This window comes from Sorex fumeus, unplaced genomic scaffold (genome assembly GCF_029834395.1).
Source record: "Sorex fumeus unplaced genomic scaffold, SorFum_2.1 ptg000044l, whole genome shotgun sequence".
Taxonomy (NCBI): Eukaryota; Metazoa; Chordata; class Mammalia; order Eulipotyphla; family Soricidae; genus Sorex; species Sorex fumeus.
Window position 1 is genome coordinate 40774657 of NW_026606101.1, and position 278320 is coordinate 41052976.

Genomic DNA, 278320 nt, shown 5'->3' on the forward strand with positions numbered 1-278320 from the left:
AAAAATCCTCACCACGAGGGGAGGACAATGAAAAGAGTCCAGAAGCCTTATTAGGTGCTACTCACCTAAGGGACCTCTCTAAGAGAGAATTCAGATATAAAGTAATAAAGATGTTCAATGAACTCAGTGAAACAGTGAGACAGATATCTAGTAAATTAAAGGGGGATATGAGAGAAACAATCGAGAAAAACCAAGAAGAAATGAAAGCAGAAATTGGAAAGCTATGCACAGAAATGTCACGAATAAAAGATTCCGTAGATGAAATAAAAAACTCAGTCTGTGCCCTGTGCCCTCAACAGTAGAATGGCCACAGCTGAAGACAGGATCAGTGAGCTGAAAGATCAGCTGCACGAAGCCTACAGGCAACAACAAACAATGGCAAGAGACCTCAAAATAGCTCTAGAGCGAATCAGAGTCCTAGGAGATGATCCCAAGAGGAAGAACATTGGAATCATTGGAGTACCAGAAGCTCAGGGAAACAATCCCAGTGAAAAAACCACGGGTAAACAAATCATTGCTGAAAAGTTCGAAGAGCCGGACAATACAGGCATTCAGATTCAAGGAGCTGAAGGATGCCAGCTAAAAGAGATCCTAACAAAAACACTCCAAGAAATATGATAGTTAGAATGATGGATGCTGCAGATAGAGACATAATACTGCAAGCTACATGGTGAAAGAAGAAAATTACATACAAAGGAGCACCCCTTAGATTCACAACAGACCTATCAGAGGAAACCCTCCAAGCCCAAAGGCAATGGTGGGATATAGTGAAAAAACTCAATGAAATGAACGCTTCACCAAGAATACTCTATCTGGCTAAACTCTCACTCAAACTCAAAGGAAAGGTACACTATTTTCTAGATAAACAACAGCTCAGGAACTTCATAGACTCAAAGCCAAACCTAGAAGAAGGGCTAAAAGGGATACTATAAGACAAGACAAACCCTACAAGCACAACAAGCCCTTACAGAAAGATGACACAAAACCCCATAACAATAATCTCTCTCAATGTCAACAGTCTAAATTCACCAATTAAGAGACACAGAGTGTCAAAATGGATTCAGAGACAGAACTCAACATTTGGCTGCCTACCAGAAACTCATCTGAATAGTCAGAGCAAACACAGACTAAAAGTTAAAGGATGGAAAACAATCCTGCAAGAAAAGAGCTCACTCAAAAAAGTTGGAGTGGCCATACTAGTATCTGACAACACAAATTTCAGGTTGAAAAAGATTAGAAGGGACAGCAAAGGCCATTTTCTACTTACCAAGGGTTATGTACAGTAGGAAGAAATCACACTCTTAAATGTGTACGCACCAAATGAGGGAACAGCTAAATATTTAAAACAACTGCTAACAGATTTTAGGGGACATTGCTAGCAACACAATACAAGCCGGAGGCTTCAACATCGCCTTATCACCTCTGGATAGATCAAAAAGGACAAAACTCAGCAAGGAAACATTGGCTTTGAAGGAAGAAATAGAAGAGAGCCCTGTATAGGGCTTTACAGGGCTTTACACCCAAAAAAGAAAGAATACACATTCTTTTGCAGTGCACATGGAACATTTTCCAAATAGCCCATGTACTAGGCCACAAAACATACCTCAATAGAATCAGAAAGATAGAAACAGTATCAACAATCATTTCAGACCACGATGCACTGAAGATAGAAGTGAATCACAACAGACATGGAGAACCAAATCAAACACCTGGAAATTAAACAACTCAATGTTGAACAACAAGTGAATCAGGAAGGAAGTCAAGGACGAAATCAAAAGATTTCTAGAAACAAATGAGAAGGAAGACACGAACTACCAGAACCTATGCAATGCAGCTAAAGCCATGTTAAGGGCAAATTTTATACCTCTGCAAGAATTGTTCAGGAAGGAAGAAAGGGCCCACATAAACAACTTGACCTCACAGCTCAAGATCTTAGAAAAGGTCCAACATAGGAGCCCAAACCTAACAGAAGGAAAGAAGTCATAAAAATTAGAGCAAAACACAAAGCATGGAAACCCAGAAAGCAATCCAAAAGATCAATGAAACAAAGAGCTGGTTCTTCGAGACAATAAACAAGATAGATAAACCACTAACAACTCTCACAAAGAAAGAGAGAGAGAACCCTAATAAACTGAATCAGGAATGAGAAGGGGGAAATCTCAACAGAAACCAAAGAAATTCGAAAGATCATCAGAGACTACTTTGAAAGTCTGTATGCCACAGAACAAGAGAACCTAGAAGAAATGGATAAATTCCTGAATTCCTATAATCTCCCACGGCTGAATCAAGATCTAGAATACCTGAATAGTCCTATTAACATCAAGGAAATTGAAACTGTAATCAAAAGTCTTCCAAAAAACAAAAGTCCAGGTCCAGATAGACTCACTAGCAAATTTTTCCAAACATTTAAAAAGGACTAATTGCCAGTTCTTCTCAAGTTTTTCCATAAAATTGAAGAAACAGAAATTCTCCCAAACAGTTTCTATGAAGCCTATATCTTTCTAATGCCAAAAGGAAACAAAGACACCACAAGAAAACTACAGGCCGATATCCCTGATGAACACGAATGCGAAGATTCTCAACAAAATACTAGCAAATAGAATTCAACAACTCATCAAAAAGATCATACACCATGACCAAGTAGGATTCATCCCAGGGATGCAAAGATAGTTTAACATTTGGAAATCAATTAACATAATCCATCATATCAACAAAATAAAAGACAAAAACCATATGATCATATCAATAGATGCAGAGAAAGCATTTGACAAGATTCAGCACCCGTTTATGATGAAAACCGTCACCAAAATAGGTACACAGGGGACTTTTTTCAATATAGTTAAAGCCATCTACCACAAGCCTATGGCAAGCATCATCCTCAATGGGGAAAAACTGAGAGTCTTCCCTCTAGGATCAGGGACGAGAAAGGGATGCCGTCTCTCTCCACAGCTGTTCAATATAGTACTGGAAGTACTTGCAATAGCGATTAGGCAAGAAAAAAATATTAAGGGCATTCAAGTAGGAAAGGAAGAAATCAAGCTGTCACTATTTGCAGATGATATGAAACTATACCTAGAGAACCCTAAAACATCTACCAAGAAACTCCTAGAAACAATAGACTTGTATAGTAAAGTTGCAGGCTATAAATCAATATCCAAAACTCCATGGCTTTCTATACGCAAATAATGAGAGAGAAGAAAGTGACATGAAAAAAACAATCTCGTTCACAATTGTGGCCCAGAAAAATCAAGTACCTAGGAATCAGCTTAACTAAGGACAAAAAAGACTTGAACAAAGAAAACAACAAACTCTACTTCAGGAAAAAAAGAGGACACGAGGAAATGGAAAGATATCCCCTGCTCATGAATCGGGAGAATTAACACTGTCAAAATGACAATATTCCCCAAAGCACTGAACAAATTCAATGTGATCCCTATAAAGATAACCATGACATTCTTCAAAGAAATGGAGCAAACACTCCTGAAATTCATATGGAACAATAAGCCCCCACGAATAGCTAAAGCTATTGGTAAAAAGAAAATGGGAAGAATCAACCTCCCTAACTTCAAACTGTACTACAAAGCAGTAATAATAAAAACAGCATGGTACTGGAACAAAGGCAGAGCTGCAGACCAATGGAACTGGGTTAACATACTGACATCTCCCCCCAAACTTATGATCATCTAATCTTTGATAAGGGAGCAAAAAATGTGAAGTGGAGTAAGGAAAGTCTTTTTAACAAATTTTGCTGGCAAAATTGCACAACTACATGCAAAAAACTGGTCTCAGATCTCTGCCTAACACCATGTACAAACATAAGATCAAAATGAATTAAAGACCTCAACATCAGACCGGAATCCAAAGGTACATTGAAGACAAGGTGGACAAACTTCCACAACACTGAAGCTAATGGTATCTTCAAAGATGACACGACCTAGCCACGCAAGTGAAAACAGAGATAGACAAATGAGACTACCTTAAACTAAGAAGCTTCTGAACCTCGAAAGAAACAGTGACCAAAATACAAAGACAGTCTACAAAATGGGCAAGGATATTCACCCAATACCCACCAACAAGGGGTTGATATCAAGGATATGCAAAGTACTGGTTGAACTCCACAAGACGAAAACATCCAACCCCATCAAAAAATGGGGCGACGAAATGAACAGAAACTTTCTCAAAGAAGAAATCTGAATGGCAAAAAGGCACATGAGAAAATGCTCTACATCACTAATCATCAGGGAGATGCAGATCAAAACAATAATGAGATATCATCTCACACCACAGAGACTAGCCCACATCCAAAAGAACAACAGCAATGAGTGTTGACACAGATGTGGCGAGAAAGTAACACTACTTCACTGCTGGTGGGAATGCCGATTGGTTCAGCCCTTTTGAAAAACATTATGGATGATTATCAAAAAATTAGAAATTGAGCTCCCTTTTGACCCAGCAATACCACTCCTGGGAATATTTCCCAGAGAGGCAAAAAAGTACAGTCGAAATGACATCTGCACTTCTATATTCATTGCTGCACTGTTCACAGTGGCCAGAATCTGGAAAAAACCCGAGTGCCTGAGAACAGATGACTGGTTAAAGAAACTTTGGTACATCTACACAATGGAATTCTATGCAGCTGTTAGAAAAGATGAAGTCATGAAATGTACATACTAGTGATTCTACATGGAAAGTGTCAAGCTAAGTGAAATGATCCAGAAAGACAGGAACAGACATAAAGATTGCACTCATCTGGGGAATATAAAGTGACAGAATGGAAGTCGAACACCAAACTATAATTGAGATAAAGTTCCAGGAGGTCTGCTCCAGGGTTTGGAAGCTGGCCTCGCCTACTGGGGAAAAAGGCAGCTCAGATAGAGAAGGGAACACCAAGTAAAGAATGTTTGGAGGACTCGTTTGGGATGCGAGATGTGTGCTGAAAGTAGACTACAGACCGAACACGATGGCCATTTAAAACCTCTATTGCAAGCTACAACACCGTAAAGGAAAGAGTGATCAAAAGAGAATGCCCTGCCACTGAGGCAGGGTTGGGTTGGGGGATGGGGTGTCAGGGTGGGAGGGTACTGGGATCATTGGTGGTAGAGAATGGGCACTGGTGGAGGAATGGGTACTCGATCATTGTATGACTGAAACCCAAGCATGAAAGTTTGTAAGTCTACAACTGTACCTCATGGCATTTCACTGTCCTCCCATTGTTCATCGATTTGCTTGAGTGGACCCAGTAACATCTGCATTTTGAGACTTGTTGTTACTGTGTTTGGCATATTGAATACATCATGGGTAGCTTGCCAGGCTTTGCCGTGTGGGCGAGATAGTCTCGGTAGCTTGCTGGATTCTCCGAGAGGGGCGGATGAATCGAACCCGGCTCGGCCAGGCTGGCTGCATGCAAGGCAAACGCCTTACCGCTGTGCTATCGCTCCAGCCGGTGTTTCACTAATTAAAAAAAAAAATACAGCAAAAAAAAAAAAACGTAGAAAGGAAACACAAACCAAATTTTCATGTAATATAATAGAGTATGGGGGGGGGGGGGGGGAGTGGAAAGACAAAAAGAAAGAGAGATAAAAAGAAAGATAGAAAAGTAAAAAGAAAAATCAAGAACTCATAAATTACCAAGGTAATTTAAATAAGATTCATCACTTGATATCTCGTTACTCATTGATTTGCTCAAGCAGGCGCCAGTAACGTCTCTATTCATCCCTGTTGCGTGCTAGTATAGCCCAATGGCATCTGCTCATTCTAGGAACATGAAGAGCCTCAAACCAATGGTTCAGGGTCTTGATGAAGAAGTCTGACCATCTTGTTGGTGGGTGGCCACACGATCTTTTAACATCCTGTGGAATCCAGTAGGTAATGGCTTTAGCCCAGCAGTTGTCTCTAAATCTCATTACGTGTCCAGCCCATCTGATTTTCGATGCCTGGGCAAACGAGACAGCATCCCTGATTCTTGAGCATTGACAGAGGTCGAAACTCTGGATTCTTTCTCTCATTTGAGTGAAGCATGATACTCCAAGCGTAGCTCTTTCAATACCTCTTTGGGAGACACGAATAGCATTCTCATCCTGTTTGCGTAGGGCCCAGGTCTCTGAGGCGTATGTTAATGCAGGAAGAACAGTGGAATCAAGAGATGTGCTTGGAGCTGGAGCTGGAGGTTCTTCGTCCTCGTAGTTATTTCTTCAACGCTCTTGAAGGCATTCCAAGCCACTCTCTTCCTCCTGCCCAACTCAGGTGCCAGGTCATTCGTCGTGTTGACTTCTTGACCTAGGTATACATAACTGTTGCATTCGGAGATGGTCGTTCCGTTGAGAGAGAATGGAATGTCAGGAACAAGACTGTTTCTCATGAACATTGTCTTTGTGAGATTCAGCTGCAATCCGACCTTTCCACACTCATGGTCGAAGTCGGTCAGCATTTGTGCTGCTTGGCTGATGTTTGGTGTTATTAGAACGATGTCATCAGCAAAGCGGAGGTGGTTAAATAATTAAATAAGATTAAAAACTTTTAAAAAACCACTTTGACCTTAGTTTTTATTCAAACCAACATTCAAAGAATATTACTTAATGTCTATCTAATTGTGACTTTTTCAACTTAATCCCTGTTATTGATATCTAGTTTCATATTATTCTAATCAGATAGCTGTGCAATTTCAATCTTTTGAAATTTGTCAAACCCTGTTTTATGACTTGACATGGAACCTATCCAGGAGAATATTCTCTGTGAGCTTGAGAAGAACACATATTCTGCTATTGTTTGATGAACTATTCTGCATGTTTGCTCATCCCATTTGGTCCAAAGTATAGGTAAAGGTAAAGGTAAAGGCCCTCCCGTTGATCGTCGATTTGCTCGAGCGGGCCCAGTAACGTCTCCATTGGAGACTTTGTTGTTACTGTGTCTGGCATATCGAATACTCTCGGTAGCTTGCCGGGCTCTCCGGTCCAAAGTATAGTTCAAATCAAATACTTCCTTATTCATTTTTTGCTATGTGAGATATACATTGTTGAAAAGGGAATAAAGTACTAAATTATTTTATTATCATTGTATCCTTGTCTACTACTCTTCTCAAATCTGTTAACATTTTAAGTGCTTAAAATAAACTCTCTAATATTGGATGCATATATATGTACATATGTGATATCCTCCTGATGAACTAACCTTAGTCATTATAAAATGAATGATATTTTGGTCTCATTTTAGCTTTTTTTCTTTTTGAGCCCTTCCGTGCAGGCTTATGGGTCGGGGGCTATTCCCAGGGATACTTAGATACTCAGTAAACCTAGAAATTTATTGTTTGGGTTTAGTAGCTCTAAAGGACTCCGGAGAAACCCCAAAAAGCTCAGGTGTCACCAGGGTCACACCTGACAGTGCTTGGGGTGGGGTGAGATCATGTGGCACCAAGAATTGAAGTCAGGACCTTAAGCATATGAGGCATCTGCCCCACCGCTCTGAATTATCTTTCCAGTACTCTTTCTTAAAAATAGTTTTTAATTTAAATGTTATTTTTTCTTTATAAATATAGCTGGGCTGAAGCGATAGTACTGTGGTAGGGCGTTTGCCTTGCACACAGCCAGCCCAGCCGAGCTAGGTTCGATTACTCTGCCCCTCTTGGAGAGCCTGGCAAGCTACTAAGACATATTCAACATGCCAAAACACAGTAACAACAAGTCTCAAAAATGGAGACATTACTGGGCCCACTCAAGCAAATCAATGAACAACAGGAGGACAGTTTTTTATTTTTAAATATAGCTATCCCTGCCACCTTTTCATTTCTATTTGCGTGGAATACCTTTTTTCATCTCTTCACTTTGAATCTGTGTGTGCCCTTGAAACTGAAACATGTCTTACAGGCAGTATGTAACTTGAATTTGTGGGGAATTTGTTTTCCAAATTCCAGTAGGCGGGGGTCACACCCACCACCTGGCCCCCTGGCGCCGTGTAATCCCATCAGCGGCCAAGACTCAGAGACTACAAAATGCAGCTCCCGGACGAGACCAGTGCAGTCAGTCTCCTGCCCCTGCGCCTGGCTGTTCCTCGCCGGGGTCCCTTGGAGGGGAGCGGGTTGAGCTTTCCTCCCCACCCCGACCAGGGCTCTGGCAGCCGAAGACCTCCAGGACCAGCCACCACCATGCTGAGACCACTCTCCGCACACATGAAGGTACTGGCAGAGGGACAAAGCCACGCGGGTTCCGGGGCCGAGATCTCCAAACCTACTCGAATTGGAGTCGAGCATCCTCCACCCAGATCCTCCAAATTCCAGTAGGCGGGGGTCACACCCACCACCTGGCCCCCTGGCGCCGTGTAATCCCATCAGCGGCCAAGACTCAGAGACTACAAAATGCAGCTCCCGGAACCGCGTATCAGGACATCTTTTTATGACATCTTATTATCTCATTCCTACTTTGGACAAACTTGCAGGCTATGGAATGTAGCCTGCCCACAGGGCAGAGTCTGGCAAACTCCCCGTGGCGCACCAAATATGCCAAATACCAGTAACAATGATGGGTCTCATTCTCCTAAAAAGCCTTGAATATAATCTCAGGGCTAGGTTGAAAGAGACGTTACTGGGGCCTGCTCGAGGCAATCGACGATTAACAGGATGATGAATGAATGAATGAATGAATGGAATACCTTTTTTCATCTCTTCACTTTGAATCTGTGTGTGCCCTTGAAACTGAAACATGTCTTACAGGCAGTATGTAACTTGAATTTGTGGGGATTTTGTTTGTTTGTTTTTTGCTTGTTGAATCACCATTGTTGAATATCAATCCCAAGTGTTTCAGGCTTCATATGTGAATTGCCTCTTTTCCTCCCACCCAGAGAGACTTACAGTGCTCTTGCGAGTACCCCTAGTCCCCTGAGTTTATCTTTAGCCTTTCCTTTGTGCTTTATCTCTCATTGTCAGAATTCCCCAAGTCAGTCTTGGTTGTTTATAAACCAAAACTTAAGTAACTCTGGACTTGGTAGTGAATTATTTACTTTTCTATCTCCCCTATAGCCTATTTATATTTTACTATAAAGCAATGTTCTTTGCTTAAACATAGAAAGACTGTTAATGCTATGCTCCTAATATTTGGGAGCAGATGAACTCTGAAATGTATCTATTCCTGGGCATCTGTCATAATTATTACTCGGGCTTCAGTTGCTGTAGTTCCTAACACCCCAAATGGGAGCTTCCACCAAGGGAATGGGATGGACCCGGGGCAAGTGGTAAAGCTACCCGGGCATCGAAATGGAACAATCTAGAAAGCATAAATGCATGGTTTTGATGCAAACTATTAGGATTTAAGAGTTAAGACCCTCATGGGGAAGGACAAGTTGAAGTGGCCTGAGGACTTAGTCTGGGATTTACAGTAAAAGTCTTGCTTGCTCTCAGAGCCCAGAGAACTATATCTCTTACTGTGTTTATCCAAATAACTGCAAGTATTAATAAGAAGTAAACTTAATTGTTTAGAAGCAAACTTAATATGTACAGCTAAAGGGAAAAAGAAGAGCAATATAGATGCCCCTGGGAGACAGAGCATCTCCTTGAATTAATTCCTTCCCAAAAGAATTGCCTCTACCTAAACGTTTTACCTCTGTAAATGATCAATCACACCTATGTGCAGTCCTATACCTTGAACTCCTTCAGATGTTCTGTAAGTATTCTAACAGCTCTACATTAAATGGGCCAATTTTGGCAGAATCTCCTGCCCCCGCTCCAGGCTGTCTTCACTGGGGCCCCTCTGAAGGGGGCAGGTTGAGTTTCCCTCCCCGCCCCAAACAGAACCCCAGCAACTGAAAACCTCCAGAACTCAGCCCCAGCCAAGCTCAAGGCCACTCTCCACACGCTCAGATGAGCCTCAGGCATGAAGGAACCGGCAGAGGAACCCAGGTATGTCAGACCCATGGCTGAGATCTCCAAGCCTGCTTGGATTGGGACTGGGCCTCCTCCACCCAGATCCTCAGTTTTCCAGTAGCTTGGTAGTTACACCCACAAACTGCCCCTGGCACCACCTAAACTCATCAATGGCCAAGATACAAAGACTATAAAGCAAAGCTCCCGGAAGAGAGCCATGCAGTTTTTCCTGGAGCGCAGGCTGCATTTGTGGCCACGTGACCTTTTATACTCTAGACCACTGATGTACCTAAAGCAGCACACATGTGTTTGGTTTCAACATACTTACTTGTATTCTCTTACATACAGGCTCAAAGGATCCCAGAATGAAAACAACAGTCTTTACACACTTCCTTCTTATTGTGGTTGCAAGATGCTTGCTGGTTGGGTGGGTGTTTGAATATTATCTGTAATGAACTACTGTGAACTACTTTATGAAAATAAAATGTATAAAAATTGCAAAAATAATAATAAATGGGACATTTTTACCATCAGTCCAGGGCCCCCATCTCTTTATTCCTCTGCCAAGAAGCATGGGTACAAGAGTCTCAGTCACTGAACACATACATCACACACACACACACACACACACACACACACACACACTTTGTGAACTCACAGATCATGAGATACACAGTTACAAAGTTGTTAATGATTGGGTTTCAGTTGTACAATGTTCCAACACCCATTCCTTCACCACTTCTCTCTCTCTCTCTCTCTCTCTCTCTCTCTCTCTCTCTCTCTCTCTCTCCTTCTCTCTCTCTCCTTTAAGGCACTGTATGATCAAATCCCCACCCCCTCTCCACCCAGCACCACCAGGAGTAAGCCAGGAGTAAGCCCAATGTGCCCTCCCTCTCCCCGAAAAAAGAAAAATGTGACAGAAAAAGAAAGGGGTTTGTGAAGCTGGTAATATGCCTTAACTGGAGCTCATTACCTGAATGAGTTCTTTTTGCTCAGTGAATCGCAGTATGTACTTATGTATGCTTTATAGTATTTACATTACATTTCTCAGAAAAGTAAAGGGGTTGAGATTTTAGTCTACCATATTTTCCGCAATGACGAGAAAAGATATGAAAATACTGGATCAGAGGCAAAGGGCTTACTACTCACAGGAATCACAAGCTTCATGTTTGCATCACTTCCCTGTGACAGTGCACCCCTCTTATCCCTCATCACCCACCAAGTAGCATAGTGACACTGAGGTAGGTCCATGTGGAAGCACATACAGTAGATTTGTACCCACACTCAGAGAGCCTGGGTCTAGGAAATGGTCTTTGGTGCTCAGGGACTGTGCTGTGCCAGGAATCAAGCCCAGACTTCCACAGGCAAAGCTTGTGCTCCAGCCTTTGAGCAATCTCTCCACCCCAGGTAAGAGTCTTTTTTAAAGGGGCTGCAAGTCAACACTGTCCAGACTTTATACTGGAAGAAGTTATTGTCTTTATTCTGTACAACAAACAAATCTGCAATTGTTTCAAAGTAAAATTCTCTTCTTGTTGCTTTACTTATTTTATATTTTTTGAAATTTTAAAATAAATTGAATACGTTTGATGACAAAAATGTAAAACTTTGGGAATATAGATTCACATTTAAGTATATAAGCCTCACCATAACTGTTATTTTATTTTATTTTTGATTTTAGGACCATGGTTTACAAAGTTACTGTTAGTTGAGTTTTAGGCATACAATAATTCAACACCGACTGAAATCCATTTTTTTACAAAACTGTTCATTGTTTAGTACTTGAAAAAAGAGTCTATATATAATGTTTCCCAAAGTGTATAATACTGCCTCCCCCAATGGTGTGGGGAGAGGGAAAGATTAATAGTCGCCTACTCAGACTCAGTTGGGTGCTTTCTGTTTATTGGCTTAAAGTCTGGACTCTACAAAAAATTCTCAGTTCCTCTGGTTGCAAGACATGCAGAAACATGAGAAAGTTGTATAGAATTGCTTTCCAATGATATTGCAATTAAAATGTACATTTATATGCTAACCTAAAAAATTATCACAAATGAGACTAAAATTAAAGTTCCTTTGACCATTTTTCTGCCCCAGATCCAGAGGTGATTATTTTTTTTTCTTTCTTTCAGCATTCTTTTCTAGACAATTAGCTATGAACATCATAAATCTATTCAACCTAAAGATAAATATTTCAAAAATCCTGGGAACAAGAGTCAGACCAATTTGAAATCAGCACTTATCCATGAACAATTTCCCTTGGATGTGGGTTGGTAGAACCGGCCTTCTCAATTTCATGAATAAAATTAATGCAGATTTATAAGTATATATTTATTTAATCAAAACCCTTCAAAATAATGCTGAACTCTATGTATTTGCATATACACAAAGAGTAAGTGGAAGAAGAGATAGAGAGAAGAGATATAAGTTAAATGTATAATATCACATCCTACATATTCTACAATTTGTTTTCCTGTAATAAGGTCGTGAGAGTTCTTCTTTCCATGTCACTACAAATGCAAATCTTCCTCTTTTATCTAATCTTTATCATAGCAAACCTTAGCTTGAGAATATTTCAATTCAATTAAACATTTCTCTTTTGGATGTGACCAATTTTGTTTAGTTTTGTTGTTGTTGTTGTTCTTTTTCTGTTACCAACAATGCCTCAATGACTATGGCTAAAGAGGTTTGTTTAGTCATTGTATCACATCTTCTAGGGTATATTCCAAGTAGGATTGCTCCACACAAACTATTTCTCTTCAAACATTGGTCCAGCTGTGTCACTACTAGTTGCCCATTTTCCCATAAACTTGCTAATACTGTACATTATTGTTTTTTTCTTTCTTTCCCCCCCCACCCCATGAGGGCCAAAAAAGGTGGTGGGCCAGTCAGAATCTATTTTAGTACACGCTCAGCAGCTGGTATTAAGTGCACAGCTTGCCTTGGGTAATTTCAAAACCTCTGAGTTTTTCCAGTCAGGTATCACAAACTGTCCTAATTCACTGGTGTACTCAGTGGCACCAGGGTTTGAACTCAAGACTTTTTGCTTGCCAGGCACTCTTGAAGGCACTGAACCATTTCATGGACCTCCCGATTTAATTTTGCTCAACTGGAAATAAGAGAAAAATGACATCTTATTGGTGTTTACATTTGTGTCTTTCCAATAGCTAGTAATACTTAGCCTCTTTTCATACCTTAATGTATCTTAACATTTACATGTCAGGTAATACAATATGCACTTTCCATACAACCTTTATTTTATTCTTATAGACCATTCCTGATTTAAAAGGACCTACTACTTCCCCTCCATTTAGCTGATGAGTAAAAAGTAAAGGTAAAGGCCCTCCCGTTGTTCGTCGATTTGCTCGAGCGGGCCCAGTAACGTCTCCATTGGAGACTTTGTTGTTACTGTGTTTGGCATATCGAATATGTCACGGGGAGCTTGCCAGGCTCTGCGGTGCGGGCGAGATACTCTCGGTAGCTTGCTGGGCTCTCTGAGAGGGGCAGAGGAATCGAACTCGGGTCGGCCATGTTGGCTGCGTGCAAGGCAAACGCCCTACCCGCTGTGCTATCGCTCCAGCTGACATAAAGAAATAAGATCTCTAGCTGGGATTCATGAATATAGCATTTCTCCAATTACTTAAATAATATCTATTCTTTTCTCCTTTAGTAAGAAAATCCAGACTATGGAGGAAGAAACAATTTATTCAATTTTAAATATATATTTTGGGGCCAGAGAGATAGTACAGCAGATCAGCCACTTCCTTGCTTATGGCTGATACAGATTCAGTCCCCAACACCATGCGTGATCCTTGAGTGCAGAGCCAAAACCCTGAGCATAGCCGGGTATAGCCAAAAAGAAAAAACAAGTAAATAGAATGTATATTTCACAGCCATCTCTATAGTAGAAAGAGCTATATAAATAAATTCTTACAAATATGCTATGCATGAAAATTGAGCAAAGAGCAACTTCCTGCTCTTTTGCCATAAAATTAGTGTGAAAATAGAGGAGAAAGATAAAACAACATGCAGGTGGTGAAATAGTGACCTGGTGGAAAGCAGAGAGATAGATAGTACCAGAGGAAAGCGCTTATCTCGTATGTGGCACCAGATCAGATCTCCAGCTCTGCACGTGATCCCCAGAGCATCACCAGGGGCCACTCCTCTGCACAGAGCCAAAAATAAACTGCACACCCCAGAGTGGGGCCCAAACACTCCCCCACACCACACATACCATACACACCCTCTATACAGCCCAACCTCTCCCACTCTCCACCCCACTTACAAAACAAAGAACTTGCAGTACTGGACATCAGGAAGTCTGTCTCACAATTGCCTGCCAACTTCTGGATTTACATGAGTTTTGTAAAATGTCTACTCTGCTTTTTTTGTGTCATTGCTGGCATAATAATGGAACCAAGATATGAACCAAAGCTCAGCCCATGTTCTTGACTCTGCTTCTTACCAAAACAACACTCCGCACAAAAGGGATGTTATTTCTCTAGTAGTTACCATTAGTGGCCAGTAAAAACTGGGGAATATTGGCTCTTAGCTATTCTTCCTCAGGACAATTGCAATTGCATGTCCTGCTTCCAAATAAAAACAAATTCATCCTAAGAATAACAGAGAAGAGGTAGTGCTTATAAAAGATGAAAATAGAAATAGCCTAATACTACATAATTATTATATATCTGCAGGACAGAATATTATTTATAGAAAAGAACAACAGGGTATGTGTTTAAGACAGGAAGTTCTGATCCTGGTCTCCCAACTGTATTTGCTATGTGACCTGAGAAAAATGACATTGTTTCTCTTTCCTCCCTTTTCGTACCTCTTAATAAAAAAGATCTTTGTGCCAATGAGCTTGGACTGAGAGTCCAATGAAGAAATACACATAAAAGCTTTTCAAGAAATCAGTGCTTCTCTCTCTGGACACAGGAAAAATCACTATATAAATTTGAGTTCCTGCGTACATGCACTCCACACCATGCATAGCAGACTTGCAGTTATCATTATTGCTTTTGGGTGACCCCAGTCTTCTCCCTTCTTTTTAGCCATTATGTGACTGAAGACCCCATGAGACATAGAAAGAATGTCAGAATGGGATCTGGCATTATCACCGAAAAAAAAGGCAGGTGTGATTGTATGTGCATGGGTTTTTTTGGGGGGGTGGGGTGGGGATTTAACCTTTTTCTCATTGAGTTTCATATATTTTATGCAAAGAATTGCTGAATATTCATTGATCTATCTAGTATCCACAAGTACGCTATTAGAAATGCATTGCTTATCTGTATTTTTGAAATGTTGAAATAATTCAGTGTTGATCCTTTGTAAGATAGGCTTGCTACCTTTAAACTGAAGTGACAATAACACCCCAGTCTCCTGCAGTTTCTCTCAAGTTGTACTGATATCCTTGATGTCTCCAACAAACCAGAGACTGCTGTGAGAATCCTGTATGTCACCATTAAATTGGAAAAGGCCCAAAATATCAAAATCTCACTGTGGCAGTGAAGGAAGTGAGAAAAACGCAAACCAATGGTTATTCATGAATCATTCTGGTCTGCCATGATAAATACCACTGGCTCTTTTCTCCTCTTCTCTAGGCTCATAATTTTCTTCCTGAAACTGTATCATCTACATGGGAAGAACTGGGCTGAAGGGATGTCTAATAAAAATGATTTTTAAAGATTCTTAAAATGACTGTGTGGGGGGGGGTGGTTATGAGCTCTTCTGATATATGTAACACAGGACCCAAGTAACCTCCTCAGAGTGGGGAAAGGAGATTCAAAATAGTTTGTCAGGTTTAGTGGGAATGCTAGTGACAACTTGGTAAGACTAAGAAAAAACAAAATAATCAGACAATGAAAGAACTTTTCTTTGAAAATACTCTGAGCACCTACTTTCAGATCTGGATTACTGCTGAAACAGCAACTATAGAGATTCACTCTGCACATGTAGATCCCGCAAGGAAGATTCCAGAATAGCTATGCACCTTCACATTAGAAACTAGGATGATAGATAATTGGGAATGAAATTCAGCAGTGCAGAGATACAGCAGCACCAAAAGAGCAAGTGAAAGTGTAGCTTTGGGTGTTTTATTGGAGATTTCCAAAAGTGTTTTCATTGTTTCAGCCAGGAGTCGCGGCTCATTGCCATTTATTGCATCGCTGACAGGCAATGCCCTGTGACACATTGGCAAACATTTTTACAGTTTTTCCGGTTCTCCTTATGAATGATATTTATAGGCTAAGAATTGCATTTGGTCCTACTTCCTGACACAGTTCTCTTTGGGGGCGTGGATTAAATGTAGATCTGGGTGTTGAAAGGCATTTACATAAGTGCTGTTTGTGAACAGGGAAGCCAGTTCTTCTATTATCACCAGAACATTTAAATCTTAATGACTGGCATTGTTGTCTAAAAGACGGTGTTTTTCCTGCTGAGAAACTGCATTAGATTCAAGAAACGGAGCTCATTTCCATTCTCTCAGCAGTCTCTCTAGAAATGACATGCAGTGCTTGAAACTGTTTATTTCCAAATTCAGGCCTCCCTCGCATCAGTCATCAGCTTCAATTACCAGTTTTCCGGAGCTGAGCCATCAGACAGTCTGACACCAGGGTCCGGCCTAATTCCCACCTTCTCCAGAGTCAAGAGCATAATGTGCAGATGAAAAGGTGCAAAATAGCCCAGACTTCATTAGCATGCAGGGCCTGGCTGTTCATTTGCTGGCTGCGAATGGAAGTTCTGACACTCGGAGCTGGCTGCAAAATGAGAAAAGTCCTCTTCAGGGGAGATGGGGTCCTCGGTGGTGAGGAAAGGTCATCAAAAAGACAGTCACTGCCCTTGCTCCCTGCTCTCCAGGACTGCTTATTGATTCCAGGGACACCTCATTACACGCTGGATCAACATATTATTGCCATGTTCTGGGACTGAATTGTTTACAAGTGTCTTTATCACTGGCAAAGGCCTGCCCAGCGATGCATGACTACACTCATTTGGCTGTGACCCGCCAATTATGTGTTATCCGATATGTTGCTGGGTATCTTGATCTTTGCCCGGGTGTTCTCCCAGCATCAACACAGTCCCATTTGCTACTTCTTTCTAACCACTCTTTGGGAAAGTAGCCATTAGTCTGTGTGTGTGTGTGTGTGTGTGTGTGTGTGGTGTGTTTGTGTGCGCGCTACCAGAAATCTGAACAGAACATTCTTAGTCTGTTGCTTGCTATGCATTCTTAGTCAGTTGCTTGCTATGCATGACATCCATAATCAGTTGGGAGAAACAAATTCTCTCTCTCTCTCTCTCTCTCTCTCTCTCTCTCTCTCTCTCTCTCTCTCTCTCACACACACACACACACACACACACACACACACACACCATCTACTTTTATGGCTTCAAGGATAACCCACATGATTTGCAATCAGCATGCAGGCAGAGAGCATAATGTGGTTTGTTAGTGATCTCCCTAAGCTTCCACATAGGCCTGCCAAGAAAGGGACCATATTTTACATGGGTATAACTAAAGCAAATATTGCACAGAATCATTTTAATCTTTCATTACAGACACTTCTATGACTCCATAAAATGAAGAGTAGGCTAGCAACTGGATTAAAAATTTGGTCAAGAGTTTGTGTGACACCTCCTTGCTCCCTAAAAATGTCCAAGTTCAGTTTCAAACAGAACACATTCTGCCAAGCAAACATGATCTCTATTTCTCTATTCGCAAGACCTTAATGATATTGTGTATTGAAAACTGGGTTTATATTTTATGAATGTTGCTTAAAGAAGGTTTAATGACTGCTAAACATTTGGGTCATCTCAACTAAATACTATAAGGGGGCCCATTTCATTTTCATCTCAAATGGCTACTAGGAATAGTTCTTTAAGGAGTTTCCGAGAGAGGAAATAGCAAAGCAAATGTCCAGAAATTTGTCTTTGTTCCTCCTGGGAGAACACATCCTTGGAAATGGAAATGGGTGTATACTATAATTAGAGAAATAAAACTCCGGAACCTAACTACCTTCTGGAAGGTGGCACCTTTAAGTACATTCTTTTCTATCAATTACCCGGATTTGTCTGTTATTTATCTTTACTTCCCTCCAGGAATTTCATTTAGTCTCCTCAATTTTGGGAGCTAAGGTTTATAAAGTTAAAGAGTTCTTTGTATTTTTTTCTAAAATCCCTGGTTTCTAGTTTGCTGACAAATGACTAACTAAGAAGGTTAAAGATCCTTCCTCCTCAAGGTACTTCAACTCAATTAAAGCATCAATTGAAAGATGTTTGCTCCAGCAATTGGTTAAGGACACTGCAAATTTTGTAGTGTCATCAACCAACAAATAGCCTTTGGAAGAGAAGATGATGGAAGGATTAACTCTTGATTTATTTTCAGAGACATGATGGCAAGTGGAGAAGTTTGTTCAAGGGATAAAGGTGGGACAAGCAAGACTAGTTACCAAGGCTTTTCTCTAAAAATTCTGGGGCCCGAGAAAGAGCACAGAGGGTAAGGCACTTGCCAAGCCAGATTCAATCCCTGGCGTCCCATATGGTTCCACAAGTCCACCAGGAGCAATTCCTGAGTGTAGAGACAGGAGTGATCCCTGAGCACAGAGCTAGGAGTAAACCTGAGCACAGTTGGGTATGGCCCCCAAAACAAACAAAAAAGCAAGTTTCAATGTGTTGGAATTCACAGAATACCACAGAGGATCACTCTCCATAGCCAGGTTTCATCTAAAAGGAAAGAGGTTTCTTTAATCTTATAAGGATATAACAGTGAAGTAGTGAAATGACCACAAATGGACAGTTTGAGGTTGGATGTTATAGCCATTCAGAGACTTCTGCCAGTTTACAACCAGCAAATCTGTTATTTCAACCATAAAAGAGAATCTCTTTCTATTATGGTTTGAACACCTCATATTCTTTATGAATCCCCCCAAACTGGTACCAGAAGGCTTTCTTTAATTGACCAGATGGCCAGTCATCCTACATCCTCTAGGTTCCTTCTCCATCTTAGGAGTCATCTATCTATATCTTTTTTTTGTAAGTAAATGGAAAGTCATATACAACAACTGCAAGTACAGTGATAAGCTACAATGGTCAGGTGGTAACAAAAAAAGAACTTATTTTTAAAGTAATTGATTGAAGTTAACAATGTGCCAGGTAATGTTATAGATATTTAGCATTCATTCCTTTGTTATTATAACCACCTACTGACATGTATTTTTGGTCACTTTCCAGATGAGAAAATCTGTCCACACATCTAATCAGAGTTTTTTAATGGGCTCAAGTTCATACTGCTAGTAACAGAGGTAGAACTTAAACCCAGATGTGATACATGAAGGAGTCTAATCTCTGTTCTGCCTCTCAATCAACCACCAACACAAATATCCAAGAAACCAATATAGCATGTTTTTGCATGCCAGCCAAAAAACAATGCACAACATGTTGCTAGTAATTCTTGGTGGTACATCATAGCACAGCAGGTAGGGTGTTTGCCTTGCATGCAGCCAACAAGGCCGACCCAAGTTCAATTCCTCCACCCCTCTCGGAGAGCCTGGCAAGATACCAAGAGTATCTTGCCCTCACGGCAGAGCCTGGCAAGCTCCCCATGGAGTATTTGATATGCCAAACACAGTAACAAGTCTCACAATGGAGACGTTACTGGGTCTGCTGGAGCAAATCAATGAACAACAGGAGGACAGGACAGGACAAGACATATCAAACCTATCATCTTTTAAACATCTGCCATCATTGAGCTGGACTGAAAAAAGTCTTCCTTGCGTGGTATCATAAAGTTTTGACATAAAAGCTCAATTCAGATAATTTAATTAAAAAGTGGGGTGGCATCACAAAAGGCCTCTCTGGCTCCTGATCAAGCTGCCATGATCCCAGAGACTCAGAAACAAATCTCAAAACCCAGTGGCTTTTGACAGAAATGCATCCAGACCCCGCAGTAGGCTACTTTTGCTGGGCCACCCCTGGGGTGAAAAGGTGCTGTCCCTCTACCTGCTCTCCCTTGGCGACTAGATGGCTGCCATCCTCCAAAGGCCATTGGACAGTCAGGTTTGGCCCTCAGTGATGAGACAAGTGGGACATTATGGGTTGGGGGTGGAGCCGGCCCTTTCCGCCCAGTCCCAACAAGACCCCGAGTCGCCACCCATAAACGGCCTCTCTGGCTCCTGATCAAGCTGCTTAATGGCCATGATCCTAGAGACTCAGAAACAAATCTCAAAACCCAGCGGCTTTTGGCAGAAATGCGTCCAGCCCTCACAGAAGGTTACTGTCACCAGGCCACCACAGGGGGGAAAGGATGCTGTCCCTCCACCTGCTCCCCCTTGGCAGCTTGGTGGCTACCATCTGCCAGAGGCCATTGGACAGTCAGATTTGGGCCTGCAGTGATGAGTCATGTGGGGCCTCATGGAATGGGGGTGGAGTCAGCCCTTTCCTCCCCGTTCCAATGAGACCCTGAGTTGCCACCCACAAACAGCCTCTCTAGCTCCTGATCAAACTGCTAAATGGCCATGATCCCAGAGACTCAGGAACAAATCTCAGAACCCAGCAGGTTTGGGCAGAAATTCCTCCAGATTTAATCATTAAAATTTTGGAATTCCAAAATCATACGGTCACTGGGGCAGCTGCACAACATCATATATTATTCATAACCAGCAATAGAAAACAAATTATCTACTGTTGCCTTTTTGGCATATTCGAGTGTTGGGGTAAAATCCCAAATAATAATGGTGGGTCTGGTGTCAAAATATTGATTGTAATCAGCGTAGAGAGAGAGTAATGTGGAAATCATCTGCCCCACAGGCAGGGGGAGGGTGTGGGATGGGGGTATACTGGGGTTTTTGGTGATGGAGAATGGGCACTGGTGAAGTTATGGGTGTTTCATTGCATGACCAAGACTTAAACCTGAAAGCTTTGTAGCTGCTCTCACAGTGATTCAATAAATAAAATTATAAAAAATGAAAAAAAAGGTGGAGTTCATACCCAGTTCAATCAGCCTAATCAGTGTCTGAATAAATATCAGTACTTCTACATTAATTTTAAAAAAAAGTGGGGTGGCGGGGGCCAGAGCGATAGCACAGCGGGTAGGACATTTGCCTTGCACAAGGCCAACCTGGGTTCGATCTCCTGCATCCCGTATAGTCCCCGGAGCATCTCCAGGAGTAATTCCAGGAATAACCCCTGAGCATCGCTGGGTGTGACCTAAAAAAAAAAAAGTAAAAAGTGAGGTGGGAGTTGCAGGGAGAACATACCCAAGGACTTAAACAAGTTTCTCTACTAGTCAGTAAAAGAAACATATAGAAGACATCCTGCCAACTTTTGGGCACTTTTACCCATCTCAGTTGTCTGTTGATATCCCTTTGGTGGTTCTACTAAAATATAACAATAAGTAACTCCCTTCTGTGGCAAACACAGGCCAGTTTTTCTACAGATTTAATACTGCCTTTGGAAACTTTAGTGACCACTCACAACATAGGAGATTGGATTCTAGAGACTTTATGGACATTCATCAACTGATTTCAAGTCCACAGAAACAACCCAGCACAGAAATTCTGGAACTTTTCCATGTCTTGTGCTTTTACTTTTCTCTGTAATCTCACTCTCTATTGTCTGATTCCATGATAATGCTAGCCACTTTCTAACGCCCAAGACAATGCATCATTCAGAATGTCTCTGGAAAATTGAGGATGATAGAAAAGAAAAACCTCCTCTTATTAGTTAATCTTCACCAACACATTGGAGATTCAGAATTAAGCTACTTTCTTTCTGCTACCCAGTAGGTAGGGCCAGGCAAGTGGCTCAGTGGTAAAGCATGTCTTCAGTGTGTAGGTCTCTGGGTTCAATACCTTGCAGAAGGAAGTACTTCATCAGGTACTGTTAACATTTTTATTTTGGGGTTGGAGGGGTGCATTTGGGGCCACACCTGGTGGCGTTCAGGGTCTAGTCCTGGCTCTACAATAAGGAGTAACCCCTGGTGGGAATCCGGGGGACTTTTGTGGTACTGGGATCCAACCTAGGTCAGCCACAAGCAAGACAAATGTCTTAACTCCTATCACTCCAGCCCAAGTAGTACAAGTATTTTGAAAAGAGCAATGGGGCTAGAACCATAGTCCACTGGGTAGGGTGTTTTGCCTTACATGCTGCCAAGTGGGTTTGGTCCCTGTAACCCTATGTTTCCCCAAGCTCCACCAAGAGTGGTCTCTAAGTGGAGAGCTAATAGTAAGCCCCAGCTGCATGTGGCCCCAAAATAAAAAAAGAAGCCCCAAACAAAACCAAAATAAAACACAAAGGAACAGTGCATCACAATGAGGGCAGGTGTCTGAAAAAAAAAATGAAGGTAACTTACAGGTGATCTATTTTAGTCAGAGACATGTAGATGTTTGGGGCCATCAAGCTTCACTTAAGACTGCGATTATTTCAGAATTACTCAATTTCGAGAAAAGATTGTTGAGAACTCCAGATAAATATAATTGAAATAACCTCTTCTTACCTAAATCTTAGCCCAAGAACATAGGTATGTGAGTTTGTCCCTTTACCCAGCCCTGTTCCTTTCTTTGTGTTTGCACAGACACTTAGGACTTCTTGTATGCTCTAAAGAATGCAAAGTGTTCTTAGAACTCCCACCTCATTTAAGGGACAATTTTACCCTCAGAGAATCAACAATGTGTCACAAAACAATAAATAAGGAAAAAGCAACAAGTATGCAAAATAATGGGTGGCTTAGGAACTAATCAATATGAAGAGAGGAGACTTTATAAAGCAGGAGTATTTTTTGAGGTATACGAGTAAGTGGAAAGGAGTATCCAGGCTTGAGAAACAGTGTGTGAGTAAGGCCATTTGCAATTACCCCCATTTTTAAAATACACATGCAGCTTCCACTTATCAAGGGGGAAGATCCCATTCCCCCTTCCTTTAAATATGGATAGACCTTATGACCTATTTTAATCATGGAATTAGATGAGAATAACATTTTGAGACTTTTGGATGCACAAGCCTTAAAAGGACTAACATTTACCACTATTTATGGAGCCCAGGTGCCATGATTTAGGAAGGTCCAGACTATGCTACTAAGTGATCAGATACTAAATAAATGCTAAATAAATAAATAAATAGTAAACTAAATCAATACTAAGTAAATTTGCTATTTCCACAAAAATAACTTCAGCTGAATCTTACGGGAAAGTGACCAGCAAGGCCTGCCTGGAAAAATTCCTCCATCATAGACTATGCTGTTTTAAGCCACCACATTTTGGGGTGGTTGGTTACATAGCAAAAGCTAGCAGAAACAATAAGGATGCAGAGGACTGACAAGTGAAGAGCTTATTTTCCACATGAAAAGATGGAAGGAAAAGAAATAAGAATGAATGTTCATGATTTTGAGGAGCCCTAAATTTAGTAAACCAGCTCTGACTAGAGCAGACATCTTCAGATAAACAACTAGAAGGTTTTCTTGCTAAACTGCCTCCAGCTAACTTTAATAAGTTGAGGATATTCAACCTGAGGATCTTCCAGACTACTTATCCAGTGCTCTGTAGAAGATATTGCCAGTGTCCGGTTGGTTATTACCTCCTTGCTTTCATACTTCAGTATTTGATGTCTAACCACCAGCACAGCACCTGTATTTCATTACGTAGGGATTTTGTTTTGGTTAGGATTTTTTTTTTTTTGATCTCTAAAAAAAAAATACACTCTGCCTGTACAATGTACTAAGGAAATAATGCCTGTGAGACTAATCCACAGCTAATGACTATGGTAATTTGTGTATTAACATCCCAGCTCTAGGTAGACTCACTCTTAGGCAGTTTCCCAGAATGAAATCCCAGTTACCCATAATGGCAACTTCTTTTAGAGTAGACTTCAATTCAGTGGCTGTCTAATGCAGACTTGTCTCTCAATCCCACTCATAACTAGTGTTTCTCTCTCTCTCTCTCTCTCTCTCTCTCTCTCTCTCTCTCTCTCTCTCTCTCTTTCTGTAATTGAATCACGATGAGATACACAGTTACAAAGCTTTTCATGATTGGGTTTCAGTCACACAATGTTCTACTGAAATCACCTTCTAATCAACTAAACTGAAGTATTCTCACTTTACAGTTATGAAAAATAAAGCCAGGATGTAGACTACTTTGAGTGAGTGTTACAAAAACTCAAACCAAAATACACAGTTTATCAAGTCAAGGAGATGGGTTGGAGATATATATATATATATATATATATATATATATGTATATATATGTATATGTGTATATATATATATATTATGGTTCTGAGCATCATCGGTGTATACCTGCCCCCAAGAACTAAAGTCAAGAGTAGCCCCTAAACACTGTTTGATGTGTTCCCCCAAAAAACAAAAGAAACACAAAATAATTTTCAAACAAAATAGAAATTAATATATTTCCATAATAGTCCAAGGAGAGAGGACAGATTCTGCTCAAAGAAGTTACCACATAAATCCAGGTCATTGAAGGAGTTTTGTCACAACCTATATGTAGTTTGCTGGAGCGATAGCACAGCGGGTAGGGCGTTCACCTTACACGCGGCCAACATGGCCGACCCGAGTTCGATTCCTCCGCCCCTCTCGGAGAGCCCAGCAAGCTACCGAGAGTATTCGATATGCCAGTCACAGTAACAACAAAGTCTCCAATGGAGATGTTACTGGGCCCGCTCGAGCAAATCGACGATCAACGGGAGGGCCTTTAATTTAATTTTTAAATATGTAGTTTGCATTTGCATTTTTCCCTGACATCAAGAAGGAACAGGAAGGTACAAATATGAAATGATAGTTACGCCAGCATTGCATTTCGCTGGCGAGTACTTAGTTTATTACCCTAACAGCTGCAAGGGAGGTTGAGAAATGGAACTTAGGCCACTAGCCACGTTCCCAGAAAGAGAAATGGGGAAGAAGTGGGAGTAAGAAATGGCTGATAGGAGTTTCTGGCACAGGAGTTTAGACAATTGCTCACCAAGTTCTCTTTTTTTTCTTTTTGGGTCACACCCAGCGATGCTCAGAGGTTACTCCTGGCTCTGCACTCAAGAATTATTCCTGGCAGTGCTTGGGGGATCATATGGGACACCGGGGATCAAACCCAGGTCGGCCGCGTGCAAGGGAAACGCCCTACCTGCTGTACTATCGCTCCAGCCCCAATTGCTCAAGTCCTTGCAGCAAGTCTGTTATCAGCAAGTTAACAACTAAAATTATTAGTCATTTTTTTCTTCATCCTTTCCCTTTAGTCCCCACATTGGTATCAATAAGACTGTGACAGTTCTTAAACATCATTCTTCAAAGTGTCTAATATCAAGAAGCAACCATCTCCTCTCATCACAGAGTAAGCAAAGCAGAACAAAGCTCTTGTTTTGTTGGAAGCTCTTTCAACTTTGGTCAATATGAAATAGCTGAATTGAACCTTCTGGCCAAAGAAAATAGCAGAGCGACTCCGCAGTCTCTATTGGTCATGATCCTCTCTCTATTTTTCTTTCCCTCCCCGCTTGGATATCAGGAATTAAACTCAGGGTCTCTGGTGTGCAAGGCAAGCATTCTAACCACCGATCTACACCTCCAGCTTTGGTACATCCTCTTAAGCCGTGAGCCTGACTCACTGTTTGCCCAGGTTGCCCCTTTGATATAAACAAAAACAAAAACAAAAAAAAAAACAAGTATCCACTTCCTTAAGGAATTTTACTGAGTACACCAGAACCAAAGTATATAAATCAACAATTGTGTGAAGGGCACCTTGAAGGTAAGTGAGGCTCAACCTCAGCAAAAGCCTCAAGGGTCTCTATTTGGGGCCGGGGGTGCTGTTAGTTTGTTAATTTTTAGTTTGGGGGGGCTACAGGCACAGGTGCTCAGGAGCCTGTACAGTGCAGGGGATCTAATTGGGCCTCCTGAATGCAAAGCAAGCTCTCAGTGCTTAGAGCTATCTCTCTGGCCCATAATCAAGTCTTGACCAGGGAAGGGAGAGAAAAGAACCATGGGGCTAGCTGATATCCATGATGATCTAAGATATTAGACAGTAGTCTCTGAGGGACTCGTTTCAGTGGCTTATAATTATCCATTGGCTGACAAATACCTGAGCTCTTTCTTTTTGAATTCAGTATCAGGGATGGAGATGCTCACCCAGAAAAATTCATTTAAGTGTTAAAATAGAGAAAAATGAGAGCCGACAGCTTGATCTAACAGAATCCTCTTTATAACTTTTATATGCCAAGCTATATTTTTCAGATTCAATCTTTTACAATATTTAGGTGTACCATACCATGGCAATATAGAAAATTTTGTCTTGTTTTAAAAGGACGTAGGAAATAAATGAATAGAAAGAAAATCTTATTGCAAAAATTTGCTTAATGGCTCTGAGCTATTCTTTATATCTATTTTTAAAAATCCTTTTATACTCTGAAAAAAATACAACTATATTTGAAAATAGTTTTTTTTCTGTTCAGTTGCCATTGTTTATTGCCAAGATAGCCTATATCTTTTACATTTAGGTTATATGTAACCATGTTTTGTGATATTTAAATACCTAATGGCACTCATTGCCATATTTCCAATATTTTTAGTAAAATAGTAAATAACAGTTACCCTTGATTTGAACTCTGAAAAGTAAGATGGTACTTTGGATCCTATTTTCTCCAACAATTTTCCATTTATGTTCAGTAAACCTCCCTCCAAATGTAAACCTCAGTCTCACTTAAAAGATTGTATTAAAAATATGTTTCTTATCACCAAGAAGCCAAGCGTTTATCAGAATAATTTTTTTCAAACTCATCAACTTTAATGGTATCCAAACCGGTTTTATGGAGAAGGCTCATTTGCTAAAAATTAAAAAAATATTAAAATTTCAATATTTGTGGCTTTGCTTACATACTTAAAAAACAGAATCAGAGTCCCCTGCCTTCCCATCTTCTGCCCATATTCTGCATTAGAAAAATAGTCAAACAAATGTAAAGAAGATAAACAAGATAAACATGAAGCATAAAGGAATTACCCGCCCAATGGGAGTAGGCTGTATGCATAAAAATGAGTAACATCAAAATAGCAGATTAAGAAACTGAATATGTTGGTGTTTAAAATTATACTAGATCCCAGAAGAATTGGAGTGGATCCATTTTTTAAAATGTTTTCAAATGACTCCACTGACTATAAAAATCTAAATTAAAGTTAGAAATTAATTAAAAAAATTTTTTTAACCTGCAGAGACTTCAGCCATAAATAAGAGAGCCTGCAAAGCCACCAGTATCTATAATTTGACAGGAAAAAAACTCTAGTGAAATGCAAGAAAAAAAATGTTTACAATAAAAATGAATGTGTGTGGTACAAATGCTATTGTCAAATTCTTGGGACACAATGACTGATTCCTAGAAAATAATTCATTGAGCCCAGGCAAGCATTATAAAGCTGTATTTTAACCTATAGTCTGAAGGATTCGTCTATACCTAAAACTCAGTGTTACCATGGTTCGTTCAAGTACAAGGGCAGAACTCTATCATAAAACTATTTTGACACTACTCAGAACTTCTGCGGTAGTTTTCAGTGGCTTCAAGTACTTAAGATTATAAGCGGTATAGGGAAAGAAAGCAGAATATTGAATGGATGAGGTATATACACCAAATATATAGGAATGTATGGACAGAGATAAGGATCCTAGTGGAATAGCCCATTAGAGTGAATTCAGTACAGAACAATTCCAAGGTAAACAGAGATTTGTAGTAAGTAGACCTGAAAAACACAGGTTGCAAACATCAGAGCAGTCTGAGTCTCATTCAAGATCAAATAGTTCCTTTCTAGACTCTCAGGAACACAGCACTGCTAGGAGTAACAGAAAGATAAAGGGAAGACACCACAGCCTTCAAGTCTTTAGCCTAGAGATAAGGGTAGATAAATTCAAATCTATCCTGACAGCAGAATGATATCATTCTACTAAAGCTCCCCTCCAAATTTGGGCCACCCTAATGTTTTGGTTACCACACCTAGGCTTTGGGGGGCATTGATCTCAAGATCTGGGAGCACTGACTGGGAAATGTAGAAAGGAGGGAGAGAGCAGGTGAAGAAATGGGGAGAAGTTAGTTAAGGGTTCGATGCAGGCAAAATAATTAACCCCTGCTCTGTAGTAACTCAATTTGTGTTTTGTGTATCAGGTTTTGGAATTAAAAAATAGCTTTGGGTAGGAAGAACATTGAAAGGTGCAAGAAACAGCACAGTGAAAATAGTCTCCTCATCCACCCAGCTGACAGGGCCCTTTCACACAGAAACGTAGTCATTTGATTTGAATCCATAACATTAAGGAAAAGCAACACCCTCCAGCTTTCCCTAACTCATGTTTTTCTTCCTCTTTGAATTCCTGCCTCAGTCTTCCTCCTCAGCCCCCGACAGAGGATCCACCAACGCCCACACAACCCAGGTGTTCTTATTTTATTTAAGGGGCATGGTTATTATTTCATGATAATGACTAATTTTTACACATTGCCCTCTGATGATGTTTAAAAGATAAGAAGACATTTGTCTAGGCCTGAGCTGGGGGCCCTTGGAGGACGCCGAGAGACCCTGCCAAAATGCTTCCAAACTGAATAGTCATTGGGCTGCCAGATAATTCAGAAACTATTTGTTTGAGCTGTTTATCAAATTATTAACCGCACAGATGTTGTTTGGCTGAAGAGCAGCTGAATCCCCTCTCTGGCAGTCGCGGAGACAAAGGTCTCCAGGAATAATTGGAGATGTGCATGGAATATTAAATTAATTTACTGCTCTTAATTCTTATGCAAATTCTGACCTCTGATGGAGCCTATCAATTACCCCCGCGTAGTGAAAAGGAAGGCGACAGTTTCTTTTCTTCTCTTTGCTTAAAAAAAAAAAAAAAAAAAAAAACCTCAAAAAAGGAAATATTTGCAATAAGCAGCCGGTAGGAGCACAGCGTAACTGAAATTATTTAATTGAATCTCCATGTTTTCAGTGATGTCCGTGGAGGATAAAACCCCAAGACTCAATGGGGGTCGGCGGTACAGGATGTCGAGGATGGAGGAATTTGCCGGTTTGGCTGCACACCTGCGGGTCGCGAAGATAATACAGCAAAGAGCAGTTATCCCTGAAGACAAATAAAGCATTGCCTGCAGGCAGATGCAGGCCCTAAAGATCCTTTGAGTTCAGCAATGGTTCCCAGCTTCATTGTGGCTGGCGGTTCGGTATAAGTGCCAGGAGCTTCCGCAGATGGGGGTCGGCCTTTGGATGTCCTCAGCGCAATTTTACTTGACCACTGCCTAAAAGGTTCGTGTATGAGCTGGTTCCGTCCTTTAACTAATCTTTCAAGTGTTTAAACTGTCTTCACAGTGAGAGAAAGAAAAAAAAAATTACCCCACCTCTTCCCACGCTCCGGGTTTGAAAAACCAAACTACGATGTTTCAGCGTTGCACGCGCACGTTCCTACCGAAATTCCGGCTGGGCCGAAATTCGATTTATTGGTCTTCTGCACTGAGAAGTGACAAAGTCCTTTTCTCTGAATCGAGCGGACACCCAGGCTTTGTCTGCGGCGGTTGCTTAAATTCGGTGCGTTTTCTGCGTCCGGAGGTGGGTTGCAAACCCCGGGTCTCCGAGTCTTTCATCGTCTTTGTAATAAGGGAGATCAAACTGGGCGCGCAGCGTCTTGAACCCCGGCTCGACCTCGCCGGGACCTCGGCAGCCCGACGTTGTCGCCCGCGGGCTGCAGCGCAGTCCCGACGCGCCGCCTTTCAGCTCCTCGCGGCCCCACAATAGCCAGACAACAATATCAATTAATCATGCAGCCGGCAAACAAGGAGATTTATCCCGCGACAAACAGCCCCACGGAGAGCGCTGAATGGGCGTGATTAGCATGTGAAAAGGCGAGCAAAACTCCGCGGTTCAACAGCTAAAGAGCAATTTGATGGGGCTGGGATGGGGAAATTACTTGATTAGCGTCCGTCCGAGGAGAGCGCGGTTACAGCCCCTCCGCCGGCAACGCGGCCGGGAACAAACGCGCCGGGGAACGCGCGACGCCGAGCGGCACGGGCGAGGGCGGGAGCGAGGCCCGCACCCCGGCGGGGTGGGCGCACGGGAGGGGAGAGCACCCGGGCAGGGAGGGCGCGGGGAGAGCCCCGGGCGGGGAGAGCACCCCAGGCGCCTGCGGGCCGGCGCCAGCCCACGCGAGTCCCTGGAGCTCGACCCGCAGCGGTGCGCGCGGGGGGTCGGCCACCAGCCTTCTCTGGCGCCAGCTCGGACCCTCGGTCCGGGGTCGGAATCGCGCTGCGGGAGGCGCTGCCGTTCCACCCGGACCCGTGCGCTTCCACTCGCGCGGGCAGAGAGGACTGGACCGGGGCCAAAGGCGCCTGCCTCCTCGAAAGGCTGTATTTGTGGATAGCGTTTGACAAGAAAAACGGTTCTTTGGCTGCACCCCCTCGGGGAGGAGCTGGGAGGAAGCTTCGGGGTGGCAGGAGTTGGAGGCTGGGCGCGACGCGCAGGTCGTTTGGCAACGAGGAGCGGGGGCCCGCGTGCCGTGCCAGGCACCTGGGCTCTCCCTGCGCTCCGGTCAGCTGTCCTGAAGGGCCTCGCAATACGAAATTAGAGGCGTGGGAAGCTGCTTTGGAGGACTCAGTCCCAGAGCTCAGAGCCGAGAAATCTAACAGTCCCTGGGCGGGCCGGAGATGGCCCAGCGGAGGGGGAGCGCGCTCCCAGGCCCACGCGCACCCCGAAGGGAGAAAGGAGGTCTCCTCCTCCCCGCCCGCGGCGCCCCCTCGCACGCGCAGCCCCCTGCTCTCGGGCTCCTCCCTGCGCCCAAGCCGGGCAGGGCTCCCGATAACCCGCACAGACCGGGGGTCTGCCTGCACCGTCGGTCTCGCGACCCACTAGACGGGTAGTTCCAGCTCCAGCCAAATCCCGGTGCCCAGGTGAATGTCACCAGTGCGGCCTTCAGTTGACCTGGGGTCTTGGGCGTCCCGAGGGGAACTCGGCCACCGTGAAATGCGTTCATAACAAATGCCCAGGCCCAGGCCTTCTCCAGTTCTCCTGCGTCTTGGCACAAACGAGCCAAGCACAAAGCTGAACCACCTACAGCTGAGTAGGTGTCAATTAACACAAAGCAGATCTGGGTCGATTTCAAGCAGTTTAACTTTTTTTTTCTTCTTTCTTTCCTCCTCCCACCCCTCTAACCCCCCCCCCCCCCCACCTCACCCGCCAAATAAAATAAAAACAGAAAACAAAACGTGTTTGGCGGGTGTGCCAGGAACTCGAGCTTGCCCCTCGCCTCCCTTTCTCTCCCCGCGCTGAAGCCATCAGGTCTTTCTCTCCCCTGTCCCGCTCCTCGAGGCCCCGGATCGCGCCCGTGCGCCCGGTGCGAGGTCAGACCCAGACGCCGAGGCTGGCAGGCGCACGGAGACACAGGGCACCCAGCCAGAGTCAGGCGAACGGTAGGCGCACCCCAGGGCTGCGGAACCCCAGCCCATGGCGGTCTTCAGTTTTGTAAGGCCTACAGTCGCACAGGAGGCGCCCCCCAAACTGCGCCTTAAGGCCAGAGGGGCTTTCTCGAGGTGACTTAAGGTGGTACTTTCTAATTCCCAAACCAGAGGATAGAACTGTCTGTAAATTGACCGGCAGAGGAGGCGGGGGCAAAAGACCAACGGGGCTGAACAGTTTTGAATCAAGGTGGCAGAGTTGTGACCACCAATTCCGAAGGCTTCGGGCTGGCTTTGAGGTTATTTTTACAAGTTCTGCCGGGTGCCCATCCTATTGCCCTGAAAAGGAAAAAGAGGCCGCTGCAATTTATTCCAATGGGCGGTTTTTAAGAAGCTGGCAATTTGAACCGGCTGGGTGTTATTTAGTGCAATATGAAATCAAATGATCCTATTTCTCAAATAACAGTGTCTGTGAGGAGAAGTGAATCCTCTGAAAGGGTAATTGTCTGCTGATGGTGTTTCCCATTATACCGATCTTGGCCTAAATGCGGTTCGGCTGCAAGGCTGAGAGAGGCGAAATCAATGCGAACTCGCACTCTCCAGGCAGGAATCGGTGGCACCGCTTGCATCTGGCACTTTAAATAAACAATGCCAACCAATGTGCCACTGATTTCAACATCATTTATAGTTGCCCGACGTCATTAGATATGAACGATCTTGTGAGTGAGCAAGTGAAATTAACTCTTCCTTCTTCCGCAACTTTGCAGGTGAATCGCAGACTGCCGCAACCTCCCAGTATCTTGGCGTCGTTTGTCAGACTCAGTTTGATCCTAATCTGGAAAGAAAAAAATAGCAAGAGCCCCTGTTCCCATGCAGGAGCACTGAAAAAATGGGGTCCTTCCTTTCAAGGACACTGCACTTTTATCTAGGATCCTCCCTGACTTTTTCTAGAAACCATGCTTTATTCCCGGGAAAGAGACTGTGTCCAAAGAGGATCTTATCATTGACAGAGTATGTCGCACCTTTTGAAATTAAAAAAAAAAATTGACCCTGAACTTGTGTAATGTATCCGCCTTTGTCAGTCCAACCTCTGTTTTGGATGGAAACCATATAGAGGGATTTAAATTTGGGAGAAGCACAGACAAGGAACAAATATTAAAGAGTGATTTTTAAGAACCAAAACCAACAAACAAAAAAGAGGAAAAAAATCAGCAACAGCTCAGTCTTGGACCTGCGTGTCTAGCTTTTGAGTGTGTCAGTAACCCTGGAGCCCTAGACTTAGTTTGGCAGAGGCCTCCTCCGTCAGCAAACATCACCACCCACCTACCCTTTAAATTTATTAGGAATCTTGAATGGATGCCTTCTCTTTAAAATCTGAGACCCTTGATGGACTGAGCTCAGCTCAAATAAAGCTAGCCCCAAAAGGAGCCTCAAAGGCCACACCCTGGCATCTGAGAATTTCCTGCATGTACCTCTTGTCCGCTTTAAAAGTTTTTTTCTTCAGGAAGATTTTATTATTTTGGAATCACAGGCCCATTCTGTACCCTGTGCTAATTGGGAACATTTCAGGCTGGTGGTCCTAGAACCGAGAATCAAACAGTAGCTTGTTTCTGTCTTCTAAAATTAGGCAGGTTTGTATTTATGGGATAGAGTATCTACTCCAAATGGGAACTCTATTTATAAAGTATTTAATTACACACGAAGGTCCCCCTTCCTTGCATCTACTAAAAAATATCTAGAAAAGCAGGAGGAGGAGTGAAAATTCCTGCATATCCCAGGATCCACGTAAGATATTAAGATCTTTCTCCCAGAGAAGTTCAACCCACGCACCTGGCTGCGGGGACATTTCCGGAACTCTCTGGAGATACTGACCAAAATGAAAAGGGTTTTCTGGACTCGGCCGTCTGGGTCTTTTCCAGGACGTCACTGTCTGGCTGAAATACAGCCAACGCGGCACTCCCAACCCGCGCGTGGTCCCCGGTCGCCCTGACCGCGCGCCTTCTGGGCTCGGAGTCAGCCCGGGTGCAGTTTGCCAGGGTCTCCGGGGTCAGCCTGTCTCTTCGAAACCTGCCTGCGCCCTGCTGCACGCCAAGCCTACGTGACCACGAAGGAAGAGGAGCCGCTCCTCCTGCCCGGGGGCCCCCTCCACTGCGGACCCAGCGCTCAGCTTCGCAGCCGAGGCAGTCCCCACGTCGCTCGGCCTGGCGGAGGGGCCCTGGGCAGTGCTGGCTGCCCCAGACCTGCGTCCACGCGGCGTGGTCGCCGGAGCCTGTCCTCGACGCGCAACGAGAAGAGGGTCCGCGGGGACTCCTCCCAGGGACCAGGCCCGCGCCAAGCCTCCTCTCCGACACATCAGATCGCGGCCGAGGGACCGCGCCCTCTCCTCGCTAGCTTCCTCGGCTTCCTCGGGACCGGGCAGCAGCTTCCTGCTTCCTCTGTCGCCCCCCCCCCCACCCCCACCCCGAGGTTGGCGTAGGGCCCCTGTCCCCTCCTCCCCGCAGGCCGGGGGCTGGGCTGGCATCCGCGGAACCGGGAGGGAAGGGCTTGGGGTCGGCGAGACCCCGGCGCCCCCGTAGGGAAGCCGCTCGGCGTGCGGACGCGGGGCTGGGGGACTCGCGGGGCGGCCGGCCCGCGCCCTTGGCCCGCTTCCCCGAGGCCCTGGGGTCTCTCCCCTGGGGGAAGATGGGCGTCACCGGGGAGATACGCCCTAGTCTGGGGCCATTTCCCCGGCCCCTGGCCCAGTCGAAGCGCTGAGTCCCCGGCCGCCCGGGTCTCCTCTTCCCCAGCCGCTCCCGCCCCGCCGCCCCGCGCCCGCCGCCCCGCGCCCGCGCCCACTGACCTGGCAGAGCGTCGGCGCCGCCTCCCGCCGCACCGGCACTGCGGACGCACGGAGCGCGGCTCGGCGCTCTCGGGGACCGGCGCTCGGCAGCCCGCGGCCCGCGCTCCCCTCCCCCACGCCTTATAATTTAATCACACCCGATATTAAATTATCAAGCCGCTCGTTAATCATCGAGCGAGTTAACTGGGACCGACCGCGCCGCCGCATGTTGGCAGCCCAGACCCGTTCGTGGGGTCGGGGTGTGTCTGGATTTGGGGGGTGGGGTGGGGGGTGGGGGGTCGTGTCGAGACGCCCTTGAGAACAGGGCGAATCCCGTACGGTCTGATGGGGAGGTTTTTGGTTTTGCTCGGAAGAAAAAGATTTGGAAAATCTCAAAACGGACTTCCAAGTTTGTTCGAGGATTTGTAATAAAGGGAAAAAGTCCAGATGCAGCCCTCCTGGTCCCTTTCTTTATTATTTGGATTTTGATCACGAAGATCAAGACTGCCGGTGGAGTATACATCAGCAACATCTTAAATTTTCCGGAGGGTAAATTTGATCCGAATCTGAATCTGGGCATCTTCATTACTTACCGTGCATAGTGAGAAATGACTGACTTGAGTCTTGAAATACACATGAAATCCTATGGTTGAAGTCATTTCAAAGGACAGATTTCCTTCTAATTCCGAGGAGGCTCTTTCACTTTTTGCATAATATACATGCAAACAGAAAAATTAAGATTTTTAAAAATTAAATCCTTGATTTGAAGCGTTTTCTTAAAAATAATCTGTTTTGTTCTAAAGTCTTTAGAAACTACTTTTGTTTTCCAATTCCTTTTCTTTTCTATTTTCTATTAAATGAATGTTTTAAAATGAACCGATTAAATATAAGTTTCTATGATTTGGTTCCAAACAATAGAAGAAATAAGTGTTCATAAAAAGTAGCACGGAGGAGGATAATTAGTTCTCAACATACTGGGTCTAGCACACCAGCAAAACAAGAAACAAAAGAAAGGACCTTCCTCCCACCTCCTTTTGTGGAGGAGGTGGTGGATATTTTTTTAATTATCGGTTTGAAGTAGCCTTTGGAAGAAATTTAATTCCCAAGTCAGTGCTACCTTAGCATTAGCCGAAATTAATGTGCAGCAAAAGATGGACTATTTCAGTAGGAAATAACTGTGATTTTAGTTAAATTAATGAATGAAGTTTTCTAAAAACATTGCAGAACAATTATTAAAAATAAAGCATAAAAACAAATATTGACCTAGGGTATATTAAAAAAATCTTTAGAAGCTAAATTGCGTTTTATTTTTTAAACTAGAAAAATGTGGTCAACTTAGTAAGCAAAAAAACCCAAAAGAGTACATAAATCCTGACATCGTGGTTATGTTTTATCATAGAATATCTTCCATATTACTATATGTGTCCAACACCATTTTCTCTCCTATTTGTTGTCTACATTTTTGTACCCTACTCACCAACACAAAGAGATAGATATCAAAAACTCAATACACATACACACACACTGCAGCATCAAATTCATAAATCCTAAAGAAACTAGGGAAGCAGGAAAAGGAAATCGTAATACATTATACATTTTTTTTAATAAACCAACAGAGAAAAATATTCTGGACTACATCGAAACAATTATGCTTTATATGTTTGCAATGACAGAGACATAGTGTTCAGGATTGGGAGGTTGCTTTCCACCCCAGGAGCATGTTTCTAGTTAAAATGGGCCACCGCCTGCTAAAAATCCTATCTGAAGAAATTGTTTAAAACTGGAGACTTTTAACATAATCCAGATTACCAAGATACTATTAATGTTGGTGGACTGTACAGTTGTCTTCTTTTGAAATGCAGAATGAGGATCAAAACAATGTGAGAAGGGTGTAAATTTAAAACACAATATTGTGTTTAATGTAAAACAAGTCTCACAATGGAGACGTTACTGGGCCCGCTAGAGTAAATCGATGAACAATGGGAGGATAGTGACAGTATTGTGTTTAATGCCCATCAAAATGAGAAGAATCATTCTTTTCATTTGACCTTTTCCTCATGAAACTGCTTTTACAGACACCAACCTATTGGACTCTTGTTTGAATGCTAGCGGTGTAATTGCAGGATAAGAATTTAATCTCTCCTGTGTGCGCCTGAGGAAATGTCATACACGTTTATGATTCACAGAGCAAAAGAGAGAACTCACCTTTTTTACTCCCAGACCAGTGCTCTTTTCCAAATAACATTTGTTAAGATAGCTTTGACTTTTTTGTTTTTGTTATTAGCCCCTCCTCCTCTTGCTCAACGAAGTTACACACTTTAATATTCTGAATCCTCTTCAGAACATAACAGGACTGGAGAGAGAGTATAGCAGGTAGGGCATTTGCTTTGCGCACACCCAACCTGGGTTTGATTCCTAGCATTACTATGGTCCCCCAGACTCCAGAAAGAGTGATCCCTGAGTTCAGAGCCAGGAGTAAGTTCCAAGCACTGCCGGATGTACTCCCCGTCCAGCCCCCCCCCCCCCAAAAAAAAACACAATGTAACAAATAAAGAAAGTACACTTGATTTGGAGTCAATTTAGCAGCTCTAATCTTGGATTCGTCGTTCAAAACTTGAATTGGATTTGATTTGAGGGAAAATAAGTTTTCCAGATGATTGCATGGAGCAACACAGCATGGAGGAGAGGGGAAGGGAGGGGGAACCAAACAAGGAAACAAACAAACAAAAAGCAGGGAAAGAAAGACAGAAACAACAAATTACCAAACCAGTGACTATCACTTGCAACTTAATCCTACTAGAAACTATAAGAGGAAAAGAAATGATAATATGCAATTTTTATTAGTTATTGGTTGAGTATTAAATTTCAATCTCCGGCTACCAAGAAAGTCAAGGTAAAGAAAGAGGGTTTGGTTTGGTAGTTGAAAGACAGGCAAGTGTATGGCACCACTGTAATTTTCCAGATGGTTACAACTGAATTTCTCAGTCCATATGTGCTACATTGTAGCTTTACTACTGTCCATCAAAAGATTGAACTTATTTCTTCCACCACCCTTGAATTAATTCTGTGATGCTTTGATCAAAATAACAGTTAAGGTTTAGCCTTAACTGGCCTAAATCTCTACTTCCTGTTTCTAGAAATTTTGGCTTCTAGGACAATTCCTCTCAGAGCTGAGCCATCATGCTGAGAGAGTCCCAAAACCACACCTAGAGGAACCAAGCTAGTGTACTGCACTGACCACCAGACATAGTAACTGTCATGTTGGACACCAAATCCAGTTGAATTTTCAGAAGATCACGATCACGATCACGACCATTTTGTTGTTCGTCGATTGCCTTGAACAGGCCCCAGTAACGTCTCCTTCATCCTAGCCCTGAGATTTTTTTAAAAGTGCCATATTAAAGGCTCTTTCAGGGTTAGGAGAATGATACCCATCATTGTTACTGGTATTAGGCATATTGGGTACACCATGGGGAGTTTGCCAGACTCTGCTGTGTGGGCAGGTTACATTTGGTAGCCTGCCATTTTGTCCAAAGTAAGAATGAGATAATAAGATGTTGCATGGCCGCAAATGCGGCCGCTTGCTTCTGGGAGCTGGGTTTTATAGTCTCTGGGTCTTGGCCGCTGATGGGATTACACGGCGCCAAGGGGCCAGTTGGTGTGTGTGACCCCTGCCTACTGGAATATGGAGGATCTGGGTGGAGGATGCTCAGCCCTGATCCGAGCAGGCTTGGAGATCTCAGCCCTGGGACCCACATGCCTTTATTCCTCTGCCTGTACCTTCATGCGTATGGAGAGTGGTCTCAGCATGGTGGTGGTTGGTTCTGGAGATCTTCGGCTGCCGGAGCCCTGGTCGGGGCAGGGAGGGAAACTCAACCCGCTCCCCTCTAAGGGGCGAGGACAGCCAGGCACGGGGGCAGGATCCATCAGAAGATAGATCCAATTAATTTCATGCTGTAATCATATGAAAGACCCTATGATGGTTAGTTCATGTGCCAGCTTGACTAAGCTGTAGTGTCCAGCAATTCAAATACTAACTTGAGTTTTGATGTAAGGTATTCAGACCCACAAAAGGCAATAAGCTAGTAAAGCCACAGCTAGAGTTTATTTGGAAATAAAAGAAACAGGCAGACCTAGTGTGTCCATGGCAAAAGCCAAAGACACTTACCATTTCTCTTCTTGGACTCTACACCCATTGGCTCTACAGTACCTACTTTGACACAAGGACAAAAACTGTGGGAGAATTCAAGGTATTATAGGTTCTGTAGTCTTCTAAGCACTTGTAGAACTTTCTACCCTCCCAACCTCATTTAAATAGGGATCTGAGCACAATGTTGACATAGAATCTCTAAAACCAATTGACTTTAAGAAAAAAAGAGACCATCCTTGAGAATATGGTTTATCTCATACTATCATTAAGATATTAAAAGCCAAATCAGATTTTCTGAAGAAGTTTTGCCGTAAGACTATTGTATCCTCACCTATGATCATTAGAGCACTTAGTTCAATAGCCAAGATATGGAAACAAACCAAATGCCCAACTACAGATGAATGGATGAATGGACGGTGAAATTGTGGTAAATATACACAATGAAATACTATGCAGCTCTAAGAAAAAACAACATAATGTAATTTTCTGTGACATGGTTTGAACAAGAGAATGTTGTTGCAACAGTGTTCACTTAATCAATCACTCTAACACAATCTTAAGGCAAAAAAAGCAAATAAATTTTTTATTAGCATCTGAATGAATTGCAGCTAGGCAAACAAGCCTGAAGTTATGTCCCTGAGCAGAAGTATAAGACCCCTTATATAGGAAAATTCCTGGCAACATAGCATACTTATTTTTGGTAAACAGAGAAGAGCAAAAGAATGGAGTTTTTTACTGGTTGCATCACAACTACACAATTAAGGCAAGAGGGCACATCATGAGACTAACAATCACCTTTGTTAGAAATCTTTATGTTTGGTACATTCTGTTTAAGTTTAATATAGTTATCTATCAGTTGCTTCTGTTCCACTCCTTTCCCATGCCTAGGTAACCAGGTCAGTCTGGCTCTTCTGTTCTATTCTGGTCAGCTTTATGATTTAAGACCTATTTCTCTCTCCCCAATTTCTAGAACGGGTAACTCAGAATTTCTGCCATAAACTGCCTGCTTATGTTTCCAATTTCCCACTACAACAATACATCAAGATATGGCATTTCTTAAGCCAAAAGAATTTTACAAGTGCAAGAAAGTTCACAATGAATGCAAAGAGGACATGCAGGGTGCCAGAGCAATAGTACAGTGGGTAGGGCATTTATCTTGCATGCAGTCGACCCTGGTTAAATCACTGGCACCCCATATGGTACCCTGAGCACACCAGGAGTAATTCCTGAGTGCAGAGCCAGGAGTAACCCTAAAGCATTGCCAGGTGTGGCCCAAAAACAAGCAAACAAAAAAGTACATGCATTGCAAAGCACCAATTAAACCCTTTTATATCACAATATCATGTTGAGTGAAGTCACTCATAAGGAAAGGGATAGATACAGCAACAATAACAACAGCAGTAATAATAGCAAGAATAACAAGAAGACTGTTGAATTAATATAGAAGAAATGCTTACCACATTAGGATTGATGGGATCAGGTATGCTAGAGCCCCACACAGGGCAAAAAATATCTTCAGTGCCCTTTGCCTCAGATTCTAAAGAGATTCTATGAAAATTTCTTGCATGTCTTCAGTGTTAAACTCCTTCATGCTCAGAGCAAGTTCTCAAAACCTTAGTTGTTGACTAGTCTGCACTATTTTATAATTTTTTTGTTTTTATTTTTAATTTTTATTTATTTATTTTTTATATTTATTTATTGAATCACTGTGGGAAAAGTTACAAAGCTTTCAGGTTTAAGTCTTGGTCATGCAATGATCAATCACATTTCCCTTCACCAGTACCCCCCCTCCTACCCCTCCCAATGACTGTGAGGCAGATAAATTCTACTTAACACTCTATCTACTTTGATTATATTCATTATTTCAACAAAAGATGCACCATTATTGTTTAGAGTTTCCACCCAACAATCAGAACTGCTGAAAAGGCATTGTGAAATAATTTGTTTTCTATAGCTGGTTATGAGAACCATCTGATGTTGGATTTCTGATATTTTACTTATTAAGCCTGGAGGTATTTCTCCCAAGAGCCAGATAATTACGATATTCATTTCTGTGGCTCTGGAGCCATGGCTGTGCCAGAGAGCTGCTCATGGGGGACAACTCGTGACCTCGGTAGGGCATGAAGTACGAGCTGGGAACACCCCCCTTCCCATGAGGTTGCAGCTGCCCCATCACCGCAGGCTCATACCTGACTTTCCAAAAAGCTCCAAGGAGGCTGCCATCTCGCTGCCCAGAGGGAAAAAAGCGGAAGGGAGCGACACCCCTTCCCTCCCGGCAGGCATGGTTCCGTGGATTAACACATAGTCCATTCACTTTTCTGCCACAAGCTGCTGGGCTCTGCATTAAGTCCTTGTGCTTCTGGAGCCATGGCTGTGCCAGAGAGCCGCTCATGTAGGGCAACTTGTGACCTTGGTAGGGTGTGAAGGATGACCTGGGAACGCCCCCCTTCCCATGAGGTTTCAGTTGCCCCGTCACCACGGGCTTATACCTGGCTTTCCAAAAAGCTCCAAGGAGGCCAGCATCTTGCTGCCCAGGGGGCCTGCACTATTTTTAAACAGCAGATTCTGTTAGAGCACGTTTTAACTGATCCTGGAGGTTACTTTTAATTTTGTTTGTTTTTTTTGGGTGGGGGGGGGTTTGGGGGTCACACCTACCTGTTGTTCCTGACAGACTTGGGGCACCATACCGGGTTCTAGGGGTTGTATCTGGTTTAGCGCATGCAAGGCATATATCTTACCAACTACACTATCTTTCTGGCCCATTCTTTCATAATTTTGTACAGTGAAGGGCATGTTCCCTCTAGACTTTGTTTGAGGATTTTCTGTGGTCTTTGGCCTGCTTAGTTGAGTTCATGAATGATGGCAGTACTAAGGAGTTAATACGAACATGATAGCAAAAAAAAAAAAATCCACCAATAATGGAAGTAAGAAATAAAAACAATTTTCATTCACCAATAAGGTTTATTTTATTCTATTCTACATTATCGCTTTGTATAAACCTTAATTGTTCACAATGGTAACTTGCTCACTAAGTCATCTTATATTTGTTTCTTTCCCTTCTCTGTCTCACATGCCCATTTCTCATCTTCCTAAAATACCTTCCTTCCCCCAAACTGTCTTATTGCTTGATAACTGCTTTTGAGAACTGAACCCCAAAAAGATCATTTGACAAAAGACCAATCTAGTTCATGCAGAACAAGAGATAATTCATATATGTACTGGAAAGCCAAAAAAAATGTGTTACTCCATTTATTGTGGAAGGTCTGAGACCAAGCATACAATATTTCCAAGTAATGCCTGTATATGAATTAAAAACAGCTACAATATGAGACAATTGACTATATAAATTCTATATAGGGTCCATAAAATGAAACATTATATAGCTATTTAAAAAGAATTAGGCAGGATTAGTGCTTGGAAGTTTAGTTTGCATGCATCTCACCAGGGTTCAATCTCTAAAACCAAGGACGGTTCTCTTAGCCAACCAGGAATGATCCTGAGCTCAGAGCCAGGAGTAAGGCCTGAGCACTTCTGGGTGTGGCCCACAAACAAACAAAAATAATTAGCATGACCAGAGAAATAGTACACAGTGGGAAGGGCATTTGCCATGTACACCACTGATCCAGGTTCAATCCCCAGCATCCTATATGGCAAGATGCTTAACTTAGCAGAGAATACAGGAGGTAAGGGACTTGCCTTGTATGCAACCATGCCATGACTCTGTTCAAATCCCAGCATGGCATATGGTTCCTCAAGGGTCACTCCTGCTCAAAGAGACAAGAAGAGCTCCTGAGCACCACCCAGAGTGGTGTCAAAATTTAAAAAGTAACATCAACAAAATAAGATATGTTAAGCAAAAGTACAAGATACAGAAGTGTGTGGAGAAATCTAAATCTATGATTCTTAAAATGATACAATAGCTATAGATAAAGAAATATGTAGATAAACATATAGAAAGAGAGAGACAGATGGGTCAGAGAAATAGTATAGGGGTTAAGGCTCAATCACTGGCATTGCACATGGTCCCTTGAGCATTGACAGGAATGACTCCCAAGCAGAAAGCCAAGAGTAAGCTCTGAGCATAGACAGGTAAGGTTCAAAAACCGAGAAAGAAAGGAAGAAAGAAAGCAGGAGGGAAGAAAGAAAAGAAAAGAAAAGAAAAGAAAAAAGAAAAGAAAAGAAAAGAAAAGAAAAGAAAGAGGGGAAGGGAAGGGAAGGGAAGGGAAGGGAAGGGAAGGGAAGGGAAGGGAAGGGAAGGGAAGGGAAGGGAGGGAAAAAGGCAGTCAGTAAAGGAAGATAAACTGGAGAGAGAGAGAGAGAGAGAGAGAGAGAGAGAGAGAGAGAGAGAGCAGACAGGAGCACATTTCTGCATGCAGGAGCCTGGGTTTGATCCTCGGCATTCTGAGACCCCACAGCCCCAGTGGAAGTGACACTCCTACACTTCGCCTCCTGCCCCAGAACTGTGACAGAAATAGCCCCTAAGCACAGTTGGGTATGCCCCCAAAAGAAAATAATAAAAGAAGAATAGAGAGGAAGTTTGTAATGCCTTTGAAACACACCACAAAAAAATAAGAAAACAAAACTTATTGTATTTGACTGCATAAACACCAAACCTCATTTGAAATAATACAGACACAGTATTTTTAAAAAGTTTTAGGTAATAATCACAAACTCCTTTTTTTAAGTTGGCATAAAATCTGCCATGATTACGAAGTGAAATGCTGTAAATCTTAACTCTGAAATATTTCTACTTCCCAATGGAATGTTCTTTTTGTCTCCTGAAGAAAAAAAATGATGTTAGCTTACATTTATTTTGGCTAGCTCTACCAACACTGTATGGAATGCCACATTTTATCCTCTCAACAAGCCTAAGAGTAGGCACAGCTATCCACTGTCACCATTTTTACAGTCAAGGAATTTGGAGCACAGCAAAGTGATTTGTCCAAGGTCACACAACTTGTAACAGGAGGTGGTGGTTTGCCATGCTGAGGGGTACTTGAGCCAAAATTCTCAACCTCTCATTTCCCTAGGACACAATGGCAAGTGTCTGTTGGAAGAGGGAGGTTTTTCTGTGTTATGGTCACCATTCAGATGCCCCAGGAATGAATGATGCCAACATTTCTACAAGGACATACCATAAATAATTGCAGATGATGAGAAGTGGAGCATTCTCCACCTGATGCCCAGTCACCTTGTGAACATAAAGCTCTCATCATCACATTAAATGGTATTTATTACACAAAATTCTTTGGTCTCAACCTGCCTACGAGCTATAAGAGCAGGTCTCAAGTATCCCTTTGTTTCCAATCCTTGTCATCAGGAGTACCTGTTGAACCCTTATAAGAGGTGCATCCAAGAGTCAATTATAAAGACCATGAACTAATTTTTGAGCAGAATCTCAGTATTCAAAGATTATTCGCTTATGGCATCAGAACCTACAGGCTGCAGAGTTGCTGCTCATGCCTCTAGCTGGAGAACAGTCCCCGCTAGGCAAACCACCATCCTCTCTGGTAGGGAGAGGAGTTTACAGAATTTGGCATTTCAAGTCTTAATTAAGCCTTTGAGGATTCTTTTTTGCCAATAAAGGGATAATCTTGGAGCCCTCATGGAACCACAAACTCAAAGACTTCAGTGGAAATCAGAGGCATTTAAGAGCTCTGAGATGAAGTGAGGCCAAGTTATTTAAGTAGGGAATCTCTAGCTAGAGCCATCCAACTATTCTATTGGTCTCTTCCAGGGCTATTTAACTCTCATAGATCTTACACATTTTAAAGACCAACAAATTAGTAGTTGGTATTAAAAGACAAGATATGAAATAAAGTAAGGACCCTCTGGTTTTATTTTGTCTATGGGAGCTTACACAAAATTTTTGTTTAAATTTATCTATTACATTTTTGTTATTTAAAAAACATTTTGACTAATTTTTAAAAATCGAATCACCATGAGATATACAGTTACAAAGCTACTCATGATTGGGTTTCAGTCATATAATGTTTCAACACCTGTCCCTTCACATTTCCCACCACAAATGTCCTCAGTTACCCTCCTGCCATCCTCGTCCCTCACTCCCCAGCCTGTCCCTGTGGCTGGCAGACACTTTTCTTCTCTCTTTCTCTCTCTCTCTCTCTCTCTCTCTCTCTCTCTCTCTCTCTCTTCTTTCAGGCATTGTGGTTTGCAATACAGGTACTACAAGATTATCGGATATATCCCTTTTCCTACTTTCACCACTTACTCTTGTCCAGAGTGATCATTTCCAACTATTATAATCATAGCCCTTTCTCTATCAGAATGGCCCTCCAACGTCCTCACCACACCCCCATACTTGTGGCAAACTTCCAACCATCGACCAGTCCTCCTGACCCCTGTTTTTTCTTTTCTTGGATACTAGTTTCATACTATGCTTTCCCCCCCTTATATCCCACAATGAGTGAAGTGATTCTATGTCTGTCCCTCTCCTGACTAATTTTACTGAGTACAATACTCTCCACTCATGATTTATTTTTTTCTTGTGGCTGCATAGTATTCCATTGTATAAATGTACTGTAGTTTATTTGTCCAGTCATCTGTTCTCAGGCACTAGGATTGTTGTTTCCAGATTCAGGGATCACTTCTGACAGGCTTGGGGGACCATGTGGAATGCTGGAGATTGAACCTATGTTGGCTGTGTGCAAGGCAAGCAGCCTACCTGGTGTACTATCACTATAGCCCCCCAAATTTAATGTTTAAAGTCAAACAAAATTAAGTTTTCAATTAGTTTCATTAATTATATTTATTGCTCAGTTGCCCCATATGACTATAGTCTACCATATTGGACAGTGTGAGATAAAATAGTGCCATCATTAAACAAAGCCCTTTTGGACAAAATTCCTCACTCTCTCCAATCACTCTCCTCAGAAATTCTTTTTCTCAGAGTTTCAAATTTTCAGTTTTCTTGACCATCTTTATCGGTGACTTTACTCAAGTACTTTATCATCTTTATTCAAGTACTAGTCCATAGATCAGTGCCAGTCCACAGGTATAGAATAGTTGAAAAACACTAATCTGCCACCTTGGTTATAACTTCTAGTCCAAGTATGTTGAACAGGTGTTGGTCCACAGGTATAAAAAAATTGAAGAGTGCTGATATAGATGGTTACATATATCCTCATTGAGAATGTTGTGTAAGGAGATTTTGATGTATCTGGGTAGTTGTTGCAAGACACACTTATTAGTCAGGATAAATAATGACTTTCAGCATCTTAAACTATAACCACAACATTGTTGTCTCAATGTAATAAAGGTTTATTTCTTGTGTAAGGAACAGTCCCATGTTCTTTCCTATCATTCTAGGGCCTTGGACTTTTTCACTATGCCTTCTGTATCTAGCAGGGCAACTGATGAAAAAATGGGTCCAGATCAGGAAATGGTTACTTCACCTCTACTAATATTCTATTGATCAGAATGAGTGATATAGGCCCATGTAATTTCTATGGATGATTTGATAAGTTGGGGGCTCAAGCAATAGCAGGTAGGGCGTTTGTCTTGCACACAGCTGACCTGGTTCAAGCCCAGCATCCCATATGGTCCCCTGAGCCAGGAGTGATTCCTGAGTGCAAAGCTAGAGAAACCCCTTAGCATCGCTGGGTGTGACCCAAAAAGAAAAAAAAATAGGATGATAAGTTGGTCTTTCTAGTGCCAAGGGAGAAAACAAAAAAGTGGCAAATACACAATATATAACACCCTAGAAAAGCATGTAGGAAAAATATGTTCTATGTTAATGAATATTATTTCACAAATAAAAAACCAAATAAATATTAAAACCCTCTGCATCAGTTTATGTGTTACACATATTATACAAGGAAATTGAAATTATCAGTGGCTATCAGATGATGAGTTTCAAGATATAGGAAATGGGTTTTTAAAAAGAATGGACTTTGGGGGCTACGGTGTCACCAGCAGGTCAATCTGTACCTGTGAGGTGAGTGCCTCAGCAGCCTGGTGGCGCCTTCAGACTTCCAGAGACCCCAAAATTGCTGCTGTGCCTTTGGCCAGACCCCAAAAACTTGGGGCAAAGTTTACCAAGAAAGTAAACAGCCAAAAGTTAGGTATGTGGGAAACACACCCACAATCCACCTCCGGCTCAGCTATATAATTGGAGGCATGGCCTCTCTGGTTCCTGATTGAACTGCTTAATGGCCATGATGCCAGAGACTCAGAAACAAATCTCGAAACCCAGTGGCTTTTGGCAGAAATGCGTCCGGTCCCTGCAGTAGGTTACCAGTGCTGGGCCAACCCAAGTGGGAATAGGTTTCGTACCTTGGCCTGTTCTCCCTGGAGACCTGGTGGCTGCCATCCTCCAGAGGCCACTAGACAATCAGGTTTGGGCCCCCAGTGACAAGACACGCAGGTCCTCACGGGATGGGGGTGGAGCCGGTCCTGTCCTTCCCACCCCAACGAGACCCCAAGTCATCGCCCACGAATGGCCTCTCTGGCTCCTGATCAAGCTGCTTGATGGCCATGATCCCAGAGACTCAGAAACAAATCTCGAAACCCAGTGGCTTTTGGCAGAAATGCATCCAGATCCCACAGTAGGTTACTGTCACCAGGCCACCCCAGCGGGGAAAGGGTGTTGTCACTCCGCCTGCTCCCCCTTGGCGGCTTGGTGGCTGTCATCCTCCAGAGGCCATTGGACAGTCAGGCTTGGGCCCGCAGTGACGAGACTTGTTGGGCCTCACGGGATGGGGGTGGAGCCGGTCCTGTCCTCCACACCCCAACAAGCCCCCAAGTCATCGCCCACAAATGGCCTCTCTGGCTCCTGATCAAGCTGCTCAATGGCCATGATCCTAGAGACTCAGGAGCAAATCTCAACACCCAGTGGCTTTTGGCAGAAATTCCTTCAGATTTAAGTGTTAAAATTTCGGAATTTCAAAATCACATGGCCCTACGGCAGCCATGCGACATCATATGTTATTCATAACCAGCAATAGAACACAAATTGTCTATATGTGTTCAGAAACAAATAGACTTTTCAGCAGATCTGAGTGTTGGGGTAAAATCTCAAATAATAACGGTGGATCTGGTGTCAAAATATTGAATGTGATCAAAGTAGAATAAGAGTAATGTGGAAATCATCTGCCCCACAGGTAGGGGGAGGGTTTGGGGATGGGGGTATACCGGGGTTGTTGGGGGTGGAGAATGGGCACTGGTGAAGGTACGGGTGTTTCATTGTATGATAGAGACTTAGACCCAAAAGCTTTGTAACTGCTCTCACGGTGATTCAATAAATAAAATTATAAAAAATGAAAAAAAATAAAAAGAATGAACTTTAAAAAGAATGGAACTATTCACTGGTGAATCATGAACAATACCGTAATGTAATCTTGGAATAGTTTTTTAAACTTGTAGGGCCCTCACAAGAGTGTTGCAGGGTTTAAATGAGGTATAAATGCTTACATTGATGTAAGTACTCAGTGGTAATAGGGTTCACATACACATAAATATATGACAATACCACCTTTCCTCATCTGCTTTTGAGTAATTTCTATTAACAAATCACAGTTTCTAATAGTATGTTACAACATCTAATTTTTCTGTGTAATTATCACAAAATAAAGTGCTTTCCAATTTTCATATGTTAAAGGCTGAACTGTCTGCTAGTGCCATTCCCTCCCTCCTCCCATGCCCCATTCATATATTGAAGTCCTAACTTCCAGCATCTTAAACTATGACCTTATCTGAAAATAAGGTCACTGCATATGTAAATAATTAAGATGAGGGGCTTGGGGTGATAGTACAGTGGTTAGGGTACTTCTTTACATGCAGCTGACCTGGGTTTGATCCCCAGTGCCTCATATGGTCCCCCAAGCACTACCAGGAGTGATCCCTAAGAGCAGTGCCAGGAGTAAGTCCTGAGCACTGTTGAGTGTGGCCATCAAACCAACAATAATAATGATAATAATAATGAAGTCATTTGGAGAGAGGTGGTCCCTAATCCAATATTTCCTTGTAAAGGGGGAAATTTGAGGTTACATGAGAATGCCATGTGAAGACAAAGGCAGATATTGGAGTGATGCATCTGTAAACCAAAAACTGTCAAAGATCACTGCAAATCACCAGAATCCAGGGTAATGGAAGGGAATGGATTCTCCTTCATAGCGTTCTGGAGGAGACTACTGTATCATGTATGCATCGTTTACAGAATTCTGCCCATTAGACCTGTGACAGAAAAAATACACTTCTGTTGATCCAGTCACCCAGGGTGTGGCACTTTAAGATGACAGCCCTGGTAAATATCCAAATACATATTCACCAAGATATACAGGACTTCATTAATAGATCATACAGTGTTTATTTTTTAAAACATAAAATTTTATAACTGGACAAGGAAATGCAATGCAAAGGAAATGCAAGGAAATGCAAGGAAATGCAAAGGGGGTTGCCTAGACCACACTTGGTCTTGGTATTGGGAGAAGAACAGGAAAGGAAAGAAACCAAGCTGGCAGGAGGGAGAATAGATAGACAGGAAGCACTGAGGGGTCGGGGTCAAAGGGATTCAGGTAGATCGGCAGAGCAAAGGATGATCTAGCTAAATATTCAGGCCACAGAGTCAACAACACTGAAATCATAAGACCCAAATTTTAACAACCAAACTTATAAACATGCCTTCAAAATGTAGGCTGAGGATGAGGGATGAGCCCGGGAAACCAGTAGAGGAAAGCCGACACTAATGGTGGGATGGGTACTGGAACACTCTGCCTAAAACTCAACTATGAGTAACTTTTCAACTCATGGTGTTTTTATCTTAAAAAAAATATATCCATAAAATTATAAATTTAGCATATTTCCAATATTAATCTTCCATTTATCAATTTAATTGCTTTTAAGTTAGAAAGAGAACAATTCTATGTGACTCTCCCTAGGATCCATATATTGAGATAAAATGCTTTGTTTGCTTCACATGCTTAGAAACCTATATGTGAATTTAGAATAATTAATATTACATAGATAATCAGTTGTGTGATTTTGGCCAAAAAACAATGGAGTGTGACCAGTTTCCCTCTAATTTCTAGCTAAGACATTTTGTGGTTTTTTAAACAACTCCCTAATTTAGGCACACTGGATACCTGCGATCCAGGTAAGATAAAAGCATAGCTAGTTACAGAACTTACTCTGCTAATATAAATGTATTTAAGAACAATTAAAAAAAGAATTTAGCAAATTAAATATTCAAACAGAAATAACTGTACTTATTAAGTCTTTTACCATTTAGAATGCATAATTTTAGTATAAATAGTCTAGAAATATTCGTTTCATTTGCTACGTTTTATTGTTCATAAAAGGGGTCCTGCATCTAGAGTTGTCACATGTCATTAATAAATCAACCACAGAATGCAAATTATACTTATTTTGAATTACCTAGTCACTGTTAAATAGTTTTTAATTTTAGACTCCCCTTAAAAGGTCTAATAGAAATTTTGTTTTGAAATGACTACCTCGTCTGCTTAGCATGAATATTTGCTGAAAACAAATAATTGCATTAATCATTTGGGTGATTTTATTTCTCTTACAAAGTTAATTGTAAGAATAGAGAAATAGTATAACAGGTAATATGCCTTACATGCAGCTGAGCCAGGTCCAATCCCTGACACAACATATAGGTCCTCGAGTGCTACCAGGAGTGATTCTTGAGCACAGAACCAGGAGTAAGACCAAGTATTGCCTGGTATGGTCCTAAAACAAAAAAAAAACAAATGAATCTGTATAAAGGTAAATAAAATATTCTAAAAACATGCATTATCTTGCTAGGTTCATAGTAAAATGTTTGTGCTCAAATCAATAAGTAAAAATCCTTTTTACTTATTGTGAATAAATGTGGTACAAAAATCCGATGCAACATCTGGCAAAAGTATTATCAGTATTGCCTCTAGACCCTACGCAAGAGGGTTCTTGTCCTGTCCATATTAAAAAGTGATGGGTGAGGTCAGAGAGATGATACAGGTGTTAAGACACTTGCCTATCCCTGTTCTATCCCTGGCATATCCAAAGGATACTGTATGTTACTGTTACATTTTTTATATTTTTATTTTAGGGGCCAGCATTATAGTATAGCAGGTAGGGTGTTTGCCTTGCACATGCTCAACCCAGGTTTGATCCCCAGCATCCCATATGGTCCCCCAGCAGTGCCAGGAGTTATTCCTGAGTGCAGAGCCAGGAGTAACCCCTGAGCATCGCAGGGTAGCACTGTAGCTCTGTCCTCCCATTGTTCATCAATTTTCTCAAGCGGGCACCAGTAATGTCTCCATTGGGAGACTTGTTGTTCCTGTTTTTGGCTATTGAATATGTCACGGGGAGCTTGCCAGGCTTTGCCGAGCAGGCAGAATACTCTCGGTAGCGTGCCGGGCTCTCCAAGAGGGGTGGAGGAATCGAACCCAGGTCAGCCATGTCCAAGGCAAATGCCCTACCTGCCATGCTATCCCTCCGGCCCAAGCATCGCAGGTTATGACCCAAAAAGCCAATAAATAAATAAAAATAAAAATATATTTTGATTTAAAAATTCTAATTAAGTAACGTTTAACAACATTTCCTTTAACTGATCAAGAATTAAAACTTATTCAAGAATTGAAACTTCAGCAAGAATTAAATTTTTAATTGAATGGTGAATTTGGATCCAGAGGCATCTCTGTGGCATGTTACTCTTTTCCTCTTCTGAGGTTTATTTGTGAGTCTCTGGGTCAAGACCACTTTAAATGGCACCAGAGGCAGTTCATGTGCCTGACTGCCAACTATTGGAAGTGCAGAGAGATGGGAAGGTCACCCATTCCTGGCTCCTAGTGAGCCTGGAGATTTCAGTTACAAGTTCCACAGAGCTGGGTTTTTCAGCAGATTCTTTCACAGATGAGGCTCACCCAAACCTGTGGAGATCAGCCATGAGCATGGCAGCAATTGAGTTCTGGAGGTTTTCTGAAGCTGGAGCTTTTTTTGGGGGGTGGGGGGTAGGACCCACCCAACCCTCCAGATTGCCCCGGATGAGACAGTCTGGTGTAGGACCCCATAAGTTTGTACTATTTTTCTACAATAATTTACAATTTTCTATTACTTTGTGATCCATGAGACTTACAGATGATCAATTTAGTAATTTAAGTCACACCTTGTACATAATTAAGCAAAACTAACGATAGAAAACAAATCAAAAGTCATGAAGAATAAGAGACTAAAGAAACTGTAGTTTTGGGGACTAGAGAGATAGTACAGTGGAAAGAGCATTTGCCTTGCATGTATCCAACCCAGGTTCAATTCCCAGCATACTATATGATCCCCAAGTACTTCCAAGGGTAATTCCTCAGTGCAGTCAGGTGAAACCCCTGAATATCACTGGGTGTGATCCCAAAACCAAAGAGAGAGAGAGAGAGAGAGAGAGAGAGAGAGAGAGAGAGAGAGAAACTAGCTTTCTCTCCCCCTAAGTTAGTGAAAGAGGTGGTGATTTAAAATTGGTGCTTGAGGCCAGAGCAATAGTACTGTGGGTAGGGTACTTGCCTTGCATGCAGCTCACCCAGCTTCAATCCCTGGCATCCCATATGGTCTTCTGAGTTTGACAGTACTGACCCCTAAGCACAGAGCCAGGAATAAGTCCTGAGTACCACTGGGTGTGGCCCCCAAACAAAACATACAAAAAAACCCTCAAAAAAACAAATAAACAAAAAAAAAACAGTGCTTGAGGGATTGGAGAGACAGTACAACAGGTTAAGACGTTGACATTTGCCTTGCAAGTGACTGAGATGGGTTCAATTTCTGGCACTACATGTGAAATGTGATTTTCTGAGTAATGCCAGGAGTGATCGCTGAGCATAGAACCAAGAGTAAGCCCTAAGTACTGTTGGGTTTGTTCTCCCCTTTGTTCTCTCCTTTCACCAAAAAAGGAAAAAAAGAAAAAACTCTGGTATTGGGAGACAGGAGATAGACAGATAGATTGCCTGCCTTAAAAGCATGAAGTTGCACTGGTCTGCGTCTCTTTCAGTGCCTGGGAGAATACTGCACAAAGACTCCCCAACCTCCACAAAGATGAAGACAATTATCAGGACCTGCCATCTTGTGATGCCCACAGGTTAAAAACAGCTTGACCCCAGTGTACTGAGAGGAGAAGGATAGAGAAGAACAGAAATTGGGGGACAGGGAGCGGGAGAGAAGAAAAGAATTGTAATTGGGTGAACAGGCATCAGAGTGTCAGTTAAACTGGTGATATGGGTGAGTGGGATAGCCATATATCCAAAATACAGACTTAACAACTGAGAACATGAACAACCTAGGCTGAACCACTGAAACTTTGTAATGTGCCTGTCAAGTTGTCAGGCAGGGATGGGGCAGTGATGGGAGAGAATATGGGAACACTGGTGGTGGAATTGGTGTTAAAATATCATAAGCCCCCAAATCAACTATCAATAACTTTTAAATCACAGTTCTTTAATTTAAAAAATTTTAGGAAGGTAAAAACAAACAAAAAACAGCACAGTTGCTAATACTGCAGTTCATTGTCTCCCTCCTTCATATCCCACGAAGAATATATTGGACTCTTGTCCTGAAACTCACTCTGGAGTGGTTTGGCTGTCCCCAATTACATTTTGCTAACTTAATTCTAACTCCAGGCTGGACTGATAGCACAGCGGTATTTGCCTTGCACGCAGCCAACATGGCCGACCCGAGTTCGATTCCTCGCCCCTCTCGGAGAGCCTGGCAAGCTACCGAGAGTATCTCGCCCGCACGGCAGAGCCTGGCAAGCTCACCGTGATGTACTCGATATGCCAAACACAGTAACAACAAGTTTCATGATAGAGACGTTACTGGGCCCGCTCGAGCAAATCCATGAACAACGGGAGAACTGTGACTGTGACTGTGAATTCTAACTCCAATCATTTATTTCCACAAAAAGGCACAAGTGACCATGGATGTAAGAAATCACAGAATCCTAAACAATAGCCAGAGTAGAGTCAGGGCCAATGACACTGAAACTCATTCTGGAATTCTCACAATGGAACTCTCAACAAGATTTGTTGGTATAGCTTCAATAGGGAAGGAAGAGAGCAACACTCAGCTGGCTCCCCAAAGAGCTCTCTGGTAGTGGGTAAGCAAGTGGTGAATTAGAAGACTCAATCCCATCCTGCAGCAGACAAGTAGACATTGTAGGAAAGGAGCACAGAACATTGACACTACTAGTGAGAGAAGATAGTAGTTCAGAAGATTCAATAGTACTAAAACTAACCTGTTCTATAACTTCTCAGGAAAGGAGTTAGAGATAACATGCTGAGTTTTTTTTTTTTAATTTATTTATTGAATCACCGTGGGACAAGTTACAAAGCGTTCAGATTTAAGTCTCAGTCATACAATGATCAAACACCCCTCCCCTCACCAGTAATTATTTGTCATCACCAAGAACCCAAATATACACCCCCCTCCCACCCCTCTCGATGCCTGTGAGGCAGATGATTTCCACTTAACTCTCTCTCTACTTTGAATACATTCATTATTTCAACAAAAGATGCACCATTATTGTTTGGAATTTCCCCCCAACAATCAGAACTGCTGAAAAGGCATTGTGAAATAATTCGTTTTCTATTGCTGGTTATGAAAATCATGTGATGTCGTACTGCTGTGATAGTGGCCATGTGATTTTGGATTTCTGATACTTTATTAAGTCTGGAGGGATTTCTGCCAAGAGCTAGATAATTATGAGATTGGTTTCTGTGTGTCTGGTGCCATGGCCATGCCGGAGAGCCGCTCATGAGGGGCAACTCATGGCCTTGGTTGGGCGTGAAGGACGAGCCGGTTCCTCCCCTCTTCCCATGAGGCTGCGGCTGCAATTGCCTCATCACTGCTGGCTCATACCTGGCTTTCCAATAAGCTCTGAGGCAGTGGTCAGGGGGCGAGGTGGGGTGGGGTGGGCGGGGGGGGGGGGTGTGTGTGTGTGAGGGGGTGGAGGGGAAGGCGGAAGAGACACCCTCTGGGGGGGGGGGGCATGGCACCAGAGTTTAACGCATAGTCCATTCACATTTCTGCCACAAGCTGCTGGGCTCCGGATTAGTTCCATGTGCCTCTGGTGCCATGGCCGAGCCCGAGAGCCGCTCATGGAGGATTTTTAATGAGCTTAAAGAAACAGTGGTGTAAGCACACAAAAAGCACGAGGCCAGAAATGACAAAACTACAATCAGAAGTGACACAACTGAAAAGTTCAGAAGGTGAACTAAAAACTCAATGGAAAGCCTTGGCAACAGAGTACTAAGAGCTGAGGATAACAACAGTGAGTTTCAAGATGAGATATAAAAAACCTCTAGAAAATAACAGAAGATATAGAAAGTTCTCAAAATAAATGCACAGCAAATGAGAGACTATGGAATGACTTCAAGAGGAAAAAAAGACTTGTCAAAATTCCTGAGGAGTAGGAAAGTAATCCCAATAAAGAATCATTAATTAAAGAAGTCCTGGCAGAGAAGTTTCTAGTGAGTGCGTTCATCCAGACTCTTGAGGTCCAAAGTGTTCCAGCCAAAAGATACCCAAATAAAACTATGCTAAGACACATCATAACCAAAATGATGAAAGCAAAGGAAAGAGAAAATATTGAAAGCAGCAAAATCAAGAAGGAAGTTACATAGTAAGAATCTTCCTTAAGATTCATGGTAGAATTATAAGGGTGGATTTAAAGAGTGTCATGTTGAGTGAAGTTAGTCAGGGGAAGGACAAACCTCCCAACATGTGGCACTGAATACAGCACTCACTAATTGTGCATATGGTTGCCCACTACTAACTAGATTAAGAAAGTGTGTTTACTCCTAGCTTGGTAAGGGATTTTACACTTTTTAATAATGAATTAAAACAACCATTTACTTTGGAGTTTGATCCTCACCACCTTCCACATGCCTGGTACATCCATATATGACTGGCACTTGGGATCCTTTGTGCCACACCAACTGCACATCCCCAAGTGCACACCACCAAACAGTGGTGTGTGTGTGTGTGAGTGTGTGTGTATGTGTGTATATGTGCCCTATAATAGCGTCTCTATTTTTATCAGTGAAGAACATTAGGTTTCAAGGGGATGATTCGCAGATCACACAGCAGGGAGAAGAGGGGAATTTGAGTTCAGGCAATTTCACCCTGAAGTCTCCGCTAAAGGACTCAACAGGGCTTGTGTCTACCAAATTATGCTTGCATAAATGCTCCAGAAGAAACTAGTTTGCAACTTTCCCTTATTCACCAACCAGTAATGCGACCTGCAGCGTTAACTACATCCTTAAGTCAGCGAGAATGTCAAGGGATTTCTCAACTCTCAGAGCACAGTTCAGTTAATTTCAAGTTCGGTCTGTTTTGAGGAGGTGCTTTGCTTTTAAGTGAGGGTAGATAAATAAGCTAAACACGGAAACTGCAGGGAAAAAAAAGAAAGGAGAGGTGGCGGGAGGAGTGGACAGCGTCTGCTTTATAAAAGTAAGCATTTGGAGGCCGAGTCCGACTCAGCCCGGAGGGCGGGGCAGCTCGCCGGTCGCACTGCGGGAGACTCCCCGGGGAGCGAGCGGCAGCACCCGCAGGCTAGGAGCCGGCGGGAGTCGCGTCCCTGGGCACGCCCCCTCCGTGGAGCTCCGCCCCAAGTGCGGCCGCCCGGATTCCGGCCTCCCCATTGGCGGCGCGCCGCTCTGCCCCGCCTCCGCGCGGCCCCGCCCCCGAGCGGCCACCGCGCGGTGTTTACCCGCGGTGCATGGCGGGAAGGGCGCCGGCGCCGGGCGTCCTGGTAGCTGGAGCTGGCGGGCGTCGCGCGGCGGCGGCGGCGGCGGCGGCATGGGCCCGGCCTCGGTGCCGTCCGCGCCCCTGGCGAGCCCCGAGTACTACGAGAAGCTGGGTCGCCTGCAGCACGGGCTGAGGGACAGGTACGGCCCGTCCCGGCGTGGGGGGGCGGGCCGCCTGGCCGGGCCTAAGCCCCTCGCGCCCCCGGCCAGGCTCCCGCAGGCACCGGAGGACTGACCGCTTCTCCCGGGGGTCGCCGCCGATTGGAGATTCGGCTGGGGGATGGGGATGGGGCTGCGTCCCCGAGTCTGCCCAGGAGTCCCAGTGGGCGTTCTCCGCCGGTCACTCGGGAACCGCGGCCCGCGCCCCGCCCCGCCTCTCCTCACGCTGCGGGGCCTGACGGGCTGGGGTGTGAGAGCGCGGGAGCGAGCCCGGGGCCTGACTGGCTGGGGCGTGAGAGCGCGCGGGAGCGCGAGCCCCGGGTCCGACGGGCTGGGGGCGTGCGGGAGCGCGCGGGAGAGCGCCCGGGGTCTGACGGGCTGGGGCGTGAGAGCGCGCGGGAGCGAGCCCCGGTCTGACGGGCTGGGGGCGTGCGGGAGCGCGAGGGCGCGTAGCTCCCCGAACCCAGATTCACGCGGGAGTCTGAGGGGACCCGGTTCTCGGGCGGAGGTGGAGTTGGCAGCTCCCAAAGGACTCGCAGTGCTAGATGAAGATGAGAGCCATGTTTGGAAGCAGCTGTAAGAGCACATAGAGAATCCGACAAAGCAGTTTCCTATGACCACGTAAAAGATTGTCGGAATGTTATTTCGCGAATAAACTGGAGCTGGAAATAGTACTCTTGGACAGAGAACTTGATTTTTTTAATCTCTTGATTCAAAGTCTGTCAGTGTTAAAAGTTACATATAAAGTCTTTTCAGTGGAGAGCTGTGTGACATTCTAAACTATTTAACAACAGTAATTACGGTAAAGGCTGTAGTGGTTTTGAAAAGCAATGATTTTCATAGTAATGTAGATCGCGACATTGAACTCTAGTCAGGTATTTAGAAAGCCTATAAAACTTGCCTAATTGTCCTCATTACATTGCACGAAATCTTTGTTCCTTTTTCATATCTTACTGTCTTTTCACATACTAACTCACTCACCTACCCCAGTGACCTCCTCATCTTAAACAAAGCTCTCGCTTCAGTGCCTTCCCTCCTCCAAATATTTAATAGCCAATTCCCTGATTTATGTAACCGTAGTACTTTTTTTTGGCTCTTCTAGATAGTGGGTTAAATAACTTACTCTCTGCCTTGACTGAGAATTACAATAGGATAGGAACCATATCTCATGGTATCGTTAACTCCTAATCCTTTACCTCACAAGTTTAAAGACTCATGTATGTATGTTGAATGAACAAAAGACATCCCAAGTCAGCCAGCTGGTGTCCAGGAGTTACGAATGTCTGTATAGAAAACACTGTAGACATTCATTGTCACTGAATAATGACCAATTTTCAGTCAACTAGGAAAACTGATTATTTTAAAGAGAAAATTAAATGTCTGCACGTACCTGTTATTAAAAGGCAAGATGCTGCTTTTCACATATTTTGAAGCTTTTGAAAATGAAAGTTTCTTTATCTGTATCTGTTAGCCCATGGTGTAATTCTTTTGTTTTGTTTTATTGTGTTTTGGGAGCCACCCCTGTTGGTGCTTCTGGGCCTGACAGGCCTTGGAGGATTGGCCAAGAATTGAGCTGGGTTGGCCACATGCCAGGCAAGTGCTCTACCCTCTGTACTCTCTCCAGAGCATCTCCTCCCACCATAGTATCAACTTAAAACTGTTAAATGTTTCAAATACTATTCCTTAAGAACTTAAAATCAACAGTCTTGCTTCCTGTACCTGGAACACCTGGCTGTTTATGATAGGTATGCAGTAGTTACTAACTTGCTTTATGCTTAACTCTTAAGGCTTTAACTAGTAAGATAGGAAAGGCTGTTGAAATTATATAAGGATAGTACGGCATTTAGAAGTTTGATTTTTAAGTCAGTAAAAACTTGTAGCTGTGTGTATTCACTTTTCATTTCAAGAGTCTGTAACTTTAATGTGCAGTGACTACAGAGGCAGTTAAGTTTGGATATAGAGAATAGTGTAACAGGAACACAAAAACACAGGTTCCAGCTCAGGAGCAGTTGTGTGACCTTGTATACAGTGTTTAACTTCTCTGAAACCTAGTTCTCCACCAGAAATGAGGGCATTGATTATTTATTATTATTGTTGTTGTTTTGGCTTTGGGGGTCACACCTTCTCAGGGGAACTTATGCAGTGCCAGGGATTGAATTTAGGTTGGCCATATGCCAGGCAAGCGCCTTACGTGCTGTACGACTGTACTACCCCTCTGGTCTAGTATTATGTAAAATGAGGACACAGATTCTCTCCTACAGCCTCCATTCCCCTGCTGCCCCTGTCCCCGGAGCTCAAGGTAAAAAAGTTCAAAGCTGCACTTCTGCAAAGTGACAAATAATGAGTATCTGCATCCTGTTTCAGTGTTTGGATATACTTGTTTTTATGTTTTATTTCTTAACCAATCCCAATGACTGCTAGGTCATTGTTTCCTAATTGTTTCCTAATTGCAGTCTTTTGTGGGGTAGGAAGCAGTCTCTCTAGCAGCACCCAAAGCCATTCCCAGAGATATTTGCGCCTTGCCCAGGACTGCTTCTGCCTAACTGTATTGGGGATCAGTGGGGCCACTGTACTGGTGCTGAGGGACCATAAGAGTGCCAGAAACTGAACTGGGTCTTCGCCTTCCTGGCATGTACTCTAGCTTTTGGAATGATCTCCCAGCCCTTGAAGTAAAAGATTGGTGCCCTGGTAGTACAGTAGATTTACCAGTTCAAAAATTTCCAGGGAGTAGAAGATAAACAAAATACATCTTTTTCAGCCTTCTTAAAGGAGTGTCATTCTAATGATAGTTGAACTAATAATTGTTTACCTTTGTAACTGGTATTTTTCTAATCCAAAATATCTTGGTTGGAGTAGCAGATAGTTGTAATCTCTCTCTCTCTCTCTCTCTCTCTCTCTCTCTCTCTCTCTCTCTCTTAAAAATTTTGGATATACCCAGTGATGCACAGGGATTAGTCCTGGCTCTGCACTTCGGAATTACTGGGGTGGTGCTCAGGAATTACTCCATATAGGATGCCAGGAATTGAACCTGGGTCAGCAGCTTGCAAGGCAGACCCCCCCCCCGCCCCCGCTCTACTATCACTCCAGCCCCAAATGTAATTTTATATTCTAAAATTTTTCTTTTTGTATACAATTTCTTCTCTGCTTTGTGATGAAAGTCACTGAATCTTTTTTTCTTTTTCTTTTTGGATCACACCTGGTGATGCACAGGGGTTACTCCTGGCTCTGCACTCAGGAATTACTCCTGGAGGTGCTCAGGGAACTATATGAGATGCTGGGAATCGAACCTGGGTTGACCGCATGCAGGGCAAACTCCCCACCCGCTGTACTTTGGCTCCAGCCCCAAAGTCACTGAATCTTAAAGAGCCTGATGGAATAACTTGATGTAGTGCGTATTGTATCACAAGCGTAATAGGAAGTTGTAAGTGGTATTGAGTCTTACAGTTATATAAAAATATCTCTTTAAAAAGTTCATTAACAAATCCTAGTTTTTTCCAAGCCAGTGTTGATATTGGGTGAAGTATCATAATAGTGTAGACATTGACACTGAGATTTTAGTTAAGTAAAGCTGAAGATAATATAAAACAAGGGTACTCTCTTCTATGATCACCATAAAAATTCCCAATCAGGGAACCAATGCTGTACACCAAACCATAGACCTCAGTCAAATTTCATCAAATGACTGTTTCACAAACTGTCCTAACACTGTCTTTTTACTTTTATGGTCCAAGATCCCATTTGCGAAGCCCCATTATGCATGGTTGCCATTGTATTCAGTCACAGAGTCTAGAATAGTTCTTCAGTCTTACCTGTCTAATGTTTTTGACTCTTGTTCAAAATGCAGTTTTTATTCCAGTGGGAAATACTCAAGCTGCATTACTTCACATCTGATGTTTTCTCATAATCAGATACTTCCTTAGCCAGAATATCACAAGAAGTGAGTCATGACAGAAGTATAACGTCACTGATACAGTTAAGGGTCTTTCTGCCCTCATAATTTAATGGCAAGTTGCTCATAGAATCCAGTGTTTCTTTCTTCATGAGATAAGTAGAGTTGATCAAGACATTTTATAAGGTAAAAAAGTTACTGAAAAGAATTTTTGACGTGGGAACAATTATACCATATTTCCAAAGGAAGTTCTCTTCTCAGTTTAGTGATACTGATAAAATAAATATCAGTGTGAGCAATCTCCCCTTCCCCAAGTTTAACAAATAAAATAATAAAAATGGGAGCTGAAGCAGTAGCTCAAGGGGATGAAATAATGCGTTGTGTGCAGGAGGCCTGGGTTTGCTTGACACCATATGATCCCACAAAGCAGTTTGTGACCTGTGTGAAGATTTGTGTAAGGCTTCAAGTTTAAAGATTGTGTTTCCATTTTTCCTCCTTTTTAACCTATTTTCTTTTTATATAGGCTATCCAAAATCCTCAATACATTGTGTTTATTGAGAAAAGAATCAGTGTTTGCACTTTGGACCTCATTTTCCCACTTAAGGGATTTTGGTTAAATAGTAGTTTCCATTCTAGGTTATGCTAAGCACAGCATATTAATTTACAGTTTAGTTAACAGGCAGCGTTTTTTTTGTTTGTTTGTTTGTTTTAAGGAAACAAATTTTCTGAAGGGAAACAAAAACTAATGAGTGCCTAACTGTAAGGTCAGCTCAGCCCCTTTTCCTTAGTTGGCCAACCTAAGCTTCCCTCCATGGGACTGCTTATCTGTGATTAAAATTGTTCTGTTTTAGCGTTTCTTTTGGACATTATTTGATTAGTTCTTGGACTTCAGTTAACCTTGGTGAGCAACATTGTTTTGTTAAAAGGGATTGAAACTGGTTCTTTGGTGGTGGTTGAGTAGAGGTCTCTGGTTAAGCCTCCGAGCACATTTTTTTAAAAATTCTTTTTATATTTCCAGTCGTTTATTTTTATGGTCGTTTACAAATGTTACAATCTGTGATGGATTAAGTGAATTTAAAATGAAACAGAGAAAGCTCTCCCAAAGACACTTTGGGCAATGCTGTTTGAGATACTCTTTTTTTTTTTTTTTTCATGGATGAGTTTTTTTTTTTTAAATTTTTATTAGTGAAACACCATGAGGTACAGTTGTAGACTTACAGATTTTTGTGCTTGGGTTTCAGTTATACAATGATCAAGTACCCATCCCTCCACCAGTGCCCATTTTGTACCACCATGGATCCCAGTATCCCTCCCACCCTTCATACCCCCATTCCACCCTGCCTCTGTGGCAGGACATTCCCTTTTGTTCTCTCTCTCCTTTTGGGTGCTGTGGTTTTCAAAAGAGGCATTGAGTGGCAATCATGATCAGTCTATAGTCTACTTTCAGCATGCATCTCCCATCTTGGGAAAATCCTCCCAACACCCTTTATTTGGTGCTCCTTTCTCTATCTGAGCTGTTTTTTCCCCTGGCATGTGTGGCTGGCCTCCAAGCCATGGAGTAAACCTCCTAGTACTTATGAGATACTCTTGTATTCTTTCTTTTTCAGAGAGTTCTCAACATTTTATTTTACTTTATTTGTTTATTGAATCACCATTATATATAGTTACAAAGCTTTCATGATTGAGTTTCAGTCATACATTGATTGAACACTCATCCCTCCACCAGTGTACATTTTCACCACTGATGTCCCCAGTATCTCTCCCACCACCCCCACCCCACCCCAACGCTGCCTCTATGGCAGATAATTTTCTTCTTACTCTCTCTCTACTTTGGGGCATTACGGTTTTCAGTACAGATACTGAGAGACCATGTTTGGTCTTTTATCTACTTTGAGCACACATCTCCCATCCCGAGCAATCCCTCCAATCATCGTTGACTTAGTAAATCCATTCTCTACCCCAGCTGCCTTCTCCCCTGACTTGTGAGGCAGGCTTTTAACTTCCTGGCCCTTGTCTCTACTGCCCTTGAGTGTTAGTCTCATTGTGGTTTTTTTTTTTTATTTCACAAATGGAGTTCTCAGCATTTTAACTTAGGAGTTGAAAGTGGCCTGATGGATCAGAGAGGTGTACAATTGGAATCAGAATAGCCTTGTTGCTTTTTGGTCTCACCATTCCACTGTCTCACCATGTGTGCTTGAACAACCTCTTTTAGGCTAGTTTTATCATCTGTGACATGAAGATTATACTATGGAATTTTTTGTTTTGGTTTGGTTTATTTTTTTGGGGGGTGGTATTTCTGGCTCTGCACTCAGGAATTATTCCTGGTGGTGCTCAGGGGACCATATGGGATGCCAGGGATTGAACTCATGTTGACCATGGTACAGGGAAAATGCCCTACCCTTTGTACTATTGCTCTGGCCCCTATGCCATGGTATTTTTTTTAGGTTCAGTCAAAATAAGGGACCTACTCCAATCTCTGCTAGAATAGATGCGAAAAAGATTTCTTTCCTGTGTTCCCTTTGTAATTGATATGCATCAATATGCATATAATTATATATAGATACCTAAATATTTGCTCTCTTGGTATCTTACAAGATATATGTCCATCCATCCATTCTAGGCTTTTGATGGTTCTTTATCCTTAATAATAATCGTCACATAAAATTTTTTCATTAAGTCTTCATAACTTTTTTAATTTTTAAATTTTATTGTCATAAAGTTATTCATGATAATTGATTACTTTCAATATTTTAACACCAATCCCACCACCCTTACACTTTCCTACCACCATTATTTCAAGTTTTCCCGCCACCACTCAAGCCTGCCTGCTACAGGCAGATGCTAGAAAATTTATTTGTATTATTTGAATAGCATAAGATGTCATGCAACTTTTGTGACTGCACATTCCTAGAATTCTAAAATTTTAAATAATTGGGGTCTGGAGTAAGCAAATTGGTTCGGGTGAGATACTACCAAGAGTATTCCACCCGCACCAATTCAGAGATGTCTGCAGTAAGCGAATTGGTTCCTTGACATTTTTACCTTTGGTTGTTGTAGTTTGAAGCATGTTGTTGACTCTGTGGTTTAGCTGTATAGAAATACCACATCTATGCATCACTGATATGTCTGAGGCCCCTGACATCTGCTTCTGTTACCTCCTGTTCATCTCTTTTTACTTCCCCATTTGATTTCTTTCCTTCCCTCTCTTTTTCTTCCTATATTCTAGAGTCAAGAATGATCTAGGTATCCCCACTTTAATACTTTGCATTCCCTCATCTTATTATTCTATATGCCACAGATAAGTGAGAGCATCCTTTGTCCTTCTTCTGACTTCACATATGTCATCTTACAGTTCCATCCAAGTTGCAGTAATTGTATGATTTTATTTTTCCTAGCAGCTGCATAGTATTCCATTGTGCATGCATGCCACATCTTTATAGCCCACTTATCTGTCACTGGACTCCTAAGTTGAAGTGCTGCAGTGAATAATGCTATGTATCATTTTGAGTAAATGTTTTTGTGCCCTGGAGGTAGATACTCAGAAATGGGATTGCAGGGTCATAGGTCAGTTCAGTTCTAACTTCTGAGAAATATCCATACTGTTTTCCTCAGAGATTGAACCAGATACATTCTCATCAGCTGATGATGAGAGTTTGCCAACACATTGTTCCCAGTTTCTTTTTTTATATGTGTCATTTCCTGGACTCCAGGCCAGGTTGTGGGGTGGGTGAGAGCCCAAGGGACCCAGCCCCCGCAGCCGACCTCCACTACCCAACCACCACCACACTCCAGGCCACTTTCTGGATCGTGTGGCCTTCCTATCCATTTTCCACAATTACTATACCATATCTGATGGGGTTCAGACAGTAGACAACAAATCATAGTGAAAAATATATAAATAAATGCCTCTTGGAGAGCCTGGCAAGCTACCGAGAGTATCCTGCCTGCATGGGCAGAGTCTGGCAAGCTCCCCGTGGCGTATTCGATATGCTAAAACCAGTAACGGCAACAGGTCTCATTCCCCTGGCCCTGAAAGAGCCTCCAATCATTGGGAAAAGATGAGTAAGAAGAGGCTGCTAAAATCTCAGGGCTGGGAGGAATAGAGATGTTACTGGCGTCTGCTCGAGACGATAAACGGAATGACAGTGATGCAGTGATACAGTGATGTGTCATTTCACTGGTGTGAAATGATATTGCCATCTTGATTTGAATTTCTCTGATAATAAGTGATGATGAGCACTTTCGCATGTGACTATTGGCTATCTTTCTGTGTTCAGAGAAGTAGCTGTTCATTTCCCCTCCCATTTTTAATAAGGTTTTAAAATTTATTTTTGTTAATCTTTGTGAGTACTTTATCTTAGCTATAAACCCTTTATCTAATGTGTCGAGTATAAACATTTACTCCCATAAATTTGGTGTTTTTTAGCTTTAGCCCATGTTTCTTTTGCCGTACTGAAACTTTAATTGTGTATCGTTCTGTTTATTTTGCTGCCTTTGCTACTGGAAATACCTTTTAAGTCCAAATCTTAAAGCATTCTGCCTTTATTTTCCTCATTGTATTTTATGGATTCTGGTATGATCTCAAGGTTTTTGATCCACTTGAAATTGTCTTTAGTGTAAAGGGTGAAATACAAACCTAGCTTCATTTTTTTTTTAAACATGTGGTTTTATGGTTTTCCCAGTACAGTTTGTTGAAGAGGCTATCTTTAAACTATCTTTACTCCATTTCATGTACACAGCTCAAAACCTATTTGTTTTTGTCAAAAATTAATTTACCATGGGCTGGAGCGATAGCACAGCAGTAGGGCGTTTGCCTTGCATGCAGCCAACATGGCCGACCCAAGTTCAATTTGTCCGCCCCTCTCGGAGAGCCCAGCAAGCTACCGAGAGTATCTTGCCTGCATGGCAGAGCCTGGTAAGCTACCCGTGATGTATTCGATATGCCAAACACAGTAACAAGTCTCACACTGTTACTGGGCCCGCTCGAGCAAATCGATGAACAACGGGAGGACAGTATGTAAATTATTTACATGTAGGAATTTGTGTGTTGACTTTGTTATTTTTATGTATTGGTTTATTGTTTCTAGGAACTTTATCTTGAACTTTTTAGGGTCTTCTATGTATAATATAGTATAATATAATGTCATCTGAACATAGTGATAATTTGACTTCTTTTCCTATTTGGAGTTTTGGATTTCCTTTTCTTGCCTGATTGCTATAGCTAGGACTTCTAATATTATATTAAATAAAGTAGAGATGGTGGATATCCTTGCCTTATTCCTGATCCCAGAGGAAATGTTTTCAGTCCCTTGTCCTAGCCCTGAGATTTTAAAAAGTGCCATATTCAAGGCTCTTTCAGGGTTAAGAGAGTGAGACCCATCATTGTTACTGGAATTTGGCATATTGGGTATGCCATGGGGAGTTTGCCAGACTCTGCTGTGCAGGCAGGTTACATTCGGTAGCCTGCCAGGTTGTCCAAAGTAAGAATGCGATAATAAGATGTCGCGCGGCCGCAAATGTGGCCGCACGCTTCCGGGAGCTGGGTTTTATATTTGGCAGAGTCTCCTGCCCCTGCACCTGGCTGTCCTCGCCGGGGCCCCTTGGACGGGGGTGGCTTGAGTTTCCCTCCCCACCCCGAGCAGAGCTCCGGCAGCCGAAGACCTCCAGAACCAGCCACAACCATGCTGAGACCACTTTCCACACGCATGAAGGTACTGGCAGAGGAACAAAGGCATGCAGGTCCCAGGGCTGAGATCTCCAAGCCTGCTCGGATCGGTGCTGAGCATCCTCCACCCATATTCTCCATCTTCCCATCTTCCAGTAGGCAGGGGTCAGACCCAACAATGCCCCCCCCCCCCCATCCTGCGCCGTGTAATCCCATCAATAGCCAAGACCCAGAGACTATAAAACCCAGCTCCCAGAAGAGAACAGCGCAGAGTCTCCTGCCCCCGTGCCTGGCTGTCCTTGCCAGAGCCCCTTGGAGGGGGGCGGGTTGAGTTTTCCTCCCCACCCCAAGCAGAGCTCCAGCAGCCAAAGACCTCCAGAACTCACCATAACCATGCTGAGATCTCTGTAGGAAGCTAATACAATTTGAGATTCATTTGTGAATAACTGGATCCAGGCTGGTGGTGCGCTTAATATGGTCCAGATGCAGTTTGTGGGCATGACAGCCAGGACCCTGAAGGGGCGGGTAGGTAGGAAGGGACAAACCATCTCCACCACCCTATGGCCCAGTGTCTTCAGCAGAGCCTGTCCCACATACCTGGGTTTTTCTTCTGAAAGTTTGTGTCCACCGGGGATTCATCTGGTGTATAAACTCCTACTCTTGGGCTGTTTAAGCCCCTCACACGCAGAGCTGTGTAAACTCATTCACTCAGGAATTACACATGAAAAGATGTTCATGAGCTCTCTGGGCGGCTCTCTCTCACTGCCCATGGTTGGTACTCCTGAGTCGCTTCTTGGACGAAGAAGAACGAGGGCCAAGCTGGTTGCTTCTTAGTTGCTGTTTATTCAGTTTCTTGCCTCTCCCAGCTCTCTCCAATCCCCCCCCCCTCCTGTGTCTGTCTCTAACAGCGCCATTTTTTCTTCCTGCTGTATCTGACCTCTCTCTCTCTGATTTTTTAAAATTTTTGCTTTTGCTTTTTGGGTCTCACCTGGCAATGCACAGGGGTTACTCCTGGCTCTTCACTCAGGAATTACTCCTGGCGGTGCTCAGGGAACCATATGGGATGCTGGGAATCGAACCCGGGTCGGCTGCGTGCAAGGCAAACACCCTACCCGCTGATATCCCTCCAGCCCCTCTCTCTGCTGTCTTCTCTTCTCTCCTGTCTCTCTCGATCCCCTCTCTCCTTCAGTCCTCCCTTTTCTCCCCTCAGCCCTGCCACTCCTTTTTATCCTCTCACCATGCCTCCCCAACCACACCTCCCCATGGGAAGTGTGATTGAAAATGTTTTTGCAGTCTTTCCGACCACCTGCAGCCCACAAGGACAAAACAGTCTTTAAGGTGTGTTTCTCCTCTCCTTAGATCTGCAACTTGATTAACAACTTTAATTCTAAATAGACACTTTTAGGCTTATAGGATGACTCTCCTGGTAACATCTCACCACAGACTCAGACTATAGTGCTCAGGCCAGATCAATCATTTCTAACCCCAGCAGGGTCCAAATCTAGTTATTACTTTTTGGATCATGAAGAATTTGTCCATGACCAAGATCTAAACTTATAGTTAAACATTAGGGCACTTTGGCCAGGCCCATTTTGATGCCAGGGTAGGTCAGAACTTACTGCTTGCCCTGGATCCATCCAGTCCCTTGTTAGGACCTGCTTTTGGGGGATCTAGAAAGGCTTAAGTCGAGAGAGCAGATGTCCAGAAGGTAATATTATCTGGAGTCACTCAACTCCCAAGCCACAGGCTTGTCTTTTTAACTGTCTTCCTGTATCCATACAAAAAGCAGTTGCTCTGAAATAACTAACCATGCAAAGGACATTAAGGAGAAGAGAAAGACAATGTTTACAAGTCAGAGACTGATCAGGAGACAAAGGTAATTGACAGGTTGAGGGGCAGTCAACAGACACAAGCTCCCAGCCTCCTGGGAGGAAGGGCAAACCAACATTAGCCTACAATCTGATGTGGGTGGAGAGGGGACACCAACTCCATCTGATGAGCCCTGGTGAAATTGACTCAGCAGGGGGTTATAGAGATCTCCTGGGAACTGCTGTGCCTTTGTTGTTTATTCTTTTAAAGAACCAGTTCCTGGTTTCCAGTGAGTCTTTGTATTGCTCTCTTAATTGATATTATTAATTTCTGCTCCAGTTTTTTTTTAATTATTTTCTTCCTTGTTCCTTTCTAGAATTTTTAAATACGTATTTACTTTGTTTAGTTGAGCTTCTTTTTCTTCTTTTCTAACTTAGGCCTGCCTTTATTGCTTTGAATGTATTCCTTAGTACAGCTTCTGCTGTATCCCATAGATTCTGTTAGCTTGTTTTTTAATTTTCATTAGTTTCAAGGAATCTTTTAATTTTTTTCCCTTGATTTCCTTTTTGATCCAGTTGTTATTTAGCAGTATTTTGATCAGCTTACAAGTGTTGGTTTTCCTCATCTTTTTTTTTTGTGTGTGTGTGGTTAATTTCTACTTTCATGGCATTGTGGGCTAGAGGGTGCTTGTTAGGATATTTGTAAATTTATGTATGTTTGTGCTATGCCCTAGTATGTGATCTGTCCTGGAGAACGTTACATATGCAGTAGAGAAAAACGTATCTTAGATTTTTTTGAGGATAAAGGTCCCTGTATATATCCATTTAGGGCTCTTATACCTTTACTGAGGGCTGGAGCGATAGCACAGCAGGTAGGGCGTTCGCCTTACACGCGGCCAACATGGCCGACCCGAGTTCGATTCCTCCGCCCCTCTCGGAGAGCCCGGCAAGCTACCGAGAGTATTCGATATGCCAGACACAGTAACAACAAAGTCTCCAATGGAGACGTTACTGGGCCCGCTCGAGCAAATCGACGATCAACGGGAGGGCCTTTACCTTTACCTTTACCTATACCTTTACTGATATACTGTCTATTGATCCAAGGAAAAAATGGAATGTGGAATTCTCCCGTAACTATTTTGTTTCTGTTGGTGTGTTTAGATTTGTGAACAAAAGCTTTACAAACTTTGCTGCCCCTTCATTTTGTACATATATGTTGATAAGAGTACTACTTAATTATAATTTCTTGAATTATTGTTCCCATAAAGAGTGTTTATCCCTGTTCCTAATTACATTCTTTAAATTGATTGCTATTCGGTCTGATATAAGTATGACTGTCCCAGCTTTTTTCTAACTACATTGGATTGTATGATTGTTTTCTGTTCTTTCACTCTATATTCATTCTGTGGATCTGGGTGTGTTTTTTATAAGCAACAAACACATGTATTTTGTTTCCTGATTCATTGAAGAACCATTCAGTCCTTTTGATAGGAGAGTTTAGTCCATTAACATTTAGAGAGATTACTTATACAAAAGGCTGTGTTTTCAATTCTTTTTTTGAGTGTGGGTTTTGGGTTTAGTTATTTTTGCAATTCGCCACTTGCTTTTTATGGGTGGCCTTTCATGCAGGGTTGGTTGAAGTGTAACAAATGTTTCCATCACTTGTTTGTCTGAGGAGGTTTTTATCTCTCCTCAAATCTTGATGATAGTTTTATAGGATAGAGTGGACTTCAGGTTGAAAGTATTTTCATTCAGTACTTCAAATAGGTCACTCTACTCTTTTCTTGCTAGTAAGGGAGATCTCTTGTCATTCTTATATTATTTCCCTTGTATTACTTTTTCTCTCTATTGCTGCTTAGTCTGTCTCTTTGATTTTTACCACTTTGATTACTGTGTGTCTTAGTGTTGTTGTGTTTGAGTTGTTGTGTGTTCGATATTCTTTGATCCTCTTGAATCTGTGCAGAGACCTCCCTCCAAAGATCAGGGAAGTTTTCCATTGCTATTTCTTACACCAGCCATTTTTCTCCTTTCCTTTTTACCTCTCCTTCTGGTTTTTCTATCATTTGGAGATTATTTCTCTTGCTGTTATGCATTAAGGATTTTATATTCTCTTTAATGTGACACTTTACTATTTCATTTATCATTTTATCATTTTTCATTTATCATTTCATTATTGTTGCAGGCTTGTATTTGGTCTTTAAGTTTGCTGATACATTCTTTGCATTCAGAATTCTATTTTTTTTCCTTTTCTTTGTTTTTGTTTTTGTGTTTTTTTGTTTGTTTTTGGTGTTTTGGGCCACACCCAGCTGTGCTCAGGGCTATCTCCTGGCCTCTGCTCAGGTTCATTCCTGGATTGGGAGACCAATATGTGGGAATCGAAACTGGGTCGTCTGTGTTCAAGGCAAGTGCCTTGCCTGCTGTTCCAGCCCCAGAATTCTTTTTTTTTTTAATTCCAAGTTTTTTTTTTTTTTAACTTTATTTCTGGCAGAACAATGTTCTTCCACGAATTTTAGAAAAACTGCTCATATGGCATTCAATCTTCCTTTTTAAAAATAATTTTAGGTGCTGTAATTTACAGTATTGATAATGGCAGAGTTTTGTGTTAAACATTCCAACACCATAGGTATATGGATAGTTAATCTTTGACACGGGCAAAATGTGTGAAGCATTGTAAGCAAAGTCTCTTCCACAAATGATGCTGATAAAATTGGCCAGTCACATGTTAAAAAAAAAATGAACTCAGAACCCTTTCAACATCATGTACAAAGATCAAATAAAAATGAATTAAAGACTTTGATATCAGGCCCAAATCCCTAAATTACATTGAGGAAAACATTGGCAGAACCTTCCTGACCTTGAGCCCAGAGTTATCTTCAATGATTCAATACCACTGGCCAAGCAAACAAATGCAAAGATAAACAAATGGGACTGCATCAAACTAAGAAGCTTCTGCACTTATATAAAAAAAATAATGACCAGAAATAAAAAAGAAAAAACACCCCACAGACTAGGAGAAAGTGTTTGTCCACCACTCATCTGACAAAGGATTATAATATCCATGATATATAAGGCACCAGTAGAACTTTACAAGAAAAAACAAAACAAACAGAAACCCCCAAAACAACTGAACCTCATCAGAAAATGGGGGAAAAGTTGAACAGAAACTTCCTCAAAAAAGAGATCAGATGGCCAAAAAGGCGTAAGAAAATCATGATCAGCATTATTCATCATCAGGGAAATGCAAATCAAAACAACAATGAGATATTACACCACAACAGTGATACACATCACAAAGGTTAAAAACAATGTTGGCCAGGGTTTGGGGAAAAAAAGAACCGCTCTTCTACTGCTGGTGGAATGTCTACTGGCCAGCATTTTTGGAAAACAATATGAATACTTCTCAACAAACTAGGAATTGATTTCTTGTATGATCCAACATTAAAAGGATTTTGGTTCACTGGTGTATAACCAAATATATTTGAAGGAATTTACTTCAGAAAGAAATGTGAATAGTGGAAGGGAACCTCATCTTCACTAAGTAAGTGCAAGGCCGGGTCTACCTTTTAGTACCTCATCTTCCCTGCCACTTGGATCTGCCGAGACTTTCTCAGTTGAGAGCAGAGCAAGCCAGCTGAGTTCCATCTAAGATTGTGAAAACATCCTGCCTGGACTTGGTGAAAGCCCTGTTGCCCATGTACCACTATCTCAGAGAAGCCTGGCCACCTTCTGTTTTACATATATTGTTTATTATGTTCTCTTCCTCCTGGAATGGCTTTGCTGAGGGCAGGACCTTTATTAACTTGATTACCAAATTAATCTCCAGGTCTGCAGCAGTACCTGGCTCTGTGGAATTCAAGGAATATATACCAAGGGCCAGGTAGTATAGGGATTAAGGTACTTGCCCATCCCCAGTTCAATTCCCAGCTTTTTGCACAGCTGCCAGGAATAGTCCCTGAGCACCACTGGGTGTGACTCTTCCCTGCCCCGAAAAGAAATATATGCTAAATGAATACATTTGTTTCTCAGCCTTTTCTTTCCATAATTCTCTATTTTCTTTGAAAATCTTTCTTTTTTTCTTCCTGCTGGTGTCCATTCGCCTATTTACACTTCTCTTGTGATGGTTAACTTTTTTTGTCTTTAGTTTAAAACCCCACAGGCATTTTTTATTTCTTTCAGTCCCTGGAAGTAATCTCATAAAGTTATGATCTTAAAGGAGATTTAGTTCTAAATCTGACTTCTTAGTACTTATCACTGCAATTTATTCATAAAATATTTTTCTTTTTATATAGTGAGAAGAAGAGATTGGACCTGGAAAGGAAACTTTATGAATATAATCAGTCTGACACATGTCGGTAAGAGATGACAATATTGACAATTTTTAGACCAGTTTGCTTTTGTTAACCAATAAAAATTTAACCACTATATGTGTTATAATACTTCTAGTACTTTCACTATCTTCAGCTTTTGTTTTATTTTGTTTTGGGTAACACTTGATGGTGCTTGGGGTTACTCCTGGAAATGTCAAGTTTGAATGTGGCTGAACTGGGTCTACAGCCAGCAAAGATGCACTGGAGCCCACTGAGCCCTCCTAGCCCCACCATTCTTTTTTTCTAATGTGGAAGTAAATACTTCAATTAAGTGTAATGATTATAAAATATAAGAATACACTCACTAGGTCAGGGAAAGGGTTCAAAGGTGAGCAAATGCCTTGTGTGCTAAAAGCCTGAGTCTTATTTTATTTAATTTTTATTGAGGTACCATGATTTTCAATACTGTTAGTTATACTTTTCATGCATACATTGTCCCAATATCACACTCATCACTAGAGTACCCACTTCCTCCAGCAGTGTCCCAAGGGTCCCAACCATCCCTTTCCCAACTCCCCCTCCTTGAGGTAAGCTTATTTCTATAGACAAAAATCTCAAGTTCTGATGACTTTGGACATTTGTTGTTTCCTTGTTGTGTTTCTATCCACATACGAGAGAAGTGATGATTCCCTCCACACAGAGATGAATAAAACTAAATTGAAATTCCACAAAATTGTACATCAATGATAAGGTGTGAAGAAAAATTTCAAAACTATATATATATTTATATTTTTATAGGTATATAAATGTGAAAAAATTTAATAGTATGTGTAATTCTATCTCAATACATTTAAACTTTTACATGAGGTATATAAATCCTACAAATTTACAATATAGTGAGAGTGACTAGGGAGTTTTTAAAAATGAGGGTATAATGACCAATAAAAGTTTGCTTTATCCTAAAAAGAATATTGATATGTTAAAAGGCATTATATTATAGGTAATGCTTAGATATCTGTATTAGTAAAATTTTTTTGCTTTTTGGGTCAAACCCGGCGATGCACGGGGGTTACTCCTGGCTCATGCTACTCAGGAATTACTCCTGGCAGTGCTCAGGGGACCATATGGGATGCTGGGAATCTAACCTGGCTTAGCTGCTTGCAAGGCAAACACCCTACCCGCTGTGCTATCGCTCCAGCCCAAAAGAAAAAAAATATTTTAATAGATGTAAAGAAGCCATCTGAGTAGACATAGAAAGAACATTCAGTATAAATGAACCATTAATTCATTGTTGAAAAAGTATAAAACTATTAGCAAGCTAGCAACAGATTAAATCCTTTCTTAATCTAGTAGGGGCAACCATAAGCACCATGAATAAATGCCGTACTAAATGGCAAAGTGCTAGAAATTTTGTCTTGTCTTTAAAAAAACTCCTTTACTGCTTCTTGCAAAACTGGTTTCAAGACAGTGAATTCTGTAAGCTGTTCGGAGACCTATTTTTGATGACCAGCACTGCAGTGATCTCCCAAGTCCCACCAGAACAACCCTCAAGTGCCACTGGTTAAAACCCAAAAAAACCCAAAGGGGAAGGAGAACATACTTAGTTTAACTTAGTATAAAATAAAAAAATTATTTACTCATTGATATTTGTATAATTTCAAAATGTATTTTGATTAAGTGTATAAGGCATAAGATACACTAGAGTTTAACTCTTGGTTTGAATTTAAATACATTATCTTCACATGGTAGCTCATTTGTTCATGGATATGTGACTTAACATTATTATAATCAGGGCTGGAGTGATAGTATAGCAGGTAGGGCATTTGCCTTGCATGTGGCCGACCCGGGTTCGATTCCCAGCATCCCATATGGTCCCCTGAGCACTGCCAGGAGTAATTCCTGAGTGCAAAGCCAGGAGTAACCCCTCTGCATCGCCGGGTGTGACCCAAAACAAACCAAAAAAATTATTACGATCATTAGATAATATATTATTCTTATTTAATATTAAGAACAAACATTAAATATTTTAAAATTTATTTGGGGTGTTTGTGTTTGGGGGCCACAATCAGCTGTGCTTGGGTTTTAACTATTGATTTCATGTTCAGGTATCACTCCTGGCATGTTTGGGGTGGACCATATGCAGATTTGAACAGAGGCCAGATACATATGCAAGACAAGCACATAAACCCCCACCTTTTTTTAAAAAAAAGTTTTAAAAATTGAATCATCATGAGATACAGTTACAAAGCTGTTCATGATTGGGTTTCAGTCCTACAATGTCCCAACAACCATCCCTCCACCAGTGTACATTTCTTTTTCTTTTTCTTTTTTTTCTTTTTCCTTTTTGGGCCACACCTGGGCGATGTTCAGGGTTTATTCCTGGCTCTGCACTCAGAAATTATTCCTGGTGGTACTCGGAGACCATATGGGATGCTGGAGATTGAACTCTGGTTGGCTGCATGCAAGGCAAACACCCTACTCACTGTACTATTACTCTGGCCCCACCAATATACATTTCTCACCTTTACTGTCCCCAGTTTCCCTCTCATCTCCCTTCCCCGCCCCAAAGCCTGATGCAGGCACTTCTCTCTCTCTCTCTCTCTCTCTCTCTCTCTCTCTCTCTCTCTTTCCCTCCCTCCCTCCCTCCCTCCCCTTTTGGGCATTATGGTTCGCAATAAAGGTACTGAGAGGTTATTCAGTATCTTTGTTTGCTCCTTTACCAACTTTCATTATATAGTTATTATCCAGAGTGATAATTTCCAATTATCTTTGTCATAGTGGTACCTTCTTTATCCCAGTTGCCTTCTCCCCCCAGCACTTGAGGTAGACTTCCAACCACGGACCAATCCTGTTTCTTTATATCCCACAAATGAGTGAAATCTTTCTATATTTGTCTCTCTACTCTGACTCATTTCACTCAGAATGATACTTTTCATGTCCATTCATTTCTAAGCAAATTTAATTGACTTCATTTTTCCCGGTGGCTGTGTAGTATTCCATTGGGTAGATGTACTATAGTTTCTTTATCCAGTCATCTATTCTCGGGTACTTGGGTTGTTTTCAGATTCGGGCTATTGTGAACAGTGCTGCAGTGAACATGGAAGTGCAGATGTTTTTTTTACTACAATGTGTTTTTTGCATCCCCAGCGTATATTCCCAGAAGTGGTATTGCTGGGTCATATGGAAGCTCTGTTTCTAGTTTTATGAGAAATGCCCATATTGTTTTTTAAAAAGTCTGTCATTCCCACCAACAATGAATGAGAGTTCCTTCTCCCAGTAGTTCTTTTTTTTTTTTGGGGGGGGGTCACACCCAGCGATGCTCAGGGGTTACTCCTGGCTCACGCACTCAGAAATCACTCCTGGCGGTGCTCGGGGACCATATGGGGTGCTGGGAATCGAACCTGTGTTGGCCATGTTGGCTGCGTGCAAGGCAAATGCCCTACCCGCTGTGCTATTGCTCCAGCCCCTCTCCCAGTAGTTCTTGTTCTTCTTAATGTGCGCCAGTCTCTGTGGTGTGAGATGATATCTCATTGTTCTTTTGATTTGCATCTCCCTGATGATTAATGATGTGGGGCATTTTTTCATGTGACATTTGAATTTCTTCTTCCTCTTTTTTTAATGTAGAAGTACTGCTTTTTATTCAGTCATAAAACTGATTGAAACTGGCATAACCTCCATATTACTTTGTTTTTTAATTGAATCATCCTGAGATACAGTTACAAAACTTTCATGTTTGAAATTCAGCCATACAATGATAAAACATTCATCCCTCCACCAATGCACTTTCCACCACCAATGTCCCCCGTATATACCCCTCCCCGGCCCCTCCCCCATCCCAGTCCTCACCCTACCTCCATGGCAGGCAGTTAGTTTCCTCAATACTCTCTCTCTACTTTGGGCATTATGTTTTGTTCGAATTTTCCCACCACCATTCAAGCCTGCCTGCCAGGGGCAGATGCTTGATCATTTATTGTCAATTGCTCATTTTGAATATCTTGGGTTCTACGGACTTCTGGAATCCTAGATTGTAAATGGTTTGGTTCCAGAGACATTTCTGTAGGGCACTAATCCATTTTGGGATTCAATTGGGCATCTCTGGATTGGGGCTGTTGGTGTGCTAAGATGGTGCCCAGAGGCACATTGTGGGGGTGACAGCCAGGCTGACGAGGGGGCAAGGAGCCAGGGAGGGACAGCCTGGTGCCTCTGCTACCATGTGGCATGGAGATTTAGTCATGGAACCCACATACCTGGGCCTTGTTTGTGAAAGCTCTTGGTCACTGGGATTCTATCTGGAATACGTGTCTATTTGGAGTATATGAGGAGAGTGCACCTGCTCCATCTGGGGTGCCCTGGTGAAATTGGCTCGGTATGGGTCCCCAGAAATCTCTGGCTCTGTGGTGTCTATCAGGACTTGTTGCTGTGTCTCTGGATCAGGGCTGTTGGTGTGCAAAGATGGTGCCCAGAGGCACATTGTGGGGGTGACAGCCAGGCCGATGAGCTGGTGGGGAGCAGGGGAGGGACAGCCCGGCACCTCTGCTGCCCTGCGGCATGAAAATTTACTCCTGGAACCCGCATACCTGGGTCTTACTTGTGGAAGCTCTTGGTCACTGGGATTCCATCTGAGTAGGTGGGGAGAGTGCACCTGCTCTATCTGGGGTGTCCCAGTAAAATTGACTTGGTATGGGGCCCAGAGAGATCTCCAGTTCTGTGGTGTCTTCTAGGACTCGCTGCTGTGTTTCTGGCTTTTGACCTCTTTTGAGATTTATTTATGGGTCTCTGAAGCAAGGCCAGTAATAGAGTTTACAGGGTGGGCTGGAGTTGGTTCTTGGGGGTAACTGCAAGTGCTTCCATCTGTATTGGAAAGTTGGGGGAGGTAACCAGCTCTGTGAAAGCCTGGGGAGTTCAGTCACAAAACCCGCATACCCAGATTTCCAGCAGATTATATCTTGGTGAGATCTGTCCTGAGATGGTGGAGTCAGGCCGGGGGCATAGCCGTGATTTTGGATTGTGGAAGCAAGCAGCTGCTGGAGGCTCTGCTTTGGCAGGCCAGGCCAACCTGACCCCCTCCAATTTCCCCCAGTCTGTTCAGCCATGTGCAGGTCCAAGATTAATTGTGGCTTTTGGTCTCTTGAGATTTATTTATGAGTCTGTGAAATAAGGCCAATAAATGAGCTTGTATAGCTGAGCCAGAGGTGGTTTGTGGGTGTGGCTCCCATATACCTAACTTTTGGCTGTTCAGTTTCTTGGTAAACTTGGTCCCAAGTTGTTGGGCTCTAGCCAGAGGCACAGTAGCAATTTTGGGGTATCAGGAAACCTGAAGGCATCATCTGCTGATGCACTTGCCCTGCTGGTGCGGGTTTGAATTTCTTCTTTGAGGAAGTTTCTGTTCATTTCTTCTCCCCATTTTTTGATAGGATTGGATTTCTTTTTTTTCAGTATTGGGTCAGTAGTGTTTCCCATTCTGTATGCAGTCTTTATATGTTGGTCACTATTTATTTTGAGGTGCAGAAGCTACTTAGTTTAATGTAGTCCCATTTGTTTATGTTTGCTTTCACTTTCTTGGTCAGTGGTGACATCTTTGAAGATACCTTTAGCTTTAAAGTCATGGAGAGTTCTAAAAGCAACTGATGATGGCGCGGATGTGGCGAGAAAGGGACCCTCCTTCACTGCTGGTGGGAATGCCATCTGGTCCAACCCTTTTGGAAAACAGTATGGACGATTCTCAAAAAATTAGAATTTGATCTCCCATTTGACCCAGCAATACCACTCCTGGGAATATATCCCAGAGAGGCAAAAAAAGTATAGTCGAAGTGACATCTGCACTTATTTGTTCATTGCAGCACTCTTTACAATAGCCAGAATCTGGAAAAAACCTGAGTGCCTGAGAACAGATGACTGGTTAAAGAAACTTTGGTGCATTTACACAATGGAGTACTATGTAGCTGTTAGAAAAGATGAAGTCATGAAATTCACATACAAATGGTACCACATGGAAAGTATCATGCTAAGCGAAATGAGTCAGAAAGAGAGGGATAGACACAGAAAGATTGCATTCATCTGGGGAACATAAAGCAACAAAATGGGAGACTAACACCCAGGAGTGGCTGAGATTAGTACCAGGAATTTTACTCCATGACTTGGAGACCAGCCACACGTGCTAGGGGAAAAGGAAGCTCAGATAGAGAAGAGAGCACCAAATAAAGGGTGTTGGGAGGATCCTCCCAGGGTGGGAGAAGCATGCTGAAAGTAGACTATAGACCAAACATGATTGCCACTCAGTGCCTCTCTTGCAAACCACAGGACCCAAAAGGAGAGAGATAGAACAAAAGGGAATACCCTGCCCCAGAGACAGAGTGGGATGGGGGCATGGGGGGTGGGAGGGATGCTGGGACCCGTGGTGGTGGAGGGATGGGTACTTGATCATTGTATAACTGAAACCCAAGCACAAAAATTTGTAAGTCTATAACTGTACCTCATGGTGTTTCACTAATAAAATAAATAAATAAAATAAAAATTAAATGACCAGTCATAAAAAAAAAGTCAGAGGAGTAATATAGATAAAAAATTAAGACAGATTTTTATAGAAATGTGTTTTCAATGAAAACTCAAAATATTATTTTCTCTGATCTTTGTGGAAATAAACCTATATGATGATGTGATATAATTATTTTAATTCAGAAAATTATATGTCAAAAATAAAATTTCAGAAAAAAAGGGAGCTCTTCAAAAAAAAAAGCTTAATTTATGACAGGGAAGATAGGATGATTACTGTGATATGATCCAAGTACAAAATAAAATTTAATACAGTATGTTTCAGATGTTAGAGTTGAAAACTTGGATATTAGATGAGAATAGGTAGTATACTATACTGTATTGAATTATTTAAGTTCTTTATTTACATAGATTAAAATCATATAGCAATAAATCACTACAAATTTAAGTTTGTTCCTTTATTTTCTGATAATTTCACGCTTCACTTCTTTAAGTTTTCTTGAAGCAAGTAATATGAAATAGATTTATTATATTCCTGCCAAGGGGGCATGCTAGGGAGTGCCAGGTAACCTGGGGACACTAGTGGGGGGAAGTGGACATTGGTGGTAGATTGGTGTTAGAACATTGTATGCCTGAAACAACTGTATTATGAATAACTTGGTGAATAACTGTCTTAATTATTTTTTAAAATTAATTAAAAGTAATTTTTTAAATGAAAAAAAAATAAAGTCATGGAGAGTTCTGCCAATGTTGGATTCAGGTCTGTTATTGAGGGGTTTTTTTTTTTTAATCTGCTTTGATTGGACTTTTGTGCCTGGCATCAGAGAGAGATCTGATATCTTTTTTTTTTTAATGTAGCTCCCAGTTTTCCCAGTACCACTTGTTGCTCCATTTCATATTCTTGCTCCTTTATCAAAAATTAAGTGATCTTATATTTGAGGGTTTATGTGAGGATATTCAACTCTATTGTATTGGTCTGCAGGTCTGTCTGTATTCCAATACCATGCTGTTTTAATTGCTATCACTTTGCAGAACAGTTTGAAGTTGGGGAATGTTGTTTCATACGTGTTTCAGAAATGTTTTATTTATTTCTTTGAAAAATGTCATGGGGGTTCTTATAGGGACTGCATTGAATCTGTATAATGCTTGAGGGAGTCCTACCATTTTGACAGTGTTAATCCTCTGGATTCATGAGCAGAGGATGTGCCTCCATGAGCAGCAGATGTGTCCTCTTTTTATTTCTTGAAGTAGTGTTTTGTAGTTTTCTTTGCATAGGTCTTTGACCTTTTAGTTAAGCTGATTCCACAGTACTTGATTGTGAACTTAACTCCCTTGTGCTATTTTTCCAGCTCTTAATTTATTTTTATTGAATCACCATGAGATAGTTACAAGACTTTCATGATTGAATTTCAGTTATATAGTGATCAGATACCCTTCCCTCTACCAGTGTGCATGTTCTACCACCAGTGTCCCCAGTATTCCTTCCATCACCCCCACCCCACCCCCTGCCTCTATGGCAGACAGTTTTCTTCTTACTGTCTTTCTGCTTTTGGGCATTATGGTTTGCAGTACAGATACTGAGGCCATCAAGTTTGGTCCTTTTTCTACTTTCAGCACACATCCCATCCCGAGCGATCCCTCCATTTTTGACTTAGTGATCCCTTCTCTATCCCAGCTGTCTTCTCCCCCAGCTCATGAGGCAGGCTTCCAACTCTGGAGCAATATTCCTGCCCCTTGTCCCTACTGTCCTCGGGTATTAGTCTCAGATTATGTATTTTTTATCCCACAAATGAGTGCAGTTATTCTATGTCTGTTCCTCTTTCTGACTCATTTCGGTTAGGATGATATTCTTTATGTCCATCTGCTTATAAGCAAATTTCATGACTTCATCTTTCCTAACATCCAGCTCTTGGTATTTATTTTATGGTTACAGGATTTTCTTAAGACGAATGATATTAACTCCAATATTAGTCAAAAGAAATATTTCTGGCTATGATAACATTGAATTTGTGCCTTAATATGATAATATGAGCGAGAAATGAAAAATTTTATCCAGAAGCAAGGCTACAAATGTTTTAAAACTGTATCATCTATCATGTCTATTTATTTTTTCATCTTTAAAATTATTTTTTGGTTTTGAGATAGCTCTGGGAATAGGTTCATACAAAACAAGTGGGAGGCCTGGGTGTGATTACTGGTGCCTCGTGGTCTCCCAAGCACCCCCAGTAATGACCCCCCCCACCCTCACTCCCCAGTCATAGAGACCCATGTAACCCCTGGGCTTTGGTGGGTTTGGCACAAAATCCAAAACACAAACTGTAGCACTGTAGCACTGTCCTCCCATTGTTCTTCGATTTGCTCAAGCGGGCCCAGTAATGTCTCCATTGTGAGACTTGTTGTTACTGTGTTTGGCATATCGAATACGTCATAGGAGCTTGCCAGGCTCTGCCATGAGGACAAGATACTCTCGGTAGCTTGCCGGGCGCTCCGACAGGGGTGGAAGAATCGATCCCGGCTTGGCCAGGCCAGCCACACGCAAGGCAAACACCTTACCACTGTGCTATTGCTCCAGCCCTTAAACACAAACAAGAAGCAAAAATTATTTTTTGGTTTTAAGATTTACTGTGCTTCTGAAAGTGCCATTTAAGGTCGATAACTGTATGCCTCCAGTAGCTCAGAAACAATAAGCCTGTCTTTTAGATATAGCAGCATTGAAAGTGCCATGGCCTCTGAAATGGGACCCAGTCTGCAAATACATATGGCAGAAGTCATTTTTTTAGGCTGTGAGTAAAAGGATAGAAAGCAGGATATAGACTATTCCTATTCCTGTGGTGTAGTCTAGGTGACTTGCTTACAAATAATGATGAGAACAGTGAAGGCTAGTCTAGGTGACTTGCTACTTGCTTACAAATAATGATGAGAACAGTGAAGGCGAGAGAGGTGAGGACAGTTTGCTGAGTTTGTTCCCCTCTGCTGATCTTTTGTTTCCTGGAAGACAGATGAGGATTTGTTTTAAAAATAGGCTGTCTCATCCTGGGCAATCCAGAATGGGGCTGGTGGATGGTGGGACCCCCCCAAAAAACCCTGGCCGCTTAAAATCAACAGAACTCAATCACTCCCATGCTCACAGCCGATTTCCACAGGTTTGGAAGGAATAGGAGCTGGTCACTGCTATAGGCACCTTATCCATGAGTGAATCTGCTGAAATACTCAGGTATGTGGGACTTGTGACTGAAATCTCCAGGCTCACCAGGAGCCAGGAATGGATGACTTTCCCCATCTCCTTGCACTTTAAGTAGCTGGCAGTCATGCACATGAACTGCCACTAATGCCATTTAAGCTCATTAGAGGCCTTGATCCAGATACTCACATATAAACCTCAGAAGAGGAAGGGAGCAACATGCCGCAGGGATACCTCTAGACTCCAAAGTCACCATTCATTTAAAATTTAATTTTTGCTATATCACCCTATTTAAAATCTTAGAATTTCTAGAGCATGCGGCCACATAAAATTTCATATTCTATCCAAGGGCTTAATGGCTCCAGGGTGATGCAAAAATCTTCACACACTTTTCTCTAAGGAAACTTTTTTTGGATCATCTTTAGCAGATTATTCATAACTGGCAATACAAAGTAAATTATTGTATTGTACTTTGGGGCAGGCTTTGGGGATCAGGGTGCAATAATTTGAAATGTGGTGGAAAGCTATAATGGTGGTAGGATTGGTGTTGGAATATTGAATGTAATCAACTACTATTGTGAACAACTTCATAAAAATAAAATATAAAAAAATATATATATTTGCTTTAGACTGCCTGTAGGATAAAATCCAAAATGTCCAACATGACTCTCTTTCCATGTTCCCCTTGAGAAGGCAAAATCTGAAACAAGAGTTTATATATGTAGTTAGTAATTAATTATAGGAAGTGATCATGGAACACTAGAACAGGGCTGGGCAGAATGAAGTAGGAGCTGGTCACTGCTATAGGCACCTGGGTCTCCATCCCTCCCAACTCTAAGGAGCTGTATGGACAGTTTCTCTGCTCTTCACAAATATCTATTCAAGGGGTCATGGTCACAGTCCTCCTGTTATTCATCGATTTGCTCGAGCGGGCCCAGAAACATCTCCATCGTGAGACTTGTTGTTACTGTGTTTGGCATATTGAATACGTCATGGGGAGCTTGCCAGGCTTTGCCGTGCGGGCGAGATACTCTCAGTAGCTTGCCGGACTCTCAGAGAGGGGCGGAGGAATCGAACTTGGGTCGGCCATATTGGCCGCTTGCAAGGCAACGCCTTACCCGCTGTGCTATTGCTCCAGCCCATCTATTCACGGGGAGGAGGAATAATCTGTTTATTGGTTCCCAACACCCATAGGGCCATCCCAAAGAAAAGGTATTAACACCTTCGCTTATCCAAGGCTTTTCATTATACAGTATGATACAACTCGGAAAAGCAGGATACTAGCTGCTGTGTAAGTGGGTGCTACCAGTCTACACCACACACAGGGCACACAGGAGCTTGCTGAAGCTGTGGCTTATAGAAGGAAAGGCAGACTGGGAGGATGTGAGATGTCCTGTACCAGACTGTTCATTGTCTGCCTCTGTTTAATTTTCATCCCCATCTCTTGTTGGCCTCCACCTATAATTAAACACCTTCTGTGACTTCATTTTCTGAATCAGATTTTTTTCAGTACAGTCAATATAAGCAAGCAGGCTCTGTTATCTGTCGGCTCTGCCTCCCTTCAGCGTTAAGCCTCACAAGCTCTTAACCAGAGATCCTTGAGGTAATTACTTCAACATTCTGTGTCTCCATTTCTTCATCTGTCAAATGGTGATAACAATGGTTATGAGAACTTAATATAGAGAGAACCTCAAAAGAGTGTCTGACCCAGAATAAGCCAATTATTTATTACTATTTTTCTGTTTTTTTTTCTTTATTGCCTTTGAGCTTTCCAGCATGCTATTTCACTCGCCTGAATATTTTCTCCTATCTTTTTACTCTTTTTTTTCCCCCCCAGTTAGGGGTTAACTCTTACCGTTCTTTTCTGAAAAGTAATTTCTGAAAATCCCCCCCGACCCCTTAAACTTGGGAAAGTTGACTAGTTTTTAGTGCCCCTCGCAGTTTACCTCATAGTAGTGTGTCACATTGCAGTGGTCTTATTGTTTCTTTGCCGTCCTCACCCTAGCTGAGTGGCCTCAGAATGTGGAGTAACATTCACAGAGTGTGGACTGAAAGAATAATTGCGTGGAATAGATGGATGATTTAGGTATGTCGTCTGCTTTAGAAGTTTATATAGGAAGGAATGATACTATAATTTTGATGGAAATTAGTGTATACCTTGCACCTACTCCAAGTATTCACTAACGACCACGAGAAGCTTATCAAGTGCTTGTGTGGGAAAGACAGTCTTCTAAGTTTATTCTCTGCTACTGTTTGTGTCAAAATGATAGACATTAGCAGTGGTAAAACAAGTCTTTTGTATGTTTGTGTGTGAGCATAAGTGTTGTAGTTAAATATTTGTGTTTGTCACAAGATGGAAAGAAAGAAAAATGGCAAAAACACCTTACATTTCCTAGATTCATGTTTTGTGTTTGTTTGTGGAGGTGGGGGGCAGATTTGGGCCATAATCAGTGGTGGGTTTACTCCTGGCTTTGTGCACAGAGATCACTCCTGGCAGTGCTCAGGGTACCATTTGCAGTACTAGGATTTGAATGGAGTCTGCTGCATGTATGGCAAGCACTTTTACCCCTATACTATGTCTCCAGCCCCTCTTAGTTGTATTTTGGGGAATATGTTGAAGGATTGTATTAATACGTTTGAGTACTAGGAAGATTTTTAATTCTGGGGAGGTCACTGTGACATCTTAAATCAGTTAAAAATTTAAGACAATGTCAATCATAGGAAGTGGGTATGTGAATGGAGGTAATTGACAGAATCAGGAGATATAGATAATTTTTATTTATTTTTGTTTGAAACTTTAAACACCATAATTTACAAAGTTTTTTTTTTCATAATACAGTTGTTTCAGGTATTCAATATTCCCATGCCACTCCCACTAGCAGTAAGACCTTCTTCCCTCTGCCAGTATCCTCAGTTTCTCACCCACCATACAAGCTGGACCCCCTTAACAGGCACAAAATGATTTATCTTGTTTGTTTCAGCATATATCTCAACTAGTGTTACTAAAATCATTGTCTAAGGAATTACTAAACTTTTAGGTGTTAGTTGAGCTTTCTCTGTTATTATTTTTGCTTATTGATCTTAGTGGGTTTCTACGCAACTTTCTCATGTAATTTGCTGAGCTTCTAGGTTGTCAATACTCTGAAATTTGTAGATGGTATGCTGCAGTATATGTAGCCACAGCTCTAGGAGCTATAGAACTAGAATGTTTCAGTAGCTTGGTGTCTCTCTGAGATTAGTCATGGAGCTGGGCCTTTTGTATGCAAGAAGTCAGGTGTGGGCGGGGCACTGGGCTTTGCCACTGGACAGAGACCTGTCCCACATATCATAAAAAGGCTCCAAGAGATCTCAGCCAGGAGACTGGGTGTATCTGTGATGACTCAGCCATAGCCTTTCTCTGATTTGTCTTTTTATTATTAGATTTGTCTTTTTAGTATTATTTTTTGTTTGGTTTTGGACCACACCCAATGGTGCTGAGAGTTTTCTCCTGGTTCTGTACTCAGGAATCACTCCAATGGAGCTTACGGGACCATATAAGGTGCAGGGATAGAACCCAGGTTGGATATGTGTAAGGCAAGCATCTTACCTGCTTTACTGTCTCTTCAACCCCTATCTTTCAAATATTCTTGAAAAGACCATACAAATAATAATTATCATTCAGAATATTTTCAAATGATTTGATTATTCACAATATTTTCCACCTGTTTCATAGTGCCTGAAAAAAAGTATGTTTGGCTGGCATAAAGATGATAAACTGTTAGAAAATATAAAACTGAAAGAAATACTTATATTTGTGCTCAACAAATTCAGTCTCTTTTTTTAAAAATTTTTTTACAGTTGTGGGCTGGAGCGATAGCACAGCGGGTAAGGTGTTTGTTTGCCTTGCACGCGGCTGACCCAGGTTTGATTACCAGCATCCCATATGGTCCCCTGAGCACCGCCAGGAATATTTCCTGAGTGCATGAGTCAGGAGTAACCCCTGTGCATTGCCGGGTGTGACCCAAAAAGCAAAAAAAAAAAAAAAAATTTTTTTTTACATTGATAAAATTAAATTCATGTTGAAAATTGAACCTGTGAAGATTTAGAACCTTAGTGTTTTTGTACCATTTCAAAATTCTGCCTTTCTTGGAAATATAGCACAAGTTAGTCATAATGAACTACGTCTTAAAAATACTTATTCCCTTTAGTTACTTATGGTCAAAGTTCTATTTTATAAAGACATTAAAATTCTATTTTTGTAACTTTGAAATGTGTGGAATCTACAAATAATTATGCCATACAAAATGAGCAGTATAGTTATATATTTTTTATACCCAATATCTATATTATTTTGTTAGAAATCATTATTGGGGCCAGAGTGATAATATAGTGATAATAATTGCCTTACACAGGGCCAACCTGGGAGCCTTGCTAGGAATGATCCCTACGAGTACAGTGGGTGTGCCTCCCCTGTGTTTTTTTTTGTTTCTTCTGTTTATTTTATTTTATTATTATTATTATTATTATTATTTGCTTTTTGGGTCTCACCCAGTGATGCTCAGGGGTTACTCCTGGCTCATGCACTCAGGAATTGCTCCTGGCGGTGCTCAGGTGACCATATGGGGTGCTGGGAATCAAACCTGTGTTAGCCATGTTGGCTGCAGTGCAAGGCAAACGCCCTACCCGCTGTGCTATCGCTTCAGCCCCTCTTCTGTTTATTTTTATTGAGGTAGCAATGTTTTTAATGTTTCAGGAGATTGTTTTTTTTTTCCCCTTAGTCTGTTTGAGGATTAATACCTAAAAAAATCATAATGTTACACTAATTTATCAATTTTGAGTCTTTAAAGAAAAATCTCCGAGATCTCCAAGCCTACTCGGATTGGAGTCGAGCATCCTCCACCCAGATCCTCCAAATTCCAGTAGGCAGGGGTCACACCCACCACCTGGCCCCCTGGCGCCATGTAATCCCATCAACGACCAAGACTCAGAGACTATAAAATCCAGCTCCCGTACGAGACCAGTGCAGTCTCCTGCCCCTGTGCCTGGCTGTTCCTCGCCGGGGTCCTTTGGAGGGGAGCGGGTTGAGCTTTCCTCCCCGCCCCGACCAGGGCTCCGGCAGCCGAAGATCTCCAGGACCAGCCACCACCATGCTGAGACCACTCTCCGCACACATGAAGGTACTGGCAGAGGGACAAAGCCACGCGGGTTCCGGGGCCGAGATCTCCAAGCCTACTCGGATTGGAGTCCAGCATCCTCCACCCAGATCCTCCAAATTCCAGTAGGCGGGGGTCACACCCACCACCTGGCCCCCTGGTGCCGTGTAATCCCATCAACGGCCAAGACTCAGAGACTATAAAATCCAGCTCCCGGAACCGCGTATCAGGACATCTTTTTATGACATCTTATTATCTCATTCCTACTTTGGACAAACTTGCAGGCTATGGAATGTAGCCTGCCCACAGGGCAGAGTCTGGCAAACTCCCCATGGCGTACCAAATATGCCAAATACTGGTAACAATGATGGGTCTCATTCTCCTAAAGAGCCTTGAATATAATCTCAGGACTAGGATGAAAGAGACGTTACTGGGGCCTGCTCGAGGCAATCGACGAATAACAGGATGATGAATGAATGAATGAATGAATGAAAGAAAAATAGATGAACTTTGCTTTTTTCTCTCCATGTCTTTTTTTTTTTTTCCTGTCACAGACATAGTCATTTAAGATTAGGTTTTTAGTCCCAAACCTAAATGGTAGAGCCTCTCTGACATAAGAATTCATGGTGAAGTAGAGGCAGCTGGTGATAATCTCTTCTTCCAGTTCCATTTTCTTGATAACTTTTATAATCTTCTCAGTAGTTTTGCATTTATTGTGTGTGAATGTTCTGTGTGACATTGATTAAAGTCTTACTCCCAGGGGCAGGGTTCTGGCTAATGTGGTAGAACATAGACCAGGTATGTGCAAGGCCCTTGTATCTCTGCCTCCTTGAGGACAAAGGCCCCCAAAGTAAAGCCACGTAAATTTTTGTTCCGAAGGATAAATGTGACCCTCCAATCAAGACAAAAATAGAAAATTATTAGCGTAAGAAGAGTTTCTTAAAAAACTAAAAATTATTGGCTTAGGGATAACACTTAAGATGTGTTGTTTATATATTTTTAGCATCTTCAGTACCATTGCAAATTTTTTTTTTTTGCTTTTTGGGTCACATCTAACGTTCCACAGGGGTTACTCCTGGTTCATACACTCAGGAATTATACCTGGCCATGCTCGGGGCACCATATGGGATGCTGGGAAGCTGGGACTCGAACCTGGGTCAGGCCACGTGCAAGGCAAACACCCTACCCGCTGTGCTATCACTCCAGCCCCGCAAATTTTCTTTTGAAAATGCAGTGTTTTTTTTTATTATTTTAAACTTATTTTTGCTTGATGAAATGTTAAATAATCTTCCACCAATAGACTGCATGCCAGGTATTCTTTATAATTTAAGCACTTGTGAAGAAGAAAGCACTAGAATTAGCAGTGTTGGTTCTGTGAACAGAGTGGACTATACAGCATGAGCTACCCCTTGGTCTTTCTATAATAACTTAAGTGAGAGTCTAAAGATTTTCATCACAATTTAAATAGAGGCACACCCCATGTAGTATAATACAATATTATAATAATATGCTGTTTTGTGTCTGAGATTGATTTGGGGTTTAGTGAAAACTTCTTTAGTGTTTTAACTAATTTTTTTGGGGGGGTCACAAATGACAGTGCCCAGGACCTACTCCTGGCTAAGTGCTTGAGGATCACGTATGGCAGGGCTCAGAGGACCATGCAGCACTAGGGATGAAATATGAATCCAGAGCGTACACTCTTTCGATAGTTTATTTTACTCTATTTTATTTTTATTGTTTTTGGGGGGATTCACTAGGCAGTGTGTAAGTACTGTTTTTGCTTCTGTGTTCAGGAGTAACTTCTGGTGTTGTTTGGGCGACCATGTGAAGTGATGGGATCAAACAAGGGTTGGCTGCATGCAAGGCAATTGCCCTATGTACTACCTATGTAACTCTTAGTATTTTAAGTGTTAAAATTTCTTAATATTCATGGATTTTGATTTATGGTTTGATATGTCTTGAACAGGTAGTTTGAAATTGTCTGTCATATAAAAGAATGATAATGGGCTGTTAATATGAACATGGCCACATAGATGCTGCTCTTGAAATCACTTTTAATTTCCAGAAAGAAATCCAGATAAAGGGGGTATGGTGCCGCTAGTAGGTCATTCTGTACTTGTGAGGCGAGTGCATCAGCAGCCTGATGGCACCATCAGACTTTCAGATACCCCAAAATTGCTGCTGTGCCTTTGGCCAGACCCCAAAAACTTGGGGCAAAGTTTACCAAGAAAGTAAATGGCCAGAAGCTAGGTATGTGGGAGACATACCCACAAACCACCTCCGGCTCAGCTATATAATTGGAGGCATGGCCTCTTTGGTTCTTGATCGAACTGCTTAACGGCCATAATCCCAGAGACTCAGAAATGAATCTCAGAACCCAAAGGCTTTTGGCAGAAATGCATCCTGTTCCTGCAGTAGGTTACTGGCACTGGGCCACTCCAGGTGGGAATAGGTTTCATGCCTTGGCCTGTTCCTCATGGCGGCCTGGTGACCACCATCCTCCAGAGGTCACTGGACAGTCAGGTTTGGGCCTGCAGTGATGAGACACGCGGGGTCTCACCAGATGGGGGTGGGGCCAGCCCTTTCCTCCCCATCCCAGCAAGACCCCGAGTCACCTCCTACAAATGGCCTCTCTGGCTCCTGATCAAGCTAATTAACGGCCATGATCCCAGAGACTCAGAAACAAATCTCAAAACTCAGCGGCTTTTGGCAGAAATGCACCTGGACCATATACAAGGTGGCCACCGGCTCAGAGCTTGTTGGAAAGCCAGGTATGAGCCGGCAGTGATGGGGCAGCTGCAGTCTCATGGGAAGGGGGTTGGTACTGACTTGTCCTTCATGCCCTACCAAGGTCATGACTTTCCCCCAACAAGCGGCTCTCTGGCACGGCCGTGGCTCTAGAGGCAAAAGGACTCCAGAGCCCGGCAGCTTGCGGCAAAAAAGTGAATGGACCATGTGTTAAACTTCGGCGCCATGCCTCCCCAAGAGGGAAAGGGTGTTGCTCCCTTCCGCCTTTTCCCCCTCCCGGCAGCAAGGTGGCCGCTGCCTCAGAGCTTATAGGAAAGCCATGTATGAGCCGGCAGTGACGGGGCAACTGCAATCTCTTGGGAAGGGAGGCGGTACCGGCTTGTCCTTCATGCCCCCCACAAGTGGCTCTCTGGCACAGCCATAACACCAGACCCACAGAAACCAATCTCATAATTATCTGGCTCTTTGCAGAAATCCAAAATTGCACGGCCACTATTGCGGCCATGCCAGATTATATGATTCTCATAACCAGTTATAGAAAACAAAGTATTTCACAATGCCTTTTCAGCAATTCTGATTGTTGGGAAGGAAATTCTAAACAATAATGGTGCATCTTATGTCGAAATAATGAATGTAATCAATGTAGAGAAGAGTTAAGTGGAAATCATCTGCCTCACAGGCATTGGGAGGGCTGGGAGGGGGGGTATATTGAGGTTCTTGGTGGTGAAAAATGAGTACTGGTGAAGGGAGAGGTGTTTGATTATTGTGTGACCAAGACTTAAACCTGAAAGCTGAGTAACTTTTTCCACAGTGATTCAATAAATAAATATAAGAAGAAAAAAAATAAATAAAATTCTGAAAGAAAGTAAGGTGGAATTCATGCCCAATTCAATCAGCTAGTCAGTGGCTGAATAAATAGCAGTACTCCTACATAAATAAATAAATAAATAAATAAATAAATAAATAAAATCCAGATAAATCTTTAAAAGGTGAATGTTATACTGTGATCTTTGTGATCTTGTGTACATTTCTCAGGAGACTTGTGCCTAGATATACCTTAGTGATGTTGTATTTATTTCCTTTTAAAATATATATATATATATAAAGATATAGTCCATATATGGGTTGGAGCAATAGCACAGCGGGTAGGGCATTTGCCCTGGCCGACCCAGGTTCTATTGCTCCGCCCCTCTCGGAGCCCAGCAAGCTACTGAGAGTATCTCGCCCCCACAGCAAAGCCTGGCAAGCTACCTGTGACGTATTTGGTATGTCAAACACAGTAACAAGTGCCACAATGGAGACGTTACTGGGCCTGCTTGAGCAAATTGATGAGCAACAGAGGACAGTGACATTTATATATACATATATACATATATATATATATATACATATATATATACATACATATACACACACACATATGTGTGTGTATGTAAAAGATATTGTGTAAAAGATCTTTGTGTAAAAAATCTTAGAATATATAGTCTCAGGAAATATTTCATTATGTTTCCCCGCTCTTTAGATATATTATTACTTGATTACTTGATTACTTAAGTCTACTTTTTCTTTTTAGAGTTAAACTGAAATATGTTAAACTGAAAAAATACCTGAAGGAAATATGTGAATCCGAAAAGAAGGCTCATATTCGAAATCAAGAGTATTTGAGGCATTTGGAACAAGTTGAAGCTCACATTGGAAGATTTACCACAAATGAAGAAAAGCTTCTAAAATTGAAGGTGACATCATTTTTTCTTTTGAGAATATGGTTCAGTGAGAGAACTTGACCTTCATGTATATGAGATGCTGCGTTCAGTCCCTAACACTGCAACAATCTGTGTGTTTTTCAGGCTTTTTTAAAAATTAAAATTGGAAACAGTGAGTTTCAGATCAACGTTGGTCATTAATGTTTAGTTGTTTATAAGATTAACTTACATTTTTCACTGAGAATTATCATACAGCTCAATTTTGACCCAACAACAACAAAATGGAATTTTCTCAGAGTCCTACTTTTTTTTTATTATTTATTTTTTATTAGTGAAACACCATGAGGTGCAGTTGTAGACTTACAAATTTTTGTGCTTGGGTTTCAGTAATACAATGATTGAGTACGCATCCCTCCACCAGTGCCCGTTCCCCACCTCCAATGCTCACTGCATCCCTCCCGCCCCCCAATCCCCCCATCTCACCCCACCCCACCCCTATGGCAGGGCATTCCCTTTGGTTGTCGTTCTCCTTTTGGGTGCTGTGGTTTGCAAAAAAGGCATTGAGTGGCATTCATGTTCAGTCTATAGTCTACTTTCAGCGTGCATCTCTCATCCTGGGAGGATCCTCTCAACACCCTTTACTTGGTGCTCCCCTCTCTATCCTGCCTTCTCCCCCAGCATGTGCGGCAGACCTCCAAGCCATGGAGTGAACCTCCTGGTACTTATCTCGGCTATTCTTGGGTATTAATCTCCCAATTTGTTACTTTATATTCCCCAGATGAATGCAATCTTTCTATGTCTGTCCTTCTCTTTCTGACTCTTTTCGCTTAGTATGATACTTTCCATGTTACTACATTTACTTGTATGTAAATTTCATGACTTCATCAGATTCCTACTTTCATTCATAAATTCGTAGAATATCTATACCTTGGCACACTACACAGAGTATTAGCTTTAACACTCGCCATCACTCGCCAGTACCTGGCTTATCACCTTACTCTTGCAGTTTATTGGCTACATGACTGAATTTGAGCATTAGGACTCCTTATAGTGACTGTTTTCGTCTTTAGAGGATCTTCTTTGTGTGGTCTCAGCTCCTCTGTTCTGCTCAGGCAGAGGCTGAGGAAAGACTGTGAGTATAGAATTGACACTTCAGGACTTTGCTTTTATGGTTCTCAGCAGTGTGGTCCTCTCCCATTCAGGCATCCCATTCCTTCTGCTTCACAGATAATACCTAGTGTACAGGGCCAGGCCTTTCCCCTCACCATTATGCTGTTCAGGGATCAGTTGCACACGGTTATAGAAAGAGTTGGCTCCCTCTCTCCCTTCCTTCTTTCCCTTCCACCCTTTATTGTAAAACTTTCTGCTGTGGTCTGAATGTTTTTCTCCCTCACACCAGGAGTTCATAGTTTGTAATCCCTCAAACATGAAGCTTAGGTGGGGGCCTTTGGCAGGTTATGTCATAAATATGGAATTCTTATAAATAGGACCAGTGTCTTATGAAGGTATAAGCCCTGAGAGCCACTGGGTGTGGCCCCCAAACTACCCAAATCAAAACCAAACAAAAATGAAATAGACCAAGTGAAGACTTAACCCAAATTATTTTTTAGTGTGTGTGTATATGTGTGTGTGTGTGTGTGTGTGTATGTCTTCACTGACACTGAGGATAAAGTCTGCAGAAATAGTAATTTTTAACAAAAAGGAGTCTCCTTCATTATATAACCTTTGGTAGCATCCAAATTGCTTTCAGTAAATTTCAGTAAATGATTTTGTGAGAGTAGACTCACTTTATATTTAAAAAAAAACATTAAAATGAGCTAAAAACATTTTAAGAAACATTTCCCAACTGATCTTATGAATTGTAATACTTTGTTAGGGGACAACAATTTTTTTTTTTTTTTGCTTTTTGGGTCACACCGGCGATGCACAGGGGTTATTCCTCGCTCATGCACTCAGGAATTACTCCTGGCGGTGCTCGGGGGACCATATGGGATGCTGGGAATCGAACCCGGGTTGGCTGCGTGCAAGGCAAACACCCTACCCGCTGTGCCATCGCTCCAGCCCCAGGAACAACAATTTTTAGGACTTAAAGGATATTGATTGACTGGTCAAGTTTTGAAAATATAGCATTGTGGTTATATTGCTTCTCAGTTAGAGGTCAGATGAACTTATCTGAAGAATGTGAATGTCAGTATTAATAGTGCTGTGAATTATAATCCTCTCTCCCTCTAGCTGTCTCTCAATCCCAGTACCACTAAGTTTTGTAGTATGGCCTGGTTAGTCAGTTTTCTTTGGCTACTGCTGTTGTCTCAAGTTGCGTTTTCCTGAAGTGAATTCTGATGCAGGATTCAAATGAAGATATTTTATTTGGGAACTAAGTTACTTCAGTAGACAAGTCGGAAGGTGAGATAGGGAAGGACTGGTAGCCGTAACAAGAGGTATTGTTATACCAGGTATCACAGTCTTAATCCCACAGGGAGACACTGGCAAATGATTCATAGCATTTGGAATAAACAAACACTGACTTCAGTGTGCCACCAATAGGGCTGAGGGCTGGTAGTAGAGTTTCAAATGGCTCTGGGTTTGCTCAGCATCTCAAACCAGTATTCTCCCTGGAACATAGGCATTTGCTTGCTCGCTTTTTATACTCTGGGGAAGCCTGTGTTCTCTCTTGAACATGTAATGCTCTCTTTCTTTCCCTGCAGATTATTCTAAGTATATTTGTTCAAAAAAAAAAACTATCTTGCTTCACTAAAATAATAATCCTGTGAGTGAAACAGCTTTCCCAGGAGCACAGAGAATGGAGTATGGAATTGAGGAGTACCCAGAAAGTTCCAGGCACATATTTGGAACTTTATTTGCCAGTGTCTGTTTTAGTCTCCCATTTCAAGTGCCAAACATGAGACTGGCATGTTAGGATATTCACATACAAGCCCAAGTAGAGGGATTCTCCTCTGATCCTGTCTCTTCTTTTGCCTGAAATCATTGAGTGCTTGCTCAACTTTTTTCAGCATAAAGTCCAGAAGCTGGTTTTTGCCTGCTTATACCTAAAGCTTTATTTATATGGCAACTCTGCGCACATCCATAAATGCACGTGCAGACACACACACACACACACACACACACACACACACACACACACACATCCTTTTTCTCTGCCTCTCACATAAATACACAAACATGTGCACATTTTTTTTTGTTTTGTTTTTCTTTTTGGGTCACACTCAGCGATGCTCAGGGGTTACTCCTGGCTCTGCACTCAGGAATTACTGGTGGTGCTCAGGGGACCATATGGGATGCTGGCATTCGAACCCGGGTTGGCCGCGTGCAAGGCAAACGCCCTATCCGCTGTGCTATCGCTCCAGCCCCATGTGCACATATTTTGTTCCGTGCCTGCCTCCTTTCACCTTTTCCTTCAGTCCCCATATATTTTTCTCTTTCTGCTCTTCCTCTTTCCCCATCCCTACATCCCCTCAACCCATTCCTTTCTGTTCTCTATCGCTATCAATTTATTTACAAAATCTTTATCTCCCATGTATATGCATGCTTTTTACACACAAACACTCATTCATTTACATTCATTCACAGAATCTTGAGTACTTTGTATTTCCTTGAAAGTCCACATTATCTCCACTGTTATTCAACTGGAAGGCCTCTCATCTCTGTTCACCCTATACCTATATCATAATTTTCTTTGTAAGATCTTGATTGATGGACCAGAGAGATAGCTCTTTGGACTGAGCACATGCTTTGCATGTAAGGAAGCCTGGGTTTAATCCCTGAACTATCACGTCCCCCAGGTACCACCAGGAGTTATCCCTGAGTACCAAGATATGAGTAACTCCTGAATATCTGGGTGTTGCCCCAAAAATAAACAAACTTAGTTCATGGGGAAAAATTCTTCTGAACAGTTTCTTGGAGGCCAGCATTATCTTGATATGAAAACTAGGCAGAGACATCATTGGAAAAGAAAATTGTAAACCAGGATTCCTGATGAACATATAAATGCAAAGATCCTCAAAAAAACTTAGCAAAACAAGTTCAGTAATACATTAAAAAGATCATACACTATTATCAAATGGAATTTATTCTAGGGATGAATCATGGTAGGAAAAACACAGGAACAACTGAAAAAAGAAGGGGCTTTATAAGTGATGGAGCAGCTTAAGCTGGGAACCCATGCTCACAACTGCTCTATACACTCTCAAAAAGCCTCACTGTGAGTGAATTTATTCCTGGACCGAGTGGCCATCACAATATCTCATATCTCACACCACTAATATTCCAAGAGTAGAGAACCACATTTGATGGGATTTAGAATAGAAGGCAACCAATCTTAGGGGAAAACATATTTTTACATAAATATATATATATACACATACACAACACACACATAAGCACACAAGGCTCAACCTTTAACAGCATGTTAGTAATCTCTTATAGAAGGGCTTAATGGCTCCTAGGTGAAATACAACAATCTTTACACAATTTCCTCTAAGAAACCTTTTTTGGATCTTTTTCAGTGAGTTATTCATAACAACAATACAAAATATTTCAGTTCTGCTTTGGGGCAGAGATTGGGGTTCGGGATGGAAAACTTTGCGATATGGTGGTGGGAAAGTGTAATGGTGGTGGGATTGGTGTTCTTATGTTAAATGTAATCAAATATTGTGAACTACTTTATAAAAATAAATTTAAAAAATTAAAATATATATTTACTTTAAATATGTTTAAAATGTGCTCCTGGGCTTGCTTTCTTAAGCCCTTGCCCTTCCTGAATATGTATCTTTTCTTGTTTGCTTTTTATATTCATTATTTAAAATAAATTATTAATGTGAACAAAATATTAATGAAATATTAATTTGATTATACTTATTTATAATGTAGATATAACAGTGTTTTAAATTAATTTTAATATCATAGTCACGATCATCCTGTTGTTCGTCACTTTCCTGGAGCAGGCCCCAGTAACGTCTCCTTCTTCCTAGCCCTGAGATTTTAAAAGAGCCATATTTAATGCTCTTTCAGGGCTAGGAGAATGAGACCTATCATTGTTACTGGTATTTGGCATATTGAATACGACATGGGAGGTTTGCCAGACTCTGCCGTGTGGGCAGGATACTTTCGGTAGCCTGCTGGGTTCTCCAAAGTAAAAACGAGATAATAAGATGTTGCGCGACCATAAATGCGCTTCTGGGAGCTGGGTTTTATAGTCTCTGGGTCTTGGCCAATGACGGGACCACCTGGCGCCAGCAGCAGCTGGTGGGTGTAACGCCTACTTACTGGAAGGTGGGGGATCTGGGTGGAGAAGACCCATTCCAATCCAAGCAGGCTTGGATATCTCAGCCCCGGGACCTGCATGCCTGAGTTCCTCTGCCAGTTCCTTCATGCATGAGGCTTGTCTGGATGTGTGGAGAGTGGTCTCAGCATGGCTGTGGCTGGTTCTGGAGGTCTTTGGCTGCTGGGGCTCTGCTCAGGGCGGGGAGGGAAACTCAACCCGCCCTCCTCCAAGGGGCCCCGGTGAGGACAGCCAGGCACTGGGGCAGGATGCTCTGCACTGTTCTCTTCAGGGACCTGGGTTTTATAGTCTCTGGGTCTTGGCCGTTGACAGGACCACCTGGCACCAGCGGCAGCTGGTAGGTGTAATGCCTACCTACTGGAAGATGGGGGGGATCTGGGTGGAGAAGGCCCAGTCTCGATCTGAGCAGGCTTGGAGATCTCAGCCCCGGGACCCGCATGCCTGGGTTCCTCTGCCAGAGCCGACAGAGGAATGTTAATATATTCATTGTAATATTAATAGGTAAGAATTTATATGGTAATAGTATTTGTAAATATAATTATGATTATGCTTAATTTATTAAGTAGCACTGTAGCACTGTTCACTGTCCTCCCATTGTTCATTGATTTGCTTGAGCGGGCACCAGTAACGTCTCCATTATGAGACTTGTTAACTGCTTTTGGCATATTGAATATGTCACAGGTAGTTTGCCAGGCTTTACCATGCAGGCGAGATAGTCTCAGTAGCTTTCCAGGCTCTCTGAGAGGGATGGAGGAATCGAAGCCAAGTTGGCTGTGTGCAAGGCAAATGCCCTACCTGCTGTGCTATTGCTCCAACCCAAGATAAGTAGTTATTAAATATAGTAAGTGTAAAATTAAATATAATTAAATTACATATTTTATACTCATTATGTTTCTATAACTTAATATTATAATCAAATTCTAACAAAAGCAAATGTTAGTCAAAATCAAATAGTCTTCCTATTAAAGACTATTTCTCAGATCTTGTTGCCTTTGGTCACTTGTTATTTTCACAACTTGTTTTATTTGTTCTGGTTCTTTATATCCCAGGTATGAGAGAAATAATTCTGTGTCTGTTCCTGTCTTTCTGATTTACTTCTCTCAGCATGATACTTTCCAGGTCCCTCCACAGAGCAGCAAAATGAATGCCTATGCTACCTAAAGCATGGTAGAGATTCAGTGCAATTCCCCTCAAAATTCCCATGACATTCTTCAAAGATATAGAATATATACTGCTAAAATACTTATGGAGCCAAGCCAGAGCAGTTCAGAGGAAGGTATTGCATTTCCCAACTTTATGCCATAAACTATAGTAACCAAAGAGTTTGGTACTGGAATAAAATCAAACTCAGACTAATGAAATAGATTGTGGTCCCTGGAGTAAATCTTCAGCTATGTGGACAGTTAATCTTGGACAAAGGTGCCTAGAGCATAAAGTGATGGAAGGAAAGCCTCTTCAGCAAGTGGTGGTGGGAAAATTAGTTATATGCAGAGAATAAAACTGGGCCACCCTTACCTCATACATACACAAAAATTCATTCAGAATGCATTAAATGTCTCAGTGTTAGACTTGAACAAATAAAATAGACCTAAAAACAACAGACTGAGATCTTCCTGATGTTGACTTTATTTTTTTACAATTTTTGTATATTTTATATTCATAAAAGTAGTTCACAGTAGTTCATTCCTTATGTTGACTTTTGAGGCATCTTCAATGATACTATTCCATTGACAAAACAAAAGCAAATATATATAAGTGGGATTGCGTCAAACTCAAAAGCTTATAAACTGTGAATGAAAGTTTGACTGCAATAAAGACCCATTGCTGAATGGGAGGGAATGTTTGCACACCTATCTATCTAACATAGGATATATAAAATATTTAAAAACTCGGTAGCAACAACCCCATCAAAATATGGGGATAAGCACAGCAGATACTCAGAAAAGACATACATGGTCATTGTATTTAAGAAAAATTGTCCTCACTGTAATATGATTCAGCAGTGTCACATCTTGGCATCTATTCCAAGAACACAAGATCAGTAATTAAATAAGGCATGTGTACACTTACGTTCCTTGCAACACTGTGTGCCTTGCATGAGAGAGAAAGGATGTTGTTGACCTCAAAATATTGTGTAGTTTTTATTTGCACAATTTAGAAGGTAATTACTACTCATTGAATTCTTCTCATGTGCAGGGAACAACCTAAAATATATTTTTTATTTTACCTTACATGTTTTGCTTCAGCAAAATTAAGTACATAAAACTCTGGTTTCTGTGAGATAATGAAATATGGCTCTTAAACATAGTAAATGGGCTGGAGTGATAGCACAGCAGGGAGGGCGTTTGCCTTGTGTGCAGCCAACATGGCCATCCTGAGTTCAATTCCTCCTCCCCTCTAGGAGAACCCGGCAAGCTACCGAGAATATCTCGCCCACATGGCAAAGCCTGGCAAGCTTCCTCTGACGTATTCGATATGCCAAACACAGTAACAATTGTCACAATGGAGACCTTACTGGGCCCGCTCGAGCAAATCAATGAACAACAGGAGGACAGTGACAGTGACAAACATAGTAAATATGGCTCTTATTGTGATAGTAAAGAAATTATGACCAATGTCCACTGCATGTTTCAAACTGATCGCAAAGAATATGGGAAAGCATTTGCAGCACAAGAACAATATTTTGGGTCCTGTAGAGGTAGTCCAACAGGCTGAGTGCATGCTTTGTGAGCAAGAAGATCCAGTTTTAATCCCAAGCACTACATATTTCCCATCTCAAAGACTGTTTCTTTTATGATGGTCACAAGATGCTTCTGGCAGTGGTATGTGTTGGGGGCCAGAGGGGAGGTGCGGAGGGCAGTAGGGGAACACCATGCAGTACAAGAGATGGAACTTTGACCTTCTGCATGCAAAGCATGTACTTAGTTTGTTGAGCTGTTTGTCTCTCCTAAGAACAAATATATTTTGTTTAACCTCTAATTGTTTCATTTCCATGTTATTCATTTTGCAATCTACCTCTCTTTTTTAATTTCATTAACATTTTTTGTTTATTTGTGGGGGTGGTTGTTTTGGACCACACCTGGGTGGTGCTCAGGAGTATTTCTGGTTCTGTGCTCAGAAGCAGCCCCAGCAGTACTAAGGATTTTGAACTGGGATCAGCCAAATGCAAGGCAAGTTCCCTAACCCCTGTACTATTTTCTCTGCCCCCCCCCCATCCCTTTTTGCATTTTGATTTTTGACTGTGTTCAGGACTTATTCCTGCCTGTGTTCAGGACTTAATTCTAGCTCTGTGCTCAGGGATTACTCCTGGAGGTGCTTGGGTGACTTTATGGGGTGTTGGGGTTCAAACTGAGTGGGCACATTCAAGGCAAGTGTCTTGTCTGCTGTACTCTCCAGTCTGCACCTCTCCTTTAAGAAAATGCTTTTCTTTGGAATGCCTTGTATAAAACTCATTAAAAATTTTAAAATCCCTGAGTTCAAAGAAGAGATGTAGAACAGAGAGATATAAATTATATCTTATTTGCCTTATTTCCTTATCTTCTCTTGTTTCTTTTTATCACTTGTACTTTGTAAAACTTTAACTAGGTATTTATTTAGATTACTACTTCTGTCATGTTAATGGCATCCTTACAGAGGAAAAAAAACAGCTAAATGATTACTAATTTTTTTAAAAAGGTGGCTTTTAATAACTTTTAAATTATTTTCAGGAAACCAAGTCAATTTGGGTTATTGCTGTTTGTTCATTTTTATGTTTCAGAACAAAATTCAGCTTTTTATGTTCAGATCAAGAACTAAGGAAACAATTTTTTAATTTGACAGTGCTTCAGGTGTGTTTCTAATAATAGTATATTACTGCTTAATTTAGCACTTTACTAAATTAAAGTGCTTTTAGTGCCTTGCTTTTGAGAAAAAATTATTTTATGATAGAATCACTTTCATCAGTTATAATGTGATAATGATCCAGACATTTATGTTGGTAATGCCAAAACAAACATGATTCTTATGATATTTGGTTCTTTTGATTATTAATATATATAGTAAATTTTTTATTTACAGAAAATGGAATTAATTTTTAATTGGTAATATAGCAAATAGTGTGCTATGTTACATTGTTTATTATGTTATCCATAACCCTATGTAGAATTGAGACATATAAGAATTCAGTAGTACAGTTTCTTTTCTGTTGTTTAGGACAAAACTTTTCAGAGAAAACATAGTCTTACATGTTACTTTTACAATACAGTGACTGGGTTTTATTATAGCCTCACCTATCAAGGTTTTGTTCCTTAAGTTGCAGAAAGACTAAAATTTAATAAAATTTTCTTTAAAGTTTTCCATTTTATAGAATTCAGCTCTTATATATATTACTTATGAAATTATCTATTTACTAATGTAAGTTGAATTTCTCAGCAGTATCAGCTTTAGTTTTTTTATTTAACTCTTCTTTTTAAGTGTAAAGACTGAAAAATATAGGTAGAAACTAGCTGTAGTAGTATCCTTCACAAAATCAAACTTTGTTTGTATTTAGACTGAATATGAGACTAAAATGAAGAAGATGCAGCTACTCTCACAGGAAAGCCGAGGAATGAAGGTTGAAGTGAAAGATAAAGACAGAAACAAGGTAATGCATTAAAATAAACTTTCTGTTAATAGAATTTCTGGAGTGTTTGTGTTTTAAACAAACATAACATTGTTTTAAATAAAGTCATTTTAGTATGAGCTTACTGATTAAATCTGAAATGATGAAAGGCATTTGTTTACTACGACTTTAATGCCTATTTCAGTTACATTTGTTGAGAAGCAGTCTCTAAGGGTTTGAAAGAGACATACTCCAAGGAATATATATTATTGTTAATAGGTGAAATTACGTTTTTCTGTATAATGCTTTGTGGAACAAATAATGAATTTTCTTAGTTCCACCCATGTTTTCAGTGAAAGTAAGCTCCAAATATATGTTTTGATTCTCTTATTTTTATATGTAATTCTGTACATTTTAGCCTTTTTAACAGAAAAAAGTGGAAAGAAAAGATTGCATATCTAAGCAACAGACAAAAAGACCGGCAAGGAATACTTAAATAAATTCTGCTATGTATCTGCTGTAATGCAGGCTTCTAATCCTCCCGCCTATCTCCATATAAATGATTCTGTTCAAGACCATAGATGTTTTCTTCACTAAAAGCAGTAAAGCTCTTTTAGATGAAATGTCTAAAAACATCTTGTAATAACTTGGAGCATGCTGGCAAGAGTAGTCACTTGTGACTATGTGTGAAACCCCCTCAGCCAGTCGATACTGTAATAAGTAAAAATGGTAGCATCACTCCATTATTCAGAAAAGCCAACAGCGTGCTTGTTCCTTAGGCTGCAGCATTCATTAAGGAAAGCTTACTGGGCTGAAAGCTGGAAACAGATGATAACGGGATATGATTTTCATATTTAATGCTTTCCTTGGAAGAGTATGTGTGCTACAGATTGATAGAAGAATCAACTGCTACTTTACTAAAAGACTTTCAGGTTTGCCCTATAGCTACCGATGGAATCATTCAGCCAAGAAATTAACTTTTTCTCCTTTTACCTGCTTTATATATCTGCTAAGCAGGCTGCCTGGCTGCCAGTAAATGCTATTATGCAGTTAACTGTTTGGTATTTAAGACTCTTATCAGAAAAGAAACAGAGGCCACACTATTTTGTTTTTATAGTAGGAGCAAGGTTTTAGTTTTTCTTTTTTCCGTGCATTAGCGGGTATTAATCTGAGTTTAGAGGAAGTTTTAGTTTTCCTTTCCAAAGATTAAAAAGTTAAAAAACTGTACAATATAAAACACCAACCCCCAGGAACCTTGACCTATTTTTATAGGCCTTTAATGATAATTATTTCATTGCCATTAGTATGTACTTCTAAACCATCCAGCAGTTTTCTGTTTGACATTTGGTCATGAAATAATTTGTGTTTTTAATCTATAAACCATTTTGTTCTTTCTATGCTATCCTTTATGTATTTGTAGTATGACAGTATCCTGTCTCCTGGATTTTCACTACTTATTTTTTACCTTTTGTACAATTATGCATTGTCCTTTTATATCACGTTTAAAATTAGAGCAAGAGACAGAAAACTGACAATCCTTTAAAATGTTATGTAGCATAATTAGGAGAAATGTATTTTCTTTATACTGAAATATATCATCTCCTTTAAAGCCTTAAGTATTGCCTGCTAAATTACAGAATATTTTGGGAAATTTGCATCTTGCATTTTTCAGTTTTCCTTTGATGTACAATCAATTTAAAGACAAAACCTTTATCTTTATTGCATACTAATTCTGAAACAGTTTCTTATTATATGATTTCCAGTCTATTTTTTGGTAGAAATCTGTGCTCTCTTCTTATAGCAGTTTTGTTTAGTTTCTGTGTCTAGAGTGTCTAATATCCATGAACTGGCCAAAGTATAATACATTCCCACTGGTTGAGTTCCATAAATAGCTGTTATCACTGTTTTGTTTGAGAAGCCAAGGGATGGGAAGTGGGATCGATCTACCAATGACTACTACAGTTCTGGTGCTCAAGATGATTCTTTCAAATAATATTTTTTTTCTGGGGCCCAGGATAATGTGTGACAAAGGCCAGCTCCAGGAGAGACAGACATGAACTCTGTTAAGAAAGTGGTATGCTGAAACAAACAACCCAAGGCCTGGTGGAGGAGGAGGAAATTAAGCTGGTATGAAGAGAAGATTGTCAGTGGGAATGTGAGAGACATTCTAGGAGATGTAAGGATCTGAGAAGTAAAGGAATAGAGGAAGGAGTTTGGGTGTATGTCCATTCTTGAAAAGTAACAGACAAGGAGCTTGGAAAGGCACATCATGCTTCTTAGTATTAATCTCAACATATTGAGATGTCCTCCTGGAATGGTGTTGTGTGTGTGTGTGTGTGTGTGTGTGTGTGTGTGTGTTGGAGCAAGTAAAGGAAGCATTTTTGAATAGAGCAGTTACTTCATAGTGCAGCTGTAGAAAGATGAAATTGGCAGTATTGTGCAGGATGATCTGGGGAAGGCACTTATGGAACTGAGAAAATCAGTGTTTATTCAGACAGGAGGAATTAACCAAGGACCTTAACTAGGTATAGCTATCGAAATGGAGAACATAAATGAGAGGTCTATCAAGCTAATAATAATTCTGAATTATAAAAAAGTATCTTAAAATGTGGTTACACATTTTTCAACCAAGGGAGCAATTTGGTTGCTTTAAAAAAAGTTACAAGTAGTGGGGCTGGAGTAATAACACAGCGGGTAGGGCGTTTGCCTTGCACTCGGCCAACCCGGGTTCGATAGCCAGCACCCCGTATGGTCCCCCGAGCACCGCCAGGAGTAATTCCTGAGTGCAGAGCCAGGAGTAACCCCTGAGAATCGCCGGGTATGACCCAAAAAGCAAAAAAAAAAAAAAAAAAAAAGTTATAAGTAGTAGTTCTCACGATAAAACTCTAGCTCAGTTTTTCAGTGTTATATCCAATGTTTTCTTATAGGAAAAAAGCACTCTCTGCTTTCCAATTGTGTGTTGTCATAAGAGAATTAATACTTGGTTTATTTTTCACACAAACTTTTTCTACTATTAGTTTACTGAATAAACTGAATATTCAGTCATACCAGTGCAGCTGAGGTTTGGGGGTGGGGGTTGAGGGACTCAGTACAGGGAGTACTCACTTCGGTGAGTGGACAGATTAGTTCACAGTCCATGATGCTCAGGACTAACCAAGGTCACACCCAGAAGTGCTTGGGGAGCCATTGCATACTACACATACTAGGAGTAGAAAACTCAGGCCCTTTGGGGCTTGAGAGATAGTACAGTGGATAGGATATTTACTTTGCTTGTCACTGACCCAGGTTTGACCCCTGGCATCCCATGTGGTTCCTTGAATTCTGGCAGGATTAATTTCTGAGTGAAGAGGAAGCACTTATTTGGTGCTCCCTTCTCTATCTAAGCTGCCTTCTCCGACCCAGCATGTGCGGCTGGCCTCCAAGCCATGGAGTGAACCTGGTACTTATCTTGGCTATTCTTGGGTGTTAATCTCCCAATTTGTTACTTTATATTCCCCAGATGAATGCAATCTTTCTGTGTCTGTCCCTCTCTTCCTGACTCATTTCACTTAGCATGATACTTTCCATGTAGTACCACTTGTATGTAGATTTCATGACTTCATCTTTTCTAAATTCTGTTTTTCTAAAAAAAAAAATGATCAACAAATGTGATAAACATTTATGGTAAATGTATGTACCAAAGGACTGAAATTTATAGGATTCTTTTGTGTATGATTTCTTTTTTAAAAAATGTTCATCCCCTATGAAAGAAAGAGTAAGTGCTAATCATGAAGAGTCTTGATTCAGTTTTTTTTTATGTTCTTCCCTTAAATTTGGCAATCTACTCTCTGATGGAGTCTTCCAGTGGCATTTATTAAAAGTTATTGCTTTAAAAAAAAAGCTATTGCTTGATTTATCTTAAAAAAAAGAAAAAATTTAAAAACTTGATAAAATAAATCAGTAGATATATTTATGAATATTACAGCTTAGAAAATGGAGGCACAATAAAAATCAAATAACCTGTCCCCACATCACACAATTGATCAGTGACAGAGCTGGAAATCATACTGAATTTCATATTGAAGCATGAAAAAATACAGAGGTGTTGAGTCAGCCATAGTACAGCAGGTAGGGCACTTGCCTTGCATGCAGCTGTCCCAGGTTTGGTACCATGCATCCCATATGGTTCTCTGAATACTGCCAGGAGTGATTTCTGGGTGCAGAGGTAGGAGTAAGCCCTGAGCACTGCCAGGTGGGCCCTCTCCCCCCACAATAAAAAAATACCGGGATGCTGCCTTGATATTTTCATGCAGCAGAACTTGTGAAAAGTCTGCTCTTTATTGCTGTTGTTTTATTTCTGTGCCACATCAGGATGCACTCAGGGCTTGCTCCTGAATCTATCTTCAGGGATCACTCCCAGAGAGGTGCTTATGCAGGAAATTGAACCCCAGTTGTCACATGCAAAACAAATGCCCTACCCACTGTACTATCTCTCTGTCCCCAGAATATGCATTCTTCACTTGGAAGGTATGACTGTCAAGTATTTTGATCAAGGTAGTTGCTTAGGTCTAGGGGTAGTCATAATAGGAGAAGGTTGATGCTGGGAGAAATGGTCAGTGGATATCATTTAGGAATAATGAATATCTCTTGAAGCTTACATTTACTGTTCTCATACTATTACCAGCCACCTTGTATGGGCTTAGTTTTATTTACCAGGTACAAATGCCATTTAGTCTTTTTTTAAGTAGCTCTGACTTTGTAATTGTTGAATTTAGTAAGAAATTGGACTTATATTTAGATTTGTTCTTAGGGATTTTTATCTTGTGGGGTTTTTCTCCCCCTAAAAAGCTGTGGCTCGAGTGTCTGGGTATGTGAATAAGCTTCTGTGTTGCAGGCATGAAGCCATGAATTTGATCCTTGGCACCACACCATACATTAAGGGCAGTCTGGTGGCACTGCCCTCAGTGATGCCCAGTGCTAACACGAGAGTGTATCATCTCCAGCTCATCCCAGTCAGATGTGTGTGAGTTAAACTAAAGCATGCAGGCTCTGCAGTCAAGTATGTGAACATTATGACCAAGAACGTGTGGCCCCCTAGTCATCAAAACAGCCACAACAGCAAAGAGAAGATAAGGAAGAAAAGAAAAAAAATCTGTAGGTCAGTAACACAATTTGCATTTAGTGAGTCAGTTTTGAATGTTATAGCATGAGAAGTGAGCTCTGAGTCTAGATTTCTGGGTTTGTGAGTAAAATGGTCAATCTTGCTAGATAGGTGAGGATAATAGTGGTTTTTCAGAGGAATAAAAAAGATAATAAGTATAAAATTGTATTGCAGTTATCAGTTGCCTAATAAATTTTCACTTATTGCCACTCTCACCACCATCACTATTGTCACCATCTTTGTTTTTCATGAGGGAAGCTGTATTTTGGTTCTGGCTTCTTACCATTTAAATAGTAGAGAAGCCAGCCACCAGTAGAGAAGGAGATGCCACCTATGAGTTAAAGAATAGGAGAGAGACCAAAGAGATAGTACAGGAGTTATGGTGCTTGCCTGGCCTACATCAGTCCCGGTTTGATCCATGGAACTGCCTATAGTTCCCTGGGCAACACCTGGAGTATTCCCTGAGCATAGAGCCAGGAGACTTAGCCATAGAGCCCTGGATGCTTCCTTGTGTAATCCTGTCATTTCCTCCACTCCAAAAAAGAAATGAGAGGTAAAGAAATGGTGATAACTATTAATAACAGATTTATTTTTATAGAAATTTGTCCTGGAAAGTAATTTACATAATCTGCTTTTGAAATATAAGCTTAATTTATTTAAAAATTGTGTAATTTCATCCATATTTGGATTTGGTGACAAAAAAAGAAAACCACCTCTTAGTGGTCTGAATTGTCAAAAATTGCTTATGTTTTTACTGACTCTAATTTATCACAATTGCAAAATGAAAAAAGAGTTAAAATTCACACTGCAAGTTAGGGGTGTAGCTCAGTGACGGAGTGCCTTCATTTGTGAGGGAAGCCCTAGACTCAATTCCCAGCAACACCAAAAAATGTCCAATTGACATGGCCTATTGGCTGGCTCAGGCTACATAACAAAATACTACAGAGTAGGTGACTTACCTTGGAAATTAATTCATCCAAGGTCTAGAGGCTGGCAGTTCAAGTACAAGTTGTCAGGAGGGTTAGTTTTTGGTGAGAACTTTCTCTTGGGTTGACGATTTCTGCCCTCCCTCTGTGTCTTTTTAGGGCCTCCTCACCATGCAGGTGTATGGCAAGAGATGAATCTTTGATGTCTAAGGACACCAGTCACATTGGACTACGGCTCTACCCTTCTCACTTCACTAATTTTAATTTAAGGCCTCCTTAAATTCCTATCTCCAGAAACAAGGGATTAGGTTTCCAGCCTAAGAATTTGAGTGGAGACTCCAACAGCCACACACACACACACACACACACACACACACACACACACACACACAGCCACTGCCATTGTCTCTGATCAGACTCCCATGTCTCATGACTGAGCTCCTCTGAGATGCCAACCTAACAAAAATTCCAGGTAGAGGGCTTTTTGGCAGCTACACTCACGTCCCACCACCATCACCACCACCATATAAGCTTACTGCCCAGTTAAGTATTCTGGATTTTTTGGAGCATGCGACTGCAGTGCAGTCATGCAACATCTCCAAATTCCAAAGACTGACAGCACACCAGATTGAGTGGGAATGTAACACAGAAACCAACTAAGCTGAACTCAAACATTTACACAGAACACTTAACTAGCAACAATAGCGTATAAACTCTCAGACCAGGACTTAATGTTCCCATGGTGAGATAAAAGAATTTTCACAAATTTTCTTTTACTGAAGTATTTTTTATCATTCCATTAACCATTTTGTGCTAACAGTCAATATAAAATAAATTGTGGATCTGCAACGGAGGCGAACTTGAGGGGTGGTTGGGAAAATGGAGACAGTGGTGAAGGGAAGAGGAGAGTGGTATGGGATTGGTGTTGGAACAGTGAATGCTTATCACAGATCATCAGGAACAACTTTGTAAACCAGTGTTTAAATAAAGTGGAAAATAATTTTAAGTAAATCCTAAATAAATAAGTAAATGACAAATAAGAAAATTGAGTGGAGGCTGGGAAGAGTGCAGAGGCTAGGGTACATGCCTTGCATGCACCAAACCCTGTTTTTATTCCTGGAACAAAATGGCCCCTGAGTGTCCCTGGGTGTGGACCAGAAGAGAGGTCCCCAACAGCTTATCACAGACTTGTTACTTATTACAGACTTGTTTACCTGAGAGCTAAGAATGATCATTATGATGTGTGAAGAGCTTAAAATTTTGTCTTAACGTCTTCAATCCCATTCACTATTCACCCCAATACTTTCTAATGTCCTTTTCTGTGGGAGAAGGAAATAATAAGAAAAAATATTAAATATTTTGAAAATATGAAGTATTAACAAATTTTAAAAGTAAATAATGACCATTGTCACCTGCTTGGAAAACTATATTATTTATCAACTTAGACATCATTATAATGATTCTAGACTTGCTGATATCACATTATGCCTCTTCTTTATACTCCAGAAAATATGACTTCCTGATTATCTTCTGTTACCTTCTTCTGTTCACGAATATTTTTAGTCATGTTCATTTGTTTTATTACTTTCTCCCAACTCCCACTATTTTGAGACTGAAAACAGATAATAATGAGTGGAAAAGAAAGAACCGAGACTGTAGATTGTAGATTACCTCAGTCACTCAACAGCAGAACTAAAAGAAGGTATAGGAAAGTTGATTATATCAATTTTACACTAACACAGTATAAGTGAATTATGTCAGTTAATAACATACCTTTTAAAAATAACTTTATTAAGTCATTAGCTTAGTTACAGACCTTCAATATTCCAACACCAATCCCACCACCATTATTTCCAATTTTTCTAACCATCTCTTGAGCCTGTCCCCATAACAGGCCCTCAATAATTTATTTTGCATTGCTTGTTATAAATAGTTTGCTAAAAGTGATCAAAATATGTTTTCTTAGAAGAAAGTTAGTGAAGACTGTCATATCTCACCATGAAACCATTAAGTCTTGCATAATAGATTATTAAGATATTGTTACAGGTGGAGCCTTCCTTCTGTGTTTATATTTTGTTCATTGAAATTGGTTGCTTTCTACATTCCATTCCATCCAATCTGGTGTGCTACTGTTGCTTTATCAGTGTTACAGAGTTTGAGATGTTGCACAGCCAAAGTCGCAGCTGCACACTCCAGGGTGTCCAAAATGTCCAACAGGGTGTTCCAACTGGAGTTAAATTATTAAGTGATTGGCCACTTTGGGGTGTATGCATGACTGCCAGGCTTCTAGAAGTACAGGGAGATGGGGGGAAGTAGCCCAGCCCCTCCCACTGAAAGAGGGAGATTTCCATCACAAAACCAACTTACCTGAGTTTTTTAACAAATTAATTTCTGAATGATCCTCCTCTAATCAGTGTCGTTTGGCCAGAAGCATGGTGTCGAGTGTGGAGTGTGGAGATTTTCAGCTGTGGGGGCTCTGGGTGGGCACAGGGACTCATCCAACCCCCTCTGGGTTGCCCCAGCATGAGTCAGTCTTGTGTGGGATCCAGGAGAAATTTTGCCACTTACAGATCTCTTTCGAGATTTATTTCTGAGTCACTGGGTCATGGCCAGTTAGAGAGCTTACATGGTGCCAGAGGTCGCACACTTTTTGACAGTAAGGTTTTTCTGAAAAACTTTTTAAATTCCTCATATTAGTACAGTATCAGTAATGTGAAAGTCATTCTTTTTTCAACTTCTCTGACCCAGAAACTGCTTTGAGAAAACACATAATAAATTTCAGAATTTTAATATATAAAAATACCCTATTTCCTGCTACTCAGTGAGCAAAATTATACAGTATTTTTTAAAATATAAGAGAAAGGCATATGTTTTAATGCCCCATTTCAGCAAATGGGAAAACTGCCAGCCTGCAGAAGACTTCTTTGTATTTTACCAGAGCCAATATTTTTTGCTTTGCAAATGTGGAGCAAGTTCAAACATAGTACTGCCTTATAGCAAGCTGCAGGTAACTTCTGCAGGTTTCTCACATTTTTTTTTTCATTATAAAGTTCCCATAATTGCTGCTGTGAATGTATCCCAAGTGGTACAGCCTCTTTGGAAAATAGTTTGGCAGTTCCTCAGTATGTCTGACAGTTCCCATCTTATCCAACAGTTCTACCCTAGGTGTATACTGAAGGTCAGTGGAAATCCTTGTCCATACAAAATTTTGTTATGTAGTCGTTAAAGTTTTAAATGCTGCAGTACAGATAGACCTTTAAAACAATGCCAAGTAAAAGTAGCCTTTCAAGAAAAGCCACATTTTGTATAAATTTCACTTGAACGAAATGTCCAGAATAGGTGAGTTTTTAGAAACACAGAGTAGGTCAGTCACTGCCTGTAAGTAGTTGACAGTGCCAGCAATGTTCATGTTTCTGGAACAACGCTATTCAAACACATTTTGGTTCATTTCTTTTTCTTGTGTTTAGATTTATATTTTTATAGGTCTAAGTATGCTGTTTAATTTGGGAATTATTTTACATTTACACTATATAAGTGCTTTGGGAAGCAGAGAGTGGACCACAGCTGGCAGTGCATGGGGACCATATGGTGCCAGGAATTGAACTCTAGGGCTCCTGCATGCAAATCAGGCACTATAGCCCTTTGAGTTACGTCCTCAGTTTGCATTTGCCTCATTTTAAAAAAAGCCATAGTACAGGCTGGAGTGATAGTACAGTGGATAGGGCATTTGCCTTGCATGTGATGGACCCAGGTTGTCTCTGGCATTCTGTATGATCCCCCAAGCACCCCTAAGTTCCTGAGTACAGACCCAGAAGTAATCCCTGAGCATCACTGTGTGTGACCTTTGTCCCCCTCTTCCCCCCCAAAAAAAAAACTATCATAGCCTTGTCCAATTCAACAATCATATAGGTTGCTTGTAACTTTTCAGGGCTATTTAATAGCAGGTAGGGCGTTTGCCTTGCACACGACTGACCCAGGTTCGATTCCTCTGCTCTCTTGGTGAGCCCGGCAAGCTGCTGAGAGTATTCCACCCACACACCAACGCCTGGCAAGCTACACATGACATATATGATATGCCAAAAACAGCAACAAGTCTCACAATTTGTTGTGAGAGGTCACTGGTGCTCGCTCGAGCAAATCGATGAACAACGGGAAGACAGTGCTACGGTGCTACAGGCTAACATTGGTTTGTCCTTTCTGCCTTGCCAGAGGAGCTTAGGTTTATTGGGTTACTCCCATTCCTCTGTGTTTATGTGTAACTTCTTTTATTTATTTATTTATTTATTTATTTATTTATTTATTTATTGAATCACCGTAAGAACAGTTACAAATCTTTCAGGTTTAAGTGTTAGTCATACAATGATCAAACACCCATCCCTTCACCAGTGCATAGTTTCCACCACCAAGAACCCCAATATATCCCCCATTCCAGCCCTCCCCATGCCTGTGAGGCAGATGATTTCCACTTAACTCTCTACTTTGATTACATTCATTATTTCAACAAAAGATACACCGTTATTATTTGGAATTTTACCCCAAGAATCAGCCCTGCTGAAAAGGAATCATGAAATAATTTGTTTTCTATTTCTGGTTATGAAGACCATATGATTTTGGATTTCTGATATTTTACTAATTAAGTCTGGAGGGATTTCTGCCAAAAGGCGCATAGTTCTGAGATTGGTTTGTGTGCCTCTGGGGCCATGGCCATGCTAGAGAGCCACTCGTGGGGGGTCAACTCGTGGTCTCGGCGTGGCAAGAAGGATGTGCCAGTTCCGCACCCCATCCCATGAGGCTGCAGTTGCCCTGTCACCACCGGCTCATACCTGGCTGTCCAATAAGCTCTGAGGTGGTGGCCCACCATGCTGCCAGTGGGGGGGGGGGAGGTGGAAGAGACAGGCACCCTTTCCCTCCCGGAGGGGCACAGCACCATAGCTTAATGCGTAGTCCATTCACATTTTTGCCAAAAGCTACTGGGTTACAAATTTGGTCTGTGTGTCTCTGGGGCCATGGCCATGCTGGAGAGCCGCTCGTGGTGGGGCAACTTGTGGTCTCTATGTGTAACTTCCTTGTGCTTTGCTTTCCCAACTGGTGAAATCACCTTTATATCCTAATCAGACTCTGTTAACTTGTAAATATGCTTTTCTCTTCTCCTTAAGTCCTTTGCATAGTTAACTCAGAGCAATGTCCTTTTTGGTTTTTGTTTGTTTGTTTTTCTTTTGGGGTCACACCCAGCGATGCTCAGGGTTGCTCCTGGCTCTGCACTCAGAAACTACCCCTGAAGGTGCTCAGGGGACCATATGGGATGCTGGGAACCGAACCCGGGTTGGCCGCGTGCAAGGCAAACGCCCTACTTGCTGTACTATCACTCCATCCCCCCCCCACACACACACACACACACAGTGTCCTTTTTGTATGGACACAGGAAGACAGTTAATGCTAAGCTTTTGTAACTTGGGACTTTGTTGACTCTGAATGATATTCACTCCTGGGCATCTATTCTCTCAACTTAAGCCTCAGCTGCCCTTACTTCCTAGATTCCTGAAAGCAGGGTCTCGACGAGGAACTGAATGGACCCAGGGCAAGCTGTGTGCTACCCTGGTATTGAAATGGGCCAGACCAAAGTGCCAAAATACTGAACTATAAGTTAAGAGTATGGTCATGATTGCCATTCAATGCCCCTTTTGCAGACCACAACACCCAAAAGGAGAGAGAAAACAAAAGGGAATGCCCTGCCACAGAGGCAGGGTGGGATGGAGGGGATGGGGGTAGGAGGGATACTGGGATCCATGGTGGTGGAAAATGGGCACTGCTGGAGGGATGGGTATTTGATCATTGTATAATCGAAACCCAAGCACAAAAATTTGTAAGTCTACAACTGTACCTCATGGTGTTTCACTAATAAAAATATAAAAAAATAAAAAAATTTTAAAAAAAAGAGTATGGTCATGGACAAATTCTCTCATGATCCAAAAAGTTAACAGCTGGATTAGGATCCTGCTAGTGTTAGGAAAGATTAATCTGGCCTGAGCACTGTAGTCTAAAATCTATAGCGAGATGGCCCCAGGAGAGCCACCTACTTACTTAAGCTTAATGTATTTCTTACTGTGTCCATACAAAATAACTAATATTAAGTAGAATTAAGATTTTAATTAAGATGTTAATTAAGTGATTGGATTAAGGAGAGGAGAAATACCCCTAGGCGGTGTTCCCCCCTTCCCCCCATTGAGCCTGATCTGTGATCAGGAAGGGCTTTTCATAGGTTGATTGTGTCTATCCCCAATGCGAAAAGTTGGGGAAACATGGGAGAGTGTGAGCAAGAGAGAGCTCAGGCTGCTAGAGGGAGCACAAAGAGATGAGTGGGAGAGATAGAAGGAGATGATGAGAATGAGGAGCAATGTGAAACTAGAAGAGGGGACTTAGTGAGACTGGAACAGGCATGTGGGGAGAATGAAATAAGCAGCAACTGATTACCAACCAGCCTGTCCCTCGTTTCCTCCTTTGTCTGCCCATGGCATTGGCCGTTCCAGGTGGACAAGTGGCCCGAGACCACAGAACTCAGGTGGTGAGGGAGAGCCGCCGGGGGCCCCCTAGCCACTTCGTGATTACACGATTAGTAATGTTTTAAGTTAATTTTTGATTCACACATTTTCTTTTTTTCTTTCATTTTTTAAAAAATAGTATCATGTACAATTACAGAATCAAAAGCAATAGGAAGTTTAGAATTCTAAAAACCAGATTTCCCCCCCTTCCCCCCAAGATAATTCTGCTACCAACAAAGTAAGAGTGTCTGTTGTACCTATCATCAATTCTGGGTTGATTTCTTTTTTCTTTTTTATTGTTTCATTTCATTGGTATTAATGAAGGTGTATTTGTTATTCAAGTTTGTAAATTTAAGATATATAGCATGTGAATTTGATATGCTTATATATGATTGCCATTTAGCAATAATTGATACTTCTATCCCATTACACAACAGTCATTTCTCTTTTTTTTTTAAATGTGTTTATTTGTTTTGGCACCTCCCCATCAATGCTCAGGAGTCCAGGAATCGCTCTTTATGACACTTCACTGGTTAGGTGATACATGCTGCTTGGGCCTGACGGTTCTGGCCGTGAGTGCCATACCCTCAGTGCTGGGATCTGGGCCTTGCAGTGCCAGAAATTAAACTCCGTGCCTCATGTATGCAAGGCTTGTGCTCCAACCCTTTCTGGCCTTCGTCACACTTTGTAGTTGTTGGAATAATCTGTTCACTTATTGTGCTTTAGAGCTCTAAGAATTATTTATTATTTGTTTTAAATTTGTACCCTTAACAACATTTGTCCTACTTTCTTTCCCCTCACTACCGAGGGTGTTGGGTCTTTAAGTAAATTTCTTATTCTAGGACAATTTTAGGTTTAAAGAAAAGTTGCAGATATTGTTCAGGGTACTCTTGATTCCCTCACCCAGTTTTCACCACTGTTAACATCTTACATTATAATTTGACATTTGTCATATCTCAGGAAACCAATATTGGTTTCTGAGATTCCCTACATTGCTATTACCTAAACTCCAGACTTACTTAGTTCTTCCATTAATGTGCAATTTTTCATTTTCAAGACCCCAAATCAGGACTAAATGCTGCATTTGAATTCTTCCCTTTTTTCTATTTTTGGTTTTGGGTCCATACACCACTGAGTATGGGCTTACTGCTGGCTTTGCACTCAGCACCACGCCTGATGGTACTCAGGATACCATATTGGGTGCCAGGGAACAAACCCAGGTTGCTTGTATGCAAGGCAAGTGTTCTACCTACTGTACTGTCTCATCAACCCCTGTGATTATAATTCTTAAAAATGTCATGTAGGAGATAGGACTATTTACTACTTGTCAGTCTTTTTATAGAAAGCAAAGTTTTTCAAGGAAATCATTTTAACAGTGGGAAGAGTGGGAGTTAATTTACTTCTCAATAAGTTCATGAAAGTATTATTTGTATTATTTGAAAACTAGAAACACGACTTACGATGGTGTTTATTTATGCAAACATATATATCCTACATGTAATCAAAAGGAAAGGATCAAACATTCTTTGAGAAATAGTCTAAAAAATAGCCTACCTATTTTCTTAAATAGAGAGAGAGAGAGAGAGAGAGCAAGCAATCCTGTCATAGAGACAGGCTCACCTCATAGGGGTGAGGTGGGAGGTGGAGGAGAGAAACTGGGAACAGTGGTGGTAGGAATGTACACTGGTTGATGGGATGGATGTTGGAACATTGTATTACTGAGACTTGATCAATTATGAACAACTTTGTAATTATATCTCATAGTGATTCAATTAGAATATATTAAAAAATTTTAAATCAAAATATCTCTCTCAAAAATTGATGATGAAATATTTCCTATCTACATAATCATAGTACCCATGCAATCTGGACCACACACAAATTTGTTGATGTGGCAGCAGCACAGGCACATTCAAACCTGTTGCCATAGATTTCCCAATCGCAATGCCGTACTACACAGCACTACCTATGTCTGCTCAATCTTGGCTCTACAGTTGCAGCCAGGGACAGGCAAATGCAAACACCCAGCATCTTGCTGACAACTATTACTGAATACATGTGACCATGTTTCCTCATTACTGCTCAGGTTTGCAGGTTTTGACTTTATAGCGTATGCTGTTAGACACCACCAACTCTGAACCCTAGGACCAAAGTCTAGGACTGTTAGAACTTGGCATTGTATCTGCAATAGGGAATTCATAAGCACAAACCCCAACTGGAAGCAAGACCCACACAAACTCTGTGCTAACAGCACTGACTTGATTTTACAAATGTGAGCCCCTGATCACATTTAGCTCAGACTATCTCATACTGGAATCTTCAGCCCTATCCCTCACAAAACATCAGACATAATGGAGAAATGGAGGAATTCACTCTTTTTTTTTTTTTGGTTACACCCAGTGATGCACAGGGGTTACACCTGACTCTGCACTGAGAAATTACTCCTGGTGGTGCTCAGAGTACCATATGGGATGCTGGGGATCAAACCCAGGTCAGCCACATGCAAGGCAGATACCCTACCCTTTGTACTATTGCTCCAACCCTGAGGAATTCACTTGGTTTTAACCAATAGATGTGGGTAAAAGTCCAGGAAGTTCTTCAAACCCACAAGAACATTGTAAGCTACTGAGAAAAACTTAAATGCATCAACAGTTTTTGTTTGATTTATTTTGGGGGCTATACCTGGCTGAGCTCAGGGCTTACTTCAAAAGCCAATCCTACTGGTGCTAGGGAGACCTCATGCAGTGCCAGAGATTTGAACCAAGACTGCCATGTGCAAGGCAAGCACCTTAACTCCTCTACATTCTCTCTGGCCCCACAGGCAGCAATCTATTAATTTATTTTAATAAAATTAAGTCAGCCAATGAGAGCAACAATAAACTCTGAAAATCTTGAGAATTTATGAAAAAAATCTGAAAAAGAAATGAATGAGATGTAGAGTATGATAGCTGAACTGAAGAAAATCACACTAATAGGACTACAAAGTAGAATGGAAAAAAATAAGAATCAAATAAGTGGTTTCAAAAGGACAAGATGAGAAAACATTTAAAAACTGAGGGAAAAAAATCAGATATTTGTGGGATAGTACTGAGAAGAACAATGTTTTCATTATATGGACTTCAGGAATGTTAAGAAAGTTGAATAATTAATCTGAGACTGACACCCAAGGATAGTAGGGACAAGGGTCAGGAAGCTTGCTCCACGGTTGGAAGCCTGCCTCATGAGCTGGGGGAGAAGGCAGCTGGGATAGAGAACAGATGACTAAGTCAGTGGTGGTTGGAGGGATTGCTCAGGATGGGAGACGTGTGCTGAAAGTAGATAAAGGACCAAATATGATGACCTCTCAGTATCTGTATTGCAAACCATAATGCCTAAAAGTAGAGAGAGAGTAAGAAGGAAGGTGCCTGCCACAGAGCTAGAGGGTGGGGTGGGGTGGTGGGAGGGATACTGGGAACATTGGTGGTGGAACATGCACACTGGTGGAGGGATGGCTGTTCAATCATTGTATAACGGAAATTCAGTCATGAAAGCTTTGTAACTATCTTATGGTAATTCAATAAAGAAAAAAATGAGAGAAAGTTGTTTGTGGAAAAAATAATAAGTGATAATTTCCCCCAATCTGAAGAAGTTTACTTATACTCTGACCTGGAAGCCTAGAGAGTTCCAAACAAAATAAAACCAAGCAGAACACTAAGACTTACTTTTATTAAAATGGCAAGAACCAGAGATACAGAGAAAAAGACACTTGTTGAACTATCAAGAGAAAACCAAAGCCTCATGTCATATTTCTCAAATGAAGCTCTGCACGCCAGTATCCTAGGTTTTGAATGAAAAAAACAAAAAGAACCTTCCAACCAAGATTTCTCTACCATGACAGATTTATCACTCATATTTGAAGGAATGATAAAAAACATTTTAAGGCAAGCAGCTGTTAAAGGCATTTATATCTTCTCTGCAAGAAATACCTAATTGGTCTTTTGTAAAAAGGAAAGAAACATCTACTTGATGAACTTGAAACTTACTTTAAAAATTCAGAAGGGTAAATAAGTTTAGAACTTTATATATGAGGTTATATGATAATCTCAAAGCAAAAGTACTTTGGAGAAAACAAGAAGAGGTGAACAGAAACTGATCACTTCACAAAAGGCCAATAACAGTGCAAGCAAAGAAAGTCAGGAAAAGACTAACTGCAAAAAATATCAGAAAACCTTATAGAAAAAATGTTGAACATTATTGCATGTAATTATTCAATAATTTCTCTAAGTATCAAAAGATAGAATGCCCCAGTTGAAAGGCACAGAATGATTGGGTTGATCAGCAAACAAACAAAAAAACTTTTTTTTTTTGCTTATAAGAGACACACTTTAATTTCCATGATAAGCACAGGCTCAAAGTAAATATAAGTTTAAAAAACAATCATACATACTATGGTCATAATTATATCAGACAAAGTAGATTTCAAACTAAGTATAGTAATAGAGACAGACAATGATTAAGAGATCATTTATGAAGAAAATTTGATTCAGTATATATGTAACAAATTAAGCAGCAAAGTTCTAAAAGCAGCCACTCATAGATCCGAGAAGACATCAACAGCAACATAATAGTAGTAGGAAACTTTTAACACCCCAGTCTCATCATTGGACAGAGCAACCAGACGAAAAATCAATGAGAAAACAGTGAACAGTCTTAAATGAGGATTTGGAAGAACAGGACTTAATAGATATGTACAGGACTGTCCACACTCAAAACGTAGGATACATTTTCTCCAGTGCACATGGAACATTTTCTGGGATATATCACATGCTGTGACACTAAACTGTCCACTGTAGCAGTGTCTTCCCATTGTTCATTGATTTTGCTCGGGTGGGCAGCAGTAATGTCTCCATTGTGAGACTTCTTGTTACTGTTTTTTGGCATATTGAATACATCACGGGTAGCCTGCCAGACACTAAACAATTATCCATAAAGTCATAAATATTAAAAATCATAGTTTCTTTTCAGATCATATTTTTTAAATTAAATCACTGTGAGACATACAGTTACAAAGTTGTTCATGATTGGGTTTCTGTCATACAATGTTCCAACATGCCCCTTCACCAGTTTACATTTCCCATTACCAACAATGGCCCCAGTTTCACTCCTTCCACCCCCACCCCCGATCTCCCTCTATAGTAGGCACCTCTCTCTCTCTCCCCTTCTCTCTCTCTCTCTCTCTCTCTCTCTCTGTGTCTGTCTCTCTCACACTCATTCATTCACTCTCTCTGTCTCTGTCTCTCCCCACCCCCTTCCTCTCTCCCTCCTTCCTTTTGGGCGTTGTGGTTTGCAGTATAGTCACCATAATGTTATGAAGGTAGAAATTCAAAGGAAGATGGGGAAAAACTCAAACCGTTGGCGACTGAACCAGATGTTATGGAAGAATATTTAGGTCAAAGTAGAAATAAAAATATTTCTGGAAATGAACACTAAAAAATAAAGATATAAGCTATTGGAACCAATGCAACACAGCAAAAACAGTTTGTGGGAAGTTTATGACAATTTAGTCTTACATCAGAAATATGAAAGACTCTAATAATCCAGCCTCACCTCTTAAGAAAATACAGAATGAACAACAAATGTAACCTGAAGTGGCTAGAAGAAAATAATAAAAATTTTATTGGAAACCGTGACTACTAAAATATTGATATTTAGCCACTGAAATATCATATTTTAGTATCACTGTAGCACTGTCCTCCCATTGTCCATTGATTTGCTTGAGCGGGCACCAGTAACAACTCCATTGTGAGACTTGTTACTGTTTTTGACATATCAAATATGCCACGGGGAGCTTGCTAGGCTCTGTGCGGGCAGGATACTCTCGGTAGCTTGCCAGCCTCTCTGAGGGTCAGCCGCATGCAAGGCAAAGCCTTACCCACTGTGCTATCGCTCCAGTCCCTGAATTTAAAATACTACAAAATGTCAGTGTAACTGAGCAGATTTTCAAGAGTAAAGAATATTGACAACCTCTTAACTAGACTTGCAAATAAATCAGATAAAAAACTGAAGGGGAGAATTTACAGCAGATACCACAGAAATCATAAGATCAAAAGATAAGAAAATAAACAACTTTATGCCACTAAACTGGACAACCTCAAAGAAATGGTTGTATTTTTTCAATCATACAACCTACCAAGGTTGAATCTGAGAGGGAGTATAAAGCCTGAATATATTAATTGCTGGAAAGGAAACTAAAACAATAAAACTAACTCCAAAGACCTATATTCAGACAGTTTCACTGGTGAGTCCTACCAAGCCTTCAGAGAACACCTGTTGTCTGTCTCTTCTCAAGCTCCTGAAGGATAGGGACAGTTTCCATGATGCCAACACTGCCCTGATACCAGTTAGGGCTACTTCTTTTGACCTTCACTTCCCAGTTGACGTTCTCTTATCTGAGATATAACTTCTTGGATTTGTTTTTAGCTTTAGCAGACCGATACAGAGAGAGATGCTGAGGACTGCTTTGTACCCTCTGCAGTGAAAATAATTAATCTTCATTATATTGTTGTGTTTTTTGGGGGGGGGTCACACCCGGTGATGCTCTCATGCACTCAGTAATTACTCCTGGCGGTGCTGGGGGGGGGGGACCATATGGGATGCTGGGAATCGAACCTGGGTCAGCCACGTGCAGAGCAGATGCCCTACCCGCTGTGAAGCGATAGCACAGCGGGTAGGGCGTTTGCCTTGCACACAGCCAACCCAGGTTCGATTCCTCCATGCCTCTTGGAGAGCCCGGTAAGCTACCGAGAGTATCTCGCCTGCAGGGCAAAGCCTGGCAAGCTACCCATGATGTATTCAATATGCCAAAAACAGTAACAACAAGTCTCACAATTTGTTGTGAGACGTTACTGGTGCCCGCTCGAGCAAATTGATGAACAACGGGAGGACAGTGACAGTGACCGTTGAGCTCTGTTGGTTTATGAAGATCTTAACATTTTTCCCCTGTTGAACAGGAAACATGAAAATAATTCTTTATCATTTATTTTATTTGCCTTGTCTTGAAATTTTATCTTTATCACTAAAATCAGCTTTCAATTATAAAGTTAATGGAAAATACATTGTTCAGTAGCCCCCCCTTATTTGTGGGGGTGCTTTCTGTGATTTCAGTTACCTGTAGCTAACCATCACTTGTATCATTTGTATCATTTGTCATCCCATTGCTCATTGATTTCCTCAAGCGGGTGCCAGTAATGTCTCCATTCTCCCTGTTGTGTGCTAGTATAACCCAGTGGCGTCTGCTTGCTCCAGGAACACGAAGAGCCTCAAACCGATTGTTCAGGGTCTTGATGAAGAAGTCTGACCATCTCATAGGTGGGCGGCCACGCGATCTTTTGACATCCCGTGGAATCCAGTCAGTAACAGCTCTAGTCCAGGGGTCGTCTCCAAATCACATTACGTGTCCAGCCCATCTGATTTTTGACACCTTGGCAAACTGAGACAGCATCCCTGATTCTCGATTGTCGATGGAGGTCGGAACTCCAGATTCCTTCTCTCACTTGAGTAAAATGTGATATTCCAAGCATAGCTCTTTTGATTCCTCCTTGGGAGACCCGTATAGCATTCTCATCCTGTTTTCGTAGGGCTCAGGTCTCTGAAGCATATGTTAGTGTAGGAAGAAAGGTGAAGTCGGAAAGATGTGACTAGAGCCAGATATTCTTCATCTTTTTAACCACTTTTTTGACGCTCTTGAAGGCATTCCATACTGCTCTCTTCCTCCTGCACAGTTCAGGTGCCAGGTCGTTTGTCATGTTGAGTTCTTGACCTAAGTACACATAACTGCTGCATTCAAAGATGTTTGTTTCATTGAGAGCAAATGTAATGTCAGGAACTAGTCTGTTTCTCATGAACATTGTCTTCATGAGATTCAGCTGCAGTCTAGCTTTCCCACACTCACGGTAGAAGTTGGCCAGCATTCGTGCTGCTTGACTGATATGTGGTGTTATTAGAACAGTGTCATCAGTGAAGTGGAGGTGGTGTGGTTGTCTATCCTCACTCCCATTCCTTCTGATTCCAGTCATCACATGACGTTCTCGAGGGTGGCACAGAAGAGTTTCGGTGAATGGTATCACCCTGTCGAACCTCTCTCTTGATGTTCACGATCACTTCCTTGTAGAATGGTGAGTTCCTGGTGGTGAATCTGTAATACACCTCATGGAGGATCCTGATGTACTGAGTTTGAATGTCCTGTTCCTGTTTGGTTAGGGCTTTGATGACCGCTTCAGTCTCAACAGAATTAAATCAATGAACTTTAGATAGAGCAGCATCTTGAACTCTCCCGAAACCTCAGTGAGCTTGGTCAATGTATGGATATGGTTGTCGTACTGAATCCTAACCATCACTTAATCACTTAACTTCCCGTTAGTCGTCAATTTGCTTGAGCGGGCGCCAGTAACGTCTCCATTTGTCCCTGTTGCGTGCTAGTGTAGCCCAATGGCATCTGTTCGCTCCGGGAACATGAAGGGCCTCAAACCGATCGTTCATGATCTTGATGAAGAAGTCTGACCATCTGGTAGGTGGGCGGCCACGTGGTCTCTTGACATCCCGTGGAATCCAATCAGTAACAGCTCTAGTCCAACGGTCGTCTTTAAATCTCATTACGTGACCAGCCCATCTGATTTTCGACACCTTGGCAAACGAGACAGCATCCCTGATCCTTGATCGTCGAAGGATGTTAGAACTCCGGATTCGTTCTCTCATTTGAGTGAAACGTGATATTCCAAGCATAGCTCTTTCTATTCTTCCTTGGGAGACCTGAATAGTGTTCTCATCTTGTTTGCGTAGGGCCCAGGTCTCTGAGGCATACGTTAATGCAGGAAGAACAGTGGAATCAAAGAGATGTGCCCGGAGCCGGAGGTTCTTCGTCCTCTTAGCTATTTCTTCAACGTTCTTGAAGGCGTTCCAAGCCGCTCTCTTCCTCCTGCGCAGCTCGGGTGCCAGGTCATTTGTCATGTTGACCTCTCGATCTAGGTACACATAGCTGTTGCATTCGGAGATGGTCGTTCCATTGAGAGCGAATGGGGCATCAGGAACGAGGCTGTTTCTCATAAACATTGTCTTCATAAGATTCAGCTGTAGTCCTACCTTTCCACACTCACGGTCAAAGTCAGCCAGCATTTGTGCCGCTTGGCTGATGTTTGGTGTTATTAAAACAATGTCATCAGCAAAGCGGAGGTGGTGTAGTTGCCGACCATCTATCTTCACTCCCATTCCTTCCCATTCCAGTCGTCGCATGATGTTCTCGAGGGTGGCACTGAAGAGTTTCGGTGAAATGGTATCACCCTGCCGCACCCCGCTCTTGACATCAATGATCACTTCTTTGTAGAATGGTGAGATCCTGGTAGTGAATCCGCAATACAGCTCCTGGAGGATCCTGATGTATTGGGCTTGAATGCCCTGATTGGCTAGGGCTTCAATGACCGCTTCCGTCTCAACAGAATCAAAGGCCTTCTTTAAATCAATGAACATTAAACAGAGCAGCATCTTGAACTCCCGAGAAACCTCAATGAGCTTGGTTATCATGTGGATATGGTCGATGGTGCTGAATCCTTTGCAGAACCCTGCTTGCTCGCATGGTTGTCCTTCATCTAGTGTTTTGCCAATCCTATTCAGGATGACTCGAGTGAACAACTTGTAGATGACAGACAATAGGCAGATGGGGCGATAGTTGCCAATGTCATGGATGTCTCCCTTCTTGAACAGTAGTACGGTCCTGCTGGTTTTCCATTGGGACGGAACCTTGCATTCAGACAGGTAGCGAGTGAAGAGCCGAGCCAGTGTATTGATGAGTACTGACGGCAGGTTCTTCAGGTGTTCAGGTCTGACCTTGTCTGGGCCGGGTGCTGTTTGTTTCTTTACCGACGAAATGGCTTGTCGAGAGTGGAAGTCTGCCAGTGGGGTATTTATCTGGGTAGGGTGGGTCTCCTGTGCACAATTCGATCCCTGGGTGGTTGATGGAAGCAGACAGGGCAGGGTAGGGTGGGGCTCCTGATTAGAATCCCTTTGTCACCTGTGGTGGTGGGAGCAAGCAGAGAAGCTCTGTCCCTGGGTCCGCTGAGCCTGGAGTCCAAGGTCTCAGAGAGTTCCGCTTACCTTGTTCTATGGGACACTACTTCCACTACCCAGCCGTTGCCACACTCCAGGACGCTTTCCGGACCCGCGCGGCAGCTCCGGTCGAGACCTACGCACAACTGAAGACCCACAGAACAAGAATCCTAACCATAATATGAATATATTGTTTACAATAAGATATTTTGAGTATAATATAATAACTTTTAGTATAGTATAATATGATAGTATATAATTTTTCCTATAACTTTTAACATAGTGTAATGTGTTAATTTTTCATTCTTTTGTTTATTGGTGATCTCTTACCATGCTTCATATGTAAGCTAAACTTTTATCATAGGTGTCATAGGTATGTCTGTACTGGAAAAAAAAGACTGCTTTATACCCTATGCAGTGACAATAATTGATCTTCATTATATTGGTTCACGAAGATCTTAACATTATTCCCATAGTGAACAGGAAACATGAAAATGAGCAGTTCTGTGCCAAGTTTGGGACATTTATTGGAATTCTTGGAGTGTATTCCACACAGTTAAGGGAAAACTTTTATCATAACTACTGTGATGAGTCAGAATGTTGTTAATATAATTTTGCTATTTAAATCATGTGGTACAATGGGGAATTCTTAATAATGACACTAAAGTTCTTCAGACGATAAAATGGCAATATGTTATAAGACAATTTTAATTCAGAATTTCAGTTCTAGAAAGATGCCCCAGTATATTTTTATGTATTTAGATGCATGCACTCAATAACCACTGCAGCATGGCTTGGAGTAATACATGGTGGGAAACAAACTAAAGTCTTTCAAAGTTAAAATGTTCAGTAATGGGGCTGGAGCGTTAGTACAGCCAGTATGGCATTTACCTTGCACACGGCCGCACATAGCCGACCTGGGTTCAATCCCCAGCATCCCATATGGTCTCCCACGCACTGCCAGGAGTAATTCCTGAGCTCAGAGCCAGGAGTAATCCCTGAGCATTGCTGGGTGTGACCCAAACAGAAAAATAAAAAATGTTCAATAAATGATGGTACCTCTGTAGAACAGAATAATATGCGGTTGATAAAGTTACAGTGTAGTCTAGTTTCTTGTTACTTAAAACAACTAAGAAACTTCAAAGTTGCCATTTATCCCAAAAGCTTATTAAACAACAATGACAATCAACTTCTTATCTATCAGAGAATAATTTGTTTTCCTACAGTAGAGAGACTAATTGATGCATATGTACAGCACAACTTGGGAACAGCTAAAATGCCTACAGGTAACCTAAGGCCAGGTAGAAAAATCAAAAGTATAATTGATTCAGTATGGGTAAAAACTGCATGGAAGGCCCCGTGCTATTTTTTGCCACTTCCTAACATATCTTCCTTTATAATCAATTTTGAAGAAAAATTCCCTTGTAATTTATACCCTGAGGGAAATTCCAGAAGATTCACGTGTTCTACAGGGGTGAAGGGACATAAACAATTACAGTTCCTTCTAGCCTTGAATCTAAAACTTTCAGAAATAATTGATTGTGGATAGTTGTATTTTTCTTTTTCATTTTTCCTCCTCCTCCTCCTCCTCCTCCCCCCTCCTCTCTCTGAGTCTCTCTCTCATGCTCTCGCTTTCTCTCGCTTGTTCCTCTTTTCTCTTTCTCTCTCTCCCAGAAATAAAAGCCCATGTTTCTGTATTCTCAATTCTTTAATCTGTATGTCTTTTAATAGTGATGTCTAAAATCACTCCAGTTGTGAACTGGGGTGTTTTAAGTCCTCCAGTTTTGCTCTTCTTTGGAAGATGATTTTGACTATTTGGGACCCATTGTATTTCAATATAAATTTTAGTATCAACTTGCCAATTTTTGAAATAATTCCAGCTGGGATTTTAGTAGATATTGCGTTATATCTGTACTCAGTTTGGTACTGTTTTTAAATATTTAACCTTATATTCCTTGAACACAGAATGTTCTTCCATTTATTTCCATCTTAAATGTATTAATAGATTTGTGTTCTTATGCAGTTTTCACTACACAAATATTAAACTTATTTGTCAAAATTATTAAGTGTTTTCTTTTTGTGTTACGGTAAATGGAATTTTTTCCTGATTTCAATTTCAACTTGTTTATTACTATTAGAAATATGGTTTTCTATTTGTATGTCTATCTTGAATCTTGGACCCTTGCTGAATTTATTAACTCTAATAATAATGTCTTTTTTTTGCAATTTTTATATTTTTTATTTTCATAAGAGTAGTTCACAGTGGGCTGGAGCAATAGTACAGCGGGTAGGGCGTTTGCCTTGCATGTGGCCAACCTAGGCTCGATTCTTCTGTACCTCTCGGAGAGCCAGCAAGCTACCGAGAATATCCCGCCTGCACAGCAAAGTCTGGCAAGCTACACATGACATATTCAATATGCCAAAAATAGTAACAACAAGTCTCACAATGAGGTGTTACTGGCTCCCACTTGATCAGATCGATGAACAATGGGAGGACAGTGCTACAGTGCAGTTCACAGTAATTCATTACAGATAATATTCAAACACCAATCCCACCACCAAGCACCTTCCCACCACAATAAGAAGGAAGTGTGTGAAGGTTGTTGTATTTCATCCTGGAGCCATTTAAGCCTGTATATAAGAGAATACAAGCAAATATGTTAAAACCAAACAGATGTGTGCTACTTTTGGTATGTAAGTGAGCTACTCTCGGCCATGAGCACCAGGAAATTCTGTGGTGCTCTCTTCTGGGAGCTTAAGTTTATAATCTCTGAGTCTTGGCTGTTGATGAGATTACGTGGCGCCAGGGGCAGTTTGTGGGTGTGACTGCCAAGCTACTGGAAAACTGGGGGGCTGGGGGGGGGGGATCAATTCCCTATCTGATCCTAGCAGGCTTGGAGATTTCAGTCATGGGGCCCACTTACCTGGGTTTTTTCTGCTGGTTCCCTCTTAAAAGAGGCTCGTCCAAGCATGTGGAGAGTGACACTGAGCATGGCAGCAGTTGAGTTCTGGAGGCTTTCAACTGCTGGAGTTATTTGGGGTGGGGAGGGAAACTTAACCCACCCCCCTCCGAGGTGCCCCAGTTAAGACGGCCTGGAGTGGGGTCAGACATTCTTCCTAATAATAATTTCTTATGGGCTCCTTAGGTTTTTCTTTACACAAAATGGTGTCACTGGCACATACAGATAACTTCGCTTTCTTTACAGTATAGAAACCCTTTTTGGTCTTGGTCTTGCCTTACCTTCCCTGCTAGCACATACACAACGTTGTTAAATGGAAGTTAATGGTTAGCATAGACATTCTTTTTTAAAGTTTTTTAAAAATTATTGAATCGCCATGAAATACAAAGTGTGATTTCTTATTTTAAAAAGATTTTTAATTAAATATCTGTGGGGCTGGAGTGATAGCACAGTGGTAGGGCGTTTGCCTTGCACACAGCCAGCCTGACCGAGCCAGGTTCGATTCCTCTGCCCCTCTCGGAGAGCCTGGCAAGCTACTGAGAATATCGTGCCCGCACGGCAAAGCCTGGCAAGCTACCCGTGATGTGTTCAATATGCCAAACACAGTAACAACAAGTCTCAATAAAAATGGAGACGTTACTGGGCCCACTCGAGCAAATTGATGAACAACGGGAGGACAGTGCAGTGCAGTGCTGAATAACTGTGATTTACAATATTATTGATAGTTGAATCTTAGGCATATATTTTATGTTAAACTACCCAAAGTTGTGTTTAACATTAAATTTACCATTTTAGCCATGTTTGATTATTCAGTTCAGTAAAAATAGATACCTTCAGACATGTTACTCTCTTTCAAAAAATATAAATTCCATAGTTCCTTGATAGCATTTGCTCTATTACAACAGTGTTATTAAAATTAGATAGTATGGCCTGTACTGATATGTGCTCATTTATTTGGAAACTATATACATTTTATAAAATATGGTAGATATTACTTTTAACTGTTATGTTTATTTTTATTCATTTCTGAAAACAAACTAATGTTCATTTACAGTATGTCTAACATTTCTTTTGCTGCTTCAGATTGCAGTGCAGGAGGGAATTAACTCAGGGTCAGCCATGTCAAGAGGACTGTATCAACCAGCAACAATCTTTATGGGCCGCCAAATGTCAGCCATCTCAAGCATTGGAGATTTTAGTACACAGAAGAAATCTTCCCAACCCACAAAGAACTTTTCAATTCCTGACCCACAGTCACATCGACAGACAGCCCCAAGCAGTAATGTGACAGACAGCTATGTAGTACAAACTCATAGTGACATGCAGTGCTTAAATAAGTCTGACAAAATAGATGGAAAGACATCTCTTCAGATTGGTGAGAAGACGCCAGTCACAGTCAGTGTATTGTCTGAGAAGGAACAGACTCATGGCTTGGTGATAGGAAGCAACACGCGTCATGGCAAGAATAATTTATCTGAAGGCAAAAAATCTCCTGAATTCCATTTCCTGTTACGGGAAAGATTAAGTCCAGAGAACAGAACCACTGATTTAAAGTGTGACAGTTCCAGTAAATCAGAGGAATCGTGCCGAGAAATACTGACGCGGGAGCATATTGAAATCAAGGAAGAAAGAGCTAGACCACCAGTCTCCCTGCTATCAGTCCCAGAATACTACGCCTCTGAAAATAAGTGTTCTCAAGTGAAGCATTCTGCTTGGGGAGGTTTCTCAGGTAGGGAACAGGCTGAGTGCTCACTGATTTTTGCTGGCATATTGTTTTTTGGAGTGGTAGTGAATATATGTCAAAACGTAGTTTCTAAGTTTTTCTAAACCAAGATAGCAAGGTTGGGAGTTTGAGCTCAGTGATTGAGCACATGCCTGCACACGTGGAAGGGCTTGGGTTTGAGCCCTAGTCTGCTGAGTCAAATGAAAAAACAGAGCAAGGTAGTGACTTTGCCAACAATTCCGTTGCATTCTCTAAATTTAAAGCTTATTAGGATTTTTTAAAAGTGTTTTCAAAAGCAATAATTACAGATTTTTTTCTATGTGGTTTTTGGGGTGTTTCTTTTTTTTTTTTTTGGATGAGAAATTTTCTGAGAGCCAGAATGTCACACTGCTTCATCCTGAATTTAGTGATCTGTCATCTATTCATATCCCCTCTTACAGATTATCTCCCTCACGGGGACCCAGAGTCCCAGAAGCCCTTTAAAAAACTGCAGGAAGAGCAGAAGGAGGAAAGTTTGGACAGCAGCAGTGACCTCACAGTCTCCATAAGTGAAGATGATCTGTTTTTAAAGAGTCCAGAACCACAGCCAAATCCGGGTGACAAGATGGAGGGAGAAGATAGAATAGAGGCCTTAAAATTAATCCACTCTGAGCAAGAAAGAGATGCCTTACCCACCGAAAAACATAATTGTATTTTGCAAGCCCTAAGCTCTTCTGATTCAAAAAAGGAATCCTTCGCTAACTCACCAACAAGAGAGTAAGCCATTCAATTTTTTTTGCTGTTCTGTTTTTAATTATAGACATTTTTGACACTTTCCTCTGGAATGTATTATTGAACACTCAGTCATGAATGTATAAGTTCCTTAAGTCTCATAAATAGTTTTTAGACAAGGTATAATTCTCTCTCTCTTTTTTTTTAATGAAATGGCTTCAAAAGTCTGAATATCACTGAATCGTGATGATTGACATTTGATAATTATATTCAAACATTCCCTTGTTAATTCATAGATTATCACCCCTTTCCTGCAGATTTTTAGAAAATAAATCATGAAATTGTGTAACACAAAGGATGGCAAATAGTTAAACTTGCTAGAATTCAACTTTAGAGACTAAGAACTTTGTATCTAAAATGCTTAATTCCTATATTCTGACCTTAATTAAATTTTGTTATGTGATTAATGACATAAGTTCATCCAGGTGTACATCTAGGTCAGTATTATTTTTCTAAATGTAAGCAAGAGAACATTGACGGGACTGGAGAGATAGCACAGCGTGTAGGGCATTTGCCTTGCATGCGGCCGACCCGGGTTCGATTCCTAGCATCCCATATGGTCCCCTGAGCACCGCCAGGAGTAACTCCTGAGTGCAGAGCCAGGAGTAACCCCTGTGCATCACCAGGTGTGGCCCAAAAAGCAAAAAAAAAAAAAAAACAAAACAAGAGAACATTGGGATCATTACTGTTAAATAGTAATATCAGCATTAAATATTTAAAGCATTTACACTTTTCAACTCATAGATGCAATTATTTAGACTTACATATGATTTTTTTAATTTAACTTTTGATTAGAGTTGCTAAGTAGAATTGTACAGAAAACAAGGAAGCTTCTTAGAACCAATTTTGCCTAAAAAAAAAAAAGCACCAATTGGGGTTCAGAAAGATAGTATAGTGGTTAGAGTGCTTGCCTTGCACTTAGCCAACCTGGGTTTGATCCCTAATACACCATATATGGACCTGAGCTTAGAACTAGGAGTCAGCTCTGAGCACAGTTAGAAGTACCAAAAAAATTTTTTTAAATAAGAAGAAAAATATATTAATGGCTTCTTGTCTCTTTTATGAATAGAAAGAACTAGGAAATGCACCTTTTTAACAAGGAAATGTTTAGGGAAGTAGTTCTGTGGTAGAGTATATGTTTTGCATGAATGAGGTCCCATGTCAGTTGCTTGGCATCTCAAGTTTGACTGAATCTTGGGGTTAAATAATTTCCATTTCTTCTATTAAAAAAATGGAGAAACTCATGGGAAGGGGGATGGTACCGGCTCATCCTTCACGCCCTACCGAGGTCATGAGTTGCTCCCCACAAGCGGCTCTCTGGCATGGCCATGGCTCCAGAGGCAAAAGGACTTAGTCCAGAGCCCAGCAGCTTTAGAAGAAAAGTGAATGGACCATGCATTAAACTACGGTGCCATGCCTTCCCAGGAGGGAAAGGGTGTTGCTCCCTTCCGCCTTTTTCCCCCCTGGCAGCAAGGTGACCGCCACCTCAGAGCTTATAGGAAAGCTATGTACGAGCTGGCGGTGATGGGGCAACCACAGTCTCATGGGAAGGGGGGCGGTACGGGCACAGCCATAACACCAGACACACAGAAACCAATCTTGTAATTATCTTGCTCTTTGCAGAAATCCAAAATCATGGCCGCATGACATTATGTGATTCTCATATCCAGCTATAGAAAACAAAATATTTCACAATGCCTTTTCAGCAATTCTGATTGTTTGGGGGGAAATTCTAAACAATAATGTTGCATCTTTTGTCGAAATGATGAATGTAATCAATGTAGAGAAGAGTTAAGTAGAAATCATCTGCTTCACAGGCATTTGGAGGAGTGGGGGGGGGGGTATACTGGGGTTCTTGGTGGTGAAAAATGAGTACTGGTGAAGGGAAAGGTGTTTGATTGTTGTATGACTGAGACTTAAACCTGAAAGCTTAGTAACTTTTCCCACAGTGATTCAATAAATAAATATGTAAAAAGGAAAAAAATAAGTAAAAAAATTAAGGTGGAGTTCATTCCCAATTCAATCAGCTAATCATTGGCTGAATAAATAGCAGTACTCCTACAAAAAAAAAAAAATGGAGAAACTAAAGAAGGCCAGGGACATAATAGTGACTCTCAGTGATTTTGGACCAGAGATATGTATTTTCTTAATAACAATTTATTTGGCAAGTTACTAAACTGGTTTGGAAACGTATATTTTCCACCCTATTTAAAAAAAAGAGTGAATTAAGAATAATATAATGATGAAGGTTGAGATTGTGAGATTAAGAATATTCTATCTAAACCTCTTCTGTTGAATGACTTTTTCCTATGACCTCAAACTGAAATTTGTGGAATTTTAGAATTTGGTATTGGAAATTTATCAGCAGTAAACGAACTATTGTTCCCCATTCTCACCAGCATTTGTTGTTCTAGGTTATAGTTATTCTGAAAGATATACAGTGTTACCTCATTTTAATTTTTTTTTTTTTTTGCTTTTTGGGCCACACCCAGTGATGTACAGGGGTCACTCCTGGCTCTGCACTCAGGAATCACTCCTGGCGGTGCTCAGGGGACCATATGGGATGCTGGTAATCGAACCTGGGTTGGCCGTGTGCAAGGCAAATGCTCTACCCGCTGTGCTAGTGCTCCAGTCCCTTTAATTTGTATTTTTAAAGATCTTTGGGTATCTCCACATATGCATGTTTGCCATCCATTTATCTTTTTTGATGATGTGTTCATTAAAAATCTTTGGTCAGTTTATTAATCAGATTGGTTTTTTTGGTTCTTGTTGAGTTTTATTAATTTTCATACACTTTTAGTTTAGTTTAGTTTTTTTTTTTTTTTTTTTTTTTAGGAGATGGGCCACAGATGCCTGACCTTAGGGCTTACTTTGGGCGCTGAGCTCAGTGATCACTCCCAGCATGCAGTGCATGGGGATATATGTGAAACCAGGCATTCAACTTTGGTCTTCTGCATGCAAGGCAAGTGCTGTATCACCTTTCTAGCCTCTTGTTATTTTTCAGTTTTGCATGTGTGGTGCCAGAGATCAAACTCAGGACCTCACACTTAAAAGACAGGTGTTATATCACTGAGTCATGTCCTGGCCCTCTTTGTACAACTTTTGAACAGCAGTTTTTTTAAAACCAGATATTATTTTGGCAGATATTTTCTGCCAGTTTGTGACTTGTCTTTGTGTATCTTGACACCATTTTTTTTAAAGCATAAGTTTTAAGTTTAATTTAATTTGGGGTGGGAAGAGACAGTTTTAAATGGTGCTTAGGAAGCATCTGCAGGACCTGAAGATGCAGTACTGCAATATCTCTTTTTCTTTGCTTGATTTTGTTCTTTTTTTGGTGTGTGCCTGATTTATTTCATGTAGAATAGTATCTTCAGGATTTATTCATTTTGTGGCCAGCAGTTGATTGCATCTTTTTTTCTGTTCCTCAAAGTGGGCAGTACTTAACCTCCGAGAGCTGATAGAAGCAGTTTCTTTGCTCAAAGAAGGTAGATTTTCAGAGGGAAAGCAGTTTTTATTTTCTTTTTGGGTCACACCCAGGAATGCTCAGGGATTACTCTTGGCTCTGCACTCAGGAATCACTCCTGGCATTGCTCATAAGGGATTCTGGGGATTGAACCCTGGTTGACCACATGCAAGGCAAACGCCCTATCCGCTGAACTGTCATTCCAGCACCTTTTTTTTGTTTTTTTCTGAGAAGAGGACAGTAGGCCAAATAAGTTTGGGGACTTCTGTTTTTGTGGCTGAATAGCATTTTGTTATATGTTAAACACTATGTTTTTCTTATTTATTCATTTATCAGTGAACAGTCAATTTGTTTCCACACCTCTGCTGTTATAAATGATATTGCATTGAACATGGAAAGGCATCTCTCTCTCTCTCTCTTTCTCTCTCTCTCTCTCAGATTCTGATTTCATTTCTTTCAGATAAATACCTAGAAGAGAGATTGTTCGATCGTATGGTAGCTCTATACTTATTTTTGTGTCTCCATCCTGTTTTCCAGACATGCTGCAAGATTTTGCATTCTAATTAGCAATTCCAGGTTTTTTTTGTTTGTTTGTGTTTTTGCTTTTTTGGATCACACCCAGCGATGCACAGGGGTTACTACCCGGGTCGGCCGCGTGCAAGGCAAACGCCCTACCCGCTGTGCTATTGCTCCAGCCCCAGCAATTCCAGTTTTAAGGGTTCCAGTTTCTCCAATATTCTTCCCAGTGCTGTGATTTTCTGGGTTTTGAGGAGAGGGTTTGTTGTTTGTTTTCTTTTGATGATTATCTTAATAGGTATGAAACCCTGTCTTCTCTCCTTTAGTTTTGATTTGCATCTTTCAGATAATAAGTTTAGACAGGGTTGGGAAGGGGTGTGGTTGTTTGTCCCATGGGACTAGTCAACGTGGGTAACAGGGAGAGGGTGCAGGAGTGAAAGAGAATAAAGGAAAGAGACAGACAGCAGGATTATATAGCGAGCAGAAGCTGCTATATTGTAAATTCAACAGCATTTATATATATTGAGCTTAAGCTTTGTCCTTCATAGATTTGGGACAAAGACAGATAAGGGTAGTCATGGGACAGATGGAGGAGATAACAGACTATCAGGGGCTCTTCAGAAGGCTACTCGTTAAATCACAGACTGACATCAAGAATGTCATGTACTTGAGCTGGAGCAATAGCACAGTGGGTAGGGCATTTGCCTTGCATGTGGCCAACCCAAGTTCTATTTCCAGCATCCCATGGTCCCCTGAGCACTGCTAGGAGTAATTCCTGAGTGCAGGGCCAGGAGTAACCCTTGTGCATTGCCAGGTGTGACCCAAAAAGCAAAAAAAAAAAAAAATGTCATGTACTGTTTTTTAGTTCCTGTTGGCCAACCATCCTGTTCTTGTAAAATGCCTTTCTTAACCCTGTAAATATTCTATAGGCAATGTCTTGCGAAAGCTATGCACCCAAGAGCCCGCTCACTACAGTTGTTTGTTTATTTTTTGCAACTGAGTTATAGGAATTCCTCATCTTTATCTATTTTGGACATTAGTATTTTTTATCATACATATGATTCACAAATATTTCTTTTTGTTCCATTTACCTTTTACCCTATTGCTTTCTTTGTTGTGTAGGAACCTTCCTAGTATAATCTAATCCTAGTTGTCTATCCATTTTTCCTTGGGGTGTTGGTGTGCTCACACTGGGCAGTGCTCAGGGATTATTTCTGGTGGCCTCAGGGGACCATTATCAAGTTCAGGGAACCAACTTGGGTCAGCAGCCAAAACTGAGTCAGATGCCAAACCTGGGTTGGATGCATGCAAGGCAAGTGCCTTACCCACAGTACTATCACTCCGGCCCCTGTTTCCTCTGCTTTGTTTTTTTTTTTTTTTTTTTTGGCTTTTTGGGGTCACACCTGGTGCTGCTCAGGGGTTACTCCAGGGTCTGCACTCAGGAATCACTCGTGGTGGTGCTCAGGGATGCCGAGGATCAAACCTGGATTGGCTGCGTGCAAGGCAAACACCCTCCCCACTGGACTATCACGCCACTTCCCTCCCTCTGCTTTTAATATCATATCTAGAAAATCATTGCAAAGACCAAGATCAGATAACTTCTCCCTTTCCCCCCAAAAAAAGTTTATTAGAGCACCATGAATTACAAAGTTAGGTTTTTGACGTTGTTCTGTCTACAATCCCACCACCAGTGCCACTTTCTTCCGCCCATGTTCCCAGATTCCCTCTCCTACCCACCCACCCCAGCCCCAGACTGCCATCTGAACAGGCACCTTTCTAAGTTTGGTTGTTAAAGTTTGGGTCTCTTGATTTCAGTGTAGGACACTTTATGGTTTGGATAAAGAGAGATATAGATATCATTCTTTAACACCACCTTTGTATCTTAATCCCCTGACCTTGCACTTGCTGCTTCTCATCTGCCTCTTCTCCTCCTCCCTTCCACTCTTTCTTTCCTTCTCCTCCTTATACCCTGGGGCCAAGGTTGATCTGTGAATCCCCCTTTCCAACATGTATCCTCTCATCCAGTTATTCTAAATATCACATAAGAGGTATCATTCTGTGTTTATCCTTCTTCTGGCTTACTTCATTTAACATGAAGTCTTCCATTTCCATCCATGTTGCCAATGAATTGCATGATTTCATCATTCCTGACAGCTGTCTAGTATTACGTTGTGTATATATACCACATCCTCATGATCCACTTAACTGTTGTTGGATATCTAAGTTGATTCTAAACCTTAGCTATTGTACTGAGTGCAGTAGTGAATAGCAGTGTCTATTTTTGAATGAATGTTTTTCTGTCCTGGGTGTACAAACCCAAAAATGGAAATTCTGGGTCATAGGGAAGCTCAATTTTATTTTAACTGAGAAATCTCCATACTGTGTTCCATAGCATTTGAACCAGACTACATTCGCACTAAAGATAGCTTCTCCTTTATGTCATCTTCCTGGAGGTTTATAGCTTTCGTCTTAATTTTAAGTCTTAATTCATTTAGAGTTGATTTTTGTGTGTGGGGTAAGAAAAGGGCCCAATCCTATTTCAGAATCTGTGAGAACCTAGGTAATTATTACCAGGTGTTGGAACTTGCAGAGCCTGGCAAGCTACTCGTGATCTATTTGATATGCCAAAAACAGTAACAACAAGTCTCACAGTTTGTTGTGAGACGTTACTGGTGCCCACCGGTGCAAATCGATGAAAAACGGGAGGACAGTGCTGCAGCTGAGACTTGATAGTTAATCATACTCAAATATGGTGGCCCTGTAAGTCAAGATACAGTGTGACATTATATAAGCAGAAATAGGAACAGTCAATTTTTTTCTTTTTTTTAGAGAAAAAGATACTTTTTTTCTTTTGGGAGGGCTTCTGTTTCTACTACTTCTGACCCTTCATAATTTGGTCAACTTAGTTTCAAGCATAAAATATTAAAATAATGATAAATGAACGTTGTACTTTACTTTTTAGCCTTTTCATTAAGAAGACTGGATAATGACTGAAAAGATAGTCTGATGTGAGGCTAGTGCCACAGAATCGGGGGCAGACACCTTGGACAAACTGTCCTTTAGAGAGGCAGTTTGCCACATTCCAACCTGGACCTACTGGGAATTTTAATATGTTCTTAGTTTCATGTCCTGTTGTGGGAACCAAGTACGCACACACACACACACACACACACACACACACGTATGTATGTATATACACACATATGTATATGTATGTGTATATAATGAGCATTATAATACAGCCTGATATGCTGATACATAATGCTAATAGTTTTATCACCTTTGGGTGCTTTCTATGTACCAGATGCTGTGCTGGCCACTTGATACACACTCTCTCATTTATTACAGCAACCTTAGGCAGTAAGGTGTCTTTTCCTGCCCTTAGAGATAGTGCTGTGTTCTGTTGACTCCTATACTACAGGAGGGGCCCCAACTGGTCAGTTTGGGTTTCCGAGTTTCATAGCTCCACAGCGCCCTCTTCTGCTGTTCTCCCAGAATGTTTTTCGAGCATGGCCTCTTACATGTCAGGTTTCTTAGTTCTTGTCCCTTCCTCCACTTTAAGTACAGAGATTCTTATTGTCTCAGTTCAATTTGGAGTTCACTCCCAGAAGTTTCTCACAGAACATACAGAATTTTGTGCTGAAACTACATTTAGACTGCTGAATTGTTTCTTTATTTTAATTTTTGTTTTGGGACCACACCTGGCAGTGCCCAGCGCTTACTTCTGGTTCTGTGCTCAGGGATGGCTCCTGATGGTACTTTAGGGAACCCTATGTGGCATCAATTCTGGGTCAGCCATTTGCTATGTCTCTGGCTGACAGGTGAATTCAAAGAGTTGCAATACCCAGAAGGTTCCTTTAGTCTACTGTAGTCTCTGTTCTAGCCCTTGAAATGGACAACAGACACGCTTCCACATGGACCGATATTCCCATCATGGCCTAACAGACTTTGGAACACCAGTGGATGATTTGAAGGCTCTCACTTTCTAAGGAAGAGCCTTTCTTTTACTGGCATGTCTTTTGTAGCCCTGCCGTCTCCTCTACTATTGCAGATATGATAACAATTTGATTGCTGTCAGTAGTTTGCCCCATTTCATGTTCTTTTGCCTAATTTTGTGATAGATATTATGAGTGTGTTTGGGGGGAGTTCTTGTCATACTTTAACTTTTGAAATAAGGGTATTCAGAGAATTAAAGAAGAGAATCTATATAGACATTGTTTTCCTTGGATTCCTTTTATCACTTAATATTTAAATTATTTTATTTGATTGTTTGGGGGCCACACCTGGTTGTACTCAGGGATTACTCCTGGATCAGTGCTCAGGGATCACTTCTGGTGGCTCCTCAGAGACCCTATGTTGTACAGGGAATAGCACTCATATTGACTACATGCAAGGCAATCACCTTACCCTTTGTACTATCTCTTCAGTCCCAACCACTTAGTATTTAAATAAATTATAACATTTTGAGGGAAAGCACAGTGGATATGTTAAGGTAGCTATACTACTAGCGCTTTGGAAGCCATGTAAGAGATGGAGTGGGAGATGGGGAGAGGACAGTAGGAATTGGGGCTAGGGGGCGAAGACTGGGAGGGGAGGCTAGTCAGAGAATGTGGTATATATGTACCTCTGCTGGGGAAGGAACCAACCACAGGCCACAGTCAGATAACAAGTGTGTGTTGTAGTCACTGGGCCCAGCAGAGCCTGAAGTGGAAATTTCTTCCACTTCCTTCTGCTTCCCAACCCAGATCACAGATGGAAATCTCCAGGAAATTCCAGGCCCCTGTTTTCTAGGTTATCCCTAGATGTTCTGAGGCCCTAGACATGAAACAAAATAAGTCACCACTTGTGAGCCCCGTCCAATTCCTGACCCACAGAAACACTGGACCTAGTAAAGGTGGTTGGTTTTATATCTGTACATGTGGGTTAATAGATAACCAGAATGGCCATGATGTTTGGTTTGTCTGACTGAAGGAGAGTGGCCTTTCCAGACTGTAGTCAGGGGCAGATGAGGACATGCAAAGGCCTGGAAACAAACCTACATGATCCACGTCCAGGGAGTTATTGGGTACTCCGATGGAAAGGGTGATATATGAGGCACAGTACCTCAGCACGGCAGGGCAGTAAGACACGTTCCAGGCTTCCAAGCATCTTTTCCTCATCTCCCCAGTCTCTGCAGTATCTCTGCATCTCTGGTCCTGTCTGTACTGATCTAGGCACACCAACACAAGGATTCTGCTATTACTCATAAAAAGAGGAAGAGGAGATATAATTCAGTAGGGTAATAAGGGGCAGATCATCATTTTCTGCTTTCTTACATTTTTTTCTAATGAAACAGTTGAATTACTAGAAGGCCGTTCATCAGAGTTCATATTTTATTTTTTTCAAATTTAGCTTAATGGTCCTGTTGAACATTCAACTACGAATTATCTTGCTATATCAGGATACTGTTGTCTGCAAATAAAGAGATTGTTTCAAACTTCAAAATAATAAACATTTATTTCTTATTACTGGAAATCCTAGATGAAGAACACTCTGGGGTTTGTTGATACTGCCTGTCATGGTCATCCTTTACATTTCTTGTTCTATTTCATGTCCTAAGACCAGGGACAAGGTGACTATAGCAACGTTACTGTGCAACAGTATACACGGTCATCCTGAGTCCCAGCATGGAAGTGGGTCTGAGGGAGATCATGAGGATACGGCACTCGTACTGGGATTGGTGCATTTACAGTAGTAGACCTCAGAGCCCGTCATCAGTCTCCTTTGTGAGGATACGTGAAGGAGGTAGTTGTTTGAAATTTGGAAAAGAGAGTGCACGTGGCGGGCGGAGGTCCACTCCAGCAATGCACGTGTGTTATGTGGAGACAGATTCATGTAGTGGCACAGCAGAAGTCTAATACTTGAAAAAGTCTAATACTTTCTACATTAGAAAAGATGATTCTACCCTGACAATAACAGATGCAAACGAACCCTTGAGAGTAGAATTTTAAAACTGATTTTCCCGATGTCTATTAAGGAATAAAAAAGTACTTCCTAGTATGTTGGGAAAAATAAATCCCCACAATACAGGGTTTGATTGTATCCTATTTTTTGAAGGATGGTGAAGTTGTCAGATCACAGGGCATCTAGCCTTTCTGTTCTTTCCTGTGGCAGGTACTTAACTCATCTCAAGTGATGTCCCCTTGGATGTGATGTCTCAACAGATCTAGAGCACTGCCAGCATCCTAAGAACTGTGCCCCTCTAGTGACATGTTGTTGCTGGTTTACAAGCAACTCAGGAAGACAAGAGGAAAGTTCCCCCCCCCCCCCCCCCCCCCTTCGTTCTCCCAGCACAGAAGGTCGTAGTTAACCCAGGTTTGTTAAGTTTGGAACCTGGAGTTTTCAGAGAAAAATAGGCAGCGAATATTTATTCATTTCCCACAGCAAGTCTGCAGCTCACTAACGATTCTAGGCTGCTGAAATCTTAATATGGGCTAAGGCTGCCTGGTGATTTCTATTTAAGAGTGGAGGGAAAGAAACACCTATTGTAAATTTTCGTAGGCCTTCCAGCACCTCATTAAGGAACTTTTTAAAAGGTGGGGAGTGTGAGAGAGGGAGTCATTCTGAGAATTAAAATGAAACAGAATGATGAGGTCTGTCTTGAGGCCAGTGAGGGGGAAAAGCCAAGGGTTCTGCTTGTGCAGTCCCTGCTACAATAAAGAGGACCTTAGCACAGGCGGATGGCGGTCCCCTACAAACTGTCGCCCATAATTCAAGCTGTCAACTTAATCCCACTGTTTCCAGGTAAAGAGAAGGGGCCCTTGTTTCCTGGGTGAAGAGAAGGCGCGTTGTTTGCTAACCCCTGGTCCGCAGCCTGCTGCAGACTGCCCCTTTTTGTGCCACTGTTCCCTCCTTTCCTTCTTTTTGGTATTGTGCACCCTTCAAGTGGCCCCCTGGAAGGGACCACCCAGAGAGCTGCACAATGGGCCCCCCGAGGGCGCCACCTAAACATAGGTTTTGTAAGACAGCCTGGTAAAGAAAAATGCTGTTTAGCTATGTATGTGTTTGTCCTTTCTACAGCTATTTTGTGTAGCAGACAAAACCCCATATACCAACTGAACTCGGCCACACAGACAGCTGGGGGTGGGGGGGTGACAGGCTTGAACCCGCCGCTGCCACTTTCTTTTCCCAGGGCACTGATTCTTGAAGTGAATTCTATTCACGTTTGGATTTATGGTCAGGAAATGTGGTACCAAAGCAAACCAATTGCACTGGCTGTAGGAAACTATCTCTAGTCCTGGGAGTTGGTGGTTTAGCAGTGCTCTAGGGTGAAATTTGTCCTTAATGCTGCTTCACAAAAGCCTGTGGCCTGGAATTCTGTTCTCAATGGCCATTTACACCTTTGTAAAAGGATTAGGCAAGCCAATTGTTACACTGTTTAAATCTTAATTTGCATCTTTATGGAGGTAGAGCCTCAACTGATCTCCAGACTGTTTCCTTGTATTTGTGTACCTGTGGGTGGGAGGTCCCTGGCAGGTTTCTCTTATCTGTTAAGGTGCTAACTTACCCCAAGGATGAGCAGTAAGCAACACAAATTGCGTTAGTTTTGAATGACCTCCTTCTGCTTTGGTTTATTAGTTCTATTTTGTAGTGATTGAGAACTTTCTGTGTTGGGTTCTGTTCTGTCTATCCAAATCTAAGAGCGCTCCTGAGTCTTAGGGGGATTTTATGGTTTTTGTTTTTTATTGAGGGACCTGGATTTGACAGTACTGTTAATGACTCTTCTCTTGCATCAGTCATTTCAACACCGCTGAGCCATCACCAGGGAACCTGCCAGTGTCCCTCCCAGAAACCCTCCCTTCCCACCATGTGAGCTCAGTTTTAGATAAAAATCTCTACTGCCAGTAACTTTGGCTGTTTATTTGTTGTTCATTTACTGTGTTTTCATATATCCCAACATATGCGAAGTGGGTTTTTTTTTTCTTTTTTTTTTTGTGGAGGTAGTGATACCTATACACAGATTGATGAATAAAGCTAAACTATTAGGAGAATTTCTAAATCTTGCTCATTGTAATTAACACATTTCCTCAAGAAGTACGTGAGGACCCTGTCCTGTGCAGACAGAGGGACAGACAAGTTAAAACTGAAGTGAAGAAATAGAAGTTTATTGGGGTGCAGTCCCTGATGGACCCCGCACCAGCCACCCCTGGAGAGTCTGGGGTAGAGCCATGCCCAGGAAACGACTAAGTGGGCTTTTAAATTGTCTTGGGTGGGAAAAGGGAACAGCGACTGACTGGTGAGACCCGAGAGCTTGGTGTGACCTTTTGTCACCTGAAGGGAATGGATGTGAGGATGCAATGGAATGCAGCCTGGTGGGCCCTGAGTCCTATACTCTGCACTGGGGGCGGGGTGATCTTTGATTCTAGGAATGTCACTGTTTCATCAACTGGCCATCAAACCGTCCTCAGCAACCTGACAAGAACTAGGACAGAAATAGCCTAGATAAAATGGTAATTTTATTTATTTTTATTTGTTCATTTGGGGCAAGAGGGGGAATTGGGTCACACCCAGCTGTGCTCAGGGCTTACTCCTGGCTCTGCATTCAGGGATCACTACTGGTGGGCTTAGGGAACCCTATGTGGTACTCTATGTGGGGACCAAACCCAAGTCACCTGTGTATAAAGTAAGTGTCCTACCATTGTACTTTAGCTCCAGCCATAAAATTATAATTTTTAAAAAATATATGAAAAACTTAGGTACTGGGGGCGGGGTCTGGAGCACAGAGGGTAGAGCGTTTGCCTTGCACACGGCCAACCAGGGTTCGATTCCTAACATCCCATATGGTACCCCCGAGCACCGCCTGGAGTGATTCCTGAGTGCATGAGCGAGAAATAACCCCTGTGCATTGCCAGGTATGACCCAAAAAGCAAAAAAAAGAAAAAAACTTAGGCACCGGGGGAGTTGGAGATATAGTACAGCGGGTAGGGCAGTTGCCTACATGTGACCAACCTGAGTTTGAGCCCAGAACCCATTCTGGTTGTCAGACCCTGCAAGAGTGATCTCTGAGTGAAGAGGCAGGAATCATACCTGTGCACAGCTGAATGACTTAACTCAACATAATTCAGTCCACATTCATCCATGCCATAGCAAATTGCATGATTTTGTCTTTTCTTATTGGTGAAGAGTATTCTACTGTATATAAACACCCAGTCTTTTATATCCAGATCATGCCTTCTCAACTTATAGCTCAAAGCCTCCTAGATAGTACAATGGGCTTGCCTTTGTACTTGACTGACAGATCGGATCCCCAGCACCCCCAATGATACCCTCAGCGCTGCCAGGAGTGATCCCTGAGCACAGAGCCAGGAGTGAGCCCTATATACTACCAGGTGTGGCCCCAGAGCTAAATAAGACTTTCTAAAGTCTTCCTACGTTTAGGAAAGAAGGTAGTTTTAACCAGTGAGGAAGAAGAAATGGAGTTTCTGGACCAGTGTTTCTAAAATTGGAAAACCAAGGCTATATGCATCTGTCCTTAATCATATGCTCCCAGTTTCATGAACCATCTCCACAAATTGTGCCTTTTTTGTAGTTGCTCACTTTGTACAGTTTTCTTCCCTACAATCTTGTTCTGAGTCTGACCAGTTATAGTGCTTTATGATTCTTTTGTCTCATTAAAAAATGCAATAAATATATTTTAATAACTTTAACAGTAACACTATATAAATTATATGAAAACTTGTTACTATTTATGGTCAGCAGTTAGCACATCATTTTGAATCAATTTTCCCTAGAGAAAGGAAAGCCTGAAAGTAAAACCTATAGTGCAATAACTGAAACATAAATTGCCTAGGGAATAACACCGGAGGATGTGTAAAGGTTATCAAATAGAGTTAAGGAAAACTTTCTTTTCTGTAACCCTTGTGTGGATTATTTTTGTCAAGAAGTAAGTCCCAGTTTGAGATGCTGAAAGAGGCAGAAAACTTTTTCTCTTTTCCTTGATTTAAAAAAAAAAGTACAATGAATGTTTCGTTCAGCCAAGAGTTTTTTTTTCTTTTAAAACATTTACTAAATTCTGTGTAACTAAAAGATGAAATGAGGCTAGAATCCAAATTACTAACAATTTTATTGGAAAAACAAAAGACCTTATTTACTGTATTTACTATATACTTGTCACTAAGTAAAATAAAATTATTTTCAGGCAATGACTTCTCATCCAGCAGGCCTGTCCACCTGTCTGACTTCAGAGAGAATAAACTGGTGTTGGGGCCAGGCCAATGAACAGAGTCCCTGAGAAACAGTAAATATGGGTCTGTCAAACCCTCGCCTCTCCAGCTGAAGTGATTTTAGTAGGGAAAACTGAAGACATGAGAGAAATAGAGGTCTTGAATTCTAGAATTATATTTGTCCAACACACAGTAATCTCTGGATAAACATTAGTTCCATACAGTGTTTATCCATCAGTTCTTTCACAGATATTTTGCAAAATCAAGTCTGGTTTCACTTTGCAAAATAACCCAGAAATATTCAACATAGACCAACTTGCTTTTCAGCTAGAGAAGTTTCTGAGTTAAACTAGAGAAAACCATAAACTCTATGCAGACACTCCTTAAGGTCATTTTACTAATCCCTTGTTGCCAAATCCTGGACAGCCTAAATTGTCTAATAACCTTTTCAAGGCTTACTAGAAAAGTAGGTGTTTTGTGAATTTCTCTAATCTGGGTTTAAATCTAAACTTAACATGTAGTGTTTTTGAGTGTATTTTCAGCATTGTGCAGATTGCTGCATAAAATTGAAAGTAAAATAAGAAAGCAAAAGTGAGCAAAAGTGTAACTACTGTTCTCAAGAAGGTTTTGGCCTTTGTGATGACTGGGCAGACATAATATTACCTACATTGTGCTAAAGGAATTCAGAGAGAAAAAAATCCCTTAGGAATGAGGTCATCAGTGAACTTTGTAGGCAAGTTGGAGACAAACTAGTTCTAAGTAAGCCTGGCATTTGTCCCAACTGGATATTGAGGTGTTCCTTAGCCCTGACACACATAGGGGTGGGGGGACGATGCCAGCCACAAAGGCATTGACTGAGGAGGGTTTATGAACACCTGAAAAATCCACTGAAACTCCTTTTGCTTTACCTTAGCACCATCCACCAAGGGCAACTCTTCTGGTAGCGGGGAGAGGAGGCCGGCTGCTCCCTTCAGGCCTCCCTCCTGCCTACACTGCTCCACTAGCGTTAGGTAGCCGCTGCTTTGTCCCTGGATACTGTTGTTGGAGAGGAGGTTCTGAAGCATCAAGCCAACACCCTTGCTCAGGTTTTATACAAGAGAGAGAATAAAGGCAGACCAAGCCGAAGGCCCCAAGCCAGTAGACAAACTGTATCTGGTGAAGTCTTTAACCTTGGAATTGGTGTCTGTTCTTTTTCTTTTTCCTTTTATTTTAATTTTTTATTAGTGAATCACCATGAAGTACAGTTACAGACTTACAAACTTTCATGTTTGTGTTTCAGTCATACAATGCTTGAGTACCCATCCCTCCACCACTGCCCAACTGCCCATTCTCCATGACCGATGATCCCAGTATCCCTCACATCCCCGCAACCTCATCCCCCTCACCTCCCCTCTGTGGCAGGGCATCCCTTTTTGTTCTCTTTCTCCTTTTGGGTGTTGTGGTTTGCAATAGAGGTATTGAGTGGCCATCCTGTTCAATCTATGGTCTACTTTCAGCACACATCTCCCATCCCAAGTGGGTCTTCCAACCACATTTTACTTGGTGTTCCCTTCTCTATCTGAACTGCCTTTTCCTTCAGCATGTGAGGCCAGCTTCCAAGCCATGGAGCAAACCTCCTGGTACATATCTCTACTATTCTTGGGTGCTAGTCTCCCATTCTGTTACTTTATATTCCACAGATGAGTGCAATCTTTCTATGCTGTCTGTCTTTTTGACTCATTTCACCTGGCATGATACTATCCATGTTGATCCACTTATATGCAAAGTTCATAACTTCATCTTTTCTAACAGCTGCATAGTATTCCATTGTGTAGATGTACTAAAGTTTCTTTAACCAGTCATCTGTTCTTGGGCACTCGGGTTTTTTCCAAATTCTGGCTATTGTAGACAGTGCTGCAATGAACATAAGAGTAGAGATGTAATTTCGACTATACTTTTTTGCCTCTCCGGGATATATTCCCAGGAATGGTATTTCTGGGTCAAATGGGAGCTCAATTTCTAATTTTTTGAGAAGCGTCCATAGTGTTTTCTAAAAGGGCTAAACCAGTTGGCATTCCCACTAGCAGTGTAGGAGGGTCCCTTTCTCCCCACATCCCCACCAACACTGGTTGCTTTTGTTCTTTTGGATGTGTGCCAGTCTCTGTGGTATGAGGTGGGATTGATCTCATAGTTGTTTTGATCTGCATCTCCCTGATGATTAGTGATGAAGAGCATTTTTTCATGTGCCTTTTGGCCATTCATATTTCTTCCTTGAGAAAGTTTCTGTTCATTTCATCGCCCCATTTTCTGATGGGGTTGGAGGTTTTCTTCTTGTAGAGTTCAACCAGTGCCTTATATATCCTTGATATCAACCCCTTATCAGATGGGTATTGGGTGAATATCTTTTCCCATTCTGTAGATTGTCTTTGTATTTTGGTCACTGTATCTTTTGCGGTACAGAAGCTTCTTAGTTTAATATAGTCCCATTTGTTTATCTCTGTTTTCACTTGGTTGGTCAGTGGCATGTCATCTTTGAAGATACCCTTAGCCTCAATATCATGGAGGGTTTTGCCAACCTTGTCTTCAGTGTACCTTACGGATTCTGATCTGATATTGAGATCTTTAATCCATTTTGATCTGACATTTGTGTATGGTTTTAGGTCAAGGTCTAGGTCCATTTTTTTTGCATGTGGTTGTCCAGTTATGCCAGCACCATTTGTTAAAGAAGCTTTCCTTGTTCCACATCACATTTCTTGCTCCCTTATCAAAGATTAGATGTTCATACATTTGGGGTTGTGTGTAGGGATATTCCACCCTGTTTCATTGGTCTGCAGCTCTGCTTTTGTTCCAGTACATACAATAGTAATGATTGTTACCATTTTGTAGTAGAGTTTGAGGTTGGGGAGGGTGGTACCTCCCATCATCTTTTTCCCAATAATTGCTTTAGCTATTCATGGGCATTTGTTGTTCCATATGAATTTCAGGAGTGCTTGATCCATTTCTTTGAAGAATTTCATGGGCATCCTTATAGGGAGCGTATTGAATCTGCATAGTGCTTTGGGGAGTATTGCCATTTTGACAATGTTAATTCTTTCTATCCATGAGCAGGGGATATGGTTCCATTTCCTTGTGCCCTGTTTTATTTCGTGGAGTAGTGTTTTGTAGTTTTCTTTGTAGAGGTCGTTTACCCCCTTAGTTAGGTTGATTTCAGGTACTTGATTCTGGTACTTGATTGTGAACAGTATTGCTTTTTTCATGTCACTTTCCTCTGTCTCATTATTTGCGTGTAGGAGGGCCATGGATTTTTGGGTATTGATTTTATAGCCTGCGACCTTACTATACAAGTCTGTTGTTTCTGGGAGTTTCTTGGTAGAGGCTTTAGGATTTTCTAGATGTAGTATCATATCATCTGCGAATATGAGAGTTTGATTTATTCCATTCCTACCTGAATATCTTTTTCTTGCCTAACCGCTGTTGCAAGTACTTCCAGTACTATGTTGAACAAGTGTTGAGAGTGGGCATCCTTGCCTTGTCCGTGATCTTAGAGGGAAGGCCCTTAGGTTTTCCCCATTGAGAATAATGCTTGCCATGGGTTTGTGGTAGATGGCTTTGACTATCTTGAGGAAAGTTCCTTCTAAACCCATTTTGGTCAGAGTTTTCATCATAAACGGGTATTGGATCTTGTCAAATGTTTTCTCTGTATCTGTTGTATGATCATATGGTTTTTATCTTTACTTTTGTTGATATGATGGATTATGTTGATTGATTTCCGAACATTAAACCATCCTTGAATCCCAGGGATGAATCCCACTTGGTTGTGGTGTATGATCTTTTTGATGAGTTGTTGGATTCTGTTTGCTAATATTTTGTTGAGGATCTCCAGGAGTACTGCTTTGTCACCAGCAGTGCTCAGGGCATTATTGGTGATAGGGACCAACCTGAGCTTCCCACATGTAAAGTCTATACTCTTGCCCTTTGAGCTGTTGCCCTAGCCCCTCTCCCTTTTAGGAGTAAACCTTATCCAGTTATTTAAGTGGTAGCAAGATAAAGCCTTATTTATGAATTAGGACTTAGAATTTGCCTAAAGGGGAAAAAAATGGTTGCGGTCTAGGTGCAAGAATTTGGAAGTGGGCTGGAATGATAGACAGTGGTTAGGGTGTTTGCCTTGCATGCGGCTGACCCGGTTCAATTCCCAGCATACCATATGGTCCTGTGAGCACCGCCAGGAGGAATTCCTGAGTGCACGAGCCAAGAGTAACCCCTGTGCATCGCTGGGTGTGACCCAAAAAGTGGGGAAAAAAGAATTTGGGAGTGAAGAACCCATACAGGGCCTAGTCCTATACTCCCACTGTGACTAAGACCCCAGGCTTAGACAAGAGCATGGTACTTAAGAGGATTTAAGTCCAAGGACTCCTTTATTTTCTGCTAAGAAAGCCTGCTTAAAAGTAGGAATATACCTGTGCCTGAAATTGTCACTCGCCCTCCTAAAAGGGGGACAGAAAGCATCCTCCCCCGTGGGATTGTGGCACAGAGCCATTAAAGAGTTTCAGTAACTGTGCCATAGGACTAATTAAATTATCATTAATACATCACTAATTGGTCACCCTGGTAAATATTATTCTTTTTTCTTTTTTCTTTTTACTGTATGCATTGAATAATCCAGTCATAGTAAGAGATGGAAGCCTTTAGAAATATTTTTTTTGTCCTTGGTATCTTTTCCCATAGCTTTTTAGAATCCAGCTTCCTCTATGACAGACTTAGTTCCAGTGCTCAGGCCCAATAATGCTGGGGATCACAAGGGCAGTGGTTAGAGACCTTGCAGTGTGGAGGAATTGAACTTGGAACCACTTTAGCCTTTAAGCTATTTCCCCAGCCTAATTTAAATGTAGTTACCAACCAGTCTCTTTGAATTCCACTTTACCATGTGATACTTAATCTGAAACAGTGGCTAAAATGTTAGCCTTTACCCAGACCCTCTGTAGCCTACAGTCTAAATCTTTGTTTCCACATCTTGTTCTTACTAAGAATAAAGAAAATTTTATTGTAGTGCAATCCAGGTGGAGAAATAGTAATCATTTTTCTACATTCAGAAATAGAGGACATAACCTATACTTCAGCCAGCAGTTTTCAATTTCTAAGCAGTGACAATTTAAGTAAATTTCATATGAGTTGTAGAGATCTAACTTTGTTATGATTGACAATATGAAATTAGCCTTTTCTGCTGTTAAGATTATCTGGCATTCCTATCAGTCAGGTAGAATGTGGAATGAGATTGTACTGCTATGGATTTGAACATCCTTAAAATTTTCAAAGGGTTAAAAGTTACTTCTTCTGATGGATTTAAAACTGCCACATATATACACAACTTTTCCAAACTGCACATCTTACATCTTTTTCCAAAGAAATCTACTTGCTGCATTTTCATTCTAGATTATATTTCAGATTTCAGTAAACCTTCAAGAACCACTATAGATTCTAGAAACTGTGGTTCAATAGACATCTTTTGCATACCTTTTTATTATTATATTATTATTTTATGGGTGCATCATTCACAGTGACAATCTGAAAAAAACATTGTGAAGAAAACTTTTCATTGCTTCCAGCCCCAAGATTTGTACCTGGGATTGGAAGCAATGAAAAGCAGGTTAAGTATTACTGTTTTGACATTGTCGCTGTTCTTGCCCCCTTCTGCTTCCAAATAAAGAGTTACCAGAGTTGTAAAATATACCAGACCACACAATCAACACTGCAGCAGAAACTGGTCTTCAGTTTAACTTTTTAATAGACTTCACCATCTGACTCTTTGAAAACATGTTTGTTTCTACTTATTGATGAGGTATATTCACTGTATCCTTACTCATAGCAGTGCTCTAAGACCTTTCTTGGTGGGAGCATGGGTAGCCTTTGATAAAATAGCATGCTTTGGAGGGACACACAGGATATAATTCAATATAGCCACCACCTATCTTGAATCTCTGTCAGATCCAAATCTCATATAGGTTCCTTATTTTTCAAGGTCCTGCTAAGTGATACAGGCCTTTAATCTAGAATATTCAGACAAGTATGGTCCTGGACTGATAGTATCCAACAGGGCCTGGGAGCCTGATAGAAACTTGCTTCCAGGTCCTGCTCAGCATGAGGTAGGAATCTAGGGGTGAGACCCAACCTAGGCACTGAGCTCCTTCAAGTTGGAGAGCCCCAACTCTGAAGAATTACCTTAAAGGGTTATGAGAGTAGGACAAGAGAAAGGGCCAACTGTTTGCAATAATTTTGGCACCTATACACCAGGATTTTTTCTAGGTCACCCAAAAACCTACTCCATATCTATCTTTTTGGTGATCTGGGTTTCCTTCCATAGATTCAGCAGCTCTGTGGCATCTGTGCTTCTGAGTTCATGAAATTACAAATGTGTGATATGTGTTGTTAGTTTCTCCAGTGCTGGCACCTTATAAAGGTCAGTCCATGTTACATACATGTTACCAGTGAACTGAATCCTAAGTTTTATTTGGAGAATTGACTGTGTTCTTATAAGAATATTTCCAGGGCTTGAGAAATAGATAAAGTGTTAAGGCACTTACCTTGCATGTGGCCAACTCTTGTTTGATCACTGTTGCCACATGGTTCCTGAGCATTGCCAGTGTTGATTTGTGAGCACAGAGCCAGAAGTAGCCCCTGAGCACTACAAGGTCTGGCACCCAAAACATTTAATAATTAAATGCAACCCCACCTTTACTAGCAGAAAACAAATAATTACTTCAATGTGGTTGTTAGATAAATCTGTAAAAGTCCACCTGCAAGGTCATTATTTGGCTGACTGAAAAAGAGAGGTCTTGAGTCTGATGATCTCTACCCAGCACCCTTTTCTTAACTTTTAATGTGCCACATATACCATTTTATGTCAACAATCTTCATTGAAATTAGAATTTAGAATCCTAAAACTAGAATTCAGCATAAACCAAGTGTGTACTAGATTCCAAGAAAGACCTAAGAATAAGTCAAGATAGTGCTCTCTAGGGTTAGAGAGAGCACAATGTACTCAGTGCATGTTCTGCATAAGGAGGTCTAGGTTCTGTCCCCAGCATCACATGGTTCCTCTATCCCCTGCCCTCAGCCCTCAATCCTCTGATCGCAGGGCTAAGAGTAGAACAGTGGATGTGTATACATTACCACCTATGTCTGCTTTCCCTAAGCTGTGGAAAGTACTGGAAATAACCTTTCTGGTCAGTTGCCTCTCAGTGTAACTCAGTAAAAGGCAGTGCAAGATGCCGCAGAGATGTCTCCGGACCCCAGTTATTTAAAGTTTTAGATATCCAGGAGCACGCAGCTGCAACATCCTACACTATTCATAACAAGCAATACAAAATAAATTATTTAGCATCTTCCTGTGGGGCTGGCTTGAGTGGTGGTGAGAAAATTCGAAATACTGGTGGAAGGAAGGTGTAATGGTGGTGGGATTGGTGTTGAAATATTGAATGTAGTCAATTACTGCGAACAACTTTATGAAAATACAATTGAAAAATAAAAGGCAGTGCAAGAAAATCTATTTCATTTCCTGATTTTTATCATATGAAATAAAAACCCAACAGTCTTAAAATACTCCTCAGCAAGGCAGTAGAAGAAGCTGGTCTGGAAGGAGTATTTCTGATTTGTAAGAAATAAAAATTGTTTGGTGAGTATGTGTTGTAAGGCTTTTTAACCAGGCTCCTATTTCTTCTTTGCTGCCTTTTATATCTGTTGATATACTATTTAGCATAAACCACAGTTGTAGTATGTAGCACGGAAAGCTTATATGCATTAATAATTCTCTGTGCAAACTGATTTCTTACACCAAATGATTCATGGTATGATTTTCTTAACCTTGGCTGCCAAACTGTGATTGTGGTTGAAAAGATATGATATCTACATCTACTAGACTAATGTTCATTATCGTGTCTTAACATGCATAATAGAGCATTGGTTTCCATTATGAAAGGTTGCATTTTATATGACTATTATCTACAGTTATATATAAATCAGGCTTCCATAAGAAATGATCTTTCTTTATGACCAACACAAATTTTAAAATTAATATCTGGAGACTTCAAGACTGTCCTTTTACTATAGTAATTTTTTAAAGCCAGATAAAGAAGTCAGAAATAGTAATGTCAGTGTGCTTTTCTGTTCCATTTTGGTAGATTTGCTATTCCTTGTGTCAGAGTATGCTGTTAAAAGTGCACTGCCATTGGTCCTTCTCTAGCATAGAAAAAAACAACCACAGTTGGAGAGATGGTGCAGTGAGTAAGGCACTTGCCTTTCAACCTCAGTTCAATCCCTGGCACTACTTCTGGTCCTCTGAGTCCCTCCAGGAGTGATTCCTGAGCACAGAGCCAGGAGGGAGCCCTGAGCACCATGGGATGTACACTCTTCTCTTAAAAAGACCAGAAAAAAGTGCCCATGTTTATATGACCTTTAGGGGAAAAATAGCAAGATTTTTTTTTATTAGCCATACCAGAAATGCTCAGGGTTACACCTGTCTGCATGCAGGAATTACTCCTGGAGGTACAAGGACCATATGGATGCCCCGGGTAATACGTGGGTCGGCATGTAAGTTAAGTACCTTCTCCACTGTGGTTAAGGCTATAACAATGAAAAAAATTATAAATTATACCTCGACTATCATCCAACTTCTACCATTGACTTTTTATTTTTACTTATTTATTTTTGGCTTTTTGGGTCACACCCAGCGATGCACAGGGGTTACTCCTGGCTCTGCACTCAGGAATTACTCCTGGCGGTGTTTGGGGGACCATATGGAATGCTGGGGATCAAACCCTGATCAGCCACATGCAAGACAAATGCCCTCCTCGCTGTGCTGTCACTCCAGCCCCCTAACACTGACATTTTAGTGCAGTCTTTTCTGTCTCTCCGTCCTCCCATCTGTCCAGCTCTCTCAATTCTTTGTTAATCCATTTCCAACCTGCAAATATTATCACTACTCTCAAAAAACTTTTTGCATTGAAAATTTTAAAACATTCACAAAGAAGATATAGTATAGGGGCTGCAGCGATAGCACAGTGGGTAGGGCATTTGCCTTGCACGTGGCTGACCTGGGTTCAATTCCCAGCATCCCATATGGTCCCCTGAGCACCGCCAGAAGTAATTCCTGAGTGCATGAGCCAGGAGTAACCCCTGTGCATCACTGGGAGTGACCCCCCCCCCAAAAAAAAGAAGATGTAGTATATAATATAGTATAATGAATTCATGCACGTTCATTCAACAATGCAGGGGCTGGATATAGGGGGAGTACAATGGGGGAGGCGTTTACCTGCTGTGCAGCTGACCTGGGTCCCATCCCCCGGATCCCGTATCCTCCTCAGAGCTCCTCAGGGAGTAATTCTGAGTGCAGAGCAAGGAGTAACCCCTGAGCATCATCTCAGGGGTGCCTTCTCACCCCCCCCCCAAAAGAATCTGATACAATATGGCTGGAGCAAAAGCACAGCGGTAGGGCATTTGCCTTGCACGTGGCTGACCTGGGTTCAATTCCCAGCATCCCATATGGTCCCCTGAGCACCGCCAGGAGTAATTCCTGAGTGCATGAGCCAGGAGTAACCCCTGTGCATCACTGGGAGTGACCCCCCCCCCAAAAAAAAGAAGATGTAGTATATAATATAATGAATTCATGCACGTTCATTCAAGAATGCAGGGGCTGGATATAGGGGGAGTACAATGGGGGAGGCGTTTACCTGCTGTGCAGCTGACCTGGGTCCCATCCCCCGGATCCCGTATTCTCCTCAGAGCTCCTCAGGGAGTAATTCTGAGTGCAGATCAAGGAGTAACCCCTGAGCATCATCTCAGGGGTGCCTTCTCACCCCCCCCAAAAGAATCTGATACAATATGGCTGGAGCAAAAGCACAGCGGTAGGGCATTTGCCTTGCAAGCGACCAACCCAACCAACCCAGGTTCAATTCCTCCACCTCTCTCGGAGAGCCAGGCAAGCTACTGAGAGTATCTTGCCCGCACAGCAAAGCCTGGCAAGCTACCCGTGTCGTGTTCGATATGCCAAACACAATAACAAGTCTCACAATGGAGACGTTACTGGGCCCGCTCGAGCAAATCAATGAACAATGGGAGGACAGTGACAGTGACAGGACCATTAACTACATTTTTTGGCCAATTCTTTGTTCTTGTCAGTTTGCCTTGATTGCCTCAACAGTCTTTTTATATTGTCTTTAAAAATTCAGATGATATTATCTAGAATCTGGTGGCTTGATGTGATTATATTGTAGGCCAGGCATTTGGCAAGATGACATCCCCATGCTTGTATTTCTTCCCTTTTTTTAAAAGGAATAATAAATACCCCCCCCCATTGTTGTGATTTACGATAGTTTCATGCCTACACCATTCCAACCCCATATCCACACCAGAGTGCCTGCTTCCCTCCACCAGTGAGAGTGTGTATTTCTTTTTCCATTGCCTCAGACAGCACATTGTGTCTGTTAATCCTGTGTTTTACAATGATGAAACCGATGTTGCTAATAGAAAATTTACCAATTTGCACAATAAAGGTAAAGGTAAAGGCCCTCCCGTTGATCGTCGATTTGCTCAAGCGGGCCCAGTAACGTCTCCATTGGAGACTTTGTTGTTACTGTGTCTGGCATATCGAATACTCTCGGTAGCTTGCCGGGCTCTCCGAGAGGGGCGGAGGAATCGAACTCGGGTCGGCCATGTTGGCTGCTTGTAAGGCGAACGCCCTACCCGCTGTGCTATCACTCCAGCCCAATATTATGATCAAATATTTCCTTGGTCTTAGGACCTGGTTTCTTTTCTAATTCATGTATTTCTTCTTCATTTATTAGTAAGAAGAACTTTTCCCATCAGTAAGCCTGTATTACTTCTAAACCTATGGTTTTCAGGTATTAAAGCAAACCAGTACTGCCTGAGGCCAACATCTCTTCAGAACTAAAATGTGTTTTTTTTGTGCATGTCCTCAAAGGCAGGATAAATACTTGCTTTCATCCCTTGTTTTTTACTAAGTTTTATAATAATACGTCGTCCTTGTAGTCTCCAAAGATTTCTTTGTCTATATCTTTAATTGTGATTTTTAAATAGGAGCAGAGAGGTAGTATACAGGCTAAGGTGCTTGCTTGATGAAGCAAGACTCCTGTTCCATCTGCAGCATATGGTCCCCCGAGCACCACCAGAAGTGACCCCTGAGCACAAGGTGGGGAGTAGTCCTTGCGTGGGTGTGACCCAAACAATCCTCCTCATCTCAAAAAGCAAATATAAAATTTATACTTATCCATTTTTAGATGCAGTTTTCAATAGTGTTAACTTATTCACACTGTTTGCAAAAGATCTATAGGATGTTTTTCATCTTTTAAAACTGAAAGTCAATAGCCATTAATCAACTGTCCATTTCTCCCTCTCCAGTCCCTGGCAATTCCATTCTCCTTCCTTTTCTGTGAAAGTGGCTGCTCTAGGAGCTTATGTAAGCGGAATCAAAGTAGTTGTGTTTGTGATTGACTTATTTTATTTAGCATAAAGGCCTTAAAATGCCTCCATATTTTAGTATGTAACAGGATGCTCGTATTTTGTCTTTTATTAACTTCAAGATTTATTAAAATTAGTTTTCTAATTTATTCTGGTTTTGGTTTTGGTCTGGGACCATTCCCAGTGATGCTCAGTGTCACTCCTGGCTCTGTGCTCCAGGGTTACTCCTGGTGGAGATTCAGGTACCCTATGTGGTGCCAGAGATCGAACCCAGGTGGGCAGCATGCAAGGCCAGCGTTGTACCTGCTGTATTATCGCTCTAGCCCATGAATTTACTTATTTTTCTTAATCAACTCATAATTTTCTTTTTTTTGTTTTATTTTTGGACACATGTGAAGGTCCTCTGAAGCTGCTCCCAGCTCAGTGCCCCGGGGCCACTCCCACTGCTGCTCAGGCAATCCTGTGGGTTTCCCAGGCCCTGGAGCAAGGATGGGAGGCCATTTTCCCTGGGCCCTCAACTAAGTCCATCTTTATGTTTTCTTTACTTCATTCCCTTGTACTGATTGTTTATTTACTTTTTGTTGTTCAAATTATCCATTTTTGGCTAGTGGGAGCTCTTTCAAAATAAGTTCTGAGACCTTTCCTTTCTTTTTTTATAGTCTTTATAATTTTCTAAATTTCTGATAGGACAAGGTGTCCCAGCGTCATCTTGCATGTTTCCTGCTCCCTACCTTGAACAGTGAATTTCACTTTGAGGCCCTTTTACTATAAATACCATAGTATAGGCTTAATTTTTTTTAGGGGGAGGTGCAGTAGGGCTGTATATACCTTTCAGTGCTCAGTGCTTTCTCTTGTCTCTGCACTCAGAGATCATACCTGGGGTGCTCAGGACCACATGGGGTGCTAGGAGATCAAAACCAGGTCAGCTGCATGCAAGACAAGCATCCTACCGGCTGTTCTATCTCTCTGACTCCAAAGGCTTAGTATTAATACCTTAATTTATCACGGTCACGGTCCTCCCGTTGTTCATTGATTTGCTCGAGCGGGCCCAGTAACGTCTCCATCATGAGACTTGTTGTTACTGTGTTTGGCATATCGAATATGTCACGGGTAGCTTGCCAGGCTCTGCTGTGTGGGCGAGATACTCTCGGTAGCTTGCTGGGGTCTCCGAGAGGGGTGGAGGAATCAAACTCAGGTCGGCCATGTTGGCTGCGTGCAAGGCAAACACCCTACCCGCTGTGCTATCACTCCAGCCCACCTTAATTTATAAAAAGTATAAATAGAACATAGCAATAATATAAGGATAAAATATCATTAAGATGGAAATACCACTAAGGTGGAAATAAGGCATCAACACCATGGTCTCACATCAAAATCTCCCTTTGAGGGGCTGGAGCAATAGCACAGCTGGTAGGGCATTTGCCTTGCACGCGGCCAACCCGGGTTTGATTCCTAGCATTCCATATGGTCCCCTAAGCAGCATCGCCAGGTGTGACCCATAAAGAAAAAAAAAAAATTCTCTTTGAGCCAGAGTAAGGGAATAGATAGTATTGAACAAACTCTTTGTCTTAGATCAAAACTGACTCCAGAGAAATAGTACAGTGGGTAGGGTGCTTGCCTTGCACACATCTGACATGGCTGAACTAACTTTTCATATGATCCCCTAAGCACCTCCAGGAATAATTCCTGAGTGCAGAACCAGGAGTAAGCCCTGAGTATCTCTGGGTATAGCCCAAAAATCAAAAATAACTGGCTAATACACAGTGAGGGGGTTGAGGGTAGGGGTATAAGATCACATCAGAGGTGACGTAAGGTGTGGTAATTTGCAGAAACTTTGTACATCAATACTATACATTTTAACACTATCACCTAAACTGTAAGTTTAAAAAAACAATCATTCTGTGAGACTTAAATATTCACCATGATGGATTGGGGAAGTAGCTCAGAACTAGAGCACATGCCTCACATGTGGTAGGCCCTGGGTTTGATATCATCCTATCCTTGCGCGTGCGTTCACGTGCACACACACACACACACACACAATTTCACAGTGGCTGAGCCACATCATAGACCAAATTTTTCTAGACTCTAGGGTATGCCAAGTGTCAGCTTTTTTTTTTTCAGATCTCAAGTGATTCCAGTTATACATGTAAAATTTAGAATGCTCAGCTAACAGTGAAATCATAACAAAAGTAAAAGTTTAAAATACAAACCTGGGGCTGGAGCAATAGCACAGCTGGTAGGGCGTTTGCCTTCCACACAGCCGACCTGGGTTTGATTCTCAGCATCCCATATGGTCCCCTGAGCACCTCCAGGAGTGATTCCTGAGTGCAGAGCCAGGAATAACCCCTGAGAATCGCCAGGTGTGACCCAAAAAAGCAAAAAAATAAATAAAAATAAAAAACAAACCTGAGCTCTATAAAATCTTTCAGTGCAGAATATATGACACTGCAAACTTTTCTGGATAATCTGTCATTTGGAATCTTTAAAATTGTGGGGCTCACATAAATAAGCCAGTGCTATAAATGTCTAATATATTTGTTTTTATAGATATGAACAAGCTGCAGCCTCAGGCTTACTGGTGGCAGGATTGGGTGTGCATGTTGCCAGCTTGAAAGCGTATGATGCGTCTATCAAAGAAGACAAAGCTAAGTCATCTGGAATTTTCCCAGAAGACAAGGATCAGAAGACAAAGGTTAGTCAATTTCCTTTTTAAATTAAGTTTCAGAAATGTTCAAGTTATTCATTTGGGAATGATTTTCTTAACAATTGATCTACTTGAGACAGTGATAGCTGAGACTTTTGATTTGTTTAGTGTTTTGTGTAAAAATTGTGACTTCTGGGAGGGGGTGGGGGTATCCTGGTGATGGTCTGGTGTTGGAATTCTATGCATGAGAGACCATTATTAATAATATTATAAACCACAGAATCGCAATCATACAAGGCAAGTGCCTTAATCATTGTACTGTCTCCATCACTTCTACTCTATATTTTAAAACTACTGTATAAGAGATGTTGAAGCATATGCTCGGTATGTTGGAGGCCCTGATTTGATACTGGGCATTGTATGATCCCTCAGTAATCACCAAGTATGTTCTTTGAGCACTGCCAAGAACTTCTCAAAAGTTGAAGGGACTGGAGAGATAGTACAATGGGTAAGGCACTTGTCTTGCACACAGCCAACCTGGGTTCAGTTCCCTAGCACCACATTTCTCCAGGCGCTACCAGTGTGGTTCCTGAGTTCAATGATAGGAGCTCTAAATACCAACAGGAAAGAAGGGAGGAAAAAAAGGAGGGAGGGAGGGAGGGAGGGAGGGAGGGAGGGGAGGAGAGGAGGGGAGGGGAGAGGAGAGGAGGGATGAGGGAGGGAGGGAGGAAGAGAAGAAAACCTGAATGGTCATCTATGTCAATTCAATAAATATCTATGGATCTTTTTCTATATACAGACACCAGCCTAGATCCATTGGCTATTGCACTGTAGCACTGTCCTCCCATTTGTTCATCGATTTGCTCGAGCGGGTCCAGTAACATCTCCATCATGAGACTTGTTGTTACTGTGTTTGGAATATTGAATGCATCACGGGTAGCTTGCCAGGCTTCTCCGTGCGGGCGAGATACTCTTGGTAGCTTGCCAGGCTCTCTGAGAGGGGCGGAGGAATCGAACTGGGCTCAGCCAGCTGGCTGCACGCAAGGCAAACGCCCTACTGCTGTGCTATCGCTCTATTGGCTATAAAGAGATAAATAAAATACAGTCCCACCTTCTGGGGAATGGCACAGGAGGGTGCATGTAATAAGAAAATAACAAAGCATGCAGACCTTTGCAAAAGGGAACCAATTTATCTTCATAATCAATGAGATTAAACTTTAGAGAAACCAGAGAGATGGGACAACAGAGAGGAGCTTGCCTCCCCGTCACCTTTCTTTCCTGGAATGTGCTAGTCATTTTACTAGTGTGGTCTCCTCCCCCCATTCTCACTACCCTCTCCTCTCAACCCCCTCCCCCATTTCTCTCTGATTTCTCCTTCTATCTCTTCCTTCACCTAGCCTCCCCTCTTCTTTCTTCCTGTTTTTGAACCACTTTTCTCTCCTTTTGCTTCTTCTGAGATAAATTCCTACAGAGACAGTTTCCTGCTGTCTCTCGTGGACCAGTGCCTCTTCATGAAGAGCCTTGTAGGTATCCTTCCCACACACATTTTTGTTGGACTGCATTATGCAGAACCCAATTAACAACTTTAATTTTTCTTTTCTGTGAAGCATGATAGCATTTGTGTGAATTTCCTTTTCCCCTAAGGCGTGGGGCACCGCAGGACATGCGTGGAGGCTGTTCTTGGCCCCCACAGGGAGGCCTGGCCCCAGCAACTCTGAGCATCCCCAGCTGCTGTGGAAAGAACAGTTTTTCTTAGAAAATCATAAATCTTGGGTTTTTCCCCCCAATTTTTATTGAGTCAGCAAGATCTGCAATACTGTTAGAACCTGTTTTTATGGATACATTCCATATCTGTTCATAAACAGAAGGACTTTGTTTTCAGGTTCTATTGTTTGTGTAATTTGTTCCTATCTTATAATAGCAGCATTTATGTTCTTGTATAATGCAAATACATCGCCTCAGTCATGTTGAGTGAAATACATATTGACTGAGTACCCTTTGGTATTAAATTGACTGTTTTTCAAAAGATGTTTTTTATACTAGAAAAAAGTTCCAGACTATCCATTCACAGTTTTTCTAATAATAACTCCATAAGTAATGGGTTTTCCCAGTTAATAACTTAAGGATCAAGTTATATTATGCCTCTGCTCATAGATGTTTTTGTTCTTTTAAAATTATCATGGGATTGTCTTATTAGCAATTAGAAAAATTACTAATAGTCAAAAATCTATCCTTAAAAATGGGAGTATGCAGTTTCTGAAAAAACAGATTGAAACTCAAGAAATGCAGAGCCCTAAAGGTCAGTATTGCCAAAACAGCATGAGCAGAACGGACCTTGAAAGCCTGAGGACAAAATGCTTTTGTGGGTCCGAGCACTGTTTTGGTTTACACATTATCTTTTAACCATCAGTAAAATAAAGTAGTTTTAAACTGTTTCCCTGTATTGAAAAGGTATCTATGCATAATAAATAGTATGAATATAGATTGAATATGTCTCTGTAGGTAAAAATCTCAAAAGGAAGAGACCTATGAAATTTAAGAAAACTGTACTAGAAATTACTTGATAAGTTGAGTGAAGCTCAGAAGTATTTACTTAGATCTCTTGGGTAAATGTCTAATTAAATAGCCACATGTAAATGATGTTTACCTGTGGGTCCCCTTGCTGTCAGCTGGAGTCAATCCCATCTGTTGAATAAATACATCATTAAAGCCACAGAAACTCAGATTACATCCCCCTGAGACTGATAAGACCCACAGCACCGTATAGTAGAACCTATTAGACAATTACATAATTGAGCTGCATGCTTTTAAATCAGAAAACTTTCTAATTACTGTATGTGAAAAAGAACAAATTGGGTGCTTCATTTAAATACGAAGTGCCTTGATATTATTTTATTCCTAAATGAAATTTGTTTCCATCAGACAAACTTCTCCAAGCAAAGCTGAGTGACTTGTTAGTGTCACTCAGAATAGATTGGTCCCATCCCCCACCACACGTGCTGTGCTGAAGACGTGTCTCAGGTCACGGAAATCCCTCCCTCTCCCCAAAGGAAGAATTGTTTTCTTTTCCTAGCTCTAGAATACTCATTTGCTGGTTCCTACTTTCCCTTTTTTTTTTTTACTACATAAATGAAAAACCTCCTCCTCCCCCTTCCTTGCATCTTCTCCTCTTCCTCCCCTCATCCTCATCTCCTCTCCTTCTTTCTTCTTCCTCTTCCTCCTCTTCCTCCTTTTCCTCCTTTTCCTCATCCTCTACCCCCTTCCCCCTCTTCTTCCTCTTCTTCTTTTTCCCTTTTCTGAACATGAAACTGATTATTTTAAAAGTTATTACTGTAGTTCATCATATTAACAGAATGAATAGACAAAACTATAGCACAGATGCAGGAAAATATTTAAATAAAATACACAACCAGTTCATAATTTAAAACCTCTGAAAATGGATGTGACCCCCGACTACTGGAAGATGGAGGATCTGGGTGGAGGATGCTCAGCCCCAATCCGAGTAGGCTTGAAGATCTCAGCCCCAGGACCCGCTTGCCTTTGTTCCTCTGTCGGTACCTTCAGGTGTGCAGAGAGTGGCTGGTCCTGGAGGTCTTCGGCTGCCGGAGCCCTGGTCGGGGAGGAAAGCTCAACCCGTGGGGGTCACATCTTATTATGACATCTTATTATCTCATTCCTACTTTGGACAAACTGGCAGGTTACCGAATGTAACCTGCCCACACGGCAGAGTCTGGCAAACTCCCCGTGGCGTACCCAATATGCCAAATACCAGTAACAATGATGGGTCTCATTCTCCTAAAGAACCTTGAATATAGCACTTTCTTAGAAATCTCAGGGCTAGAATGAAGGAGACGTTACTGGGGCCTGCTCGAGGCAGTCGACGAATAACAGGATGGTAGTGATTTGTGAAAACGGATGTAACCATAAATATTTATACTGTTACATATGATAAAGGTCTTATCCTCAAAACCTTTGAATAACTCTTAAAATTCAACAATAAGAAGCAAACTCAACATAATATGAAACTGAAAAAAAAATTATCCAAAAGATTATGAAGATGACAAATAAGTGTATTCAAAGGTGTTCATCATTTAGGAAAATGCAGGTGAAAATTACAAAGAAATATCATTACATACATTGGAATTGCTAAAACCTCCCTAGAAAATTCTTGGCAAACGTGTGGGAAATATGATCTCTCATTTATTTTTTATTTTAATGAATCATCATGAGACACATTTACAGACTTCCAGACTTTCATGATTGCATTTCAGTCAAACAACGTTCAAATACCCATCCCTCCACCGGTGCCCATTCTCCACCCCCAGTATTCCCAGTATTCCTCCCCCAGCACCACCCCTTCCCACCTCCTGCCTCTGTGGCAGGCACAACCCCTCTTTCCCTCTTACTCTCTCTGTCCTTTGGGGTGTTATGGTTTGCAATATTTGCAATACAGTTAATAAGCAGTCATCATGTTTGGTGCGTAGTGTACTTTCAATATGCATCTACTATCCCGAGCGATCCCTCCAATCATCATTTATTTAGTGCTCCTCTCTCCATCCCAGCTACCTTTTCCCCCAGCACATGAGATCAGCCATCAAGCCGTGGGGCAATTCTCCTGACCCTTATTTCAACTGTGCTTAGGTGTTAGTCTCCTATTATGTTTATATTCCACAAAAGAGTTCAGTCATTCTATGTCTGTCCCTCTCTTTCTGACTCATTTCAATTAGCATGATACTCTTCATGTTGATCCACTTATATGCAAATTTCATGACTTCATTTTTTTTTACAGCTGCATAGTATTCCATTGTGTAGATATACAAAAGTTTCTTTAACCAGTCATCTGTTCTCGGGCACTCGGGTTTTTTTCCAGATTCTAGCTATTGTAAATAGTGCTGCAATAAACATACAAGTCCATATATCATTTCTACTGTACTTTTTTGCATCTCTGGGATATATTCCCAGAAGTGGTATTGCTGGGTCAAATGGGAGCTCCATTTCTAGTTTTTTGAGAAAATAGTCCATATTGTTTTCCAAAAAGGCTGGGCCATTCGGCATTCCGGAGGGTCCCTTTCTCCCCACATCCACACCAACACTGGTTGGTTTTGGGTTTTTGGATGTGTGCCAGTTTCTGTGGTGTGAGATGATCTCTCATAGTTGTTTTGATCTGCATCTCCCTGATGATTAGTGATGAAGAACATTTTTTCATGTGTCTTGGCCATTCGGATTTCTTCTTCGAGAAAGTTTCTGTTCATTTCATTGCCCCATTTTCTAATGGGATTGGATGTTTTCTTCTTGTAAAGTTCAACCAGTGCCTTGTATATCCTTGATATTAACCCCTTATCAGAGGGGGTAAAGGTAAAGGTAAAGGTAAAGGCCCTCCCGTTGATCGTCAATTTGCTCGAGCGGGCCCAGTAACGTCTCCATTGGAGACTTTGTTGTTACTGTGTCTGGCATATCGAATACTCTCAGTAGCTTCCCGGACTCTTGGGTGAATATCCTTTCCCATTCTGTAGACTGTCTTTGTATTCTAGTCACTGTTTCTTTTGAGATACAGAATCTTCTTAGCTTAAGATAGTCTCATTTATTTATCTCTGTTTCCACTTGTTTGGTCAGTGACATTTCATCTTAGCTTCAATGTCATAGAGGGTTTTACCGACCTTTTCTTCAGTGCACCTTATGGATTCCGGTCAGATGTTGATATCTTTAATCCATTTTTATCTGACTTTGGTGCATGGTGTTAAGTAGAGGTCTGAGCCCATTTTTTTGCATGTAGCTGTCCAGTTTTGCCAGCATCGTTTGACTTTCTTTGTTCCACATTGCCTCTCTTCCTACCTTATCAAAGATTATACGTTCATATATTTGAGGGTTGGCCATGTTGGTTGCGTGCAAGGCAAACGCCCTATAGCACAGCAGTAGGGCGTTTGCCTTGCACGCAGCCAACATGGCCGACCCAAGTTCGATTCCTCCACCCCTCTCGGAGAGCCCGGCAAGCTACCAAGAGTATCTCACCCGCACAGCAGAGCCTGGCAAGCTCCCCGTGATGTATTCGATATGCCAAACACCGTAACAACCAAGTCTCCAATGGAGACGTTACTGGGCCCGCTCGAGCAAATCGATGATCAACGGGAGGTCCTTTACCTTTACCTTTATATTTGAGGGGATGTGTAAGAATGTTCAATCCTATTCCACTGGTCTGCGGGTCTGTTTTTGTTCCAATACCATGCCATTTTAATTATTACTGCTTTGTAGTACTGTTTGGAGTTGGGGAATGTGATGGCCCCCATCTTTTTTTCAATTAAAGCTATTAAAGCTAATTGCTTTAGTTATTTGTGGATCCTTATTTTTCCATATGAATTTTAGGAGTGTTTGATCAATTTCTTTGAAGAATCTCATGGGTATCCTTATAGGGATTGCATTGAATCTGTATAATACTTTGGGGAGTATTCCCATTTTGACAATGTTAATTCTCCCAGTCCATGAGCAGGGGATGTGTTTACATTTCCTCGTGTCCTCTTTTATTTCTTGAAAGCATTTTATAGTTTTCTTTGTACAGGTCCTTTACCTCCTTAGTTAAGCTGATTCCGAGGTACTTGATTTTCTGAGGCATGAGTGTGAATGGGATTGCTTTTTCATGTCATTTTCTTCTCTCTCGTTATTTGTGTATAGGAAAGCCATGGGTATTGATTTTATAGCCTGTGACTTTACTATACAAGTTTACTGTTTCTAGGAGTTTCTTGGTAGAAGCTTTAGGGTTCTCTAAATATATCATGTCATTTGCAAATAGTTTTATTTCTTCCTTTTCTATTTGGATACCCTCAATGTCTTTTTCTTGCCTAACAGCTATGCCAAGTACTTCCAGTATTATATTGAATAGTAGCGGTGAGAGTGGGCATCCTTGTCTTGGGAAGTCTCTTAGTTTTTTCCCATAGGGGATAATGCTTGCTGTAGGCTTGTGGTAGATAGCTTTGACTATATTGGGAAAGTTTCTTCAATTCCCATTTTGGTGATAAACGGGTGCTGTATCTTGTCAAATGCTTTCTCTGTGTCTATTGATATCATCATATGGTTTTTTTCTTTTATTGATATGATGGATGGGCTGGAGCGATAGCACAGTAGGTAGGGCATTTGCCTTGCAAGCAGCCAACATGGCTGACCCCAGTTCGATTCTTCCGCCCCTCTCGGAGAGCTTGGCAAGCTACCGAGAGTATCTCGCCCGCACAGCAAAGCCTGGCAAGCTACCCATGACATATTCGATATACCATACACAGTAACAATTGTCACAATGGAGACGTTACTGGGCCCACTCGAGCAAATCGATAAACAACGGGAAGACAGTGACAGTGATATGATGAATTATGTTAATTGACTTGCAAATGTTAACTATCCTTGCATCCCTGGGATGAATCCCACTTGGTCATGGTGTATGATCTTTTTGATGAGTACCTGGATTCTATTTGCTAATATTTTGTTGAGGATCTTCGCACCCATGTTTATCAGGGATATCGACCTGTAATTTTCTTTTCTGGTGGCGTCTCTGTTTGCTTTTGGTATTAGGGTGATATGTGCCTCATATAAACTGTTTGGGAGAGTTTCTGTTTCTTCAATTTCCTGGAAAAGTTATCTTCTTTTTCTATAAATTTGATAAATATAACTCAACTGATGACACTAGCATTTCTCTTTAAACACTGAAAAATGTCTTCAGGTGTGCCAGAGAAAGGTTCCCAAGGGAGAATGAATTGAGCCTAGGTTATGGGGGTATGGTGCCACCAGCAGGTCAATCTGTACCTGTGAGGCGAGTGCATCAGCAGCCTCATGGAGCCTTCAGACTTCCAGATACCCCAAAATTGCTGCTGTGCCCTTGGCCAGACCCCAAAAACTTGGGGCAAAGTTTACCAAGAAAGTAAACAGCCAAAAGTTAGGTATGTGGGAGACACACCCACAAACCACCTTGGGCTCAGCTATATAAATGGAGGCAAGCCTCTTTGGTTCCTGATTGAACTGCTTAATGGACATGATCCCAGAGACTCAGAAACGAATCTCAGAACCCAGTGGTTTTAGGTAGAAATGCGTCTGGTCTCTGCAGTAGGCTACCAGTGCTGGGCCAACCCAGGTGGGAATAGGTTTCGTGCCTTGGCCTGTTCCCCCTGGTGGCCCAGTGGCCGCCATCCATCTGAGGCCACTGGATAGTCACATTTGGGCCCCCAGTGACGAGACACACAGGTCCTCACGGGATGGGGGTGTAGCCGGGCTTGTCCTCCCCACCCCAACGAGACCCCAAGTCATCGCCCACGAATGGCCTCTCTGGCTCCTGATCAAGCTGCTTAATGGCCATGATCCCAGAGACTCAGAAACAAATCTCAAAACCCAGTGGCTTTTGGCAGAAATGCATCCGGACTCCACAGTACGTTACTGTCGCTGGGCCACCCAGGGAGAAAAGGGTGTTGTCCCTCCGCCTGCTCCCTCTTGGCGACTTGGTGGCTGTCATCCTCCAGAGGCCATTGGACAGTCAGGCTTGGGCCCGCAGTGACAAAACTTGTTGGGTCTCACGGGATGGGAGCGGGGGGTGGAGCCGGGCCTGTCCTCCCCACCCCAACGAGACCCCAAGTCATTGCCCACGAATGGCCTCTCTGGCTCCTCATCAAACTGCTCAGCGGCCTTGATCCCAGAGACTAAGGAACAAATCTCGAAACCCAGCGGCTCTTGGCAGAAATGTGTCTGGACCCCGCAGTAGGTTACTGTCGCTGGGCCACCCCAGGGGGGAATGGGTGCTGTCCCTCTGCCTGCTCCCTCTTTGCGACTTGGTGGCTGTCATCCTCCAGAGGCCATTGGACAGTCAGGCTTGGGCCTGCAGTGACGAAACTTGTTGGGCCTCACGGGATGGGGGGGGAGGGGAGGAGCCGGATCTGTCCTCCCCATCCCAATGAGACCCCAAGTCATTGCCCACAAACGGCCTCTCTGGCTCCTCATCAAGCTGCTCAATGGCCATGATCCCAGAGACTCAGGAGCAGATCTCTAAACCCAGTGGCTTTTGGCAGAAATCCCTCCAGATTTAAGTGTTAAAATTTTGGAATTTCAAAACCACATGGCCCTACTGCAGTCACACGACATCATATGTTATTCATAACCAGCAATAGAACACAAATTGTCTATAGTTGCCTTTTCAGCAGATCTGAGTGTTGGGGTAAAATCTCAAATAATGGTGGGTCTGGTGTCGAAATAGTGAATGTGATCAAAGTAGAGAGAGAGTAATGTGGAAATCATCTGCCCCACAGGCAGGGGGAGGGTGTGGGATGGGGGTATACTGGGATTTTTGGTGGTGGAGAATGGGCACTGGTGAAGGTACGGTTGTTTCATTGTATGACTGAGACTTCGACCCAAAAGCTTTGTAACTGCTCTCACGGTGATTCAATAAATAAAATTGTAAAAAATGGAAAAAAATAAAGTAAGGTGGAGTTCATGCACAATTCAGTCGGCTAATCAGTGGCTGAATAAATAGCAGTACTCCTACAAAAATAAATAAATAAATAAATAAATAAATTGAAACCCATGCTTAATTTATTCATAAGCATCACAAGGCCAAGGTAAAAGTGTTGTCCAGTGAGCAGCATTTTGAAATTGAGAGCTCCAACTGGCAGATCCCATTTGAGCCCAGCAGCTTCTTCACTCTTCTCTGAGCTTGTTACTTTGCAGTTACAGGTTCTCAATCTCAGGTGGCAGGATCTTTTTTTTTTATTTGAGATTTTTTTTTTTATTATTAGTGAAACACCATGAGGTACAGTTGTAGATTTACAATTTTTTGTGCTTGAGTTTCGATTATACAATGATCAGATACCCATCCCTCCACCAGTGCCCATTTTCCACCACCATGGATAATATCCCCCCCACCCCCATCCCCCCCATTCCACCCTGCCTCTGTGGCAGGGCAATCCCTTGTGTTTTCTCTCTTCTTTTGGGTGTTGTGGTCTGCAAAAGAGGCATTGAGTGGCAAACATGTTCAGTCCATAGTCTACTTTCGACATGCATCTCCCCTCCTGGGAGGATCCTCCAAACACCCTTTATTTGGTGTTCCCTTCTCTATCTGAGCTGCCCTTTCCCCTAGAATGCCCGGCTGGCCTCTAAGCTATGGAGTAATCCTCCTGGTGCTGATCTCAGCTATTCTTGGGTATTAATCTCATACTTTGTTACTTTATATCCCCCAGATGAATGCAATCTTTCTATGTCTATCCCTCTCTTTCTGACTCATTTCGCTTAGCATGATACTTTCCATGTTGTACCACTTGTATGTAAATTTCATGACTTCATCTTTTCTAACAGCTACATAGTACTCCATTGTGTAGATGTACCAAAGTTTCTTTAACCAGTCATCTGTTCTTGGGCATTCAGGTTTCTTCCAGTTTCTGGCTATTGTAGAGAGTGCTGCACTGAACAAACAAGTGCAGATGTCACTTCGACTATACATTTTTGCCTCTCTGGGATATACTCCCAGGAGTGGTATTGCTGGGTCAAATGGGAGCTCAATTTCTAATTTTTTGAGAATCGTCCATACTGTTTTCCAGAAGGGCTGAACCAGTCGACATTCCCACCAACAGTGAAGGAGTGTCCCTTTCTCACCACATCCGCGCCAGCATTGGTTGCTTTTGTTCTTTTGAATGTGGGCCAGTCTCTGAGGTGTGAGATGGTATCTCATTGTGGTTTTGATCTGCATCTCCCTGATGATTAATGATGTAGAGCATTTTCTCATGTGCTTTTTTGCCATTCGGATTTCTTCTTTGAGAAAGTTTCAGTTCATTTCATTGCCCCATTTTTGGATGGGGTTGGATGTTTTCTTCTTGTGGAGTTCAACCAGTATTTTGTATATCCTTGATATCAACCCCTTGTCAGATGTGTATTCGGCGAATATCCTTTCCCATTCTGTAGACTGTCTTTGTATTTTGGTCACTGTTTCTTTTGAGGTGCAGAAGCTTCTTAGTTTAAGATAGTCCCATTTATCTTTCTCTGTTTTCACTTGCTCGGCCAGTGGCGTGGCATCTTTGAAGATACCATTAGCTAGGTGGCAAGATCTTTCATACAGGCACCTTTCTTAGAGAAATGCCTTGCTAACAGCACACCTTGAATGTATTGCATCTTTTTTTCCTGACTGCAGAAGTAGTTTTTTCTCCTTCCATTCCCTTTGTGGTGGTGGTTGTGAAGATGGCTGATGTTACACATATGCTCGCTTGTGATTCTCACACATATTCCAATTGTAGTACTTGTCAGGTCTCTCTGGTGCTCATACAAATGCTTGTCAGGGACACACACTTGATTGTGTGCTCACACACTTTTTATTTGTGATGCTTGCTGGGGGTCACAGCTTTATTTTAGTGGTCACCTGGCCCCTTAGCATATCCAGAGATATAGTGGGGTCAAGGGTCCCAGACAGCAGAGACAAAGAGACTGTGCTCATCTCATGAATCACCTTTATTTTGTTTTTTAGGCCACACTAGTGGTACTCAGGTGTCACTCCTGGCTCTGCACTTGGGAATCACTCCTGGTGGGCTTGGTGGACCATATTGGAGACTAGGGATCAAACCCAGGTTGACTGCATTCAAGGCAAGCTCCCTATCTGCTGTACTATCACTCCAGCCCCATGTGTTCACCTCATGGATATAGCTCTGGGTGTGACAGCTACAGCCTTAAAGCAAGGCAGGTGCTTTACCCACTGAGCAGTCCCTTGGGACCCCTCTTGATGTTGATTTTTTTATTAGAAATCTCTGCATTCTTTGAGGTTATGTTTCTTTGCTGCTTATCATTTCTGGGAAGTGATCACTCTGGACAAGAATGAATGCTGAAAAGTAGCAAAGTGACATGCATGACACCTTTTCAGTGACAGTATTGCAAACCCCAGTGCCTAAAGGAAAAAAAGAAAAAGTGTCTGCCATAGAGCTAGACTGGGGAAGGAGGGAAATTGACAACGTTGGTTGGGGGAAGTGGACACTGGTGAAGGGATGGGTGCTCAAACATTGTCCAACTAAAACTCAATCATGAGCAAGTCTATAACTGTGTATTTCACAGTGATTCAAAGAACAATTTTTTTTGATAATTGAGTTTTATTCATATAATATTCCAATACCAATCCGACCACTAATGTCATTGTTGAGTTTGTGTTTTGGATATATGGCTATACAACTCATCAGTTTAATTGAAACCCTAGTGCCTATTCACCCATTACTTCGCTTTCTCTTTGATTTCTTTCCTTCTCTGTTCTTCTCTTTAAACACAGGGGTCAAGTGTGATCTAGTCATCACTTTCAATACCCTTTGACTACAGTACATTTTCTTATCCAGTATTCTATGTACCAAAGATAAGTGAAATCATCCTGTGTTTTTTTCCTTCTGGCTTACTTCGCTCAACATGGTATCTTTCAGTTCCAACCACATTGCAGCAATTTGCATGATTTCATAATTCCTTGCAGCTGCATAATATTCCATTGTGTAATATACCATCTATTCATAATCCATTCGTCTGTTGTTGAACATCTAGGTTGATTCCTTATCTTAGCTATTGTTCTGGGTACAGCAATAAATAATGATGTGCATATTTCCTTTTGAGGAACATGCGATAAAAGAGGTGTTGGAGGCGTTGGTGTCCTTGTCAACACAAACTTGGCCAAGAGCATTGATTCATTCGAATGCCTAACAACCCGAATCGGACGTTTACATTTGAATAGATGTGGCTCACTGCCTGCAGTTTCTATCTTCGTTGTCTACGCACCAACATCTCATTATGATGAAAGAGAAATCGAGAAGTTCTACATGGAGCTAGAGAAGTTCTATAAAGAAGACCACACCTTCTACAAGATCATTGTGGGTGATTTTAATGCCAAGATAGGACCGAGAAGATCAGCTGAAGAACTTCACATCGGGACCCATGGCCTAGAATGGAACGAACAGGGTGAGAGACTGTCTGAGTTCATCATGTCGACCAAGACCATTCATGGTAACTCACAGTTCCAGAAGGCAGAATCTAAACGATGGACATGGGAGTCTCCCGGTGGACGATTCCACAATGAAATAGACCACATCATATTCAATCGACGGTTTTGCCTGACTGATGTCGCTGTTGTCCCAAAATTTCGAACGGGATCGGACCACCGTCTCCTTCGTGCAGAATTCTACTTCACAGAGCGGGGAGAAAGGGCTGCAAAGTTCAAAAAGAGAACTCCCAGAATGACCGCCAACTGGGAACTCTTTGGTACTATTGCGGCAACATGGGAAGATGCCATTGTTGACAACATTGACGAGGAATACGATCGACTGGTTCAGCACCTCCATGAATGTGCGAGGAACGCCAAGAGAGAGATAGCCACAAAAAGTCGCCTATCTTCGAAAACTCTTGAGCTAATTCGCCAGCGTGGTTTGGCGCATGCCTCAGGCAACCGCAAGCTAACGTCCGAGCTTGCAAAGCAGTGCAGAGATGCGATCAAGGAAGACCTCAAAGAGAGAAGAGCAGAAGTACTGGTAGATGCGGCAGAAGCCGGGAAAAGTATTCGTAACGCCCGCCTGTCCTTCGCCAACTATAAGACCAAGATGACTGCCCTCCGACATCCTGATGGATCCATCACATCCTCCAGAACGGCAATGGAGAAGATTATCCATGACTTCTACTCAAATCTCTTCGATAGCCATGTCCACTTGCCGACATACCAAATTCCACAGGATGGGTATGTCGTTCCTAACGTTCTCCCTTCCGAAATCCGACACGCCATTTCGTTGGTAAAGAAGCAAACAGCACCCGGCCCAGACAAGGTCAGACCTGAACACCTGAAGAACCTGCCGTCAGTACTCATCAATACACTGGCTCGGCTCTTCACTCGCTACCTGTCTGAATGCAAGGTTCCGTCCCAATGGAAAACCAGCAGGACCGTACTACTGTTCAAGAAGGGAGACATCCATGACATTGGCAACTATCGCCCGATCTGCCTATTGTCTGTCATCTACAAGCTGTTCACTCGAGTCATCCTGAATAGGATTGGCAGAACACTAGATGAAGGACAACCATGCGAGCAAGCAGGGTTCCGCAAAGGATTCAGCACCATCGACCATATCCACACGGTAACCAAGCTCATTGAGGTTTCTCGGGAGTTCAAGATGCCGCTCTGCTTAACGTTCATTGATTTAAAGAAGGCCTTTGATTCTGTTGAGACGGAAGCGGTCATTGAAGCCCTAGCCAATCAGGGCATTCAAGCCCAATACATCAGGATCCTCCGTGAGCTGTATTGCAGATTCACTACCAGGATCTCACCATTCTACAAAGAAGTGATCGTTGATGTCAAGAGAGGGGTGCGGCAGGGTGATACCATTTCACCGAAACTCTTCAGTGCCACCCTCGAGAACATCATGCGACGACTGGAATGGGAAGGAATGGGAGTGAAGATAGATGGTCGGCAACTACACCACCTCCGCTTTGCTGATGACATTGTTTTAATAACACCAAACATCAGCCAAGTGGCACAAATGCTGGCCAACTTCGACTGTGAGTGTGGAAAGGTAGGACTACAGCTGAATGTTATGAAGACAATGTTTATGAGAAACAGCCTTGTTCCTGACGCCCCATTCGCTCTCAATGGAACGACCATCTCCGAATGCAACAGCTATGTGTACCTAGGTCGAGAGGTCAACATGACAAATGACCTGGCACCCGAGCTGCGCAGGAGGAAGAGAGCGGCTTGGAACGCCTTCAAGAACGTCGAAGAAATAGCTAAGAGGATGAAGAACCTCCGGCTCTGGGCACATCTCTTTGATTCCACTGTTCTTCCTGCATTAACATATGCCTCAGAGACCTGGGCCCTACGCAAACAAGATGAGAACGCCATTCAGGTCTCCCAAAGAAGAATAGAAAGAGCTATGCTTGGAATATCACGTTTCACTCAAATGAGAGAACGAATCCAGAGTTCTGACATCCGTCGACGATCAAGGATCAGGGACGCTGTCTCATATGCCAAGGTGTCGAAAATCAGATGGGCTGGTCACGTAATGAGATTTAAAGACGACCGTTGGACTAGAGCTGTTACTGATTGGATTCCACGGGATGTCAAGAGACCGCGTGGCCGCCCACCTACCAGATGGTCAGACTTCTTTGTCAAGATCATGAACGATCGGTTTGAGGCCCTCCATGTTCCCGGAGCGAAGAGATGCCATTGGGCTACACTAGCACGCGACAGGGACAAATGGAGACGTTACTGGCGCCCGCTCGAGCAAATCGACGACTAACGGGAAGTTAAGTGATTAAGTGATTTCCTTTTGAGAGACTGTTTTTATGTTTTGAGGGTAGATGCCCAAAAAGCAGAATTGCTGGTCAAATGGCAGTTCAGTTCTAAGTTTACTGGGAACTTTCCATACTGTTTTCAATACAAATTATTTTTTAAAAACAATTTATATTATACATTCCTTTTAAATTACCTATGGGACAGATATACTTCACTCCCTCTCTCTCCCTCTCTCCCTCTCTCCCTCTCTGCTTCATGATCCAATAATCAAGTCACTGATTCTCGTGTTATAAATCCATTTATATTATCCATGAAAATCTTTACAGATATAAACTATTATTCTTTGAGACTTATCTATAAAGTGATCTTAAAGTTGAATGCTTTTACAAATGTCTCAATCAAAAAAGAATATCCTAAAGATAGGATTATTGATTAATGAAGATAAGTGAGATTAAGCTTATAAAATGAATAAAACCTGCAGTATTCCCATCACATTACTTCATTGTGCTATAAGAAGAGAGCTCAGAGAGATGCCTCCAGACACTGCACCAGGCTGAGTCTCGTCCCAGGCACCCTAGAGAGGAACAGGTAAGTCCCTTCACCCGCCTCAGGAGAGCCCCGGCAGCCAAAAACCTTCAGAATCTAATTGTTGTCATGCTCATGGCCAATCTCCATATGCTTGAGACAAGCCTCATCCTTGAGAATGAATCTTAGGCAACCTGTCCCCATCTTCCTGTTCTTCCTGGAGCCTGGCAGTCGCACCCACAAACTGCCTCTCGTGCCATATAAGCTCACTAATGGCCATGATCCAGAGACTCGGATATAAATCGCAGAAGAGAGCAACATGCTACAGAGATGCCTCTGGACCCCAAAGGTCACCACCTAGTTGAAAATTTAACTCCAGCTGTATCACCTTGTTTAAAATTTTAGAATTCCTGAAAGAACATCTCATATTCTACTCCACTGATGTACCAAGAGTAGTGCACCACAGTTGGTGGGGTGTAAAGTAGAAGGCAATAGATATTGATCAAAAAAATTAGCACACAGGGCTGGAGCGATAGCACAGCTGGTAGGGCGTTTGCTTTGCATGCCGCCAACCTGGGTTTGATTCCCAGCATCCCATATGGTCTCCCAAGCACCGCCAGGAGTAATTCCTGAGTGCAGAGCCAGGAGTAACCCCTGTGCATTGCCAGGTGTGACCCAAAAAGAAAAAAAAATTAGCACACGAGGTTCAACCTGTAACAACATGTTAGTAATCTCTTATACAAGGGCTTAATGGCTCCAGGGTGAGATACATCAATCTTCACACACTTCCTCCTCTAAGGATACTTTTTTGGATCATTATTAGTGGATTATTCATAACAAGCATACAAAATAAATTATTTAGGACCTGCTCTGCAGGCAGGTGTGGGTGAGAAAATTTGAAATAACTGGTGGGAAGGTGTAATGGTGGTGAGATTTGTGTTGAAATATTGAATGTAACAAATTGTTTCAAACAACTTTATAAAAATAAAGTAAAAAAGGACAGAGCTCAGTGTAGAACAGGTGACAGTGGCGGTGTTCTTATAAGCATACAAGGACTTATTAGGAAAACATATGCAGAATTACTGCAGCACTCCTTCAAGCCCAATTGGAACCCAATTAAAAAAAAGAAGTTCTCATTTGAAAGGGAAGCACACAGTGTGAAAGTTGTGTTGTCACCGAGAGACAAGAGATGTTTTCTGAGTCATGAGAAGCCCAGAGTTTCCTTTGTCTAAAGTCCTGAAGTACCAGGACTGGAAATGTTTCTAATACCCACCCTACCACCAGTGTACATTCTTAATCTGCAGGTGAGTTCAAGAAATCTCAGCTGCCACCCTGTCTGCTTTTCAGAGGTACTGAATTGTCCTACCCATATCATCCTAGGTTTATTGAGCAGGTAAGTGGGTCAGATTTTAATCATAACCAACTAGAAAGGCAGAGAAAAAGTGGCAACTATCAGGACATGTTTCTACCATCTCTTCATTTACAGGTCAGCATCATCCCCCAGATACTGAAAACATACTAGTAATAAGAGTAAAACCAAGGGTGACATTCTCCTGCTGCCAGAGCAGTTTGCTTTCTCACTTCCTTCTTGCCCTTGGTTTTCTTGGAGTCAGAGAGATAATACAACCAATTAGGGTGCTTTCCTTATACACAGCCAACCTTTAGGGTGCTTTCATTATACACAGCCAACTGAAAATTCTATCACCAGCACCACATATGGTGCCCCCCAATTCCTGCCAGAAGAGATCCTTGAGCACAGAGCCAGGAGTAAGTCCTGAACACCACTGGGTGTGGCCCCAAACCCAAAATTTTATATATATATTATTATATATGTATTATTTATATATATATATAAAGATTGGTTCTCTTTTTGCATAATATATCTTCTTCAGCTACCAAGCTTTTCTGAAATCATAACACTTAACCGGCCTTTTTTTTTTCTTTGAAATATAGAGGGCACTTCTAGAAGGATGGGAATCTAAGATCACATATTTTGCAGATCTCTTTCATGACCTAAACCAACACTGTAGTCCATGCATGAATAAAATTATTTACACAGTAAAAGTAGAACTCATGGATAAAGGAGCCTAGATTAACAGAGATAGTCATATCTCCTATACAAGTAGAAAAGCACTTTAGTTTTGTCAAGATACAGTCCTTAAAAAATGTATGATTGTGAATGTAGGTTGTTGTAAAAAAAATTGAATCATGCTGGAAAAATAATCTGATGTTGTTTTATGTTGAAGACATTTTAATTTCAGTTAAATGTCAGGAAGTGAATTAAATCCTAAGTAAAGCTTAACCTAAAATTATATTTGAAGAATGGGTCTTTGAAACCTAGGGAAATGTGGCTATAGTTTGTTTTTATTTCTTTGTGCTTTCTTTTAAACACTGTAGGCAACAGCTTTATTGAAAGAAGCCCTTACAGAAGAGTGTGATGCTAGGTCAGCTATTCACAGTAATGAGTCATCTTGCAGCTTGCCATCTATTCTGAATGACAATAGTGGAATCAAAGAAGCAGAACCCGCTCTGTGGCTTGGGGGTGTCCTTACAAGGAAACAAGGTAACTATTGTTAAGGACTCTGTCCCCTGCAATCTACATGACATCCTCTTTCTCAAGGTATGCCTGTAAAGTAACTAGAAAAACACCCCTGAGTTCTTCTGTGTAGCATATTACTTGTTTTATATCACCTTCCATTAAATAGTCACGTTTGTTTGGTCTCTTGGAAATAGGATATCTAATGTAAGTTAGTAATTCTAAATTCCCAGTACAATAAGCATTTGTCAGTTGTGAATGTTTAATCAAATAAATCTTGGCAGTAGATGATTTTCATCAGTCCACAAAGATAAAGATGATTCCATTGTAATTATTCCATAAAGCACTGTAAAGAGTTTGCTAACACTTCGCTGGACTCTTTTTATAATTTCTAAATATTCTTTTTGTTTACATAAAAACATAAAGAAGTCTAAATAGATGATGATTTTTAAAAATCAGTGAATTTATGTCCTCTCAAATTTAATAACCCAGTTTAATATCCAGAAATTATGACTATTTTAGCAATACAATGTTATTTATACCAATAAGCCACCATAATGGTATTTCTATCCAAGGCAGCAATGAATTGCTCAGGATGCATTTAAAAGTTGATGTACATGCACAGAATTTGAAGTTAAGCCCCAAATGAGATAGATCATCTTTTATGCTAGGTTATTTTGCATAAAAGAATATATCTTAGTTTTACCATAGGTTTTCTTTTTAGAAACAGTACTGTTTCAGACAAAAAATTAGTCCCCAAAAGGAGGTGAAGAAGCAGGGGGAGAGAGTCAAGGGCATAACAGCCACATCCCAGAAATATAACCTTGAAATGTATTTTGTTGTAATATGTTTGGTTTTCAGAAGTTTCAAGTAGCTGCAGAGAGGAGAGCAAGAAAGAAAACCCATCAGCAAAGATTCCAGTCACAGGTAAAGTTCTGGTTGCTGACATTCCAAACCCAGGATTCAACCTTACTATAAAATCAGAATATCCTAGGCTAGTGGTCTGTGAACTCTGCTAAAAGCAAGTATTTTCAGCTGCTAGATATTGAAGGAGGAGATCAAATATAAGAGCATAACATGTGAGCTTACATTAATAAATAACCGAAGGTGGAAAATGATCGTGTCTATTGAATTCTCCACAATCATGTTATACATTCACACATGTGAATATCCCCCGCCCCTCTCACATAGCCTTTTAGCACCTGCGTCTGTGTGAAAAGGTCAGTCTCCATGGGGAATACCCAGTCATTCTATGTCAAACTACAGATGTTTCAGATTTTACTCTTTTCTTTCCTGTGATAATTGAATGTGTATCATTAAAAGAAAAGCAGGGTAGGGTTGGGGGCGGGGAGTCTCAGGAAGGAAGGAAGCTTGTTTGTGTTTCAGTTACAAAGCTGGTCAGATAATTCAAAATTTTTAGTCCTAAGGTTTCATCAAAACTGTTCCTGTTTTGGTACATGCATTAGGCTTGTTTAGATAGAATCTATCATTACTTCTCTTTTTTGGCTTTAAAATATCCACAGCAGCAATTAGTATTCTGAGCAGACTTCTATTTGTCATACATCTAAATTTACTAGTACCTTGTTTTGTAAAGTGGTGTACTACTTCATTATAAATTCAAAGGTCTGAGTTTAAATATTTATACAAGTAAATACACCATTGCATTGAGGCATAGAGGCATGCATCTGCATATGTGGTAGTTTTGTTGTTTATAAGCAGAAAAGAATGGCTTTCTTTTATGACAATATAATTCATGGCCTGATGATTAATTTTTTAAACCCATGTTTCTATGATGAACTCTGGTTTTGAAAAAAAGAGTTTATAGTGGAGCAATTATTGTATATATCCTGCATCAGATAATATTTCACTGTCTCCAGAGATTTTTTTCTTTTAGGCGTTTTCCCAGTGATGTAATTGTTTATTACATATTTATTCTCTTGAGGGGTGGCCACACCTGGTAATACTTAGGGGTTATTCCTGACTCTGCTCTCAAGAATTACTCCTGGTACTACTGGGGAGATCACATGGGGTGCTGGGATGGAACCCAGCCATCAGTGTGCAACGCAAGCACCTTACCCACAGTACTATCACTCCAATCCAGTATATTTATTCTTAAATTTGAACAATGACAAAAACTGTTGTAGAGTCCCCTCTTTATTAATATATTTTTATTGATAGAAGTATAAATGGTTCCAACCTGGAAAAAAAATATAATGGTCATTCAAATGCTATCCTCTTAATTCACTTTTGAGTATAGAAGTATCAAAGGACCTCTGAATTTATCTCAGTTAAAATGATAGAGTCTAGGGGCAAAGGACAGTGATATCGTACAGGGTTGCATTACATATGTCCAAACTGGTTTGATCCTTGTCTTCACACGTGGTCCCTCAGGCACAGCTGGAATGATCCCTGTGCATGCAGCTGAGCACCAGAAGGTGCGACCCGAAATTCCCTTCCCAAATTATAGAGGCTCTTTGATGAGAACTAGTAAACGAATACTTGCCCTTTTGTTTGTTTACAATACTATTAATAATGGTTTCTCGTGGCCAAATTCCAGCACAGTTGCCCATTCTTCTGTGCCCTCTCACTTCCTTGGCTTAGATGATGGACAGTGGGCAAAAGGCACATGCTTGGTTGTAGTTCGCACACTTGTGGTGTGGTCCTTGCTAGGTGGCCGTACTCGGTACTCGCTGGGCTCAAACACTTTAGTGCAGTGCTGGTACACAGGCTTGCCAGGGCTTACGCCGTTTCACCTGGTGTTTGCCCCGTTCTGACCAAGTGCTCATGCTTTGACTGTAGTTCTCACCACCTTGCACGGCTGGACTCCTGGGCAGCAGAGATGCAGGGACTGAGCTTAGCACATGTGGGTGGCCCTGGAGCTTTTACTTTCAGCCTTGGCTCATGGTTCAGGTCCCTTTTGTGCTGAGCCATCCTTAGACCCCCTCTGCTCTTTTCACTTGCCTCTAAATTAATGCAGATGTTTTCCTTCCTGACTGGAGCTGTAGGGCGTTTGCCTTGCATGTGGCCCACATGGTCGACCTGAGTTTGATTCCTCCGCCCCTCTCAGAGAGCCCAGCAAGCTACCGAGAGTATCTCGCCCCCATGGCAAAGCCTGGCAAGCTTCCCATAACATATTCTATATGCCAAACACAGTAGTAACAAGTCTCACAATGTTACTGGGCCCGCTTGAACAACGGAGGACAGTGACAGTGAAGGAAAGAGTTCTGAGCTGCAGTTTCAAGTCTGTCATATTGTCACAAGCAGAGGTCTGATGTAGAAATTATAGTGTCTGTTTGTCATCATAACTATTAATGATACTGTTGTTTCAGCCGCCCACCAGATATCTGTTACCATAAGTTTCAGAAAATGCTTCACATGTTGAGGTTAGATCTCAAGTAATCAAGTGCCTGCCTTGCATGTGTGGGGCCCTGGGATCATCCTCAGCACCACATGGGTGTACACCCGAGCACTTCTGAGTGAAGGACCTGACCTGGAGTATTGCCCACTGTGCCCCTCCAGTTCCCCGCCCCCCCCCCCAAACACTGCAACCAGATTGCAACTGCAGAAGGTTTTGTGCTGGATAAATGATTTTGGAAACTTTTTGCTGTTTTCTTTAAAGAGGGGGTGTTGGGGGGGGGGGAATTCCCAGTGGTACTCAGGGGTCACTCTTACCTCTTCACTGAAGGATCACTAGTGGTGGGACTCAGTGGATCATATGGGGCACTAGTGAGTGAATCTGGGTCAGCCACATGCAGGGCAAGCACCTTACCCTCTGTACTATCTCTCCAGTCCCTTGTTGGTTTTAGAACTTAACTTTGAAAACCATTGAGTTTATTCCAGCTTAGCTGTTTTGTTCTTACCAGTCTTTTTGCTTCACTGTCCCACTCATAAACCATAAATCCTATTCTCACATCTGTCATCAGAGGCTCTTTTCTCTCTTAAGTGTTTTGTTATTTTTTTTAATGTTTGATCTTGAAGGGTGTTTCATTATTTTTAATTAGTTTTGGTTAGTTGTGTAAGCCATTCCTGGCAGTGGACCAGGTGGTACCAGAGATTAAATCTAGAGCTTCACCAATACAAATTGTATGCTTTAACTTCTTGAACTGCAACCCCAGCCCTCGTCATTTAAGTTCTTGACTATATCCTCTTTATTAAATTTTTTATCATTTGGCTTAATAATTTGGAGATTTAGCTTTTGATAGAACAAAGCTATTTTATAGCTCAAATTTAAGTAGTTCTACTTCCCTTTTGGAATAGTTCTATTGAGATTTTCATATTTATAATGGACTGCACTTCTAGAATATTCCAAACAGAAAGACTGTTTCAAAGACTAGCCTGTAGAGCAGTGATCTTCAACTGCTGGCCCATGGACTGGAGCTGGTCCACAGGTATGGAAAAGTTGAAAACCAGTGGTCTACTGCAGTGGTTCTAACTTCTGCTTGGTGAACTGGTGTTCAGGATAGGTGCCAGTGCTCAGGTATAAGAAGACTGCTCTGGGTGTTAGACAGCTATCGTGGTGGAGCCTGAACCTTGGCCAGCAGTATTATGTCTTTGCTCCTCGCTCCAGATTTCCATATCTCTGCATCTGTTGGGAAAACAGACACACTGTCTGGCAAGATAGTGTTAAAGCTGAAACGAGATCATGTGAGAGTGCCAAGCTTATATTGGACACAATATTTATTACTCGCAACTTACTAGAATAAAATGCATGTGAATCCACAATCCTCAATATATTTGAACTACTGCTACCTAGTTAAGAGGACTTCACAATACCAACTCAGAGGGGAAGAAGCGAGCAGAGGGTTGGAGGCAGTGCTAGAGAGAGTGATCAGGGGCTGTGTCTGGGAAGGACACCTGGACCCTGACTTCCCTGAGGTACATAGCCACTTGAGACTAAGGCACACCCACGTCCTGTGCTACCCTCATTCCTCCTAGATAGTGTTTCCTGATAGTAGCACGAAATTTGTCTGCAAATGGGGGTTGGAGAGATGGTACAGCAGGCACTTGCCTTGAATGTGGCTTACCCAGGTTCAGACCCTTGCATCTCACATGGTCTCCCAAGCATCACCAGAGTAATTCCTGAGTGTAGAGCCAGGGGTAAACACTGAACACCACAAGTGTGGTCCATAAAGGAACGGGGGGGGGGGGGGGGGGGGGGATTCATCTGATTATCTGAACCATTGAAAAGTATGCATATAGAGTTTCAAAGAATTTATTTTTTATTTGAAAATGAAATCCTTGTAGGGGATATGGTGCCGCCAGCAGGTCAATCTGTACCTGTGAGGCGAGTGCATCAGCAGCCTGATGGCACCTTCAGACTTCCAGGTACCCCCAAATTGCTGCTGTACCTTTGGCCAGACCCCAAAAACTTGGGGCAAAGTTTACCAAGAAAGTAAACGGCCAAAAGTTAGGTATGTGGGAGACACCCACAAACCACTTCCGGCTCAGCTATATACTTGGAGGCATGGCCTCTCTTGTTCCTGATCAAACTGCTTAACAGCCATGATCCCAAAGACTCAGAAACAAATCTCGAAACCCAGTGGCTTTTGGCAGAAATGTGTCCAGTCCCTACAGTAGGTTACTGGCGCTGGGCCACCCCAGGTGGGAATAGGTTTCGTGCCTTGGCCTGTTCCCCCTAGCGGCTTGGTGCCGCCATCCTTGAGAGGCCACTGGATGGTCAGGTTTGGGCCCACAGTGGGGCCTCATGGGATGGGGGTGGAGCCGGCCCTTTTCTCCCCGTCCCAATGAGACCTCAAGTCGTCACCCACGAACAACCTCTCTGGCTCCTGATCAAATTGCTTAATGACCATGATCTCAGAGACTCAGAAACAAATCTCAAAACCCAGCGACTTTTGGCAGAAATGTGTCAGGACTGCACAGGAGGTTACTGTCACCAGGAGACCCCAGGGGGGAAAGGGTGCTGTCCCTCCGCCTGCTCCCCCTTGGCGGCTTGGTGGCCACCATCCGCTAGAGGCCATTGGACAGTCAGGTTTGGGCCCTCAGTGATGATACACGGGGAGCCTCACGGGATGGGGGTGGAGCCGGCCCTTTCCTCCCCGTGCCAACAAGATCCCGAGTTGCCGCCCACAAACATCCTTTCTGGCTCCTGATCAAGCTGCTTAACGGCCATGATCTAAGAGACTCAGGAACAAATCTTGGAGCCCAGCAGGTTTTGGCAGAAGTCCCTCCAGATATAAATGTTAAAATTTCAGAATTTCAAAAATCACGCGGCCACTACTGCAGCTGCACGACATCATATGTTATTCATAACCAGCAATAGAAAACAAATTGTCTACTCTTGCTTTTTCAGCATATCTGAATGTTGGGGTAAAATCCCAAATAATGATGGTGGGTCTGGTGTCAAAATATTGAATGTAATCAAAGTAGAGAGAGAGTAATGTGGAAATCATCTGCCCCACAGGTAGAGGGACGGTGTGGGATGGGGGTATACTGGGGTTTTGGGTGTGGAGAATGGGTACTGGTGAAGGTACGGGTGTTTCATTTTATGACCGAGACTTAAGCCCGGAAGCTTTGATACTGCTCTCATGGTGATTCAATAAATAAAATTATAAAAAATGAAAAAAAAATAAGGTGGAGTTCATGCCCAATTCAATCAGCTAATCAGTGGCTAAATAGCAGTACCCCTGGGGCTGGAGTGATAGTACAGCGGGTAGGGCGTTTGCCTTGCACGCGACCCACCTGGGTTCGATTTCCAGCATCCCATATGGTCCCCTGAGCACTGCCAGGAGTGATTCCTGAGTGCAGAGCCAGGAGTAACCCCTGTGCATCGCTGGGTGTGACCCCCCCAAAAAAAAGCAAAAATAAATAAATAGCAGTACTCCTACATTAAAAAAAAAAAGAAAAGAAAAGAAAATGAATTCCTTCTATAAGCAAATCAACAACAGAACTCACATTGTTTAGCACACACCTTGGAAAATAGCACACATAGAACAGCTTTTTAATTTTTTTAATGTAGCATTAATGTGATTCACCCATTGGAATTTTTTTTAAGCCTTAAGTATAATGAGGGCACTGATTTTTTTGAGGCACTAAAATTGATGTCATGGGGCCAGAGAGATAATACAGTGGGTAAGGTTGTTTACCTTGCATGTGAACGACCCAGGTTTGATTCCTGAAGCCAAATATGGTTCCCTTATCCCAACAGGAATAATGCTTGAGCACAGAGCCAGGAATAACCCTGACCATTGCAGGGTGTGGTCCCCAGAAGCAAAATAAAATTAGTGTCCATCTTTTCCTATGGTTCCCATTTGTGGGACATTCCTTTGTGAATAACATTGTGTTGTGCTGAGACTTTGGGCTTCTTGAGCATAACTGAACCCAATGGTAATGGGAAGTCACTGCTCTCTGAACAGAAAGCCAGCAGCTTACAGCTGGGTTCTCCCGAACGCTTCCTCCTGAGCTCTTTTATTTTACAGCTTTACAGCCTTTTCATAAAAGATGGAGTAAAGAGGCACGGGGAAAATACCACACAGATCCAGTAGACTGAGTTGAGTAGACCTTTGAAGTTCTACCAATTTCAGAATAATGAGGGGCCTGGGAAAATCTCACCTGAGAAGGACATAGAAGCTTTCCATATTCGCAGGGCTGCCACATACAAGGCAGCACATTCCACAGCATATTTATAGACTACATTCAGGGGATCCTGTTTGTGAGGGCTGTAACGAAGGGGTACACAGCTCAGAACTGTAGCTAGCTAATTCATTTGCGCAAAACGAAAGCCAAGTGTCTTCAGGCTGCCAGAGTCTGGGCTGGTAGTGGAGCTCTGGCAGGATAGCACTGGGATGTCTGTATCAGTTAAACGTTAGTATATTTTAGAACAAAGGTAAGCTCTACAAGGATTTTCTGAGAACAGAGATGGACAGAGCCAGACCTTGCCTTTCCATTTCCTCCCCTGTGGTACACAAGCAGAGCCTTGGAGGATTTCCTTTTTTTTTTTTTTTATTGAGCCACCATGAAATACAGTCACAGAGCTTTCTGTTTAAGATTCATCCATACAATGATCGAATACCCATCACTCCACCAATGCATGCTTTCCACCCCCAATGTCCCCATTATTCCCCCCCACCCCCATCCCAGTCCTCACCCTGCCTCTATGGCAGACAATTGCTCAGCTACTCTCTCTCTCTTTTGGGGCATTATATTTTGCTTGAATTTTCCCACCACCATTCAAGCCTGCCTTCCAGGGGCAGACACTAGATCATTTCTTTTTCATTGCTCATTTTGCATATCATGAGAAGTTGCATGGCTGCTTATGCAGCTGCGGGCTTATGAAATTCTAAGATTATAAATGGTTGGGTTCCAGAGACATCTCTGTAGGGAGCTATTCCATTTTGGGATTCAATTTGGAGTTTCTGGGCTTGGGATGTTGGTGCGCCAAGATGGCGCCTGGAAGTGGGTTGTGGGCATGACTTCCGGCATCAAGAGTAGATGGGAAGCCTGGGTGAGACTGGCCGTCTCCTCTGCCGCCATGTGTTTTGGAGACTTAATCCTGGAACCCGCAAACCTGGGCCTTGTTTGTGGAAACTCTTGATCACTGGAATTCCATCTGGAGAAGGTGGGGAGACTGCACTTGCTCCATCTGGGGTGCCCCGGTGAAATCAGCTCGGTGTGGGGCCCAGAGAAATCTCCAGTTCTGTGGGTCCCTCTGGGACTCGCTGCTGCTGTGTTGCGTTGGAGGATTTCATAGTGTGACTTCCACCAGAAGGTGTCCCTTCATAAAGTGAGGCAGTCCTGAATATTTGTGGGCTGTTTCCCTGAAACCCGTAGGCCAGGATTAGAGTGGAACTTCTCTCAATTAGAGAACAGGGTCACCCTCTAATCTTGTTAGGTCCCCAAAATGAAATTTCACACATTGGCAATTTCATTTGTATTCACACTAAATTTACCTTTGAGAGTGATGTGAGTTTTAATTTTAGTAGATGATGAGGTATTTGCTAAAAACCCTTGTCATTAAAACCCATCACCTAACACGGTTTCTGGCACATAGTGGGCATTCATTTTGTCAAACGAATGAATAAAAATGAGAGTATTAAGAAGTTTCCGTAAATGCTTGTTGATTAAAGCCAGAATACTATCTCTTTCAGTCATTCACTCCACCAACACTTTTCCCACCCCACGTGCCCATCCTGGCAAAACTCATCTCCTTAAGCTGCATGTGAAAAGGGCTCTCAGCTTTTATCTCAAGAGGATTAAGCCTCTAAGAATGTCCATTCAGCCTCTCATTCTTTTGACACCAATTCTCTTGGTCAAGCTGTGTTGAAAGTGGTTGCCTGACTGCCATTTCTCACTGATATTCTTTGGCAAGCTGAAATATTCAAGGCCACCCTAAGGTGTGTCCATTTAGAAGCTTTGTGGGAGGTCAGCAAAGATTTGAAGAGTGTTCCTTGGGATTCTGAACAAAGCCTTCCAAAATACTATCACTTGAGTTTTACCTCAAATTGGAGAAGGTACCATTGTCGTTAACATTGGAGGTAACATTGGAAATGAAAACGTTAAAGGGACTAGGTTATCATTGTTGACTGGTTTGATCCTAGCAGAAAAGACTACAGTAACAAGTTTGGATTAACTTAAATACTGTAACACTGTAGTATTGTCCTCCCGATGTTCATGGATGTGCTCAAGTGGACCCAGTAACCGTCTTCATTGTGAGAATCGTAACAGTGTTTGGCATATCGAATACACCATGGGTAGCTTGCCAGGCTTTGCTGTGTGAGATACTCTCAGTAGCTTGCTGGGCTCTCCAAGAGGGGTGGTGGAATTGAACTCGGGTCGGTCAGGTCAGCCACTTGCAAGGCAAATGACCTACCTGCTGTGCTATCATTCCAGCCCAACTTAAATACAATAATAGTTAGTACTATTAACTGTTATCACTTCCACTCACCTCCACTGCTGAATCTGCATCGGCAGTCCTTCTGAGGCATGCACAAGAATCAGTATTTGAAAAGAAAAAAAGTTGCTTCCTGTCTATGCTTCCTGGAATAGGAGCACCCGACTCCAAGGCATCATTATGTGTTCCTGAGTTGGCCACTGTTCACGTGGCCCCTCTCTGAGCCAGGAATTAGGTCACCCATGGGTTTTGCCTACTGCTTCCTGACCAAGACATTGCAAGACTGAGCTATAAGCCCAACATAGTCATAGAAGAACAAAAGGCACCTTTCTGATTGGAAAGCTGCTCAGTACTCTTGAGTCAGTGCTCCTACTTTCAAGGAAGTATGCTTCTGAGTGCCTGGAGAAACATAGCAGAATCTTGGTTGGAGTTCCAAAACATACCCTTGATTCGGCCCCACCGGTTTTATGTTTTGTTTCGTTTTTTGGTGAAGTGGGGTAGTGGGGTCTAGACCACACCCAGCAATGCTTAGGACTTATTCTGGCTCTGTGCTCAGGCATCACTCCTGACATAGAGGACCATACAGGATGCTGGTAATTGAACCCAGTCAGCCACTTGCAAGGCAAACCCCATACCCACTTTATTATCACTCTGGCCCTTCCACCCCATCCTAAGTTTTGAGAACTAGAGCTTTCCAAGATGACAATACCTTGTAGGTCAAGTTGTTAAACCCCCATTTGCAAAAGTGACTTGAGTGGAGAAAGAATAGGCTGGACTTTAAATATTTTAATGAAACCAGGGAATGTGTTCTTTTCTTTAACACAAAGTGCCACAAACTCAAAGCAACAGAAATGTATTTTGCTCAAAGTTCTGGATGCTGAAAGTGTAAAATCAGAGAGTGGGTATCCTGTAGGCTCTGGGCAAGGGTGGGGGCTGGGGGTCCATGGGAGGGACTACCGTGCCTATCCCAACTGTCCTGGCTCCCAGTGTGGGGCCCAAGAACTCCTCTCCCACTGACTTCTCATTGCCTTTTCTGCTTCCCGTCAGCACATCAGTCTCTAATGTAGAATCTCTGGTGCATCCAGGATGACTTTATCTTGAGATTCTTAACTAATTGTACTGCAACAATGCTATTTCCAAGTAAGGGTTACATTCAGAGATTCTAGATAGACGTGAATTTTCAGGGAGATACTATTCAACTCATTACAGAGGGAAAAGGGGAATTCTTCTTGATTATTTTTGAATTTCCAGGATCCAGAAATAAAATAGTCATATAATAGATAAATTATATATAAAATGTAACATGAATAATATACTAGAGATTATTACAAATTGTACATGTTCTGGTATATTATAATAGGTAATATATGTATTTTAATCGTGTATAATACTTATAATCATGTATAATAATGTTGCTGATAATGTTTATGCTTCCAATTTTATAATTATAAAATAATGACAGGTGCATATTACTTTATCACTGTATCCTTATAAAATAATCATTATATGCAAATTATTAAAACTTTTCCCAAAAGATTCATGCCATAAAATTTAGCTGCCCAGTCAAGATTACTCAATCTATCAACTTAAAGATTCCATTTCCTCTTGGGGGTGACCAGGAGGGGGGGAGGGGGGCCACACTAGCTATGCTCAGGGTTTACTCCTGACATGATTCAGGGAACCAGATAGGGTGCCAGGGATTGAACCCAGTTTGACTGTGTAAAAGGCAAGCATCTCACCGACTACTATCTCTCCAGGCCCCAAGATGCCATGACTTTTGTTAGCTCAGAATTCACCTTCCCTGATTGAACAGTGTTCTGTGGCAAACACCATGGTTATAAATTTATGTATGCGTCAGTTCCAGCAGAATTGTCTCACTTTTATTTTGGAACATTTATTAAAGGTCAGTTCCAAGCCTGTCATTTATTTTCAGGTGTAGTTGTGAATGTTCCACAGAAATTAAGAATGTGATGTAAACACCTATTTTCTGAAAGCAGTTCCAGGCAATTGCTATAAATTAGAAGTTTCTCCTTTTTATGCATCAGCCTTCTCCACGGGAATACAGAGAAATCTAGGCAGTAGATTTACAAGCCCAGAATCACTGCTGGTGGAGAGTTTATTACATAAAGTTTGGACATGAAAAGTGATTCTGGTTCTGTATCTCATGTTTACATAAGACTGACCTTTAAAAAGAATCCTAAATATAGATTCCTTTTCTATATTTTCAGAATAATGAAATTACTCTGATTTTTCTTTTCATTTGAGCATTGGATAAATTATTTCTGAATTTTAAGTGAAAATCTCTTTAGGATCAATGTCACTATTTGTAAAAACAACTAGATTTGCTGCTTGCTAATAACATCTAATGTAGTATGGGGTGGGGTGAGGGATATCTGGGTGTAGAAATGCAAGAAAAATAACAGCACTAGGAAATTCAATGAACAGAAAAATATTTTTTAATTTAATTTTTTTAATTTCTATATACTTCATAAGGGAATGATAATTATCCTTCCTTACTCATACCAGCCCAATTCTTTGTCAGTTCAAGGTCGTTTTGTGCTAGCTGTGGTGGTAGTATTGTTTGCATCTCCCTTTGTTATTCCTTTCTAGGCCCAACTCTTCTTTTTTTTTTTTTCCATAGGGATTTCTGCAAAAGCCAGAGGCAGATTCTTTGCTTTGGAGACACCCCTTACACCCCTTAGAGGGTGGTAAACCAGCGTTTATCTGGCTCTTGTAATGGGTTGTTAAAAGCACTTGTTCATCAGATATTTTTTTTCTCTTTTTATTTGTAGATTTAGAAGTATTTTAGCAGGTGTACATTTGCATATAAAAGAAAATAAAAGATAAGAAGTTGAGGCTTTTTATTTCTCTTCTCCATCATCTCCTACCTCCCTTTATTCAGCATGTTTTCACTTCATTTTTCTGTTTCTGTTTTCTAGACACAAAATACATATATAAAAAAAATCATCTCAGCAACCTTTCACTGCTTTGCCAGAAGTTCATGTCAGAAGTAGGGGGGATCTGTCTCATTGTGTCATCAGTCTGGAATTGATTAACGAGGATAGATTTTAAGCCCCAGACCTCTTGTCTTTATTTTATGTTTTAAACTATAGTCTTTTCTGTTTTTTTAATTTCAGTCTTGACACAGAATTCAGCATATAACAAAGGCATTAAAACTGCAGGCTTCTGCAAACATGTACATTTGTTTATGTCTGAAACATTCTAATAGAAACTTATTATGTTCTTTGATAAAATACTTGCTTTTTCTAAGTATTTTCACTCCAAGAGTTGGACGTTACTTGTTTGGAGACTGTTTTCCTGGTTTTAGTTCTAAGGATAGCAAGTAAAGGCTTTAGGAACCGTTTACTCCCAGGCTTTTCTTGCAGTGCCTCTAATGTCATTACAGCAGATGTGTGTGTTCTATCTGTAAATCTTTGCGTTGGCCCCACCTTGGTCTTGGCAGGCTCTCTTGTTTAAACCTCAAGAGCTGTTCCTTTAGCTCCTTTGTTCATTCACTCATTTAATTACTGTAATTGCAGCTTGTTGCCCCTAAGATTCTTGTTTAGCCTTCTTCAGAAACCCTGGGCCTGAGATGCAAACTTCATGTGTGTGACTTTGCCTTTTTGCTTCCCAAGTTGGTATTTCAGCCAGACCTTTTAGACTATTTGAGGGGGGTTAGGGGAATTGTCTGAACATCTCTAGCAAAAAGTATACTCTTGTCTCTAAAGAGTCTGAGACCTGGTCCATCTGATAAAAACAGCTACTTAAAAATCTCCATACAGCTGAGGCAGCGTCTTTTGATAATACATTCCAGGGCCTCTCAACTCTTCCAGCTAAGGAAAGCTTTCTCTGCAACTTGCCTGTATTCTTTGGTTTCCATTTTTCATTGAGTGTTCTCGTGTCCACTCTCAGATTGCTCACCACCATCTAACTGCAGTGTTGAAAGCACATTCATTTGGCCCGTGCTGTATCTGTTTTCTTTAAGACAGAAGTCTGGCAAAGCTAGAACCAGTTCCTTACCTGGCAGCATCTGGAAACAGCTGTCCCTTCTGGTCAGGACACTTGCGCTCCAGCCTGCCACCCCGCCACAGCATCACCCCCTTCCTCCGCTCCCCCATCCCCCCATTGCCTCCCAATTTGCTATTCCTTTTTGTGCAGAACTTGCTTGATCCAAGAAGGTATCTGTGTTTGCAGTCACACTGCACAGGCTGGAGAGCTGCCACCTCTCCCCATTTAAAAGAACTTTGTTACTGTTTGGAGGCTATGGCAGGGGTGCTTGGGGGTGACTTCTGGCCTGGTGCTCAAGGCACCAGGCAGGGCCAGAGTTCCAGAACTGAAGCTGGAGCCTCAACAAGCAAAGCATGTACTTGGGCCTTTTAAAGTAAATTTCTCAACCCTCTCCTCATTTAAAAAAAAAAAAACTGACTTTTATTTTGTTTTTCATTTTTGGCTCCTCCCTTTAGTCTTCATAAGATGTTTCTTGCTCTTCAGAAACTGGAAGAAACCTGAATGCCCAAGAACAGATGACTGGTTAAAGAAACTTTGGTACATCTACACAATGGAGTACTATGTAGCTGTTAGAAAAGATGAAGTCATGAAATTTACATACTAGTGGTACAACATGGAAAGTATCATGCTAAGCGAAATGACTCAGAAAGAGAGGGATAGACATAGAAAGATTGCATTCATCTAGGGGATATAAAGTCACAAAATATGAGATTAATACCCAAGAATAGTTGAGATCAGCACCAGGAAGATTACTCCATAGCTTAGTGGCCAGTCGGGCATTCTAGAGGAAAGGGCAGCTCAGATAGAGAAGGGAGCACCAAATAAAGGGTGTTTGGAGGATCCTCCCAGGAGGGGAGATGCATGTCGAAAGTAGACTATGGACTGAACATGTTTGCCACTCAATGCCTCTTTTGCAGACCACAACACCCAAAAGGAGATAGAGAACACAAGGGATTGCCCTGCCACAGAGGCAGGGGGGGATGGGGGGATGGGGGTGGGGGGGATATTATCCATGGTGGTGGAAAATGGGCACTGGTGGAGGGATGGGTATCTGATCATTGTATAATCGAAACCCAAGCACAAAAAATTGTAAATCTACAACTGTACCTCATGGTGTTTCACTAAAAAATAAATAAATAAATAAATAAAATAATTGGTATGTTTGCCCATGCGTGAGATGGAAAACAAATTTTATCTCATTGTGAAAAAAAAAAAAAGATGTTTCTTGCTCTTTTGAAAACTCATCAGGGTGTGACTCGTGCCCTGGAAGACATTCTCAACTTTGAGGGTCAGAGAGGCCCTGAACCCAGAACTCCTCTTGTTAGGCTCAGCACCCACCATCTATATTAGCTCATCTTCTGATTTTACCTTTTTAAATTGTCTTTGCCCATAAGCCACTGAGGGCAAGCCTTGTTGAAAGTCTTAGTCTAGATTCTGCCAGTTCTTTAGTACTCAGCGCGGCCATGTCCCCCATGAAGGTTATCCAGGTAGGTTTCAGTGATTCTTCTCTCTAAGAACTGAGTCCCACTGAGAAGCCGTGGGTGGGAAACGGGGGTGGTCTCTGGTTGAACTGACTGGAGAAACCCCAAAAAAGAGATCTCCCCAGCTGTTACACAGATGAGACTCAGATAAGCTTGAAGGGAAACCCACTGCCCACTTAGAGTCCAGTTCCTCCAGGAGGAAGAGGGGGGAACCAGAGTGGGAATGTGTGGGGCATGGAATGGATTCTCTCTTCCCAGATGGTCAGATGGCACCTTGAACTCATTTCTCTGGCCTGTGCTTCTAGACTCTGAGAACACTCTTGTATTTGGACAGAATACCTAATTTCTCCAAGTCTGAATTACTTCACAACTTGCTAAATATTTTTTTTCAAAAATCCTCCCCTGAAAATAATTAGTACATGTTTTCCTTATTTCTGAGAAGCAGGAAAGCCAGATCACTGAAATCAAGTGATTTACCAATCACAGCTCTAGCTTCCGGCCAGCAGGGCCTCTGCTCTTTTTCCCTTTTTCTTTTTAATTAAAAATATTTCTATATGTCCTCTCTTTTACTTGGCGAATTCAGAAATTGTACATGGTTATTATGATTTGGACTATAACTTTGAAAAACTTTCTGGTTGACCTTTATTAAAAATGAAACAGGATACTTTTACCTCCTTTGAAGTAACTTTTTAGCTTTTTAGATTTCATGAGGCAATCTTTGATTTTATTAATATCTCCCTTCTCCCTAAATTATCATACCACAAATCACTAGAATTATTTGAAAAATGTTACTGTGCCAGCCAATCATGTGCTAGAGCATTGGGACCAACCTACAGCAAGAAATACTTTGTAATCCAAGCCAGCAAGTAGATCACACACATACACACACACACACACACACACACACACACGCGTGCACACACACATGCAACACATTCTAGAAAGTAATAGAAAATAATACTTGCCCCTCCGCATGCACTGCAACTGTTTCCTATTTTATAAAGTTTTTAAATATTAGTTCCAATGCCCCAAACTTAATTTCATAATAGCAATCTTAAAATGTTCATATTAGCTTAGTATTTTTAATTTTTTTAATTTTTTATTGCATATCTGTGAAATAGACCATTACAAAGCTGTTCATGATTGAGTTTCAGTCATAGAAATATCTAACACCCATCAGTGTACATTTCCCACCCCAATGTCCCTCGTTTCCCTCCCACCATTTCAGCATCCCCCCCCCCGCACCCCCACCCCAGCCTGCCTCTGTGGCAGGCACTTGTCTTCTTTCTCTCTCTCCTTTTGTGCTTTATGGTTTGCAATACAAGTACTAAAAGGTCATCGTGTTTGTTCAGGGTGTTCAGTATTTTTGTGGGGAAGATAAAGCTGGAACAGCTTTTTTAACTGGGTGGCAGCTTAAGGTTGTGGACATGAATGCCAAGGCTTCCAGAGATACAGAAAGTAGGGGGGAGGGACCCCATCCCAACCCCAAGAAAGCCTGGACAGTTCAGTCACAAAACCTGCATACCTGAATTTTCAGTAGATTATGTCACTGTGAGGTCTGTCCTGAGACAGTGGAGTCCAGCCTGGGCCATGGCAGTGATTTTGGACTGTGGAAGGAAGCAGCAGTTGCTTGCTTCCTACTTGCCAGGCACCAGACTGACCTGCCTCCTCCAATTTACCCTGGTTGTTCAACCTTGCGTGGGTCCGAGATTAACTATGGTTTTTGATTCTTTTTGAGATTTATCTATGGGTCTCTGAAGCAAGACTAATAAATGAGCTTGTATAGCTGATCCAGAGGTGGTTTGTGAGTATGTCTCCCACATACCTAACTTTGGGCCATTTAATTTCTCAGGAAACTTGGTCCTGAGTTGTTGGGGTCCAGCCAGAGGCACAGCGGCAATTTGGGGGTATCAGGAAGCCTGAATGCACCATGGGGCTGTTGATGCATTCGCCCCATGAGTACAGGGTGAACTGCTGGCAGCACTGCACCCACAACCTTAACTTTTTTTTGAGTTCCTCATTTGGGGGCAGAGAGCAGGCCACAGACCAGAGTATGTGCTTTGCATGCAAATGACCTGGGTTTGATCCCCAGCACGTTGAGGTCCCCCAAGAGCCAACAGAAGCAACCCTCACGCACCAGTCAGGAGGAGTTCCCTTACCCCAGTACCTTGGATACGGCCTAAACACCTGAAAAAATCAGTTCCTGATCCTTACGTATTTCTTTTGTATAAAATTTATTTTTTTCATTCTGAATTTTGTTTTATTGTCATAAAGTTGTTCACAATAAATTATTATATTCAGTATTCCAACAATAATCCCACCACCATTATTTTGAATTTTCCTACCACGCAAGCCTGCCCCAAAAGCAGGTCCTAAATAATTTATTTTGTATTACTTGTTATGAATAATCCACTACAAATGATCCAAAAAAGTTTCCATAGAGGAAAGTTTGAGAAGATTGTTGTATCTCACCCTGGAGCCATTAAGCCCTTATGTAAGAGATCACTAACATGTTGTTATAGGTTGAGCCATATATATATATATATATATATACACACATATATATATACACACACACATATATATATATTATCAATAAGAGGTTGCTTCTACTTTACACCCCTTCCAATGTGACCTGTTACTCTTGGTACACCAGTGGTGTAGAGTATGAGATATTGCACAGTCGTGAGTGAGCATGCTCTGGGAATTCTAAATTTTTAAATAGGGTGATATGGGTAGAGTTAATTTTTTTTCTTTTTTTTTGCTTTTTGGGTCCCACCTGGCAATGCACAGGGGTTACTCCTGGCTCTGCACTCAGGAGTTACTCTTGGCAGTGCTTAGGGGACCATATGGGATGCTGGGAATCGAACCCAGGTCGGCCGCATGCAGGGCAAACACCCTACCTGCTGTGCTATCTCTCCAGCCCCTAGTAGAGTTAAATTTTTAACTGGATGGTGACTTTGGGGTCCTGAGGCATCTCTGCAGCTTGTTGCTCTCTTTCTAGTGTTGTATAAGATTTAATACTGTAAGAAATAATGCTCATTTTGTCTTCTGTCACAGGAGACCCTTCATATGCGGCTATCATGATCCCTGAGACACATGTGATCAAGCTTAGGACCTCACATGTCTTATAATCCTTTATTTTTAATGGGGAGAGATGGGAGGGGAGGTTTTGGGCCTCACCCAGCAGTGCTCAGGGTCTCTTGGTGGCTCTGTGCTCAGGAGTGACCTGTGGCAGGAATTGGGACTGGTTCTGCTGCATGCGAGGCAAGCTCCTTGCTGCCTTTGGTGCCTTCCCATCTCTGCCCTTACAGCTGTTTTCTGATGGAGATTCCTCATAGCCAGGGCATGTAGACTTGCCTCAGGGTTTTTGGCTGCCCACTGTGTTTGGTTTTGTTGTTTGTTTGTTTTTTCCTTTTTGGGTCACACCTGGAGATGCACAGGGGTTACTCCTGGCTTTGCATTCAGGAATTACTCCTGGCATGTGGGGTGCTGGGAATCGAACCTGGGTCGGCTGCATGCAAGAAAAACGCCCTACCCATTGTGCTAGCACTCCAGCCCTGCCATCTGTGTTTGAACTAGAGGCCTTGTGCATAAAACAAGTGCTGGAAGCTATCTTCTGAGCTCCATAAAGATCATTTAAAAAATCATCTTTAATTTTGGCTTTTGTCCCACACCTGATGGTGCTGGGGGCTACCCCCAGCCTTGTGTTCATAAGTGCTCTCCTGCTAGTGCTCAGGGCACCATAGCATGCTGGGAACAAAGCCGTACCTCCTGCATGCAAAGCATTCACTGAGCCTGCTGGGCTCTCTCTGGCCCTGATGTTCATTTTAAATATTTTTTTTAACTTTAATTACTTCTCCATATGGAGAAGATAAATAACCGTTTCTATATGATGATAATTTCATTCCAGTAATAAAAGTTTTGGTTAAGTTTTTCAGTTAAGCCAGGAAGCCCATCTTTGCCTGCCCTGGTGCTGATGGCGAGAATCCTAGTTGTGGCCATGTAGAAGTTGTAGTCCTGAATTCTTCTTTGATGTGATTGCTAACACTCAAATTTTGTAGCTATTAATCCGGTACCTTCTAGGCTTGAGTTAATGGGAAAGGTTGTGACACGTGGACATATTATATGACCTTTATTTCTTGTTTTTCCCAACAAACTCCATGACTTTAACTTAGGGAAGACAGTTAGGAACCTGGAAGCGCAGGCCTTACTCTGATTCCAGTCAGGTCCAGGCCAGTCTTCTGGGGCACTTGTCTTTGCTTCTTGCAAATAAATGTTCTCTTCGTCCCCAAAAGCCAGGAGTTCCTCAGCTGTGGTCCTGAGTCCCAGAACTCAGGTGTCAGAGGTCTTCCTGCTGCTGCTTCTGATCCTTTCTGACCCACCCACCACTCACCCACCCTGCTCTCCTATACTCAGCCAGGGCAAAGTGCTCTGGACCCACCAAGGAGTCAGCCCTGTCTCTGGAATGGAGAGAACAAGCTGTCCAAGGTGTTGTCCTGATCTGCTGTCCCTCAGAATAATGACTGGAATTTAGCCACCTCAGTTAAAACACCCAACTTGTCTTTGACTCTTTAAATATTTTATTCAAAACTTACCTTCCATTGGGTGTATTTCTAGAATTTATGAAAACAATTTGCATCTATGTGGAAAATGTTAATATCCTAGAAAGAATTTAAGAGACTTTTCTCCCTAGGGAGTAGAAAATTCATTATTTCTATCAATTTTTTTAATCCCTAAAGTTATCTCAGTATTATCAAATATTCAGTCAGTGTTCAATATTTTTACAGTTCATTTCTTTTTTTATTTTTAAATTTTATTTTCATAAGGTTGTTCACGTTAATTGATTACATACAATCTTTTTCACCTTTTATTGATTCACCATGAGATACAGTTATAAACTCATATTTGAGTTTCAGCCATGCAATGATTAATCACCCATCCCTTCATCAGTGCACATTTTCCACCACCAAAATCCCCAGTATCTCCCCACCCGCATTCCAGCCCTTCCCCTGCCTGTGTGGCAGACATTTTCCACAGTACTCTCTCTCTCTACTATGATTACATTTAATGTTTTGACACCAGTCCCACCACCACTCAAACCTGCCGAAAAGGCAATGCTAGACAATTTGTTTTGTATTGCTTGTTATGGAGAGCATATAATGTCGCTGCTGACTCTAGGAATTCTAAAATTTTAATAATTAGGGTCTGGAGAGATCTTTACAGTGAGCTGCTCGGTTCCAAGATTTCTGTGTGTGTCTCTGAATCATGACCGTGTAGGAGCTTAATAAGTAGTGGGGGGGGGGGGGGGCATTTGTGGGCCTCACCTCAGAGTCCCATGGGGCCAGGGGAAAGAGAAGGACTGGCTCCTCCCCTGTCCCGTGAGGCCTGGCGTTTGCTGCTTCTGCTCCCATGTACCTGGACTTTTTTGGGGTTCTGGAAGATGGCGGCCACCGGGATTCCTAGGGAGCAGATGGAAGTATGGCACCTACTTCTGTCTGGAGTGGCTGGGTGAAAGTTGCCTGTTGCAGAGTCTGGAGGCATCTCTGCAGCAGGCTGCTCGGTTCCAAAATTTGTGTGTGTGTCTCTCTACATTCAATATTTCAACACCAGTCCCACCACCATTACATCAAATTTTCCCACCACCGTTCATGCCTGCCTGCCACAGCAGATTCTAGATAATTTATTTTCTATTGCTTATTATGAATATCATGAGAGGCTGTGCACTCCTGGAATTCTAAATCTGTAAATGATTGGGCTCCCTCTGGAGACATCTCTGTAGGAAGTAATCTATCTTGAGATTCATTTGTGAGTTTCTGGATCAAGAAACTCTGCTTGAATGCACTTAAATATGGCCTGGAGGCAGTTCGTGGGAGTGACAGTCAGGACCCTGAAGGGGTGGGTAGGTTTGTAGGGGCGAACCCTCTCTGCCGTCATGTGACCTGGCATCTTCAGACCCTGTTCTGTGGACGTGGGTTTTTCTTCTGAAAGTTTGTGGCCAGTAGGGGTTCATCTGGAGTGGGCAGAGCTGGGACCACCCGCTCCCTCTGAGAGTCCTGGTGGAATTGACCTGGCAGAGGGTCCGGAGAGATCTCCAGCGGCAAGCTGCTGCTTGGGGAACTCACTGCTGCGTCTTACAGTTCATTTCTTTGGTATCAGTTGCCAGACTATGCCATTGCAATACATTACATTTGGTTCATTTTTCTTTCTAGTACAACCATACACTTCATTGTCTAATTTAGGAAATTTTTTATTATTAAAAGAAGATTCTATTAACAATTATTCTGGGGCAGCAGGCATAAATCTGAATTGTAATAGACAAATTGGGATGCCTGGAGACTTTTTTTTTAAGTTTTGGTTAAAAAAATACATTAAATTCATTATCAACTTCTTTTTTAAAGATTCTTTTTCTGTTGAATCACTGAGATCCACAGTTACAAAGTTGTTCTTGATTGAGTTTCAGTCATATGATGTTCAAACACCCATCCTTTACCAGTATATGTTTCCCCTCTACCAGTGCCCCCAGTTTCCCTCCCCTTTCCCTACCCTCACCCCTGCCTCTATGGCAGACACTGCTCTTCCACTCCCCCCGACCCCGATTTCCTTTTAGGCACGGTGTTTTGCAATACTGTTAGTGAAAGCGTATCATGCATGTCACTTTACGTTTTTTTCAGCAATGAGTTCTTGTCCAGAGTGTCAAGCATACATTTCCATAGTGGCACATGTATTTATTTGTTTTGTAGTAGGTCTATAGAGCTTTTTCAGCTTGTAGTACTGAGACACTATAACAGCTCTACAATATTATTTCTTCCTTCTTCCCAGCCCTTGATCATCGCCTTTCCAACTTTCTGTTTTCATAATGACTATTTTTGATCCTACCCTATTTGTAGTTTGTAGTTTATTTCTCTAGCACAATGTCCTCAGAGTTCATGCTGTAAGTATGCCAGGATTTCCTTCTTTTTTAAGAGTACATTTTTTTTCCTTCCCTAATGATGCCAGGGGTCAAACCCAGGACCTCATACTTGTGAGGTACATGCTTCACCAATGAGCCACATCCCTGGCCCCAAGGCCAATAATTTCATTGTGTGCATATGCCACCTTTTTCTTTACTGATTAAACTATTGACAAATAATCTTGGCTGCTTTTATTCTTGGCTCTTATGAAAAATGCTGTGATGAAAACAAGTATGCCTTTCTTTTTTTCAAATATATCCAGAATTCTGTTGGACTTCCGTGCTTGAGAAACCATTATTAAACAGTAGTGTAAACCACAGAGTCACAATCAGTAAAACGATTTTTTTGAAATTATATACAGGATTTGGATCATATATTAATCCTATTATTAGTTCGGTATGGTATCATAAGTATAGAGAAAGGTCCCTGTATTTTTTTATAATGGCTGCATCATTTTATATTCTCAGTAGTGAACCAGGATTCTAATTTACCCATATCCTTGCTAATACTTAATCTCTCCTCTCTCCTCTCTCTCTTCTGGGCACCCCATATGGTCTTGTGAACCATTAGGAGTGATTCCTGAATGCAGAGCCAGATTAAGCCCTGAGCACTGCCAGGTGTAATTTCCCCACCCCCTCCACCCCCCCAAAAAAAACACTATTGCATCACCAGGCTCTGGTGCTAAAGACAGCTTGATTGGCTGAGAATGGCAGGTGGGGCCCCTGGACCTGGTGCGCACAGCCGGGAACCACTCCCCTAAAAAAAATTAAAATTAAAGTCTTTTTTTTATTATTTTTTTATTTTATTTTATTTTTTTGGCTATACCCAGTAGTGCTTGGGGCCCATTCCTGGTACTCTGCTCAGGGAGCACTTCTGCCGGGTTCAGGGAACCATATGGAGTGCCTGGAAGGCAAGCGCCCTACCTGCTCTACTGTCTTGGTAGCCCCATCGTCTTCCTTACCATTGTTGTGCTGTTGAAGCCGTATCGGGTGGCATGCAGCAGGAGAGTGTGTGGAGGTAGGGCTGGCACCTTCTCTGCTACCATGTCCTTGGCCCTTAGTGGTCACTTTGACATGCAAACGTGGTTGGTTGGTTGGTTGGTTGGTTGGTTGGTTGGTTGGTCGGTTGGTTGGTTGGTTGCATTTGGTGAAGAGGAGGACATGTCCACACCCAGCTGTGCACACTCCTGGGGGTTCTAGTTGGGGTAAGGGAGGACAGGTACCATATGTAATTCCAGGGATGAAACCATGGTCATCCCTGTTCAAGGGAAGCACTTTAATCCCATACTATTTTTCCTGCCCTGTATGCAGAAATTATAGGTTTTTATAGTTCCTTTTGTCTTCTTTTGTTGTTGATTGTGCCTCTGGTTTTGTAAGTAAGCAGTCATTGCCAAACTCACTGCCCTGAGGCTTTTCTCCTGTGCTTTCTTACATTTTGTTTTTTATTTTTCATTTTATTCTGGTCTCACATTTTAAATCTTTAATCTGACTTGAGTGAATTCTTACGTGGTTTAAGGTAAGGACCCAACTTTAATTTTTTGTGTGGCTAACCAGTTATCTGTGCTTTTTTAAAAAAATCTTTAGAGACAAAAGCCTACCAGTTGCTGAAGCAATCTACTCTTCAGGAGAACAGAAAGAGAATTGAAGATAGACTGCAAGAGGACGGTGCTTCTGCGTCCCAGCTACCAGGTCAGCATGGGCTGAGTTGGCACACAGAGGCAGCATCTAGGGTGCCTGGGTGGTAGCAGGCATTGTGTGCAAGAAAAGGTGGTCATTTTCTGATACTTCTGAAGTTTGCTGTGTAATAAGCTGTCACATCAACTCGTGTCAGCTAAAATAAATCTGTGTTTTTTTCAGTCCTATGTGAACAAGTGTGGAAAAGACTTCTTTGCTCCCTACCCCATAGGTAATCAGACAGATTCTAAGAATGAGTAAGTTTGATATGCATAAGTTTTAGTGCTTTGTATTTGTTACATAATTGTGGTTCTGTTAATATGCTAGTGGTTCATGTGTGTAGCCAAACACCCTTAGACTTCCTTCCTTCCACATTTATAATGCTGCTGTGTGCCTTGCGGCATCTTCCAGCCTGGGCGAGGTCTGATGGTGTTGACTGTCACAGTGTCTAGCCCTCAACCCAGGAACTTCTCCAAATTCCAGAGGAAATCCAGAAAACTGGCTGGGAGGGCAGAGAAATAGCTGTGTCCCCAGGCTATACTCAATGGCCTTGTTACCCGGTGTGAAATGTGGAGCAGGGAATGGCCTGCAATCCTACCCCTGAAGCGGCAGCACGGGCTGTCCCTCTCTGCATCATACCTGCGTAAGACAGCTGCTGACATCTTGTGCCTTTGTTTTTCTGTCTGGAGACCTCTTCCTGGAGCCGTGGACACCCTCTTTGGATTGATCACAGCCACACAGTTATTGCTTTACTGCACAGATGATGTGCTAGACTTAGAAACTCAGCACGGAATCCGTGTCTCCAGTCACTGCCAGTGGAGAGTCATACTTGCCAGCTGGACACAGCTCAGGGGACTGAGCACCGCTCAGCATGTGTCAGCTGAGTTCCACCCATTCCACCCCTGTTACCTCTGATCTCCTGGGCATAACAGGGAGCCACTCTGAGCACTGAGTCAGGAGTAGTCTCTGAGCACCACTTGGTACTCAAACAAACAGGAAAGAATTAGGCTTGTATCAAAATATTTGAGGTTGCTGGATGGCAGAGATCAGGGTGCCCTGCAAACTGCAGAGCATGAAACGGGGCGGGGGGGGGGGGGGGAGGTGGACAGTGGGGACAGACCTGGTCTCTGGTTCCAGCAAAGAAGTGGCTTGTGTCTCTTCCCCAAAACAGTGTGTTCGTCACTATTACCAAAGGCCTACAGTCATTTCTAGACCTGGTTTCCACTCTCCCTTATCTGGTGAGCCACTTCTGCCCATCTACTGTAATAAAGAGAATCAGCCCGTGCTTGGTGCCTGGGAAGAGACCAGGCCTCACAAATGCCTCTCGGTTATTTAAAATAGATCTCTTCTGACAATTCATTCTTTAGTGTGGTGGCTTCTACTTTAGTACACTGGGAGTCTGCCCTCCCCACCTTCCACTTCTTTCTGGTGTTCTGCCTTCATGTTGGGCCTTCCCTCAGCGGCTCCCTTGCCTTCAGCAGCTAGAACTGCTCCTTCCTCTGTGGATGTTGTTTTACACAGTTCCTGGGAGGCAGCTTCCTCTCAGTGAATGTGTGGCTGCACGGCCGCTAATGCGCACTCTTGGTGTTTGTGCTTATCACAGGTTTGAATGTTGGCAGCAGCACAGACAAGACAAAGACAACTAAAAAAAATGCTTCGGAAGCTAGTTTTTCATCTAGCGAAGGAAGTCCTTTGTCAAGGTAAAGTCTGAAAGCCTTTCTGCATTGCGAGGACAAGATGAGAAATGTCACTGCGCACTGAATTCAACTGCAGATGATTTTGTTGTGTGACTTGATGGAAGGTTATGGTCTGGGTTTTTGTTTATCCAAAATAACAGTCAAAACTTTAGTCTGTCTTTGAAAATATTTGCACCAGAGCCAAGTATTGTTTTGCAGCTGTTGTTTCCTTGGTTTAAGACTCAATTGACACCTCAGTGAACCACAAATTAGCGTCTACAGCTGCTCTCAGTAGGGCCGCTTGGAGACTACACAATAAAAGTGTCAGGAAAGGGCAGCGCAGAACGCAGAATGGCAGGCCTCAGAGAGAGAAAGTGGCCTGTCCCTTCTTTCCGAAATGACTGATACACATACACACATACAGAAAGATTGCTAGTGTCTATGTATATGTGTATGTGGGTATATACATATATAAAAGCAATTGCTTTTGATTTCCTTTTTTTCTCTTTAATCAATTTATTTGGGCTAGATTATTTTTATCTTAGGCTTTCTCACTTATTTTCCATAAAGAACACGACTTGTCTTTTTACATTTCTAAAAATGTAGCACTTCTTGTAAGTTTTTCCAGGGAATGTGAAGTGAGTTTTATGCTGGATTGTCATCTATATGAAATATTAATCATGAATTGCCATCAAATCACTTAGAAAAAAATTATAAATGAAAACAAAAGTAATCATCTGGTGAAAGACCATTTGATCGGGACCTTTGAAAGATCAGGATCTTTGAAAACAGCATAATAAGTTATTTCTTTTTTTTAAATAACATTTCTCATTAAAAGATGTACTTTTTAATTGCATTATATTTGGATTCATTGCTTATCCCAGATAAAATTTCAAAACATATAATGTCCTATAAAAAAATCAAGATCTGTTCTAGAAACATAGTATTTTTCAGTAAGAAAAATCACATTATAATTTGTTTTAAAAACACTATATTTCAGAGCTTTGAATATACTATATTAAAATGAGAATTTATAAAATGAAATTTTTAGAAATCTGACAAGTTCCATTTTAGGAAATACTCATTTAATTGTCTGAAATTAATTTCATTAATTTTCTTGTATGTTTTTGAAGAAGTGGGAGATAATGAATATGGGATAGGTGGAATATAACAGTATTATTTTTTGGAGGGTGTGTTTGTATTCGAGCCACACCCAACTGTGCTCAAGGCTTGATTCTACATTCAAGAATTACTCCTGGCAGTGCTCACGATACGGGCAGCAAAACTGGGTCAGCCAAGTGCAGAGCACTCCCTGTACTGTCACTCCAGTCTCCAAATTTTTATAATTAACTATAAATTGAAGTTTTGGGTCTTCTAAGAAGAAATTTTCAAAGACAATAAGTCAAGGGGCCACAACTATAGTTCTTCAAGTAAGTGTTTGCCGTGTGTACATCCAGCCAGGATCTGATTCCCCATACGGTCCCCTCAGACCCGCCAGGTGTGGTCCCCTGAACACAGAGCTAGGAGGAACCCTGATACGACCCCCAAACAACAAAAATACATTATTTCTTACAGGTAGTTTTCAGGGACTAAGGTTAACTGCTGCTCTTAATGATGTTTCCCCTTTAGTTTTTAGACATGCAAGAGTTCTTTCCAATATTTCAGGGACATTTAAAAAAATTGGGGTTGGGGGAGGTGGTGGAGACAGACAGTACAGCATGTGAGAGCTTGCTTTTCGTGTTCTGACCTGGGCCACCCCTGGTACCACATACAGTATTCTAGGTCCTACCAGAAGTGATCCCTGAGCACAGCCAGGAGTAAGTTCTCAGCACAGCTGGGGCATTCACTTCTCTCATGCCCCCAACCCCCCTCCAGTAATTCTTCTGCAGCTTTTCTTTACATTCCATGTTTTTTTCACCTACCGCCTATATATCTATATATAAATACATTTTCTCAGCGTGATAATGTCATTTCATCTCTGTTTCACTAAACTGAAAATTAAAAAGTTTTCCCCTTTGAGGTGAGTCTTTTGTTAATACTGATGTTTCTGCATGAAATTAATGACCAAAAAAATTCACAAGTAATCTCATCATCACCCTTTAAAAAGGAAAAAATATATAAACAGGTCTTAAGGAGCCCTTGGTTCCAGACACTTGATAATAATCTAGTGATGCAAAGGTCTGGGCTTTGAGCGTGTAAGGTTCTGCTGGCTGGCACGGTTTGGTTCTTGTGTGGGCTTGGTGTTGTGAATACACCACCCTGGGTTTGAAGAGCTCTGCTTTTGCCGTTTGTGCCTGGATTCACTGAAATTTCTTAGAAGCTTACATTTAAGGATCCCACTTACTGCAGTCACTCCTCGTGCTTTATTGCTTTTACAAGTGGTCTCAAAACCCAGTACTTGAGAGTAAACATAACAGTGCAGTGCTGCTGTAGCACTTTTAAAAATTCTTCTTTACTCTAGTTTGTCAGTGAGCTGATGAGCAACCTCAAAAAAAAGAAGGGGGGAAAAAAAGACCCGCTGGACCTTAAAAAAAAAAAATGGCTTCCTCTGATGTCCTAGAGACAATAATTGTGATGTGCTAGTTAAGCCCAAACTACAGCTGAGGGATTTTACTTTAAAGCAGTGGCTTGGGCACAAAAATGCATTTATAGCTCTTTGTCTGCACCTCATTATGTGTGGGTCTGATTCATTAAGTAATTGGTTTGCAGTTGTTTACATGAGTATTAAGGCCTTCTTTTCAGCCGCCTTTGAGAGATACATTGTGCAAATGTTGCCTGTGATGAATGCAGAATGAGGGCCAGAGGGTCCGTCCTATTGGCTAAACAGTGCACTCTGTTGAAAAGCCCGAGAAAGGGATTGGGTGCTGCTTTGCATAGCAATGACTTTCTTAATAAGCGTTACAGATTAATACACATAAGCTATAAAAGATGCAAAGAGATACTCTTAGCACATTTATACATGCTCATTTCATTGTGATGGTGGTGGGGTTCGGGCGCTTTCATATTCCGTTTCTCAGAGCAGCGCTTCAGTGCATGAGCCGTAATAGAATCTGATGTTTATTGTATTATAAATCACGGGCAAGTAGGCAGATCGGCAACAGTTTATTATTAAAGATTCTTTCAGTGTAAATCTTTTTCTACCATTGTATTTGCTTCAGCAAAATCATTTTGTGGTTGAGTGGGGATGAAAGGCATAATGCACGAAGGAGTGAGTCCTAATGGGGCGCCGTTCTCCGAGTAAAGACCACTTGTTCCCTTTTGTTCAGGGTGCATGCCAGAGCTTCCTCTCCTTTGCAAACGTCTCTTGCTTTACCTTCCTTCCCCAGGAAGCCGGTTTGTTTTTTTATTATTTTTTTTCATGCTCCCGGATCTATTGATTCAACGAGAGTATATTTTAAAACTTTAGTTTACTGGTTGGACCGAACAAAATAACATTTTTCCAAAAAAAATAAAAATAAAAGAATTGCGGGGATTGGGGGGTAAGGTAGCAGAAGTCAGCCAGCCCGCCTTGCCCCTAGCAGCGCCTTCGTGGGTGGCCTTCCCGCCGCCTGCAGCGCGGGGAGCAGCCGGCAGGGGGCGCCGGCCATGGGCGCACGGGGGGCGGCGGCTCCTGCCCGGGACCCTTTTCTCCCAGAATGGAAGATCACGACAGGGAACTCCGGCTTGGATCGGGGGAAGCGCTCCCTGCGGAGCCTGGGGAGGCCTGCACAGAAGCGCCCGGCCGGCCTGCACCCCAACTTGCCTGGAGCCTGGCCTAGTAAGCTCCAGAATGCCCGCGTGTCCCCCGTAGGACCGGCGCGGCGGGCGCGGGGGCGGACAGGGTGTGGTGCGGACCCCGACCGGCCGCCAGGGGGCGCCCGGGCCTTGCCAGATGGGAACCTGAGCTCGGTCCACCTTCAGTGGTTCAGTTCCTGCTACCCAAGCACTATCGGCCAAGGCCCTTCGAGCACCTTCCAGGTCTGGCCCCAAAGAAAACCAAAATCAGTCAGTACACAGAAGTTTGTTGGCACACTCGCAGGATTATTCGTTTTCGTACAGTCAGAAGTGGGTTTTTTGTTTATTGTTTTTTGGTTCTGTCCTTAATATTTCGGAAATGTCTATTTTTGAGAAAATTACAAATGCAGAATCTGTTTAAGACATTTTACTACTATTTAGCTAGAAATCACTGAAAAATCACATAAGTCAAAGTCTAAAGACCAGTGCCTTCTCCTAAATTAGTTATTCCGGGCTTACGAAAACACTTTGATCCCAGCTCACACTTCCCACAGCGAGCCCTTCCTCATTGTCCCCAACATTGTGAATGTCAGAGCCTGACTCAACCTGTCGGTCCACAGAGTCACAGTGATTTGGGTGGTTTGTTTGGATTTTTAAAAAATTTATATATATGAAAATAAATATTGTACATAAAATTTCTTGACTAGAACAAACATCACATCTTCTCACAGTGGGCCGGGAATCACCCAGTACCCCAACCTCCACTTCAATGATTCCTGCTAGCCCTCATGGAGCCTTGTTCTCGTGCCGGGTTCTGTGTACCCTGGCTCCTGTTCAGCCTTTTTGGAAATTCTTTTTGTTTGTTGTACCCGGCAGTGCTCATGCCTTACTCCTAGTTCTGTGATCAGAAATTACTCCTGGCAATGCTTACGGGGTGCCAGGGATCGAACTCAGGTCAGCCGCATGCAAAGCCAGTGCCCTACACATGGCATCACTCCAGCCCCATTTTTTTGAAATTCTTTTGCCTCACTCTTTTGCCTGACTGATATGCTTGCCAGATTTTCAAGGCCAACTCTTTTTTTTTAATTAATTTATTTTTTATTAGTGAGCCATCATGAGGTACAGTTTGTAGACTTACAATTTTTGTGCTTGGGTTTCAATTATACAGTAATCAAATACCTATCCCTCCACCAGTGCCCATTTCCCACCACCACGGATCCCAGTATCCCTCCCACCCCCATCCCCCCCATCCCCCCCTGCCTCTGTGGCAGGGCATTCCCTTTTGTTCTCTCTCTCTTATTGGGTGTTGTGATTTGCAAAAGAGGCAATTCTTAATCTTCTCTTAGTTTCCTGCACAGAAGAACTGGCCCTACAGACTGCCTTTTTAGTGGACCTGGGATCTTCCTCTCATCTCATCTGTGGTGCAGGGACAGAAGCCAGATGATGTAGTCAGGTGCTATTCCCAACAGGGCCTCCTCAGTAGATGTGTGTGTATGTGGGGGCGGTGGGGGCGGAGTTCTCCAGCACAGTGTTCATAACCACCAGCACTCTGACAACATGCACAGAGATACTCACTCAAGCATTCTTACTTAGGAAAAGCCATTTTTCAGTGCCCTGACCTCTGTGACATCACACACTGAAACAGCAGTGCCTTCTGCATCTGAGCCGTCCTCAGCATGAGTGGGCAGGACAGAGAGGAGCATGTGCCCGTACATACTCATGTCAGGAGCCTTGTCCATTCTTCCCCCTCTCTGGACACTGGACACATTGGTCCACAAGGTAGATGTGAACATTTTGCATTTTGTCTAATCTCTTCCCCCTACCAGCAAGACTTTTTTTTGGTGGGGGGGCCACATCCCACTGTGTTCAGGGCTTAAATTTGTCTCTGGGCTCAGGGAGCAATCACAGTTAGATCAGACTGTAGGCACATTTGATGAGTATAGTATCTGTATCCTGTGGCTTAAAACTTATGACTCTTCCCTATTGCTCTGTTAAGAAGTGATTTTTTCTCTCTCTCTCTCACACTAGTAGCCAAACTAGTTGCCTTTGGATAGCACTTTAAGCAAACTTTTCCTGCAATCTCCATGGGCCTTGTCTTGACTTTATTCTTTAAAGGAGATCCAGAGAAATAAAGAATTGCAAGTAATGAAGGTCAAACTTGAATAGTATCATGTTGACTTGCAGAGATGGTTTCCCAAAAGCAACCTGAAGGTATGAGAAAGAAGTAGTGTTAACCCAACAGCACCTTCCAACTTTCTTTCTGGTAATGACATGAATCTAGTTCAGAAATATGTTTCTTGTAGGAAAATATATTTCTACAAGAAAGAGAAGAGGCTTAAAAATCATAATTCTTAAATTGCATTATAAGTGGAAAAATGCAAACCAAAGGATATATTAAGTGCAGATTCATTGTCTTTGTTTTGTTTGGGCTTTTTGTATGTGTGGATGGGGTTGTTGGACCACACCCAGTGGTACTCAGACCTTACTCCTGGCACTATACCTAGGGATCACTCCTGACTGGCTCAGGAGACATCTGGGGAGCTGGGGCTTGAACTTGGTCAGCCATGTGCAAGGCAAGCGCCCTACCCCCTGTGCTATTGCTCTGGCCTAGATGGAGTGTCTTAAGCAGGGCCTCTGCTTAGTGAAGTTCACCTCTTCCCTGTTCACCAACACCATGAAAAGTGAAGCCCAGTTACTCATGGGCAGAAATAGACATGGTTGCTGCCCTCGGCAAACTTCGAGTCTGGTTTTGGCAAACTTAGAGTCTAGTCTCGGCAAACTTAGAGTCTAGTCTACTGGTCAGTGCGAAGGTGGTGTGGAGGCCATGGCAGGGAGGCCTAGGAAAGCGGGCTGACCCTCAGGGGGCCGTTCAGGATCAGGTCTTCTCCCATAAGCTAAGAGAAGACTTAGGGAAGGCTTTTTAAGTGAGCAAAAGGAGATGGTGATCAGATTTGGGATCTGAAAAGTGGCCAATGAATTCTCAGAGACAACATGAGTGTAGCACCCGTCAGAGGCTATTACAGAAATCCAGAGAGGGATGTTCGTCTCGTTGGCTAGGTTGGAGCAGCACGTGAGCACCCTGAGAATCCCTGGGAGGTGACCTGGTGCAGCACCTGGTCTGAGTGGCAGGGGACAAAGGAGTAGACAGATCTGGGAAGGGATTGCGGGTCAAAGATACCATTATCTGAGACAGGAGGAGAAGCCAGCTTTGGTGGAAGAGAGTGTACCACAGTGGGAGTTTGGTCATGGGTAGCCATGTTGAACACAGAGGCACTTTGAAGGCACCAAGTAGAGATAGCCGGTGAGGACTGGGCATGTTCCTGTTCTCGCCTGCCTCTATGCTCTTGCCGTATAAGGGCTCCCCTCGGCCACGTTCTGCCACGCGATCTCCCTGTCAGACCTGTGAAACGTTTTTCAGATTTAAAAACAGAATCTAGGGCCAAAACACTAGTAGGGTGTTTGCGTTGCATGCAGCCAACCCAGGTTCGATCCCCAGCACCCCATATCATCCCCTGAGCACTGATAGGAGTAATTCCTGAATACAGATCCAGGAGTAACCCCTGAGCATTGCCAAATGTGGTCCCAAGAACAAAATGAAAAAAGTATAACATAGGGGCTAGAGGAGTGGTCCATGGTCAAGAGACTTGTTTTGCATGTGGGCAATCCTGGTTTGATCCCCAACATCTCAAATGGTCACCTCAGCACCACCAGAAGTGACTCTTGAGCACAGAGCCAGGAGAAGTAGCCCCTGAGTACCACTGGGGGATGGCGGGTCCCCCCAAAACACCAGAATCTCAGAGACATTTTTTCCTAATGCACTGCCCTGGGAAAGGGAAGGTGGGCTACATGATGAACAGAAGCCACAGGTGTCTGGGTCTGTGCACTTGCTCTCAAGTACGTGCACGGCCTGTGCCAGATGTATCCCTGAGGCACACACTGTCCATGCCCACCTTCCTGGCTGGCTCTTTGGATGGGTGTGAAGCCATCTGTTGCTTATGGGGAAATAGCCGTGAGCCTCTAGTAGCCATGGAAGATTTGAAAAAAAAAAAAAAGCTTGAAAAGGACCATCAACAGATAGTCTAGAAAGTGATGCATTAGTGGAAAGAAACGTAAATTGTAGCATTTATGACTAAAGACAGTATTTCTTCTTAGTAGGGTGGTTTAGAGGCCATACTTGGCAGTGCGCCAAGGCTAGCCCTCACTCAGGGCTTGGGGGTCACTTCTGGCATGCTTGCCGGGGCCATGTGGGGCCAGGATCAAACCTGGGGCCTCTGGCATGCAAAACCTGAGCAACATTCCCTTGACCTTTCTCCAGATGTGCTGATAGTTATAACCGGGCTTTGTTTTGAACTCCTTGTTTGAAGTGATTTGACTGTGGTCTGTTGACTTCCTTGCCTTCTTTTTACATTCTAACTTTGGGGGTACACCCAGCAGTGCCCGGTGCTGTGGTCTTGGGGGACCGTATATGGTGAAATGTGGGTCAGCTAGGTTCAGGGCAAGCACCTGCCTGCTGTGCTGTTGCTCCCAGCCCACGTCCTGATGTCTCTGATCTGTTTTAGGTATTTCACTTACCGCTTGCTTGCCTGCTGCCAGCCAGGCGGGCAGGGCCGAGTGGGACTGGGCTGTCTTGCCACAGTGGGGACCCTTCCCCAAAGCGGGAGAGGCCAGAGCAGGCCTGACATTTTCTCTTCACATTCAGGGAACCAGTGTAAATTATCCGGCCTTCTGTGAATAATCTGAAAAATCTTCCCTAAATATGCTTACTGTAAGTTACTAATTTACTAGATTACTATTTAGAAGGACTTTACACAGTTTCCTTGTTTACAGGCATGAAAACAAGAAACTGCCTACCAATTTCAAGTCTAAAGGTAAGAGAGACTGGTAATGACATTTTCATTTTGCATTTTAATTACTTGCATATTTCTTTTTGGTTTGGGGACTGAAGATGGTGCTCAGGGAACTCTGTGCAGGGGTGGGGGCGGGGGGGTTGGAAGGCAGCGAGCTACATGCACATGGCTAAGGCCTCCCTGCTATGTCCTCTCCCCACTCCTGTTCATTTTGTGATTTAACCGAAAGAATTTAACTGAAAGACTGTAGTGGCATGTTTCTATCTTGGCTACCCCGGGAGGCTGTGAGGCTCAGCTGTACTTATGGCTGCCCTTCCATGTCCTGGGCTCTGGCCTCTGAGAGCACCAAAGGGGGTGTGGCCCCCTTCTTCAGGCCACACGCCCCAGCCCCCAGTGGCCAGCACAGAGTTGAATGTGCAGGTAGGAGTTTGCAGGGTTGAAGGCCCACGTCCACCGGCAGCGCTGCTGTCTGCTCCTGAAATTCCTGCTCGCCATGTCCCCTGACACGGTAGGGGTTGGCATGGGATTCAAACTGACTTTCTCACATCCAACCTTTGTCTTGCTCCTGATCATCTCCCACATGACTTCCAGCATCTAAAAACTTCATTATCTAACCTTACATGTCGGATGTTTCTGTAGAGTAGAGCTGGTAAGACAAGCTCCCTTGCATGTGGCCAACCCAGGTTCAGTCCCCAACACCACACTTTGTGCCCCCAAGCCCTGCCAGGAGTGACCCCTGAGCACAGAGCCAGGAGTAAGCCCTGATCATAGCTAGGCAGGGACCAAAAACAAAATAATAATAATAAAATTAATTTCAAAGGCTGATAATAAAAAGGTAAAGAAATCGCTACTGTCACTACCCTCCCTTTTCCCGGACTAATCCCAAACAGCTTATTCCAGACCCCCCACACCTAGGCCTCTGCGCCTGTGCCGAGGCTGCTCCTCTGCACGGCCCTTTCCTTCCCTCTGCCCGGCAGGTCTGGAGACCCTCCAGTGCCTGCACACAGGGAGGGTCTCACTCTCCTTCATGCTCCCGTGTGGCTCAGCCCTTCTGAGCTGAGGCCCCTTCCCTCCTGCCGCCTTCCACCTCATTCTCAGTGGGTTGCAGTCGAGGGTATGGGTTTGAGCCAGCCTGAGGGAGTCCTGGCTGACCCCCCACTGATCCGCAGGTGCTGGCTGGTTAAATCACCTCTCTCAGTCTCAAACCAGTTGCATGCCAACTCTGGTTTGATTCCCAGTACTGTATTTGGTGGCTTAAGCAAACTCCAGGGGCCACTGCTGACTACAGTTCCAGGGGCAGTCCCTGAGCATGGCCATATATGGCCCAACTTCTCCAGGTAAGGGAGATCCCTCCCCCGGCCACCCAAATACTTGGCTTTACTAGGTTAGTGCAAGAATTGAATGGAACCATGCCAAAGTCATCCCAGAGCCGGCAGACTGCACCATGTAGCGATGGACAATCATGAAGATGGTCAGTCTCCTAGGCGTGCTGGAGACCCTCAGCGTACACCCCCCCCCCCCCCCCACGGACACAGGCTAGCTCAGTGGCAGCCTGTCACATGAGACGAGGATGTCCTGCCTGAGAGTAGCCGTCAGCGACCTAGATGGGAGTTCAGACTAACATAGGGGCTGGAGCAATAGCACAGCGCCTTGCACGCGGCCGACCCGGATTCGATTCCCAGCATCCCATAGGGTCCCCCCAGCACCACCAGGAGTGATTCCTGAGTGCGAAGCCAGGAGTAACCCCTGCGCATTGCCGGATGAGACCCAAAAAGAAAAAAAGAAAAAAGACTAACATAGACCGGACATAGAGTCACAGGGTAAAGGCCTCCTTCCTCCGCCTTACGGGGCCGGTGAGAAAAGCTGCGCTGTCTGCTGCTGCCCCCTCGTTAGACCGCCTCTGCTGGCTTCCTCTCCTGCCTGTGCCACCCTCCCACCCCCAACCTCCCCCCCGTCCCCAGTGGCCTTCACTCGTGCCAGCCTCACTCGTCCCCTCTGCTCTCTGTCAGGAGCAGCGCAGACAGGCCGAGGAAGCCTCCCTCCAACCCCCTCACCACTGCCTTCGTCCTGCCCCACATCCCGTCCTGTAGCGGGGTAGCGGGGTCAGAGAGAGCAGAGCCACAAGGGAACCTCCAAGCAGGACTGTCCCAGCAGCGCCGGGCACACGCGGGATCCAGGTCCGCGCAGAAGCGCCTGCACTGCAAGGGCCGTTCAGCACCCACCACCTGCTGTCTCTGGCAGACTGTTCAACAGGCTGGTGCTCCAGCCAACTGGTTCCACTGATTGTACTGAACTAATCAGAATAAAATGATGCTAACTAATCATCTGGTTTTCTCTTCCAGCCTTCTGGGGCGAGTCTGATGACAGTAACTCAGAGATTGAAGCAGCTTTACGTCCGAGGAACCATAACACATCTGATGATTTTGATGATTTTTATGACTAATCAGATGTAACATCATTGGAATTAAAAGTCTTTAAACAAACTTATAGCCTCTGTGCATATGTGATATCCAAAACAAACGTGTCTTTTTAACTTTTCTTATTTTTTTTAATGGGGAAATCTGAACCACATTATTATTCAACTGAGATTTCCAACGGGAGGACAGGGCTACAGTGCTAAATATGAACTAGCATGATAATTTTAAGTGTTATTAAATGCAAAATGATTAATGTAGTGCCCATCAAAATTCAAGTTTCTTTCTCGTTGAAGTTCACAAGCTGATTCTAAAATTTATATGTAAATTCAGAGGATTCAGGACAGCCAAAACAGTCTTGAAAAATAAAAGCAAATTAGAGTGCTCACAATAACTGCAATAATTAAGAAAATTGTATTGACACAGAAAGGAGCAAAAAACAGCAATATGGACTGGAGATGAAGGAGACTCCACAGGGCATGGGTGCAGCGACACTGGTGGGCTGAGTGTGCTGGGGGAGGAGGGGCAGGGAAGGTGAAAATTGTAGAAGAGAGTGGAAGACATGGTGTTTCTCACTCACAGACAATGTTTCTACAAAGAAAATCAGGAGACTAAAAGCAAGTTGTTCCAACAAGTGAGAGTCCAGCAAAGTTGGTGAATGTAAGAACAATTTCTTCAGGCAAACCCATTTGGTTATTTATTTATTTGAATTCAGCTACCATTTTCAGCAAAAAAAAAAAAAGGTAAAAAGTATTTTAAATTATGAAATTATTAAAACAACGAAATATTATGTATTTTTGTCACTATCATTACAGTTGGGGGCCTTACCCACTGGTATCAGGAGCCTGGGGCCACAGCCTGCCATGGCCATGGAGCTCTCCAGTGCCAGGGAATGAAATCGGGGCTTCGCAGGTGAGAGGCATGTTCTCTAACACCCGCTTTCCCCTAGGATTACAAAATTTCAGTCAGGAAGGAGTGCAGGGTGGAGGTGGGAGAAGCATTTGTCTTGCATGCAGCCGACCCCGTTAGATCCCCAGCATTGCATAGGACCCCACAAGCACTCCTGAGCACTGCAAGGTATGGCCCGAACCACTCCTCCACTCAGAAAAGAATTTTAAACACGAGAACTACCCATTTCTAGTTGGGAAGACTTTATTTTTGTTTTATTTGGGGGGGTTGGGCAATGCCTGGCAGTGCTCAGGGGTTACTCCTGGCAGTTCTAAAGTCCTATAGATCCCAGAGTTTCTAGAGCGAGTGGCCACATATCAGCGTCGTGATACTTCCAAATTTCAGAATACTGACATCCTAGTAGGAGGACACCAAATTCAATGGGAAAGTAACGTTGAAGTCAACGAGGCCCAATTAACAAAAATAATAACACAGAAGGCTCAACTAACAACAAGCAGCTTAACAAACCTTCATACAGGACTTAATGACCCCATTCTGACATAGAACAATTCACAACTTTTCTTTTACTGTAGTATTTTTTTGATAATTACCTTAGCCATTTAGTTATAATAAGCAATATAAAATAAATTATTTTGCGCCTGCTAAGGGGGCAGGTGTGTGGAGAGGGGCGGGGGAAATGGGTACATGGGAAGGTCACTGCTGGTAGATGTGATGTTGGAACATGGAATGCTCATTACAACTGTATTATGAACAACTTGATAAACCACAGTGTTTTTAAAAGGTGTTTTTAAATACTTCACTGCACTGTAGCACTGACCTCCCATTGTTCATCGATTTGCCTGAGGGGGCCCAGTATCGTCTCCATTGTGAGACTTGTTGTTACTGTGTTTGGCATATCAAATACGTCACGGGTAGCTTCCCAGGCTTTGCCGTGCGGGCGAGATAGTACATTTAAAATGAAATAAATTAAAAATAAAACTCAGGGATGACTGGTTAAAGAAACTTTGGTACATCTACAAAATGGAGTACTATATAGCAGTTAGAAAAAATGAAGTCATGAAATTTACATACAAGTGGTACGACATGAAAAATATCATGCTAAGTGAAATGAGTCAGAAAGAGAGGGACAGACATAGAAAGATGGCATTCATCTGGGTAATATAAAGTAACAAAATAAGAGACTAACACCCGAGAACAGCTGTGATAAATACCAGGTTGTTCACTCCATGGCTTAGAGGCCAACCGCACACTCCAGGGGTAAAGTCAGCTCAGATAGAAAAGGGAGCACCAAATAAAGGCTGCTGGGAAGATCTGCCCAGGATGGGAGATGCCTGCTGAAAGTAATCTATGGACCGAACATGATTGCCACCCAATGTCTCTTCTGCAGACCACAGCACCCAAAAGGAGAGATAGAACAAAAGGGAGTGTCCTGACACAGAGGCAGGGTGGGATAGGGGATGAGGGGGTGGGAGGGATACTGGGATTGGTGGGGGTGGAGAATGGGCACCGGTGGTGGGATGGGTACTCGATCATTGCATAACTGAAACCCAAACACAACAACTTGTAAGTCTACAACTGTACCTCATGGTGTTTCACTAATAAAAAAATAAATAAATAAAAATAAAACTCGGGCCGGAGCGATAGCATAGCAGGTAGGGCGTTTGCCGTGCACGCAGCAGACCTGGGTTCGATCCCCGGCATCCCATATGGTCCCCCAAGCACCGCCAGGAGTAATTCCTGAGTGCAGAGCCAGGAATGATCCCTGAGCATCGCTGGGTGTGACCCAAAAAGCAAAAATAAATAAAACTCAGAAATCTATCTCATTTTTATTTCAAAAATTAAATCCATTCATTTCTTGTTAAATTTCTAATGTGGCTATTAGAAAATTTAAAATTAAAATATGACTACATTTGTAGTTATGGCTTTATTTGGGGGTTTATTTTGTGGGGGACCAGCACCACACCTGGTTCTGCTCAGGGATTGGGACTAGAAACCTGGAAAGGGCATCAGCCACACCTTTAATCAAGTGGCAGAGCCCATGTCAGCTCACCTGGGAAGTTAGGGCTCAGTGCCAATGCTGGCATCAACCCCTCCTGATGAGGAATAAGGAAAACCAATCCAAAGTGGTTCTTTTGGCCCTCACTGTGGCTTTGGGGGGAAGATGGGATACCTCAGTCCTGACAGTAGCTGGCTCAGCTGTGAGAGAGTTAGTACTGCCTGTGGTCTTGCCTCCCATCAAGAGTCTGACAGGAGCATTGTGGATAACTTCCAGGTAAGCAAACCTTGCCTGGGCAGCAGAGCTGCTGTGTCATGGCCTTCCAAGGGATCAGGAGCTCTTCGATGGAAGGGATGGGAAAGCAGTGGGAACATCTTCCAGACTGACCAGAGGGCCTACCATGGCCTCTAGAGGTCAGCACAGGGGCCTGCCTGAAGGGGCAGCTTATGGATCAGCTACACAGTGGGTGACTATCATTCCTGCATGACAGCTGAGAGGCCAGAGAGTACAGCAGGTAAGGCGCTGGCCTTCCACAGGGCCAACCTGGGTCAGACCCCCAGCATCCCACATGGTCCCCAAGCACCACAAGGAATAATTCCTGAGTCCAGAGCCAGGAATAAGCCCTGAGCATCACTGGGTGTGGCCCCAAAAACAAATCAGAATGACAACTAAAGATGTCCAGAGGATCCCAGAACTGGTATGTGTGTGTAAGATAAATGTGAAGAGCTGAAGGAAGACATGCTGGAGACACTAGCTCCAAGTCAACACAATGGGCTGCTGTGGGACTCCAGGTTGGAAGGGTGAGCTGTCTCTAGTCAGGGACTGAGGGCAAAGCTGGGCTCCCTGGCATCTGGAGAAAGAGTAAGTTCATGGAGCTTCACTGTGACACTGTCGGCCAGTACTCAGGTCCCAGGGACTCAGGGAAGACTGATGCGCAGACCCACAGGGCCTCCCCACTTTAGTCCCCAATGATCTCCAGTCCTGCACACTATGTCAGGCTGCCCCGCAGAGGACACTGACTGTTCCCTGCTCCACATAGGACAGCCTGGCCAGGACAAAGGGCAGCTAGGAAAATACTCAGGATTTTACCAGAATTCAGTGTATCCTGAAAGCAGTTTTAGATATGGAGTTGTGCCAGGAGCGGGGGAGAGCGGAGGGGGGAAACCAAACAACTCTAAATCCTCACAGCTTTTTATCCAATTCTCGAGCTTTCATCCACTTTCATATTCCTGTCACTGGCAGGGCTGTCACGGGCAGAGTGCTTTGGTGACGATCAGATTTTGATTTATCAAACTGGAAAAAACACATTAAAGAAGATTGCAATAATTCCAGCCCCAAATCCAAGCAGATAAGGATTAGATTACTCAAGAACTTAGCCTGGGTGACATAAACTGCACTTATGCCACGGAAAGATGCGTTAGCATTCAGCAGCCAAGATTTCAAGTCTAACTGCTTTGGGTAGCGGTGTTATATATTTATTTCACAGTCATCTGGGAATCTCTGGCTCCTTCACATGCTCCATTTAACGCTTCTTGAACGACAAGGTTTTGTCAGGTGCCCCCTATGCTGATATTTTTCCATTTCCTCAGGATGGTTAGGCCATTGACACCAAGACTAATATTTGATGACAGATGGCTCTGTGCGCTTCTGGTAAGGCCATATCTCACTTTTGGAATGCAAGTGATAACCGAGTTCCTCTAGAGCCTTATTTATTATATTATTATTTTGCACAAACTCATTAGATGTAAAACATTCTGCCAGTCAACTTGATTCTGTGCTTGCCCAGCTGTCATGCTGGCAGCTCAGAGATGGCGACAGATGATGCTGATGGATGAGCTCACTGCCACCTCCTGCCTCCCAAATTTTAAGCGGGATGATGCTCAACCACTGGAACATGCCCGGGAATGAGCTGGAATGCCACTCGTCAGCATCCCGCAGTTGACTGATACTGTGGTAATAGTGAAATGTGAAATGGCCTCTGTAGGATTCCATAGGCCAAGTCTTCCCAGCACTTGCTAGCACACTTAGAGCAATGATGAAGTTCACTGAAATCACCCCCTGCCCCCTGCCCACAGAACACTGTCAGTTCTGCATCATGGTCGCAATTCTTGCTGAAAATAGTTCTCCGTCTCTTTTAAGTGATGACTGCATCTATACTTAAACCTCAAATATTCCTCAAAGACATTTTTCAGTAATCTAAGAATAATATACTTGCTTACTTATTTTCCAAGAGTGTTCATTCTTGAGTACTAAGGATATTCCTGGCCGAATATATGCCAAACCAAATAGAGAGAGGTATTAATTTGGCCTGGTTCCTATGCCCTCAGGCCTTCTCAATGGAATAAGCTGATCTGCTAAATACAAATTGTCCAAGGCGATGTCTTATTTAGTGTGGTAGAGCTCAGAACACAGTGGCTCTGAGAATATGTAAGCATTTTTCTTCCCTTCCCCCCCCCCAGATTTTTCTTCACTTTTTAAAAATGTTTTTTGTTTTGCGGTACCAAGAATTGAACCCAGGTCCCCACACCTGCAAGGCAAATGATCTACTGCTGACTATACCTCTAGCCTGAGAATATGGAGTTTTATGCTTATAATTAATAGAAATTTATAATTGCTTATAAGTAAAGTAAAAGTAAAGACCCTCCCGTTGATCGTCGATTTGCTCGAGCGGGCCCAGTAACGTCTCCATTGGAGACTTTGTTGTTACTGTGTCTGGCATATCGATTATTATTCGATAATTGTTTATAATAATTGTAATTTAGCATCTGCCTGTGCTTTTACACATTCAAAAATCCAGGTTTTTTTTTATCAGAAAGTTAGCACCACCAGGAGTAATCACTGAACAGAGCCATGAATAAACGAGCACAACTGGGTGTGGCTCCCAAACAAAACCAAAACAAAAAATAGAAATCCAGGTTTAGACCAGGAAGACAGCTCAGAGGGCTGAAGTACGTCTTCTGCATATGGAAAGGGGAGGGTTTTATCTCCAGTGCTATGTGGTCCCCCAAGCACCACCAAAAAAAAAAAAAAACTGCATGAGTGCAGTTTATGTCACCCAGGCTAAGTTCTTTGTCCCTCTCCAAAAAAAAAAAAAAAAGAGGAAGAAGCAGAAAAAGAAATCAAGTTACCTTTTATTTTGTTCTTCTTCCAACCCTAGGTTATCACCGCAGTCTAAGCAACCATGCTAAATTGAAGACACTAAAGAAATAAGTCAATGGAAGCTCCAATGAAAGGGCAGCCTTAGGATGTGACAGCCATTTTTCACATTATAACAGTGAATACTTAGTTACTTGGTTATGCCTAGCAGTAAAGTAGATTGAAAAATAATCTCCAGCTAGGAGATTACTCCAGTTCCTTGGAAGAAGAAAAAAGTGGGTTTTGGTGGAAAACTGTCAGTTTTGGAGCCCTGGAAGGGAGCATGTGCAAAGCCCTAAGTTAAGTCCCTGGCACCATATGGCTCACAAGAACTGCTGGGCATAGCTTCTATTTTTTAAAATGGTAGATTTCTCAGTGATGCTCTCTACTAAGTATTGGTAGAGAATGTCCCTGAAAAGACTGAAGAATGCAATGGTTGTAGGGTCACACAAAAATCCTAGAATTGAGCACATATTGACATATAGTAAGTATGCCATAAATATTGACTACCAATACTATTATTGTATTCCATGGAAATTCACTTAGAATATTGAAAAGGGGCCAGAGAGATAGTACAGTGGGTAGGGTGCTAGCCCCCCATGCAGTCAACCTACCTAGCACTCTATATGGTTCTCCAAGTTCCACCAGGAGTGATCCCTGAGCACTGAGCCGGAGTTAGCCCTGAGCACCACTAGGTGTAACCTCCCCAAGGGGGAAAATAAGATTGAACAGACTACCTAAGTATGTGTTCCATCAAACTTTGATATGGAGTTGGCCTTTCAGCTAAACTTACAGGATCAATAAGGCATTCAGCAAGTGGACAGCTATAGGCTAGTCATTGTGTGCCTGCACATGCCAAAAGAAATAGGTAACCAAGTGATCAGTCTTCTCCATGAGCAATGGGAATATTCCTATAGCACAGAGCTTGAGACTCAGGTTACTGAGTCTTACATCTAACCTGACAGTGACACTAAACCTCAGAAAATCCTTCTGGAAGGATATGAAGGAAGAAAATCTATCAACATTCAGCATGAGAATTGGCAGGGAAAAAATAGTACTTTGGTCCAATGGAAAACTCAAGGACGAGAATCCAGAGGAAGACCCTGGGAGGGAGAGGAGGAAGGGAGGAGGAACACCAGGCTCCGTCTCTTTCCTCAGACTCTGCACTGGCAGGGTATGGCTAATGTAACTATTTTCTAATTCTGAAGTTTATTCCAGGACTTTCAGCTTGCAGGAGAAGACTGACATGGTGCTCTGCTTGTCAGTTGCTGCTTCTGATCTTAAAGACGCTGAGTCTGAGGCAGATGGACACTGTGGCATCCATTCTCACAGTACTGTAGCCCCTTCACCACCCGCTGAAGCAATTTTGGGGGGAAATTAAGAAACCAGCACCCTTTACTTTTCTTTTTCACTCCCCTTCATTTTCCTCATTTCCCCCTTTTGAGAGTCAAACATATAAAGTGTAGGTCTTTCAAAAGAAAGCACATTCTGGGGGGAAATGTTTTAAAGTCACCATGCAATTCCAGGGAAAGGTTTAACAAGAACTGGAGGACCCAAGAGACAGCTCAGAGGGCTGAGTGTGCAGGGGCCGGGGTTCATCTGCAGTCTTCTGGGAGTGGGCAGTGGGAGGCCTCCCCCACAAGCTTCAGAAACCCCAGCCACCACACCCACATCCCACAACCCCCGCCACGGAAACTCATGGTCCAGTTACAAATCCCGGAGTTTCCAACATCCCAGTAGGAGCACACCCAGTTAGTTAGATGGAAAAGTAGCACAGGAGCCAATTAAGGGCCCCCCAAACAAAAACCAGCAAGACAAAAGGTTCAACCAGCAATGAACAGCTTAGTAAATCCTCAGACAAAGACTTAATAACCCTATGTGAGATATAACAATTTTTACAAATTTTCTTTTACTGGAGTATTTTTCTTATATTCCATTAGTCATTTAGTTGTAACAAGCATTATAAAATAAGTTATTTTGTGCCTGCTAAGGGGCCAGGCTTAGCTTGAGGCCAGGTTGAGAAAATGGGGTTAATGGTGAAGAGAAAGTCGCACTGGTGTTGGGATTGGTGGTGGAAAATTGAATGCCTGTAACAAATGTATCATGAGCAATTTTGTAAATCACAGTGTTTGAGTAAAGAAGAAAATAATTTTTAAAATTTAAAATTAATAAAAAATTAATAAAAAGAAGAAGACCTGTGTTCAATCCCAGAATTGCATCCCCAAACACAATTAAGAACAACCCTTGATCACTCCTGATCACTGAGATAACCAGTGCTCTTGAGTACTGCTGGTGTGGTCCCCAAACAAACACACACACAAAAAGGACCAAAGAAGACTTGAAGTTTATGAATCTGACTGATTCCAACAACAAACACAGTGTACAACAAAAAAAAAAAATAGTAAACCTCAGGGCTGGAGAGACAGTATAGTGTGTCAGCTGGCCCAGATTCAATCCCCAGCATCCCATATGTTCCCCCCACCCAACACTATCAGAGGTAATGCCTCAAGCAGAGCCAGAAGTGACCACCGGGCATCACTGCATGTGACCCCCAAACAAAAATAAAATGATCAAAACTTGATTTAAAGGGGAAAAAGGCAGGCATATAGAAAAATGTCATCCATTCAGATAAAAAAAAAAACTATTGCTAAGAAAGAACAGATGGAAAATTGATGGAAAAAAAAAATAAAGACTGCGTCTCCTTCTGCACTTTGAGGGAAATCAGCTGCCATTTAGAAGATGTGCTGCTGTGAAGAAGCCAGGACCCGCACAGGGAACAGCTTCGGGAGAAGCAAGGGACCTAGGCAACAGGCAGCTATTCCAGCCAGCAGCTTCCTGCCCACCTCTCAGTCCTGCGACTTGAAGCAGAGATGAACTATCTGTTCAAAGTGCACATAGGGACCAAATAAGAAATAAATATTTTGAATCTTCTATGTTTTGGGCAATAGATATTAAAAACAGTACGTTTTCTACCATCAAGGGTCTTGCTCCAGCCAGTTCTATTTTTCTAAAATCTTGACTCTCCTCTCTGATCTCCTTTTTCTGTGACTTAGATCATCCAATCTCAAAACAAACAAGGATGTCTCTCTCTCTAATCACAGTGCTATTGTCATAGTTAAGATGATTTAGCATGAGAGACTCATTGTCCTTCTCTCTCAGAAGAGAGCATAAAACTTACCATAGCTATGCTGCCAGACCCCGCGCCAGGATGTTTCATTCAGGACACCCTGGAGGGGGTGGGTGAGGCCCCTCCCTGCCCCGAGGGAGCCAGCCCTGGCAGCCAAAAACCTCCAGAACTCAACCGCTGCCATGCTCACAGCCACTCTTTACACACTCTGGCTGAGCCTCACCCACGAGTGAATCTACTCCTGGACATTTCATACCTTACACCACCCATACTCCAAGAAGAGCGCACCACATTTGATGGGGTTTAAAGAAGATGGCAACCAATCTTAGAGGGAAATACATTTATACATATACATATACATATATACGTATATGTAAGCACACAATGCTAAACCCTTAACAACATATTAATAATCTCTTACAGAAGGGCTTAATGACCATGGGTGAAATACAACAATCTTCAAACACTCTCCTCTAAGGAAAGTATTTTGGAGCATTTTCAGTGGTTTATTCATAACAAACAATTTAAGTTATTTCAGTTCTGCTTTGGGGCAGGGATTGGGGTTCGGGATGGAAACATCCAAAATATGGTGGTGGGATTGGTGTTCAAATATTAAATGTAATCAAATATTGTGTACTTTATAAAAATAAAATTAAATTAAAAAAGCAAAAAAGATGATTTAACATTAATTGAATGACCTATAAAATATATACAAATTCAAATTTAACTGTGTGTCATTATTCCCAGTCCCCAGCCTCCTGCCCCTGAATGTGATTCGTACCCCACAACTGTGAGTGGAAACAACTCTAAGAAGTGTATTACTATCTTTTTTACAGGATGACCTATTTGTGGTGAGCTCTATTCTAAATCAGTCCTTCCTTACAGGGTTGAAATACCTCCTCCCATCTTCTTGTTCCTCCAGAAGCTTGACAGTCATGCCCATGAACAGCCTCTGGGTCAAATAAGCTCATAAACTGGCCATGATCCAGAGACTCAAAAAAATCTTGAAAGAGATCAACAAGTTGCAAAGATGCCTCCAGACTCCATGCCAGGCTCTGTTGTCCGGGGCACCTAAAGTCACCATCCAGTTACAAATTTAACTCCAGCTGTATTAGCCCATTCAAAATTTTGAATTCCTGGAGTGTTCAGCTGTGAATGACATGTCACTGATGAACCAAGAGTAACACAGTACATTGGACGAAATGTAAACTTCTAGAGGTCTATCAGTTTGAATTCACTGTCACTGTCACTGTCCTCCCGTTGTTCATCAATTTGCTCCAGTGGGCCCAGTAACATTGTGAAACTTGTTGTTACTGTGTTTGGCATATTGAATTTGCCTTTCGGGCTAGATACTCTCGTAAGCTTGCCGGGCTCTCCGAGAGGGGTGGAGGAACCAAACTTGGGTCGAGCAGGTCGGCCGCATGCAAGGCAAACCCCCTACCTGATGTGCTATGGCTTTAAGAAAATATAAATACACAAGTATTAATTGCTAGCAACATGTTAGTGATGTCCTCTACAAGGGCTTCATGGCTCTGTGGTGAGCTACCATATTCACACACCTCTTCAGGTTTGAGGGGTGGTTGGGAAAATTGGAAATAATGGTGGTGGGAAGGTGCACTGGTGGTGGCATTGGTGTTGGAATATTAAATGTAGTAAATCATTAACAACTTTGTTAAAATAAATGAATAAAAATTTTAAATAATTAGTTCTTTCTGATGGTAAGGCAACTTTTACAAGTATCATTTTCATTTATGGTCATATGCGAACACCCAGGGTCCATGCTGTTTGGTTTTGGCTCTTTCATAAGGCTTGTCCGTGTTGTTAGTGCTTTCTTGGTGCATCATTTTCTTCTCTATTGACTCTGAGCTGTGCATTTCCATCACAAAAATGCCTAGCACGTCCATTTTTACTACATTCTTGGGTAGAGATGAATTGCTGAAAGAGAGTGAGGTCAGGAACACAAGAGGGAGAGAAAACAGGTTTGCAGCATGTTGTCAAGAGAAGAAAAGTAAAACCAGGGCTCTCTTCTGTTGGCAGAGAAGACAGTGAGGGCATCTTGAGAAAGAGGGGCCCAGGGCATGGGAGTCAAACAGCCTACTCAGAGCACTGGGTGAACTAGCAACACCCCGTTCCAAAGAGAAGAAACTAGACATAGTTACTATCATTCTTCCCGGCTGCACAGTCATTAAACAAATTCACAAATTTCTTTTTTTTAATAATTTATTTTTATTGCTTATTATGAATAGTAATAAATTCACAAATTTCTTACTGATGCTGCATGGAAGGATTCTGGAGTTTCCTGGTGTTCCTTTTAGTTGCCTTTAGATCGTGTGTGGGGGACACTCTGGAAGACTTATTTATGGCCTCAATCCTGTTGGATGGAGTCCTTTTGGTAGTTGATCCACCTAAAGGAAAAGATTCAGGAGCCTTGGTTTACGCATTTCCACTCCTCTCTATACCAGAACATCTCAAGAGAACAGAAATGTACAGGAAACCTACTGGCTCTAACTAGGACCGGGGGAGTCTCATACAGAGGATTACCTGTTTTTTCACAAGGAAACAGCTCAGCAAGAACTTGGAAAGGATTTGAGAGAAAAAGTGAAAAGATTGCTCTGCAGTCTCCATCTTTCTTGTGGTCTCAGGGGAAGAACCATTGATTAAATACAGAAGGTCAATATCATCCCTGCCGGGCCAACTTGAAATGCTTGAAGAGCCTCTCAGCCCAGTAAAACACTTGAGCCCAGCGTTAGAGTGAGCAGAAGAGATGCAGCGGCTTTCCCTTGGAGGCCCATCATGGTCTGAGCTCATGATTAAACACAGCGTGTTGGGACCTTTATGCTGTTGGTGCTGCCCTGGTCAGAAAAAAGCGTTTGTCACAGCATCTAATTTTACAATTTTCTGGAATGGGCTCAGATTTGTTGCTTCACAGGAAGCAGGTGATGAGTCCAGAGTGGCTTACTAGGTCTTTACCTGCAGAGCTCAGTTACACAGCTATGTGACCACTCCAGGCCCTTCCACAGTAATGCTTCACCCATTAGCCAAGCACAAACTTCTTTTTCAAAGGCAACATAAAGCTTTATTCTGAAATGCAAAATAGATGTTAAATACTATGTAGCTGTGTTTCTAGATAACAGTCATCTTCCCTATCCTTGTCGTTATTAAATATTATGATATGGCCACACACCATTGGTGTGGGTAGGGGAGTTTGGGGCGGGGGTTGAATGAGAGAGCAAAACACAGGTCAAAGAGGAGTTCCCATCGCCTCTGTTCCACTCACTAGCCCTCAGCTTCAATCTCCAGCCCTTTCTCCATAATACCATTCTGCTGTGGACTTGTACTACTCTTGCCTGGCAGGTGAAACTCAGCAGCAGGAGACCAACATCTTTGAGCTGGAGAGAGTACAGGCACACGGCTGACCCTGGTTCCATCTCTGGCACCGCTGGCACCATCTAAGGTCCCTGGAGCACCACCAAGGGCTCTCCACTTGGACCCTTCCTTGAAGGTTCTGGTTCATCTGAACCCTGGTTCTGGGCAAAGCTGAGGCTATTTGAGTCAGACTTGAGTCAGGCCACCGACACCAACAAGCATAAGCTTCCTTTTCCTGCCTCCTGTGTCCCTGCAAAGTCAGTCTATTTGTTAGATGGTATTGTTCTCAGGTCCACCCTTCTGAGAACAGCTGTCCCCAGATTTGAGTGCTATTAGAACGCCATGGAAAGCGTGAGAGCCTATATCCCACCCTAAAAGTCTCAGCCCCAGAGATCTGAGGTAAGAAAAAAGAACTTAAACATTTATTGCAAGCTATTGTGGTCCAGGGACTGTACTTTGAGAGTCACTACCTTAGATATCCATGGCATTGCTCAGTTACCCCTTCACATTGATTTCTCTGTACATTCTCACACTTTAGGCAAATCATGTTTCCAACACATGAGACATAGCATTTTCTGAGCTGACTCCTGGTGGAACAGGGAAATTAAACATTGAATGACTGAGTTACACACAAAAATGACACTAAAATTTCTTCCCAGCATAAGAGTTGTAACTAGTTTTCAGGTAAAGGTGAAAAACAGCAAAATAATTTCTGCAATAAATAAGAATTTAAGTTTTACTGACAAGTTCAATTGCCTTTTGAACCCATTTTAGGAATAACCTACTTTTCAGAGTCCATGTCAGTCAGTCTCCTGCCCCTGCGCCTGGCTGTTCCTCGCTGGGGTCCCTTGGAGGGGAGCGGGTTGAGCTTTCCTCCCCGCCCCGACCAGGGCTCCGGCAGCCGAAGACCTCCAGGATCAGCCACCACCATACTGAGACCACTCTCCGCACACATGAAGGTACTGGCAGAGGGACAAAGCCACGCGGGTTCCGGGGCCGAGATCTCCAAGCCTACTCGGATTGGAGTCGAGCATCCTCCACCCAGATCCTCCAAATTCCAGTAGGCGGGGGTCACACCCACCACCTGGCCCCCTGGCGCTGTTTAATCCCATCAACGGCCAACACTCAGAGACTATAAAATCCAGCTCCTGGAACCGCGCGGCCACATTTGCGGCCGCGCGACATCTTATCAGGACATCTTTTTATGACATCTTATTATCTCATTCCTACTTTGGACAAACTTGCAGGCTATCGAATGTAGCCTGCCCACAGGGCAGAGTCTGGCAAACTCCCCGTGGCGTACCCAATATGCCAAATACCAGTAACAATGATGGGTCTCATTCTCCTAAAGAGCCTTGAATATAATCTCAGGGCTAGGATGAAAGAGACGTTACTGGGGCCTGCTGGAGGCAATCGACGAATAACAGAGTCCATGTATAACTGAAATTTTATCCTCAAGACAGCACAGGAATGCCTTAATCACTTAATCACTTAACTTCCCGTTAGTCGTCGATTTGCTCGAGCGGGCGCCAGTAACGTCTCCATTTGTCCCTGTCGCGTGCTAGTGTAGCCCAAGGGCATCTGTTCACTCCGCGAACATGAAGGGCCTCAAACCGATCGTTCATGATCTTGAGGAAGAAGTCTGACCATCTGATAGGTGGGCGGCCACGCGGTCTTTTGACATCCCGTGGAATCCAGTCGGTAACAGCTCTAGTCCAGCGGTCGTCTTTAAATCTCATTACGTGACCAGCCCATCTGATTTTTGACACCTTGGCAAACGAGACAGCGTCCCTGATTCTTGATCATTGACGGATGTCAGAACTCCGGATTTTTTCTCTCATTTGAGTGAAACGTGATATTCCAAGCATAGCTCTTTCTATTCTTCTTTGGGAGACCTGAATAGCGTTCTCATCCTGTTTGCGTAGGGCCCAGGTCTCTGAGGCATATGTTAATGCAGGAAGAACAGTGGAATCAAAGAGATGTGCCTGGAGCCGGAGGTTCTTCGTCCTCTTAGCTATTTCTTCGACGTTCTTGAAGGCATTCCAAGCAGCTCTCTTCCTCCTGTGCAGCTCGGGTGCCAGGTCATTTGTCATGTTGACCTCTCGACCTAGGTACACATAGCTGTTGCATTCGGAGATGGTCGTTCCGTTGAGAGCGAATGGGGCGTCAGGAACGAGGCTGTTTCTCATAAACATTGTCTTCGTAAGATTCAGCTGTAGTCCTACCTTTCCACACTCACGGTCGAAGTCAGCCAGCATTTGTGCCGCTTGGCTGATGTTTGGTGTTATTAAAACAATGTCATCAGCAAAGTGGAGGTGGTGTAATTGCCTACCATCTATCTTCACTCCCATTCCTTCCCATTCCAGTCGTCACATGATGTTCTCGAGGGTGGCACTGAAGAGTTTCGGTGAAATGGTATCACCCTGCCGCACCCCTCTCTTGACATCAATGATCACTTCTTTGTAGAATGGTGAGATCCTGGTAGTGAATCCGCAATACAGCTCACAGAGGATCCTGATGTATTGGGCTTGAATGCCCTGATTGGCTAGGGCTTCAATGACCACTTCCATCTCAACAGAATCAAAGGCCTTCTTTAAATCAATGAACATTAAACAGAGCAGCATCTTGAACTCCCGAGAAACCTCAATGAGCTTGGTTATCGTGTGGATATGGTCAATGGTGCTGAATCCTTTGCAGAACCCGGCTTGCTCGCATGGTTGTCCTTCATCTAGTGTTTTGCCAATCCTATTTAGGATGACTCGAGTGAACAACTTGTAGATGACAGACAATAGGCAGATAGGGCGATGTTGCCAATGTCATGGATGTCTCCCTTCTTGAACAATAGTACGGTCCTGCTGGTTTTCCATTGTGACGGAACCTTGCATTCAGACAGGTAGCGAGTGAAGAGCCGAGCCAGTGTATTGATGAGTACTGATGGCAGGTTCTTCAGGTGTTCAGGTCTGACCTTGTCTGGGCCGGGTGCTGTTTGTTTCTTTACCGACGAAATGGCGTGTCGGATTTCGGAAGGGAGAACGTTGGGAATGACATATCCATCCTGTGGAATTTGGTATGTCGGCAAGTGGACATGGCTATCGAAGAGATTTGAGTAGAAGTCATGGATAATCTTCTCCATTGCCATTCTGGAGGATGTGATGGATCCATCAGGACATCGGAGGGCAGTCATCTTGGTCTTGTAGTTGGCGAAGGACAGGCGGGCGTTACGAATACGTTTCCCGGCTTCTGCCGCATCTACCAGTACTTCTGCTCTTCTCTTTGAGGTCTTCCTTGATCGCATCTCTGCACTGCTTTGTGAGCTCGGACGTTAGCTTGCGGTTGCCTGAGGCATGCGCCAAACCACGCTGGCGAATTAGCTCAAGAGTTTTCAAAGATAGGCGATTTTTTGTGGCTATCTCTCTCTTGGCGTTCCTCGCACATTCATGAAGGTGCTGAACCAGTCGATCGTATTCCTCGTCAATGTTGTCAACAATGGCATCTTCCCATGTTGCCGCAATAGTACCAAAGAGTTCCCAGTTGGCGGTCATTCTGGGAGTTCTCTTTCTGAACTTTGCAGCCCTTTCTCCCTGCTCTGTGAAGTAGAATTTTGCACGAAGGAGACGGTGGCCCGATCCCGTTCGAAGTTTTGGGACAACAGCGACATCGGTCAGGCAAAACCTTATAAGGAATGCCTTATTGTGCAAAAAATTAAGGACATACTCTAAAAGCTATGATATAGAATTATATAAAAAGAATTCAGGAATAGGACCTGGAGTAAAAGTGCAGTGGATAAGGTGTTTGCCTTGCACTCAGATAATCCTTGGTACCACATATTGTCCCCCTGAACCACCAGGAGAGATCCCTCACTATAGGCCAGAAGTAAGCTCTCAGCACCGCCAGGTATGACCCCACTCACCCCCCAAAAAGAAAAGAGTTAATGAGCTAACTGAATGCACCCTGACCAAATGTGAATATCAAAATAATCACAGTAATAGATAACAATCCATAAAATAAGAACACAATCCCATAGTTCTATTATATGCATACTGCACATTTACATATAATTATTTAAATATAAAATGTGCTTAGAACTGGAGGGTATCATGTTAAGTAAAATAACTAAGAAGGATGATTAAACTCACAGGTGTTATAAAAGGAACAAAGCAAAGAATTTCATAGTGTCCCATGAAAACAAACTCCTAGACTGGCAGAAGCTACCAGAGGGGAAGTGGGGCAGAACAGAAAGGCTCTTTGAGCCATGGTAGGGGGTGATGAAGACTTGCTGAGTGCTGTGGTGGGTAACACTGTATCTAAAGCATAGCAAATATTTCATAATCTGGTGAGATAATTTTATCACATAAGTTAATAATCTATATGTACAGCATAACATTGTATCGTAAAACATGATGTTACTTGTTTAAAAACACCAAATTGATATACTGTTTATAAAGTAGATATACAATGTTAACATATACGTTATATGCATAGGTGATGTGTGTATATGTAGTGGTATAGAGGGGGTTTATTTGTTTTTGTTGTGGGTGATGCCAGGAATTGAACCCAGGGCAAGTTCTTAACCACAAAGTAATACTCCTAATTCAGCCTCCAAAGCTGAATGGCATCAACATTCTGCTTTGAGGAGCTTCCCCTTCTTTCCCCATCTCCATTTTTATCTTTGTAAAATATCAACTAATAATCATATAATGACAGAAACAGCACATCACCATTAGGGATAGAGATCTGGCCCGGGGGGTGAGCGATGCTGTGCATGCTGGGGTCCAGGTTCTCTCCCTGGCTCTGCACGAAACTCTAAGCCCAGTGCCAGAAGCAGCCCCTGGGCCATCAGTCATGACACCCCAACAAACAACAACAAAAAAATTCCTGTTAGATTACAAGCTAAGCAGTTCAGATTTAACTTTAGTTGTCCTTTCTCTCCCCCTCAGGAACCTTAGGTTACTGAATTACTCCCACCACAGTGCTCCTGAGGCACACCCAATTCCATGAGGCACTCCCAATGCTCTGTGTTTACTTTAGCCTCTCTTTTGGGCTCTTTTCCCCTGTTAATCACATATATCCCCCAATCAGAGTCTGTAATCTATAATGTCAAATTCTTCAGAGGGCTCTGGATTTTGTGTATGTAAGTGAAATATTGCTTTTTTCTTTCCTTTCTGTCCTTTGCATAGTTTACTTCAGAGCACTGTCCTTTTTGTGTAGATACAGGAAGATAGTTAATGCTATGTTTTGTAACATGGGAGTTAATTGACTCCGAATATTTATTCCTAGGAATCTGTCATATTTACTCAACTTAAGCCTCAGTTTCCCTTAGTTCCTAACACCCCAATGGGGGGTGGGGGGGTCCCAGCAAGGGACAAGGATGGAGCCAGGGCAAGCCGTAAGCTTCCCTGGAATTGAAAAGGGACAGGCTAAGTGACATAACAAGTATAGTAAGTTAAGAGCACAGTCATGAAACAGACTGACATGACCCAAAAAATAAGTGACCTTGCTGGAGTTAGGAAAAACTAACCTGGCCTGAGGACTATAGTCTGGAATACACAGTGAGCCTCAAGCATGAAGGATCTGGCTGAGGAATCCAGGTGTGCGGGACCTGCGGCTGATATGTGTCCAAGCCTGCTCAGATCAGGACTGGGCCTCCTCCACTCAGATCCCCCATCTTCCAGTAGCTAGACAGTTACACCCACCAACTACCCCCAGCACTGTGTAATCCCATCAACGGCCAAGATCCAGAGACTATAAAACTAAGCTCCCAGAAGCAGAAGGCCACATTCACGGCCGCTTAACCTCTTGTTGTGTAGTTCTTGCTCTCAAAGAACCCGGCAGGCTACTGAGAGTATCCTGCCCGCACGGCAGAGTCTGGCAAGCTCCCCGTGGCATATTCGATATTCCAAAACCCAGTAACAATGATGGGTCTCATTCCCCTGACCCTGAAAGAGCATCCAATATGGCACTTGCTAAAATCTCAGGGCTAGGACGAATGGAGACGTTACTGGTGCCTACTCGAGGAAATCGATGAACAACGAGATGACAGTGATACAGTGATACAGTGATACAGTGAGATGTCCCCAGAAAGTGTCACCCTTTAGGCTTAGTATATCTCTTAATGTGTTCATACAAAATGACTAGAAATATTAGTAAGAAATAAATTTAAGATGACTGTTTAAATGGATCACTAGCTAAGGAAAGGAGAAAGCAATATGCCATTGGACGGTATTCCATCCTTGGGCAGCTCTCTTAACAGGAATAGAGAGTGCTGAGCACCTAGATGAAATTTTGTCCTTGAGTAAATCTCCTAGAAGAACATCCCCTGATGGAAGGGCTTAATATCTGTTCATCTGTTCATTGCTAATGTTCAACCACACCTATGTATAATAATGGAGTGTTTTTATAACTAATGCCACTAATAAACAACCACTGACTATCAACCAGCATATGTCCCTCCCCCCAATTCCTTCATAGCTGTCATCCAGGTAGGCAGACAGTTATTTGGTCCAGAATGCACCAGGGGACCCAGGGTCACTGCAGGTCGGCCTGGGACACCAGGAACTGTGACGGCACCACACCATTTTGCAATCATCATATTAACTGAGTCAGAAAAGAAGCATCAGTGGATATTGAAAATTAGTGCATGAACATTTGCATAAAAGGATACTTGCACATTTTCATAATACCACTCACAACCCCTCGATGCTTCACCGCCTCATCATGGTGGGGGTGGCAATGGTGCCAACCAACGAAGAGTGAACTAACAGGTGCTGCCCAGAGATGCAGACAGGGGCGTGTTTTTTTCAGCATACAGATCGTTACAACATGCCAGTCGACCAAAAGCTTACATTCGGTAGACTAGGAGCACCTGTAAGGGTGATTAGAGGGCGCCCTAAAAGCCTCTGCCACTCTCAGAGAGCCCAGTAAGCAACCAAAAGTATCCCACCTACACGGCAGGTGGGACATCATTAGATAATGGCAAGCTACCTGTGGCATATTCGATATGCCAAAAACAGTAACAATAATAGACCTCATTCCCCTGACCCTGAAAGAGCCCCCAATATGGCAGCGTTAGGAAGGATGAGCAAGGAGAGGCTGATAAAATCTCAGGGCCAAACCAGGCTCCCAAAACCAAGGACTGAAATGACTGTCTATACTTTCAATGCATGTATACTGGCATCAGAAGCTTCCATCGAGGACCTGATGTTGCAAGTGCAGAAGATCAAGTAAAACGTCATTGGACTGATCGAGACGAGAAGGCATCAATCACGTCATGCCATTTTCGAAACTGGAGAACTGTTCCTCAGAACATGCAACAGTAGAGGCATCTGTGGTGCCATTGTCCTTGTCAACACGAACTTGGCCATGAGCATCGATTTGTTCAAATGCCTAACAACCCGAATTGGACATTTATATTTGAATAGATGTGGCTTATTGCCGGCAGTTTCTATCTTCGTCATCTACACACCAACATTCAACTGACAAAGAAGAAATTGGGAAGTTCTACGTGGAGCTGGAGAAGTTCTATAAAGACCACACCTCCTACAAGATCATTGTCAGTGATTTTTTAATTTTTTTTATTTATTGAATCACTGTGAGAACAGCCACAAAGTCTTTCAGTTTAAGTCTCAGTCGGTCATACAATGATCAAAACCTATCCCTTCACCAGTGCACATTTTCCACCATCAAGAACCCCAGTATACCCCCTCCCACCTTGCCTGTGTGGCAGATTTCCACTTTACTCTCTCTCTCTACGTTGATCACATTCAATATTATAACAAAAGACCCACCATTAATATTTTGAATTTTCCCCAACAATCAGACCTGCCAAAAAGACATCATTAGATAATTTGTTTTTTATTGCTGATTTTGAAGAGCATATGAAGTCATGTGGCTTTCTGATATTTTAATCCTAAGTCTGGAGGGATTACTGCTAAAAGCCGCTGGGTTCTGAGATTGGTTTGTGTGCCTCTGGAATCATGGTTGTTCAGGAGCCAGAGGAGGCATTCGTGGGCAGCAACTCAGGGCCTTGTCAGGACGGAGAGCAGGGCCTGTTCCACCCCCCCATCCCATGAGGCCCCGCATGCCTTTTCACTGCAGTCTCGTACCTGGCTGTCCTTTAGGCTCTGAAAGATGGCAGCCACCATGCCCCCGCCACCAGAGGGGAAAAGACGGAAAGACAAATACCCTTCCCTTCCAGAATTCTTCTCATAGTTTGATGCACAGTCCAGATGCGTTTCCGTTGGGCATTATAATTTGTTTGAATTTCCCCACCACCATTCAAGCCTGCCTTCCAGGGACAGATGCTAGATCATTTACTTTCCATTGCTCACTTTGCATATCAAGAAAGGTCACACGGCCATGTAAACAGTTCAGAAGAATAGTCCTGGTGCCCACATATCAGAGCCATGCTTGTAGAAGCTCATGGTTGCTGGGATTCCAGCTCATGGAGAAGGCAGGGAGACTGCACCTGCCCAATCTGGGACCTCCCAGTGATATTGGCTCAGTATGGGGCCCGGAGAATTCTATGGGTGTTGTGGTGCCTGCCGGTCAGGTATCTTCACTCCATTGTCGGTGATTTTAATGTCAAGATAGAACAAAAAAAGTTGCCCAAGGAACTCCACATAGGGACCCACAGCCTAGAATGGAACAAACAGGGTGAGAAACTGTCTGAGTTCATCATGTCGACCCAAACCATCCATGGTAACTCGCAGTTCCAGAAGGCCGAATCTAAACGTTGGACATGGAAATCTCCTGGTGGACAGTTCCTCAATGAAATTAGCCACATCATGTTCAATCAACGGTTTTGCCTAACTGATGGTCGCTATTGTCCCAAAATTCCAAACGGGATCAGACCACCATCTCCTTTGGGCGAAATTCTACTTCACGGAGTGGGAAGAAAGGGCTGCAGAGTTTAGAAAGAGAACTCCCAGAACGACCACCAATTGGGAGCTTTTTGGCACTATTGTGGCAATATAGGAAGATGCCATCATTGACAACATCGACGAGGAATAAGATCGACTGGTTCAACACCTCCATGACTGTGTGAGGAATGCCAAGAGTGAGAAATCCACAAAAAGACGTCTGTCTTCGGAAATTCTCAAGCTCATTCACCAAAGCGGTTTGGCGTGAGCTTCAGGCAATCACAAGCTAGTGACCCAGATCGCAAAGCTATGCGAGAAGCAATAAAGGAAGACCCCAAAGAGAGAAGTGTAGCAGTATTGGCTGATGTGGCAGATGCCGGGAAAAGTATTTGCAACGCCTGCCTGTCCTTTGCCAACTATAAGACCATGGTGACTGCCCTCAGACGTCCTGATGGATCTATCACATCTTCCAGCTGGGCAATGGAGAAGATTATCCATGATTTCTACTCAGATCTCTTTGATAGCTACGTCCACCTGCCCACATACCAAATTCCACAGGATGAATATGTCATTCCCAGCATTCTCCCTTCCGAAATCCAACATGCCATTCCATCAGTAAAGAAGCGTACAACACCCTGCCCAGACAAGATCAGACGCGAACACCTGGAGCATCTGCCACCAGTACTCATCAATACACTGGCTCAGCTCTTCACAAGCTACCTGTCTGAATGCAAGGTTCCATCCCAATGGAAAACCAGCAGGACCATTCTGTTGTTCAAGAAGGGAGACATCCACGATATCAGCAACTATCATCTGATCTGCCTGTTGTCCATAGTCTACAAGTTGTTCACTCAAGTCATCCTGAATCGGTTTGGCAGAACACTAGACAAAGGACAACCATGTGAGCAAGCCAGGTTCCTAAAAGGATTCAGCACAATCAATCATATCCACACGATGACCAAGCTCATTGAGGTTTCGTGAGCATTCAAGATGCCGCTCTGTCTAATACTCATTGATTTAAAGAAGGTCTTTGATTCTGTTGAGATTGAAGTGGTCACTGAAGCCCTGGCCAAACAGGGTGTTCAAACTCAGAACATCAGGATCCTCCATGAGCTGTATTATGGATTCACCATCAGAATCTCACCATTCTACAAGGAAGTGATCATCGACATAAAGAGAGGGGTTTGGCAGGGAAATACCATTCACTGAAACTCTTCAGTGCCACCCTAGAGACCTGGGCCCTACTAAAACAAGATGAGAACGCTATTCAGGTCACCCAGAGAGGAATCGAAAAAGCTATGCTTGGAGTGTCACGTTTCATTCAAGTGAGAGAAGGAATATGGAGTTCCTACTTCCATCGATGATTGAGGATCAGGGACGCTGCCTCGTTTGCCAAGGTGTCGAAAATCAGATGGGCCAGACACTTAATGCGATTTGGAGACGACCACTGGACTAGAGCCATTACTCACTGGATTCCGCGGGACGTCAAAAGAACACCTGGCCGCCCACCTACGAGATGGTTGGACTTCTTTGTCAAGACCCTTAACGAATGGTTTGATGCTCTTTATATTCCTGGAGCCAGCAGACGCCATTGGGCTACACTAGGAACAAATGGAGACTTACTAGTACCCACTCAAGCAAATCGATGAGCAACGGGATGACAAGTGATACAAGTGATCACTGGTCATATGCAAAGAAAGTTTACGGAAAAGCCAGAGTTCAATGTTAACATTATCATGAACCATGATATACAGGAATGAAAGTGGCATCACTTCTGTGATGAGAAATTCATCCTAAAAGGCCATTCTACAGAAAGTCTGGCCTCTACTTTTCTTTTCTCTCTCTCTCTCTCTCTCTCTCTCTCTCTCTATATATATATATATATATATATATACATATATATATATATATCTTTCTCTCTCTTTTAATAATGCAGTAGTACTGCTATTTGTTCAGCCATTGATTAAGCTGGTTGAATTGGGCATGAACTCCACTTTACTTTTTTTATTTTATTGTATCACCATGAGGTAGAGTTACAAAGCTTTCATGTTTGAGATTCAGCCATACAATGATGGAACACCCATCCCTCCGCCAGTGCACATTTTCCACCACCAATGTCCCTAGTATCTCCCACTCCCCCCATCCCAGTCTTCACTCTGCCTCTGTTGCAAACAATTTCTCTCTCTAATTTTGGGCATTATGTTTTGCTAGAATTTACCCACCACCATCAAGTCTACCTGCCAAGGGCAGACACTAGATAATTCATTTTTCATTGCTCATTTTGAATATCATTAGAGCTCATGAAGCTGCGATTGTAAATGTAAATTTCTAGGCTGTGAATGGTTGGGTTCCAGAGACATCTCTGTATGGCACTAATCCATTTTGGGATTCAATTGGGAGTCTCTTGGCCAGGGCTATTGGTGCACTAAGATGGTGCCCGGAGGCAAATTGTGGGCATGACAGCCACTCTACTGGGCAAGCAGGGACCCAGGGATGCCCATGTGGCCTGGAAATGCAGTCCTATAACCCTCATACCGAGGGCCTTGCTTGTGGAAGCTCTTGGTCACCAGGATTCCATCTGGAATAGGCGGGGAGACTGCACCTGCTCCACCTAGGGTGCCCCAGTGATATTGGCTGGGTATGGGGCCCAGAGAGATCTCTGGCACTGTGGTGTCTTCTGGGACTCGCTGCTGTGTCTGAACCAGGACTGTTGGTGTGCTAAGATGGTGCCCAGAGGCAAATTATGGGTGAGGCATTCAATCTTCTGGGCAGGCAGGGACCTGGGGAGAGACAGCCCAGGTTCTCTGCCACCATGCAGTCTGGAACCCTACTTTTTGTCCTGGAACCCTACTTTTCTTACTTGATTTTTGTTTTGGCCCTGCCCATTTTTCTAGCTCTCTAGTCTCTGACCTCTGGGGTTGTGGGACTACACCTAGCAGTGTTTAATGTTTGGTGCTCAAGGGCCACTTAGAGGATCATGTGAAAACAGGGACTGAACCAGAGGCTTCCACATGCAAAACATGGGTTCTAGTCCACTGAGGTTTCTTTCTGGTCCTAGGAACAAGTTTTAACTAATGAAAGATAAGTGCTCAGACTTCATATTCTGTTTACACTACCCAGAAATACCTTCTGGCCTTATGCTCTTTTTTGCTTGGTGTTTGTTTGAGGGATACACCCGGAGATACTCAGGAATTACCCCTGGCTCAGCACTCAGAAATTAACTCCTGGTGGTTCTCAGGAAACCATGTAGAATACCTGGGATCAAACACAGGTCGGCCACGTGCAAGGCAAGTGACCTGCTTCTGTACTATCTTTGAACCCTGGCTTTGCATTCTGATCTCTGCCAAGTTCCAAGTCTATTAGTCAATTAACAAAGAGTCAGTTTCATTATAAGTCAGCAACTTGGGAAGCCAGAGTAGGAATGGGAAATACCTGGACTACAAATCAATTCCAGTAGAACTAATTGTTGTTGCCTAGAGAACCTGTTTTCTCTCGGGATCAAGTCTGCTGGCCCTCACAAAGTAATTGCAAGAAATTATTTCAACTCTGAGTCTCCAGAGAAAGATGCTACAGGCCACTCAGGCCTTATGTGGTCTCCCCTACTATGTACAAACTCCATGAGAAATAAAAATATCCAATAAACATAGAGGTTCTGACTGTGCTCAAGAACCCCTACTGGTAGTCTTATATTTCCTTTACAGAGCACATTCCTTCTCTCCTTTCTGTGGATCTCCTTGATTCTATTGTTATTTCAATATCATCCTCTATATAATAATTAAAATATATTAACATGTAAGTAAAAATACAGAGGAAAATAAATACTAAAACTTCAGTTTCCCAAGTATATTTGACCTCATTATCTTCTATTTTCTCTAATATAATATTTTAATCACTCAATTAGTACATAAATAGTTTCTCATCTCATAATAGTTGAACAATAATATGTAAGTATCTTAGAAATGTTGTTCTATGTATTTATATTTAGGAATTATATTTCAAGCTTCTGGCTACAAAAGTGCTTCAAATTACAAAATGTTACTAAGTATATCTCTACCTTGGTCTTTTGGGGGTGTGAAGGAGGATTTTGGGCCATACTGGGTGGTGCTCAAGGCTCATTTCTGACTCTGTGCTAAGGGATCACTACCAGTGGGGCACAGGGGACCATACGCAGTTAACTGGGATGGAGCTCAGATCAGCCACTTGCAAAGCAAGCATCCTACTTGCCTTACTATCCTTGACTCCAGTGGAGCCTAGGAATTTGATTCCAGATATTGTACATGCAATATCCCAGATATTCAATCCCAGATACTGCACATACCTGGCGCTCCACTAGGAGTGATCCCTGAGCAAAGAGCCAGGAGTAAGCCCCTGAGCCCTGCCAGGTGGGCTCCAGAAACTTAAATAACTACATCTTTCTGCTCTGGGAGTAAATGCCCAACAGTGGAATTGCTCGGTCATATGGCAGCTCAATTCTAAGTTCATAGAGAACTCTCCATACTGCTTTTGAGTGGCTGAACCAGACCTAATATCAACTCCTTCCTACCCAACCCAGCTTTGCTGTGAGCCTCTCAAAATACTGTATCATTTAGGTAGGTAAAGGCCCTCCCGTTGATCATCGATTTGCTCGAGCAGGCCCAGTAACGTCTCCATTGGAGACTTTTTTGTTACTGTGTCTGGCATATCGAATACTCTCGGTAACTTGCCAGGCTCTCCGAGAGGGGCAGAGGAATCAAACTCGGGTCGGCCATGTTGGCCGCGTGCAAGGCAAACGCCCTACCCGCTGTGCTATCGCTCCAGTCCCCTTATATCATTTAGTTTTCACCAAAATTCTAACTTGATCCCTGGCACCGTGTAGTTTCCCTAGGATATCTTGGGAGCGTCATGAACCACAGAGCCAGTGGTAGACCTCCCAAAGTCAGTTCTACAACCTCCCTCCCCAGCCCCCTTTCTGGTTTGGGTTACAGCCAACAGCTCTCAGTGCCTATTCTGCTCGGGGGTGACCCCTAGTGGTGCTCAGGGGATCACCTGCTGTGCCAGGGCTAGGAATTCAAACCAGAGCCACAGCCACATGCTCAGCAGGTGCGAGGCCTCCAGTACTCTCTCCAAACCAGGCCTTGTGCGTTTTTTTTTTTAAATGTAGGAGTACTGCTATTTATTCAGCCACTGATTAGCTGATTAAATTGGGCATGACGTCCACCTTACTTTTTTTTTCTTTTTAAATTTTATGTATTGAATCATTGTGAGACCAGTTACAAAGCTTTTGGGTTTAAGTCTCGGTCATACAATAAAACACCTGTACCTTCACCAGTGCCCATTCTCCACCACCAAAAACTCCAGTATACCCCCATCCCACACCCTCCCCCTACCTACCTATGGGGCAGATGATTTCCACATTACTTCTTTCTATTTTGATTACATTCAATATTTTGACATCAGACCCACCATTATTGTTTGGGATTTTACCCCAACACTCAGATCTGCTGAAAAGGCAACAGTAGAAAATTTGTTTTCTATTTCTGGTTATGAATAACATATGGTATCGTGTGGCTGGAGTAATGGCTGCACGATTTTGAAATTCCGAAATTTAAACATTTAAATCTGGAGGGATTTCTGCCAAAACCTTCTAGGTTCCAAGATTTGTTCCTGAGTCTCTGAAATCATGGCCGTGAAGCAGCTTGATCAGGAGCCAGAGAGGCTGTTTGTGGGTGGCAACTTGGGGTCTGTTGGGGTGGGGAAGAAAGGGCCGGCTCCACCCCCATCTCGTGAGGCCCCACGTGTCTTGTCACTGCGGGCCCAAACCTGACTGTCCAATGGCCTCTGGTGGATGGCGGCCACCGAGCCACCAAGGGGGAGCAGACGAAGGGACAGCACCCTTACCCCCTGGTGTGGCCCGGCGACAGTAACCCACTGTGGGGTCCGGACGTATTTCTGCCAAAAGCCGCTGGGTTTTGAGATTTGTTTCTGAGTCTCTGGGATCATGGCTGTTAAGCAGCTTGACCAGGAGCCAGAGATGCTGTTCGTGGGTGGCGACTTGGGGTCTGTTGGGGTGGGGAGGAAAGGGCCGGCTCCACCCCCATCCTGTGAGGCCCCATGTGTCTCATCACTACAGGCCTATACCTGACTGTCCAGTGGCCTCTGGAGGATGGTGGTCACTGAGCCGCCATGGGGAACAGGCCAAGGCACAAAACCTATTCCCACCTGGGGTGGCCCGGTGCCGGTAACCTAATGCAGGAACAGGACACATTTCTGCCAAAAGCCGTTGGGTTCTGAGATTCGTTTATTTTTTTATTTTTAATTTTTTTTTGCTTTGTTTTGGGTCACAACTGGTGATGTTCAGAGGGTACTCCTGGCTCTGCACTCAGGAATCACTCTTGGCAGTGCTTGGGGGACCATATGGAATGCTGGGAATCAAACCCTGGTTGGCTACGTGCAGGGCAAATGCCCTACCCGCTGTGCTATTGCTCCAACTCCCGAGATTCGCTTCTGAGTCTCTAGGATCATGGCCATTAAGCAGCTTGATCAGGAGCCAGAGAGGCCATTCGTGGGTGGTGACTTGGGATCTCGTTGGGGTGGGAAGGAAAGGGCCGGCTCCACCCCTATCCCATGAGATCCCACAATGTCTCATCACTACGAGCCCAAACCTGACTGTCCAGTGGTCTCTGGAAGATGGCAGCCACCTAGCCGCCTAGGGGGATCAGGCGGAGGAACAGCACCCTTTCCCCCCTGGGGTGGTCTGGCGACAGTAACCTACTGCGCAGTCCAGATTCATTTCTGCCAAAAGCTGCTGGGTTTTGAGATTTGTTTCTGAGTCTCTGGGATCATGGTCATTAAGCAGCTTGGTCAGGAGCCAGAGAGGCTGTTCATGGGTGGCGACACAGGGTCTCGTTGGGACAGGGAGGAAAGGGCCAGCTCCACCCCCATCCTGTAAGGACCCATGTGTCTCATCACTGTGGGCCCAAACCTGACTGTCCACTGGCCTCTGGAGGATGACGGCCACCGGGCCATCAGAGGGAACAGGCCAAGGCACAAAACCTATTCCCACCTGGGGTGGCCCGGCGCCGGTAACCTACTGCAGGAACCGGACGCATTTCTGCCAAAAGCCACTGGGTTTTGAGGATTGTTTCCGGGTCTCTGGGATCATGGCCGTTGAGCAGTTCAATCAGGAACCAGAGAGGCCATGCCTCCAATTATATAGCTAAGCTGGAGGTGGTTTGTGGGTGTGTCTCCCACATACTTAACTTTTGGCCATTTACTTTCTTGGTAAACTTTGCCCCAAGTTTTGGGGTCTGGCCAAAGGCACAGGAGCAATTTTGGGATATCTGGAAGTCTGAAGCCGCCATCAGGCTGCTGATGCACTTGCCTCATAGGTACAGATTGACCTGCTGGCGGCACCATACCTCCGCCATGTGCGTTTTTAAAAATAAAAGTATATATAGTTAATTTTTTGTTTATCTTTATTCCAGTATCACACTTATTAAAGCTTTATTGTATAGTTTGAGAAAGAGAAACCTCCCACATTCTATTTGCCTGGGATTGCTTTATTATTCCGTATAAATTTCAATAGAATTATAATTTAAAATTTTGGTGCTTTAGTGGGCTACATCTAGCAGTAGCTTATTCTTGGCTTTAAACTCAGGGAGTACTTCTGACGATGCTCACAGCACCATATATGGTGCCAGGGATTAAACGAGGGTTGGTCTCATGCAAGGTAAGCACCTTAACCTCTGTGCTATCTATCTCTTTGGCCCAAATCATGTATTCTTATCGTAAATATTCTTCCATAGCTTCTCTCTCATTCAGAATAAAACCAAAATACCTCATCAACATAATCAGAACCCCACCAGGTCAGGTCCCCATTACCTTTCTCAACCCCTCTTACTTCATTCACATCAGTCTCTGCTATTTCTCAAACTTCCCATCCCATTCTTCTCTGGGCAGCTTTGTATGAACTACTCCCATTGCTTGCTCAGACCCCACTGATGTCCACAAGGCCACTCCCTCCCTTATTTCTGCAGGTGTCTAATAACAATTTCATCCAAACAGCCTCTTTGTTCCTCTCAAACAAAGGAATCAATTATTATATTCCTTTGATTATGTAACTATATTTAAATCTACAACACAGTATTGTGAAACAGTTTCATATGTGCTTCAATTAGGTGCTGTATCTTATTCTGTTTAAGATAAGATAATTTATAAGATAAACTAAGACCGTAAAATCTAGGGGAGCAGTATTTTGTGCTGGACACCAAGTCCCTATAAGAGAGTCTGGCAGACTCAATGCCTCTTTTGCAGACCACAACACCCAAAAGGAGAGAGAGAACAAAAGGGAATGCCCTGCCACAGAGGCAGGGTGGGATGGGGGGGTGGGGTGGGAGGGATATTATCCATGGTGGTGGAAAGTGGGCACTGATGGAGGGATGGGTATTTGATCATTGTATAATCGAAACCCAAGCACAAAAAATTGTAAATCTACAACTGTACTTCATGGTTTCACTAATAAAAAGAAAAAAAAAGGAGTCTGGCAGATGGCAGTGGCTCAGTCAAGATGTATAAATGTAGGCCAGCTCTCTGTGCTGGCATATGGTTTGCATGCAGAAGGTCCAGGGTTTGTCCCCAGGACCACTGGGCTCCCCTAAGAATCACCAAGAGCAACACTGTAGACAGCTGGCAGTAGCCCTCCACCCCAACACCACCTGGTGTGGCACCCAAACCACACTGTGGCCCCCAGATACGTTCCATGCCAGGGAGAAAAGATCCATACACCTAAAACCAAGGTCCACTACAGCCATGTATATTGATGTACTAAATGCATGTGGCAAAGGGCGAAAGTCAAGAGAAGTAGTAGCTAATTCCAGTAGCTAATTAGCATGGGAGAGAGACTTAAAAGTGACTTGGTGAGGGTAGCAAAATAGCTCTGTGGGAGAGCACCTGACTCAAACGCATGAGGCCCTGGATTCAGTCCCCAGCAGCCCCAAACCCCCAAAGTTCACTTGCTTCCTACTTGACTAGGAAAATGAGTGGGTCCAAAGGAGCCTCATTCAAGGTCATACAGCAGGGTTAGGAGCCAGGCCCCAGACCTGGGTCACTGGGTAAAACTCAGAAAAGCTTCTGGTGTCTCCCTTGTAGGGACTCCATCACTCTCCCTTTAAGGACAGCACTTTGCCTTACCATGCCAGGTAGACAGAATGAGTTAGGTTTAGAGATAAACCTGGCTACATGAACTGTACTAAAAGCTGAGATCTCTGCCTGCGATAGAGAAAGGTAGATTTCTTATGAAGTTTTTCTTATTTAACTGACATTGAGTGGGAGGATCAGCTGCATGAAAATAGCACTGATCGCTGGGATCATAAAGTCCATAATTGGCAGTGCTCAGTACTCACTCCAGGAAGTGCTCAGGAATGATTGGTACTGTCGGGCATCAACCAAGGGCCCAATGCATGCAAACTAGAATCTGAACCTCTTTATGTCTCCAGTCCATAAGATCCTCTTGTTACCCCCAAGGATTAGCTAAAGTACTCTTTGTAAGAGGGAAAGATTTCTAGACCTGTTCCCCTTAAGAGAATGATTCCATGATAGCAAGATAGAGACAAAGTACTGCCATTCAATCACAAAAGAGTGAACGGATCCTTACCTTTGTTCCATTTCTGAGAGCACTAATTAAAGACTTTCTATTGTGCTGCACTAAATTCTGGAGTATGAGCAGGCCCCCCATTGTGCAGCCATAAGCTGAATAAAGAGACTCTTTTTTGCATAACACAACGGCCCAATTTTATGTTTCAGTTTTTATTCAAGTTCCCTGAATGATTCTATTTAAATAACATGTGTTAGGACAAAGACAAGCAGTGCTCCAGAAGGGATTCATTTCAGAAAAGAACAGAGGAATTCACAGAACAATGTGAACTCAGCTTTAAAAAAAAAAAAAAGAAAAAGAAATGTGAAATGGTGCTTGCAAACTTCCGACAATAAATTACTAATGCATTTTCTCCTTCAAATTGGTGACCAGCGATTTTTTAAAATGTACAAGTCTTCTGTTTTCATCTTCATGATTAGCATTACCTTGAAGAAACACAAGCTGAGCTCAAGAGACATTATGAGGCCAAATCTTGTCCACAAAGATGCTTCTAATAGCAATAGAGATCATTCAAATTCAGCATCACCAAATGGATGATTTAAGTTTATTTGCTTAAGCAATGAATGAATAATGAGACAGGACGGGCTGCATTTTTCTTTTTCCTTTATCTTCTTTGTAATTGTCATGAATCATACATTCCAATTTTCCAGTTTGTGCTTCAGTTAAAATCGCATCAGTCCACTTAGTTACTTTGGTCTCTAAGAGCCATCTGCCATCTCCCTCTTTTAGACTACAGACAGAGACGTGCCTGTCTGCATTTCTGACAATGTTTTGTTCACAGTAGTAGATGCTCACTAAATGTTTGTGGACTAAATCTATGGAGAGAATGCTCTCTGTGCTTCTTACCCTTCTAGAAGAATTTCTGAAAGTCTAGATACATTCTAAACCTATTTAGAAATAATTTTCAGATGAATAATGTCTGTCACCTTAAGGATATGGTGAGTCACACATTCAAACTGGTGGCAAGTTTCGATCTTGCTGAACACTAACCCTGACCATTTTGCAAGTTAAGTGTGTGTCATCAGTCACATGAACAATAAGGCAAAACAGAGAACTAGTGTGAATTTATTCACAGTTCTAGAAACATTGACACTGATGAGTGTATAGCTCAGTTATGGTTAAACAAGTAGTACAATGGTGTGTGAGTGACTAAACAAATACTAGAATAGTAGAAAATAAAGTACAAAAATTTAAAAATAAGGGCAGAAGAGACCATAAAGATGTTAGCCTAAGAAGCGTGCATTTCCTTTTATGAAATAAGGAGCCTCCAAAGATTTTTACAATAATGCTCAGGGAGGTCATTGCCATAATAATCAATCATATATTTAGATAAGGGCTGGAGTGATAGCACAGCGGGTAGGGCGTTTGCCTTGCATGCAGCCGACGCGGGTTTGATTCCTCCAGCCCTCTCAGAGAGCCTGGCAAGCTCTGAGAATATCTTGCCTGCATGGCAAAGCCTGGCAAGCTACCCGTGACATATTTGATATGCCAAAAACATTAACAACAAGTCTCACAATTTGTTGTGAGTCATTACTGGTGCCTGCTCAAGCAAACTGATGAACAACGGGAGGACAGTGCTACAGTGCAGTGCTATATTTAGGTAAAATGGTACAGCTTCTTGGAAAACAACCTGGTCATTGTTTGCACAGCATATACCTACTACACAACTCACATTCCAAGGTACTTGTCCAAAGAAATGAAAATGTTTTTCATACATATTTCCCCCCGAAAAACAATGTATATGAATATTTGTTGATGTTTGGTTTTTAAAAACTGGGAAACTCAAGTGTCCAACAATAGTTGAATAGGCAAACTGTGGTATAGCCATCGCAAAAGGTATCACAATGCAATTTAAAGAAATTGATTCACACATTGATTCTGACCGAGACAAGAAGGCACAAATCTCACCATGCTGTTTTCGACACTGGAGAAGAATTGTTCCTCCGAACATGCGATAAAAGAGGTGTCGGAGTGTTAGGGCGCAGATCGTGATCTCCCTTTAACGACAAAGAGACTCCAGAGACTGCAAACAGCAAGCAAGGTTTATTGTAAGACTGGCTAGCCAGGGTCAAGCCGCCTACACAGACACGCAGGTCAGTTAGGTGAGGCAAGACCCCGAACCTCTTCAAAGGGGATCTTATATAGGCCTTCACTGGCCGTTACAGCAAAGCCCGCGCATTTCATAGCCAATAGATTTGTAACAACATATGCTTTCCTAACCAATCCAATTAAGGGTACATCACTCCTTAGCCTATAGATTCAAAGATCAGCATTTACGTACACAGGCATTGTGACTAGTGGGCATCAGGTAACTGAGACATTTGGTTATCACCTGGCTTCCTTTGATTCTCAGCCCTGCATTCCGGAGGTGGATAAGGGAAGAGTTCCTAAGGGAGGTAACAGATAAGGAGGGCCCAACAAATGGTTCCTGACTTTACGTTCCAACAGGGAAGTTTCATTCTAAAGCTTTGCTAGGGAGGGGGCAGGAAAAGGAGAGTTACTAATTTATAGAGTTTTAACTCTGGAATCTCCCTCAGGGTCCCTAGGGACCTAACATTCCTCCCTTTCTCTACTTCATATTGAGGAATCTTTCTCAGTGGGCTCTTCATACAGAGGAGTAATTTCCTCAGTGGGCAGAGTCCAGTATTGTTACCCAGAATTAGGAGGATTTTCAAGACTCAAACCAATTCTCCCAGGCCTCCCTTTCTCTCCGACGTTGTTCAAGGCCTTCCCGTAGCTTGGCCATGGAGTCTCTGACAACCTCAGTGTGGTCTGCATAGAAACCGCATTCTTCCACCAGATCAGTGCAGAACCCTCTGTTCTTGAGGAACAACAGGTTGAAGGTCGAGTCCTCTCAGGTTTTGGGAAGACTATCTCGGGCAGGGATGTTAGAGATTTCTCCATGCAGTCTTAAAAAGAGTTAAAGCAACAGAAACCAAAGCAACATTGGCCAATTCACACATTTACCCAATCATCTCTGTAGAATTAGAATCTGATTCTTACAAAAAGCAAGTTACAGAAACATGGTTTTCTCTCCACCTTCACTTCAAAACTTTGCAAGATAGTTTAACAAACCTGGCTTGTTCTTTTGCATAAACACAGTAAGCTTAGAGAACTCTCCATTTGGGATACCCCATTATTTACTGAGAAGTCCTGGGGATCAACTAAAGACAGGAGACACACCAATAGTGGCATTAATCTGATTTGGCACATCAGAGCTACCCAGGCCTAGCCAGAAGATGTCCCACGACAAACTGGATGGCCTCGAGCCTTTGGGCCTCATTTTACACAGAGATGTCCTGGCAGAAAGGAATCCATCCCATCCCCTCTTCAGGGCTGGGAGAAATCCTGATTTCCAGGTTTTTCCTTGCCGCTGAGAGTAGGCCCAGACTGAGTTAGTCATTGCAGAGTCCTAGATTCCTCATTCTGCATAGCAGTGATGATTTCCACTTCTTTCCTCGAGCCGGCCTGCCTCTAGGGTCGCCCTGAGGTTTGTAGGGTACTTCAAACAGTACCCGTTAAATCCCTACTCCTGTCATTTAGACAGATCCCCTGACTGTTTCCCTGAAAGAGGGCTTTGGGTTCCCATGGCTGGTTTTTTCCTGTCTGCATGAGGGATAGACCCTATTACAGAGAGGAAAGACTTATCTGTATTTATGCAAACCAACGTAGTGCCATAAAGCATCAAAAACATCTGAAGGTACAAAAGAAGAGAAAAGCAAGCTTTTCACCTCACTCACAGTGAGGTGTAATACACCCATTTGCTGTGGGTCCTAGTCAAAATAAGCTTAAATCTGTAGCGATAAAGGGTACAATTTAGCAGCATTTTTAAACCTTGACTAACCATTTAAACCTTGACTTCCCGTTTTCTAAGAGCACTGTACCAGGAGTCTGGACAATCTGTCCAATATCTTTTCAATAAGAGCTTACCAAACAGGCACCAGAACAATTCTGCAGGTGTAATTTAAAGTTTCTTATAACAATACAATTTGATCAGTTCCTTTTCTTAAAACACAACCTCAAACCCTCTGCACATTCCTTAACATTCATTCTGTCCTGTAACTTTCCTTCATCTCATTTCAAAACAATCTTCACTTTAACAGGATCCCTTTCCTTTTTCCCACTGACGATATCTCCATCCATTATCTTTCTGACTTATGACATACATCTATAGTAGTACAATGTACAATGTGATCTCCCAAATTTAGACTCAAGTTACCAACCATCTCACTTAACATGACAAAGCTGTACTCTGCATTGCTATTTCAGAAGCATTAGATCAGTTCTATAGATATTCAAAAAGCCTTTAAAATGCTCACAATTAAAGCTCTTACAAGGTATATTCACTGGGCAAAAGATCACTTTACATTAGAAATTAACCAGGAGACATCTTAAAATTCTGATTTACAGGAAAACACAAATACAAAAAGATTAAAACACTCATAGATTATCATGAAACAGAAAGCATTTCACATTTAGGTACAAAGTTCTCAGGTCAGGACTAGGTTGATATCTGGAGACAAAGCTTGGCATGAAATAAAATTATCAAAATAATAGCATGCACTTTTAAGCAATAGACAGGCTGATTAACAACATAGTTAGTAAAATTTCCCACATTTTCCATGCAATTCTCCATTCTCAGAAACTATTACAGAAGGCTGACATCTGAGGTGAACCCATTTTATAACTCTTAGTAGTTCTAGAAATTTTAGTTACCAAGAGTCTCAGAGATCATATAGAGCACTGGTAGGACAAACTTTGCAATCAATTTTATAACTCTAGAAACTCAAGTTTAAACTAAACCATTACTTTTTGAACCTGTTTTCATGTGTCATAGTTATTTTAACTCCTTCTAGGTCAAATATTCTAATCCAATGCAGATACGAATATGTACATTAACATAACAGCATAAGACCTATAAACAATCAATTTTTATAAAACATGATAAAACTTTCTTTGGCTTAATTTCAATAGTTCTTGTACCTTAATTATTTAAAATCATGAGCTCTCTATAACAGACATTTTTAACAATTCCACAAAAATACAAACATGCTTTCAGACACAGAAAAAGCCCTTTGGATTTTTTTTTTTTTACCAAACTTTGATATCAGCATAAGAAAATATTTGAATTGCTGTGTGAGCACAAAAAGGATGGCAACAATCTATCTTTCCCACCGCCCGCGTTCGGTAGTTTCCCCCACTCCAGGGAGGTAGATGGAGATGGGCAAGAAAAGGAAGGAAATCTTATGGCCAGGCTGCTTGATCTTAGTTGCAGTTTATTCCAATCCTCTCTCCATTCACTCTCGTATCTCTTCTGCCTCTCCTAGCCGCCCATTCTTACAGTCTCATTATATCCCATAAAAGAAACTCAGGTTCTCTCAAGCATGTTTTCCCCTGTTCTCTCAGACCTAGTAGAGAGCCCTAAAATCTCATGGTACTTCTAAAGGGGTAAAAAGGAGAAAGAACATTGAGGCAGCAAAACATACATTGCTCCTTTACATCTGCAGGCCAGTACCAAAGACTAGCCTGGCTAGAGCTGGGAATCTACATCCCAAAGATCAGGCCTGGCTAGCACCTGATATCTGCTCTGTGAGATAAGGGAAGCTGCCTCTTGCAGTATACTGAAATTATTTACTGAAGGCAGTTTGAAAGGGAAAAATGTTTAACCGCATCCAAACTAGTCAGGACATTCTTCTAGGACAGATTCTTACTTAGCAGATCGACTCACAATTTACAATACAAGTTCAGTGTCCTGGAAGGATCTGGTCTTACAAAATAACAGATTCTGACTAGGGTGAAAGCTGATTAACTGGTTGGGGAGGAGAGCATAGAGAAGTGGTTACAGAAAAACAAAGGAATGGAAGTGACTCAGGAGCACTGTGATGGGTGTAACATGATAAACCTTAGCTCCTTCTGTCAAGGAAGAATGGACAAATCCAATTGTTATCCTATAAATTGCCACGGTTTAGGAAAACAAGGAAACTTAATTTTAATGGCTCTGTAGTTTGTAAAAGCGGCCTAATTTTTCATTAAAGTTAGCTGAGGCTTGTAAGATAAGGTCTTGCTTTCTCTGAACTCTTATTTCACTTTAGTTTCAGTCTCTAGTTCCATAGCTCTTCTAAATAGAACAAGATTCTCAAGTTCAAAAGGATTTCACCTGTTAATCACATAATCATTAATGTTCTCCTACCAAGAAATTTAGATTGAGAATTCTACTCTCTCTGTTGGCTTAACCTTCTGATAAGGATTCTTCTTTTAACCCTTGTCTGACAGGTTCCAAAAACAACTGCATTTTTTTAAGTCACTGGGTTGCATATCACTAACTTCTCAAGAATTTCTACTCCTGATTTCAGCCTGGTCCCCAACACTCGAGTGTTCCACATAGAGAGACAGATAGACAGACACAGACAGACAGACAAACAAGACAATGAACTGACTAAAACACCACACATACATGTGCACACATCTGTAGTTGATCGATCAATCTGACCCTTCAAAAAATGGCAGGGAGAAACTGATGGACTGAGAAAGGAAGGCACTGTCCCCAGGGCGAAGAAACCTTATTGCTGATTGGGAACTCTGCTCCCCATTTCCCAGCCTGACTAGCCAGTCTCCCGCTTGTTAAAAATGGGTCAAGAAAGCGCTTTTGTTGATATAAACTATGACAAAGATGTTACCATATTTTGGCCAAGGCTAGTTCTGAGGCAGGGAGCTAGTATCGTGATCTTGCATTTTCCTGCCTCCTCTGCTTTGATAATCCTATTTCTTTTGTTACCTACAAAGATCTGACTGCAGAATGATCTGGTAATGCAAACTGCCATTCACTGTATATCCTTCCCAATATTCTAACTTACACTCAGGCCACGTGGTGTTACAGAGGTCAACAAGATACTCCTTATCTAAACCATCTACTTGGAAGCTCTTCCGGTGTTTTAATGAGCAACCCAAAGGAGAATATTTAGGTACTGATGTAGAATTTCCCATATCTCTTAAGTGTCAGCAATAACCTATGAAAGGGAGGGAAAAGGAAAATCTAGGGTAGGATAATTCCTTAGCAAGCTCTCCTCCTAATAGTTTCTAGTGTTGTGGTTCTAGAGAGAGCACGGACATGACCACAACTACATGCCAGCCCATCAGAAAAATCTCTCTTTAAAGGATGTCTCCTTAAGAGATTTCTGAGTCACCCTAGGAATCCCTGGGTCCTGCCTCCCGAGCGTCCACACAACCATGGCTTGCACATGTGGAGCCATACCTAGAGTGCCATGGGTTTCCAAGAAGCCTATTAAGGGGAGAAGAGAAAAGTTCTGCCTTTCTTAGCTTGCCACATATTCCAATGTTCCCTGCTGACGCTTTCTTCCACAAACTTCTTGCCTGTCTTTTTACCTCTTTTTTTTTTTCTCTGCTTCACTTTGCCTAGGGCTAAACCTGCTGACTGCCTCCATCAGCATTTGAATTGACCTCTAGCTGATTCTGCTCCTTAGAATGCTTGGGGAAAGGGATTTCTACCTAGAAATGGATCTGCCTTAGTTTCCCAGGATCTTCTCCTGGGCTCTCCTCCCATTCCTCCCATAGTGGACGGTGACGCGAGACAGACAAAGGAGGGGTGCCTCTTTGCAGAGACCATTCAGATGCTTGCCTGGCCGGAGCAGAACTTAGCCTTAGTGGTTCAGCATTGTGACTTGCGACTGGCAACTATGCCAGTGCCACCATTGACCTTATGTTCTGCATGGAATCTCAGGCAGCCCACTCAAGCTCCGTGACTTTAGAGGGACTTTAAGAGTGCCAGGTCGTGGAGCTACAAAATCACGCCCGACAGGAGGACCTATCAGGGTGCTCAGACACACACACATTCACACAGAGGTTATCACATTCCTCCCCCAGTCCCCCTAGAGATTTCCAAGGGAGCATACCTTCACAGCAGATCTTCCACAGATTGCCTCCTTTATCCCAGCCACAAGGTTTGGAGAGAAGGAACCTCCTGGGGGCCAATCCACACCAAAGGAAGGCCATTCTGATGAACAATAATTGTCAAACTTACCTTTCTTGATCATCAAGCCCAGATTCTGAGCTTTCCTGTGGATCTCAGAGAAGTAATCAAGAATTAAAGCTTTGGGGGGTCGATTGATTCTGACCCATATTAAACAATCTTAATAAACAGAACTAAGAGAAGGATAATAAGACAAATACACACACTAAGGACACACGCACAGATCACACTCCTGCACTCGCTCGGACCGGTCCACTCTCTCACACGGGTGCGCACCACACTCACCAGTCACCCTGGGACTCCCGAATATGCCCAAAGGGCGTGCACGTGATTTTCACCTCCGGAGGATTTAGCTCTTCCAGGTCTTCTCCCGGCGCCGGATTTTCCAGAACAGATGAGGCCTCCAGAACAGATGAGGGCTAGAGGAAACCCTATGTCCCCCCAAGTCCTCCCAGTCAGGGTTGGCCACTTCCCTGCCGCGGTCCAGAACAGACGAGGCCTCCAGAACAGACGAGGACCCAAGGAAACCCTATGTTCCCCCAAGTCCTCACAGTCAGGGTTAGCTACTTCCCTGCCGCGGTCCAGAAGGGGACACCGTCCCCCCACAGAACAGATGGAATATTCCCCAGAAATTTTTTTTTTAAGGCCTTTTCAAAACCCGCTCTCTGGGCCCGTTTGCCGTTGGGAGATCTCGCTGGGGCCTCCAAATGTTAGGACGCGGATCGTGATCTCCCTTTAACGACAAAGAGACTCCAGAGACTGCAAACAGCAAGCAAGGTTTATTGTAAGACTGGCTAGCCAGGGTCAAGCCGCCTACACAGACACGCAGGTCAGTTAGGTGAGGCAAGACCCCGAACCTCTTCAAAGGGGATCTTATATAGGCCTTCACTGGCCGTTACAGCAAAGCCCGCGCATTTCATAGCCAATAGATTTGTAACAACATATGCTTTCCTAACCAATCCAATTAAGGGTACATCACTCCTTAGCCTATAGATTCAAAGATCAGCATTTACGTACACAGGCATTGTGACTAGTGGGCATCAGGTAACTGGGACATTTGGTTATCACCTGGCTTCCTTTGATTCTCAGCCCTGCATTCCGGAGGTGGATAAGGGAAGAGTTCCTAAGGGAGGTAACAGATAAGGAGGGCCCAACAAATGGTTCCTGACTTTACGTTCCAACAGGGAAGTTTCATTCTAAAGCTTTGCTAGGGAGGGGGCAGGAAAAGGAGAGTTACTAATTTATAGAGTTTTAACTCTGGAATCTCCCTCAGGATCCCTAGGGACCTAACAGGAGGCATCTCGGTGTCCTTGTCAACACAAACTTTGCCAAGAGCATTGATTCATTTGAATGCCTAACAACCAGAATCGGATGTTTACATTTGAATAGATGTGGCTCACTGCCTGCAGTTTCTATCTTCCTTGTCTACACACCAACATCTCATTATGATGAAAGAGAAATCGAGAAGTTCTACATGGAGCTGGAGAAGTTCTATAAAGAAGACCACACCTTCTACAAGATCATCGTGGGTGATTTTAATGCCAAGATAGGACCGAGAAGATCAGCTGAAGAACTTCACATCGGGACCCATGGCCTAGAATGGAACGAACAGGGTGAGAGACTGTCTGAGTTCATCATGTCGACCAAGACCATCCATGGTAACTCTCAGTTTGAGAAGGCAGAATCTAAACGTTGGACATGGGAGTCTCCCAGTGGACGATTCCACAACAAAATAGACCACATCATATTCAATTGATGGTTTTGCCTGACCGATGTCGCTGTTGTCCCAAAATTTTGAATGGGATCGGACCACCGTCTCCTTCATGCAAAATTCTACTTCACAGAGCGGGGAGAAAGGGCTGCAAAGTTCAAAAAGAGAACTCCCAGAACGACCACCAACTGGGAACTCTTTGGTACTATTGCGGCAACATGGGAAGATGCCATTGTTGACAACATTGACGAGGAATACGATCGACTGGTTCAGCACCTCCATGAATGTGCGAGGAACACCAAGAGAGAGATAGCCACAAAAAAATGTCTGTCTTCGAAAACTCTTGAGCTAATTCGCCAGCGTCGTTTGGCGCATGCCTCAGGCAACCGCAAGCTAACGTCAGAGCTCGCAAAGCAGTGCAGAGATGCGATCAAGGAAGACCTCAAAGAGAAAAGAGCAGAAGTACTGGTAGATGCGGCAGAAGCTGGGAAAAGTATTCGTTACGCCCGCCTGTCCTTCGCCAACTACAAGACCAAGATGACTGCCCTCCGATGTCCTGATGGATCCATCACATCCTCCAGAACGGCAATGGAGAAGATTATCCATGACTTCTACTCAAATCTCTTCGATAGCCATGTCCACTTGCCGACATACCAAATTTCACAGGATGGATATGTCGTTCCCAACATTCTCCCTTCCGAAATCCGACACGCCATTTCGTCGGTAAAGAAACAAACAGCACCGGGCCCAGACAAGGTCAGACCTGAACACCTGAAGAACCTGCCATCAGTACTCATCAATACACTGGCTCAGCTCTTCACTCGCTACCTGTCTGAATGCAAGGTTCCGTCCCAATGGAAAACCAGCAGGACCGTACTACTGTTCAAGAAGGGAGACATCCATGACATTGGCAACTATCACCCTATCTGCCTATTGTCTGTCATCTACAAGTTGTTCACTCGAGTCATCCTAAATAGGATTGGCAAAACACTAGATGAAGGACAACCATGCGAGCAAGCCGGGTTCTGCAAAGGATTCAGCACCATCGACCATATCCACACAATAACCAAACTCATTGAGGTTTCTTGGGAGTTCAAGATGCCGCTCTGTTTAACGTTCATTGATTTAAAGAAGGCCTTTGATTCTGTTGAGACGGAAGCGGTCATTGAAGCCCTAGCCAATCAGGGCATTCAAGCCCAATACATCAAGATCCTCCGTGAGCTGTATTGCGGATTCACTACCAGGATCTCACCATTCTACAAAGAAGTGATCGTTGATGTCAAGAGAGGGGTTCGGCAGGGTGATACCATTTCACCGAAACTCTTCAGTGCCACCCTCGAGAACATCATGCGACGACTGGAATGGGAATAAATGGGAGTGAAGATAGATGGTCGGCAACTACACCACCTCCGCTTTGCTGATGACATTGTTTTAATAACACCAAACATCAGCCAAGTGGCACAAATGCTGGCCGACTTTGACCGTGAGTGTGGAAAGGTAGGACTACAGCTGAATGTTATGAAGACAATGTTTATGAGAAACAGCCTCGTTCCTGATGCCCCATTCACTCTCAATGGAACGACCATCTCCGAATGCAACAGCTATGTGTACCTAGGTCGAGAAGTCAACATGACAAATGACCTGGCACCCGAGCTGCGCAGGAGGAAGAGAGCGGCTTGGAACGCCTTCAAGAACGTTGAAGAAATAGCTAAGAGGACGAAGAACCTTCGGCTCCGGGCACATCTCTTTGATTCCACTGTTCTTCCTGCATTAACATATGCCTCAGAGACCTGGGCCCTATGCAAACAGGATGAGAACGCTATTCAGGTCTCCCAAGGAAGAATAGAAAGAGCTATGCTTGGAATATCACGTTTCCCTCAAATGAGAGAAAAAATCCAGAGTTCTGACATCCGTCAACGATCAAGAATCAGGGACGCTGTCTCATTTGCCAAGGTGTCAAAAATCAGATGGGCTGGTCACGTAATGAGATTTAAAGACGACCGCTGGACTAGAGCTGTTACTGAATGGATTCCATGGGATGTCAAAAGACCACGTGGCCGCCCACCTACCAGATGGTCAGACTTCTTCGTGAAGATCACGAACGATCGGTTTGAGGCTCTTCATGTTCCCAGAGTGAACAGATGTCATTGGGCTACACTAGCATGCGACAGGGACAAATGGAGACGTTACTGGCGCCCGCTCGAGCAAATCAACGACTAACGGGAAGTTAAGTGATTAAGTGATTCACACATATGGATGAATATCAAGAACATACTGAGGTAGGGGACCAGAGAGAACACAACAGGCTGGAGTGCATGCCTTGCATGCAGGAGGTATAGGCTCAATCCTTGGCATCTCATGACCCCCTGAGCACTGCAAAGAATTGCCCCCAAGTACTGAGACAAGTGTGCTCTCTAAGTACTACTGGATGTGAGCTGAAGACTACACCCCACCCAGAAGAAAGCTAGGTGAAAGAAACCAGACAGAATACTATCAACACTATGCTTTCACCGATATCAAACTCTAGTTTTAAAAGAATCAAGAGGACAAAGAGCTAGTCTGACGCCAGTCTGACGTGCATGCTTTGCATGCAGGAGACCTGAGTTCAGTCTCTGGCATGATGTGGTCACTTAACCTCCATCAGGAATGACCCCTGAGCAATGAATTAGAGTAGCCCCTGAGCATAAGTAGGAGTGCCCCCCTCAATAAAAAGCCCAGAATCTAACGCAGTAGACAAAAACAAAAACAAGATCATTAATTGCCTGAAGTCAGAGAAACAAGACTACAAGGAAACTTTTTCTATACCCTGCAGAGCCGGGGAGGCAGAGGTACCACTGCCAGTGACGCTTGGTCGGCAGGCCCAGAGATGTTTGGGCTCAGGTGCCTCAGGTTCTCATGGAGATCATGCAGTGCTGAGGACCAAACTGAGGACCTTGCATATGCCAGTCTTGAGCTATTTCCCTGAATCCAGCACAAAGAAACTTTGAGGACTACAAAATTGTTGTTTAAATTATATTGGTAGTATAATGCCCCAAAGTAGAGAGAGTATGGGGGAAATTACCTGCATAGAAGCAGGGGGAAGGGTGGGATGCAGAGGATACTGGGAACATTTGTGGTGGAAAATGTGCACTGGTGGAGGGATGGGTGTTCAATCGTTGTATGACTGAAACTCAAACATGAAAGCTTTGTAAGTGTTGCTCACAGAGATTCAATTAAAAATAAATAAAGAAAAAGAAAAAGAGACACAGCAACGAAGAAGAAAACCGACTGGAGGGCCCCACAGCTCATGGAGAATGCTCCAGATCGCAAACAGAGATGGCTCCAGACATTGTGCCAGGCTGATTTCACCAGGGCACCTAGATGGAAGAAAATGTTCTCTCTCTCTGTCTGCACCAAACGAACTCTGGCAGTCACAAACCTCCAGAACCCAATTCCAGCCACCCTCATGATCTTTACAGGCTCATCCCTAGCCCCCATGCAAGAGAATGAATCCGCTGAAATACCCAGGTATGTGGGACCAGTGACTAAAAACTCCAGGCCTCAAAGAGCCGGGAACAGGCTGCCCCTGCCCATCTGCCCACCGTTCCGGGGTCCTGGCTGTCACACCCACAAACTACCTCTGGGTGCCATTTAAGCACATTAAGGGCCACGATCCAGAGACTCACAAATGGATCTCAGAACAGAGCAGCTCGCTGCAGAGATGTCTCCAGACCCCAATTATTTAAAATTTTAGAATTCCATCTCATACTATTTTTTTTTACTTTTTTGTTGAATCATTGCAAGATAGATCATTACAGACATCTCAGACTATTCATAACAAGCAATACAAAATAAATTATCAAGCATCTGTCCTTGCGGCAAGCTTATGTTGTGGTAGGAAACTCCTAAATAATGGTGGTGGGAAGATGTAACGGTGGTGGGATTGATGTCGAAATATTGTATGCAGTCAATTATTGTGAACAACTTTATGAAAATAGAATTAAAACATTAAAAAGAACACATGGATGAATAGATTATACATGCAGAAATGGTTCAGTATCACTTATTATGAAAATGAAAATCAAAATCAGTGAGAGATCAGCTTACACCTGTGAGAATGGTACATTCTACACAGAAAGACTGGAAGCAAAAAGTACTGGCTAGGCTGTGAAAAAAAGAAGCTATGCTGTTAGTGGCTATGTAAATTGGTGTAGCCTCTATAGAAAACAGTACAAAGCTCTTTTATCTTAGACACATGATTTACAGCACTGTCCGTTGATGGGGTTTCATCTCCCACTGAATGTGCTCTTCTCTCCATCATTGTCCCAGCATTTCCCCTCAATATCCCTCCAGCCCTTGGGCTGAGCTCAGTTCTGAAGACAAGGTCTCAGGTTCTGATGCCTTTGCTGCTCCCCTACTATGTCTTATATTCCACGTAAAAGAGATGATTTTGTATTTCTCTTTCCTGTCTGACTTTATTCAGTAAAATACTCTCCAATTCCATCTACATAGGGGCAAATTACATAATTTCATTTTTTTCATTTAATTTATATTATACATGCATAAATGTTAATATATGATATATAATATATTATATTAATATATAATATATATAGATGCATAAATGGTTTATATATTATATGTAATATAATATATTTTAATATAATATTATATATTATATATTAATATATATTAATATATTATATTACATACTATGTACAATGATATATGATATATTTTATAGTATAATACTACTATATGATATAATACATACTAATACTACTATACTATATACTATATACTATATACTATACTATATATCATTCACTTAATCACTTAATCACTTAACTTCCCGTTAGTCGTCGATTTGCTCGAGCGGGCGCCAGTAACGTCTCCATTTGTCCCTGTCGCGTGCTAGTGTAGCCCAATGGCATCTCTTCGCTCCGGGAACATGGAGGGCCTCAAACCGATCGTTCATGACCTTGACAAAGAAGTCTGACCATCTGGTAGGTGGGCGGCCACGCGGTCTCTTGACATCCCGTGGAATCCAATCAGTAACAGCTCTAGTCCAACGGTCGTCTTTAAATCTCATTACGTGACCAGCCCATCTGATTTTCGACACCTTGGCAAATGAGACAGCGTCCCTGATCCTTGATCGTCGACGGATGTCAGAACTCCAGATTCGTTCTCTCATTTGAGTGAAACGTGATATTCCAAGCATAGCTCTTTCTATTCTTCTTTGGGAGACCTGAATGGCGTTCTCATCTTGTTTGCGTAGGGCCCAGGTCTCTGAGGCATATGTTAATGCAGGAAGAACAGTGGAATCAAAGAGATGTGCCCGGAGCCGGAGGTTCTTCGTCCTCTTAGCTATTTCTTCGACGTTCTTGAAGGCGTTCCAAGCCGCTCTCTTCCTCCTGCGCAGCTCGGGTGCCAGCTCATTTGTCATGTTGACCTCTCGACCTAGGTACACATAGCTGTTGCATTCGGAGATGGTCGTTCCATTGAGAGCGAATGGGGCGTCAGGAACAAGGCTGTTTCTCATAAACATTGTCTTCGTAAGATTCAGCTGTAGTCCTACCTTTCCACACTCACGGTCAAAGTCGGCCAGCATTTGTGCCGCTTGGCTGATGTTTGGTGTTATTAAAACAATGTCATCAGCAAAGCGGAGGTGGTGTAGTTGCCGACCATCTATCTTCACTCCCATTCCTTCCCATTCCAGTCGTCGCATGATGTTCTCGAGGGTGGCACTGAAGAGTTTTGGTGAAATGGTATCACCCTGCCGCACCCCTCTCTTGACATCAACGATCACTTCTTTGTAGAATGGTGAGATCCTGGTAGTGAATCCGCAATACAGCTCACGGAGGATCCTGATGTATTGGGCTTGAATGCCCTGATTGGCTAGGGCTTCAATGACCGCTTCCGTCTCAACAGAATCAAAGGCCTTCTTTAAATCAATGAACGTTAAGCAGAGCGGCATCTTGAACTCCCGAGAAACCTCAATGAGTTTGGTTATCGTGTGGATATGGTCGATGGTGCTGAATCCTTTGCGGAACCCTGCTTGCTCACATGGTTGTCCTTCATCTAGTGTTCTGCCAATCCTATTCAGGATGACTCGAGTGAACAACTTGTAGATGACAGACAATAGGCAGATCGGGCGATAGTTGCCAATGTCATGGATGTCTCCCTTCTTGAACAGTAGTACGGTCCTGCTGGTTTTCCATTGAGATGGAACCTTGCATTCAGACAGGTAGCGAGTGAAGAGCCGAGCCAGTGTATTGATGAGTACTGACGGCAGGTTCTTCAGGTGTTCAGGTCTGACCTTGTCTGGGCCGGGTGCTGTTTGCTTCTTTACTGACGAAATGGCGTGTCGGATTTCGGAAGGGAGAACGTTGGGAACGACATACCCATCCTGTGGAATTTGGTATGTCGGCAAGTGGACATGGCTATCGAAGAGATTTGAGTAGAAGTCATGGATAATCTTCTCCATTGCCGTTCTGGAGGATGTGATGGATCCATCAGGACGTCGGAGGGCAGTCATCTTGGTCTTATAGTTGGCGAAGGACAGGCGGGCGTTACGAATACTTTTCCCGGCTTCTGCCGCATCTACCAGTACTTCTGCTCTTCTCTCTTTGAGATCTTCCTTGATCGCATCTCTGCACTGCTTTGCAAGCTCGGACGTTAGCTTGTGGTTGCCTGAGGCATGCGCCAAACCACGCTGGCGAATTAGCTCAAGAGTTTTCGAAGATAGGCGACTTTTTGTGGCTATCTCTCTCTTGGCGTTCCTTGCACATTCATGGAGGTGCTGAACCAGTCGATCGTATTCCTCGTCAATGTTGTCAACAATGGCATCTTCCCATGTTGCCGCAATAGTACCAAAGAGTTCCCAGTTGGTGGTCGTTCTGGGAGTTCTCTTTTTGAACTTTGCAGCCCTTTCTCCCCGCTCTGTGAAGTAGAATTTTGCACGAAGGAGACGGTGGTCCGATCCCGTTCGAAATTTTGGGACAACAGCGACATCAGTCAGGCAAAACCGTCGATTGAATATGATGTGGTCTATTTCGTTGTGGAATCGTCCACCGGGAGACTCCCATGTCCATCGTTTAGATTCTGCCTTCTGGAACTGTGAGTTACCATGAATGGTCTTGGTCGACATGATGAACTCAGACAGTCTCTCACCCTGTTCGTTCCATTCTAGGCCATGGGTTCCGATGTGAAGTTCTTCAGCTGATCTTCTCGGTCCTATCTTGGCATTAAAATCACCCACAATGATCTTGTAGAAGGTGTGGTCTTCTTTATAGAATTTCTCTAGCTCCATGTAGAACTTCTCGATTTCTCTTTCATCATAATGAGATGTTGGTGCGTAGACAACGAAGATAGAAACTGCAGGCAGTGAGCCACATCTATTCAAATGTAAACGTCCGATTCGGGTTGTTAGGCATTCGAATGAATCAATGCTCTTGGCCAAGTTTGTGTTGATAAGGACACCGACGCCTCCAACACCTCTTTTATCACATGTTCCGAGGAACAATTCTTCTCCAGTGTCGAAAACGGCATGGTGAGATTCGTGTCTTCTTGTCTCGGTCAGACCAATGATGTCGTACTTGATCATTCGCGCTTGTACCATCAGGTCCTCGATGGATGCATCTGATGCTAGCGTACGTGCATTGAAAGTACAGACGATCATTTTGTCTTCCTTCGTTGTGGCAGCCTAGGTCGGCCTTGAGATTTTGTCGGCCTCTCCTTTCTCATCCTTGTCAGTGCTGCCATGTCGGTGAAGCCTTCAGGGTCAGGTGAATGAGACCAGTTGTAGTTACTGGTTTTGGCATATCGAATATATTCGATATGCCATATATCATTATGTGTGTATATATAATGTATGTATTATATTTATCTTGGCTATAAGATAAATTTGTAAGCTATAAGAAAAAAATGAAATCATGTAATTTGCCCCTATGTAGATGGAATTGGAGAGTATTTTACTGAATAAAGTCAGACAGGAAAGAGAAATACAAAATCATCTCTTTCGCATGGAATATAAGACATAGTAGGGGAGCAGCAAAGGCATCAGAACCTGAAACCTTGTCTCCAGAATTGAGCTCAGCCTAAGGGCTGGAGGGATATTGAGGGAAAACGCTGGGACATAATATATATGGGCTGGAGCAACAGCACAGAGGGTAGGGCGTTTGCTTTGCAAGCGGACCACACGGCCAACCCAAGTTCGATTTCTCCGCCCCTCTCAGAGAGCCCAGCAAAGAGTATCTTGCCCACACAGCAAAAACCTGGCAAACTACCTGTGACGTATTTGATATGCAAAACACAGTAACAAGTCTTACAATGTTACTGGGCCCGCTCGAGCAAATCGGGAGGACAGTGACAGTGATAATATATAAAATATAATATATATATGAGTTTCTTTATCTAGCCCTCTGTTTTGGGCACTTGAGTTGTTTTCAGACTTTGGCTATTTTAACAATGCTACAATGAACATAGGAGCACAAATGTCTTTTTGGAATAATTTTTGGGCCCTTAAGGTATTTCTGGCCCAGAAGTGTGACTGCTGGGTTATATAGAAGCTTAATTCTTAGTTTTTTGAGAAGTATTCAAATTGTTTTCCATAAAGGTTGACCAGTCGACATTTCCACCAACAGTAGATGAGGGTTCGTTTTATCTCCACTAACACCTGACTGAAAAGTTATATGAACCCCAATCTTCACAGTAGCAGCATTTACAACAGTCAAAATGTGGAATTAAGCTAAATGTCTATCAACAAATGAGTATATAAAAAGATCTGGTACATATATACTCGATAGCACAGTGGTGGGGAACGCCTTGCATGTAGCCAACCTGGCCAACCCAGGTTCGATTCCTCCGCCCTTCTTGGAGAGGCCGGCAAGCTACGGAGAATACCTCGCCTGCATGGCAAAGCCTGGCAAGCTCCCCGTGACGTATTTAATATGCCAAAACACAGTAAAAACAGGTCTCACAATGGAGACATTACTGGGCCCGCTCAAGCAAATCAATGGAGGACAGTGCTACAGGGCTATATATATACTCAATGGATTATTATTCATCTACTGATGATAGATGAGACCTTGAGGTGGAAGACACAGGTAAAAGGGACTGAAGGTATATTTTGCTGTGGGAGGCCCAAGTCCCCACTGAAGTGATCTTGAACACAGAGCCAGGTATAGCCCTAAGCACCACCAGGTATGGTCTCCAAAAACCAAAACCAAAACCAAAGATATAAAATAATGCCTTTTATGACAATATAAGTGGAATTTAAAATGATTGTGAGAAGCAAATAAGTTGGGAAGTGAAAGATAGTCATTGCTGGTTACACTCATATGTGGAATATTACCAAAGAGGATCAATTTGATAATGAATGATACTGAAATATCAATGTCAGGTACAGTGAGGCATGCATATATACATACACACATATGTGTGTGAGTGTGTGCTATATGTACCTTAATAAAGTTGACTAGTTTAGAAAAATCTTTGTTTAGAAATATACTGATACATCATAATTTTGTTTCACAAAGCCAAGACCCTCTATTTTTGTTTTTGGACCACATTTGGCAGTTCTCAGGGCTTATTCCTGGCTCTGCACTCAGGATCATTTCTGGTGATGCTCAGGGGACCATATGTGATGCTGGGGATTGAACCCACCTTGACAGCATACAAGGTGAGTACCTCCACCACTGTACTATCACTCCAGCCTCAGACAAGATGCTCTTGAGACAGTCTTTTGTGGGGCAAGCTGAAATTGAGCATTGCCCTACGTTAAGGCAGCACTTTTCTACATGCTTGCTCTCTCATATGAAGGTAAGATGTGGTGCAGCCTTGTGACTTAAAGACTCTGAAGGCAATGGTGGTGTGGATTAAGTGGTCAAAGCATTATACAGATGAGTAGAGAAAGAAACTGTTTTGGGGGAGAGAGGGATCACAGTGGCCTAGAAAAATGGCACATCATTTTAGCGAAGATGTCATTTTCCTCATTCCTCCCTCTCATTTCCTCCTAATTCTTGTCTCACCCTCCAAATCAACCTTTTTTTTCTGTCCTTTGAACTGTTTTGTTCATGGCTTTTTCAAAAGTCTCTATTCACTGGCATACATCCAAAAGAACTAGAACAACCGGTGTTGGTGAGGAGGTGGGTAGAAAGGGACTTTCCTTCACTGCTGGTGGGAATGCTGACTGGTTCAGCCCTTTTGGAAAACAGTATGGACACTTCTCAAAAAGTTAGAAATTGTGGGGCTGGAGTGATAGCACAGTGGGTAGGGCATTTGCCTTGCACGTGGCTGACCCGGGTTGATTCCCAGCATCCCATATGGTCCCCTGGGCACCGCCAGGGGTAATTCCTGAGTGCATGAGCCAGGAGTAACCCCTATGCATTGCCGGGTGTGACCCAAAAAGCAAAAAAAAAAAGTTAGAAATTGAGCTCCCATTTGACCCAGCAATACCACTTCTGGGAATATATGCCGGATATGTAAAAAAGTATAGTAGAAATGACATTTGCACTTGTATGTTCATTGCAGCACTGTTTACAATAGCCAGAATCTGGAAAAAATCTGAGTGCCTGAGAACAGATGACTGGTTAAAGAAACTTTGGTACATCTACACAATGGAAAACTATGCAGCTGTTAGAAAAGATAAAGTCATGAAATTTGTGTATAAGCGGATCAACATGGAAAGTATCTTGTTAAGTGAAATGAGTCAGAAAGAGAGGGACAGACATAGAAAGATTTCACAGATTTGTGGAATATAAAGTAACTTTATGGAAAACGTATACCCAAGGATAGTAGAGATGAGTAGCAGAAGGATTACTCCATGGCCTGGAAGCCGGCCTCACATGCTGGGGGGAAAGGCAGCTCAGGTAGAGAAGGGACCACCAAGTAAAGGGTGCTTGGAGGTCCTGTTCAGGATGGGAGATACATGCTGAAAGTAGACTATAGAACATGATGGCCACTCAATACCTATACTGCAAACCACAACACCCAAAAGCAGAGAGAGAGCAAAAGGGAATGCCCCGCTACAGAGGCAGGGTGGGGTGGGGTGGGTGGGGGGGTTGGGAGGGCTACTGGGATCATTGGTGGTGGAGAATGGGCACTGGTGGAGAGATGGGTACTTGATCATTGTATGACTGAAACGAAAGCACAAAAGTTTGTAAGTCTGTAATTGTACCTCAGGGTGACTTATTTATTTATTTATTTATTTATTGCTTTTTGGATCACACCCAGCGATGCACAGGGGTTACTCCTGGCTCTGCACTCAGGAATCACTCCTGGCGGTGCTCAGGGGCCCATATGGGATGCTGGGAATCGAACCTGGGTCAGCCGCGTGCAAGCAAACGCCCTACCTGCTGTGCTAGCGCTCCAGCCCCACAGGGTGATTCATTTAAAAATTTAAAAAATTTTAAAAAAATAAGACGACTCTATTCGTTTTGCTTTTTGTTATTTTTGCTTTGGGGCCACACTGGGCATTGCTCAGGGCTTATGCCTCATTCTGTGCTCTGGGATCACTCCTGGTGGGCTCAGGGTATCATATGAGGGGCTAGGGATCAAACTTGGACTGGCCATGTGCAAGGTAAATTCCCAGCCCCAATTGCTACTAAATTCTAAATGCGATTATGTCTCAACTCATCATTCCTTAAGAAGAGAACTGTATCCTGGATCTCTAATAGTTCAGCTATCAGCAGCTGGGCAATTTCTCCAGATGTTCCTCATTCATTCTGATTTTCAACTCTAAAAATTGGACTGTGATAACAATTTAGGGAGAAAAAAAGCAGAATTTACAATTCTATTATGACTGTATTTAGGAAAAAAGTAGTGAAGTATTGAGGTTTATGAACCCATCGGTAGTTCTCCATTTCTACTTTAATTAATTTCTTTTGCAAAGTCTCTTAGGCAATGTCTTTTCTGAGGTAAACTGAAATTGAGTTCATATATCTTCACGAATAATTTTATATCTCAATGATTTCTTTTTTCAATCAGTAATTTCAGCCAGGGCAGTCACATTTGTATTTCAAGCCTGCCAACTCTGGCCAGAAATCAGGTCTCCGTTAAGACATACCTTGACAAGAGGATTAGATGTTCTGGTGAAAGGCAGATAAATGTCACTCATGTCACTATAAATAAAAGTCTGGGTCTGCTTATCAGCTTGTAGGGTTGAGGTCTTACCTTCAATACTTCTGAGAGCTTGCTTTACACTTTATTATCCTTTAAATGAGGTCTTTTCCATCCAGCTTCCACCAGTTATACTCCCAGAGGGAATTATTACCATTCAACTCTTTGAAATGTGTGCCTTCTGTCAACTTCCTGTCTTTTGCTTTATGAGACAATACAGCTTGTTGGTCTGAAACAGAAATCTGCCAGAATTTTCTCAAATGTCATATTAGGAGATGAAGTGCAGTAGAACCCTTTCAGAGTGCTGAATCTTGGATGTACTGTACCTACTTTACAAGCAAATCATGTCCAGCAGGCTTTGACTGTTAGGTTACATTCTAGAGCATGGGATTTGTCATCTAAATCCATGTAATAACAAGTATGGATTTAGATTTGTAGTTTGGGTCAAATCCTTTTCTTTAAAATCTAAGTTTAACAGCTCAAACTTACCAAAAATCTGTTGCAGCTTGTACATTTTTGCATATAGAGCATCATATCTCAAAGGATCTGAGGAATCCTGCTCAGTGAATTATTTGAGCAGACTCCTTTTTCACACATTAGTATGTATAGCTCAAGCTATATGTCTTTGGTTAACCTTAAGTGTGAGCATAGACTGAGAAAGTTTAGAGTTAAATACCTTTAATACATTTATCGACAAATTGAGGCCTTACAGAAGCATCTTTCAGTTAACCTCCCTTTCTGTATGTAGAACCTTCTTAGTACCAACATTTTTAGCTTTGTTTTTTTGAGCCACACTAGTCAGTGCTCAAGGCTTACTCCTGGTTTGATACTCAGAGATCACACCTGGTGGGACTCAGAGGACCATATGAGGTGCTGGGGATTGAATTTGGGTCAGCCATGTGCAAGACAAACAGCCCAACCTGCTGTGCTACCTCACCTGACCTTCTCTTTTCGTAGATGTATCTAGCTGTGCTTAGGGCTTACTCCTGGCTCTTCACTCAAGAATCATTCCTGATAGGGCTTGTAGTTCTAACCTGGATCAGCTGTGGCCATGAAAAGCACCTTAACCCCTGTCCTATCTCCAGCCCCAAATATCTCTCCATTTATGAACGAGATCCTAGAGCTTAATGAGAACAGGATTAGCATAAACAATGGTTTTGTGAATCTGCTTATCAATGTCTTTTTTTTTTCTTTTGGCAATGTTGAACTGCACTTGGTGATATTATACAGATGTTTTAAGTAGCAAAGAGTACAAAAGATAAAATCTGAAAAGCAACAGAGAAATAATGCGGTGGGTAAAGCTGTTTTAAGAGAAGAAAACTATGAATTTTATTTCCATTTTTATGATCTTAGAGGTTATCAAAGTTCATGGTCTCTTAATTCATTTGTACTTATAAGTATACACTACGCTTTAAAATGATTAAGCACTCCAAAGAACTTTTGTTTAGATATAACTGGATTATATCTTTAAGTATTTACCATGCTCAGGGGTCCAGATAGTACAGCGGGTAGGGTGTTTGCCTTGCATGAGGTCTACCAAGGTTCAATCCCCTTCACCCTATATGGTCTCTCAAGCCTGCCAGGAGTAATCCCTAAATGCAGAGCCAGGAGTAAGTCTTGAGCACAGCTAATGTGGCCCCAAAACCAAAACAAAATATCGACCATGTTTAGAAGTAGAAAGATAGTGCAATGTGTGAGGTGTTTGCCTTGCATGTATCCAACCTGGATTTGATGCCTGGCATCCAATATGGTCCTCACTCTTGCCAGGAGTGATTCCAAAATGCAAAGCCAGGAGTAATATCTGAGCACTGCCGGATTTGGCCCCCAAAGCAAAAAACCCCAAAAGGCCACGATAGAAATCAAACCTGAGAAAAAATCTAAATATTAATTTATTGATGATTTAATAATGTGAAGGGCCAGTAGAGTAACTAAAAGGGCTGAAATATTTGTTTGCATATGGGAGTCCTGGGCCCCTCAGAAGGGGACAGGTTGAGTCTCCCTCCCTGCCCCAAGCAGAACCCTGGCAACCGAAAACCTCCAGAACCCAGTCACAGCCATGCTCAAGGCCACACTCCACATGCTCAGACGAGCCTCATGCATGAAGGAACCAGCAGAGGAAACCAGGCATGCGGGACCTGGGGCTGAGATCTCCAAGCCTGCTCAGATCGGGGCTGGGTCTCCTCCACCCAGATCCCCAGTTTTTCCAGTAGCTTAGCAGTCACACCCACAAACTGCCCCCGGCGCCAATGAATCTCATCAATGGCCAAGATTCAGAGACTATAAAACAAAGCTCTCAGAAGAGAGTGACACACTAGTTCCTGGAGCCACCTTTTATACTCTAGCTGGACCTCCTCCAGGAAACAACTGTAAAAGCGATTAGAGTCTGCCCCAAAAGCCTCTGTCCACCTCGGAGAGCCTGTCAAGCTACCGAGAATTTTCTGCCTGCATGTCAGAGTCTTGGCAATCTACCCGTGGTGTATTCAATATGCCAAAACAGTAACAATAACTGGCCTCATTCCCCTGACCTTGAAAGAGCCCCCAATACGCCATTGGGCTACGTTAGCGTGTGACAGGGATGAATGGAGTCGTTACTGGTCTCTGGTCGAACAAATCGATGATCAATAGGATGACAAGTGACAAGTGACAAGTGATGGGAGCCCGAGATAAGTGACCCTTCAGCATTGAGCTATGAGTAGCCCCTGAGCACCACTGGGTGGCCCAAATATTGAAAAACTAAAAAGTCAAATTTTCCAGAAGATGAAAAACTAAATGGGAAGATTGCCGTCTTATTTTAAATTCCTCTGTATCTGACTTGACTTAAAGTCAAGTCAGATACAGAGGAATTTAAAATAAGAGAAAAGAAATGAACTGCTGCGATTCAGATTTGCTTCTGAGAATTCAATCTGCTGAACATGTCACAATAACACAAGTCAACCCTACTACTGGAGAATGACAATGAAGAGTTCAAACAATGTCTTAACACTAGCATGAAAATAGTCTGGACTTCAGAGATCCTCCCCAAGGGAGACTGTGAGATACTATGGGTTTCTGGTTTGGGGCTTTCTGTGTTTTGGGGAGGCCCAGACCGGACTATGCTCAGGGCTTACTTCTAGCTCTACACTCAGGTCAATCCTAGCAAGCTTGAAGGACCATCTGGGGTGCCAGGGGTTAAACCTGGGGTGGCAGAGTGCAAGAAAAAGCACCATAGCCGCTGTACTCTCTCTGGCATCCCACTGTCACTGTCACTGTCCTCCCATTGTTCATTGATTTGCTTGAGCGGGCCCAATAATGTCTCCGTTGTGAGACTTGTTACTGTGTTTGGCATATTGAATACGTCACGGGTAGCTTGCCAGGCTTTGCAGTGCAGGCGAGATACTCTCGGTAGCTTGCTGGGCTCTCCGAGAGGGGCAGAGGAATTGAACCCGGGTCGGGTCGGTCAGGTTGGTCGCGTGTAAGGCAAACGTCCTAATGCTGTGCTATCGCTCCAGCCCACCATAGGTTTCTATACCACATTTGGAGCATTTTGCTCTCTGAATTTAATCAATAAAAAGTAATTACTGAGAACATACTCACAAGATGAAAATGAAACACTGCCTCCTCCAGGGTAGTGCTCTCTTCCCATCACCCTTATTTCCACTCAGATCTTCCTATTCCATGATTGTCATTCTACTTGCTCCCTAGCATATGATGACCCCATTAGCTGCTTAATCTGTATCTCTTTGAAATGTCTATAGCAATTATCTGTGTAATTCAAATGGGATTTTAATCAGCTGCAGTGTGAGACACGTTTATCATTGGTTAAGCTCTGAATATTATCTGATTGATATTTCCTGTTTTGTGAGGTATTGTCCTTACTGCTGCTGGTGGACTCTTAGAGGGTAATAATGTCACTGTCACTGTCCTCCCGTTGTTCACTGATTTGCTCGAGTGGGCCCAGTAACATCTCCATTGTGACACTTGTTACTGTGTTTGGCATATCAAATACATCACGGGTAGCTTGCCAGGCTTTGCCATGCAGGTGAGATACTCTCGGTAGCTTGCCAATCTCTCTGAGAGGGGTGGAGGAATTGAACTTTGGTCAGCCAGGTTGGCCACGTGCAAGGCAAATGCCCTACCCGCTGTGCTATCGGAGAGGGTAATAATAAAATCGCAAAACTTTGCTTATGATACCTGACATACTTAGCAAAGACAGTGAACCTTAGACAATTAATAATTTGTTGTCAAGATTAGGGGTATTGTACAGATACAGCTATATTCATCAATTTTGTTTTCTATTCTCTCAGAAAGACATATATCTTTATCTATTTAGTTGTTTGGGTGGGTGCACATCCGGCAACGCTGAGAGGCTATGCAGTGACAGGAACAGAGCCCAGGGCCTCATACTAGCAAAGCAAGTGCTCCACAGCCCTGGCCCAACATTATACTTTTGTAATTTCCTCTGAAGTTTGGTTGGGACCATAAGATTGGGTTTGTGTGAAATGGATGCAACTTAAGTTACTTTAAGACACCACCATCCTGCCACCTAAAAAGCTTTACTACAGGGTCAGAGCAATAATACAGCAGGAAGGCACTTGTCATGCACATAGCTGACTGGTATTTGATGTTTGGGACCCATATGGTTCCTTGAGCGCCATGAAGAGTGATTCACTGAGTGCAAAGCCAGGAATAAGCCCTGAGCCCAGCCTAAGGCAGCGCCCAAAAGTCAACACCAAAATCAAAACTAAAAAGGCTCCACTGCAGCGCTCCTGCCTGTCTTTTCCTTTGGTGAGTGGGGACAAAGGCTGACCCAGCAGAACCAAGAATTGAAAGCAGCAGGACTCCAGATCACCACGTGGAGGACTGCTCTGGACAGCATTCATCCTGTGGATGGTAAGCTAACAACACTTCAGGTGTGACATTACTGCACCAAAGCCAAGCTGATCCTGGCATATTAAAGAGTTCACAAATGAAATAGGAAATGGTAGGTAATGAAGATAATACAAGTGCTTTATGTTCATTCTTATTTGTTGGGGAAGCATTATGGTGAAGTCTTCTGAGGAGCAAAGAATTTGAATTCGCTGAAGACTATTGGTGTAAATTCAGTAAAGGTGAATGAGCAGTGAGGGGATTAGAGATTTAGTACCAGTATGTTCACTTTCCGAGAGGTATAGAGGCTTTTGGGGTGACCTCTAATCACCCTTGTAGGTGTTACCATATTTGAACCCTATCAAATATGGTACGACAATTCCAGAAGACGGGTATTTAGTGTCTTATGACACTAAATATGACACCAGTATGTTAGCGGGAGGGAAATATGTGTATGTACTGGTAAAATGAGGCTCTACCAGATTCCTGTCTAGAAACTTTTCAGTGTAAAATGCGAATAAGACAGTAAGCTAGAGAACAGTACAGCTGGAGAGTGCCTGGAGGACAACCAGCCAGGCTTTTCCTGTTTGTTGTGGGGCCACACTCAGCGGTGCTCAGGGCTTACTGTTGACTCTGCTTCGAGGGATCACTCCTAGTGAGCTCTGAGGAGCATACTGGGTGCCCGGGAATCAAACTCAGGTCAACTGCTTGCTGTGATGTCTCTCCAGCCCCGGACAGCTGAGGTTTGATTCCCAGCACCAAAAAGCACTGACAGACACGATCCAGAAGCACAGGAACAGGAGTAAACTCTTAGCAGACAGCATCCCTGATTCTCAATCGTTGATGGAGGTTGGAACTCCGAATTCTTTCTGTCACTTGAGTGAAGCGTGATACTCCTATTTTTGTAGGGCACAGGTCTCTGAGGTGTATGTTAATGCAGGAAGAATGGTGGAGTCGAAGAGTTTTCTCTCTGGTCTCCCCTCTGGCCACACTGATAGGCCTTGCCAGCGAGCAGGCGGCCGGTGTGGCCTCTTATCTGCCCACAAATGATGATTCTTAGGATAAAAACTCAACCTGAATTTTAATGGGATCACTAGATCATATATATAAATTTAATTTTTAATTTATATTTTGCTCCACTACCTCTGCTACCAAGCCACCGCCACGCTCCAGGCTGTTTTCCAGATGCTCTGGCCAAGACTCTTTTTTTTTTTTTTTTTTTTTTTTTTGCTTTTTGGGTCACACCCGGCGTTGCACAGGGGTTACTCCTGGCTCTGCACTCAGGAGTTACTCCTGGTGGTGCTCAGGGGACCATATGAGATGCTGGGAATTGAACCCGGGTCGGCCGCATGCAAGGCAAACACCCTACCTGCTGTGCTATCTCTGCAGCCCGCCAAGACTCATTTTCAAGTATATTGAAATTATTTTCCCAGTGGTGCTCACGTGGCCATGTGGTGCCAGGGAATCAAATCCAGGGTTTCCACATGCAAAGCATGTGTTCTGTCCTTTGGCCCATCTCCCCAGACTCAATAGACTAAACTTTTAAGAGTAAGAATTAAAAGAAGAAACTGTCTTTTTTTTGAATGGTTAATAGGTCTTCACAAAGAACTATTTCTTTACAAAGAAATGTGTCATGATGATATATTTCAAAACCAAATTTAGACTTCTCCTTCTGAGTATTTTATATGGAAAGCTAGAGCAAGACCAAGTTTTTAGGAAAGAATAGTTCCAGAACTTTCTGGAAGCGAGGGTAGGGAGATGCAGAAGTTTAGAAGAATGTCTTATGTGGGGAGAAGCAGCTGAAGTTGTAAAGGGGAATCTGAAATAGAATCCTGATAGCAGTGGGGGTGTGACCCCATTCTCTCTTTCCTTATCTTTCTACTTGACCTTCCAAATAGTACAAGGTAAATGTTTAACAAATGTAATGGAAATAACGATCAAGTTGTTTCATTGACGTGAGAAAATGCAAAGAGAAAATGACCTACAAACAATGCTGTGAATGTCTGAACCTCTATAGATAATCAGGACCCCTATTTTAAAAAATTTTTCACCCATTTTCACTGTCACAGAACTTCACTTTAAAAAAGTCAACATAAGAAAACTAAAAAAAGAGAGAGGGGCACAAAAATGAATCTCGGACCCGAGCAACTTGCTGCAGAGATGGCTCTAAACTTTGTAATAGGCCTTTTTTGCTGGACCACTCCAAAAGGGGGCAGGTGCCATCCCTCCATCTGCCCTCTAGGAATCCCGGTGACCCATCTTCTAGAACTCAGTGAAAGCTTCAGGTACGGGTGTCGATGGAAGGAAATGCCAGGCCTCACAGGACAGGGGAGGAGTTGGTCCTTCTCCTTCCCCCCACCCTGATGGGAATCTGAGAATATGCTCACACTGGCCACTGTCTACTTAAGCTCCCACATGGCCATAATCAAGACACACAAACGAATCTTGGACCTGAGCAACTTGCTGCAGAGATCTCTCCGGGCCCTAATTATTAAAATTTTAGAATTTCTAGAGTAAGTGGCTGCTCTTGCGGCTGTGTGACATTATATTGTATCCATAACAAGCAATACAAAACACATTGTCTAGCATTGCCTTTTCGGCAGGTATGAATGGTGGTGGGACTGGGTTCAAATATTGAAAGTAACTAAAGTAGAAAAAGAGAGTATTGTGCAAATTGTCTGCCACACAAGCAGGAGAAGGTGTGGAATGGGGGGGGGGGGAGATATACTGGGGACTTCGGTGGTGGAAAACGTGCACTGGTTAAGGGGTGAGTGTTTGATGATTATATGATCGAAGCTCAAACATGAAAGCTCTGTTATTGTACCTCACAATCAATACAAAGGCGGGGGGGAGGAAGAGAGAGAGAATGATTGACAACTTATAGAGGCTAAAGAGAGTGCACAGTGCATAAGGCACTTGACTTGCATGCAGCCGATGCTCTCCATTAGATTCCCAGCACTATAGATGGCCCTCTGAGCAATGCTAGGAGTGATTACTGAGCACAGAGCCAGGAGTAAGCCCTGAGTACTGCCATGTATTCATCTCCTCCCCTCAAAAAGGCTCATCCATCGGTCCATAAAGATGTGTGCAAAAATAATTACTAGAGGGGGCCGGAGGGATAGTACAGCGGGTACGGTGTTTCTCTTGCATGCAGCTGACTCAGGTTTGATCCTTGGCATCCCATATGGTACCCCGAGCACTGCCAGGAATGATTCCTGAGTGCATGAGCCAGGAGTAACCCCTGTGCATTGCCGGGTGTGACCCAAAAAGCAAAAAACAAACAAACAAACAACAAAAAAAACTGAAGTGAATTACCACATAATCCTGCAGTTCCACTTCTAGGTAAATACCTGAATTTTTTTCATTGCAACATTATTCACAATATAGTCAAGATAGGGAAACAACTTAAACTACTCATCAATGAATAAGTAGATATTCTGTATACATAGGTACACACTACAGATGTACATAGGTAAGGTAAAGGCCCTCCCGTTGTTCATCGATTTGCTCGAGCGGGTCCAGTAACGTCTCCATTGGAGATTTTGTTGTTACTGTGTTTGGCATATCGAATACATCACGGGTGGCTTGCCAGGCTCTGCCGTGATGTACATAATACCTATTACTCATAATAAAAAATGAAAACGTAATTATTTGTGACAACACAGATGGACATAGAGGGTGCTCTTCCAAGTGAAATAAGTCACAAAGAGAAATACAAGTATCATATGCTTTCCCTGTAAAAGTATAATAAAATAGAGGCCATAGTGATGGTACAGCTGATAGTTTGTTTTGTGTGTGGCCGACCCAAGTTTGATCCTTGGCATCCCCATCTGGTCCCCCAAGCCCTATCAGAAGAGATCCTGAGCACAGAGCCAGGAGTAAGCCCTAAGCACTACAGAGCGTGGTCCCCACTCCCAGGCCCCAAATAGAGGCCTGAGAGGTGGCTCAGTAGAAGAGCACTTGATTATCACATGTGAACCCCTGGGTTTAGTCTCTGTCATTGCAACCAGACCAAGTTCAGATAGAAAAAAACAGACCGATGATTGTCAGAGGCAGAGGGCTAAGGCTGAGGAGAGCCAGGGATCAAAGGGTACATCGTTTCCAAACAAGTCCCGGGAGTTTAATGCACAGCATAATGACTACAGTCATAATAATGAATTGCATACTTGGAAGTTGCTAGGAGAGCAAACCTTCCCTTTTTGGGTAACAAGTGGGGATGGAGGAAGGAGATTCCTCCCAAGCAATACTCGGAGTCTGTGAGCTGTTTTTGGTGATCCTTGGCCAACCAGGCTGAACAACCAAGATCAGGCACGGTGGTGCTAGATGTCACAGGGAACTCTTGGCATTGCTAGGAGGCCTCCAGGACTACACTCAGCAATGCTGAGGGAAGCACATGTGCTGGGAATCAAACTCAAGACCTTGAGTAATTAAGGTGGGTGTGCTCCATCCCTGTGAGCTTTCTCCTTGGTTTCAGGAGAGCAAGTCAGTGTGTATTTGTTGTTGAAAATCAAACCTAGAGCTTGGCACATGCAAGACAAGGTCTTTATCACTGAGCTGCATCCCAGTCTGAAGGAGAATAAATATTAAAGTTCTTATAACAAGGGGGAAAAAACCCTTAATAACTGTATGATATCAACTCAATTTATTGTAATGATCCTTTTGCTAGATATACAAATATCAAACCATTACACTATGCATCTGAAACTAATAGTACACGTCAATTATTCCTTAAAAGAATATTTTTCTTCAAAATTCTATTTTATTAAACCACTGTGAATTACAAAGTTATTCATAGTTGATTTTATTTTTAAAGGCCAGGCATATGACTCAGTGGCAGAATAAGAGCCTTGATGGCACAAGGCCCATGGTTTGATCTTAGGTAGGAACCGAAAATAAAGCAGGATGGGTTGCTTTACAAAAGAAAATATTAGGGCTGGTGATAGTCACAGGGATTCTGGCTCAGTCTCCAGCACCACAGGGTCTCCCAGCATCCCCAGGTGCAGCCCTGCATTGAGAGCTGGCCTAGTCCTGCTAGCCCACAGCTCCTCTGACAGCTCAAAGAGCTGAACGCCTGTTAGGGATGCCGAGATCCATCTGGCCACTGAGAGTCCACTAAGCATGGAGAGTAGACCTTAAAGAAATGAAGGGTGTGGCCCACTACCAATCATACAAAAACAAATGAAAACATTCTTCGTCTTTTTTACTGAATCACCGTGAGATAGTTACAAAGCTTTCATGTTTGAGTTTCAGTCATACAGTGATCAAACACCCAGCCCTCCACCAGTGCATTTTCCACCACCAATGTCCCCAGTATCCCCTCCCCCCCCCCTTTCTGACCCTACCCCTGCCTCTATGACAATTTCCCCCATACTTTCTACTTTTGGGCATTATGGTTTGCAATGCAGATGTTGAGAGGCCATCATGTTTGGTCCTTTATCTACTTGCAGCACATATCTCCCATCCCGAACGATGCCTCCAACCATCAAGGATTTAGTAATCCCTTCTCTATTCCAGCTGCCTTCTCCAGCTCATGAGACAGGCTTTCAACTATGAGGCAATATTCCTGGTCTTTGGGTTTACTGTCCTTGGGTGTCAGTCTCATATTGTTATTTTATATTCCACAAATGAGTGCAATCATTCTATGTCTGTCCTCTCTTTCTGACTCAATTCACTTAGCATGATACTCTCTATGAACATCCACTTATAAGCAAATTTCATGACTTCATCTCTCTTAACAGCTGCATAGTATTCCAGTGTATAGACGTACCAAAGGAAAACATTATTCTCGTATAAAAATTCCCAAAATGAACCACAGAGACTGGCAGACATCAAAATGAACAAGAACAACCAGTGCTGATGTGGATACAGGGAGAACGGTATCTCAGTCATTTTTTTGGAAAATATGGACATTCCTTCATAAACTAGAAACTGAACTCCCATTTGACCCAGCAATACCACTTCTGGGAATATACCCTGGGGGCACAAAAACACAGAGCAGAAACATCATCTGCACTCCTATGTTCAACGACACTATTCATAATAGCCAGAATTTGGAAACAATCTGAATGCCTGAGAACAGATGTCTGGATAAAGAAACTATGGTACATCTACACAATAGAATACTATGCAGCCACTAGTGAAAATGAAGTTATGAAATTTGCTTATAAATGTATGGACAGGGAATGTATCATGCTGAGTGAAATGAGTCAGAAGGAGAGGGACAGATGTAGAAAGACTGCATTCATTTGTGGGATATAAAAAAAATAAAGTATGAGACTACTATTCAAGGCCAAGGAAAACAGGGATTGGGAGGTCTGGTCAATGGTTGGAAATGGTTGCGGGGGGCAAAGTCAGTAAGGATAGAGAAGGGACCTTTATGACAATAATAGTTGGAAATGATCACCATGGACAGGACATACCTGATAACCTTTCAGTACCTGTATTGTAAAGCATAATGCCCAAAAGGAGAGGGGGGAGGAAGAGATGGGGTGAGGAGAGAGAGAGAGAGAGAGAGAGAGAGAGAGAGGGAGAGAGAGAGAAAACCAGCCATAAAGGTGGGGGGGGAGGAGAGAACTGGGGACATTGGTGGTGGGTAATGTACACTGGTGCAGGGACAGGTGTTGGAACATTATGTGACTGAAGCCCAATCATGTAAAACTTTGTAATTGTGCATCTCACTGTGACTTAAAAAATAAAATTTTAAAAAAAGGTTAATAAAAATTAAAAAAAAAATTCATCACAGTATTTCTAAGTATAAAATTCAAAAAAAAAGTTAAGAAAAAGCCCAAAATGAAATTTGACCAAATATCTGAACACTCTTGTGGCCTAGTCAACATGACACTTAAAACTGACCATCACAACTATGATTTTAAACATACCATGTTATCCATAATGAATTTCATTAAAAATATAGGGAAAGAAAGTACTTGATAATTTAAGGAAAAAAATTTCAGATTATTTTCTATACTTATGATAATAGGGCATTAAATAAAATGTTTATAAATATTTTGGTTCCTATATGTCATCATTGTGAGCTTCCCTTTGCCCCTTAGATATTCAGATTAAAATGTTCCAAAATATTTTGTTAAAGATATGAAAACAAACAAAAAAAATATGAAAACAACTTAAATGTGCATTAATGGATAAACAGATTTTACATGTTTATATGTATACATGACATTATATACATATATGTACAAGGCTCCTAGCTTGCAGAAGTTCAAAGCATGGTTCAATATTCTTGCTAATTTCTAATGTTTATAAATTCTCATCTCTTCTGCTTCTTAAGCTGTTTCATTACCTGCTCTGTGGCAGATGACAGATGACAGACATCTCAACATGGTCTTTCTTCATTTCTACAACCATAAAACTACACTAAGCTGGAGACTGCTAGACTTTACTGAAGTACTGGGCTGGGGAAGGCCCAGTAACGCTTGGCTCCTATCCTGACACCCTTGAGGGTCCCTTTCCTTTCATTCTCCTTCTGAGGGTCAAAACCTCTAGACTTTTATACAAAAACAAGTTTAGCGCTCTGGAAAATTAGCTGTGGGCTAATTTTTGTTAAGCATTTGTTTGGGCTCTTTTCTTCAAAGGGACAGAAACTTAGAACAAGCCACCATTATGGCAAAAGGAAAATCTACTGGCTCACAAGTCAAAGGACAAGTTTACTAAAACTGCCGTGACTGCAAACTGGCACCAGTCTCAGTCCTGAGCTCCTAGACTCCAACCCTCTGGGGCTGCCTTACTTTTCTACTGTTACGAGTCCAAAACTGCCAGGAAGAACTCTGAAAGGCTCAATCAGCCTGCCCAGCTCTTCTCTCTATCAACTTCCTATGACATAAGGAACAACACACTGCAGAACCAAACGCTTAAGGACGCTGTTTCTGAAAGAAATGAAACTTTCAGCATAGGAAGAACACTTGAAATCATTTTTGCTGCCCTTCAGGAAAAGATTATATAGTTCTTGAATTAAATAGAGACATTAGGTCTGAGCGGGGCATGAGAATATTGCAGTTCAGGTGGCACAGAGAAGCATGTGGAGGCCTCCTGAGGCAGCCTTCAGGGCCAAGAGTGACCAAGGCCCCAGGGAGTCGGGGCCTTCAGGGCTGAGAGGCTCAGGTCCGGGGGTTCGGGGATTTCAGGGCTAAGAGAGGCCCAGGTCCAGGGGGTTCGGGGATTTCAGGGCTAAGAGTGGCCCAGGCCCAGGGGGTCGGAGCCTTCAGGGCTGAGTAACCCAGGCCCAGGGCGGTCCGAGCCTTCAGGGCAAAAGTGACCGAGGCCCAGGGGGTCCGGAGCTCCCTCCGGGCTACTGAGTGCACGCCTCCTCCTTCACACCGGAGGAAAGGAAGGATAATGTACTGTGCAAGGGCAGAGGATCCTGATGCTAGGACTGAAAGACAAGCTCCATGAAAAAGCGAG

General features: G+C 42.6%; 1 protein-coding gene across 7 annotated transcripts; it reads left to right on the forward strand.

The window, feature by feature from the left end:
- The first annotated feature begins 9236 nt into the window (after positions 1 to 9236).
- Positions 9237 to 212302, forward strand: KIZ (kizuna centrosomal protein). Of its 7 annotated transcripts, XM_056121686.1 has the most exons (14): positions 9237 to 9240; positions 55979 to 56087; positions 71757 to 71819; positions 90901 to 91063; positions 100858 to 100950; positions 127634 to 128279; positions 128714 to 129029; positions 157224 to 157368; positions 175487 to 175652; positions 176487 to 176552; positions 199498 to 199602; positions 201191 to 201287; positions 209805 to 209845; positions 212167 to 212302. In XM_056121686.1, the coding sequence occupies exons 2-14, from the start codon at positions 55999 to 56001 to the stop codon at positions 212265 to 212267; spliced, it is 2091 nt and encodes a 696-aa protein (XP_055977661.1). In that variant the 5' UTR covers positions 9237 to 9240; positions 55979 to 55998; the 3' UTR covers positions 212268 to 212302. The 7 variants fall into 7 exon arrangements, with proteins under 7 accessions (XP_055977661.1, XP_055977663.1, XP_055977666.1 ...); XM_056121688.1 differs by lacking the exon at positions 71757 to 71819; XM_056121685.1 differs by lacking the exon at positions 9237 to 9240 and having other exon boundaries at positions 55967 to 56087.
- The last annotated feature ends 66018 nt before the right edge of the window (positions 212303 to 278320 follow it).

What these genes read in the sequence shown, in the direction of transcription:
- KIZ (XM_056121686.1), top strand. Translation starts at nt 55,999, where the DNA reads ATGGGCCCGGCCTCGGTGCCGTCCGCGCCCCTGGCGAGCCCCGAGTAC. An exon ending in TGTCCTTACAAGGAAACAAG is followed by an intron (nt 175,653 to 176,486) that starts GTAACTATTGTT and finishes TTTGGTTTTCAG; the next exon opens with AAGTTTCAAGTAGCTGCAGA. An exon ending in TTCTGCGTCCCAGCTACCAG is followed by an intron (nt 199,603 to 201,190) that starts GTCAGCATGGGC and finishes TGCTTATCACAG; the next exon opens with GTTTGAATGTTGGCAGCAGC.